The sequence below is a fragment of the Vidua macroura genome, chromosome 3 (genome assembly GCF_024509145.1).
Source record: "Vidua macroura isolate BioBank_ID:100142 chromosome 3, ASM2450914v1, whole genome shotgun sequence".
Taxonomy (NCBI): Eukaryota; Metazoa; Chordata; class Aves; order Passeriformes; family Viduidae; genus Vidua; species Vidua macroura.
In genome coordinates this window covers 57417668-57706025 of record NC_071573.1, presented here as the reverse complement: position 1 = coordinate 57706025, position 288358 = coordinate 57417668, and the positions used below count along the sequence as shown (strand labels likewise).

Genomic DNA, 288358 nt, shown 5'->3' with positions numbered 1-288358 from the left:
CCCTGACCAAGGTGGTTTTGGAGGCTTTTTTGGTTTGTTTTTTTATGATTCTGGTGAGAACAGGTAAGATGAGGGCAAACACTGAAAGTTCCTGCTTTTCTGAATTACTGCTGTAATTACTTGTTTTGACATCTGAAAAGTATGAGCTGTTCTAACCTCCCAATTTTCCTTGCATTCCACATGCTGTACATTACCATGAGTAGAGGGAGAAACTGTTATGGAACAATAGCGATACAGCTTTACTAAATGTGAAACACGGAATGAGGTTCTACAGGAAACCAAGGATTTTGTTAGAGCTCAGAGGAATAAGGAGCACTGAACATGTATGAAGAATTCAGGCTTTATTTCAGCCATTTTTTTTTCTTTTGTGTGTGTCTTTTTAATGTATTCTTTTTTAATGTTGTGTAACTTTAAACTCACCTTTCCAAAGAAGATGACCCAGCAGCCTGCCACGAGGCAGGTGTACTCTCTATCTACAACCTCTTGGATTCTGCTTTTTACGGGTCTGTGTTTCGTCGTGGACTTGCCCCTTTCACATTCTGGCAATTCGGCAACTCATTTAAAGAAGCTCTCTCAGACTTGTGAGTTGAACTTCAGACCTGTGGTGGCGAAGAGGAGCCGGTGGGCAGCGAGGAGGGGATGCGGCTCGCAGCCGGGCGGGAGAGGCTGTGACCTGACACACGGGGGAGGGCAGGAGAGCCCAGCGCTCTTCCCTCCGTGGAAACAGTAGCGGATTTTTTTTCCTTTCCTTTCTTTTTTTTTATCCCCCATTCCCCTTTCCTTCCTTCTTCTTCCCGGGGCTGTAATCCGACTGCTCTCTTTGGCTCCGTTCCAGAGACAAATCCGAGTGGTTAATCTCTTTCCCCCCCTTTCCCAGCCTCGGGGGCTGGGGGGCGGCGGAGTAGGGAGGGGACGCAGAGCAGAGCAAGCACCAGCTCAGAGCCGGGCCAGGCCTCCCCGGGGAGGGGCTGAGGCAGCGGCTGGGCTGCGGGAGCTGCATGGAGGAGGGGAGTTTCACAGACTCCTCTGCCCGGCCGGGAGGAGGAGGAGGAAGTTTGGAGATTAAGCCGCTGCCCGGAGCGAGCCGGGGCGCGGCCACGGGCGCTGCGAGGGGGACACCCGGCCGGCGCCGCTGAATGGGCTGCGGAGCGGGGTGACCGCCCGCACTCCGGCCCGCGCCCCTGCGCCTGGATTTTCAGCGGGAGGAGGAGCGGTGGGCGAGGGCAGAAGACGGCGAGAGGGTGCCGGTGAGCGCTGCCGGGGGCTTTGTTCGGTGGGGCGCGCCGGGGAGGGGGCGGCGGCTCCCGGGCCGGCTGGGCTCGGGGCGGACGGGGAGGTAGCCGGTGTCCCGCGGCCCCCGAAACCGCGCCGGGGGCTCCGCAGCGGAGCGGGCGTTCCGTGAGCGCAGCCTTTGTGCGCGCCGCGCCGCTGCCCGCCGCAGGCACCGTGCGCCGGGCTCCCACCGCGGCTGCCGCGGCGCTCTGTGCTCCGCCGGAGCCCGGGGTAGCCTGGCCGAGCTGCACCGGTTCAGCCCGAGCCTGGCGGCTTCATCGAGTTTCTTCGGCGAGGGAGAAGGTGCTTCTTTTAAAATATGATAAAATTTCATAGGGCCTCAGGTTTTGTGGGGATGCTTTAACAAAGCCCCCAAATCCACCCTCTATTTTTTAAAAAATGTTTTAAAGTTAATGGGATTTTGGTAAGCATGGCCTAAAGAGGTTTAAAAATATGATTGATCTATTGTTAAGTAGAGCTTTGATTCTGTGGAGAGGCAATGGGGCAGAGATGCCCTATAGGACCCTGCATGCATTTCCCCATATCCTGCACTCATCTTTTCCCTGCTTTGCGGGTCGTGTGTCCCAGTCCCTCTTGCTGAAGGAGAAGCCCTTCAGATCTCATCCTTCAGTTAGCACTGACAGACCTGAGGGACTCTTTTCCTTCTTTCTTCACAAGCCACACTGCTCCAAGTATGCGGGAAAAGGACCTGAATCAAACTTAGACGAACGTTCAGCTGGTTTCCAATACGGTCTCTCTGTAGTTGGCTTTTTTCCTCCTTTGATTATTAATTGGCAGATGCAGAAAGCTGTGGCCTTGCTTTTTTCTTTTAATGTTCGCTGGTACTTCAGCAGTTTAATAACTCTGCCTAGAGAACCTGATGACTTATAGGTGTTTTGAAAGCTGTGTAATAAGAGCCAACTAATAGTAATCTTTTGCTACTGTTTCATTCTTGGAGGGAGCAGTCTTTGCTGCTGGAGAGTTGTGGTTCAAATTTCCGCAAGCGTTTGTTGCCCGTGCCTCTAGCTAAATTTATAAAGGAATCCTGTTAGCTTGTGTGAAGCTAAATCTGGCTGTAGCAACTCCTGGCTGTACAATTCACTGTGGTTGGCAAGGCACAATATATAGCTTCCTTGAGATTTATTTTTAGGGTTTTTTTTTTTTCCGGTGTGTGTGTAGGATGCTTAGTTGTCATAATTTTGGGAATTCATCACCAATGTGTGTGTGGGTGCTTTGGGATGAAAACATAAGAGTTATGTTAAGGTTAGGAAATGTATTAATGGAGTGCTTGTCTCGAAAATATGAGAAGGCAGTTTGAGATTGGCCTCTTAATGAATATTGGTATTGTTCTCGGGTCCATGCAGATGTTTAGCTATTAAACTTGAACTCTACTTCTGCTCCGTGTTCTCAGTTGGCAAACTAGAAATAGTGCAAAACACTCTGATAAAAGGTTCAGTTTTAAATGTGTTCGTTTACAGGAATGCTGGCTGTTTCTCACAGATCTAGAGAGCCCTAAGCAAACAACGTCAACCTGTGACCACACAACTTAGTGCATCTCTGCAAAGGCATGCTATGATTCTAACACTAGGTGTTAAGGTGGCATTTTTCTTGCTGTTTTACTTTTGATTTTCCAAAAAAAAAGAGGAAAAAAATAGGTGTGTAGCCAAATCAGTTTGTAATATCAAGTAAAATGTCTTACTTGATAACATCTTGCAAAGACAGCATTGACTTGATTTTTAAGTGGAAATCTTCAAGCAGTGAACCTAGTTCGTTGGCAGTTCTCATTATTTCAGGACATCTGCTAATGTGTTCTTCTTCCTTGGGCAGGATGTGAGACTACAAATTAACTGTCTAGAGGCATACTTTGAGACTAAAGTGATTTGATTGTGAGGCCATGGAAAAAGGTAGAAAGAGTTTGGAGCTAACTAACTGAACACTTGGTACCTTCCTGTGTGGAAATGGGGTGTTTTTGTCTAGGTAGGTTTTTTTATGGGATTGTGTTTTGGGATTTTTTGTAGTTTTATTTTGTTATTTTATTTTAAACCTTTGTTGTTCCCTAGAAGGGAAGTGAAAATACCTGCTTACTTTTCTAATAAGTGGCAAGTAGTGAGTTTGGGTACTTTTCCTAATGTTATTTGTGTAGGTTGGTTTTTGAACCTTTCACTGACACAGTCTTTCATGTGGCACGGGTGATAGTATTTTTGTGAAGTCATTTGGAGCAGTATGCATGTTTGGAAGCCTCCTTGTGTGCATTTATTTGGATTGGGTTGATGTATACCTGTTGTCCTCTGCCTTTCATATACTTGTGATTTCTTGGCTCCCATTCAGAAAAGGCTTTTTAAAGCCCTGCTAACCAGATAGGGCTGTAACAACTGACAAAGGCATTACTTGAAGCAGTGCTTTATTGTCTTTGAATGCAAACTCAGCAGTGCAAAGCTGGTCTGTTTCTCTAACCATAGAACACTAACAGAACTGTAATTTGACATTGGCTTCTGTCATTTTATCTTGCTTTGTAGTAGCATCATCCATACAACTTTTAGGCTAGGGGCAGTACTTTTGAGATCAACCCAAAAATGGAGAAATCAAGAACACAGTTATAAAATCTGCTGTTAGTAATTTTGAAGGGTAGATCCACAGATTAGCCTGAGATACTGCTATTGAAAAAAAGTTTCTGTACAGAGGTGTCATCTCTAAAATTGTTACTAAAAAAGACCAGTCCTAAACCAGAGCAATTCTTAGGGAATGGATGGAGCTTTTTTATTTTATCTCTCAATTTTTTAAGAATTCCAAAATAGCAATATTTTAACAGATACTTAGCATAGTTGTTAAAGTATGCCAAAGACTCAGTCGACTGTTGATTTTTATATATTTATTAGTTTCCTTCATGCTTGGTTGCCATTCCAGTAATTGCTGGGCATCCCTAAGTTTCTACCGGCCAAGCCAGAGCTGCAGCTTTTGGTCTTGGGAACATGGGGTTATGAAGAAGAGGGACCACATTTCTGGGTGGCAGCATGGCCCTGTCATGTACCCCATCTCCATAGGGTCAGATGTGCTGGGTCAGGAAATAATGGGAACATCCAAGCTGATGAAGGGAGCCATTTGCAGGCTCCATTTAGAAGTGTTTCTCAGATTAGATAGGTATAAAGCTGTTGCAGTTATAAATTAGAACAAAGGAATCAATCTGATGTGCATTCTCTTTTGCATTCAGTCATGTTGAGAAGGAAGGTTGCTGTGTTAAAGAAACATGTCTTATTGATATGTTAAATTAATTATGGCTTTAAGTTACTTTGCCATAAATTTCTTAATTGCCAAATATAGTGAACAGATCCTTAGCTAGAATATACAATAGAAGATAGAACAATAAAATATGAAAAAATGCAAGCTAATAATGTAATGTCTACTGAAGACATTTGGAGAGATGGTGATTCTCTTATAATAAGCTGGAATTTTTTCTGGTGGGGACAATGAGGATGTCTTACCACTGCTTTCTCTAAATTATATTCTGCTTCTGTAGAATTGTGAGGGGGAGGTGGGGGAAAAGAATTTTTGCAGCCCTCAGCAAAGTCTGGAGTGACCAAAAGGCTTGCAGAACTGTTGCTGAATGGTTAATTCTGAGAATCTGCATTACTGTCACTGCACATAAAAAAGTTGTAGCTAGTAGGACTGTCAATGAGGAAAAAAAAAGTGGAAGAAAGTGTTATTCTTGTAAACTTAGAATGCAAAGGATGTGGAGCCTAGATTTCCCCTCCACTTCAGAAAAGCCTCACACACCACAGTGAGTGGTGAAACCACAAAACTGGCCTGGGAACAGGAGTAAAGGGAATGAAGAGTAAAGTCAATCTTCGTGCAGTGGCAACAGTTACAACTGTAAGTACCTTTAGTACTTACAGTAAGTACTTTTACTTACTTACAAAAGTAAGTCTTTTATATACATGGCTAAGAATACAAGAGATGAATCTGAACGGATTGAATAATAACTAAAATATAAAAGTATCAGTATAGCCTTTTAGTATTCATTAATTAAAAAAAAAAGTTTGTGACAAACTATCTCTTAGTGTTTAAAGTTTCTCAAATAATGTTAAGGATATAAATTTATTTTTTTTTTTAGTTATGGTTGTTGTATCAAATAGGTTAGTCTAGCCTGATTCACCAAAGTTGAGTTCATATGAACTTGGCCTGAAATAGGTTTAACCATGAACTTGATTACAAATACAGGAAAAGAAAGGGGCCTAGTCAAGGAGGACTGGGGAAGGAAATAGAGGGGAAAACTACTTACACATAGCAAGGAGGCCTGAAAGAAGCAGTTGTCTAAGCCATGTTACAAACTCTTAAACCCACTGTCATCCCTTCACTGGGGTGCCTACTAAAGTACCTGCATGTGGGAGTGGTCACTACCTGTGTTTTCACTAATCACAATGGAGAGCATTGCTGTGAAAATACAAAGCAAGGTGACACTTTGAAAATTTATCTGTAAGAGTAACTTCATTTATTTAACTTGATTCTTTTCTTCCTTCCTCAGCATGAGCTCCACTAGTTCTGCTTCCCAATGTTCTATGGGACCATGATGATTATGCTAGTGGAGGCGGCATGTGTTTTTTGTAAGTGTAGTGAACAGGTATAAATTGGGTTAGCAGCAGTTTCCCATGTAAACTTTAAACTGAAGCAGTGCTAATTAACTTTGAATCCTTGAAGTCTTGCTTGCCTGCTCTGAGTTTCACACTGCAAGTGGTGCCAAGCCTCTTCCTGTAAGCATACATTCTGTAGAAACTTGCATGTGAGCCCTGCCCAGCTGTTTTAAAACCTAACTTAATGAATGTTAACATTTAAATATTTAAACCTTCATATCCATTCAGCTGTTTCAGGATCACGCTCCAAGCATTAGTATCATTCAGCTACTGTTTTCTGCTGATAAGATGCATGCTTCCTTTCACTGGAAGTACAGAGCAGAGATAAAAAGTATGTCGTGGGTACAGTGATTGAATCACCTGCTCCTTTGTTTACTCACAGCCATTGGAGATAAAACCTTGGGAGGAACATGGCTGTTTGGGTTGTCATAAGGAGCAGAATTGGGGACAGTGTAACAGCCAGTTTCTTTTCATGGTCATGGCTGACATCTTCCAGCATTGTCATCTGGGTGTGGGCTTCAAGGTCGGCTTCTCGCTTTTAATTAGCCCACATAAGGAGACTCTAGCTCCTAGATTTAGTGCATAGGCTCTGGTGCTTTTACTTTCTCCCATGCTTCCCCTTGTGTTATGCAAAGTTATCTGTAAACACAGGCAAGTTTTCATCCCTAACCTCCTGTAAACTCTGGTTTGTTAAAGTATTTAGAAAATGTTTACCCTCATGTATGTCCCCTAAGATTAGATACACTGTCTGCTGCGGCTTAATTGTGATTTCTACATACCAGAATCAATGTGTTGTTTGGGGATTTTCTTTTTGTCTTTGTTTCTTTTTCTGTATTTGCATTGCCTACCCCAATGAGTCCAGATCCATAGCTGAGGTCCCAACACATTTCAGAAAGGCAGAGACAGAGCAGCTTGCTTTCTGCTGCTGTTGCTGATCTGTGATGCTTCAGTATAAAGTAACATAGTGTTTTGTGTCCTTGATGTCTGATATGGGGGAAAAATTATAGTTCCTTCTTTGTAAATAATTTTGAAAATAGGTGAGCTGAAGAACTACTTGTTTGCATGTCAGTAATCTTTATCACTTCAGTATGCACAGAGCTTTCCATTTATTGTTTTAAACTGAAACCAAGTTAATAGCAGAAACTTGGGTTTGGCTTACAAGCAGTATTGGTGCTGCCAAGATGAGCGTGCTTCATACTCAAGTGCTTATGAAGGTTTCTCACTGTTTACTTTCCAATTCCTTCTCACTATCCTGATAACATGCCTCATGAGGTTGCTCAGAGAGCTGTCGTACCTCAGTGTCTGAGTGATGTCATCACAGTTCATTTGCTTGTGTCACATCACATTCAGTTGCTTGTAGAGCAGTCAGCCTATTTGAATGGTAGACAGAGATGAACGATTCAATAAATCGTTATTGAATTTGGAGAGAGAGTTTGCCTTCCCTCATACTCTACCAGCATGTGGTTTGTAACGTCTTCTTTCTGTCAGTCTTTTCTGGTAATTGTCAGTCTCTCTCATGTTGGATGAATCTGAAGTCATAAATCTCTGATTTGCTTTATCTTGGTCATTCTGTGCTCCTCCTGCCTTGAAAAGGGTTGCTCTCTGTGTCCTGCTGGCAGACAGAATCACTAGCCCACTCCTCACTGGATATAGCCTCTGAGAATCCTTGCCTTATGAGGTTGGTTGTACTGTGAAGGCTCTTCTGCCTTATGGTATGAGGAGATTGCCTCCAGCACCTCCTCCTCCTGAGCTTGAACTCATTTAATCTTCTCAGTTTTTTCCCAGACTTTTGGGGCAAAGATGCTGACTTACTTTCTTAAACTCTACCTGCAGCACCAAGCATCAGATGGCACAGTGTAGATGTTTCGGTAGGCCACTCTAGAATACTGTGATCTGTTAATATGGGAAAGTACGTAATTTGTGAGGGCATTAATGACCATTTAATCTCCCAGGTTTCTTTCTGATATATAGGGCAGTATCTTGGCATGCTTGTGCTCCTCCATTGCTTTAGATGACATGGTTCCTAAATTGGTATCAGAGATATCTGTGCTAGGAGAGTCAGTGCTAGGCATAATTCTCAGGAGAAAAGGACAGGTTTTCTGCAGACCTTCTCTTCAGGAACTGTTTTCCATTTTCTTAGAGCCTGCCAGAGGGAAGTGCAGACCAGAGCACTAAGAAAACACCACTTTTCTCTTGGTGTGAAGGACAGAATGGTTTGCTAAGGCACAAGCTGTGCTGGGCAGATTTTAGAGCTGATCTCCTTCCTGCTGACTCATCCTGGTGATCTCAGTTACTGCAGTTTGCACTTTGCCACTTCACCTGCAGCAGCTCTCTCCTTGGCAATGTGGCCTGTTCTCAACACAGGTGTGCTTCCTCATTCATGGCTGTGCATGCTGACAGTATCACTTGTGCTCTTCATCTTAGACCTAGGCTGTCCTGCTGCTGCCATGCACACTGCAGATCCAAAAGGAACCACATTGAAGAGATTCTTTCTGCAATCTTGCAGCAGAGGATCCTGCTGATAAACCTTTGTTCTCAAACACAGATTTGGCTCTTGCTCTCCTCAGGCCCCTTTAAAGCGGTTCGTTCATCCAAAGCACTGATTAGGTACTGACTCAGACTGCCACAAGGTCAAAGAAAGGAGAATAGGTGATTTTTTTTTTCCTGCCCTGTTTTTGTGAAGCATTGATGTGACTGGGACCTGTGATAGGCACAGGTAGGGTATGCATGAGAAAGGTTTTCTCCCAGACACCACTGTATGCTGTTTGGACAGGATAGGGGCTGTGGCTGCTTTTCAAGGAAGAATTCTGAAAAAAATAAAACCATGATTATCTCATTTGCTCTCTTCAGAAGAAAAACTGGTCATCAGCCTTTGTCACTGAAGATCTGTTGCTTGTGAGTCTCTTTCATCTCAAGGGGACAGTGCTGACATACATACCTGACAGATGCACCTGCCCACCCTGGCTGTGTGCATCATGCAGCTCTTGGAACTTCCACAGGGGTCTGGATGCTAGGGCCATCTGAATGCTTCTTCATTGCTGCTGTCTTGTAGCGATAAAGAGTCTGCCCACTAAATGTTATGGGATTCTTTTCCCCTTTTGCTCTTTAAATCAACATCAGTATTGCACAAAGAGTTCTTTCAATATTTAATAGAGGATCAGTGATGCCCATCTTCTGATGATTTCAGGAAAATGTACTGGGTTGGTTCCTTTTATTTGTTAATTATAAATATTGAGTCATATCAGGGGGTGATTAGTTCCAGTATCTGGATCACAGTTACTTGTCTATGCCCATACTTGCCCAATGCTGACTTCTTTCCTGGGGACAGTTTGAGGTCATAGCAGGGATGGTCTGGAGGAGTTCTGGCAAAGACTCATTCCACTGATGACCTTGTCATGCAGCTCACCTTTGTACTGTTCACTGTTGTGAATGGGTAGAGTGAAAGAAACTCCAGGAGCACTGCATGAACTTAGCCCATGAAATTACCTTAATATGTCTGGGAAAGCTCTCAGCTGATTGCATGTGGAATAAATCCATTTGCTTGGGATGTGGCACATTTTCCGTCTGTTAGCTGGTTATATTGTGCAGTGAGAAAGCATGTGGCCTTCCTGTAACAGCAAACTGCATTCCTCAACCAGAAAAGTTGGGCTTTAGGAACTGGCACACAGCTCAGTAAAAGTCATATCAAATAAATTTTTACTTTAGTCCTCCTCACTGGTGATTTAACTTGCACAATAGTTTGCTGTCTACCACATGGGAACATCTACAAAGAATTTTATTCTGAGCTTTTCTTAGAGGGTCAGTATGCGGAATTCTTTGGCAAGAGTATTTGTTTTAAAATGCTACAGTATGTGTTGATACAATTTTATTATGTCAAATACACAATATAATCCAAGTTGTAAGGATGGAGTTGTATGAATGTGAGGTGTGGTTCGGGACTAGGTGAGATCACGAATGTCAATGAATTGAATGAATGTCTTGATATCATATTTAAATTGAAGCAAATTCCCACATGTAAGTTTGTGGAACACAATTACATGTAGTTGGATGGCTCTGGCTTACTGTGGTCTTTTAGCCTAGCTGAAACAGGAAAAGGAAATTCTTTAAAAGCAGGGATTTCAAAGCTCAGACCCCATGATTTGAGGGAACCCATTAACTGCACTGAAGTGATAATATTAGCTTTCACCACACTGAGAGAGTGTTTAGAATACAAGGGTTATGTGTCATTTACGGTTTTAAGGAAAACTGAGGTAAAGATAATCTCAATGACTCCTAAGGGGTAAAGTAAAACACCCATCCTCTTACTGAAAAATATTTCACAGGATGAAAAATTCATTTTCCTTACAGATTGTCTATTGCCTGGTCTATAGTGTGAGGATAGTAAAATCTGTAGAAAACCTTCTTGGGAAAGTTAAAGAAGGCTGATAGAACATTCTGTAGCATCCAAGAGCTTGTACTTTAGTCAGCTTGGATGTGACTGTAAAACCCTTTCTCAGGGTTTGAAAGGCCATTGTATCCACTGGGGGTTAGAGACTATCTCAGCTTTTGGCAAATAATTTTACCCTAGAATTAAGAAACTGTTATTGATGAAACTACTGTCAAACAAGAGAGCCCCAGTAAAATGTTTAGGCTTCTTCTGGGTTATCTAGATTCCTGACTTTCATTCATTTATATATAATGTATATAATATATATATACACACAAATGTGTCTATATTTGAATAGTTGTATCGTCAGTCTGTTTTTTTCTAGGATTCTTAAAGAAACTGGGTTCTCAAGCAGTTGAAATTAAGTCCTTTGACTCTGGAGGATTTCAGGCTAGGGAAACTTCCATGATAACTGGAAAGTAGGATGGTAATTATAGGTCACTTTGCATTTCTGTTTTGCTTAATTTACAATCTGAAGTACAGGTTGGGCATTTGAATGTTACAGCTGTTACAGTCTGATCACAGGAACTTGGTGAGACTACCCATGTAGTCTTCTTCAGATTCCTAGAAGTGTTGGTGGAGACTACTCTGTGTCTTCAGTTATTAAAAGGAAAAATTAAGTGAAGTAAATAAAATTATTGCTGTAGTTGTCACTCATTGTTATCAAAAGAAAAAAATCTACTCTTTTAGTCTGTGAAATTGCCTGTTAATTTATTGCTACAAAGATAGCGTGGAGAAGGCAAATATATTGATACTTTATTAAAAGAGAATTTCAGATGGATTAGTTTTTTGTATTTAAAAATCTGTTCATCTGTAGATGAACATTATGCCCCGTTAGCAAGATTGAATTGATGGCATTACTGTTGAAGTTAAAAATAGACCAGTATTTTTGAAATATAAAATTTTGCCTGTTTATGATTTGGTTCAGCTAGACCAAATTAACTTGGACACTTAGCAGGGTCTCTCATTTATTCTGGCATAAGAACAAGCATTGGGCAGAGCTTCCTCAAAAAACTGATGATGGTAAGAGGCCTCCATAGTGTTCCCAGCCAGATGAATGCCTGAGGTATTTTGCCATACAGGAAATCAATTGCAGCTGAATGTGCACTGTTTCCACTGCAAGTATATAAACAGACCTTATGATGATATAAAAAAAGAAGAAAGATATTAAATAGTTTCTTGAAAGTTCAGAACAGGAACATTTGATGTTCAGTTTCTGTGGATTCTTCACTGTCACCTTTGGCTCAGTCCATGGCACAAAAATAGCACAGAAGGAGAGGTGAATTAATGTTGGATCCTCTAGAAAAGGGAAACATAAAGCAGTATCTTAGAGAAATGAAAATAATAAAAAAGGTATCTGTGTTTAGTTCCAGTTGATACTGTGCTGAGGCTGGAAGGAGTTACAAGTTTAGCAGAGGGAATGAGTTCTTTCCCTTGTTAAATCAAAATCCTCCATTTTTAGGCTTCAAAGCAGGCTAATAAATTTTGTGAGAAAAAGCTGCACCACAATTCTACCTAAATAGCTGGGTTTTGTGAAGTGGTAGGAGAAGCACTGTTTTTGTTCGGTTATTTATCATGCTTTGTTGACCTTGTGAAAATACCTAGATTTGATGGAGGTACTGTGCAGATGACAGTGAGCCATGTCTCTGATGTACTTTATAGGCCACTGATGTTGCTTACCAGGGAAGTGAGGGCTCATTTGGATAGAGGTTTCCAGGCATTAAAGATAATTAAGTTGAAAATCAGCTATAACAATTTCCAGAAGGAGTGTGGCCTGAAGTCCTTGGGGTTTAGAGCTTGGGAACCCAGCAGTACTTCCTTGCTTCAGCACAGGCATACAGCACGACCATAGGCAAGCTGTCTGATCCAGATTTTTAAAGATATATAGGTAGGGAGAGGTGGTAAAGGCTCTTAATGGGATTTTCAGAATCACATTAGTGTCTAATTCCTATTCAAAATCTGACTCCTTAGCTTGTCTGAACTGGATTCAGCCCGTGCTATGTTTTATTCAGCTGCTCTTTAGGACAGAAAGGGAGGCATACGTACGGTGAGCGTGACTTAGGGGGAATAAACCGAGGTGTGCCTGGACCCCTGCTGAGCTGTGCAGCTGAGCTCCCTTTTATCCTTTCTCTAATTCCATAATTTCCATCCTCCTTTCTGCAGAATGACAGAGACTCAACGGAGGAGAGGAAAAGTGACTCCATTTTGCCCAACCTAACAGTGATACATTTGGTGAGTACTCTACCAGGTAATTTTTTTACTATTATTTTAACTTTTTTTTTTTTTTTAACTTCATTTTAAGTATGAGATGAAGCTTGGTGTGCCTCTGACTGAGAGGATTACCATTGGTCTATGGTGAATGTGCCTCAGGTTAAATATGAGGCTACTTAGTATCCAAACCCACAGTAGGTCACTGTGCTGAAGGGGCCTGGTGTGTTGGTTAGCCAGGAGAGAGGATGTTCCTCATGTGCACACTGGGGTTTTATGCTAATTAATTTCAGTTTTGGGGAGGCATCTAAACAGTTAGGGGAGGTTAACTGTTCAGTTTTAGCCTTTGTTTCTGAAACTGAGGTTTTGCTAAAGATCTGTAGCTGAAATTTTGTTTGGTTTCTTGATTCTCTCGCTTTGGAAGTGAAAGTGCCACTTTCATGGAGAAACAATGGTCTCCCTATGGGGATGGGGAGATCCAGGACAACTTTGTTCTCATGAGATTTCCTATGTTAGTCTATGTCATTTTAGATTATTTTTTAGTAATTTAATTTTGTTTATATAATCTCACTGCCTGTCTGTCTTGGAGCATCTAGGGAACTTGGGAACGTAGGAAAAGCAGATTTACATGCTGTGGAAATGTAACCTGATTGCAATAACTGATTTCACTCATTTGATTATCTGAAACAAATTGACATTCCAGAAAACTTCACAATAGGGCTGGAAGGAGACTACAGAAAAATATTAAATAAGAGCGCTTTAGGCAAGATCCCTTTCTCCTTCTCCTTCTCTCCAACAAGAAAGATTCCTGGTGCCAACCTAAAGGAACCTTTTCTTCTCTCTGAAAAAAGCTGATGTTCAGTGGCTAACAACTCAGACACTGCTATTTAGAAAAATTTGATGCCTTATAGGTAATCGACTTCACTCCTTCCACTGCTAATGTTGAAACCAGTGTAGCATGGATATGTGTATAATAAAAAAACAAAGGTGCATTATGTTGATTGCACCTCTGGCTTCTGTGACCTGTAGAGGGAATACTAATATGCTATATTAGACCACTAATTAATAATATTTATTCTTTTACCTTACTGATAGTGGGGCTTATATTATAATTTTGTAGTATGTATTTATGATCCAATTGTGTTCAAATGTTTATGAAATTTTAGAAGAATGGCAACTTTATTTTGACTGCAATGCTTTGAGATTGCATAACTGTTATAGAGAGACACTTGCAGGACTGTGTAGCATTAGATTGAAGCTTACATCTGACAAACATTAGTGAGATCTTGCTTTCCTTTGGATCCAAGGGGAACAGTCTCTGTAAGTAGAAAAATGTTTTGTGGAGACTGCAAGAGGAAAGACCAGAAATTCCTCTTCAGCCTTTTCCAAAAATAGCAAGATTTGGATAAGGTTACATGTTTTAACATGCATTAGAGAAAAATAATTGGCATGACCTAAATTCAGTACACTAGTTCTCTGTGTTATTTGCTGATAGTTAATTACTAGCATATTTTTTCATCCGCAAGTGTGGAGGGGCTGTACATTCCCATCTTCCACAGAGGAAATAATTTTATTTATTTAGCTTCAAGTTTGTGCATATCCAAATGCATGCAAAGTATTTGCCCAGTGACCTTAGAGTGAATTATTTGCACAAACTCTCCCCCTTCCCTGATCTCCATTTCATTTAATGTGTGCTGCTTGGCCTTGGTTGTGAGTTGCAGTGGTTTTATTGTGTTTTCATGATGAACAGAAAAGCAGACTCAAATAACCTCTTTTCTGAAAGCAGAGATAACATGGATTGTGCCTGTGGTCTAAGATGCAGAGGATTTCCTAAGATTCTTTGGGATCCCCGGCAGACAAACATTCACTGTGAAGTGCTTCAAAAAATTGTTGTGTCAACAAAACTGGAGCGTGTGGGAATGTATCAACTAAGGGGATAAGGCATTCAAGGACTAGATGAAGTGCATATTGTAAGGAACTAATTTCGTGGGAAAAGGAAGAAACACAAAATATGAGGACTGGTATTCCATAAAAATAGGAGCTTAATGGTTTAGGCAGATAGAGCTTTGAGACACAGATGTTGAATCTTACCAAAATCTTACTGGTAATTTTGCCAAATTTGCTTTACATGTCAGGCATAAATCTGGAACATCTAAGAATATTTTCATTCTGAAAAAGTTTTGGGGGTGGTGAGGGGAAATGTTTTATGATTTTTTTTCTATTTTGTTATTATCCATTTGACTTATATAACAATATTGTTTGGTTTTAATTGTTTCAATAAGTTGGTGGTTAGAATATCTTTAGAAAGATTAAAATGGGCTTCAGCATCTATTAAATCATAACGTTGTAGCAGAGAAGGACACATTAGATCAATATACTTTATTCTGACAATTCTATGTGACTTTTAATATGCAGTGTGTTTATGGTAAAAGTCAATACATTAAAAAAATTCCTTGAGCATTTATGCATCACTGAATGCTTTGTTTAGGTCATGCCTTTAGTGGTGTGAGGGCTTGCAAATCTGTGTGGGGGTGGAGAGGAATGATCCTATGCCCACGTATGAGCTTTTCTGTAAGTTGGGTCTATTTTTGGTATGCAATGAAGCAAAGATACAGAGTGAAAATAAAGGTTCAGTTGCAATGTGAAGGCCTGTAAAAGCTTTCCTATTGTGGGAAGTGCCTACCAAGCTCTTAGAGCAGTTGCATTAGTGTCCATGGGAATATTTGGGGTTTAATTTAGCATGCTAGATTAGGGCCTAATACCTTAATTAAAGCTCACATTTTTAATAAGTTTCCAGCAAACCCTTTGTGGCTGACTACAGTTGTGGAACAGACATAATATAAAGCCCATCTCTAGGGTTTTCTGGTTTTGGCAGTTTTATGAAAGCTGTCATTCTATTTCAGAGCGATGAAGCTGACCAGCAAACGTAATCTTTAATGGAAGGATTCCCAGATCTGACAAGACTTCTTAAAAAATGCTAATCCAAATGATTTATGCCAGTGATGTATTGAAATTCTATGTACCTAGTATGCTTAGACTAATGTTTTTATAGAAATTGTGGTAACTGTTTCAGAAAGCCTTAATAGATAAAACAGCTTTTCCAGATAGAGGCTGCTTAAATCTCTTGTCAGTTCCCATGTTTGGGATTTTCTGCTGTGAAAAGGAGTAAATGAAAGTCTGAAAAAATCAGAAATTATATAATTAGGATTTTGTATAACTTGTAGACAAAGTGATTTAATTTTTAAACATTTGCATATTAAAGTGTTGAACAGAAATTCATATATATATATTTTTTAAAAAATCCAAAGAAACAAGTTCACTCACGCCTATCTGCTTTCCCCCTGCCACACTTGCTCAGAGCGGTCAGTCCTTTCCCGCTGCCATCTCCTATTGTTGCAGTCAAGTGAAGAAGGAGAAGTGTATACTTCCTTTTGTGTCCTGTAGATAGGGCTTCTTAATTGATGACTGCTGCTTTCTTTCTGGCGGAAAGGAAATGAATGGGCAGTAGTGATTATAGCACATCTGTTGTTTTCTGGTGAGCATCCTGTACAGCAGTGAAACTGTCTTGAAGACTACTTTTTTTTTTTTTCTTTTTTTCTTTTTTTCTTTCTTTGGTTAGTTGGTTTTTCTTTTTTGTCCTGTTCAGAATTAGTTAATAGAGAGGGTACAGGAACAGTGTTGTTCCTTTATCACAGGTGTAGCCAGAGCAGAAAAACAAATTGCACACTGGAAGAAAATAACTTGCTTTTCAAACAAGTGTATTGTACACATGCATACACACATACACACACACACACACACACACACACTTACAAAATCTTCAGGGATGTGCTATGTATTGGTTGCATGTGAGTCCTGTCTTCATAGTTGACTGCACTGTAGATTTAATACTCCAAAATCAAGCTGGAAATGGCTTCCTTTGGGGAAGGGGAGAAATAAGATATCATTCATACCAAGGACCCAAAAGCTGAAACATTCACACAGCTTTCACTACAATTTCTAAGATGTCCTTTCCAAGTCTGTGATACCATTGTCCGGCTCCTGCTTGAGCATCTACTGCTTGATGTGTTGCAGCATAGCTCCCAGAAGTGAAACAAACTGGGGAGCTCTGTAGTGTGCTCCTGCTCTCCCAGAGAGGAGGTTGGTCATGTGTGGAGCTCCTTACTTGGCTTTACAGATGACAGGGAAAGAAGTTCTGGAGGCAGATGAATGGTGAGCTATTGGTAAGTGTCTGGCCTGAGAGAAGAATGGGACTTGATGCTGGGGAAGACAAATGTCTGGAGAAATGATTGAGGGAGGCCAGTAAAGCAGCTAGGTGAAGTGAGTTATGGTAGCAGAGTGTACCACAGCTTGTACCTTCCATCACACCAGCCATAATTTTTCCACAACTTTTTCTGTTTAACTCTTGTATTATAAAGATGTGAAAGTGGTATGCACTCTATTCAAACTCTGATTGTGTGTCTTGACCATTTTGTTCTCTCTTGCCATGCAAAGTGCTTGAAAAACCATTAATTGAAAGAGCTCTGTAAGTCTCAATTCTTACCACTTATTTAGTTGTTCTTTGTTCCTTCCTTTTCTTTCATCCTGTTTAATTGCACTGTTTCTTGTAAGTAAGGTGCCAGTACTCTGCTTTTGCACAGACTAAACATATTGGTACTTAAACTAACAGTTTGTGTTGGGCTTGGATGCAGCTGGTTAATTAAAGTCGAGGGACTGCCTAGAGCTGCTCTCTTCCTTGGGGGTTTCTGATGGGTACTGGATAATTTTTTTTTTTTTTCAGCCCTTTCTTGTCACTTGCAATCCCAAGAGCTGTTTTGTCCCTGTCCTCTTAGGAGAGGATCCTTTAACAAAGGGTATGTTGAGATGTGCAACTTTCTATCCATAGAATGCTGTTTAGCTGGAAGCTTGCAGCCTTCCTTAAGCTAAACAGGCTTTTCAAATAACAGATGCACCTGGCCACTAGAGATGGGAAAAGTGGGAGCGCATTCTGTGCTGTAGGTGCACACCAACATGGCTGAACACAAAATTCGTGGTACCCTAAGTGAATCATGCTGCAGTTAATGTCCCAGATTAACCTTTAGTCATTCCTTGATCAGAACAGAATTCAGAAGATGAAAAAGCAGGTATCATAACTCCAAATTTAAATTTAAATTTAAATTGGGTGGGGTTTCCTTCTATCTGTGATAAAACTGGGTTTTTTTTTTTCCCAAAGACTTATCTAAGAGTAATTCAAGCAACTAAGTAATCCTTTTGCATTCTGAGTGAGATAAGAGACCCTGTTCATGCCTCTGAAACCTTTTAAACATTTAGCCTACCCCCACAGGATTTCAGAATTATCTTGCATCTCTTGGCAAGCATTATGGTGTAGCTAAATATTAGTCATGGCAAAAGCCAAGTAATACAGCCCACAGAATAATTCAAAATTTATTTGTTCAAGTTTTTGTAAATTCCATTTTATGGTTCTTTTAATATATTGAGCTTTATAAAGAGTGCATTATTAAGAAAAATAATATATTGTTAATTTGAGCTTTTTACAATTCTGAGCTCTACATTGATAGATTATTCTGCACCACTTGAAGTACTTGTGAGAAACACTTGAATATTTGTGAGATTTAATGTATTCAAATTACTATATAGGAGTTTGCTAAGATGGTTTTATTATGGAATCTTGGCTTTGAGAACAGATGCGACTTCTTTTATCATGAGTTTAAGATGCAACATGTGACCTAGAGCATGACTATGAATTGTTTTACAAAATTTTCAAAGACAGCTCTTTCAGTACATACACATTGATTACTATACACACAAGCCAAAATTCTATTAGAAATTAAAAATACTTCTTCCATTGAGGCAGATATTCATTAAAGCTTGATACATAGCTCTTCAGTAAAAGAAACTTCAACAAGACCTTCAACCTCTAAAAGAAAGATTAGCTACTGCTTTTATCAGTATGGACATCGCTTTGAAGAAACTGAACATCTGGTTTCCTTCTGGGAGAATTATGTTCTGTTCACTTGACCCTTTGTAAAAGTAAATATTTTTATTAGTTATGTTATGTAGGAATTTGAAAAAATACTTAATACATGAAAACCCTCAATTTTTGCATATTTGGCTTCAGTTACAGAAGTGCAATACATCAAATTATCTTATGTTCTTGATTAATGAGTTTCTATTGTATTAAAAATTATACCAGTACCGAATTTGATAAGAGCCATAACTTTTTCTTTGTTTTTCTTTTAATAAGAAAATATTTATTTTTCTCCCTTGTCCCTTCCCAGAATTATGTTTGTCAAACCACAGACATTTCAGCCCTCACTCCTTTCCTTCAGTTATAGTTGTAAACTGCACTTCCAGGGTAAATCCACCTAGATGATATTTGCTTACCACATAATTTAAATGTGTAAAGTTACTTAGTAAAGATAGTTATATGTTTTGATTATGATCAAATAGAGGTTAAGGTTTATTGGAAATGTAGATTCTAATCCTGTTTTCAAGGTAGAATAGAACAGACCCTAATATCATAGTTATTATATTTATTTCTTCTATGTAGAAATAGATTTCTTAGGAAAAATGCTTGCCATGCATCACAGGTTTAAACACAAATGTTGCTTGTTTTGTGCCAGTATGAGAGTGAGTGGATATCTTTTAAAATATACAATGCACCCTTTTAACTAAGGAAAGGCATTGGACTTGATGAAATGTTACACTCAAGAAATGATTTTACAAATCAAGCCAGTTAGGAATTTTTCAGCCAAAAATATTTTGTTGGAAAATAACAATTTATTGAAAACAGAACATTTCACACAAGCAGTTTTTGACAAAACTATCAGCAAGAGAAGTTTTTCAGATATAGGATTGTAAGAAAACCTGTTTCAGTTCCATGGAAAAATAACAATGTAACTTAAAACTCAAGAGAATGCTATCTTTCTGGAAAGCTCTGTTTCTATTTTTAATTATACTTTCTTTTTGAATTAGAGTCATTCAATGATCTCTAACTCTTTCCCACAAGGAACATGTCTATTTTCAAAATTCTACTTTTTATTTTTGCATTAAGTGGGAAAGATGGCTTCCTAGTTGATTCTAGTCTATTGATGTTCAGTTCTGCAAATTGTTCCTATGGAAAAGAGTCTTCCATTGTTTTAATGCAAACTTGTTGAAAAATGGCAGATATGACATGACTCAATTAATGACAAATGATTTCCTCTGTTCTTTTACATTCCCCATTTGACATGTATCAAAATTTCCTGGTGAATTTAAGACCTACTCCAAATTCTTATAAATTTTATTTGTCCTATTTGTTGCTATTATTATTATGATTGGTCTAAACTGTGTTGCTTATGTAATAGGCACAGTAAGTGCCTGTCTCTTCACTGGATGTGCCAGTGTTGAGGGTTTATTAATCTTCAGGGTGAAGTAAAGCCTTTCAAAACTGTGCTATCAGAGTAGACAGCTTTTGATCAAGTGGGTTGCAGGATAATTGAGCAGTGCTTGTGCCAAATCTTTCTAGGATCTAAACCAAAAATACAGAGTTTTTGTGTTTATTTTGGGAATAGGTTCGTTTACCTTACAGCAATATTTATGAGAAATGACATTGAAGTGGACTTTAAACAGCACATTATAATATAAAATGTTGCTATGTCTCTGAAGCACATCTGGTAATGCAAGATGTAAAGCTATTAATTTGGTCAGGACAATGAGTTCTTTATGAATTGGGGCTAGCCCATTGAAATGAGTTTACTCCTGAATTAATGATGATGGAGGGTGGGGAATTTGGAGTAATGACCATCTGCTGGGCTGTTGATGTCCAGCAGGCTTTAAGAGACAGAGTGACGCCTGTGGTAACATGCTTGGGCAAATCTTAATTTCTGTATTGTTACTAAGCAAAGAACAAGGAAACAAAAGATGGATGAAACTGTAAAATTTAGGTAATTTTTGCATGAATGAGAGGACTGTCTTCCAAGGGTTGAAGCTTACTATTATTCTCCATTCCCGAGAACAGCTTGATTTGATTCCCCCACCAGCCAGGAGAGATGAGAGGCAAAAAACCCAAATGCTTTTTACTCTGGGGACTGGAGGAGCCTCACACAAGTGCTGTTGTGTTTCATCTCCTATGGTGCAACAGTACATATGTGATAAACTGAGTCCCCAGCTCTTCATCCCTCTTGCTATTCATTCAATGTACCTAAATTGCTTCCCAAGATGTAGTTTAACTGCTTGAAACTCTAATTCTCATGAAGCTCTGTAATAGCCTTTCAGCAATGAGAAGTGGTATACATTTCTTGAGAGTGTCAAATCATATTTTGTCTTACCCATACCTTTATGAGACATAAAGATACTTGAGTAAATTCTGTAGTGTAAATAACTGTGTAAATGAGGGAGGCATGAAATTCCCCTGCACAAGTAATTTCCTTCCCTGCTTTCTTGGATATTAATCTTCAAGGTGAGTGACATAAACTGCTGCATGCCTGCTGGAAATTAGATTAGTAGCTGGGGGGTTTTCCTTAAAATGAACTGGCAGTACTGGTAGAAAAATGCATGCTTCTTTCTGTGTATGTAGAAAGCATAATGTAAACACACATCTATTTATAATTAGGCATCATACAAATGTCTTAATATTTCTATAGTATCATGCTTCCTGCCTTTGATTTTATCACTAAAAGTAAACAAATTTTCCTTGATGATTCTTATATGCTAATGTTGGACTACAAACCTCTACTTCCAAAAATGCTGCTCTTGGAAGATATCTTGAAGATTACAGTGTCCATGGTATTCTGATATGATTGGGTGGAATATTTTCGAAGTGTATCTCATACTCTATATGAAGTGTTAGTTTGGATATAGGGTTTTCCCTGCAGTCTGCAGTAGCAGGCTCACACTTGGGAATAGGTGGAGTGCAGCCTTCTGCTTTTTATGCTAGCTTATGTTCTTCTGTCTCTGTCTCCAATCAGAGTTCTTTAAATCTTTGAAGTGTGTAATAAGAAACGATTAAGAAAAAAAAATCTACTAAACTATGTGTCAGCAAAGTTTTATGAGCACAGGTGGCCTGAGAGAGGAGTGCTGTAAGGTTACACCTGTGTAAAATTCAGATGGGCCTAGGAGTGTTGCCAGGCCTGGGAGAAGATGGTCTATGATGGTCATGTTTGCTGGTGTGATATTGGGAAATGACATCCTTCTCCACAGACAGTTTCCAGGCATGACTCAGTCCCTAGTGCAGTTCAGCCATCACTTGAGAGATGGCTTTTATGCACCCTGTTTTGGAGACTAGGATTATTCATTACCACAGATCTGTTATTCTGTGCCAGCTTGCTTTTGCACCCAGGAGCACTTCTTGGGCACATCTAATGCATTAATTTAAGAATAGCCTTTGTTTTTCTGATGATGAAACCCTGCAATGTGACTTCAGCATTTATTCAGCATCAGAGAACCTGAAGGTTGGTCCAGAAATCCCATGAGTGTTTTCACTGTGGGGAAGATCAAGAGTGACTTTTTATTTGATGTGAGCACATCTTCTCAGTCAGCATTTCTCTGCAGACTTTTTTAGTTCCTTGCTTGTGTAAGTTTGCTCTACAGAATCGCTGTTGTTTACTTCAAAGTGAATTTCTGGATTGTTTGTTTTGTAGACAGAAATGGGGAAGTTTGGAACTGGGAAAGAGGAAACAGAAGAGTTTGGAACTGACTTGACACTTGTTAAATTGATATGCCCTGGTGGATGAACACATAGTGGTAACCACTGGGGGAAAAGTGATAGTAGCTTGGTGGTATCTCTGGGAATACTGCAAGGCTGTGGGAACAGTGGCAGGATGAGAAGGAGATGGAGTAACTGTCATGGAATTTAAAGGGAGCAAATGCTTCTTCCCCCTGCTCCTCTTGCCTAAATGCACTAAGGCTTAGAGGGCTATAGAAACTCATTTGCTCATCAGATAGAGTGGTTCCCTGCTTTTTGTGGTAATATACATAGCTCTTAGTGTCTATTTGAAATACAACAGGGACTTTTTCTTTTTTTCCTGTAGCTCCACTGAACAGGCTGGCATAATCTCAGAGTGAGGCAGGGCCAGGTGGTTTCCTCGCTCTGCTGTGCCTCTTGCCAGGTTCAGTGGGAACCTGGTGCTGTTAGTATGCACTCTGTGTGCCTGTGTTCCTCAGAGGACAAAATGTGGGCTAGGCAGCAAGAATGGAGGAGCTGGGGTTTTTATGTACTGAGGGTAGTATTACATAACTTGAAATAGCATTATTGGAATACCTCTGTGTTGTTTCAGTAGATCAGTACTTATATTTGAATGAAACATTAAGGTTTATAAATGGTTTGTTGTGTGTCTTGGCAGTGATTTAGGTTTGTTCCCCAGTTACTAAACTCAGAAGGGTGTTTTGCAGAAAGTTCACGTAAGTTATTTCTTCCCTTAAAAGTGGAAGAAAAGGAACTTTCATCTGAATTCACCGGGCTTAGCTCTGAGAATTCAAAAGGCTTTGGAAACTGGCTGAAGCTCTTGGTACTGACTTGAGTAATATCCCTTTGAATATTTACTTTAATCAAACCTATTTAGAGATTCCTGCTTACACCCTGTCCTTATTTTTGTTGGTTTCCAGTACTAGATCAAATGACCAATGAAATATAAAGCTGTTTTCTTAAAAATAAGTTCTTCTGGAGTTGTCAGTGGTATTGCTATAGCTGGATTTTATGTTATTTTAGCACATAATAGGTATTTCTTTGTTTCTGTGTTTGAAAGATAAGTCTAAGTTATTTATTTTATTTTCTGAGAAGGTGAATGAAGTATCAAAGTGCACAATGGCTCAGACTTCTTGCAGTTGTCGAGAATTACTTATAAACAATTGATTGATCAAACCATGTCTCCTAGACTGATGTAGAAAGAAGAAAAACATTCATCTGAAGGAAATCACCTTTCCAACTATAATAGTCTTTAGTCATGTTATTTTTTCCCCATGTGTTTTTTCTGAATGGAAGTAACATTTTGGTCAGGGGCTAGTGAAGGTTGCATTTGGCAATTCAATGTTTACTAAGAAATTTAGCTCTTCTGAGAAAGAACAGTGGAGATAAGAGGTTTTACGTATTTCTATAGAAGGAGTTTCCATGTCTAGAGAATACAGCAGTTTAACCCAAAAGAAATGTTCATTCAACGGCTTGTCACCTGCTTCTGTCAAAATGGTCATTCAAATTCCTTTGGAAATTCTGGCAGGTTAAAGATTGTTACTGTGAGTGGTTTCCCTTTTACCAGTTTTAGTCTCCTGGACTCCATACTTGTGCTGATCAAGTACAAGTGCTGAAATAATTTCCATTCCATTTCTAGTCCTATTTCATCTAACATTCCTTATTCTTTATAATGAATATATTTAATGACTATATGAATGCATGTGCTCTGTCAGAGACTAAGCATGAATATGATTTGAAACTGTAGTTTCTCTGTGCTCTGCATATGCAATTCAGTGCTACAAAAGCCAGTTGGACTATGCCTGCAGTTACAGAACTCTGAATTGGGGACATACTTTACAAAGCTAATATTCAGCAAGACGGCTCTGGCTTCTCCATCCCAAGTAGTCACAGTCTTCTGTAGATAACTGCAGACTTTGGCTCTAGAAAGCATATTGTTTGCAGGCCATGCTTCAACAGTTGCACTCTGGAGTGGCTTGATAAATAGTGGAGTATTTTTACTGGAAATGTCCCAATCTGAGTTATGAGGCCATTCATTTGGGTAAATTGCAAGGGAATGTACTCAATGCTGTTACCTTGTCCATTATTAACTTCATCTTTTTTAACATGTGTGCACAGTGTGTATATAAATATATATACATATATACACATAGGTGTATGTATTCCCAAAGTAGGGAGAAGGAAAAGCTGAAGGAACATGAAAGGGTCCTACAGTCAGCTGCCTGAGCCAGGGCTGGGGGGCTGCCAGATTCGGCAGCATTCGGAGCTTGGAATATGTCAGGGCTCAGAAAGCTTTAACTGTTGACTCCTATGTGATTTGCTGTGTTGTTTCGTAATGTTACATACTCTGTGATGAAAACAAAACCCCAAAATTTTCATTAATGATACTTCACTGCAGTCAGAAAGTTAGATGGACTTTTTCTGATGGCTGTGGGTAAAAAACCCGCAACAGACGTGTTTCAGAGAGCATGGCTAAGTAGTTATGTATGGCTCTACTTTGGCTAGCCACTCAAATGACAATTTCTGGAAAAGCCAACTGAGTATTACTTATATTACTTATGTCTAATAATTATAAAGTCCATGTCTAAAGCTCTCATTTCAGCAGTAATGCTGTACTCAGGCAATTGCAGTTGAAGGAGACACACAAATGGGCTTTGTACGAGCCTGTTCTGCTCATGGTGAATTTGTGTCTGAGTCTTTCCTTATAAATGTAACAGTGTCACTGTGTGTCATGGAGACAAAACTAATGAAGGATCTACATATAAAGCAATAATTATCCATTATTCTGGTTTTAAGTAGGCTTCCCCTTCATAAACATTCCCCTTGTCAGCAATGCCAAACCAAACATTCCTTTGTATCTCCCCCCACCGCCCCCCCCACCCCTCCTTTAACTCTCCAAAAGAGTTTACAGTTGAAGGGGAAAATATTGTTCTCTCTTTACTTGGAATTAACATTGTTTAGGAAAATTTTTAAGAAAGTAAATTGACTTTCTGGACAGTGCTGACATTTTTGTCTTTCATCAGTATGACCTTATTCTGGAAGTCCTGTGGTTTTCTTCTATAATGAGGTCTGAAGTTACTTCTTTGAAAATATGCAGTGAATCCAAACATATTACAAGTATTTTACAGAAGAGGTGTAGCAACCTAATGCATACTAATTTCTCTGCTGTTAGCCAAATTGGAAGAAAAACAGCAGTGCTTTTAAAAAATATGCATGTGAGAGAATAAATTTGTGATTTTAATTTGGTGCAGAGCAGCATTTTGTGGGTTTTGGTGGGGTTTTTTTGGGGGGGTGGGGGAGACCTTTCAGAAACGTGTTTAAGTGCAGAGAAGAAATACCCCTGAAACAGCTGGTTTTGAATAGCACTTTTCTGTATTTATACCCTTGAAAAGCATTGGGCTGTTCTGTACTCTTGGAGTATTTGCTTCTGGATGCACCTTATCTCTGTCAAGTTGTCAGGGTTTACACTGCATACCACTTATGTGAGTTAAGGAAAATGTCATTCCCTATCTTAGTGCCTTGACTTTAGCCCTACACAGAGTTAAAATACTGACAAATTTAATTCTTCCCATAGATAATAGCTTTCTACTGACCTTGACTATAAGGAATTTCGCTGTAAGAGGGCTATAAAGTTTTAATTTAAAATGAAACAAGACCCAGAAAAACCTTCATTATTATCATAGTCCTGTGATTTCAAGAGAAACCAGCCTGCGTAACAGATGCAGCCTGATGTCCTTACTAAGCGGATGGCAAGGTTGTTTCCTTCCTTCTGACAAGTAAGTGTGACAAAGTTAGTGAACTTTAGTTGGGTGTCAAGAAATTTCCTGAAACAGAAATGAAAAATACAAAAAGGAAGTGCCAGAGGGTGAAATACCTGCAGACACAGTAAGATTTTCTACCATCGTTAGATCCAGTTCTTCAGACATATTGGGATTCATTGGTATGTTATCCATCACTGTATTATTTATCTAGCACATAGGACTGGATTCAAGTTCATTTAAGGCTTTGCATATTATAGTTTATTTTCACAGTTATTTGACTTGTTTGCTGTAATTGGATTCCTTGGGCTCCAACAACAGCTTTGCTTCCTTGTTTTGATTTTATTTCTTCCATGAAATTATGCATTTGCCCAGCAGTAGTCCTTTCCAAGATGATGTTAATGATACCCTAAGCACAGGCATCACATAAAAAGAGAAGTGTCTTTTTAAGTGCTATAAAACCTCTCTAATAGAAAATACAATTTGGAGGAGGCTTGCTGCCTGTAAAAACAGGTATCAGGGGCTCTTTACTATATATGCCAGTATATATAGCATATATATACTCTGTATGTGAGTCTGGAGGATTTTTTGTTTGTTTGTTTTGCTTGTTTTTTCTTGTATAAAAGAGAAATGGGAATAAAAGCTGAATGTTAGGATGCTAGCTGGGTTATTGCTCGTTTGATTGTTTGTTTTTTTTTTTTTTCTGTGAGTGGAGTGGAACAGCAGCAGCAGTCCTTGTCTTTAACCAGAAATGTTAAAACTGTAGTTGCTGAGCACTGGAGGCTTGAATATAAAAAAGACTGAGGCTTGAATATAAAAAAGACTAAGTCTTGATTATAAAAAAGAGGGACAGAATGTGAAAAGGACAAACTAAGGACTCTCTATGTGTGTGCATCTCTCTGACTTTATTAGCCAAATCAGCATCTCTCCTAATTGTAGCAAAGTTCAGAGCTTTGAAAGGAATTTGAGTAATTCTGCGATAAACAACGCTGAAATTCTTTCCTCTTCAGTTTCCTTTTCTTAACCATGTGCACTATAGAGCAGTCTCTGCTACTGAAGAAGTTTGACAGGTTCACATCCAGCTGTGGAATATTTTGGAATTTTTTTTCTTCATTTATTAAGGCAAAACTTTTGACCTGGTTGTGAGGTTTAAGTTCTGCAGCTCACTAGAATGAAACTGTAGAATGGCTTTGGTTGGAAGAGATCTTAAAGAGATCTAGTTCCAGCCTCCCTGCCATGGGCAGAGACACCTTCCACAAGACCAGGTTGCTCATATCTATAGGAGCTATATCTAACCTAGCTTAAACGCTTCCAGGGATGGGGTATTTGCCACTTTTCAGGGCAACTCTTTCGAGTGCTTCACCACCCACAGTAACAAATTCATCTAAACCTATTTCCTTTCAGTTTGAAGCCGTTCTCGCTTGTCCTGTCACTACATGATCTTGTAAAAAAAGTCCATCTCCAGCTTTTTCATAGGCCTACTTCACATGCTGGAAGGCCACAGTCAGGCCACCCTGAAGCCTTTTCTTCTCCAGGATGGAAAACCCCAATTGTCTCAGCCTTTCCTCCTAGGAGAGGTGCTCCATTCCTCTAATCAACTTGATGGCCCTCATGTGGATGTTCTTCAACAAAATACAAGACCTAATGCATTTGTAGTTGTATTTCTCTTGAGAAAGATGCAAGAAGAGGGGATGCTAATGACCAGTCAAAATACCTAACATAGATTAAAAAAACCCCAAAACTTTAAACTTTATTTTCCCCCACAAAGTCTGAACAGTTACCTGGAGTGTATAGCTGAAAGGGTGAATGGTGAGCAAGGCAGAAGTGCAGCTGTAAACCCAACATTCAGACACTGTATTTTGGGTGACATAGTAACAGGACTGTGTAAATTCTGATAGTGTCAGAGAATTTGTTGAGGGGAAACAGGTATTCTTCTCTGGCAACTGTCAGGGTTCTGGCCATGGGTTTGACTGTTATCACAATGTGAGTACTTGTACCCTAAAATGCTGTGGTCTCTTTAGTGCTGTAACTGGTGTATGTGCATAGTGCTTTTTGTGCTATTTCTGCCCTTGGTATATGCATTACTGAAGAGTCACAAATTAATGGTGCTGGAAATAAGCTCTTGTAATAAATAAAATGTTGAACTGTGAGTTCTTGCTATGTTGAGGCATTTGGTTTATTTTTGAATAGGTTTGTTTCAAATTCAGTTTTCTTTGTGTGGCCCTAATTAGCATGTAACAGCAGAAGTACTATTATCTAAAAAATGAAATCAGGAAGCAATGTAAGGAAAGCTCAGTTAAAAGATTTTATCTCTATCTTTCTAAGAGTCAATAAAGAAAACTATACTGTTGGTTGGTTTTTGCAGAGTAACTACATGTAATGCATTACATGGGGCTTTTAACTTGCTCAGAAAATGCTTTGCTTAGAATACATTGTGTGCTTCACTGTATGGATGTTGAGTAGCAGATTCCTTTGAATAGATGACAACAGTATTTTGTGATAATGATAGCTGTTCTTGGCAGCTATGACTTGCTACTGCTATACTCTCAATGGTCTGTGCTGAGACTTGCCTCTAAGTCCCTAAATATCTTGGGACTGACCTGCTTATCCTGCTTTTCCTTGGTTTTCATCAGTGTATGTCAGGCATGTCCTGTGCTGAGCCACTTTACCTAAGTCTGTCTGTTTTCTCAAGCTTAGATTCAAAAGAAAGTGTCTGAAGTGACAGACCTTCTGAATGTAAGTGAAACATGATCTTTTGATGGATTTTTTTTTCCTTTGTTCATGTGGGGTTTTTAACTTTAATGAAGACCTGGAAGAGCTGCTGGGATTAACTGCACTGTACAAAGGCATGAGAGAAGCAATCTGTATACATAATTTGAAAAATACCCGGTGCTTTACGAAATAATTCTGTTCATTCTGATTATAGGGAGTTTTGAAATAAGCAAAAGGTGATACAGCAGCTTAGCTGTCAGGCTACCCAACCCCAAATTCAGACTCGAGTGATAGACACGACAACTCAGAATGATTTCTAGCCCTCGCCCGACACACTGACCAGGAGGGAGAGACAGGTTCTGGGGCAAGCACTCAGTTTTGTCTTCCCGGCGGAGCAGCAGCGAGTGCCACCTGCGGGAGCTCTGCTGGAAGCGGTGCCTTTGCGGCTGCGAGCGGCAGCATCGCGGGCAGGCGCTGCCGCGGCTTCCCAGCGCCGCACGGGGAGGCCTCGGGTCGTTTTCTGTCAGCGTGCTGTAGCGCAGCGTGATTCCTTGTCTTGAGCAAAGCTGCGTGTACAATAGAGAACGTGCTAAAAAATATTTTCAAAAACACTCGTCAGTGGTTCATTTTTACAGACAGAGGAATAGCAATAGTTAATTGTACTTAGGAATTTTCTACAAACTGCACTGAGATGACTTGCGTTTGAAAGACAGCGCTTTTGCTGAGCCGAGAAACGACTGTGATCAGCACAGAGTTAATGCATACATGCAGGAAATACATGCATTTCACCAATTAAAGCGGATGTCTTTCTGCTTAGGCTTTTAGCATATACTTCACAAGGGCATTTGGGGAGTGTCAGTCAAGGTTTTGATCCCTCTTCCTCCTCCCACAAGACCCTGTGGGGAGTTTTCCTCTTTGTTTCACTTGGCATAGAAGCAGCATATGCTGTTTTAAGTAAGGAGCCTTGCAATGTGGTTGGACGCAGACCAAAAGTTGAGTATGGCTCATCTTTTCAAGTTCTATACAAAGTTTGAAGGAGAAAATATTGTGTCACATGCCCTTCTAGACCTCGTATCCTGTGTTACTTGGTAAAAAATACACTGTCTTGCCTTGCAGACTGAAACATGGTGATTAGCTGCTGAACTTGATCTTTTAGTGGGTTTGGAAAACCATGACCAAAACCTTGGAATAGCACTGGGAATGGATTCAAAAGTGTTGGAGAGACGGGAGGAGGAAGAAGACATACACGTAGCAGTTAAACCACAGAGGAGCCAGACAGCTCATTCCTTACATTAGAACATTTATGATGTTTTTCACATTCAAACACTGTGAATTGCAGTAAACCAGAATGAAAGTGACAAAGGATGACTGTGATTTGGTCTTCGTCTGCTGGCAAAAAGTTAAGTATTTTGGATTGGAGCCACAGTATGGATGATTAGCTCCAGAATCTAGGCAGAGGATGCTGTAGATTAAATAAGTTTTGAAGAAGTGGGCAGGAGAGAGAATGATGGTACTGTGGCTTTTGTCAATGGGCAAATGTGTAAAGGGGGTTTTGATCCTTCTTGCCAATATAGATCAGAGGGCCTTATTTGGACCAGGTCATCTCTTGCTGCATTTGTCTTAAGTGTCACAGTTACTGCCTTTCTGTGGAAAAGAAAGTGAAAGGATGGCATAGTTCGGGAATATCAGCAAAATCTATAGCATCTTACAAAAAAAAGCCCCACAAAATCCAAACCCCAAGGTCCAGCAAAACCCCTCAAAGCTGGAACATTTTGGTATGTGTTGATGTGCAGGGGGGAAAAGACTGGAAGATTTTTGTGGGACATTGTTGTAGAAGGGAAGCTGTAACTCACACCCACATCCAGAGTGCTGCTGGAAGGGAATGAAAGGAGCCATTAGAATTCTGTGCCATTTTTGAAGGAATAACTATGAACATGAAATAACATTTGAATCTTAAACAGGTACTGCCATATTACGTAGGAAGGCTGAGGGGTGGTGGTGAATAGAAGCAGAAGTGAGGGCTTGGTTTTTGTCCTCATAACTGCTATCCCTTAGGTCAATGTTATTTGGGGTTTCTTTCAGTGCCCCTTCTTGGTTCATGAGAAGGAACTGTGTGTTAGTGTTAGCATATAAACTTGTTTTATGGTTTATGTGACCTGGGATCAAAGCTATTCTCGAGGGGTTCAGAACAGCAATGCATCTGCTCCAGAAGGGATTTTGTAGGCAAACAAATGGCAAAAACTAGATCAGGGACAGATGTCCTTATTTTCTAACAAAGATAATATGCAATATTTAAGAGTCAAATGTCAGAGTCTGTGTGTGTTTATGTGAGTATGAATTTTACCATAGCCATCCTTGGAGTTTGGAGTTCATTGTGAAACCTGAGAACGTGAGTGCTGGTTTTGGGGTTCTGTGAGTTGTTTTACATTCAGAAATGCAACATCCAGTACCATTCATCCAAGAAGGGTGGCTATCTGTGCAGGCTCTCTCTGGGCATCTAATTGTCCTTACTTGTTTGCAAAATATTTCATGTCAAAAAACCTACTAATATCTATTTTATTTCTACCACTCTTACACCTTTTTTTTTAATTGCAGCAGAAATAACTAATCTAGAAACTGTTTAAAAAATAAACCAACAGATAGTTTTTCTGTTAACAGCACAGCATGTAATGTAGAATTTCAGAACTTCAGTTGTTTTACATGAATTGATATGTGTATAAGGCACTGACTGTTTAATCTGTAAAAGGCAGCATTTAAAACTGTAATGAAGTATTGTAAGGGAATATATATTCTGATTGTGAATAAAGTGACCACAGCAAAATCTTATATCAATGTTGATTGTGTCTATGGAAGATGGGGGAGAAGTGCAGTGTGTGTCATTGAAAAGTAACTGTATTTGAAAAGTTTTTGAAGAAATCCAACCAACTTTCTTAAATATGATCACTTCCAGCTATTTGGAACAGATGTAGACTAAGGGCCAAGGGTTTGACACAAAGGAGGAGGGTCAGGTTAGATTTTGGTTAGTGATGATCATTGTTCAACATAAATACATAGCTGAGCTCCGTAGTTAGATCTGCAAACAGTCCTGTGACAAACAATAGTCTCTTTCAAGCGCCTTTATGCTTTTTTTGAGAATATAGCAATAAATTTTTCAAAGAATAAAAGTGGAACAGAATTCTTCTCTCCAATGGAAATTTGTCCATGAAACTTTAAAAGTGAAAATTGTGATTAATAGTGACTTTGAATAGTTGGAAACCCTTACTGATGGTTTTCTTTTATTTTTTTTTTTTTTTTGCAAAGTACAGTTAATTAAAGAGACAAGGAATATATTTGTCTGTGAAACACAAGTAATCCATGTTTTTTGTGAGCACGATTTTTAAAAAGTATTTTTTAGCTACCCATGTGCTATAAATTTGAATAAATTTTACTAATTCACCTACAGCACACTATTGGCTTAGATGCTGTGTTTAAAGGATCTTATGTTTTTCATAACACTAAAGCTGATTTGCAGTTTTTAGCAGCTCAGGATTTTAAAGGCAAATCAATCTACTGGTAGGAACAAAAAATTTCTTGAACTAGGACCTCCCAGTATGCCTGTTTGGGTGGCCCTGGCTGATTATGGCCCATGAAAATGCATGGTCATACATCTGACTGGTTTTGGTTGCTGTTAAAGAGTTTTGCTTAACTGAGAAATGTAAACAGTATAGCTGTGTTTATTCATAAATTATCAATGCATATGTATTTCAAGTTCTCTTACTAGGGTGTTCTGCGAAAAAAAGTGCTCTAAGCAATAGGTAGCAGTTTTGACTGATGAATTAAAAAATACAAGGTACCTCATGGACTTTTAAAATACCTGAGCCTGAGATTCAGAGGCAATTTAAACTATTTCAATTATTATATTACAAGAGTATTTAGAAGGGTCTGGAATGTTTTTTAATAAGGTGCTTAAATACTAATAACTACTAATAATATTGTCTGGATAAGTGAAAATTATTTGTATAGAAAGTGAGCAAGCATTATTTCCTTTTACATTTACTAGCAAGCTTGTACCCCAAATGCTGATTTTTGACTGGATTTTATATGAGTCCAGCATGGCCTTACTGCAGAGAGAGAGATTTAGTTTCCTTGTCTGATTAATATTTTTTTTCAGAGATTTCCTTTCTAGATTGAAAGGAGGAATTTTATAAATAAAGGAATGCTCAACATTGACTTCTGTTTTTTGAATAATTCAAAACTTGGTGTGTTACAGAAAACAGAGCAGAGTTCTGTATATCTTTTTTAAAAATTTTTTAGTATATTCTGCAATTTCTAGCAATAGCATGCAACTGGTTTGCACTAATGAGACAAAAAGGGGAAAGGTATTTTTAAAAATATATAGGTTTGTGTACTTTTTAAAGATGTAATAAAATACTGTTCTGTGCCATGTTACTGGACCGCAGTTTTTAGATGTAACGTTTTCAATTGATAATGAATTGGAAAAGTGCTGAAGACTGTGTCGTGTTTGCACCTGGTTGTACAATTCTGGCACAACTAATCTGTAAGCTTTAGAAAAAGCAGCAACATATTTCAAACTGAAATGTGTTTTTCATTACTGAAAACCATTACAGACAGTGACAAGAATATTTGGGGAAAAAAATTCTTTATGGAAAGGGTTTTTCTAGCATTGAAACAGGCTGGCCAGGGAAGAGGTGGAAATACATGGAGATATTTAAGAGATACGTAGACATGGCACTTAGGGACATGATTTAGGGGTGGACTTGGCACTGTCAGTTTAACAGCTGGACTCAGGGATCTTGGAGGTGTGAGAGTTTCTAGACATTGTTCTGAAGATGCACTTTTCTAGGCACAGAGGCTGACTTTCTTTTACCTGTTGTAGCTGTGTTAAGCCCTTGCTATCATGTTTTGTAATGCAGAGCTGCTAAACTGGCAAGTCTGTAGAAAACCATCAGTGGGATCGTAGTTTTTAAAATTGCCATGGATTATCCAAATGAGCTCTTGAAACAGAGTTGTTGTAGCAGTGGCAGGTCTGAACCTGTTCAATAAATACCTTGGTTTGTGTGCACTAATTGAATGATCCAGCTTTCAAGCTACTATTTCTTTATTAAAAATGACAAGGTCATTCAACACCCATTTGAATCGCACTTGGTTTTGTATTGGGAATGATAGGTCATACTCCATAGCAAGGGATAAGCACAGGAACGCCATTAAATTCGGATAAATGACTGTTGGGGTGTGCCTTACTTGCAGTAAAATTGCTTTCTGGTTTTGAGTTTTGATAACAGAAAAACAAGGCTGTCACTTCCTTAGTAGGCCAAGTAGAAAAGGCTGGCCTACTTTAGACAAGAAAAGATTTGACTTATGTAAATAAAAATCAGGGCAGAAGAGGCAAGAAAAATAGTCTTTTTTTCTTGCTTGTGTTTAGCACCTCTACAAAATGTCAGTAAAGAAGCCCAAAATTATTTCTGAGACTACTGATTTTATTTTTTTATTTTATCATTAACATGTCAGTAGTGACTCTGTGAGCATTTTCATGGTGAAGTTTACTTAACATATTTATTTCAAGTCTATGCAACTCCAACCAACCAAAACCAGAAAACAAATATGTGGATATCCATGTTTTTCCATTTTTAACATATTTTTTCCTGAATAAGTGATATGAAATGATTTATTTAAAATTTAAATAAAATGTTTTTTGTATTTCAAAATTAATCACAGAAAGTAAATATATTATTTATTGATGAAATTTCTTGTTTCAAATATATTGTGTGATTAACTGGTTCCTATCAAGTTTACTAGTAAATCACTGGATAACTGGAATTTGATTTATAAACTGGTGTAATGTTCAGAGAATATGTAGTGCATCATTGAATGCAGAGGGTTAGACATGAGCTTGCCAAGTTTTAGAATTAGTTGGTGTATTTATTCTAGCCAGCTGCTTAGTGATGATAAGCATAGATAATTAAATTTGAGTAATCTGTTTGAAGAACAAATTTATTTTTTAATTGTCTTCTGGAGAGCGGGTTCTGTTTTACAGCAGGTTTATAAAGGAGTTTGAAGACCCCTAGGTTTTTGTAGTTGTTTAAGCCTCTGTTGCGGGCACACTTGTTTGTTCAGTTTGTGGCACTGTCCAGCTGTGTTTTATGAACTCATAAACCCAGACCTTCAGGTGGATAAACATTACAGCTATTAATTTGGGGGATTTAGAGAAGATGTTTAGCTAGCTCACAGTCTTCAGTGTGTGCACTGTTGTGTGGATGAAACATCTATATTAGGGACAAAGTGATTCCTGAGTAAGATGTGGTGGATTTTATCTTGAGTAGAGATGAATTGGCTGATCTAGCAAATCATATAGAAAATCTAGTAGAATTTCCATTAGCTAAATAGAAATTAATTTCTACCTTCATATGTGCCAGTGGATTGTAGCCTCACATGTGTCTAATGTTTCTAAGTATTTTACATATTTGTGAATTAAATATAACAAATATACTTGAAATACACCTGAAACAGCTTAAGAAATCCTACAAATTTTGTATAGTTTGGTTGTAATGTAAACCTAAGCTCTTCATTGGATACTACAGGAGAAATGTTTTCATTTTATGTCTGAGAATAGGATTCAAAGCAAGCTATATGAATTTGAAAGCAAAGTAATTTAAGAAGGGAGGAAAAAAGGGCCGTTTATTTAAATTCAGTCTCAGTTCTGCTGCCGGGTTATCCAGGGAGGTCTCCAATAACCCTGGATCTGATGGCTGACTTGAAAACTGCATGCAAAAGCAGCTCTTCACCTCAGTGTTGTTAGAAAGTAGATAATTCCTTCATAAGGATTTAAGGCTGTACTGTGAATACTCCCAATGCTGTGCACTCTGTACAGTGCTGTACACAGCACTGAGCTGTGTGAATTGTCAGCTGAGGTGAAGTCCCTGTCCCACTTGGCACACAAACTCCTTCAGACAGAGAATCACCCTTGTTCTGATTTGTCTGGTCTTGGTGCATCCTGTCTGATCTTGAGGCTTTCATGATGTAAAATGGAGTGTCAGTATTGCTGGTGATGGGAAAATATTCAAAGGTGCTGGAAAGGAGGATGCCAAATCCCAGCCAGTGTGTGGTGGCCACATGTTGACCATTGGCCAGTACCACAGAGGGTACATAAGGTTGCTGTAAGAGGAGACGTGTTCACTGCCTTCCTGAGAAGCCTTTTCTTCTCTGCCCAGCGCTGTGCTGGAAGAAATATTGGTGCTCTGCAATGTAGTAAAGCTTTAAGTTAGTGGGATTTTCTGTTTGATGTGGGCTGTTGTGACCCTCTGGATGGTCACTCCATGGTTAACTTCAGCAGTACCTGCGTGTAAGCAGCTCTTCCATCCCAGTTCACAGACCTCTCACTAGAAATTAACTGAGGCAGAAAAATGTGTGAAATCAAAGGCAGAAGTTCACCAGATGTAATTAGTGCTCTCAGGTATGAGAGGGTTCTTTTGTGCCTACCTGGTAGTGCATCCAACTGAGAGCCTCCTGAATGGCATTGCAGTTAATCCTGAGAGAGTTTTGTCTGTTTACACTTCTTATACACAGACACAGAAGTGATGAAAGCTGAACACCCATCCTTCACAGGGGCTGTGGAGCAGGGGAGTGCCTTACTGAAACGTGCTGGTTTTGATGGAGAACTCTGCCTTTGCTTTGTGTCCATTAGGTTCTACTAAGCCTGTATCTGCAGAGATGCCAGATAAAACACCAGGTGTTACAGAGCCTGTGCCCAGAAGTGAAGGTTAGTAGTTTTCTTCCATTCTTTTGTCTATTGAAAGAAAAAAAGAAGTGTTTGGATTCTGTGAAGAATTTTTTGAATTTAAAAACTAGTTTCCCTTACTGGCCTTAATTTTAAGGGAGACATGGATTAGTATTATATATGCATGTTTATCTAGATAGCAGGAAATTTTCACTTGTCTTTGAGTAACCTCTCCATCCCCCCCAGCCCATCACCCATGGTAGTACTAAAATATATAATAATGGGGAAGTGCACTGCTAGGATTTCAGCATTGAAGATGTTTTGTCCCATTTGCTAAAGAGATCCTGTTAACTGAAGCCAGTTTTTTCTATGGGATACTTGAGTCTCACAGAACCAAAGCTGAACATTTAAGATGTGGGTTGATTGATACAAGGAGGAATTGTCTGTGTGATTTTCACTAAATCAGTAGAATCTTGAAATGCTCACTCAGACTATTTTGTTTCCTCGTGAAGTCTATTAATTTAAAATTCCCACATCTGAAGGTTTGGTACTTGGTTTCAGGGAAAATTAGTTCTTTGAAAACAATTGTAGCCCTGCCTAGTTTGATTCCTTCCCCAGAATCACTGCTGGATGTGTCATTAAAACATTTTATAAAAATTTGCTATTTCTTGTGAAGATTGTGAGGTGTTTCTGACAGTATTGTGTAAAAACTATAGTAGCTCTTGTATATCCTTGCTTTCCAGATCATTGCTGTCCTCACACAAGGGCTATATTAATTAAAATGTGTGGTTTAGTTTAACTAAAGCTTATAGGTCAGGTTTGTTTATTCTATGCCTCAAGACAGATGTCTCAAAATTTAGTTTTAAGTATTTTTGTAGATTTTGAACCTCAGTTTTGGCATTTGAAAGGCATGGAGGAACAAGCTGCAATAATAATTTCAAGAAGTGTATCAAATACAGAAGAGAAAGGTATTTCTCTTCATGTAAAGGGTATTAAATTATGCTTAACTGCAGAAGGCCTTTTAAAATCTAGTGTAAAGCTTAACATGTTACTGAGAACTCTCAGCACAAGAGGAGAAGCAATTACAGCTAGTCTTTTAAAGATTGAGCTCTCTCTGATGCACATGTTGTGTCATCCTTATAAATAAATGCTTATGCTAAAAGCATTGGCGTGAGTCCACTTGGAGCAAAAACCTACAATAAAATTTCGCTGACTGAAATGATGAGATTATTCTGAATCTTCATTTTCAAATTGCAGTTATCATTGTACTTTGTTGCGATAAGAGCTCATGAAGTTATTCCAGAGTCTGTATAAAATATCCTTACTCAGTTGCTTAGAGCAGGATGCTGATAATGCCAAGGTCAGAGCTTTGGCCCCTGTATGGGCCATTCATGTTAGAGTTGTACTTGCTGATACTTGTGGGTCCCTTCCAACTCAGAATATTCTGTGTGATTCTGTGTGTGTGCTTTAACAAATGCAATGTTTACTAAAACAAAACTTTTTCCAGGTTTAATCTGGATGTTTTGTTTTTAATTGCTCTTTAAGAACTAATTTTTAGATTAAAAATACAAAGAATAATGCAACTGCACCTAAGAGACCTGTTTTTATGTCTTGATGAAAATGCTCTACTATAGATAAAACATTCTAATGATATGAAGTCATGAGTGCTGGAAGTTAATGAGAGTTTGTGTTGGTTTATTGTAATAAATACATTCAAAGATGTTATGATAATGTTTACTGAAAAAATGATCAGACATATATGACAGTGGCTGCTGCAGCATGGATTACAAGATAAACTTCCACAGTTAGTCTTTGATCATGTACATCTCTATTTACTTAGCATTTATACAGCTAACTGGTATGTAGAAATATTTTACTGGTATGACTGAGTCAGAATTGAGAAGTGGGTGTTTCATTTCTCATGATTAAAATGGCAATGCTCCTTATGTGCATAAACATTTATATGAACTTTTGTGATTATTTCAAGAAATCATAACAACTTAGTACTGCTTGGTTTTTTCCCCAAAGAAATGTTCTTGCAGTCATTGGTTAAAAGAAAAGAAAAAGGTGTATTTGTTGTTACAAATTTCTAACAATTAACCTCTAATGTTCATCAGGGTCAAGTTGGGTTGAGCAAAGTGTTGGCAAGTAACTGATTATCTGGAAACTTTGAAAAAGCCAGTGTTGCTTTAACCTAGCAGTGCCCCACCCTGCCCCTGACCCACTGCTCCATATACTCCAGTTAAGCCGTGAAGCACACAGGAGCAGACAATTGAGAAAGGAGTTTCCTGTAATTAAGTTACAGTAACTTAGTCCTTGACTCAAGGGTCCCCAGTGGGTGGGCAGACTATTTGCTTTTCTGCCACCTCTTCTGTCAAACCTTTTAGAGTCAACAGTTGTATTTATAAATGTCAATGCTTGCTTTGTGCTATCAGGAGAAAAAACCCAGGACCTGGAGATTTGGTTGTGTTAAAGATGGAAGTGTGTGTATATCACACAGGGAAAAATATTCTTCAAGAAGCTTGTCCAGCTATCAAGGAGTGGTAGACAAACAAATTAAGACAAAAAAACTCCTACCATGATCCACGTATAACTATTTCTTAACTGTTTTCCTTTGGCAAAGCTATTATATTCTATTTACAATGGATGCATTTAGAACAATGTACTGTGTCAATACCAGGAAGTGGATTGAGTGTATTTCTGGTTTAGCTTGCAAAGGAATTGGCATTTTTTTCTGCTTGTGTTTGCTGAAAAGTCACTCTTAAACTTCTAGTACAGTTAACCACTGGAAATGAGGCTGTGACAGCAGCACCCCAGCCACTGCCCAAATTCTTCATCTCTTCTTTAGAAGAGGCCGCTGTGATTCACAGTGGCTGCTCATGATGGTATCTAGAGCTGAGGAGTTACTTATTTGCAAAAATTTGGGGAATGATTGTAGAATTCTTTCACTAAAAATGATCTGTTTTATAGGATTAAAACTTCTTCTAGCTTAACAAAAATTTTGATGATACTGAATATTTTTTTCATAAAACACAAGTGTTTCATCCTGTGGATAGTGGATTAATTTATTGTCATAATACCTGTGAACAGCTGTTCATAACATAGCTAGGCTTGCTTCAAAGAAACCAGATGAGGTCTGCCTTAGTATCTATTTGGAAGATTCACAGACTCAAAGTTTTAGGGATATCAGTCAAGCGCTACCTTAGCAGTAGCTTTATGCAAAACACTTAGAAGATATATATGGATGTGGGAAGCTTTATTCAGTTTCTCCAGTCCACTTGACTGGTTGTTTTTCTGTGCCTTAAAGTAGGCATATTTGAAGAAGACATGAGGAAGTTAAATTCCCATAAAGTCTTCTTCCTTTCCCTCTTCCCACACCAACTTTTTCATAAAGAAGGAGGCATGACTTCCCACAGCTGGATCCTCTCTTACTGACTTCATGGTCCACACTTGCATCCTGAAGGAAACGAATGTTACACCTGGACTTTATAAACAGCCACTGACAAATCCCTGTGGACAGCAAGCTTATGTCATTGTAAAATATCCTACAGCAACAAGCAGTGGTTTTCCTTGCATTGTGTATCTGATGGCACTAGTGGGAACCTACCAGCTGTTTCTGTTGCTGCTTGTGATAAATCTCATCACATTTTTGTAACTCCTCTGACTTAGTTTTGTGTGCTATTTCTGCTGTAATGTGCAACACTGCACAGGAAAAAATGTGCAAGCACAGCCCCATGGATCATACACTTCAAATGCAGTGAAGAAAATAGCATCAGTTTTCCTACTTCCAGATTTTGATGAGGCTGATTCTTTCATGGCAGGATTGCCAGGGTGTGGCCATACAGGCTAGTAAGTGCTGCGTGCTGCCTTTTGCCCCAGTGCTGTGTGGGCTTTCAGTGCATCATGTGTAATGGAGAAAGTTGTTGTTACACTTTATTATTACTATACCCCTTTTAGAGAAACACAGAAAGAGATGGGAAAATGAAGCATCTTATCTAAAGCTTTTTCAGATCCTGTGTGCTTGTGAAGTTATAGGAAACTATGGTGATAGTGCACTTGTAGGCTTAATGGTACATCACTGGGCTGAAATGGGCACCAAAAAATCTGTGTGCTGACACTGAGCGGGTGAGATGGAACATAAAAGGCCTTGTCTATTTATGCAGAAGGTGGTGGACATTGTAGACTTCCCTGCAAGATAATATTGTGAATTTTAAAAACTCATGAGTTGAAAGGGAGACCAGAGAAGACAGCTCCAAATAAATGAGCCACTGTAAACTAAGGAAAGGCCTTCAGCTGAAAATGGCTGGAAGCTAGAAAAGTGATGGGGAAAACATAATACATGCTTTTTATATCCTCACTATTCCCAGTAATTTTATCTTCCTGTGCCAGGTTATTCCTTAGTTGCTATTCATAGCCTCATTTTGCAGCAGCTTTTAATGCCCCCAAAATCATATCTTGATGGAGGAGGAATTCTCTGCATAAAGATGGTATCTGAAATTCTTAACCCTAGTGTTTATAGAAGGAGGTGATGAAGCCAAAGTAGGTTTGAAATCTGATTGAAAATGGGAGAAAAGCAAAGTGGAAGGGTGATGAAACTGGATATTTTGATTCTGACTCCTCACTAAATTGCTAGCTTCCCTATGCACACTGCAAGAGGGTAGCACATATTCCTTTGAAAAAGGGGTTGTAGGCTGTTGTCACAAGGCATAATGACTCTTGTCATAACTCTTGACATCTGGGCGAGCCTCCAGTCCGCAGAAGTTGAGCGCTCACACGAGCCAAAGCCAGCTGCTTTGCTACAGCCAGTTCGTGTGCAGCCCCTGCGGTGTGCAGCAGAGCTCATGTTCTCTGCTAGTGCCTGAGGTGTTAAACCACAGCCTTGAATCAACTGGCTATTTTCCTGAAGGTACTTCGATGAACTGCCTTAGTCACTGAGCCACTCTGGCACTTTGTTTCTCAGTCGCCAACGGCTGAAACTGGACGGGCTTCCAAACTTCCTCAGCTCAGTGAAGAGGAGGAGGAGGTGGTGGTGGCTGCCTTCATCTAGGGCAGTGAGAGGCAGACTGTTCTGGACGTTGTGAAATGTTTGAGTACAGGAAAGCCTGCTCTTCATCAGAAGTGAAGATGCAGTTGCTGTAATGTAATGGTGATTAAGTCACAGATTACAAAGGTTGGGCCATTAACAAGTAGAATGACTTGTTCTTCAAATGCCGAGCACTTTCCCTGGTGTCCTGACTGGCTGGTATCCTGCCAAAGATCAGTGTTCCAGTCATCCACGAATTATAAAAAGTTTATGTGGCCTGAACTACTTAAACTTGAGGTTTGGAAAACTATGGAGGGTTTTTTTATATCAGTGATCACATTTTCAAAGAATTACTTACATTTTTCTGTTTCAAGGGTAACTAATTCTTAGTTCTCAAGCAATTAAGAAGTGTAGCACTTGAGTTTGATGCATTTTTTTGCTTTTGTATCAATAAATTGCACATAATGTAAAATTATGTGTATAATGTGCATGTATTAAATAACCAGTTTGGGGTGGTTCAAAATAGGGAGGCTAAATGTGGTTTGCATGAAGCAGTCAAACGTGATGCATCTTGATGAAAACCAACTAGTTTCTTCAAAGCCCTTCTGAGTCCTAATGTTATTAATTTATTTCTAAATTGATCTTTCAAATTGAGAGAAATCTAAAACAATTCAAACATTCCTGGAGGGGGAAAGGTTCCTTGCTAGAGAAAAGAAAGAAGTGGCATACTAATTATCTGTGTATTGAAGTGTAAAAATTCCTTTTCCTATCAGAAATGATAAACAGTGTCTAATTATTGAATTTATTAATTATTTTGAGCTTAGCTGTGTATATAAAATGCTTGACAAAAAGATTGAACATTCCTTTATAAATAGTTTTTTTAGTTTTTGTGATATGTTTAGCATCTGTCTCATTTACCACCTCAGAAATGTGCTGCTGATCCTAAAAAAAGCTACTGAAGGTTTAAATCATCTTTTTGTGTTTAAAAGTAATTTGAGTACCATAATAGTTCTTGGAGAAGGCCCCAACCAGAAGTTACATTCTAATACTGGAGTCTTAGCTGTGTTTGACCTGGAGTAAAAACATAAATGTACTATTCTGTGATTACAGATCTTAGCAGTATGCTTTGCATCTGCTTTTTCTAGATTGGGATTGATAACCATTGCTTCTCTTGAGATTCCTTTATTGGGAAGACTTTGTCACCAAACAGAACAATTACTGTTGTTAAACAGTTGCTAGCTGTTAAATTGCTGTTCTTCAATAATTGAAACAGCCTAAAAAGACAGTTATAATGAAAATTTTCCTGTTAAAAATGCTGATTTAAAGTCGTTTACTTTGCCAGTTTCATAATGGCTTGTTTTGGGGTGGTTTTTTTTTTTTTTGGTGGTGGTTTTTTCTTTACTGTCATATATTCCATGTCATTTTGTGGAAACACAGTCCAGATTGCTGGCAACTGCACAGGTTTAATATATAGAAAATAAGTAATAATAACAGTTAGTCTTTCAACAGTTTCTTAAATGTAAATCAGCTTTCATCCCCACAACTGTGCTTTTCCTCTTCCTTTTGGAATTTCTGTTGTATTTTGCCTTGCTGCTTTATTCAAGTGACAAGTCAGAAATCTATTTTCAGATTCATTATTTCCACCACCTCCCCAGCCGTATTTCTTCCAAAGTAACTTAAAGGACATGGAAGGATAACAGACAAAAATGGATTACTTGCTACCAATTAAAGTGAGCTGCAACTCTTAAGATAAATGACAATGTCAAGGTTACATTCTTTCATCTTGTGCTGACCATATCCTTAAAACCAAAAGATCCAAAGTAGTAAAAATAAAGATAAAACTACATTTTTCTGTTTGAGTTGCAGCAGCACAGGTACCTCCCTGTTATTGACCACTTGGTTCTGAATAATTTTGACAGGTGCTATATAGATAGCAAATGTAAGCCTGCTAGTAGTAAGTATCACTATTTTTTGTTGTTTATTTACCCGGTTATATGTCTAACAGTAATTTCAAACTATGCCACTGGCATTAGAAGTGGGCTGAGAGGCCTTGATATGCTAAATTTCAACTTGAGAGATTAATATATACAGAGGAAAGCTTAGTTGTAGTTTTGCTTTTTTAATTGCTTGCCTGTAGTTTTATTTAACTTAAAAAGGGGGTAAATGCTGCTTGCTGATAAACCAGAAGGGGAGGTAGCTTTGATGTTTTATGAGCAATAAAAAATTTTGAAGCGATACGTCAAACTCCTGAAGTCAACTTCTTGAAGAGTCAGCAAGCTGAGGAGAGCAGGGAAGGGGAGTAAAGGTGGGAGGCTGCTTTTGTTGTACTGTACCCAGATCCATTAGTGGTGCAGGCAAAAGAGCAAACAGGATACTTTAATTCTTTAAATTATATCCACATTAGTTTTTGGTCATCTCTTTGGTCAGAATATGCTGCAAAACCAATTGTGCAGTTCAAAACATGAGAAGTTAACAAATTCTTAAAAAAAAAAAAAGTGTTCTTAGTTGTGGCTTTTGTGGAGTGGGTCTTAAAATAAATTCCATTACATACATCTTGGCAATGGTTCCTGCAGCATATATAGTGTAGAATAATTTAAAACGGACACAGTTTCCAGGTGAAGTAAACACTTGTTTTCCCATATGCACACAATGTAGCCTGTGCTTCAAATGATGGAATGACCAAAAAATTGATTAAGGTGTTAAGAATTTGAGCTTAACCTCTGTCCTAGGAAATCTGGTTCAGGATTTTGTCCTCGGAATTTTGGTTCAGGAAAGCCAGGCAATCCAAGTTATTTGGGCTCTGTTTTGTCTACTTTCTGTCAAGATAGTTATAAACCACATGCTTGCTCTCAATGTCTGTTTGTTAAGAAGGGTGGTTATCAGTTCATGTATTTGTACTTTTCACTGCATAAAAATTTCATGTTCATGGTTAAATCTTATCTTATGAGAGGGTATGTGTTTCACAATGGAAAGCAATGTTGGAAGAAACAAGTCATGTATGAGGCTATTTGTTAGGGAATTTTGCCTGATGTCTGGCCAGGAGATGGTTCTGTCTGGCAATATCTGAAGTAAGCCGGTGTTTCTAAAGATGGAATGTCCTGCCATGAATGTTTTGTGGTTTTGCCATACGAATACAAATTGTAGGCGACAGGAAATCCTTTAGGAAGATAAGACTCTGCTGCAGCTCTCCTAAAAAGCAAACGGCTGCATTCAAGGTTTGGTCCCCACTTCGGATCCCTACCCTGTGAGAATCTTGGTATTAGATCTAAGTCCTAGGAGCTCTGTAGTCACTCAAAACGACACACAGAGAGCCTTCTTCACACTGTAAGTATGATATGTATAAATAGAATTTTTCTCATGTTATTAGTGATTTTTTTCCACAACTGAGTAGTAGTAAAATATATTATTTTTGTTTAAAGGCTGTCTAAAATGTTTGAGGATTTTTTCCCCTTCAAAGAGGTAGCAATATTAACTAGAGGCACTGGTCTAATCTTACAGCATTTGGCAAATTTCAAATAGGAAATTGAAGGAGTCCCAAAACTGCCCTCCTCAACCCCACCACACAAATATTTTGTGAACTGCTGAAACAGGCAAAGTATTTAAAGACCCATTCCACCGACAGCTGCTAGCTAGGTAATCCTTGTGACAGAAAGAAGACATGTGACAGAAAGATGACTTTCTTGAGTGTGAAGTCTGTCATGAACTGTTGTTCATTTCCCTCCTCAGAAATATTGATGAAGAATGTCCTAATTGTATTTTATATCCCTATTCGTTATTACCGATTATTGTTAGTTCTGCTGCTTGCCACCCCTCTCATCTCATTTCAACCTCTTGAAGGAAAAAACTCACACCTGCATCTTCTTATATGCCTGGACCCAGCTTCTTTGGACTTTGGTCTTAAAAGAGCACTGCAATCCTGGAAGGAGGTGGCTTCTTGTAATTATGGAGAAATCAGTGGGTGCAAGGAGCTATATGGGCAAGTTGTGTTGCAGCACTGAGGTTTCAGGTTACATCTTCAAATGGTAATTTTAGGATCTACAAATAAAAATATTCAGCTCGTTGCATATTTTCTGTCAATGTTGTGCATTTAATGAAGTGCTTAGAAATATTTTAAGTGTTTCATAAGAGAAATGCTGAAGAAAAATAATGCCTGCATTTCACATGGTGAAGAAATCTAATGCTATTGAGAACCTGAGTTCCTGTGTTGGTCACAATTCTTCAGCTCTTACTGCAAGATATGGCTACAACCAGGGTGATAGGGACTGAGGGCTTTTTTGAACAGGTCTTACGTTAATGCCTAAGGTTTTCTGACAATAAAGTTTATCTGCTCTCCAAGGCTTCAGGTATACTGAAAGTACTGGTTTTTTTTGGCCAACAGCCAAAAAGGGGCTGAAGGGCTTATGATGACATGACAAGCTTCAATTGATTTGGAGAAGCAGCAGTGGGAACTCACAGTGCTTTATGCTTCTGGGGAAATTGTACACTGCTTCCAGAAACTTCTATGTCAAATCAGAAAGCTAGAGTTTCTGCTTTAGAATGAGAACAATTGATTCTATATACAGCTGGGGCTCTGCAATCTTCTGTTGTGACTTAAAGGATCATGTTATGACTTAAAGGATCACTTTTGTATCATATATAGATGCTGTGCATTCATCACAGACCACGACTTGCTCATCACTTCAGTCCTGCCTAGAATCCACATTATTAATATAGCAACTCCAGTCCATTTTGCCACACGTCTTTCAGACAGATGCAGACATGTGGATATGATTCAGATCATGCCTTTGGAGTAGTTTTGTGGTCTAAATCCAACTGTCCTGGCGTGTTCCTGTGCCCTGTGCTACATTGAGCTCTGCCGGCCACCAGGGAGGAGCAGTATGACCCTATCAGAGCTAGCATTGGCCCCAGCTGGGGCTGTGTTTGTGTAATCAGGGTGCAGGAGAGTGAGCCAAAACCACCAGAATTGCAACACATTTTTAAGTGCTGAGCCCTTTCTTGTGAACAGCCTGAAGATAGTGGTTTAGACTTTGTTTGGGTAGAGGTAAATTTTTTTATGAGCCCTGATGGGGCAGGATTTGACTCTGCTTCATACATTTCTTTAGTGTTTTAAAAATGTAGTGTTTCTAAATGAGAAGTTTTTGGGGGTTGTTTTTAGTTTTTTAATTTCTACTTCTTTGTGGGTGCTGAGCCTGTATTTAGATTTTCACATCCTTGGAAGACAGCTGGGCTACCTGGATAGCTGGCTTCTGTGGACCCTCTCCTTAAGAGATGGGCAAATCAAAGTCTTACTAAGAATAAAAATTATTGCACGAGCTTTTTAGGTTCACAAATTTAAAAGTCATTGAATTACTGCTGGTTCTGAAGAGTACAATACCCAAAACCAAGTTTGCACTTACCTATTGTGGGAAAATGTCACTGCATTGTTGTCACTTCTGAATACAGACAAATAACTGCCTTTTATAAAATTGTCAGAGTTTATAGGCATATTTACTTTACAGCTACTTTTATAAGTTACCCACACCCTTCTCTGCATGTGAATAAAAGAGCTGGAAAGGCCACACTGATAATGTCATACCAGGAAATCTTTAATGTGAAATACAGAGAACATGGGGAGGAGGGAAGCTTGTGGGGCAGGAAAAATCACACTGAAGATACTGTATGGAGGGAAAAAAATACAGGATTTGTGTCTATTTTTTTTTTTTTTTTAATTAAAGAAAATAAATTTAGGTTGTCTTTGACATAAAACAGCAAGTGTGTTTGTAAGCACTGATATACAGGAAGGCTTCTTGGCTCCAGGTTTAAGCCTTTAAAATTCCTCTAAAATGAATGCATATTAAAAGGAGAAAAAAAAGAACCAGAAAACAAAGAAAACAACCAACCAATCAACCAAACAACCAACCAAAAAAACTCCTGAGTAGAGCCAAAAATAATGCCTGTTGACCAGACTTGATCCTGCTTAATCTTTTTCTGCCAAGTTAGACATTCTGGCAAGCTTCCTCAAGTCTGGATGTATTCAAGTACTGTATTTGGCTGACTTAGTTTGTTACTTTGTAAAGATATATGAAAATCCCAGTTCAAACATTTCAGCCTATAGTTGTTTTTACAATCTGTCAAGAAGCACAACTAATTGATATTTCACTTTATACATCAGATATAATTTTTCTACCAGTACGTTATGTATTTGGAAGTACGTTTTCCACTTAAGCAAGTTCTGCTACTATGTATTTTATCTGAAACACTTCATAGTTTTACAGAATATGTGCTCTTTCTACTGAACAAGGTATAGTAACACTTGACAAGTCACTAACTTTTTTCTACCTTTTTTCCAATTAGCAACATCTTCCAGGTCTTGGCTTCTAAGTGTTTCATCTGGCTTTAATGCACAATGTGTCCCTGCAGAGATGACATCTTCGTTTTCTTAACTTTGATTTTATGAAGAGCTGCAAAACCATTACATATGAGACTTTCTGTGTTTGAATACCTTTGAGAGTTCTGTGCCTTGTATAAAGATGAAATTTAAAATTATAAAAGTAAAAATAATCAAAACTGTATGGTTTGATTATATATGCTAATTGGTCTTTCTTCCAAGGCCAATGCTGATTTCAGCAGTAATTCTGCTTGTCAATACACGTATTACCTATTGGATTTGGTGTATGAAGAAATGTGGGAATTTTTGTCCTCACAGGAGTTTTGGGGACTTCCTGATGAAGAGAATTAACACAGAATCCGCACCTGTTGGAGAGGTGTCTAGAAGTTTCTAAAGCCTGGAAGTACTGCAATAGGTGTATGAGCCCATCCTCTGCAAAATGTGGCCTTTGGAAGCTGAAGTCCTGAATTGCAAAGGTTTTGTTTCTGGGATCTCGTACTGTTTAGAAAGAGATTTAGTCTTTTAAGCAATAACTTATATTGTAGAATCAACCATGACAAGAAGATTTTTATCCCTAATTGTGCCATCAGTTCAATCCTGTTTCTAGACTGAACATGTCTGTGTGTTTAGCTTAAACCATTAAACTTTTGTTTGAAGAAATGGTTGTGACCCTCAGATAGGTACCTGTTGACTGTGTAAATTGAACAGATTGAGCTTCTTTTGCCTGTTGTTACAGTGTAGGATTTCTGACAGGATATGTTTCTCATGTCTTCTTTTGCCGTCTTTACAATGCCTGGATGTTCTTTTTGAAATGTAAGAGCTAGAGGTTAAGTGCACTGAAATCCTGCACATCTTTTCATTTGTCTAGAAGGCATTTTTTTCCCTATTCCCACTTGATTAAGATGCTTAGGATTATTTATAAATAGGGGAAAACTGGTCCCGCAGCCATTTGGAATTAAAGTATACAGGCAGAAACTTGATGAGATGGAATATTGCTCTGTTCCTAAAATAATGTGAAAGACTTTGTAAGAAAGGTACTATCTCATTAGTAGACTACACAGGGTTAAACTTAGGCACAGAAACAAGCCAAAAGTTGATTTTCTTCATTTATTGCTCACAAGAAATCCACTTGGAACAGCAGTCCTTGTAATTGATGCAGATGTTCAGAATTCTTTTCTGCTGACATGAAATAAAGGCTAATCCAGGTCAGTCAGTACCTTGTAATTAATGCACATTCTTTTCCTTTTTTCTTTTTAAATCTTTCTTTTATTTCCTTTTTTTTTACATTTCTATTATTTTTTCTCTTGGTAGGGAAGAGAGAGCAGTCCCTAGTTTAAATCTCTGAGCTAGTCCAAATTGATAATAAAATTTTTGAATGGCATGCATGTTACAGAGTAAAACTATGCTAAACTACTAAATAACAGAGCCCATTTTTCAGGTAATTTTTAAATCCAGGGTGGTTTTTTTTGTAATGTTCTTCTCTGCCCACCCTGGTATTGTGAGTTTGCAGAGAAGCAGGAACTTGTATTACCATATAATAGTGCAGGGTGTTAGAAGGGTTAAGCAGAAAGGAAGATAAAAGCTACTTTGAGCTCACTTTGTTGCCTTGAACTTTGGATGCTGTTGAATATAGCAGTCATCTGTGATCACAGGTATCTTAGCAGCTGTATAATCAAAAACTATAAATGTCCAGATAGGAAATGATCCAGTAATTAGAGGAAACAGTACTGAACTGATGACTTAAAGTCACTTTCGTTCTTAAATCACACAGTTGTAGCTGTTAGACTTTATCCTGTGATCTTTTCTCAGTACCTTGGCAGAGTACTTGAAAACTCTGATAATCAGATTGGCTGGGAGTTAGAAAGGAGAAAAGGATTGGGACTGCTTTTTGTAGCTCCTTGCCAAAGAAGCACCTCCTGATTGAGAGGTGCTGTTGCTAAAGTAGACTGCAAGGAAACTAAGGGCTGGTCTCTCTCTTACCTAGATGCCCACCTTTCTTTCTTTATGTGTGTTATATTGCAAATATTAATACAAATGCAAGGGAGGGCTCTAGGGTGGTTTTGTATATGTGCCACTGAAATCTAAACAGTAATCAAAGCTTGAAAAAGAGCTCAGATTTTTAACTTGGATGAGATTCAGAATTAAGAAAAAGAAATCTGTGGCCTACTTACCAAACAAATGGGAAATACGTTTTTAGTTCCTGTGTGTAATACAACCCTGAATGTTGGAGATTTGTGGGTTCTTTTCTTTCCTATTTTTTTACCTACCAGAAGAACATTAGGAAACATTCAAAAGTGAAATTGATTTGTTTAAAGCAAAGTGGGATTTTGTAATTTAGGCTCAGAAGTCATCAGTGAAGGATTTCCTAAAAGTTGTGTAAGAGAACTCTGTTCTCACAAACGCAAAAAAATCCCCTACCTCTTCTATGATGTTGAATTGTTGCTTAGTTATCCACATCTGTGCACACAATATTATCTGCTTCTTCAAAGTAGTCAAGTTTGTTTTTGCATATTATGTCTATAGTCTTGTGCATGTGATTTTGTGATCAAAATAAAGACTCACAAATTTGCTTGTTGGCATGGTCCTAATTATGACTTATATTACTGAGAAATCCCTTGTCAACTCTTTAGATTCTCACAAGAGATTACTCTTGCTAGACTGCCAAGAGTCCTCTTTATCAGTATTGAATACTGAAAAGAGTATAGTGTCAAACACCCTGATGCAAAAGAAACTGAAATATACAGTGATTCACTGGCTTTATTTACCACTGTGGTAAATAAACTGATGCACAGTTATGGTTAAAAGTTCTAAGGATGCTGTATTTAATGCTAAATTTCTGCTTAAAATATATCCCTTTTGAAACACTACTATGTTCTGGGGAGGTGACTAATCTAGGCTGATTTGTGGATTGCCAGCTTTGAGAACAACAACAAAAAAAATCCCTGAAGAAACTGTGTCCTGAGGCAAATACGCAAACACAGACAAAATCTATTTGTTTTCTGTTTTGGGTCATAGGTGGTTGGCTTAGAGTCCAAGTTACTGTGCTATGTCCTTGTAACTACAGAATAATTGTGGTTAGTATCACAGAATAGTCTTCTGAAGTTTATTCAGTGTGTTTAAGACACTCTGAGATCTTCACGTCAAGATGTCATAGCAATATTTTTTGTTTAAATTAGGTGTGGGGATGGAATGTCTGGAAAGCTTATGTGGACTTTGAATGCCATTCCTCTGATTAAAAGTCAAAATAAGTTAGTTTTGAAACACCTCCTATAAACTATGCTGCCAATAGCAGCAATTCTAATATTAGCATAGAAAAAACATAACTTTAAAAGTGCCTATTGAATCAGAAATCAGTATATTTGGACTCAGTACTACAAAGCTCTCAGAACAAGACATTTAAGCAAATGAGTAAATTCATGAAGGATTCATAGATACAGAGAAGTTGGCATGCTCGTTGCTAAGTACTCACATGAAAATTTCCACCTTGCAGGAAAAGAGCTATTATTTCATACTGCAGCTAAGCAGAGTTATCAGTAGTACCATAAGAAGGAACAGTCCCATCCTGTGTCTAGTTACATATTCACTTACCTCTGCTTGCTCTCACCCAGCATGCAAACCACGTTTCGGGAGCAAGACCAGCAGGAATGTAAATTTTTTTTCGTTTGAGGGTTTTTTTTTGCATGTGAACTGATTAACCATGTCTGAGCCCACTTACCACTGGGCTTTGAGGCTAAACATCCATGTTCATTTAAAATACTTTGCAGGGTAAATCATACTTTGAGCAGTGAATTTGCCCAACTTTAGTAAATGTGAATGCTTGATTCAACATTATTCAGGCCTTAGTAAGATGTTCTGCTTCATGCATGCTGAAAAAGTGACTGTAACTCATTTTCCCTTCACTCTGGTGTTAACTCTGTGCTAATGGAATAATGGAACTTCTGGACTCAAGCAATAAAAACATCACTTCTGAAGCAGATGAGAGGCTGTTTCTCATCCAGCCAGGGCAATTTGATACTTTTAATGCCAAGTTGGGAAAGGATGTAATTGATAGCTTTACACAGAGCAACAGGCACAGCTTGCAGAGGGAAAGTGGCGTTTTTGTTGGCTCTGGGACAAGACTTTGAAATCTGGGTCTGTTTATTTCCTTGCCTGTAATACTTAAACAAGTCCCTGACTTGCCTAAGGAACCTGATAGGAACTTGACAGTGTTCTAGGCTACCCAAAGGGAAGAATTTAACCTGTCATCTCAGGGGAATTTTCTTTTTTCTCCTCCATGGTTAGTACTTAATAAAGTTTCACTCTGCCTATCACCCTTCTTTGTCCCTGTAGTCCCAGATCTTATCCTAAGGCAAAAAAAGATGCTGCTTACAATCCTATTTTTATAAAGTAGTAACTATCCACTGCTGTAAGGCTCTTTAACACCTACTGCTTGTTTTGTTACAGGAGATAGTTGTTTGCAGCTGGAAGGATGTAAGTTCTGACTAGGACACAAAACAGAGGTGTAGTGGCTGGCTCTGTATCAGGTGAAGCTTCACCCATACTGTAACACAACGAGGCAGATTTTGTTGAGAGATTAAATTAGTGATAGTTACTCTTTGGTTATGGATTTACAGAGGATGATTATCATAGACAAATAGAATCTTAAAAATATGTTTACAGTGATAATTGGATACTACAGCTCTCAAGCTCTCACAGGTCTCTTCCACTCAAATTAAAGGGAAGAAGCATTATGGTTCTAGAATCTAGGGGGATCTCTGCTGAACTGCAGATTACAATTCAAAACAAAAAGCATGAAACATTCTCTTCAAAAAAACAATTAAAATCTCAATGTCATAAGCAGGAGAAATGCAAATGTCATTTTACTGACAGATTAAACTGCCCTACTTTGAAGGAGTCAATGTGCACATAAACACCAAGAAGAATAAAAAGCTATCTAGGGGTTTCCTTTGAAACTGCATCTCTTCAGGGTGGATGGAAGGATACCTTATCCTTACTTGAAGGATTGGAAAATGACGTAGAAAAACGGATTTGCCTGTAAAATACACCAGGCTTTCCAGGACTAAGCGCCAATTTTCAAAGTCCTGGATTATGTTTACCAATTATTTGGTATAATTACTTGGTTGCATTTGGAATGCAGTGCCCAGACTAGCTTATTCTTTGTACAATGATATTTAAATAAAGCCTGTGATTATGATCTGTGCTCTCCAAATCTCTAATCTGTCTGAAGGAGAGCAAACAGGAGCTCTGATTTTAAGGTGTGTTTTTGGTGGGTTTTAATTTTTTTTACAATATTTGCTCAGTGGTTGGTATAATCCTGTTTAAAAGACTTTTTTTTTTTTTTTGCTTATTGGGCATGTTCTGTCTGGCTACCATTGTTTCATCCCTCATTCATAACTGAGTAACTTTATACTGAAATCAAACAAGTTGGAGTTTCAAACCCAGACAAGGTTTTTTTGTCATTCCGTTTTCATTTTGTTTTGTGCAAACAGCTACTTTTGTTAGCTGTTCTGCAGCTAGTGTCACATTGAAAACATTTGAAGCCAATTTTTGTACAGAGTAAACATCCTGTGGTTAGAAGGGCTTAATTAGCTCAGGTGCCTTTACTGCTGGCATCTACCTCCTTGTCTTGAAAGTAGTGTCCACCAACTAATCCTTTATTTATGTTGAGCTTTGGAATTTCCCTTGAAATGCCTTTTTGTAACTTCTCCCAGTATAAATGGTAAGTGAACAAAGTGTCAGGTAAACAGTGAGGTTGCTGGTAAGCAAATTAATAATACAGATGAATGTAAATTTCTTCTCACTGGTGGCAGGCTGGATGCCTGTGATTAACCTCAGAAGGAGTGCCAGTGATGTGCTTATGCCTGTGATATGGTTTGTTACCTTTTGTTGTGCCATTTTACAAAGGAATCTTTTTCTTTTGTTTATGCATGGGAGGACTGAATTTGTTAATCAAATGTCCAAGGCTATGTTTTCAGTGCTCCAAAGGAGGGAATTGTTCAATGACAATGGCTAATTTGCGATAGCAATCACAATGTGAAATCCTAGTAGGCACTTGGATCTCTTCATCTAAAGCAAGCTGATATCACAGCGTATTCTACAATTCAGCACGAACAAAACGGGAGCCTATTTCCATTTTACAATGACGGTACTACTTCAACTTTAGTCCCTTGGCAAAAAAAAAAAGATATCATTTTAGTTTGGTTTTGGTAAATTCTTAGCCCCATTGTGAAATGGTCTTTCTGATTACAGGATTAAAGGTAATCCTAGAGAATTCTGATAGTGGTAGCTGAAAAAGAAAATCTGTGAAACCATTGTATTCTGTTTCTCAGGTTTCTGGTTTTATAATAGTATATTATTGCACTGACAACTGGTTAATTGAGAGTATCCTATCACAGGAGGAGAACAAGGAGCATGGCAGAAGTTAATGCTTTCTCCTGTCCTATATTGAGAGAAGAGTAGTAGTGTAGGGAACTTGAATTAGACAGAAGTAAAGAAATCATAATTTTGGCTTAACTATATTCTGCATGGTAAAAGAAACTTCTAGACATACCTGAAAAAGCTACCTTCATATTAATTTTTTTTTTTTTTTAACCCAGGAGCCAGGTAGTTTGTCATTTCAGATTAGGTAATTGTGTAGGCTTTCCTTACAAGAAAAAAAAAAAAAAATCTGATCTGTTTTGAGTTTGTTTTGTTGCTCTTATTCAAGATACTGCAGCAACAATAATATTGCCATTAGTGTATAATGGTGTAAACTGGTCTAGACGATGATGTATCTCCTTGGTGCAGTGGAGGCTGTTTTTTCTCTCATACTCCCTGCATTTAGGCTCTGAAGGAAGGATTACATATGCCCATAGTTGAAAACTTTTTTGAGCTTTAGGGGGAGTTAGTGGGAATGGACCCTCAAGCAGGTGTCATGGCCACGGGCACAGGTGTTTGAACTGAAAGTGATCACCCAGGCTCCAGCTGGCAGAAGAGTGCAGGAAGAATGCTGGTTTAGACCCAATAAAAGCAAGTGTTCATGAATTTGTTATTTTTGCTGCAAGTTTAACATGTAACGGTAGTACAGAATATGTCTGCTCAGAGGCATTGAACTTGGAATTCAGGGTTGAGTTGTTCAGATCAAAGGGGAAACTCAACCAAAATATTCACTCAGATTTTGAGAGCTCAACTTTTAATTTTTTTTTATTGTTATTATTATTTTTACTGTTTTTTAGATCTGCACATCTGAATGTAATGCTGATACTGCTGGTAAGACTTTTAAGAGTGAACAGGTTCCAGGGGAAAATCGAAAGCATAATAGCTTTTGGTCTCCAGTCTCTTGTGGAATGGAGTCAGATCTTTGTTTTTTATCAGAGAAAGGGTCATAACCTCATCAAGCATTCCCTCCCTTCCTCATGACTCCCCAAAGGTGCAGTACTCTTAATTGCTCTTGGCAGATAAAAGCTATGAGGAAGTCGGGGAATATGTTTTATTTTATGTTACTGTCATTAGTCTGAACTAGTTCTTAATCTAAGATTACAAAGACATTGTTTATAAGGATATATCTACTGTAGTTTCTGTTTGTTTCTACTCCTCTAGGTTATAGAAGGCAAACTGTAAAAGATCTTAGATCCTTAACTTACTGAAAATTGAAAATGTTGTAAATGCTTCAAATTCAACACTTTCCTCTTCATTTACAAAATCATTGAGCTTCTCTGCATGTTAGCCCAATATAATGACTGTATCTAGAGTCCATATACAACACTGACTATTTTTCTTATATTTCTACTTGCTAGGTCTATGTAAGAATGAATTGTGAAGTGACATGAGGTGTTTCTAATTAATATAGCAAGTGAACTAAAATGCAAAGCCTTGCTTAGCATTTTATCCTATTTTTGTGGAAAGACTTCTAAATCATATTATCAAGGTAGCAAATAATCTGTATTTGTATGCTTAGATTCTATATCTAGACTATACTGGCAGGATATGTTTTATTCAGCATTAAATATAATCCAACAGTGATGGTGGGGATTTGGTGGTCTCGTGGCTGTTCCTCCTTTAAGCTGAGTAATGTTAAAAGAGCTGGTGGCCCTTCTGCTGCTACATTTGCACCAGGATGTTGTCAGTGCCTGCTCAGAAATCAATGGTCATGTGACTGTATCTGTCCTTTCCTTGGCATGTCCAAAAAAAGTGCTGCCTTTAATGTTTTGGTCTCTGGCCTTTCTGTTTGTTTTAGGGAAATCTCTTCTGTGTTTTCAAACTAGCATTACTCTGTAAAAATGCATATTTACAAAAAAACCTGAAATTTCTCTGTAGGAAAATACACTCCACGACAGAGCTGTGACATTGTCGCAGTCTAGGCAGGTTGTGTAATTGCGATGGAAGAGCTTTTAATAAAAAACAAAACAGAACAAAAAGAGTAGGAAATGCTTTGAGTGAATTCATGGACATATAACTTCTAAGTAAGATATGTTTAATATATGAGTAGGGAACTCTACTTAAGAGGACAAGTGAGATTGCTCTGACCTTCATTCTTTGTTCAGAAGAACAAAGTTAAGCATATGTGATAAAGATAAAAGCACACATTGCTGTTTGGTGAATTCACTATTGATATTTGAATGTGGTGGCCAAAGCCAAGCCTGTAAAAATGGGAAACTTGGAATCAAATCAAGTATTACCTGACAGAGCAGTACTTTTTGATACATGCAGCCAAGCCCTGCTTTCCCCAAATTCTTCATGTGTATTAGAAAAGTGCATGAAATTCGTCAAATAACTTCATTTTTGAATAAGTGTGATATAAAACCTCCAATTTTTGGATGCTGATTACAGTAATGAAAGGAACAAATCTGTTCCTGGTCATACTGAAAAGAGCTGAAAAGACAAACACTGTATTTACTCATGAATTTTAGTTCAGGAAGATGTGGCTCATTTGCTTAGTTGCTGCCTGAGGGAGGGAGCTGGAAGATGATTAAATTAGTTTTCTGTTTGTTTGTTCAGAGGCTTCAAGTGTTATCATTGGGTTGAGTTTATTTTTCTTTTTTGATCAAAGTTAGGTGCAGAACTGCAAAGTTAAAAATTACTATGTTGATGATGAGAAACAAGCTGCCTCCTTTGCTCCTTTCCTCTTTGCCATCCCAGCTCCTTTTTCCCCCATCCAGCCCTAAAACCTTCAATAATTACTTTGATGATTGAAATTATGGAAATGTTCCCAGTGGTCCAGACCTGCCAGTAGTAATTAAATCTCAGGACTTGTCAGTCTTTTCAATTTAAAATTAAGCTTTGCAAAGCCTATCTGAAGACATGATTTTCTTATCTCTAGGGGCCCTGACTCACTTCATACTTTAATATGATTTCTAGGGAGTAAACATTCTTTATCTTTAATTCACACAGCTGTTAAAAAGAATTAATGAAAAACCTTCATTACTTAGTTTCTTTCCATTTGCAGCTTCCTTGTTGCAAAATTTGGTCAGAACACATGAAAGAAGGGACAGGTAGTTTCCCTGAAGCTTAAATGAGCAGGCTGTTGGCCCCCACCCATGAAGTATATTACTTAGGTTTGTGGAGTGTATTTTAATAAATGCTGGGAACCATGTAGTTGCTGATGTGATAACTGCTGAAGTTAGGTTCTGGAAAATACAGTGAGCTTTCTTTTAAATTTATTGCTTTGCAAGCACATAGCTGTTTGACAAACACTGATGGAGCATTCAATTATAGTTGTTATTCAGCTTAGCACTTATTCAGTGTATCTATTGCCCCCCAATACAGCTAGAACTTATGTTTTAATGCTGGGATAACTTCAAGTAATATTTTGACTCTTTATGAACAACTTTACTAAGGCATGCATTGTACTACTGATAATACAGGCCGTAGTGAACACAGCCAGTGATAGTGAGCAATAATAGGTGTTTTAGAACATGTGGTAATTGCACATCTGGCATGCCCTGCCCTTCAAACAGCTAAGTGATTCTTCTGGAACCTAAACTCTTGTATTCTTTAAGGGCTAGAGTTGACTGTTTAAACCTCACTGCGGGTTCCTTATTATGCACAGTGCTCTACCCTTTGCTTATCTACTAACATTATTTATGTCTGAAACTCACCTCATGCAATTAGTGTGCGTGCGGCTTTGCTAGTAAGTGGTACCATATACCATAAGTGTTTTTGTTCAAAATAATTTTAGAAAAAAGGAAGACTCTTGCTTACATAGCTGTAGTGTTTTCTCTCTTTTCCTGTTGTTTCCGCTCTTTTTGAAGATTTGCAAGCTTTCAGTTTTGGATTAGGAAAAAATAGTACTTACAAAATTAATAATTAAAACCCCAAAAACAAACAAAATGGAAAACAACTCTCTGTCTCTCCATGACTGTGTTTGAAGAGAAGAAAATTTAGTATTCATGCACACCATGGAAAAGAAGTTAGGCTGACACATTTTCGTCTATTTTCAGTAAAGAGATATCCACTGTGGCTTTGGTGCTGCTTGGTAATTTCAGTAATTTAACCATGTGTCTAGAAGGGAGAATAAAGAGATGTATATGTAAAGATGTGCACTTCAGAAATTTGAGAAGATTCTGTTTTTGTCCTTAAGTTATTATAATTAATTTGATGTACAACTAATTTATTTTCTTTTGGCAGAAAATAGAATTTTTCTTCCTATTTCTCTTGCCAGATTATCTGAGTCTAGGTTGGTGATGGGGTATGTGCATGTGGTGGGGATGTTACTGTTTTAAAAAGTCTTTTCTGTCAGTCTTTTCTGCAGTCTGTACAAGGAGCTTGAGTCCTAACCATAGTGCGAATTTATCAAGCAGCATTTCCCAGACAGCTTATGGAAAACAATCCTGGAGGACTCCCAAACTTAAGTAACTGAAAGATACTGCTTGCTGTGCCTGCAGCTCTCTGGAATTGGAATGTAAAACTGGCAGTGGAATAAACGCACTCCCCGAGGAGGCTGAAGATGCTGCAGAGCAGCAGACAGGGAAAAAGAACTTTCCCGAAAGAACGAAATATGCTTTTCTTTTTTTTTTTTTTTTTTTTTAAACCTTATCCCTCTTTGAGGCCTGCAGTGATGGCAGATGTCCGGCTCAGTATCCAAACTGGGGTTTTAAAATTGGAACGAAAGGATGGCTCTTAGCTGCTTGTTAATCCTGTGCTGAAGGTCTCCAGGAGAGTGACCAGTTAGGCAGCTTCACAAGTGCTTGAGTAATCACGGCAGGGTGGGGCAGAGGGCTCTCTCTGCAAGTGTGTTTCTGGACAATAACATTTCTAGGATATTTGAGAAGCACGGTACCTAATTATCTGCTATTTCTTGGCTAAATTGGGCTGTATGGTGTATATAGTTATGCTTCCAGAGAAAATGAATCTGCATTTGCTGTAGGAAGAGTTTTTTGGGGTAAGCTTTTCCTATTTTTTTCACCTTTTCCATCTTTCTCTTTTGCCTGCTTCCTCTAAGAGTTTTCACCAATATTTGGAGTTCTTATAAGATCTTAAAATCAGAATCTTTTCTAAATTTCTGATAATGCTGTTCTGTAAAACTGTATATGGCATTTTTTTTTGTTAATATTTTCTTTTCATGTACCAGCTATATAATGTAATATAATAAGCATTGGGTGTTGAGTCATTTAAAATAGAAGATATATTGTGCTATATCAATTAATTTCTAAGGCAAACTAATTTCTAAGAATGAAATAGCAAGAAAAATTATAAATAGTGACACCTTGTATTTTCATGTATTTTCAAAATTTTGAGAAGAGGGTCTTTCCTGAATTGGTCATGGGGATAACCATTCTCTTTGGCCATTGAAGCTTGTCCATCTGTGTATGCATGTGTTCTGTCATCTCAGTCAAGGACCTGCATGTCTTTAATTCACTACCTGAGTGACAAATGTTAAATGCTGTGGGGCTGATTTGATCATCATGGTATTTGCATTTTGTATGGTTTGACATAGCTGTATAAGAATGAAAAGCTGTCTTACAACCCAAAATATGTTATTTCTGGATGTTTCATTTGCCATTTCTCCTTGAGATGGGGGAAAGAAGCAGAACATATAGAAAAAACCTGCAGACTTGGAGTGTTTTAAAGATGCTTCATAATGTGTTTATACATAAACCATAGAAGTGCAAAGTCTTTTTTATTTTGGGTGTCAGCATAATATCCTATTCCTGTCACTGCTAATGTTGTTTTATCTCTAGAGATTGATTTGTGGAAGTGTGATGTGCAGACACGTGTGAAAGCACAAGTAGTTGTTTTCCTTAGTTAAAGGTTAAGGAGATCATGGCCTCATATCATTCCAGTTTCCTTTTGTGATTGAGAGATTTGGTCTCTCTAAAAGTTGATAGCTATAGGAAAAAAAATGCTTTCCAGAAGCATTTTTCTTCTGGCTTGCTGACTTTCTAAGTTCAACAATTTACCTTTCTATGGTTCAAAATAAGTCACTTGTATGTCTCCATGTTAAGTGATCTACAAAGGATGGATTGAAGTGAAGCTGTACTTGTGAAGCTATATATAAGATACACTTATATATATATATATAAAAGCTACACATATATATACACTTATATACTTGCGAAGCTATACTTGAAGATATATATATATATATATATATATACAGCTATAAGTGAAGCTGTACTGTACAAGCATACTTGTAGGAGAATGTGGGAAGAAAGGAAAATGATACATTTAACACTACCCAAAGGAACTATCTCTTAAAGAGATAGGAAGTCCCAAAGTGTACATCTGAAATCATTGAGGCTTACTGCAACTCGGTTTTGTTTCAATCAGCTGACATGAAGTGATGTCTGTCTGGAAACTAATGTGCTATGTGTGCATTTCTTTACACACACACATGCATGCAGACACAGACACACACAACATGTTGTTAGATTTCTTAATTCCAGTTTAATCAATGACACTGCATGCCTGAAGCCTAAGGCTGTATTTAAATGAGGATATAAGGAGGATATGGTCTGTCGGTCTGCCTGTTTGTCATCAGGTTCTTTTGCTTTTTAATAACCCACAACACCTCCCCCGAGGTCCTTTGATAGGTAAGGGCATGGCCATGTTTTCTAGCTGAACCTGCAAAAACTATCTGTCCAGTCTTTGGGACGGCTCAGCTTGGGTTTTGTGCAGCTCCATGGTGCAGGTACCTTTGTTCTCCCTGAGGTTTCCAAACACAGAGGAAACTCTGTGCAGTGTGCAGTGACAGAGGGGATAATTCCTCCTCCCCCAGTAGCCCCTGGGCCGTGCACTCTGGTCACTCCCTCCCTATGGCAGGAGCAGTCCTGCAGCTGCCCAGCTTGAGCAGAAGCCTGGTGCAGGTGGAAAGGGAGCTGGGTGTCCACAGGACCATTACTGCTGGGGTGAGCTCTTAGTAGGCTTGAAGGTGTGTGATCCAGAGTGTGAGGAGAGAGGCAAGCCCACCAGTGGGCTTAACAGGGATTTAAAGTGACTCCCTTAGAGTGCTCTGAGATTGAACTTGTCTGAAAATTAGGATCATAAGTACATTTTTCTGTCAATTATATCCTTATGTTAGCATTTAATCCTCCTGCAAGGATTTAAATTAGCATATAAACCAGATAACTGTTTCATTACAGCCTGTCAAAAGATCTAAGAAAATATTTAAAGATTATTAAGAAAATATTTTTTTAAGATATATTTTTTTCTGGTGCCTTTAGAGTACAGACAGAAAGACAGCAGATGGAAAATGCATTATATTATTGTTTTCTTCAGAGATGAATGTCTTAAATGACAAGAGCAAAAATTTGGGGAGGTATGTTGTTCCTGTGTATGGTGTGGATTTTTTTGCAATGCATATATATAAATATATTTTAATCAAGTTTGCTAGCAATGTCAGGATACTTTGTGCATTTCCACAACTGTGTCTGGCTTTTGGGAATAGTCTAGAGAATACATGTCAAGATATTGTAATCTTGGATGACTTTTTGTAATTCATTTATTTTTGTAACATGGGGCTTTCCACTGCAGTGAATACTTACTGACCTTTAATTTCATTTACTGGAGGGTGGAGAGGAAAGAGGAGAAAAGAAAGGCTTTAGGAAATCCCTTTCCCCACCCTGCAGAAGGTAACTTTTCTGTTTAAGTCTTCTTTGGGTTTAAAGGCTGTAAGCAGAAGAAAAAGTACAGATCATTTTGCATCCTTCATGAAAGCCAAATGTTGAAAGCAAATTATCAAATATTCAGGAGCATTACAAATTTGATACAACCTCTGGAATAGATTAGTAAAATGTTTGTAGTCCCTGCTGAACAACCTTTATGCTGATACTATTATTACTAATATGTTCTAGTTAATATTTCCATAATGCTCATTTAAACAGGGTACTTTTTATAATGGATTTTGCTTTGGATTAATAATGCACACACCAGATCATTAATCTCTTAAGATGCTTTTCTTCCTACTTAAAGATCATCTAGTTTTCTCAAACTGAAAATATTTCTTCATGCAATTGCTTACTTTTTTGCTAGATTAATTTAATTTGCTCCTTTATTTCCATTTTAAATCAATACCAGACATTTAGTATAAAGTAATATTTTTCTCTTGTGATACAAAAGTTTGGGGTTGTCAGCTACTTTCCTACAGCTGGAGGAAATCTATTTGTTCATTTCTTAACCTTTTGACATGTCTGTTTTTACAAGCCTGGCTGTTTGTGATGGGGAATTGAAGTATAGAGTAACAACTACAGAAGGAAACATCTCTTGTTATGATCAGAGTGTAAACTGAGCCCAAAGCAGTGAGGGGGGAGTAGGTTTACACAAGATGTTTTGCACACTGGTAAAAAAAAGAAGAGACCCTCTTCTTCCTTCACACAATTGTGTGTTGAATTTTCATGTGGTGTAGTAAAAGATGAATTTTTTAAAGTTTTATTCATATCTCTTGGACATATGACTGTAAAATTGACTTGCAAATAGTTTAGACCACTGATTCTCCACTGTAAAAGGAGGCTCAGCAAAGTCACAACTGTATTTTTCTTCTGTTTATGTGTCAAGTGAGACAAGTCTGAAAAGTCAAGACCACAGAGCCCTGTGTGAAGTTGCTAAAATGCCCTTGCTGTTGTAACAAGCAGGGAAATGCAGGAGTTTATAGCGTTTGGAAAGGAATCAGTTGATAGGGTCTGCAGGCTCAGTGTTTTCTCATGGCTGACCTCAGCCTCATGAGTGTCCCAAGTCAATGGTGCGTGTAGGTGCTGAAGGAAGAAGTTCTGTCTGTCTTCTGTCTCAGAGTGTTATATCTATCAAACCTTCAGGCTTCAGCAACTCAATGCCAGTCCTACTTTTATCACACTTGGAAAGCATAACCATTATATCAAAACTATTTAACCTTGCCTGTGTTTTTCCAGTAAGAGTGGCGAGTTGTAATTGTGACAACAGATCCAGCTTTGTCCTTCTTTCTCAAAATAAGGTGTATCATCTGGCAACAGATGATTATTATGCACATATTTATGCCTTATATATATATAAAATATAAAGTTGAAAGTTTTTTTCCTCTCCTTATGTCATAAAAACCATATCTGAATGTGTTGCCAAAGGACACCACAGTGATTACATGTGCTATAAGCACGTGTCAGATGGCTTCTGCACAGTTAAGGGTCTGTCTACAGCAGCAAAAGTATCAGAATGGGTGCAGTCCTGTTCTGGACCCTAGAGATGCACTACCTGAGACTTCTGTTGCCAGTGGGACTGGGAATCTGCACAGGGCTGATGGCAGACACTGCAGCATCAACTCCGGGTTATGCAGACAAAACCAGCTTGTCTTCTAAGTGCATTTAACATTATTCTCATGGGCTACTGATAACTAATTACTAATGAAAAGTATGATTCCCCCCCCCCCCCCGCCATTTTAGTAGGGTGGTTATTTTAGCTTCTGATCTAAATACAGTAAATGTTTCCTTAAAACTCACATGGAAAAAGTCCATATCTAAGCAGTTTGGAAATTTGAAAACCCTGACATGCTGCATGTACATCCCTTCTGTACTGATTTGGCAAGTCCAAAGGTTTTTTCTTTTCTTTCTTTTTTTTTTTTTTTTCCCTCTCCTTAAAATGAATCTTTTTCAGATGAGAGTGTGGAGTTGCATAGTGAATTACCTTTATTTGTGCAAAGTATAAGCTGTCACTGCCCACACCCATTCATCTCTGTAACAAAGAGGGGATAAATGAAAGGGGCAAGTGGGAGTGCTAAGGAGGGATTCCTAGCTACATCACTATGTGCAGGGTAATATTACTAGCTCAAAGCAGAACCACTGGTATCAGCGATATGTTCCTAAACCAACTGTGTTAGTATGAAAAGAGAAAAGCAAACATAAGAGAAAGGAGTGTCAATACAGGGGCGGGGGGGAATGGTGGGCTCCAGTATAACACACTTAGTGCATACTGCATAATTGTTTTCCTGTTTGCTAATGTTGATTATCATCTCTTTTATCTTAAATATGCTTCTTGTCACCCTTGGATGTGAGAGATAGTGCTGACATAGTGGGGCTTGGAGTTTGAGCTATCCTTTTCATAATAAATAGAACTTGATAATGAAAATACCTCATGATCCCTCCACTTACAAATCTGGCAAGTCCCTATGATACTAGTTTGCTCCTATCCCTGTATGTCAGTGTTATTGTGACTGCTAAGAAAATCCATAAAATATAAGACCACAACTCAAAATCTTACAAATTGGCAGTGGTGGCTGTCTAACACTATTGAGTAGCTAGGCATTCTGTTCTTTTTTTCCTGGGCTTTTATCCTCTCACATTTCTCCCTGTGCAGTATTCTTCCATTGCAGAGTTATTGGCAGATGCAAAAGTATTATCAATAAATTATCAGCTGTATCAGGATTTTTTCTTGAATGTTCTTCTAACACAAAAAATCCTTTTCCCCCTGGGTATGAATGAGTTCTAAATAAATCATATATCCAACATATATCAATATATGTTAAATGTAGTGATCAAACTGGGTAAGATTCTGTACAATCCTCTGGTAGATACTTCTAGAAACAGTTTGTGTCAATGCTGATCTTTGAATCCTAAAAATAACTTCATGTTATTACCCTTTAAAGGGCAAAGGGGATTATGGATATTGAAGCTTCTTCTTGATAATATCAGTGAATCTGTGCTGTGCTTGTTGGGAGGTGCTTTTTACCAGTCTCTCTCTGGTAATTTTGCCATTGAAGATCTCTTACCCATGGTGATCCATTGGAATCTTCTCTTCTTTCTATCAGTGTGGGTGTTCTTGTCACAGTTTAGCTGTGTCACTCTTCAGTTTTTGATGTTACATTTTTCTGAGTCAAGATTAGCTGTAACAATTGCCATGCAAAAGGCAGCAATATGACCACAGTCAATTTGGCTGTTCTGGCTATGAAGTGTTCAGGCCTTCAGTGCAAGATGCCTTTGTCATTATTTTCAAAGAACTTTGCTGTAATTTCATCAGGAGGGGAATGTTTCTCCCACATTGTTTTTCTAACCTTCAAAGTATTTTGCAATGACTTTGTAATTGGCAGGTTCTGTGCATAGTTTAAAGGTTTGAAGTGTTTCAAGTCCATTAGTTTTACATAATAAAGAACATGTATTAACTGAATATTCATTGAAGAGGAAATTTATTATCTTTTGGTGATCTGTTAAGTGATACTGATCAATTGTAAAAGGGGCTTTTACTCTCATGCTACTTGGCCTGGCAAGGAATATAACCATTATTATGGCCTGTGGTATTACGAGATACATGGTTTTGGATACTGAAATAAGTATAGTTGATTTCATCCATGGCTGTATTTGGAAATTAGTCCAAAAGAAGAAAAAATTGAATAAACCCACCATCCTTCTCTTTTGCTGAATGAAGTTACTTGAAGTGAACCAGCTTGCAAATAATTTCATCTTTTATTAAATTGTTACGGCTGGTCACCTGTTTGCATTCTCTTACTGACTTAATTACAAAAACTTCACAAATCTTTCGTCAAGATCTTTGTTAAGGGAACACTTCAATAGTGACAGAATTTCTATATAAATGTAAAAGTTAATGAAATTCTGCCTATGTGAGTCATACATTATAAGTAATACCAGAGAGGGAAGAGTAGGGGACTGCCCAGCTAAACTTCTTTTAACCTGTGCCTCTTTGCAATAAAATAATGGTAGTCAGGGTTTCCAAAGAGATGAGGGTTTGAAAAGTGAGCACGCCAGCTAATAGCTGTGGTAACAGGCTGAAGGCCATGGAACAATACCAATGTAGGGCCTCTCGGTGTGTCTCTGCGCCTCGGAGCTCAATAGTGAATGCGCAGCATTGTTCAGCTGTGAAAAGTCTCGGGGCGCTGGGGATGTCAGGGCAGACTGAGGGAAACTGATTTTCAGCTTGTAGCCTCCTTGTCAGAGGGCTGGGAGAAGCCTGGGGGCAGTTGGCCATTCCTCAGGGCTCCTCTGCTCTACCAGCTTCGTTCTCATCTGTGGCCAGTCCCTTGCCGGGATCTGCTGCTCAGCGCTGTGCCCCTGGGAGAGCATGAAAGAGAGGGGAAGGATTTTTTTCCCCTCATGATGGGTTTCGTGTTTGAATGTTAAATGAAAGCTTTCCCTGAGGGAAGTTGGAAGGTGATATTTAAAATTAAGGAAAAGTGTGGACATAACAGAAGTTATTTCATTGAGGATTTACAGCTTAATGGTCCAGATTTGGTCACAGGTTTTGGAAGAAGAGAAATGCTTAACTGTGTGGGGGTTTGGGTGTTTCTTAAATAAAAAGAGACTCTAGATAAGTAATGAGAATGGCTCTTAAGTGAATTACCTTGTAAGTTCCCATGTGTGTAGGCCATGGAGTTGAGAAAGCTTTGATGTTCTCTCTATAAACATGAATAACAAAAAGAATTGGGTTTTAGTATGGCTTGTTGGGAAAATCCTGCAGTTCCACCACAGAGTTAATAGATCCTCCCCTCCTCAGCTCTCGCCCTCACCTGTTTTAGAGCAAAATTGGCCTTTGTGGCCAAGTTTGTCCAAGTCCAGGCTGTGTGGTTTGTATTTCAGAATTTGATTTGGATCCTAGCTCTAATATTTTAAAAAGGAAGGATTTGCTACTTCTTTGTCATAGAAAACAAGCAAGTGAAAAACCCAAACAAGGAAAGTGGTGGGACTGAATGTCTCTATCTGGAAGAAATATAAAGTGTGAAGGAAAAATCTGAGAAAAATAACTGCTTTAGCTGTACTAACTGGATTTAAATAGGAATCTAAGTTTCTGTTTTCCCTGTCTCTGATCTAAACACTGAGAAGATTAGTCTGAGTTGTTTACTGAATACCAAAGGGTTTAGATGTTGTTTATTGTAGTTAACAAGAACTCTGAAAATTGGCCTATATAGAAGTGCTTGAAGGCTGCTAAAGAGAGGTAAAATGGTACTGACTATAAAAGCCAGAAAAGCAGAAGGATGGTAGCAGACAGTTGTTATCTGATGTCTTTTCATGCATGTTTTAAATCTCAGCTACCTTGCTGTGAACCACAACATGGTACATTTTTAAGAGGTTTCATGCCCCTCTCTTGTTTGCATTTGCCAGGGATTTTTTTTCCTCCAGATTGACAAAAAATTGAATAATAAATCCAATGGTCAGAAGAAATCTGAAGATCCCTTTTTTATACTAACTTTCTTTGTATGGTGTTACATGTCTATAAAATTCAATGAAAATACCCCTGAATAGGAGTGTTAGAGAATTTTGATACTTTGAAGTCAGTAGGATTATTTTTCTGTAGCTGTTGGTAAAGAAAGCACAGGGATTCTGCAATATATATAGCTTTAATAAAATGACTGTCTGGTTCAAATTAAGCTTTTTATTGTTCTGATAAGAAAGCACAGAGAAAGGCTTATGACTCAGGAAGTTAGTTGCTGTGAATTATGTACCAAATGTTCTCTGTTACCAAGTCTGGGCCTCTAATCTGTTTGCTTCTTGCCCTGTGCCTTCTGAAGTGTGATTGTTGTCACTGTTAATCTTGAATTCTGATATGTCAATAAGTGTTGCAGGCATTAACACCATCTGCATATGGATGCAGAGGCTGCACTGCTCTATACACTGACATTGCAGAGATATCCCTCTCAATTCATGCTTTGCTTCTTGAATACAAAAACTCTAAGGAAAGTATTGCTTGTTGGGATAGGAATTTTGCTCTCAATGGTTTGTGTCCATGAAATAACAGCAAGGAAGTAGTAGGAAGTATTGTAGATGCTGCAGAAGGGCCTAAAAGCAACTGTGAAAGCATTATGAAGACTTCTTCATTCCAAACGTGGATCTATTGGAGTGGCTTTCATAGACATGCCTGAATAGCTGACAAGGAAGGGAACTTTCATTTTCATGTAGCACTGTATTTTATCTTTATTGCAACAGGCAAGGACATTGAGAGGAAAGGTGCGGGGATGCCCATAATTTAAAAATGTAGATGTTCTCCCCATGTTCCAAGGGGTAATTTGGAAAGACCAAATCAAGGTAAATGGCAGTCCTGATGGAATGGGGTCATCAGCAGAAAATAAAAAATGAAGAACTGGAGTGGCTGCATTTTTAAGGATCTGATGTTTGTGGCAGCAACAAGACACCTTTGATTTTTCTGCTGTGACCTGTTATTTTGCTGCCATTTGGCAGTCTTAATCTTCTTGACCATATTTATGTAAAATTCCACACTTAGCTGTAGAAGCAGTACAGTGAGAAGGTATTGTGTATGTTAAACTCCTTTGAACCTGAACATCTGCTTGGTTTCTTTTTATTTATTTTCATTTAAAGGTTTGTGAGATACCAAAATACTGGTTATTGTATTTTGTAAAAATCAGCTGCAGTCATTTATTAAATCCAGAATTCTTTAACTGTCATTGCATATGTTCCTGTTGAACTGGGATTTTGAAAGAGCTGTTAGCTTACCGTTGTAATGCCACCTTAAAAATAAGACCTAATGTTCCCTTTCAGGAGGGTGAGCACAAGAAAACAACTGACTTGAAATGCCAGAGCCAGTCTGTGGTGCAGCCACACCACCACTATGTCTTAGTTCCAACCTGTGTACAATTTAAGGATTCTTCTCCCCAAGACATAAACATGAACACTGCTTTCTGCAACTTATATTTTTATTCAAAAGAGAAGAAGAAAGTTTTCATTTTATTGTAAATGTGAACATCTGTTAGGAGGAGCCTACTGTTACTATTTCTGTTCTGTTTCAAAATTCTTGTTGGTTCCTGAGGTGCAGAGGTTCCAGTAAGTGGCTTTAGTTCAAAACCAAATGGGAGAGATTGTTTAGCTGTATTTAAAGAAAAACATCAATTATTTAAAGCTTCTGCAACTCGCTTCTATTTGGCATCTAACACTGTCTGCTATATCAGAGAGCTGGCTTTTATAAAATGTGTTTTGCTTCATGCAGGATTTTCACTGGAAAGATTTGTAAATCAACAGAGAATTTGGAGGCAGAAGCAAACAAAAAACTAGTTTAAAAGTTTAAAAGAACTAATCTATTTGTGCTAGATACTGTAGTTACAAGTTATATTGAAAGTGAAAGAGGATGTAAAAGGATGTCTTCTTTAGGGTCATACAACTTTTTCATTGAACTAGCAAGAATGATTCATAGATGCTATGTTTCCTTCTTCTGAAACTGTGTCTCATTCTCTAAAGTTTATTTTACCTGTTTTAAAGTGAGAGACAGTTAACAATTTTTAGTCTTCTTAAAAACCTCCCAATGTTCTTGGTAAAGCAACAAATGTTATGTGCTATATTGGCTGCTAGCCAGGACCCTCTATGTGCTCGTGCTGCAGTGGGCTTTGAAAAGCTGTGAACTTCAGTAGCAACTTTAGGTTGCTTAGATGAAGTTGAAAACAGTAGTTTGTTACATGTTGGCCTGGCAGGACATTTGCTCAGAGCAGTAGATTGGTCTGGGAAGAAGTAAAAACCAAATGTGGTGTCCAAGCACTGTTACAGTGATACAGTGTGGCATGGAAAGTCACTGGTAAGGTGCCAGCAGCAAGGCCTGATCCTGTGTGGTGCTGGGTGGAAGGAAAGCTACATGTGGATTTTCATTCTGGCACAACAGTTTGAGTGTAAAAGTACTAAAACGTTCAAGTAGCATCATGTTGAACACATTTCTCACACTTCTTCAGTAAATGCCAGTATAAGCAAAGAAAAGGATGTAAAAGCTTTCATTGCTTGTCATCTAGGGTATTACCCCTCCTTGTCATCTAGGGTGTTATTCCTCTGTGTGCATTCACATCCACAAATCTTCACTGAATTTTCATTTCCTCTGATATAGAAAAGAATTTAACTGTGCCTTTTTAAAATTCTTTTTAAAGAGGAGAGAAGCCAGCCTTCAAAATTGACAAGGAGATGCAAAACAATTCTTCTAAAAGGCTTTTAAATGGAGGATTGGATCCATATGCTCTGTTTGTGTTGCAGTATATCAGCAGCATGTGATGGCTTGTTCCTTTTGTTAGGTGTCTCTGCAGCACTGTGTACAGATTAAATAGCTACTGCATTGCAGAGAGTTATTAATACATTACATTGCACTTCCAGGGAAGATGTCAGCGTGTCCTTTAGCCTGAAGGTACCTTGTGGTTGAGTTGGGGTGAGTTTTTAAAATTTTGCTGAGGATAACTTACTTTTTCAGTAAATTCTTAGCCAGCTGGGAACTATTCTTAACCTCTGTAAACTTCACGTATTGTTCAAGTTTAGAAAAATCAAAGCCTTGTTCCAAAATAAAAACAGGTCACCCTTCTCAAATCTTAATCCTGATACACTAAAAATGTGGTCTTATGCCACTGTACATACAATAGAAGGAAGCAGGAGATGGGGCAGAGAAACGTATGCAACTCCTAAAATATAATGCAGATAAACAAAGTGCATGAAATACCAGCAAATGAGAAGTGGGGCCAACCCATTATTTTTCTGACACATCTGTGTACTGCATTTGTGATGCACATCAGTAAAACAGGAGGCTTTCTGGTTTCCAGTCTTCTGCCCTGACACCTCTCAGAGCTGTGCATGTTTAAAGTGATGGAGGTTGAGGGGTTGTTCTTGGGGAAATTCTTATGTGTGGGGGAAACTTTTGCTGACTTACACATCGGGATGGAAGGGAGAGCTAAGGTCAGGTGTGGGTGTGCAGAGATGAAAGACCAAGACAGAGCAAAGTAAAGATGTCAGCTCTGTTTCCCTCTTCCCTCCACCCACAGGAGAGCTCCCTGTGCCAGTTCAGACCAGTGGCTGAAGCTCACACTGCAGTGCTGCAGCCCCTCTTTTTACCCAGCCCACTGAAACAGATGTGGGACGCTTTTTGTCATTGAGACTTCAGACTTCAGGAGCTTTGTCACCACTAAATGATGAAACTGCTGATACTACTTGTATATCTTAGGACTTCACAGAATTGACCAAGTAGTCTGGTTAATGCTCCACAGGTCTGTCCAGGAATTAGTTCAAACCTGACTTGGCAGTGATAAAAGCTTTGTAGGCAAGGTGGGCACAAGGTGTGAGGAAGCAGAAGTTCAGAGGAGTAAATCATTAGCTCCTGACAGAAATATGTGTGCATGTGGAACATAGCAAATGTATGGTATATTTGCCATATTCAAGTGATTTGAGTAGATGAGTGCTGCACTGTAGATGTACTTAAAATTTTGGCACCAGTGTTGGCCATTCTGTGCCTTTGAGTGTGTCCAAGACTTACTGATATGTGGTAGCTCACTCTAAAGTGTTTTGCATATATCCTGCAAAAAGATCTTTTAATGTAAATATGTAAGTATTAAAAAAGTTCTCAGAAGCTGTGGGAGAATCCAGAGAATAGAGGACAGAGCCTATCTCAGTGATCTGTGATGTCAGCATGGCAGGCTGTAAACACTTGATATTTTAGCCTGGGTAAAAGGGACTTTCACCCCAAGAGCCCTGATGTTCAGATCAAGTGTTTCACAGCTTTGCCAATGGTCTCAAGGCTGTCTTTGCTTCCTTTTCTACCTCCGGTTTCCTGCTGTAAGGCGTTGTTCAAGGACTGTGCTCTTTAGGAATACTCAGAATGAAGCTGAGGCCGTGTCATGTGCAAGAACACAGGTAGTGGATTTCAAACATAGTTTTAAAGATAGAATGCCTCTTTCTGGGCTACGTTTCAGCATGCAGCTGTGAAAGCACACCTGGAAAGTGGTGCCAGCAGCTGGGAACTCTTCTGACTTTTGCCTCCCAGCTCCAAGATGGAAATGCCACCACACCCTCTGCAGGGAAAGGAGATGTCAGCTTTCTCATAGGTTAGCAGGTTAGCACGAGCCTATATCCTTTTTTCTAGTTTTCTGTTTTTCATCTTTTCTTTTCTCCTGCTTCTCCTCTCACTGTCTCCTCTCCTTTCTTTTTTCTTTTTTTTTTCCTTTTTTTTTTCTTTTTCCTTTTACTTGTCTTTGTTGTGATTTAGCACAGAACACTTGATGGTATGGTTTTCACATTTTCTTCTGAAATTAATTTCTCTTGCCCTGAAAAAAACCCCAAACCACTGAAGCTTTGCAAGCATTCTGCAAAAGCCTGTTCCTGTTTATGTTAGGGCAGAATAAGATCCAGAATGCTTCAATTTCCTAGGATCATCCTATTATATTGCAAGTTCATGGAAGTTTCTAATGTAAACACAGAAATTTCACAGTACCAACAAGTGATTTATTTGCTTTACATGCTTATCAATATTGTCTACAAATCAAGGAAACAAATGCTGTGGAAGTGGGGGCTCTATTTGATGTTTGCTCAGTGTTGTGCCTGGAAAAATGGAAGTTAGTGGGTGTTGCTCAGTGAAGTGTGCATTTTAAAGTTACCCACAGTGATGCCCATTGTCCTGTCCCTGAATTGCATGATGTCATATGTCATTTAAAGCTTGTAGTGATGCCGAAGGCTGTCGGTGCTCTGGGAAAAAGGCGATGAGAAAGTTGTGAATCAGGTTTCTGTAAAGCCTTTGTGTTTAGGGTTTTGATAGATAAAAGCTGACTCATGCAATATTTCTGGCGAAGGAGCTGTACAGACTAGTAAGAGCTTCTCGTTTTACCTGAGTGCCCAATGAGCTAATTCGGGAACAGCTGAAGTCAGAGCCCGCGCCTCTCCTCTGCCGCACAGGTAGCTCGTGGGCTCTTCGGGGAGGACTGAAAAAGAGAGAGGACTTGTTCAGCCCAGGCTCGAGGAGCCAGAGACATTCCTCAGTGGTGAGATACTGTCGCAGAGGATTTTCCCTTGCAATAATGTTCTGGGGTATTAGTGTGCTTGGTTGTGACAGAGGCTATTCTGCTTTAAATACTGCAGGCAGTGGGGGTGGGGGGACGGTAATTGGACTGAGAGAAGCACATTTCCCTTGTTGTGAGATTTCTAATAAATGGGATTTCTGTTCCTCAAAGTTCAGTTAAAATACTTGGCAGAGAATCGTTTGTGACAGTCCAGGCTAGACATCTAATCCTGCAAATATTGTAGCTCTCTAGTGTGCTATTTTTCACAGAGGGTGTTAGTTTTAGAACTGATATGTATTCATATATGAAATGTAGTGATTAAAAATCTGCTGTCCTTCACTTGGACAGGATTCAGAGCAGGAGATATAGGGAGTGTATTTAAGATCATTTGGGATTGGAAGTGGATGGATTTTAATCTTTCTCAGTCAGGAAGCTGTAGAACGTTTTTGTTTCTGAATTCCAGTGTTGCATTTCGAATTTGATATTGAATGTAGAAATTATTCTAAACTAGTTTGCTTAATTGTATCCACAGTATGAATGCTTTATTTGAAATATGAAGATATCATAGGAAAAAAAAAGCCAGGAAAGATATTTCTTGTAGTCTCATCGCTTTTTGGTAGCTAAACTCCAGAGGATGTGAAGACTGTAATTTCTGGTAATGTTGACTTTGCAGATAACACCTGAGGTGCTCTTTTTCTTGCCAGGAGAAAGGCAATAACAATGCTAATCATGAATATAAATTAACTTCAGAGTTTTTACTTGTGCAGTATGTTGTAAAATTTCATGTGCAGTAAACAACTTGGAGGAATAAACACCTCTATTTAGATAGGACTTGGGGATCTTTAAGTCAGTTTTATATTTAAAGTCAAAGCACTTTATCTCTCATTGTATACTAATGTTCTAGCATAGCCAAAGTGCAGAGATAATGGAAAACCATTTATCATTACCACAAATATAATTTCAGGAAGGAGGTTTTCGTTAAAGAAAAGCAAGTGATAGAAGAAGGTTATGCATTTTTGGTGAGAACTTGTTTATGACTGCGCAATGAAAACCCGAGACATGCCGAGATGGTTGTTTTGCATGTGCCTTCAGCCTTGTAACTAATATTAGAGTTGCCTGTTGGGATGAAACAGTAGTATTCCTTGCCCTTGCATGTCTGTGGAGCAGGGACGTGTCATTGTTCTTGCTGGGGAGTGCTCTGGGGTCGTGCCATGCCAGTGTGTGTGTGTGACACAGGAGCAGGGAGCTTTGCAGGGGCTGGGAAGGGGGAGAGAGTAACTGAATTAATGCGAAGGCACAAACAAGAAATGACCTTGTTTGGGGAGCATGTTTCCTTGTGAGTAGGGACAAGTAGTAATTATGCTCCTTTCAGTGCTGAACTAACAAGTAATTACTGTTATTCCTTAATTAAAGTATGCAAATTGAAGATTTCTTTTTTTTTGTTTTCTCCCCAGACTGAGTTAAATACTGTTATTCACAACTGACAAAAGTTCTCAATATTATTTTGATTCATCCTTGAAAAGGTTCAGTAACCAAAAGAAAGCCTAACAAAAAAAGCAGTGAACCAGGCCAGACATGGGTCAGGGTATAGAAGACTTGCTCAGAGTGTGTGCCTCTGCAGGCTCTGGGGGTACCTACAATTTCACACAGTGTTTGCAGACTGAGTTTTGATGAATGCACCTACCCACTGGTGCTGCTGCTGAAACTGGGAGGATAGGGTGGAGTGGGCTTGTAAATCAGTCCTACAGGGTATGGGACAAAAATTACTTGCTTTTTATAGTAAGTTTCTATGAAAGACAGAAACTTACAAGAGGTTACAGGGTTTGCAAAGTCACTGGGTCAGTTATGATTCATAGAGAGCAATCCTGGGGGAGGCTGTTTACTCTCTCTTCACTCTCATTAGTTCATTTTTGAATTTCTCACCAGGCATTTGCTACAGACCTTAGGTAGTTGGTGGGAGCGTGAAGTTACTTTGTGGTACAACTGCAGAGTAAAAGTACTCCTTGGAGCTCTGAAAAGCCAAATACAGACCCTGACAAGAGAAAAGAGGATGGGCATGTAGCTATGGCAGTGACCTCCATTCAATTGCTTTCTGTCCTGATGCCCTTGTGACTGCAGAAATCATCTAAAAACTCTTCCTAATTTTAACAGCGAGGGTAGTTGTAGAGGTTATTTTCCTGCCTAAATGTTCTAAGATGATCAGGTCCAACTGTTAGCCCAGTGGTCATGCCAAGTCCACCACTAAACCATGTCACCAAGTGCCACATCTACACATCCTTTAAATACCTCCAGGGATGGTGACTCCACCATTTCCCTATGTAGCCTGTTCCAGTGCTTGACAGACCATTTGGTAAAGAAGTATTTCCTAATATCCACTCTAAACCTCCCCTGGTGCTACTTGAGGCTGTTTCCTCTTGTCCTATCATTTGTTATTTGGGAGAAAAGGTTAACCCCCACCTAGCTACAACCTCCTTTTAGGTAGGTAGTTACAGAGAGCAATAAGGTCTCCCCTGGAACCTCCTTTTGTCTGAGCTGAACACCCTCAGCTCCTTCACCTGCTCCTCATAAGATTTGTACTCCAGACCCTTCCCAGCTCTGTTGCCCTTCTCTGGAGGCACTCCAGCACCTTAGCGTCTTTCTTTCAGTGAGGGGCCCAAAACTGAACACAGGATTTGAGGAGTGGACTCACCAATGCCAAGTACAATGCTGAAACAGATGGGTTTCTGAAGACAAACTTGTGAAGCCTTGCAAGATTTACAGATCCTGTGTTATTGGGAAAGGCTATAGGTTTTTCACAGCTACCTATACCTGAGGCAGGAACTGAGAGCTGGGCAGAACCAGGGTGTACCCCCAAGCCCTGATTTCCATGAGCAGAGTGTTTGGTTTAGGACTTGCCAGCTGAGGAAAGGAAGCTGCTTCCTGGTTCTGTGTCATGCTGAAATCCCCAGTCCTCTGCGCTCTGCCTTTCTTACAAGTGTGCCAGCTGCCTAGGTGCCTACCTGGTGCTCTGCAGGAACACTGCTTCTGCGCCATCAGAGTGCACCTGAGAAACATATTTTACTGGTTGGAGACACATTGGACAAAATTGTAACAGAACTCTCCACAGAGAAGCCAAATGACAATTTACATCTGCCTGGGAAAGGAGTAAAAATGAAGTAAAAAATAAGTTTTCAGATTAATAGTCAGGATGAGGTTCTGAGGACACAACAGACCAAGTAGCAAATACCTAGTTTGGTGTAGTTTATGTAGAAGTATCCAAGAATAGCAATTTATATAAAAAATAGAGGAACTTGAGTCAACCATGTTGCATGCAATTAATTAGCCATGCCTTGCAGTTGCCTGGGGTTTGCCAAGGTCACTGGGGATACAGGTATTAAAGAGAAAGCCCATTTTAACTATTCCAACTAATCCTCAGCTTTTTTGATAAGCAATAACACTGTCATTAAACATGAGAATAAGTGGATTTACTTTGGTTTTCTAAAACATATTAGGTTCTCCTAATGCTTCTGGCTACAAATGTGTCCTATGTAAAACTACCTTTAACATTTTTTCTGACTCCAGTGTCATTGATGTGAACTGTATTTTGTTTCTATTTTTTTATATTAATGAAAATTTTTATGAAGCAAATACTACTATCAATGCCTTTGCATTATTACCTGAGAGGCAGACCATATGTTAATGAAACAGGAAGAAAAGAATGTGGAGTAATGGAATTTCATAAGAATCCTTTGCTTCCCTCCTAAATGTAGCTAATCAGGTATTTCTTTGTCATGTAATTTTAGTAAAATACCTTGGAGTAAGTTAGCGGAAGTGCTGCCCCTGTTATCATGTTTATCCTGTGCATTTTTCAAGGGGGCATTTTTCATTCAGCAATGTTGTGCTTTCTAACTTGAATGTGAAAAATGATCCAAAGCTGATAACAAAAATACATTCTTTCTTATCAAAAATGTATACTTTCTTATCACCAGTAATAGCAAGGCACATATCACTTTCTATACCCACATAGAAACAAGAGAATTTCACTGCATTTTTCTGTTTAAATTTTCCCCCTATTTTATTGCTTTATATCTTATTTTGGAATTGGTACTTGATGTGGTTTATTCAAAAAGGGTAAGAAAATATGCTTCTGTGCTTCAAAACTAGAAGAACCTGGCACAAAGAAAGGCTATAGATTTGGAGACTCTAAGATAAAACCAGAGGTACAGACCTGCTGAATTAGATTTTTAATCTAATGGCCAATTTCTAACCCTTGTAATGAGCAAATTACTCTTGGTGTTAATTCTGTGCATCACCTTGAGGGCAATACTTCTCCTTAATAAAAAGCTAATCCCGTCATGACTGAAATGGTGCTAGTAATTACTCACATCCAAATGAAATCTTATGCATTCAAGACAGGCCAAATAAATCAAAACATTTTTCTCTGGTATTCTATTCCTGTTTGCTTTGGATTTATTTTGAAAAATGGGAGAGTTGCTTTCAGCTTTGGATGAAATCCTCCCCCTGCTCTGACAGCTGCAGGAGCTGTGTGTCCGGGAGGTTTCTGCTTGTAATTGCATAGCAAGTCTGACTCAGTTCAAGAAGGGCCACCTTAAAGGTTGGGCGGGTTTGATTTGCAGCTTTATGGTTTCTTTACTGAAACTGTTGTCAAGAGCTGTAATTACTGGTATGAATTTTTGAAAAGTTGTCACTGAACTAAAATAAGGACTAAGCTACCGTGCTGTGGGTAGCATCAGTATTGCTTTTCTTCCTAAATTGTCACAAGTTTCCCTTTTATCACAGGACAGGCATTATGAAATTCCATGAGTTTGTGGCAAGATTTTTTTTGGGAGGACACTTCTTAGGGAAACAAAGCTTTGAAGTATTGAATTTACCTGCAGCTACTTTTGCAGATTCTTATGCTTCATCACACACAACTTGGCCAGAGACGAATCTACATTGCATCATGGACAGTGACCCGCAGGGCAGTTTGGCAAGGAAAATAAAGCAGAATTGAAATTCCAACAGGAAGACAGACATCTTATTTTGTTGTTGCACTGATCTGAAAAACAGCTTTGGGTCAGTTCAGCAGGGGGTAATATTCTGGCTTGAACACAACAGTTTTAGAATTACTTATTTTCCCAGTAGAAAGTGGAATTATTTGGCAGCACTCTTTCCAATGGGGACTCTTTCTTCAGAAACTACATTATTTTCTTTGGGAAATTGTTCTGCTTTTAGTATTTTTGTACAAGCCACAGAGCTGGTAATTGATAACTGCTTTGAGTTTTTTAAGGACTGTTGGCTTTATGGGATTCAAAATGAAAGACACTTTCTGGTATCACTGTGTGTTTCTTGAGATTTCCAAACCTCCCAATCCAGGGTCAGGGCTCAGCTGGGAGATAGCAGAGACTGCTCCCACTAAAGTTGTGAGGGTCTTTTATAACTTTAGGGAAAATGTTTTGAGTTCTGTTTTTCTCCTGTGTCGAGCCTGTGCAGTGGATGTGCTAGAAACAAGCCCAGCACACTGGCAGAAAAAGGATGTGCCAGAGACAGAAGTGTAAGCAGGAGGAATGCAGTGTTGTAGCTCTCATTGGGGGATCCCTACAACCTAAAAATCATTAGAGTTACAGTTACAGCCCCCCAAACCAAGTTGTTCTGGTTGTCTTTTGGTTTAGAGTTTTGGCTGCTTTCTATGCAAAAAGCTTTAAAAGTATCTGCCGTCAAGTTTTGCATTACATGGAGCAGAGACAATAAACCCACTTCTTCTGTTTGTTTATTTGTTTGTTTAGATGACTTCCACTTACCTCTTGATGTTGTACCAGCTGTGACAGAGGCCCTTGACTCCAAGAAGAAGGAGGAAGATTTGCACAAGGAGAACAGATCTTTCCACTACTGTGAGAAAAACACCATGGACCTGTCAGACAGTGACCGTCCTGTCAGCTTTAGTTCCACTTCCTCCTCTGCATCCTCCAGGGACAGCCACTGCTCCTTTGGAAGCAGAATGACCTTGGTTTCAAACAGCCACTTGGGTTTGTTTAACCAGGATAAAGAAACAGGTGCCATCAAGCTAGAACTGGTCCCAGCCAGGCAATTTTCCAGCAGCAAGATGCGCAAAAACTCTTCTGTGGAGCAAGAGGATCCTGAGGGAAGCCTTGAGAAAAGGCCAAACATGCCAAGGAAAGCAGAACCAAAAGGAGCAAGCAAAAACGGTGCGATGTCCCTGGCCACAGAGCCCACCAGTCCAAAGCTCCTCTACGTAGACAGAGTCGTCCAAGAGATTCTGGAGACAGAGAGGATGTACGTGCAGGATCTAAACAGCATTGTCAAGGTAGGGGGCTTGGTTAAGACAGTGTTAACTGCTCCATAATGCCATTTTTTACATTGTTTGATTTCACAGTGGTACAGATGGACCTGACAATGGAACTGGCATTTGCTGGTCTTTATCGATTAGTGTAACATCATTGTTCAAGTGTATTTCTAGTTTTCATTTGATTTGATAAATCTAAGATGTTACTGTGTGTTCATGAAGAAATAACAGAAACATCCTACAGCTGACAGCAGTAGTGAACAAAGAGTGATAAATGCTTTGCAGTAAAAAAAATTATAATATTTTTATATTTACAAAAAAAGAATTACTCTGTGTCCTAGAATGTATAGCAAGAAGTAAAACAGATTTAACTGCCTCTTCATAGGCTTCATCTGAAGAGTCTAACTGATTTTTCCTGGCCCTCCCAGAGTCCTAGCCCTGCAAGTTCTTTCCTGCCTTTTCCCCTGTCCTTTTCATACAGCTCACAGCTGAAGTCTGTTCTCTCTCTGTCCTTGGCCTTTGGTATTGACTATGGCATATGTATCTGCTGGAATATACTGTTGTTTGGCTGTAATATGAAGGAATTATGTTTTCTTTAATATTTATTCTGAATGGATATAGCATTTATTAGCAGCAATAGACTTTTTGTCCAATCCCTAGCCTAACAGTACTTTTCATTTCCTCTTTCTAGTACAGGGTAAAATATGGATGAGCCCTTCTGTAGATTGTTCTTTTCACTCTGTACGTGTGTCTGTGCCATCAGCATCATTCTGCTTTGCATTTTTGAAGATGACAATTGATTCCCTTGGCTATTGTTTGTAGTCTACATGTTTAACACGCAAGAAGTGCTGTGTGCTGTTTGTAGAACGTAGAGCTCCAGGTATATATCGAGCTCTCAGGTGTATGTAGTCACCTGAGATAGGAAATATCAGCCAGCTGGAGACACTCTCCCCACCTTCATCTCTAACCTGCATGGTCCCACAATAGCAGAGGAAAAATGTGAAGGCTTTGATAACTCAAATGCATCTTGTGATTAAAACACCAGCACCCCACCCTGCAAAGTTCTGAGAAAGGTTGCTGTTTCTGCAAGATTTCATTGGTTTCCATAGCTGGAGCCGTTTCACTACATTCAACTGTTGCCCCAGTTTCATTTTGGACTGTTTAAGGTTGCCAGATGTTGCAGAACCAAGTCAGCTTCTGTGCATAGTAACCACTCACTAGGCATTACTTCCATGGTTTTGGATGGAAGGAGGACGCATCCTCCTATGCTGTAAACTGTACAACTTGAGAAACTGAAAACTAACATGAATATCTTGTTACAGATTTTCCAATTACAAGCAAGAATACCAATAAACGCTTTCTGGAGAATACTTCCAGCATCACTACAGTAGATGTAGAGTAAATAAGACAAATGCTTTTTTAGTTATGGAAGAACTGAAGTAATTGTGAACCTGTGAAATACCCAAGCCTGTTTCCTGCAGCAACTGATAATGAATCTAGAAAGCTTTGTGTGATACTAGACAGCACATCGAGTGGTTGGCAGTGGAGCTTTTCTTAGGTAGGTGATGGGGATGTAAGGACTTCAAAGGAACTGCTTCCCAGGTAGTGAAGACAGTGGGGAACCAGCTGCCTCAGCCTGTGCAGAATGGTTCTCTTGGTTTCAGGGAAGGGAGGGGTGACTTGGAGCAAACTTCTTCAGAAGGGCACATTTTGAAAGTTTCTCAGGATTCCCTTCTCCACAAGTTACCTTAGCAATGCTGCAATAATTCACCTAAGCAAGGGTGGGGGTTGTGAGAAGATTGGGAAGACTCCACAGAGATCTGTAGGAGTGCTGTAGCCTTATAGAGCTTGATTATCTGGGCCTCTGTGATTTGAGGCCACGTAGTTTGGCAGGCAGGTGCCAGGTGCTGAGCCAAACTAAGATGAAGGAAAGCAGCTTGATTTGTCTTATTTTCCAGATAGACATGGGTCAGATTTGGCAGCTGGTTGGGAAATGGGATGAGAATGGGAAAAGGGGAGCTGGAGAGAGGTCAAAGGGCAACTGCTGCCCAAGAAGTGTGTGGGAACTGAAGAGACACATGAACGTGGGAGCTGGTGGAGTAAAGCATAAGCAAGTGAACCAGTGGTAAGTGGAGAGAGAGAAAATAGTTATTGGGAAAACAATGTGAGGAAATGAGGGAAAACCCAGAAAGTGGAAAGTTGAAGTACAAGATTGGATGGAACTGGAGCTCTCTAGTGAGTTTTCAGCTGACAGTCAATACAGAACCACTGCTGGGGTCATCTAGTCCAACCTCCCTGCTCAAGCAGGGTCATCCTAGAGCACTTGGCACAGGATTGTGTCCAGATGGTCCTTGAATACCTCCAGTGAGGGAGAGTCCACAGCCTCTCTGGACAATCTGTTCCAGTGCTCAGTTACCCTTCCTCATATTCAGGTAGAGCTTCCTGTGCATCAGTTTCTGCCTGTTGCCTGTCACCCTAGTGCTTGGCACCCCAGAGAAGAGCCTGGAAGCATCCTCTTCACACCCTCCCGTCAGGTGCTTCACTGACAAGATTTCCCTCTTCTCAAGGTGGAACAGGCACAACTCTCTGAACCTTTCATTGTAAGAGAGATGCCCCAGTGGACTAAATCATATTCATTGCCCTCCACTGGACTCACTCTAGCAGCTCCATGTCTCTGGTGCTGAGGAGCCCAGGACTGGATGCAGCACTCCAGATGTGGCCTCACCAGGGCTGAGCAAAGGGGCAGGATCACGTCCCTTGACCAGCTGGCAATGCTTTTCCTGAGGGACCCTAGGATACCATTGGCCTTCTTGGCCACAAGGGCCCACTGCTGGCTCATGGACAGCTTGTTGTCCACCAGGACCCCCAGAAGCTTATATACACAGTCTAAAAGTAGTAAGGAGGGCTGGATTTTTTTGTTTCAGGATGGGTTTTTTTGGCAGAGGGAGGGAGAAAGAGGAGGGGGGGAAACCCACATACAAAGACCTAAAACCTGAAGAGGTGTCAGATTGAGGGCAGCATAAGAACAAAAAGGGAAAAATCAATAGGTGCTGTTTTAATCACCCTCTACCCCCATCTGAGAACTATCAGTAGAGATATAGTCTAATGCTTTTTATCCTCTAGTAGAGGGGATTTGCCGATGCTACATTCTCTGTAGGCAGTAGAAACATACTTGAAAAGAATGTGTTCTCACTGTTGTTCCCAGGACTTTGAAACAGGTTTCAGGACTGGAACTGAGAGGGTGTCAAAACTCACATCCATGAATCTACATTCTCTACATTTCTGGTATAAAAATGCTAAGCAAATTTGCCTAATTTTTTTCCCTTCCTTCAGTTGGGGGTGCTATTTCTTGGGCTTTAGATTTTTAGGGTGTGGGAACTTTTTTTTTTATTAGTTTCAGTGGTGGAGGGGGTGTCAGTTTTGTTTATTTCACTTGATCATTTCTTTTTATATACCCATGCTCTTTCCCATTAGCCAGATCAGTAATGAATACATAAACCAGGATGGAACCCAGTATTAGCCCCTATGGTATGCCACTAGCCACTGGCCTCCAACTAGATTTTGTGCCTGTGATCACCCCCCTCAGGTCCTGTTGGTTCAGCCAGTTCTCAGTCAAACTTACTGTCTGCTTATCCAACTCCTACTCCTTCAGCTTGTGCATGAGGATCTTAAGGCATGTAAGAGCCTTCCTGAAGTTGAGGTAGACAATATCCACTGCTTTCAATTCATCTACCAAGCCAGTCATTTCATGGTTAAAAGGTTATCAGACTGGTCAACTTTCCCTTGGTGAATACCTGATGACTGTTCTTGATTACCTTCTTGTCTTTACTGTGCCAGGAACTGGTTTCCAGGGCTAGCTGAGCACAAATGACCTATTAACATGGATGATTGTGAAATTCATATAGGATCCTGGTACTAGTCATAATATCAAAAGTCAGTTCATTAAGAGTTAGCCTAGCACAGTATTTTGGGCAGTGTCCTTTCCAACCTGTGTTGTCCTTAGAATATGGAGTTGTCATGCCTGAAGTAAAATACTATGGAGGAATGGGGCAAAATAGAATTTTATTCTTTTTATGCTTGTATTGACCTAATGCTGTTAGGGCATTGGTAAGTAAATAAATAAAGTAAAAAGTCATAATTACTGTTGCCTTTTGAGTATCTGGGTGATCTTAACAGTGCCAAGTTGGTAGACAGAAGTAGAAATTGACTTCATGGGATGTGGTTAATGTGATTTTTTAATGAACCTGGAAAGCTGCTGAGGTTTTCCAGTTTTCTTTCCAACTGCTGACAAGAAGTATTTGGCAGGTTTAGGATGAGGTACAGGTGCTATTGGCACCTTTGCTCCAGGATAAGCATTAAAAAACAACTGCTTTCCTAGCCAGTACAGCCATTTTGCCTGTGACCTGGAAGGACAGTTGAGTTAGGATTGTTTTGAGGCATGCTGTTGTGATTCTTGCACAGGCAAGCATTGCAACAGGGATAGAGTGAACTTTTCCACCATTTGCTATGTTTTATCAGATGATCTGTTAAGGATAATTACAATTTTGAATGAGTGCAGCTTGAAGCTTGTTTTGGGCAAGTTTGTGATGAGAAATTGGATACCTCTGCTTCCTGCTTGTATCATGCTGACAGGTGTACTGGCCAGGGCAGAACTCACTGACCTTTTCCTCTTCAGGACCTAGCCTGACTTTTTCAAGTAGTAATGTAGTTAGAATAGACCTGAATTTAAATTAGAGTCACTTACTGAAGTGATTTTTTTTCTCCCCTGAGTAAAATGATATTCCTGAAGTTATAAAAAAATCTGTGTTTTGCCCTTGCAGTTCATAGGAGTCAGAAGCTCCCATTCATAATTTTTATAAATGCTTGTAACTGTAGAAAGACATTGACATTTCTGTTTTACCTTTGCAAAATGAAAGAATAATGCAAATGCACTGTTACAATACTTGCATCTGCACCCCTATCAGTATAAAAATATAAGTAAAAGGGCATTGGTATCTGTAGAACAACTAGAGAGGACTGAAGTGTGCATTGTCAGTGTGTTTCACATTTATTTGATGCAAACAGAGGTTGAACTTCAGAAATCTTGAACTCCATCTGAAATCTGGGAGACTTCATTTATGTGAATGAATTCCTCTACACTTTAATTCCAAACGTGACTTCTTTTTAAACTGTCTCCACTGAACTAGTTGAAGTCTTTGTCCTTTCTCCTCTCCAGATCTTTGTCCCTTTGTCCCTCCTTTTATACCTAACTCTCCTCATTTGAAAAAGCCCCATTCCCCACTGCACAATCTCCTGCTTATGATCTTGCTATCTCTCTGTCCTAAGTCTTCTCTCAGTAAATCCCATCTGCATCCCATCAGTATGTTGTCTCATTTCCTTATGTGATCTTTTGCTTTTTAGTATTAATCTTTCTCATGTTCTTCATTTCTTCTGATTACAGAGCTCTCTCCATAGCTCTCTCAGCAGGCCTGACAACATTTTCATCACCATTCCTAATTTTTCTGCCCTCTTAAGTGGACAGAAGTTAAGAGGGATGTCCACCGGGCTTTCCTTGGTTCCCATTTTGTCCTTCCCATCTTTCTGTAGTATTCCTTTATGTCTCCTCTGCCCTGAAATTGCACAGCATGCTTTTCTATACTGTTTATGGCTTGCAGAGAGTCACTGAGACATGGGAACAATCTTTTCCATGCTCTTGCCTCAGAGGATTGGATCTGAGCCAGATGTCGCTGGCAGCACCTGAGAATGGCAGTTGTGGGTTAAGGCCTTGTGAAGCTTGAGCTGAACCTTGCAAAGGACCATTGCTAGAAGTTCCTACTGAGGATACGTGAATTTGGAGGGTTCCTCTTCACCCCACCCGAGTATGGTCAAAAATAGAGGAATTTACATTAAAGCAGCAAAAGCATTACCCTGAGAAACAAAGTCTCCATTATGCTTGAATCTGCTGCTGTCTCTCCCTGAGACAGGAGGGTATGGTTCATGTCCCTGCTAGTCAGCCTGGGGGTGCTTGTCTTCTCAGGGGAAAGGTCACCAAAATTTTTCAACATGAGCAAAAAAGGGCATTCTTTCTCAAAAAGCCTCAGGGGAATGGCTTTGCTGAAATCTCCTAGAACAACTCATCAGGGAGGCAGGTTTCTGGCATGGAAAGCTTCATCTGAGGTGAACACGTCTGTTGAAGCTATATACTCCTTGTGGGGTGGGGGCAAGCCGTGCAAGGGGAAATGTTGGATGTTTAAGGTAGATACGTGTTGGGGCACCAGTGATGAAGGGAAGCCCTTCTGAGAGGAAGTCAGTGTCGGAATGTTATTGTTCCCTGTTTCCTGTCTCCCGGTGCTGCAGCTAGAGAACTCCTTCTGTGTTTTAAGCAGTTAGTTAAAAAGACCACTCTGAAGACTGCAGTGTGCACATTGTCACTTGTGATGTGTTAGTAAAAGCATAGTTGCTTGTGCTCTGGGTTTGCTGGGTAGTGTTGCTGTGAATGTTAATTCTTTGTAGATTCAAAATCTGGGAATTCCAGTATAGCTAAACCATCCCATAATGCTTGTTCCCACATTATAGTTAATTTTGACACATGAGCTCTTTTCCTATGCCTGCTAACCTGCATTCCTGAGAAAGATACCTTTGGATTGCTGACATAAGTTGCATGTGAAAATTTGGATAAACAATTTATGTGAAAAACAAATACTATGTTTTGTATAAATGTAGTATGATTATGCAACAGTGATAAGTTTAACTGTGATTGGTATTTGTTAAATTTTTGAGCTGAACTTTCTCACTGCTTTTCTTTCATCCATGAAGAAAGAGCAGTGTCGAATTCTGATTGACCTCTTTAATGGAAAGTTTGGCTTAAAGCAATGGAAGTTTTTTCCAGTAATACTGTGATATGACAGCTGAAACTGAAGCATCTCAATACATGTCCAAGAGGCCTTCTTGAAGTTTGTGAAGTTTAAACAGCAATATAAATCAGAGCAGAAAAATATTCCACTTAATTATTTGTAATTAATTTGTAAGTAGGTTTATTAGAGAACAGTAGTGTTGCATTTTGTTTACAGAGTTGCTGTTTATGAATCAGGACCAGTGCAGACTGCTGAGAAGGGACGTAGTTAGGAACACCACAGGGTAAGTTACCAAACAGGTGTAAATAGCTATTCTGGCTACCCTTAAATAAATACCTAAAGTAAATCAGACTTCTTTCTTCTGATGCACTTCAGGGTTAGTTCCGTTTTCCCTACAGACTTCTTCCTTCCCGTATGTGAGCCACATTAAACATCCTTAAGCAACCTAAAGTAGTGGAAATATACACAAACTGGGTTTTCTGTTTGTGTCTTAAATAGTTTTAGATGTGGTTGTTTCTAGAACCCCGAGATCTTGAACAAAAGTGTTTTGCCAGCTACATATGCTGTAAACTCCTCATCATATGTGCCCTTTAATGATGCCTAACAAAAGCAGAAGCAAAACCCAAACCTCGCAGGATGAGAAAGGTTCTGGGTTTTGGGAAAAGAGGTTTTATAGCTGTACAATATGAATATCGTGTTGTGGACAACCAGAAGTAACCTAATAAAGAACTTGTGTGGTGTAAGCATCTGCTTATGCTGTGGCATGAAGAGGGAGCTGTTTGTAAACTAACTTCACGGGAAATATGCAAAGCCAGGGTTAAATATACTGATGCATGGTTTTTCTTATCCGCATCACCACTACTTCAGTCTTATTTCTGCTGGCAGCATTCATAAATTTCTTTCATTCAGCATGTTCCCAAGTACTTGAAAGACACTGAATAAAATGTCATTGCTGCCTTCTTTTTCCTTCACCTGTACTTTGCATCCAGTTCTTATCTTACAGCTACACTGTAGAAACTTGCTGGGACAGAGGCTGTCTTTGTCAGGTGATTGCAGAGCTTCACTGGTTGACTGGGACTGCAAACGTTAAGACAGCACAAATGTATATCCATAGCTTTGGGTTTGTTTTAAGGTCAGCTCTGTGTTTGCACAGCACAGAAGGGTGAGTTACACTACAGTAATAAATGAGCTGTCTATAAATGTACAGTGAGCCTTAAACTGTGGGTGGGAGAGAAGCAGCAGGGAGGGCTGCTGCTCTTCCAGGGAGCCACAGAATTGCCAAAAAGCCTGGCTGCTGTTACTCTTGTCCTCCCTTTTCTGGCAGCAGGGCGTAAATCATTCGACCGTGCTGTCTGCAACCTCCTACCCACTTGCTGAATGTGAATGAATATAGATTAAAGGATGAAAGTTAATCTTCTGTTCCAGAAAGCTTTATTCTTTTGGGAGCAGGGGGGCAAGGGGTAGATGTAATTTAAATATGGAGTGTGCCATTTAGGAGTGCTGGTGGTGGCCAGGGGGCTCCAGGATTGAAATGCCCTTCCTGTGACTGCACTGAGGCTGGAGCGGGAGGTTGTGTCCCTGCCTAGGGGAATGCATGGAGCCCTTCTGGGATTCAGGAAGTAACAAAAGAGAGGTCTCTTCACCTCTGCCCTCCGTCTTGTTGTTGCTTGCTGGCTGTGGATAAGGAGCTCCACAGAACAGAGCAGCAGCAGCTTTACAAAAGTTTATAGAGTAGGCAGGAAAACTGTGAAGAAGAGGTCTGAGAGCTGAGAAGCAGGGAGAGGAAGTATAGCTTATGCTGCAAAATTTTCAGTAAACATTACAATGGTTTAGTGAGGTTATATATTTTTTGCAGAATGATTGGGATTTTCTGTAATGAAATTTCATCATGTGGAGGTGATATCTTAAAGGCAAAAACATTTCTGCATTTCCAGCCAGGCCAGTGTTCTAGTAATCCATGAGCTTTAAGCCTGAATGCTTAACAAACCACACAGTAGTCTCTCTCTTTTTTGCTCTTACCACTCCAGCAAATTAAGGTGGAGGTAGCTGCTATTTTTCCTGGTTTCATGAGCAGACCATTTTGCAAATAAGACACTTTAGCAGAGTTTTTCCTTGCAAACCACTCACTATAAAGTTCCATTTCATTGCTCTTCATATATTCATAAGAAAAGCCATCCAGAAGTCTCTGGTAATCATGTGGTTACTAAGGTTAAGATAAATGCGTGTTTAGGATGTGTGCAGATTTTCTCCATTTTGCTGGGTTTGCATTTTCATTCTTTGGAAATCAGACTCTTTCAGTTTCCCTTCTTGTGTTTTAAAATAAACATTTCTCTTCTGGAATGTCTCATTCAACTTGTAAGCATATTGAGATCTCTTTTTAAAAATGTTATATGCATTTGCCTTACAAATTGGGGAAAGTTTATTTAACAGGGCAAGGGTCTACACCACAAGGCTCAGGTTCTTTTCCTGGGTGATTTGTATATTGGAAGGCCTAATATGCCTTAATAATTCTCAATGTTTTGTTTGACTATGGTTCAATAAGCTTATAATCAGATCAACAAAAGTATGTTGGAAGAAATAATTTATAGATGAAGTTTAATTTTTTTTTTTTAATTTATACTTGCTAAGCACTTCCAGCTGGTGCTTTTTTGAGCAAGATTGAGGTTATTGAATGATGATGATGATTGACACCAATGATGTAGATCTAGAAATCTTTACAGCACTTTGTCTGCCTAGCAACCTCAAACTAATTGACATCCTAATTACTATTAATTATTTTCACTTGGCTGTTTTCATTACTGTAGCTTATTTCTTCTGTGTTTCCTTTTAACTTTAGAAAGGCATTAGATGAGGGCATCACATTACTCCTTAATGACATGTCAGTAAACTACTGATAGCATTTGTGATCCCGTGATCTCCACCTGTGCTCTGAACTTGCTTCTTACCACACCTCTGAGCAGCAATTCTGAGTGCCAGCTTCTGGAAAAAAATCTTGTAGCTGTGATGTGGCAGTGGGTGCTGGCTGATAACTGAAGATAAATGTGGGACATGGTTTTAATCAGTGGCTTTCAACTTCAATAAGTTAGTGTGCTGAAGTGTCTAAGTGATGTTTCATATGAGTTTCTGTTCCCAGTGATTTACCCATAATCATGTTTACAGATGTTGGACCATTTACAGGACTTGTCTGTGTACAATCCATCAATCACAGTTTCAATCTGAGTGCTTTAATGCATCTCTGTCAAATTACAGTTTGATTTAATTGACAGCCTGCCTTCCAACGTGTCTTTTTAAAATGGCAGATTTTAGCATGGAATTCCTGCAGTTGAACAAAGGAATATTACTGAACTCTGACTGTGTTTCGTTAGAGCAAAAATTCACTATGACAAAGAAGGCAAAAATCCATGAGACCAGTCCATCCAGACAGGCTGACAGTTCAATGCTGGATCAGCTGGTGTCAGGTTTTGACCCTCCCAGAGAGCTTTGTTGTATTTGTTTGTATTTCATGCTGAAATGTCTCATGGGACATAAGAAGAAAGCATACACTGGGCAAAAAGAAAGGACATAAGACCCTCAACTGGTGGAGTAGGACATGTGCATCCTCCCACCCCAGTCCTAGAAGGGAACTGTGGGACAAAACTGGAAATTGATACAGGCATCCTCTGACACTGGAGCAGGGGCAAGAGTTTGTGCAGAGCTTGCTTTAAAGGTTCAGGCTCTAAAGCAGGGAGGGGGAACCCACAGCTGCAGGAAGCTGTTCTGCTGTCTCCCAGCCATGCACACTGGTGAGGCAGTTGTCCTTGCCCAGGGCCCCTATGAATGGATTCAGTGCAACAGAGTGTTGAGGGACCTCTCACTGACAGAGTTTTCCAGGGCAAATTCTTTAGTTCATTTCATGAGATTAGCTGTGCTCTGACAGCTTGAAGTCCTGTGACAAGATCTCCTGACTGTTAAATTGTTGACATTGATGTGCCCTAGAAATTTCCAACTTTGTATACGACTGTGCCTGTGCTCATGTGCACAACTGTTCAAAGGCAGCCTAAACCAAAGAAAGAGTGTTTTCAAGGTGGAAGGCATAGTGTTAGGACTCAGGAATCCCTCACTGCTAATTTTAGCTGACACATAACTCACCCTATGGCTTTCCATGTATGTGGGTGAAGCCAAGGGGACCTACTAGGGGTCACTACTTCCAGGCCTTAGTAGCTGCAAATGGGACAGTTTTAACATCTATAATATAGGTGAGGAAGTTGATTATCAAAAATCTGTCCCTCTGGAATAGCTACATAGAAATAAATACTTTTTTTTTTAAATCCACTTCTCTAGGTAAAATTTAAGTTAATACTGTTAACTTATTTACAAAGCCCTAGCTGTGTGAAGTGTAGGGAGATCTCTGTTGTGATCACCTTACTCTGCAATGTTAAACAGTGGAAATAAAACTTACATGTGCTTTCTCTATTTTTAGTCTTTCCTCATACCATATTCTCACGAGTGCTCCCACCATCAATCTTTGCCCTTCTTACATGCAGTCAGTCAGCAGAGTATCATCTTACCGTGTCACGCTTTATTGCCGCTACCCACGGGCTGTGTGTGAGCCAGCTGCACGTGTCAATTGGCACTTCCCAGAAAGCTGGCAGGAAGCACAGGTGAGCTCGGTATGGATCCTCCACCATCCACCTGGGGAGAGGATGGTACTGGCAAGGCGGCCTCCTGCCAGCTCAGAGACTCCACTCTTCTGCAGGGATATTGGAGAGGAAAGAAATCAATCACAAACCGCACATAGTGTCAGATTGTGTAAAGCGGATGGGTTACCTTGGCTGCTCCCATTTGGAGAGTGGCTGACTGTCAGTGCTGGGAGATCTTCTCCATGTCGTTTTCCCTTGATGGCTCCTTGGAGAGTTAGTGCTCTCCAAGCATGTCCTTGGACATGTAGGCGTGTCCTCCGAAGCCCACTTGCAAGACCTGGCACGCCCATTTCCCACAAGGGCAGAGCTTTGCTGCTGCTGACAAGTGGCAGTCTAACATGCAAGGTGCTGAGGGATATAAAACAAATGGAAAAGGTGAGGAGGAAGCACATGGAGCACAGGAGCTTTCTGCTCACGCTGCTGAAGGGAGCAGAGGAGGCTGTGTCTCCAATCCTGTGTTGTTCTCACAAAGACCCTGGCTTAGGCTGTTGGTCAGTGGCAGGACTGTGCTGTGCCTTAGTGAGCATTGCCCCAGGTAGGGGCAGGTCTTTCAGACCTGTCCCTGCTTTGGTCTATGTGAGGTTTTTCCAGCTTCAGATGTCTGTATAGAAAACCCCACCAAGTACCAGTAAAAGGAGAAAGTAGAAAGACATGCTAACAGAAATTTTCTTTCCTATTTAGGTTTCTGGGTTTGCATGTAGTGAATCTGTAGGGTGCACAGTGCAAGCATTTTTAGGTTTCAATACCTTGGACTTGTATAGCCAAAGGAACCAGAGCAATATAGCAAAGTAGGCATAGTATACAAATGTTCATTGCCTTTGCAGAGCACAGCAGTACTTTAAATAAATGAAAAGACCTGCAATGAGCTGCCATCACTAAAATTCATCATTCTTGGCCACCTGTTGTGTGGATAGTGTGCTATTCTTTGAACCACAAGGCATTCAGAGTATGCTGCTATACATGCTGGATAAATTAATAAATAAAATAAATAACAGGGAAAAAAGAATAGGAAAAAAAAATCAGGCAAAAGGTGAATTGGTATATATATAGTTACCTATAAATTAGCAGAATAAACCCTGGGAGGCATTTTATAGTGTCTATTCTAAGGTACATCTGTTGCCCAACTTTCTTAGTTTACAAGTGTGTGGCTAGTTCGGGCAGCATGGTTCTAGCTAGCAGGCTACAAATGTGATCAATTTTGTGGTATGTTTTCCTTCTGGCCTGCAGCCTTTTCCTCCAAGTGATCTGGAAGTAGTGCTTAGATGGCTAAGGCTGCTGAGGTGTTTCAATGGTTCCTCGTCTGCACAGCCATCTGATTTTGGCCAAACACATCGTTGTTGGGTAGAGGGGAGTAGGGAAAAAATATGGCCATGAGTATGGGGTAGTACCTAGGAGTAAAATCTGCTTTACTAGTAGCACAGATCTAGGGAGTATCAGAAAACTGAGAGTCCGAGTGATGCTATGACCCTGCCTGGATCATGTCCTGCTTGATTTAATATTACCTCTCCTTCCTTTGTCTGAAACACTACTCTAAGCCATTGAAGTTTTGATAAATACCTGGTTTTAAATATTTTTAGGTCAGAGACTGAGGCTTTGTGATGTAAGTCCTCAGCTCTTGAACCCAGAGTGTGATGCTGAAATCAGAGACATAGGGCAGCTTTGCTTTCTCCTGCAGCTTGTTTAGGCATTAGAAAGCAAGGTTTCCTAGTGGGTAGAATCCTCTTTTGATTATTTTTTTGGTATTGATATTTAATAAAATTTTCAGTCTTGTGTGCCTGTCTCTTGGCAAAGATGTACCTGTGCAACTACACTGCTCTTTTAACAATTTTGCTTATCTTTTGTGATGTTTTTATATGCACACTCCTGACCTGTAAAGGGATTACTAAGAACTTATATAGTATATATGTTTCTTGCAGAGCAGGATAAAAATTGCTTCTCATTTTACAAGGCAGTGTGGTTTTTCACCCAATTTTTAAAATTTACTATGTTAATATTAACATTACTATTATCCCTTTTTATGTGTAATTTTAACATTACCACAGTGATGGCTGATTTATACTATGGTCTAAACAACAACAGATGAAGTTTTTTAAGATAAGTGTGCATATGTGTTCAAAGGAAAACGGGGTGGCTAGATGAAAATGTCCCACTCATTTGCATTTGATTTCTAAAATTTGGTCATGGAAAACATTAATCAATATGTGATGGTAATTTTGCTCATTTTGTGCTTTTCTTGAAAGTTTTCTCTCATTTCTGATTCATAAAATTGTATTTTTTGGCCCCTGAGGTTAGTGTTTTCATAATTTTATTCCTCTAGAGAGTTTTTTTTTTTTTTTTTTTTTTTGTGATTGTGGAGGAGGAGAGAATAGTTAGAATATGCAGCTTCTAGCAGACATTCCTTCTGATGGATTTGGCATGATGAAAGACAAATGGGGAGAATGTCTTTCTTTCTGGCAAGAAAGAAAGGCAGGGCAGTCTGGCAAGACTCTCCTAGGTTTTGGAGAGTTTCAAGGAAAAGGGAGGACAAAATTATGCAATGCCATGAGAGCAAACCATGGTCCATAAATCAATCTAAGGAGACAGACATTTGTGAGGGGTTTTTTCTCCTATAAAGTAAGCTAGATGTTTATGCCATAACTGCAGAGAAGCAATAAAAGGCAAAGGTTATAAACAAATCATTCGGTGCCGACAGAGGGTTCACAGATACTGACAAGAAACAAATAAAGTGAATAAGGCCGGTACTCTGTTCTGATAAATTTCATTGATTTCTGCACTATGTCATTACATTTGCACCCTGCCCTGTTATCTTGTAGCTCCAAACCTTTCATTATGGCTCCAGATGATAGCAGCTGTTGATACACAGCAGTGACTACCATGGGGGTAAAGTACCATTTGCTCAGAAATAATTAGGAAAACCCCCACGTCTGGGTAGCTTTGATCTGGCTGTGGTGTTGTCCTTGCAGAAGACGTTATATGCCAATACTGCATCTGTTTCCTGGATGAGTTCATGAAGCCTTTATGAGAGCACACGTGCACTATAAAGCAGTGTAATCAGACAGGTCCCACTGGCTGAGCCAGTGCAAGCAGTGTGCTGCTGTGCAGGGCCTGAACTGCATTGCGCCAATGTGTTAGAACTGTCCAAGGTCCATCTTTTTCACAAAAACTTGGATACCTGGAGCTTTTTGCTGTGTCTATCTGCTTACATGAATAACAGCGATGTAAACATGTCTGTAGTCTCAAGTCTGTAATATTGACGAAGACAGAAGGCTAAACCAGGACAGCAGTCTCCAAAGTGTGTAATTTCCTAACAGTATGAGATGAGATGTAAGGTAATTCTGAATCGCAAGCGTTTTGAACAAATAACCATCTTGCCTTACCCTAGGGAAGCACAAATCCACCCAGTTGTTTCTGATCTGAGGCTGGCTGAAGAAGAGGGCCTGAAGTACAGTCTGAAGGAACTTCTAGCAAAAAGGAGCACAGACTGTGGGTGTGTGGTGTATGGAGGCTGATGCTGGCATATGTTACAGGAGTGCAGGGAAACTGCCAAAGCACCTGCAGGCTGCTGCTTGGCAGCATCATTAGAAGGGTACCTGGTTCCCTCTTTCTTACTAATAATTCATAAACGACTGAGAAGAGTAGGTCTATGTGGAGGAAAATCAGGATAAGAGTAAAAAAGGAGCAGAAACCAGGTCATGCATATAACACTGTCAACAATACTGGAAATAACTGTGGAATGTTTGTTATTTTGAAGAAACCCGAGCTCCAGCTATGTTGAGATGAACGAATTGGAAAGGAACTCCTCTTGATTCATTAAATGTGCTGTATGGAGTTACTTATTGTAAGATTTCCATTCCTCTGCAGCCCAATCTTGTCATATCAGCTCAGGGTGCTGCAGTGTCCCTGCAGTGCTAAAAATGTTTTCAGAGATTCACAGTTCCCCTGAAACTCTTCTATTCTTTGCTTTTATATTATGAAGATGTGTCTCTGGTCAGAAAAGGTTATTTGTTTAATACTATTACTGGAGTAGACCTGAATTTATTATCTACTTCTGCCTTTGACCCGATGTACTGCTTGCTGCAGTCCTGTCTGCCTCACCATCCTGAACTTTTTTACTCTTCTGCAGCTTCTGAGGATAAATAAAAAGCTGAAGTTCAGGGAGCCTGTGGATGTGGTTCCAAAGGCTTCCTGCACATATATATTTCAGGGTCAGGTGTGGGCTCTGAGGCTGCTGCCAGCCATGAGGGAAGGTGGAGTAAGGTTGAATGCTATCACAGGAGAGATGTCATGGATCTCCAAGGACTTGCCTGCCTGTTGCCACTCGTTGCTCTTCTTAAAGACATTGAGGTTACCTTGGAATAGACTTATTTGCTTTGCCCCAGCAAAAAATACTGAGTTTTGGGAGTGATGAGGGCTACCTTTAACTGGAGGTGATGACGGAGTGTGGATTATTGATAGGGGGAGAGGACAGGAAATTCTGCTGATACCTAAACCTGAATCTTGGTTACACCTCTGAGTTTGCTGACACTACTTCAGTTGAACAGAAGGATATGGGCATGGAGGCTTAAATAAGGCCAGTGAATTAGGCCTTTGATTCTGTAATTCTTAACCTTAACCCTGCAATTCTTAACCTTCCATATGAGGACATCTAGAAACCAAAAGTCAGATCCTTGGCTGATTCAAATCCTTTGTCCTCACAGATTTTACACAGAGTATAAATCTTGGCCGGTGTATGTGTTCTATAATACCTTTTTCTATATGACTCTGGAACATAGTTATATCTTAGAAGTTTGCATGGTCCTGTTGGCATTTTGCAGGGTTCCTTTCCTGCAGTACCCTGGAATGCTGTGTTGCTTTTGGGAGGTTGCCACACCACATTGTCTAGCCACAGGCTAAAGGATTTTATTTATTTTTATTTCACATTGTTTCAGCTGTTTCCACTTTTATTTCCATACTCCAGCAGAATTTCTTCATGAATGTGGCAGCACATCAGGTTTCTTGTTTCATGAGCTGTAGTTAAATAGCCTGCTGGATTTGTTTGCCCTTATGAGAGACTTTTAGTACTGTAGCAGCAACAGGAAAAAAGGTGACATTGAGCTCTTATTGAAGTGAGGGAAGAGGTGGGAAATTTTTTCTCCCAGAACACTGCTGATCTGAGCTTTTTCTAGCTGTCATGTTCTTATTCAAATAAAGTCCCTGGATGAGAGTCTATCAATCTTGTAAGGGCAAAAAGAAATTTTTGCTAGAGTATATAGCTATGTAATTTGCAATGTAACTCTATGCTTGGTAAATTGCATGGACATAGATACATTGAGATCTGTGTTCTACATACTCTGAATTCTTTGGTAACCATGATTTTTAAAAAGTAATTTATTCAGTGGTTGCTTTTCTGAGCCTCTCTTGCTTGTGTGCTTTCTGTTCTTCATTATATAGTTTTTCTGTTGCTGACTGCATTAAATGGTATACTTCATCTTACATTTTTTTGTCTTTGAGCCAGCCAAAGGATGAATTAAAATGTCACTGTGAATGAAATTTGAAAACATTTGTTTATCAGTAGAGAGAGAAACATTGGCTGTGCTGTCTAAGAGGTATAACTTAGCTTTCAGCCTTTTGTTATTTTCTTGGTTTCAGTGAACAGATAAGTACTGTTACTGTTCATAAGAGAGTGACTGTTCTCAGAGGGGCTGCTGAAGGCTTTATTGTAATAATAAGGTGAAACTGATATTCAGAGACTCGTCTTGTACAATAAAACATAGCTTTGTTTACTGATCTAGGAAAGGAGGAAATGTCTGAAGACCTCCCTCTCATTTCTCTTGTAGGATTACCTTGACTGTATCACTGATCAGACCAAGCTCTCCCTGGGAACAGAGGAGAGATCAGCCCTGTTTGGAAACATACGGGATATCTACCATTTCAACAGGTAAATTCATTTTTAGCTAAATGGAAACATTTCAATAGCCTGTGTTAACAAGAGGGAGCAAACAAGCCAAATTCACTTTTATCACTTTTAAACTGCAAAGATCTATAAATCAAAAAATTATCTAATTTTGATTGTAAGCACAGTTGGTTTGCTGACACCAGATTTTTTAGCTGTTTATTTGATGCACCAAGATGGTCTCCATGTACTTTTTTTGCTTTTATGCTGGATATTTACATGAATGTAAGCCTAACCTGCTCTGTGCTTTAGCTGAGCTTAATGCAAGACCACTGTAAAAGAAATTCTTGCCTTAATGAAGAGATGTTTTACTCCTACTATATCAGCTCCTTTTGTGTACCTATGTATATCACCCAGATCTGGCTTTTGTAGTGTTTTATGCTACTAGGTGCTCCCTGAATTAATTTCTCAAAACTGTATTCAAGCACCTATCCTTAATTGAAGTTTTTTGTTCAGTGTCTTTCCAGCCTTCTCCAAAACTCTGTAGGTGGGATTCTAGTGTATCTTGGGAGCCTGAAGTAAAACGTCTTGCTTGCATAGCTAGTGCCACATTGTGTGGGATCTCAGTATCTGCAGTTTGAGAAGCATGCTACTGCTACTTCTGTCTGAATCCTGTTACTATAAATATTATTAACTTAGTCTGCATTTAAGGAAAACATGACTATTCAACCGATGCAGAAAATATATTGACAAAGTTCCCACATCTTTTATATACCAATAGTCCTGTAAAAGCTCTCTTAGCTTTGCTATAGTTAACAAAACATCTCCCAAATGACCGTGTTCTTTGAAGAACAGTAGATAATTTAATTGAATCAAAAGAGGAGTCTGAAGTGGAGCACTTGTGTCAAAGATCATCTTCAATGTTTTTCCACTGTCATGGGAAGTTACTTTTAAGGGATTTGACTGGTGGGATTGCTGTTTAGTGTCAAAGGAAAGAGTGAGAATGGATCTATTCAGAATTTATGGACAAAGATGAAATCTGAAGTCTTTTCCTGAAGCTTAAAATAGCTACTGCAGGGTAATGGAAATATGCTTAACTAGAAAGCTGCTGTGTCCTGCTTCAGCTACAACAACTGACTTTACTGAATGTCTAACAGCTGGAAAATACATAGTGGGAGTATGCTAAAACAGCTCATGGACTGTTTTAGAGCCATGAGACAATGACTGTGAGCTTACAGATTCCCAGTGGTCACAGAATGGAAAAATACAGTCCTGGCCATTATATTTTATGATCCTTCAAAAGCCCAAAAAATTACAGACTTGATAGCTAGGATGCATTTATGCCAGCTTTATTGCAAATATTGCCTACTAAAAGTACTTTCAAGTATGATCAGTTGTTATACAGAATTACTGAGCTGTGCAAAAAAAAAAAAAATAATGCAGCAATTAGAAAAAAAAAAACAAAACAAAAAACAGTTTTGGGCAATTTTAGAGATAGATATGATAGAATGGCTAAAACTTACTGGAAAATTGTCCATAGCATGTAGTAAATTACTAACGTATTTCAGGCATTCTGATATAAAGTTCTGCTTGGAAATTGTGAGTTCTTAAAACTGAACACTCACTGTAGATCCCAATATAGCTTCAAGGATTAAGTTTACTCCTGTGTGTAATTTGCCATTTAGGTTTTGGGTCTTAAGCATACTCTAGAGCTTTTTTTATTTATTCTTAGTTTCAGAAAAAGGTCCACTTGGCAGTTCTATGTTAGTAGTTTTGGGTGTTTTTTGTGAGCATGATTTTATAGATTTAGAATTACCTTGTTTTTCTCTACTTTGAATTTGACCATTAATCAGTAATCAGTCTGGGGTTTTTTTCAGACTTGCAGATCTGAGAAATTTTTATTTCAGTGAATGGGACTTTCTCTCAGCTAAACTGCCTAGGATTTTCAAGTGGTGTATTGAATGGCAAAAATGGTAATTGCTAGCTACTTCATGATTATGATCTCTTTTTGAAAAACTATTTATTTCTGAGATTCATGGTTATAAGTTCTGGCTTCTTCTAGGAGAAGCCATCATAAAAGTTCATCAAAAAATCAAAGCATCCTAAAAGGCATTGCAATAAGACTTTCATTCATTTGACTTGAAAATATAATGAATGCACTGTATGCAAAATTGTCAGTCTTTATGCTTCCCTCTCTCATCCCAAAGGAGTTAGCATTAGCTCCCCACGATGTTTGTACAGATTCAGATTTTCCCAGCCCACAGTAACTCAAGCTATACAGCTCAGTACGTGGCCTTAACTGGCCCTGGCTCCTGTGTCTTGCTTCAGTCTGAATCTTGTTAGTGATCCAGATGAAAAAGCGTGAGTTCCTCCAGCAGTGCTCGCTCCTGCTCCCTGCCTGGCTGGCTGGCACAAGCCAGCAAGAACTGTGACCAGCAGAAAAGCTCTGGGTATTCAGGTGAACAGGACCAACACTTTTCCCTGTTTTTCTTTCTGCCACCTGCCAGGTATTTAAATGTAGCCTATAGTAACAGCCCTACTTTTTCACATCAGCTTGGTCTTATAGGAATTTATTTAAGATTTTCAGAATGCCTGAGCATGACAGTCTTGCTGTTTTTACCATGGCAGACTGCTCTTACCAATCCTGTTCTTACCATCCAGATGAGATAGAAGAGAGTGTAGTGTAGGTAACAAACTCTTCTAAAAATAGCCCTTGCACTCCAGGCTTGTGCTGAAGACACAAACCACTAGTGTGTTTAACACATACAAATGGACTCAATTGCATGACTATATACAATCTTTAAGTGTTACTCTTCTGTATCATGAAGGAGAAATGATTTGGTTTAGTCGGAGACCAGTAGGAGTACAATGACAGCCCAGGTGTTATGTACTTTAGGCCATCAGGAGAACGTCTGACTGTCAGACAGCAGGAATCCTCTGAGCCTGTTTGGCATGCTTGATGTTATTTCCAAAACTCGTGTGTGGGACACTGTCAGTTAGTATAACTGATGGCTGTGGTCACCATTGCTACAGCTTGCTTCCTTTGCTGATGTAAATGAGCTTCATGAGGGTGGGGTATCAAGCAAGGGTCATATTTTTATTCCCATTTTGATGAAGGGAGAAATTGAGGTGTAGAGGTTAAATTGTCACTGTACAAAGTGACTTAGTGACTGCTGAACCCAAGGTCTTTGCCTGTCTTTGTTCCTTGTGACTGCATGTTGATTTCTCCCTTTCCTTCCTCCAGTAATTAGAGAAGCAAAGAACAAGTCAGGAAACTCTTCTGGTTTACTCTTTTTTGTACATACAGAGGGAAATTGTGTCTGCTTACAGGGGAAAAGGGTAGATCCCTAGATACAGGCCTAGAAACTCTAAGGCAAAACTTGTTCAGGGAACCAGCTGTGAGTTGGGAGAAAAGTAGCCCTAAATGGAAAATCATCTGTGGGAGTGTGTGTGTGTGTGTATGTGGGAGAGGTGGGAGAAGGGTTGGGGGCGGGGGGAAGAGGGTGAGGAGGAGAAGAAGAAAAGTTTTTTAGAGAACAATTTGACAGAAAACTTAGTTTCTTCTCTCGTTTTTCTAAGTATGTCTTTCAGTAGGACTGAAAACGCTTTGGATCAAGGAGATAACCTTTGAGGTTTTCTTCTTCTATTTGAACTTGTTCTTTCACTAGATTTAATTTCAATAAATGAGTTTAATTCAACAGCAAACAGGCTCCATTATTGCTTTGCTCCTGTTCAAATGAATTAATTTTCTCTTTGGCATGTAAAAATTATAAAATCCTCTCATGTGTTGTTTTTATGCATGTAGAATATATGTGTATATATTCCCTTACAGAAAACTTTTTCCAGGCTAACCATTTTATCTTCAATGAAGAAACCCACTAAAAGTAGACTAATTTTCCTGAGTGAGCTTTATAACATTCTTCATGTGTGAAAATATGTCCCTCATTCTCACCAGTATTTTTCAGAGCAGTTCATCATCTCATACTTGACCATCCCTTGGTCAAGTAAAGGTTGTAGAACATAAGAAGTCTTTATAGGACATGTTTCAGTAACTTTTACATTTTCTTAGTTTTATATCATGTTGGTTGATATACAAGCTGCACAACTGTCTGCACCACTATGATTATTAAAGAGCTGTCAGTCACAGAGTCATGGAATAGTTTGGGTTGGAAGGCACCTGTATAGGTTATCTAGCCTGGCCTCCTTGCAATAAGCAGAGACATCTTCCATTAGATCAGGCTCCTCAGAGCCCCATCCAACCTGGCCTTGAATGTTTCTAGGGATGGGACATCTACCAGGAGGAAGGGGCTCAGCTTTGCTTAGCAGAACAACCAATCCATGGTCGACCTGACGACTTGAATTTTGAAATAGTGGGAATACCATTTCCTTGTAGTTCTCCTCTGCCTGCAAATAAAAAAACCCAGCAGCTGGGGGGGGGAAAGGGCATCAAAGGTGTTCTTGTTCCCTTTGTAGGGCTCCCTGCATCATTAAGTGCTGCCATGAATAGCACAGCAGTGTCTGGTTCTGAATATACAGGTGTGTCTATTCCAAGGTCTGCCATAATTGTCTTACCTTGTCCTGTTCTTTGTTTTAGTGAACTTCTGCAAGACTTGGAAAACTGTGAAAATGATCCTGTGGCTATAGCAGATTGTTTTGTTTCCAAGGTAAGTCTGCAGCACCAGTTGCAGAGTGCTATGGGGGAAATAAGATTAATTTTTTAGCTTTTGAGACCTAATCCTGACAGCTTGTGTAATGTTAACCAAAAAAAGTCAGCAAATCTGTGGAAAGGGAAGGAATTTCTATTAGTAATTGATAGGGATATGCCTCTGATTTGCATTTCTAAAAAATCAAGACTAAGGTGTCATTTTCTTCAGTAAGTGTATCTGAACTGGTTTATTGAGTTCATTTTTAGGGTTTTTTTTTTTTGGTCAGCTATTACAGGGGTTCTCTGTTTTACTTGCATCTGTTAATGTAGGGCAAGTGATACTCCAGTTATGCCTTGTCAGCTTAAAAACAACTAGAGAGTAAAACTTGGCTGCATTCTTAAAAAAGGCAATAGCATTAACATACCAAATTTGCCCGTATTGTTTTCTGAGAAATTTTCCTGAAACCCACAACTATACCTTAAATTTTCTTTTTAAATGGAATAGCCCAAAGTCTAGCCTTAAGAGTCAAATCCCATTCTCTCTGTAATGCTTTGAATTTTCCGAACAGTGATAGGACATCTTGATTCTGTTGGTCTATACTGAAGCCAAAAATATGGAGTATGGGAAGTTGTTAGATGCAGCAGAAATACAGGGAAGAAGATGACCTTCATTGTAGGAAACACAGAGAACCAGTCAGGGAGAAGAGGAATGGCTATAATAAATAGGACTACAAGAAATTAAATAATTTGGGCTACAGATGATGCTAGTTCACTGCAGATGTCACCGGAGAATCTACAAATGTCTTGAATCTGTAGGACCCAAATGTGTTAAAAAAATAATGCTATCTCTGTGGTATTTCTGGAGGAAGAGAGATCATGTAGTTGTCTAAAGCTGAATAATCTCTTTATAGGTGTGGTTGCCTTTTTGTATTTTAATACAAAAACCAACAAAAAAAAATTAAAAAAAAAAAAAAAACCCACATGAAAAAACTCCAAAGAAACCAAAAAAGCCAAAGCCTATCATGTTTTATACTTTGTCCTGAACTCAGCATTGTCAACACCAAGCACTCAATGTAATAAGTCTAAGACATGGATTTAGGATTAATAGGTCCACCCTCTCATTAATTCAGTTATTTATTTGGCACTGTTGTGACATAAGGGATTTTATAGTAAATTAGAGTGATGATACCAGCTAAGTGCTGCTGTTTCACCAGATCTCTTGGTTCAGCTGAGTTTGAGAAAGCTGTAATTTATCTAGTAATTGGTCTTTTGTAAGCACTGAGAGACCTTCGTTTTGGTGCCGCTACTACAAAAGTAGGATGCATTTTTGCCCCATGACAGTGGGGTTTATGACATGTTGTTATTGCTAAAGATAGCCTGGATTGAATTGAATTGAATTGAATAGAAGGAGAGAGAGAGAATGGGATAAGGGCAAGTGCAAAGTCCTGCTTCTGGAACAGAATAACCCCATGCGCCCAATAGCTTAATAAAAACAGTCTGGGGTCCTGGTGGGCAAGAAGTTGTGAGTAAGTCAGCAGAATGCCTGTGCAGTGAAAGCCAAATGGGAGGCCTTCAGGGTATTTACAGATAAAACAGTTTGGAGCTGGTAGATATTTCTGCTGTAATGCTATTTCTGCTCTTATAGCTGGGACCGCTGGGACTGTTCTGCTGGCATGCAAAACAGAGGTGGTGCAACTGATAATAAGAAGTCCAGGAAAAAACTCTGTTCTCATTCAGTTTGGCCAACTGAAATGGCTTGTCTGGTAGACTTTCTGGCCATTGGTTTCAAAACCCATCTGCATATCATTGCTTGTGCCTTTTGTTCCCTTGTCAAATGCTTTTAGTATTTGTATTATTGGCAGGCAACTGCCTGATGGCTCAGAAATTGCTAGAGATTGGAGTACTAGCAGGCATTTTTTAGCTCCATCCAGACAAGTGCAAACACTTAAAAGCAAAATCAAACAATACCAAAATACCCCACAGTTCTGGTTTTGGCCGTGAGGATTTCATTACAGCAACTGCTGACTGCCTTAACAAACTCCAGTTGTCCATTCTTGGTTGCTTGTGTCTTCCCAGCACCGAGAAGTGGAAATAAAACTGCCTTTTTTGGCAGCATGTGCTCCTTCATGTCTTATGGGACTTTGGCCATTTATTGTTTCATTGCTTCGAGAGCGTTAGATCTTCACTGTGAGTTAAGCACGGGGATATTATCATGCTGAAGTCATAGCTCACAGCCTTAGCTAATGGATATAGCTGTGCTGGAGCTTCCTGAATGCTTCCAGTGGAACTGTGTTTAGGTTACATGAGCTCTGGACATAGTGCCATTTTTTCACCCAACTGCGAATATTGTAGGTGTTGCAAATCTTAAGGTATAATGAAGTTTTCACTGTGGTTACTGTGTTTGCTTTTGGCACTCTTAAGAAGCTCAGTAACTGCATAAAGTAAAAGTTGTTTCTTTCTAGGGATTCATGTGAAATCACATGAAGTTGGTTTGCAGTATAACAGAACAGTTATGGTTAAAGTAGCTCTAGAGCTTCTTGTATAAAATGTTTTATATTTGGGAAGACACGGGGAGCTTGATTTTTGAAGTTTTGGATCGTTCTCTTTGAACTTTGTTATTTGGTTTAGCTCAATAAAATTTCTTGTATAGCATATTATACTTCTCTCACACAATCATACATTACTGTGTTTCCTGTGTATAACTTTCATGCTTTGGTAGTAAAAAGCCTTGTAACTTTTAAGGGAAAGGATTACCAAACACACTTCAGCATAATTTGAACAAAAAACACATCATTATGGATTTGAATCTTTATCTTAATATTTTTTGTGCTGAGTGCCCAAAGTAAATAGCCCCTAAAATGGCAGCTTTGATTTATTAACAGACTTCAGCAATGTTTTTAGTCTAAACTAGCCAGTAACATAAAACTCATTAACCAATAAAATAATGATGCAAAGCTATGACTTTATGGAAATGGAAATATTTAATATCAACTTACAGCATTGTATTGAATCCCTCTGCTTCTAAATATTTTAATACATCAATCACTCACAGGCAGATAGACACAAATACAGAAAAGCACATATATTTTAAAACCTGCTATCCAATCATGAATTGCAGTCTTTTTTTCTGCCTCAAAATGCAGATGGTGTGGGTATGGATATTTGTTTTACAGTGTGGGATGGCTGCTGCATGGAAATAACCTGCCTCTGAGGGTAGTGGTGTACTAGTTCAGTTTATACCAGTTCTGATCCTCTCTCTTTGTTTAGAAGAGCTGTATTAACACTAGATGTAAAAGTTCTTGGAGACATATTGCTGGTAGCTAATTGGAGACTAATAAAAAGGTTCCAATGCAAGTTTAGCTACGGCTTAATTATTCACACAGAAGACTGTTTATAAGGTTTTTTTGCCAGTCCAGTCTTTCATTTTCATAGTAATGATGCCAGTGTTAATCAGAAGATTGACTTCAGTATTCTATAAGTTTACATTTAAGTGAGTTGTTTTAAAGGAGAGTTGAATTCTGGCACATCGCTTTTCTCACTCAGCACCCCAGAAATTCAGAACATATGTTTTCTGCAAGGCACAGTAACAGCTTAACCAGGGGGAAAGGGAGAATTACTTTAATCCAGCATCTCATTAGTGAAGAGGAGATCCAGGCAATTGGCTTCAATTTGTACATTGACTCCACTCATTTTCACAGTCTCCATTTTCTTTTAAAGTGCCTTTTATGGTTATAAAAAAGCACAGTGCACTAAGAGTTGAGGGAAGATCTGGAATGTATGTGGAGAAGATGTGCAGTGAATTGATTCCAGTGTGAGGAACCAGTGTAAGTATAGCTGGGGTCTGCTCACGCTTGGCTTTGCTCTTGAGATGGACTTGCAATCAGTGTGGACAAACTCTCGGCTTGAGTCTCAGGTTTTTGCAGCTTCTACCACAACAGCTTTGGGCCCCCAGATTTAAACTGATCTCTGGAGAAATTCCAGTCTCCATGCAGGGGTCAGTTTTAATCTGGTCTGAAGACAGTTGATGTGAACAAAACTATTTTCAAGCCGAGTAAGTTTAAGAATGTTGGAAGAAATACTGATGAGCATGGCTGGTGTTTTCCTTATGTTGTGAAAGTAGTTGGAAAAATAATAAAATCATCTTAGTTCTTGGTTTTTCTTTTTCTACTGTTCTGAGCAGTGCAGTTTTGTCAGGATGAGGAAGAGCTTCTCTTAGAAGTGGCCACTTTCCCAACATGTTCACATGAATCTGGCTAATGCCTGGGCAAGGTGTATGGTGTTGATTCACAAGAGATCTGCAAGTTTGAGTGCATATCAAGAATCTCATCCTGGAGGCAAAACACATGTAGTTGACTTTCTTCTGGCACTATGCTCAGTAAAAGTAAATGCTCTCTGATGTTTCTGTGTGGTGAAATGAGCTGTGGCTCACTGGAGCGAGTACACGCGTTAAGTGCAGTATGGAATTTGGTGTTATGTCTGTTCAGAAAGCAGGGGTGATAGTGAAACCATTCTTAAGGTTTAGAGGTATTGAGGGCATAAGAAACTATCTTTTTTTTTTTTTTTAATACAAATTTGTTGCATTTAATAGCTAGATGAAAAATCTTTTAAAACAAAACAAAAAAAACCATTAAAAGTAGTTCTGACCTTGTGTAAAAAAACCCTAAACCAAAAACCAAACCAAAGAGCAAGAGTGTGAAAAGGCTCCTGGGGATTTCAGACATGCTTTTGATTTTGAGGGGAAAGTGCACACAGCCTACTCTGTAACCCTGAAGTGTTTGGCCTTATTTGTTTTACAGATAGTACTTTCATTGGTTAAAATTTTACAACAGATACTCTTTTCCTTTTTGTTTGAAAAGCAGAATAATCATGTGATATAAGCAGAATAAAAACATAAAAATAAATTGGCTCAAAATGTTCTTCACTCTGCTTATGAAGTAGTTCTATAAATTGTATTATTCTGTTAAGATAGCTATGGGAATATATTAAAATTTATACCAAAATTCCCTGAATGAGAACTTTGAATTAATATATGCATATATAAAATAAATTACATTTTTTCACCATACTGAATTTCACCATAGTGTTCTCTCTTAGGCACCCTGGCTTATTATGAGTGCTGGCTAGTTTGGTAGTGATTGCCAAAGAAAATTATACAGTGTAATAATCTGCAGCTCTGAGGTTTGTTAATTCTTCATTTTGAGGGGAGAGGGTTTGGAGCTGTGGCTGGGTTTCCAAGCATGGACAGGAACTGGCTGTGACACAGGCTCACTTCCTCTGCATGTGGACATGGGGCATAGGTAACACTGCCACAAAACCTAGCTGCGATGACAAAGTTAGTTCAAGTGTGAAAAACCAAGCTAAATTATTTAACTGTATTTGTATCAAGACTACTTTTAGTTGGTTTGTTAGTTTCTAAGAGAAGAGCAGTTTAATAAGCTTACAGCCCGCCAGTGAGTAAATGGGGATCACGATCCCCTGGGGAAACATTTTTTAGAAGTTTGCTTTTGTTATTTTTCTCAGAACAGTGAATACTGAAATCCAGTAAGACATACTGAAATGAATTGCAATGACTTGTACTCCTGCAGGGTAACATCTTACTTTGTACGGGGTCCTTATGGATCACTGCTCAGTGCAGAGATGAATGGCACAACCTGCTTTACCCCGGGAGAGGGGGACGGGACCAGTGTCCTTAGAATTGGCAAAGGGCACTGCCTGAGATGGCTCTTTCTGATGAATGGCTGAATGAAAAACAACCAAACCCCAACAGTGAAAAACAAAAGCCACAGCCTGTGTCAGCCCTCTCCCCAGGGGTGGTGCTCCTCAGAGCACTGTGCATTCTGTGAATGCAGATGTTTGGTCTTGCCATTCACCAGCAATGATCCCTGGGAGACAGCCCCTCGTGGAGCACAGCTATTGTACTGCAGAATGCCAGAGCCCATTCTGAAGATGGTTGGAGTGGAAGCTGGGGTCTTATTCACTGCTGGAGGACTGTGTTTTATCTGTCGAGGTCTTATGAAAGAAAAAGTGATTGATATGGGGAGCACTTTGCCATTCTGCAGTGCTTTCTTAGCCTTTAGGACTCCAGTAAGCTGCAGAAATTTTGTCTTGTTTGGGATAGAAGTTCATAGGCAGATGTGGGCTTAGAGCACATGGGAATGTTTCTGGAAATCTGTTCTTGCATAGAATTAAATGATGATTATTAAGAAAAAATCTTAGGCCAGGAAAAAAATAAATGAAACTCAGACTTTAGTTCTGAGAAGCTTATCAGCTTTATGTTTGAGTAATTTCAGTGTGGCAGGCAAGTGTGGAAACCCACCCAGATCTAGTTACAACTTGTTGGAGTAATAGCTGTCTACTTTTACATAATTTACTTCTTAAAAAAATCGCTTTTGTGGCTTCTAATTTCACGCTTAGACTGTGCTCACATGTGAAAGTATTTATAATTGCTTGAAATTCATGGCACACCAAACATAACCTGCAGAACTTAATTCTCCCAGTAAATATACCAGGTGCATGGTGTGATTGTTGGGGTTGTTCTGTGCAGGGCCAGGAGGTGGTTGTGAGTCCCTTACAACTCAGGATATTCTATGATTTTGTGATATGGGTGTGCTTCAGCACACAAAAAAACTAAATAAGTGCAGCCAGCTGCTTGAAGGATGTATGTGTAGTGATGGTGTTTTGGACGGGTTTTTGGTTTTTTGGGGTTTTTTTGAGATGTACAGATTTTCATAGGGTACCTTGGAGTCTTCGTTGTGAAGTCACTTGTTTTATCTCTTTGTAGGTTCTCTTGGTTTTTCTTTCAAGTAAAGGAAAAATCTCTCCCCCTAAAAGATGACATTAAATTCTGTTTGTGTTAGGACTATCACAGTGAACAAGAATTCATTAATGAGGAGCTGAAGGAGGTCTTGTCTTGATATCATCTTTATCTTGCACACGTTAGCCGCTAGTTTGACGAAAGCTCAATCTATGCAAACTTTTCCTTCCTGTGCAGAGTGAAGATTTCCACATATATACGCAGTACTGCACCAACTACCCAAGGTAGGAATTATGAGTTCCTTTTCTTCCTTTGTCCCTTGGCCAGTTTGTGTAATGCAAGTTACACTCTATGAAAAAAAAAAAGTCAGCTTCTCCCCTTCCTAAATCAGAGGGAATTTATCTCTTATGTAAAAAAGAAAAAAATACAATTTTTTTTAAATGAAGTTTTGTTTTGTCTATTCTTGTGGTTCATTGCTTTACCCTTCTTCAGAGAATGATGGTCTTATTCTGCAATGCTGCTTATAGAATTCCCAGTAAGAGAGACAGGTTGCATGTCAAGGGAGAACATAGCTGAATGCACAAGATAAATTTTAAAAAAGCCAAACCAAACAACAGAAACAGCAGTTATTAGAATGGAAACCTGCTGCCCCTTTTTACAATCTAAAAATGAAGCAATTCTTTACTTTGCCTACAGACTTATGGAAACAGAGTGTCTTAAAGCCTTGTATTGATGTTTTCAGGTCTGTGGCTGTTCTGACAGAGTGCATGAGGAACAAGGCACTGGCCAAGTTCTTCAGAGAGCGGCAAGAAGCACTGCAGCATTCTCTGCCCCTGGGCTCTTACCTCTTGAAACCTGTCCAACGCATCCTCAAGTACCACCTGCTTTTGCACGTAAGAAATGTATTTAGTTTAGGGCTGCTGCACATCGGAGTTCCTTCCTCTGGTACAAGGCTTGGTGGTTAGAAAGGTTCTGGTTTTCCTTAAATGCTCTTCCTTTTGTGGGTATTTGATTTCAACATGTGGAGACTTTCTATCTTTGTCACCTCACACCATATGCATCTATTTGGAGTGGGGAATTTATGGTAATTATTTTAGACACATTGCATCAGTGTTTGCATCCAAATAATTAGCACTTTTCTTGAAAGCTGGTCTGTAATTCTGAAGTTGTTTGGAAAATTCTTGTCATGATTAAACATTTTGTACACAAATTTATTGTTCCAATGAAGAGAGCAGTGTTTTTCCACATGTTGCAATGCTGGGGGTGGTTGAAAGAAGGACTAAATACATATAAACACCCTGACTGCTAAGAATGTTGTGGAGAGGAATGATGGAGGAAGTGGGAACTCTTTCCACATTCAGTGAATTGAGTTAAGCAAGTTTCGGAAATTCATGCTTTATTGTTAACATTTTCCACATATGTTTCCTATTAGAGAGTCATGTTCTAGTGAAGTGTAAAGACACTGATCCTTATTTTAAATGCCTGGTGCTTTTCTGCTCTCCAACTGTAAAGCAAAGCCTGGTGTAATTCCATCAGGGTTTTGTAAGTGTGTAGAAATGTTCTGTGTTGTAGGAAAGCCATTAAATGCTGTCTGAAAGATCTCCTGTCAGTGTGCCGTGCTCTCTTTCTGTGCCTTTCTGGTCACACTGGCTGCTTCAAGAGTCCTTGCTGCTAAACTGACCCCAAAGGCTTGATTTTGTTTGTTATCTTGCGTTAATCAAATTGATAGCAACATGCATCACTAACAAAGGTGGGAACGTTGCCTTCGAGTGAATGTGATGCACAGACAAAACAGTACAGATAAAAATACAGTATTGCATTCGACTGGGAAAGTTCACTTAGGAATAAGGAGACTCTGTTTTTTTTGTCTTTGTCTTAGGAAATAGAAAACCACCTTGACAAGGACACTGAGGGCTATGATGTGGTGCTGGATGCCATAGATACCATGCAGAGAGTGGCATGGCATATAAATGACATGAAGAGGAAACATGAACACGCCATCAGGCTCCAGGTGAGTTCCCAGAGAGATTTTATGGGTGTTTGTGAGCTGGTTTTGTCAATATATATGCAATTAACATTTTTTAGTTTATCTTTTCTTTTAATCTTTGTCAGTCATAATTTAGACTCCTGTTGAGCATGCCTGTGGCTGTTTGATCTTGGAAACCATGGTCATAACTGCTGCAGGAAAATCTCAGACATCTCTAACCTACAAGCAGCATCCTGTAAAGCATTTATTTTGCAGTAATATGGAACTTAAGATAACTCTTCTTTCTTCCTTTCCCTCAATTGTACAGCATCGCTGTACAACCCTAGGGCATGGCTTTGTTCAGAAATCCTGTGGTTTCCGATTTCTTCCCTTTGTGCTGATTAATTTTGTTTTGAGGCATTTCTTTTGCTGATTCTTGTTTAAGTACTTTCCTCTTGGGTTTTAGAAAACTCATTATCCGTTGCTAGAAACATGATATTTGGAAAAACTCTAGCTTTGCTTCAGATGAAGATTTTTGTGGAGAAGAAACAAAAGCTACACCCTGAGTAATTTTTGTCATCAAGAGCAAGGAGCAAGCTCTTTTGTAGAATTTATGCTCTCATTCTCTTTCCAGGTTCCCAGTGAATCACACTTTTGTGTTACATTTTCAATATTTACATCACTTTAAGAAAACTGGGGGGATTTTTTAGTTTATAAAAGGGAGTAATAAGCTTATCCCATTTCAGAAATCCATATAATGTAATTCTTTGTCCATTTTTTTTAACATACATTAAATTTATTCACCCTTTTTGTGGTTTTCTTCTTTTTTCTATTTTGGGTGTTTTTAAATGATTGTTTATTTTTTGTGTTTCTGTTGTTTATGTGTAAGGAAAATTTTACAGTGTCTTGCCTGCAGCAGGGTAACCTTTGCCACACATTGCTGGAAATGCATGCTAATGACTTTTAACAACAGTCTGCTATAAATCTGAGTAATTATATTTGGAAATAAATAGGAGTTAAATGCTTTTGGAAAAAACAAAAGTTTTTTTTTAATTTATTGAGCTCAGCTGGCAAATGTATGGGTTTGTGGAAAATGTTTATGTTCATGGTTCCCCCTTAAAAAAGTAAAACCTGTTTCTGCAGCCATAGGAATAGGCCTTCTGTAGGTTCTCACACCGCAATGTGGTCTGCACGTACTGCAACAGCAGTTCCTGCACAAAGTGTCCCTCAAGAGTGGTGGACTTGATCCCTGTGCTGTATCTTCACTTATTAACAAGCTCCTGGAGAGATCTGATACAATGCAACTTTTTAAAAATGTCTTTTTTGCCCTTTTTTTTTTTTTTTTTTTTTTTAATACAACTGTCTCTATAGTCCAAAGTGGGCTGCTTTGGGGTTTTATTCCTGTGAATGCTTTAGCCTCCACTGGTGCTTCAAATGGACTGGGATGCTTTCTAGCTGAAAGCTCTATTAAAGTCTAATGTCCTAAAGTGGCCAGCCTAGGATGAGGCAATCTGTACCTGCTTTGCTAATGCTGCCAGGTTTAAAGTCCAATGGATGTTTTGAAAGAGTTCCCTAGTTAAAAGTTTAGCCTACTTTTAGAATTTGATATCCCATGCTTAAGTCGTATGCCATTGCCATTGACAGAAAACACAAGGAGTTTAAGAAAACAGAATAGCCATAGCTAAGTGACAGAGTCTTGTGAAGATGTTCTTAGATGTTTCTCCAACCTTTTTTTTTTTTTTTTTTGCCTAAATAATAAATAAGGTGAGAAATATCTGTGGTATCTACACAAATCATTGCTATACAAGCAAATATTCAGATGTTCAGTTAACTGAATCACTTGTGGTCCTTTAGTCTTCTGGGAATCATCTCTTCAATCCAAACACCTCACAGAAGTGTCTTCTGTGATGGGCCTATAGGACATGGATATAGCATTATAACTCATTCAGTGGGAGACCACACAGCTTCAGGAGGATACCCAGGATGAGAGGGAAATGTTAAGAGGGATTGGTTGGGGACATGAAGGAGAGCATGAGAGAAACTGATGGCTGAATTACAAAAGATTTTCCATCTTTGGGAGCAAGGGGAACAGAGGCTGTGCTTTTTCATTACAGGTTGCCCCAGGGAGTTCAGGGTTCTTTGCTGGGTCCATGCACAGGCAGTAACCAGGACTCAGGGCATGTTTTAGTGTGGGCTTTGCAGTGAGACTTCAAGCACCTGGCTGCAATGTTATATATAAACTAGCAGCCTCAGGATTGGTGTCGGGTGAATTTCTGCTGTTGGATACTAAACATTATATAGGAGAGTGGGAATGTCCTCAGCAGATCCTTTGGGTCTTTTATTTCAACAAGATCTCTGAAATTAATTTTGATTGTTGTTCTTTGACCTATTGCAGGAGATACAGAGTTTGCTCACTAACTGGAAAGGGCCAGACCTCACGAGTTATGGGGAGCTGGTGTTAGAAGGAACGTTCCGCATTCAGCGAGCCAAAAATGAACGCACGTTGTTCCTCTTTGACAAGATGCTGCTAATTACAAAAAAGAGAGATGAAATGTTTGCATACAAAGCTCACATACTGGTATGTCAGAGAGCAGGTGATAATGTGCTGTCTACAGGTCTCTCTAAAAGTCCTCTGTCATTCACATTGTTTCCTCTCTTTGTTGCAGTGTGGAAACCTGATGCTTGTTGAAGTAATACCAAAGGAACCACTTAGCTTTAGTGTCTTCCATTATAAAAATCCTAAGATGCAACATACTGTCCAGGTATCACAGAAACCTCCCTGCCCAGTGGGTAACATGGCTCAGGTCCAGATAGTGTTTATGGCCCTGCATGGTGCAGGAATGCATTTTCTCATGGTGCCCAATTTTTTTATCAGGCAAAGTCACAGCAAGACAAGCGCCTTTGGATTCTTCACTTGAAGAGGTTAATTCTAGAAAATCATCCTGCTAAAATTCCTGCCAAGGTAAAAAAAAAAGCAAAACCAAAAACTAACCAAACAAAAACCAAAAAACGCAAACAAATTCACAAGATACCTCCTTGTGTGGGTACTAATTTATAACGCTCTTGTTAGCTGCAAGATGCATGCAATATATGGAGAGTCTGGACTCCAGGATGTTAATTAATGTTTCCTTATATCTTTAAAAGTTACTCAGAATTAATGGGAAAGTTCCACTATAATTATCTGCAGGGCTTGGTATAGGAGTAGAAGAATGGGTTAGCAGCATTTGCCTGCCAAGACATAAGTAATAGAGGTGCAATGTCAGAAAGCATTACTCTAGGAGCACATTTTATCTTGGTGTTGCCTGTCTGCAGAGCACTGGGATGCACTATTTGCAGTACTGTAGGTTTTCTTAATTTTAATCAGTCTTGGTTAGGTATCATAGCAGTGAAGCCGTTGGCAGCACACACTTCGCTGCAACTACTCACACCCATCCTCAACCCAGCATCCTTAGCTGGGACATCTGGCCCTTTCTGGTGGGATAGCTAGAGAGCTTTATGTCAGAAAAAATGAGGCACTGATATCATATTCATAGCTATAATTTCTTGGAATGAGGAAATCTCCTCCTCTTATTTATGAAATCCAGTCATAGAGCTTCAGGTGATGTCTCCCAGAGTAACATACAGCACCTCTCAAAGGGGGTTAACTCTTGTTAATTCTTGCCAAGACACAGCAGGCATTGACTGGTGTGGAAACAGGATTTTTTTCACACTGAGTTTACTCTTGGTTTTCCAGTTTCCCTGACTGTTTTTTCACTCAGTTTTATGCTGTAATTGCTAAAAAATGTTACCTGTGACTGACATGCACTGTACTGTACTAACATGCATTTTCAACAGTGTGACAAAAAGAGACTTATGGAAGAAAAAAGTCCTAGCAGGTTCTATTGCTAATTCTCCTCTTTTTTTAACGAAGTCTATTGAAGGTATAATGTTTATGCTAGTATCCATACTTACACTTAAATACTCATTTCAGTTTATTAGATTGTTAAAAAAAAATACAGCATGATCTTGGCCTTAGTACATTTTTTTTCTTATTTCTTACTCAATTTTTATTTTATCTGTAGAAAAAAAATGTGAAACCAAAAATATTTTCTTCTCAGAGAAATAACTTCACTTGAGAAAAGAAAATTCTAATGAAATAAATCTTTGAAGTTATCTGTAGATTTAATTTTTTTCTTTCCTGTTGAACCGGTAATTGCTTGTTGTGAGGCTTCTGTCTGCCCAGCTTCTGGAGAGTGCAATAGTAGTCCACATGTGACGCCTGGTGGAAAATGACCAAACTGCACCTGTACAAGGGCAAGCCTCTTAGGATGTTTCAGTTTAGATTATTTTCTTACTTAGTAGCTGATATGCTTCCTAAAACATCTGGATTTTTTTTTCCTATTTTAAAAAAGGGACAAATTTTAAGCAATCAGGAGATGCTCTTTATCCTGCATCAGTCTTACTTAAACCGTATTATTATTATGTTTTGGCACACACTCTTCCTCTCTTTGCACTGCCTGTGCAGAGGTGGGCATGCAAGACAAAGAGTCTGGGTACAGTGAAAAACAGTTTTTTTGTGCAGACCTGGAGATAAGCTCTGGCGAGTTCCTGCCACCAAAATTTTCCTCCCCATATATAACATGTCCAATATACTGAGAAAACAAACAAAAAAAAATTACAAACAAAAAGAAAGTAATGTTGCTAATCATATTTATTAGTTCCCAAATTAAAATTGTTGTTATTTGCATATAGGCTCACTACTATCTGTAATGCACAAAAACAACTTGTCCTGCTACTAACAGTTTTAACTTCTTCATTTGTTACTTTTTCTGTTCCAGGCCAAGCAGGCAATTCTTGAAATGGATGCCATACGTAAGTTGGTTCTTTTTTACTTTTCTTTTAAAAATTAATAAAACCATCTTCAAAATTTTGGCTTTAGCTGTTGATGTCATCTGAGATGGAAGAAGGCCATGCTTATGTTCCTTGAATTATGACCTTGCTGGAATAGGCAAAGTTAGATGCAGATCCTGTAGAGTCTTTTGGGAAGGCTCTGACTGAGAAACTGGCAAACAAACATGATGGTAGTGGATAAATGTTCCTGGGTTAGCCCTCTGGAGCCAGGCACAGCTACATGGGTAAAGCATTCCTGTGGCTGCCTGGGTAACAGCTACCCTGCAGCAGCATGTCTTGCTTGTGTAGCTTCAGGCTCTGATGGGGTGCAACTATATTAGGCATAAAGGGATGATGGCACTACCTCCAAAGAGAGCTGCCAAAGTGTGTGAAGTACCATCCTTGTCACTCTCTTATTCCCTGTGCCTCTGCTTGTTCCACAGATCACCCAGGCTTCCATTATAGCCCTGAGGGAGAAATGAAATCATCATACCAGCCTAAGGAAGGCACTGCTCCTCACAGAGTGCGACGGAAATCAGGTGAAAAAACTCATTTACACCGCAGATGACAAAAGGTTTTAGGGGTGGATTAGGCTGGGTACATGGAATTGGTTTCTAATCTGCACTCCAGGCAGATTTAACATGGCACGGTATCTCTCCGATGTGGATGAAGTATCTTATTAACCATTTGTTGTTCTTGTAATTTATTTTTGATCTACTGTTTGCATTTAATTTAAGGAATATACATTTGTAATGATGGATATATAAAGAACAGTTGGTGCTCTCTAATAGATTAAAATGCATATGCAGGAATCACATTATTTAAATCTGACATCCACTCTTACTGCAGTTATTAGTGTCTCAGAAGTAGTCCATCCTGATTATGATAAGCTTATTATTTCAAAATATGATTACTATCTAGACTTAGTGCCATGTTTGCCTTATGAATAATAGAGATTTGAGAGGTGGTTTTGCTGACTCTGGGCTTTTTTTGCCCTCCTAGCTCAAACATCTATCCATAATTGCTCTCAAAGACAACTACCAATGTCTTTGTAGTTGGGTCACTTCATATTGCAGTCCCTGTGTTCCCCTCTTTGTCTCCTTAAAGACCTTTCCAATTTGGTGTGTAACATTGTATATTGGGAATGACTTAAACAAGGCTCGTGAGGACATTGATGTAATGATTTAACATATAGCAGCATTTGTGCCTGAAAAGCAGTCAAGTTCTAATTATGTTTGAGGTATGTTCTCCATTGTTTCTGAGGTGTTTGCACACCTTTGTTGCATTGGTGCTGCCCTTTCTGTGAAAGGAAGAATACAAAATAGTGATCAAAGGGCTTCCTATGTAATTTTCAGCTACTTACACTTTCTAAGCCCATCTAAGACTTTGGTACCTTATGCATATTTCTAATAGAAAACCTCTAACACTGCAGAGCAGTAACAGAGGTGATAAGGTCTTTTGAAAGCAAGAATCTGTGCGTGGGATAAAAATTTATGTGTGCCTTAATGAATAGAGGGCAATGCTATTCTTAATGCTATCGCATTAAGAAACAAATATGCGCTTTGGTAACAGCTGTAGATTTGACACTTCAACAAATCTTCTTTGTGAGGAAATTTTGCAATAAAGAAATTAAAATCTGGCTTCATTGTGTGAGCTCAGAAATTTAAATTTTTATATACATGTTAAAAAAAAGTTGTCCAGGATGCCCATAGCTTTCTTTGGAATGCCACAGTGGGCAAACACATTGTTCTCTTTTTCAGAACCCTCATCTAGAGTCCATAAAGTTTTGAAGTCAAATGGTAAGATACTTTGTGTACTGTTTACTGACCTGGTGCTCCTGTACTTTTTAAAACAACTGAAGACAGATTTTTTTTTCTTGTTACTGTCCCTAAATACATTAGTGGGAGGAAGAGGAATTTTGGGGAAAAAAAAAAGGAAAAAAAAAAAAAACAAACCCAAAATGTTTGTATTTAAATTCAATATCTGCTTTTCCACACTTGGGGATTGGTCCTGTAAACATCCTAGGAACTGAACACACCAAGTCTTGGCGACTGTAAACAGTTCCTCAAATCATAGCAGTGCTGCAAAATCAGGGCCTCAAGTGGAACTCTGGTAAAGCTCATGCTGTCTCTGCTTTATCAGAAATCCTATATAGTCTGTTTGCTCAATTGCTGCTGCATTCAACCCGCTTTGGGGAATTCATAATTGGGGTAGCATTGAAACGGGCATAGCCTGACACCAGTTTGATTATTCATTGATGTGTTTTTGTTTTCAGATGCAAGCCCAGATATGCAGAAGGTAAGCCATTTCTTAAATTCCTTGTTTTAGCCCATTCATATGACTTTAGAGCACAGTATTTACTGAAGAATCTTCATCTTCTTGGTTGTGTTGATCTTGAGAATGAAAACAAACCCATAAATGTTATTTAGCATCTCAAATAAGATTACTGGAATGAAAGAAGTAGAAATACAGCTTACTATTTTTGGGACTATTTAATAAAGAAGAAAATCGTCGATCCATTGTGGTTTATAATACAATCCAATCAATTACTAGTGCTATAAGATACTTAAAAATACCTCTAGAATCAAGGAAGTGCAGTGTATAAAAATAGTGTTTATTCTTTGGATCATACTATCTTTGCATTTATTAAATAAGACTGGAAAGTTTCAACGTACTCTGAGGAATGAATATATATATATATATATATATATGTGTGTGTGTGTGTGTGTGTAATGATACATCACCAAACAGAGCACATGCAGCTTAAGCAGATTGTAATGAGCATTTCTAATTCTTACATTTACTGTAAGAATTTTTATTGAAATTCTCAGCGCAGTTTGAAAATCTCATTTTGAATTTTAGGTCTTAGGGTTTTATTTAGGATGGAATTTTTTTAAAGTGTGGGTATGTGTTATAAACAGAGTATATTAGATATTACTTCATTGTAATGCCATAATATTGAAGCCCAGGATTCAATGTGAATGGGGTCTTTTGCATATATTTTTTCAGTTCTAAATATATGGAAAGTACTGGTTGTTGTACTTATTTCTTTATAAATCTCATTTCAGTGCAGCTAACTGTCTGTAGGTTAAACGTTGCCTGTGAGTCTGATGTAAGAGGATCTTACTAAAATGTAGAATCTCTATAAAATTCTAATCAAAGTTTCATAATTTTTTTTTTTTAAGCGGATGGACATTGAAGGAGCCCTGTTATCTCAAGCCACCAAACTAGGATCAAGAGAAGCCCTGCTGAATTCTAGGAAAAAGGTTTCACTGGAATCCAGTGGGCTGGAGAGCCAGTTTCAAGAGTCTATTGAACCAGCCTACAGTAGTGATCACGATGAAACTCTTCAGACTTCTGCTACGGAATTGATTGATGCTGATGATGAAGAAGAGTCTGAACAGGTAGGAAAAAGAGGGGGAAAAATAAAATAATTTTTTCCTGGGGAGAATGGAAGAAGCATTAAAATTATATGTAAAAGAGGCCGGAATGCATTGCGAATGTTTACAACTTCCTCTCTGTAGAAACATTTTTATTTAGGCTTCACACAATACTCACTTGTATTTTAACAGAGAAGATGTAAAAGCCCCTACACAGAGAGAGAAATTCCCACTACTTGAATTTCACTTAGTCCTTTGCAATCCTCCAACCTGAAGGACTGTTACAGAAAAGTTTCACCTGTTGCACACAACTGGCTTTTCCTTGCTTCTTCAGCTGATGCCATGCAAAAACCTTTTTAGGCCTCATGCAGAGATAGTGCCTTCAAAGCAAGGACTTGAATATTATATTAAGATTCAGACACTGCTGCATGTGATGGGATGTTTCTTGATCTGTGAGCCTCTGGCAATAGCTACAAATGTGTGAACTTGAATATAAGAAGTTTTGAGTAGGATTTATGAAAATGAGAGTATTTATCTCTTACTAATGCACAGATGGTAGTTTTTTCTTACTCAGTATGACGTTTCCACACATATATAGTACCTTTGAAAGACTAAAAATCCAGCTTCAAAATGTGGCTGTATTAAAGAATCTAGATTTTCAGTTTATTTGGTTTAGTTGATACTGAGGTCATATCATTGTGTGGTTCATCTATTTTGTGAATTATATGAAACCAGTTATTGAGATTCTTTTTGAAGTTGACTGCATTTCCTCTTTGAAATTACACTATTTCCATTATAAATATTTCATAAAATAGTATCTTGTACCAGTGTAGTGCGGTGTCTTGTAATTCCCCCTCTTGCCAACATAAGTAAGAACGAAAGAATAAGTAAGCACAAAAAAATACCACCAAAAAATTGATACTATTAGCTTAGTGGTTACTACTAGATGTGGGAATTATAGTTTTACAGGTTTTATAAGCTCCAAATAATTCTTGTGGCAAGACTCATAAGCTGTTTCATCTTCCAGTATAAGTCCCTGACCTGTTGTAGCTCCTAGTAATTCCTCTGAACCAGACTGTACAAAGAACTGTAGGTTTTATTACCCCTCACATTTTTTTTCTTTAAAATCACAGCAAAACTCACTGCAGAAATCAAAAGGGGGAAGAAAAAGACTTAATAGTCAAGCTGCTGAAAATGTTGAAAAACGGAGAAGTCTCAATCTAAATAAATGTGAAATGCAGGTAAGTAATTATTATTTTTTTACTTCTATGTTGCTATGCATCATAGGTATCTCAAAGAAATCTGTTTTCCTTAGGTTGACAGATACATCATCTTCTGTTTATGTCATGTATCAATGTTCATATAATTAAAATATTCATGTCTATGACAAGAGACTCTTTCTTTTGGGGGCTGGGAAAAACAAGTAATTAACTAAACCAATCAGCATTAACTGAAGACAGAAGGAATTATCTTTCTCTCTCTCCCCCAAACTCTGGCCAGCAATATCTAAAGCATCCTTTATGTTGGCATTAGAGAGCACATGGCTTTGCTGTAAATTAGATCTGGATGAAAACTTACACTAAAAAGAAAAAGACATTTTCAGTGGCATGTGCTAGAGAGCATAAGATTCCTTTCTGCTGGGGTTATAGGCAAGGAAAAGGAGAAGAACAAAACTTTTGGCACAAGCCCAGAGCCAGATTAGCTTAATCCAACTGTGAAACTGCAGAGTTAGCATAAAAGGTTTAATCTAACTCCTGCCAAACAAATTTGCCTTTACTCATGCATTAACATAAGCTACTGTCTTGTGTTTGAAGTAAGATGTTATTAAACACCGAGAGTGAACTCTGAGCCATGGGAAGGATTAGGAGGCAAAGTAGTCTGGCACTGCCACCTTGGCTCCCTCACTCTCTGTTGGGAGAGAGCACTTGCCCTGCCCATCTCCACATGATTCTCTGCTGCAGGACAGACCAGTGCTATGGCAGTCCTGTGAAAAGAGGGAATTGCTGTATTATTAAAGGGATATGCTAATGTTACGTGCAAATTTCAAATCTCCACAGAGCTCCAAGGACCCTTCAGATGAAGAGTCAATGCAGTTGAATACTGATCTTCCATTTTCCTGCACAGCTAGACAGCCGCAGTCTCCTAGACAGTTCAGCACACCCCAGAGCAACTCTCTGATCATGAATATCCTGGGGGGAAGTACCTCCGTCAGAAACATCTGGACAGACCATCAGATCAGGCAGGCATTGTTCCCCAGCCGGCGCCCACCTTATGAGAATGAAGATGATGAAGATGATTACCAGATGTTTGTACCATCAGCGTCTACATCCAGCACAAGTTCAGCTCCTGGTGGAGAAAGGAGGGGTTCTTCTGGCCGTCCATGCAGCTGGCACTTGGGGCAAGTGCATCAAAATGAGACTTCCAGCCCCAGTCGTCACAAAATTGTTAGACGGGCTAGTAGTGCTGGTGAAAGCAACATGTGTCCAGCCAGCGCCAGGTATAAAACAGGGGAGCATGGTTCTCGAAGGGAAGTGAAGATAGCAGAGGGGAGCAGTAGGAATGCGTATCCTGAATCTTCAGAGGAGCTGACTATCGATGATATTGAACATGTTTATGATAATATAAGCTATGAAGACTTAAAGCTGATGGGTCTGACAAGAAGGGAGGAGACAGGCCGTGGTCCCCGAAGATCAGCTAGAGACTCTCTTTATGAGGCTGAAAATAAAAGCATCTCAGATTCAACTTCCAAAATGAAAACAGCAAATCAAAAGAGGACCTCCATTCATGCTAGCAGGGAAGAGATACTGCTCAGTAAAGAAGCACCAACTTCAAGTTTGGATGAGCTCAGAATTGTTGAAGACAACATCTATGACACCATACGGCTTCCAGAAACATCTCTATTGAATTTTAAATGTGACCCATTGAAATCCTCTAAAGGGAGGAGTATTTTGGAAAAAGACTTTGCATATTGCAACAATCTACGACATTTTGTTTCTGAGGAGAGTCTGCAGTTCAGTGAAGATGAAAGTCCTTACCATCGTGTTCCCATTGACAATGACTACTTGAGCTTAGTTGATAGCTCCTCCAATTCTGACTCGCTGTCACATAAGTCTGTGGCAGATAAACTCTCAGAAGAAGTAGATGAGATTTGGAACGATCTGGAGAACTACATCAAGAAAAATGAGGAAAAGACAAGAGACCGTGTCCTTGCAGCCTTTCCTGTTTGTAAAGATGACATGCAGGAAAGGCTGCATGCTGGTAGCACACCTGAACTGAGTAAAGATGTAGAGTACTCACTGTCTACTCTCTCTCTGCCAGAAACTCCTGTTTTCTCTAAAACTGTGAAGCCCAGGGCTGCCACCATAAGTGAGGCTAATCTCAGGTTTGAAGACACTACACCGTGCAAGGAGAACTCTTTTATGAGTTTGAATAGATCTTCCTTCTCCAGTGAGATGCCTTTTGTAGATAGTCCATATGAGCCTACCAGTAGTGTTCTCTCCAGCACACCTGCAGAGGGTGTGGAAAATGACTTGGCTGTTATGGATAAAACAAAGAACAGAGTTTTTATGATGGCAAGGCAGTACAGCCAAAAAATTAAGAAGGCTAACCAGCTTTTGAAAGTTAAAAGTCCAGAGCAGGAACAGCCAGCTAGCAGACAACAGAAACTGAAACACAAAGATCTTGCTGCTATTCTGGAGGAGAAGAAACAAGGAGGTCCTGCTATTGGTATGTTAAAAACATTTCTGTACAGATACATTTCTTCAGTAACTTTCAGTGAACTTTGTGTTCTGAACTGGAAGATTATGAATTTTTCTCACCTTGGTCATTGAGTATCAAGATTGTATTTTCTGTGTTAGAACTGAAATTAATTTTCTCAGACTGCTTTAACATGAATGATCTTTTATATCTCATTTCTCGTTACTTGATGACTTTGAAAAGAAATACCAGGGCAGTGTCAGGAAAGAGCAATTTGACTGAGGCTAGAAGTAGAAATCATGCCTGAAGCAGTATTGGCCTCCCTACAGAAAAGCAGTTATTTCCCTTAATAGTGTGATCTTTAGAGTTTGACTAAACCAGTGTTTTTTAAGTCGATCTGCCTTCTAACAAGTGAAACATATTTGCTCAGGTACCATTCAGAATCATACCCTTAAGCATAAGGAATGTGGTCAGATAAGAAAGAGCTGATAATCTTTCCATCAGCTAATGAATGTGCAAAGTCATGGATATGCAACAGGTCTGGAGATGTTTTTGTCCATGATCAATTGAAACAAATGGAAGATGTGGCGCCAGCAGACTCCATGCACCAGAGTGTAATTCTTGCCTTGTGATATTTTTAGAAGTCCCTAAATATGTTATTTACCAGGCCATTTTTAGAATGTTCTTTTCCATTTTAACATGAAAGAAGCAGCATATTATTGGAACCACGTGCTGCATTGTGTCCTGCATGACTGCTCACTGTAGCAAGATATTTTATGCTTCTTTTCCTCAACAAAGTGTACTGAAATATTATGCAAAGGCCTCCATTGTTTCATGTTACTTTGCAGAGGCCAAATTTATTGACACAACTGAAAGCTCTTCTCTAAGAGCTTTCTAATATTAAGCGTTTTGAGATTTTTAAATTTTTGTATGATTTGCTGAAATGGATTCCTCGTCCCTGCTAAGTTAATTCTCTCTTCTTTCTAGGTGCCAGAATAGCTGAATATTCCCAGCTTTATGACCAAATTGTCTTCAGAGACAGTACGCCTAAGGTCCAAAAGGAAACCGGGGCAACTCCTCAGGAGCCGTCAGCTGGAAGGTTTTCCACACCCATGGCCACATGTCCTCCCTATTGCCAGCCGTCCAGTGAATGCTCAAGAGCAGAAGATTGGCTTTTGCATTCTACATACAGTAACGGCGAGCTGGCCGACTTCTCTCCGTGTTCCGAATCCCAGGACACAAAGTCCAAGAACTCATTTACAGAAGCTGGTACAAAAAGCAGTTCAAAGCAGTCGCCATCAGCTGGCTCAGTGCCTTCCCTTCAGATTTCCAACCGTTTGCATGTCCCAGCGCAGAGGTGGAGTGCCATTATAAGCCAACCAAACAAAGAAAACTTGCATCAAGATCACGTCTATAACTCGCTGGGAAGGAGAGTAAGCAGTGTAAAACCACAGGCATACAGCAGGTCGCAGTCCTCGTCCTCAATAGTGGTCAACAGGTCTGGAGAATCAATTGTATATAATAATGAAATTGATAAGAAAAGGCTCCATTTGAATAGGAACTTTCGATTCAACAGCCATCAAACTCCTGGAGTTGCTCCAGGATATACAGGGCCAGAGATCAGAAAGCAGATCCCTGAAAACTGTTCAGATATGATTCTGCAGGATTCTCAAAAGGTCCTGAGAGTGAACAGAGCCTCCCCTCTGACTGCACAGATGGCTACTCAGAACTATTTTTCGAATTTCAAAGATTCTGAAGAAGGAGAAGGGGATGATGATGACTATGTTGAAATAAAGTCTGAAGATGAGGGATCTGACTTGGAGACTTCTCAGAACCAAACAAGGAAATCAGATGCTAAACTGCATAACACAGATGCTGTTCCTTCTGAAATGTTCTGTGGCAAAACTGTCTCCTGTACTCCTGCAAAGTCTGCCAGCAGCAAACACGCACTTACCCCATATCTGACCACATATAGTGATTCAGATAAACTGAATGACTACCTGTGGAGAGTACCATCTCCTAATCAGCAGAATATTGTCCAGTCTTTAAGGGAAAAGTTTCAGTGTCTCAGTTCAAGTAGCTTTGCTTGATGCTTTCAGTAATTTCTAGCTGTACTGCCTTATCATGACAGAATATGTACTAGGACAATCAGTACTGGCATCACGTATTTCCATAATATTACACTATCAGGCATTGTATCACAATAATGTTGTAAATAGATGCAAAATGTATCTTTTAAAAAATGGTTTAGAATCCTGGATGAGAAAAAGGCCACATGTGTACTGTCTGGGGTCTCTCTGTAGCACATGTGAACTTCTCACCTCCGACTCAACCTTCACATCTCTTCCTTTCTTAGGTGTGATACCCCCTGATTCTTGCCATCGAACCAGGTGTAATGCCATTTGATTCTTAAGCCATTTTTTCATTTTGAAACCTTGGTATTTAGACTTTCCAGTTAGTGTCCAGTGTTCTGCATCCAAAATATGATTACTCTGCTTACATACAGGAGCATTTGGCTGGGCAGCTGTTCCTGTGACTGTGCAGATTTCTGAGCAGGGTTCTGGTGATTACACCAACTGGCTACGTGTGCAATTGCACATACTTTTTTGCACGTTACTTTTCATCAGACAGATTCCAAGTGTGTGGGACCAGTGCATATGCTACATTATTTTAGAGCAAGCTTCTTACATTTTAAAGAAAATCTAGTCCTTGTACCAGGCTGATAGCGCTGTGTCTGAAGCCTCTTCTACTTTCTGGAACCTCGTAGGAGGCAGAAGACAGGCAGTGGAGTTTTTTTCTGAGAACCTGTGGATGTGACACAGTCCTTGCCTGGGGAATGGTTTTGGCATTAGAAGGAGAACTGCAATGCTTGTCAAGAGGGCCAGACCAGTCTTGGTACCTCCAGTGATGGTGGTGTTTGTGACACGCAAGCCAAATCTGAGTATCTTGTAGCTCAGCACCCAGCAGTTGAAAGCTGCTGGGTAGTTTGAGACAAAGCTCTGTGTTATGTGCAGCGACCTGCTGGGCATTTGTTCAAGTCCCAGTGTGAGTAACCCTGCGAGAGAATGAGGCTTGACCAGATTCTTGGGTTAAATAGTAATTGTGGGGCACATTTGGCCCATAGGGTGGTTCAGTGTTACTGTTGGTTGAGTGACAAGCTGCAGTCCCCAGGGCATGCATCTCCTGTAGCAGGAAGTGACCCTGACAGAGAGAGGTCAAAGTTATCTTTTGTAAATCAGTCAGTGCTGACTCTAATCCAATTTATGTACAATAAAAAGTAGCTTAAAAATGAGAATACATTCCATTCTTTTGCAAATAGTGTATAGAATAAATGCTGCCGTTTAGAGCAAGGACAGGCTTTCCAATACTGTCTACACTTAACTCCCTTTCATCATCTTTGTTGCACAGCTTTGGATTCTGTTACTTGAAAACATTGTACCGAAAGGAAAGCCTAGATACATCTACACTGATCATCTTCTGTGACTGTTGTTCTTTTTTGGTGCTTACATTTTTCAGATTACATGGATAAAGCCAGTATCAAGTTAAACATATCAATAAACAAAGGAATTTCATTGAAATACTATTTTTACTAACCACATACCACTTCCCTCAGTTACAGAGCACTGTACTTCCAGAACAGCTGATTATTTACTACATTGGTTATCATGAGGAAAAACTGAAGTTATTAGTGTACAGCTAATTACTTGTAGACTAAGATTTGAGGACTTGAATTTATTAGAACTGACTAAATTATTTACCACACATATGTTGCATTGGCTAGGAATTGTTATTTTGAGGGCTGGTTGGTCATGGTACTTACTAGCTCGTACCACAGGGATACTTGTTACAGTCAGCACGCCCCCTCTGATAGGACCCGTATCTATCTAGTAAAATCCGACTGAAAAATAATGTTGTACATATTTAAAATGCCAAGGTGTAGCAGAGCCCATATTTATTTAATATAGCTTGTAAAGTACTGTAAATATGGATAGAAGGTAAGTCTGTGGGCGCACATCTAGATTTGTTTAAACGGCTTTAGGAGAATGTTTAACTCGTATCTCATGCAATCAGTGGAATTGGGAGGGAGGGGAAAACAACCAGCCAACCAACCAGAAAAAAGGGACTTCTGCTAGTATTGTAACTTCTCCCAGGGACCATTTCATACTATTTTTAATAAACGTTGAGTATGCAAAAAACTTTGGGTGCTTTTCATTGCGGGGGGCGGAGGAATGAAGTTAATGAAGTTATTGGCTTCTGCCTGTCGGACCTGATGTTCGGGGGTGATTTGGATGGAGTTTTTTTCCTGCCAGAAAAACCAGAAGCGAAAGCGGGGGAGCGGCGGGGCGGGGAGTGGGGGCAGGCGGTGCTCCATCCCTGCCCGCCCCTCGGCCTCGCTCCCGCCCCTGCCCCGTGCCCGCCGCCGCGGCTGCCGGAGCGCACCGGAGGGATGAGGAGCGCGGCGCTGCGGCGCTGCCTGGCCCCGGCGCTCCCCGCCGCGCCGCCCCCGCCGCGCCGCGGGCTGAGCGCGCCGCTCCCCCGGGCCTGCGGCGCGGCGGCGGCCGCCCGGTAAGAGGCGCACGTGGGGAGGCAGCGCCGGCTGATGCAACCGGGGGGTGCGATGGTGTGGGCACGGAGGGAGGAGGGGTGAGGGGGATTTGGGCGATGAGCCCTCAGTGGGTGCGTCGGGTTGGTTTTTGAGGTGGGATTTTTGGGGGACCTCTCAGTAAAATGCCCCCCTTCCCCCAGAACCGCTGGCGGGATTTCCTCCGGGTTTTGGTGGCATTTTCAGAGCGAGCAGAGCCGCCGTCATGTGGCGGTGGCTCAGGTGAGGAAGTGCGCAGATGTGCGCCTGGAAAAACGTGTCCCTGGTTGGCCCCTCGCCCCTCCAGGTCCCGATTCACCCCTGGATGGGATAGTTTGCAACGGCATTGAATTGAACTGATCGTTGGCTTCTGCAAGTGTGGGAGCTGTCAAAAATCCACTCTTGACTGTTCTCTGTTTGTCTTCCTTGCTATGGGGGACAGACAGACATATTTCAAGGGGTCTCCTCTTTGCCCAGCTGGGTAAGTATGTCCTGCACACGCCAAAGGTAACCGAGGAGAGCTGGCCGCCACTTACCCAGAATTTCTTTTCCAGAAAGCATTCGCAGTGCCTGGCAGTCACTAGTTTTTCCAAGAAGCAGTGTGGCAAACAGAGCTGCCTTGTCTCCCTTCTGCCAGTGGTTTTGAAACACATCCATGAAAGTAGCTGGTCTGCTGCTCATGGGGTTGGTGTAGCCTGTGTTAAGTTGTGGCAGCCCCAGCTGTAAAGGCCTCTGCATCTGTCACTGCCCTGGCCAAGGGTATGGAAATGAAGGACCCACCTCACCCAAGAGCTGATCAGACAGCTCGGTGTGGTGGTTCCCTGCTGCGCTTCCCATGGTGGAGCTGGACAAGCCTTCTCATGAATTAGCACAGCCTAGCTATAAAGTTTTGGGCATGTCAGAGCAATGCCCCACATACCTATTAAAAAAAAAATAAAATACTGGCCTTTTAAGTTTTTCCGTACCTTCCTGCTGAACACCAGCCCTCACAGTTCACATCCAACCATAATTTTGGAGATTGAAAATTTACGCGCCCAGGCATTTTGGTTACATTGTTGATTAACATTGGTTTCTGCCCACTAATGTTAGGAGGGTTTATTTTGTTAAAGATTTGCTTGTCACTGTGTTGCAGCAAAGTCACCGACAATGCAAAGAATTCCTTGGCCTCTCTGAAGAGAGAAAACCCTCGGCTTGAGCCAACGCTTGCCATTATTCAGGTAAAGTATGTCTGTGCACTCACTGGCTGTGAGAGATCTCCTTTGGTACTGCTACTTGTGTGAAACTTCAGAAGCACACCATGCAGAAAGTAATTTTAATCCTTTTTTTATAAAGAATATTGTCTGCTTTATTATAAAGCAAAGCAATAGGATGAGGTAGTTCCAGCAGATGGCAGATTGCCCTTCTTCATGCCTGAAAATAGTCACAGGAAACTTCAGGCTGGGAAGGCTTTGCAAAGGAAAGGAATAGTTTTATTCCTTCTTCCTTTTGCCAGTGTAGCCTTCCTCATTTTAAGTGTGGATCACTTTTTCTCACAACTTGTCTAAGTTGATTAACTTAATAGTTGAATTAAAGTAGGTTTCTCAAACCTTTATTTAGCTTGAAGCTTTTTTTGCAATCCTGAGCAAAGTGCTTATGTTCCTGAAAATGTGGGCCTCCCTTCACTTCCCACCCCTGAAATAACAATGCCAGGATTAATGAAAGACCCTTTTGCTTCCTGTCAACCATGTTACCTTTGGGTAGCTACAGCTTATCGATGTCTTCCTGGTCTTCTAAGGAGAGGAAAACTACAATAAAAAGTCCCAGTCAGCTCAGAAGAGTGTGTGTGAAATAAGTGTGAAGTGTCAGCATCTTGTAGAATAGCAGCACTTTCTGATGTGAAGGAATCTTGCAGAATTGAGAACCATTGTTTCACTAATGCTGTGAAGAGCTTTTTATTCCACTGATAGTGCCATTTTTGATACGCAGTCAAAATGAGAGATGAGGATTGCTATCCCTGCAGAGCTGAAAGATGTTCATCCTTAGATTTCTTATGGTTTGAAAGCCACAAAACTAGGGATGTTTATCATTCAGAGGGGACCCACTGCCATGCTGGCAAAAAATGTTACTCTCCTGTTTCCTAGGATGGCGATATTGGTTTTGAGTGGGCACACACTGAAACTGACCCAATAGGTTTTGAGTTTAAAACCCAACTGTAAGTATTTTTGAAGTACTGATCGTGAATCTAAGTAATGCAGCAACAGCTTTTTTTCAGAAGGTCTTCTAGTAAGGCTATCTGAACAGGCTCTCTCATCTCTCACCCTCCCTGATAATTGCATTTTCACAAAGCCCTCTAAGGCTAAAGCTGAAGGACTGCTAGGAAAGCAGTGACCTGTTTTTTCTCGCTCCTGTTTTAGTCTCCATCCAGTTGCACCATGATCTGGACTAGGACTGTCATCTTCTCCAGACTGAGTGGTCTAAAGAGGCTGTCTTTCAACCACATTTATCTCCTGGATCTGGTTTTCTGCGTGGCCACATGCATGTTTTATGCTGGCAAAAAGGGATGTCCCTCTTGTCCCTGTTTACCCTACTTGGTCTGCTTCATGAGGTGGCTGTAGGAACATGTGGCCTAGATCCTTCTGGGTAAAATTCACCTAAGCTCTGTTCTCCAGCTTTCCAGTCACTCTAGCTCTGGTCTGGGTGTGAAGACTGAAGCAAAGCCCATTTTAAATGTGTATTTGTTGGTGCAAAGGAAACTTGCTTTGGTCTACAGATGTTCTTGTGATGCATTGCTCTACCAGTAATGTGGGCAGAGCCTTAAGATTTGTGCTGCTCCCCGTGTGCCACATCTGCCAGAGGAGCAGAGGGAGGGCAGGGAAATTACCTCCTTTGCCAGTCACTCGTGAGTAACAGTGGTCAGCATGACAGAGCACCACCTCTTCAGCAGGACTGGGAATGAGGACTTAAAGGCTGAACCTGCAGTGGAATGATTTTAGGACTGTCCTTTTCCTCTTGAGTCAACTGAATCTGAATCGATGCAAAAATTGATACCTGTGTTGTTTAGTATCCATGTTGAACCTGGGTTGAAGCTATGCAACAGCAAAAAATGATTGGTGGGTGCTTCTTAATTTTTTTTTTATGCTGAAAAGTAAGATAAAGGATCAGGATCATGCTTAACAGTGGAGCTGTTGCCCTGGAAAGCTCAGCACCAGTGGCTCCCCTGCACCTCCTGTCGTGCCCTTGCACTCTGCTGAGCTCTGGCCTCACCTGTGCTGCTCAGCAGGGTTTTGATAGGAACTGGTTTAGGGCAGGGACTTTCTGCACTCACACAAGGTAAGTGTTCACCTGCCAGTGCTGCAGCAGCAGGGACATTACAGAGGACAGTGTGGTACCACCAGTTGCTCCATCCCAGTTAAACTTCTTGAGCTGTCAGTGTGGGGGTACAGTCCCACATTTACTGTCACAGGGGAGCAAGCTGCTGAGCTGTCCCTAGACCTATCTCTTCTTCCTTGGCACAGTGTGAGCTCTGCGCAGTGTCCTCAGTGCAGCAACTTCTATGCTGCCACTCACCACCAGCTGCCATGTTTAGCGAGTGGGATGCTGGTAGTGCAGTGCCAGAAATGCTGGCAGAGCAGGGAGGGAGCTGGGGGATAGAGGGCAAGCTCTCCTTCCCTAACAGGAGTTGTGCCTCCCCACGAAGCTTGTGCTTTTTAATGCTCTTTTTTCACTGTCAGCAGTCTTGAACTATTTGGGATTAACAGGGATGGCCTTCTGCTTCTTTCTTAGAATTGTTGGTTGAATACCTTTAGACACAGACATTGCCACTATGTTTCTTGCATAGACATGTGCATTAGTGTACTCATTTTTAAAATGTATTATTTTAAAACTCAGTTGCTGTTTTGTTCCCCAAGGCACATAATGACCAGTTGATTCACGAAGCAAACAAGAACTTTGCCAAAGAGGTAAGCTTTAGCTGATACATATGTTAATAATCATGAGCTACTTGCCTTTGGTAATTTTAAGTCTTTTCTTTTAACAGATCGGTCTACGTGTTATTCACATCTGTCTTCCTGAAGGCAGCACCAAAGATGAGGTAACTGAAGTACCTGAGTCTTCCTTTTCCATTTTTGTCATAAACTTTTTTTTATTATTGACATTCATTATTATTTTGACTGACCTCTATTAACTCAAATTAGGTTTAGGATTGCCTTGGTTTAAATAGCAACTATCATCCCCTTACTGGCAAAAGTGAGAAAAAAGAGAATTAACGGGCATGTCTGTTATTCCCTAGCAAGCTGGGGCAGAATCAATAGAGTAATGTTTTGGTTTTGTGCTTGGTGTTTAACCCCATACCTGCTTAGGTATCCTGTCTCCTGCAGTTGCTCTTGTGACTGTACCTGATTATTGCCCAAATTATTCAGGGAAATAAAAGATTATATGATTATATGGGGAAGGGAGGGGGGAAGGAGAGGGAGGTGTTGAATTTGTCTGTTGATCTTTTAATGTTTCAATTATGTATTAAAAAAACAAAAATCCCCCTCAAATCACTAGAGGCCTGAATTCTTTACCTTGTTGAAGGTGCAGCACTTAATATCAATTATGTTTTAAATATAGAAAGCCACGTGAAAGTTAAACCAGTGAAGGAATGTATAGTAGAAGATGACACTGTTATCAACTGGCCTCCTTGTGCTTGGCAAGTTTGATAATCCTGCAGGCTTGTGAGTTCCGTGTACTGTTTTGTTTTTTGGTACACTTTGTTCTTAAAATGTTACTGCCTTGCAGTGTAATCTGAAGAACTGCTTCCAGATACATTGAAAGGAATTTACTGTGAAGCTTTGTAGATTATGGATAGTCAGCTACCCGTTTAAGAAGTCGGCTTTTGAAATGAAAAACAAATACACTCTGTTGTTGGTAAATGCATTTTATCTGTGGAGTAACACAGCATGAAATAGGTAAAATACAGTGAATATGCAGCAGTAGTTGCAATTAGTTTGAAGTAGTATCTTAGAAGTGGCTTAGCTGTGTATTTAAAGAGAAAATTGGGGTATTTCTGTTATTTAAAGGAAGTTACTTCCAATAAAATTCATCATGGTTTGCTTGCTCTCTTGCTTACTCATTATGACAGGTTTTTTTAATCTACTAAAATCCACATCTCAGCTGTGTTCCCTGGTGTGGGAAGGTGGGAGGGATTTCAATAGTATGCATATTTGGGTTTTGCCATCACTTCCTGTGTACAATAAATGCAAGTTAATACTATACTACTTTACCCTGCATGAGTTATAAGTAATGTAAATGCTGTGATGATGGAAAGCCGAATTAAAATAAGGTGCAATTAAAATGGAAAGCTGAATTCGTTTCCCAGGAGACAGAAATAAAGTTTGAACTTTTAATTGCTCTGTAGGCCCTCAGCATTTTGTAGCATATCAAGGGTTTTTTTAAAGAAAAATGCAGATTTTTTTCATGTCCATAGTGCAATGTATACCAGTCCTGTTGCTGTCAAGTGCTGCAGGACCTTAAGAGATATGCCTGATTTTGCCTCAGGAGTCAGGAAACTAGAGGCATTTCTGTACCAGTGATATGCTTGTTTAGCATGAAAGTAGTACGTTCTCTTGGTTCAGAGTTGCAGCTAATCTAACTCCTGCATAATTCCCCAATCTTAATATTGATTGCATATCAATTGTTTGGGTAATAGAGTTCACAATTACAATGAATAGTTTACAAGAAAAGCGTTTTAAAAAAGCATTGTATTAGTTGAAGGAAAAAAACCTACTTAGAATCCTTTTCTGTTGGATGTTAATCCAATTCTATTATAAAGCTTTGTGATGTTTGCACGCTGATTTTATATATAAGATGGGAAGACATGCTTGCATGACATTTCTCAGCTAAAAAACTTTGACATGTTTGGTTCCATTGTATTCTTTCTGGTCACAGAATAGCATGGATCAGCATTGCACTTTAGAGAGGAAGGAGTCCAGGGTAGGTAGTACAGTGTCCGATGTCAAGATATGACCTATTATAAACCACTTGAACTTGCATCTGGTTCAGTACTTGAACGTCATAAACTTCTCTGTGGTGCCTTTTCAACATAACAGTTCTTCATAAGGCAATTGCCAGCTCATAGGATCAGGGTTTTTGAGAAGGAAAATTGGTAACCACGTATGCTGGTTTAATAAAATGAGTTTTTTCTTGTATAATTGTTCTTTCAAGTGTTACAAGTTTTTGTCCCTATACTGGAACGTGGTCTGGTCCTGTTTTGCACTCCATATTAACTCAGTTCTCCTGCTTCTAAAAGCATCTTCTGAAGCCATTACAGTGACAAACTTTTGCTGAGATTTGGAGTGGTGAAACACAAACTGCTTTTGGCAGCATAATGTTACATAATATGTGTTTACTTTGCAAGATGTTTAGAATAGAGTCAGGGTGGCTTAATTTGTTAAGCCACGGATAATAAACTGAGTAGAGCTTTTTCATTTAGAATTTACAGTAATAAGCAAGGGAAGCCAAGGTGACCATAAAGTAATTGAAAAAAAAAATTACAGATTTTACCTCATACTAATCAGATTCTCCTTTTATCTGTTGTTCTGATCTTTAATGCTTTTTATTAACTTCCTAGATTGTCAGTGAAATCTTGAGACTCAATGAGGATCCTAATGTGCAGGGCCTTGCTCTTGACCTCCCAGAAAGCTTATATAGCAGTAAGGTATTAAATGCTGTGAAACCAGAGAAGGATGTGGATGGGTAAGTGGAACACTGAGAAATAATATCAGCAGGCTGATGGCTCTGTAAAATCAATTTTCTCCTGTGCTTTTCATTAATGGATTCCTTAGTCAATGTGTCTAGCTGTGCTATTGAGCAGTGATAAAAGATGCCTCTGAATCAATGAGAAGTCTTTTGCTGAAGTAGTTTTGGTCATTATCTTTTTTTTTTTTTTTTTTACATAATGTACATTCAAGGCTTAGTCCTTTCAAAGAAATAAAAAATAAAATCTTGGTTTACTGGTGATCCTTAAGGTATTTCAGTACTTCAGTAATACAAGTGGTAGTCACAAAGTACTGAAATTTCACAGGAAGGATTGATAGAAAAATTGCAGAGGTTTTAACTTCCCTACAGCACTCTCTTGTGGTGAGAGAGTAAGCTATAATAGTTTGGACCCATTAGCACAAATTTCCAATTTGTGTTGAGTTGTACTACTCTCTGAAAAGACCACTGGTCTAATTTAGGCTTGTGAGTTATCATTTTGTTGGTCTTGTAGCCTTCCTGCTATTACCATTTTTTTATCCCACTCCCTCTTTTTTTTTATCTAAAAATCCTTCAAAAACCTTTCCATTATATGGAGTACTGGATGTCAGAGAATGGAAAATTTGGAGCATCCTTCTGTATGAGAGAGAATGGAGTGCAGTGTGGGAGCACCTGGGTTGCTCCCTCCTAAGGCAGCTTGGCTCTGGCAGCACTGGTCTGATGTCACTGCAGCCACTGAAGTGTTTGTGCCCAATGTGCTGTGGGTAGCCTGGGGTGACAAGTAAAGAGCTGCCTGTCTTGGCCACAATGCCTATCGTGGGATTGTGTTACTCATTCTAACTCAGATCCCTTTCATGGCCTCTCTTGAGGCTCAGTGTTTGTCTAACTGAGGTGTGGGATGATACAAATTAGCTGCAGTACATGACTGTCAAAGGATTTGGTTTTGTGAGAGATGTTTCTCTTGGGATTTAGCTGTTAGCCATGTTACAAGCATTGCTGGGGATTTATGTTACGCAAACTCTTTTTTTTTTTTTTTTTGGTAAATTGTCATATTTTTCCACTGCAGATTATCCAGTGTAAACCTAGGACGTTTGGTACATGGTGATGTTAGTGACTGTCTAGTTCCTCCTACAGTGTGTGCTGTGATGGAGTTTCTTGAAGATATAGGTGAGCCCTTCTATCACAATCAGTTTTAATCCTGGCTGGGAGCCAAATCAAATATAATGTGACCTTGTTGTGTTTTCTATTTTGTGTTGCTTTCCCACCTAACGTGTATTTGTCTCCTGCTAGTGAGGAGGAGTCCTCCTGCTCAGTGACATCTGAATGCTGTCTTTGTAGAAACAGGTCTCAGGCCAACAGATTTTGGGTATTAGGCAGGGGTTAGCTGCCATCAGCAGGTTTAATTTCACTGAAGACACAGAAGACATGTGAGTCTTCCAAACAGAAAATACAGGCATCACTTGGGGATTTCACTTGGTTGTTCTGATTAGTGTGAGGAGTTGGAGAAACCCAGATTTGCCTGTATATTGCTGCTAAGCAAATCCTTTGGTTTGGATTGTGCTGTGTCAGTGCTGACACTGAAATGGCAGGTTTACTGTGTGTGAAGACACTGTTGGTTTAAGGCAGTGTTTCAGAAGTTGTCTTACAGTGATTCATAATTGTTGAAGCAAGGATTTCTGTAGCAGAACTGTAAACAGGAGGTTAAATGAACTTACTAACAAACATGAATGAAAGGATTTGTTCAAAATACCAGAAAGCCAGAAGAACAGTATTTGCTTACTAGAATTTAGAGAGTCACCAGGAAACTCCTTAAGACTTATGGTTGCTGTCACTGCACAGGCTCCACAAGAGCTGCTTGTGCTGGCACAGCTGCTGTGGTTGTGCAGGCACATGGTTCTGTCCTCCTCTGAGACCCTTGGCAGCCCCTTCCGCAGTGCTGCAGCTGTGGGTGGCCTGGGGGGAGCTCCATGAAGCTGCTGGTGCTCGTGCCCTGCTCTGGGGATGGCTGAGTGACTTCCCTTGTGTCGCACAGGTGGGAAGAAGGTGCTGCTGGTGGGAGTGCGTGGGGCAGAGGGTGCTGCCCTGCAGAGCGTGCTGCAACGCCAGGGAGCCGCCGTCCTCAGCTGCCACTGGAAAGCCCCACAGCTGCAGAGTGAGGTGAGCGCTCTTCTGCCTGCCTGGGCTCATCCTGCATCTCCACTGTCTGCTCATCCCTGTCAGCTGTCCACCTGACAATCCTGCCCTTAGCTGCTGTTCCCAAGAGGGAGACTCCTCGTTGCAGTCACAGGTGGCACTGAGGTTGCTGGTGTGGGTTAGGGTCTTTTCTCCTTCCTGCTTGCTCAGAAATGGTGCAAACACTGGCCTCTACCAGAATATTACATGTAACAGCAGCTGCTCTAACTTCATTATTTTACACCAAGGGCTGTGAGAGAAGGAATCCTACAAACAAATGTTTTAGCTCTCCTTTTTGTTTTCTCTGCAAGAGAAATGCCCTCTTTTTTTTCATGTCCTCTGATACTGTCATCTGCATGAAATTACTTCCACTGGATTTGTGTCCTAAAAGTTTGTAAGTGTTGCTGCTCTTGGATCAAAGAAATCCCCAATCTTTATCACTGAAGAGAATGTAAAAGGATTCAAAGAAATCCTTTGAATGATGATGATGATGCCTTAAACCAAAGGATTTGTATGGTCTCCCTGGCTGCTTTTTGCAGAGCTTTTGCACACAACTTAGAAGTTGGTATGACTTCCTGTGAAACTTAACAGTTTGTTCCTTACTCCCAGATTTCACAGAATACTCCAGCTGGGGTTGCATTGTCGCGGGGCACGTGCAGCAGGGTCCAGGCTCGGTGGTGAGGTGCTGGGGACAGCTCTTGCGTTGGACAGCCCGTGCCACAGGGTGGCAGCCAAGGCAAAACGATGGTGTCCAATCTCCAGGCTTTGGAGGCGCAGACAAGAGGAGGAAACAAATTCGAGCAGCTGTGATAGAAAGTTCTCTGGCAAACCCGTGTTTTCACAGCTGTGGATGTTTTTGTCAGGCTTGTCTCAGCTCTGGGCTTTTAAGTGACTGACAGCACTTAGGAAACATATGGCTCTCTGGGAGATGGAGTGCTGTGAACTTGATCCTTGCCATGTCTCATTCCTCAGCTATTTCTCATTGCTTGGGGTTGTGCTAGAGGACTGCTCTGGGCTGGATGGGGTGGGTGACAGGGTGGCCAGAGGTGTTTCCACTGGTTCACAGCAAAAAAAAACCTGGATTGGGCCCAGAGCTGCTTGTGCAGTGCTGTCAATAGCTGGAGAGAATTCTGTTTCCTTCCATCCAGATGCTTTCCCATAATCATGCTTTGCTTTTTGGCATTCCCCATAGCTTACCTCTTGGAGCAGGCCACTGATGGGAAACAGAATGGGAAGCGTAAGTTTGAGGCTTTGTGCACTTCAGTCTTCCCAGGTTCATTTTAACTTTTGGCAATAAGAGAGTTTGTACTTTGCCTGTGGAACTAATCAGCAGAACCCAGGGGAAACCTACCTTCCTCTTCCTCACCTGTGAGCCTGGAGCAGCATGTCACCAATAATCCCAGAGCTGTGCTGAACCTGTCTGGATGTCACTCTGATAGTTAACTCTAGTTCCTTGATAAAATCTAATGCATGCAGGGAAAACTATCCTGTTTCATATTCCCAGAAGCTGGACAGTCAGAAACTGAGCACAAGTTTCTAACCAAACAACGAAGTACTCTGGCAACCTGTATTTGAACAACAATGTTGTTAGATAACATGATTGTAGAATGTATATTCTTCTGTTTGTTTAAAATGCTGATTATGAAAAACAGCTTTAATGTTCACCAAGTTTGTTCTCTTGATTTTTTTGTTATTTGAATTTCAAGTAAGAAAATGTGATAGTTGACATTTTTCAAAGACTTGAAAAAATCAATTCATGTTTTGTTTTTCCTGTACAATACACTAACTTTTCCTTTCTCTGAATAGGACACCTCTACAGTGGCAGTTTGTGTGCTGTTGTTTGAAAGTATGACCTGTGGTAGCATAATAACTTCACTTAGGAAGTGAGGGATAAACTTACAAAAAGTGTTATTTTTTCACTGAGATACATTTGTTTTGCCATATATAAGAGAAAAGGAAAATCATGTCTTAAGGGTAGGGAATGTTATTTGTTGTAATCCTTTGGCCAGGCCTATTTGCATTGAAGCACTAACCCTGACCTTAACCATGTAATGCCTTTCTTAAGTTGTTAGTACATTACCTTAGACTAAATCTGCTGATTTGCTCTTCTTTTTAAAAAGGACAGCATAACAGCAAGTGTTTCCTTTAGAAATTCTTTTAATTTAAATGAGTTACACAACACTAAGTTTGCAGGTTTTTTTGGATAAGGTTTTGTATTGCTATGGACTTGTTATTGCTTCTTTCACTTGTGCACTTTTGCAAAAATATTTTGAAAATGATCAAGAGGAAGTATGTTTTAATCCACCTTAGGAAAAGTTTAAAAATATAGGGGCAGCTCTTCTAACAAACAGCATAATGCCATCTACCATCTGACTTAGTGTACTCCTTTAGAACAAGTCTGTTCTGTCTTATGGCAGGAAAAAGGAATAAAATAAATAATGGTACATTTTCATTTCATTGCTTTGATCTGAAATAATGGGCACAGTCTCAATGTTCAGAATTGAGCAGATTATTAGTATTTCTTTTTTTCCATTTTGGGTTTGCTTGCCTTCAGTTCTCACAGCAGAGCTGAGCTATGTCCTTCAGAACTGTTGAGCTTCCTGGGTTTTCAAATAATTCACAAATGCAAGAAAGCATTTTAGAAGGTTCTGGTACATCTATGCAAAGTTGTCATGAAGAAACAGTGTTCTTTTTGTGTTGATATGTTCAATGTAAAAGAAGTTACAAAGTGAGAAATAAAGAAGCAAGCATCTTACAGGAAAACCTTAAGATGTTATCATTCTGTTAAGCTTTGTGTAGATAGCTCTTCAAAGCACATTCACTGCATTGTGCCTGAAGAATGACCTAGTGACATACTTTTAGGGCCATCTCTCCTGTAATTTTAAAATGGGACTCCCCAAAAGTCAATTCAGTATTACATGTGAAGAACGGGAGCTGATGTGTTTAATCCTTTATTATATCAGAATTATACTTTCTAGTTTGAAAGGAGGTTGTCAAGTAGATTCACATTGAAAAAAATGGATTATTTTCTTGTCAAAACATGGGTAATACTTAGTACCTGTAAGAAAACAGAATTTTGCTTCAGTCATCTAGATTCAGTCAGTCATTATTTCAGCATGTCATCTTTAATGTAGTCTGTGTGTGAACCACATCATGCCTTTTTACGAGAGCTGCTATCATGCAATTTTATTGTAAAAGAAGTGAGCATTGGTCTGTCTAGGTATAATTAGGAGTAGAAAAGTTGTTTGCAAAAGTGAGGTTAAGAAGTATGAGAGTGGTTCAGCTGGAGTGCTGAATGGGAGTTTCCTTTTCAGGTTGAAAAAGAACTTCTTTTGGCCACAGTGTGCTTTTCCTTAGAGCCAACACTTGAGCTTCAAACTCTTAGACATCTCTTAGCTATTTGCTCTCCTAGTTTTGCTGTCTTGGTAAGACCAAGACTCTTGTTATGGGCAGGAAAATACATCTTGTATTGTGAGCATGAAAGAACAGGAGACCAGGCACACGGATCCCATAAGAGGAGAGGAGAGGGAAGCTGCATGAGTGTTTCTAATGATGATGATGATGTATTTCCACTTCAACATCTTATGCACATCATCTCTGTTCCTTGCAATTTTGAAATGTATCCCCTGTCTGTAAGCTAGAGGAGCAGTTGCTAAAGCGTGGATCATAGTGGCAGGCTTGAGCCCACAGCAGAGGTGTGGGCTTGATTTTTCACGTGCACTGTGTAGGGCAAGTGCGTTCAGGGTGATGTGGCAGGGAAAGCTGGAAGAAACCGTGTAATTAGTACATGCCTTGGTGGAAAAAGTACCTGAAACTAGTCATAGACTTAAAAAATTTTTAACATTTCAGAAAGTAATTAGAATTGCTGTGGTTAAAGTGGAATCTGATCTGTAAACTGATGTGCAAAAAGACTTTTTTCATAAAGAGAGTTGTGAAAAAACTTTTAATCAGATTCCTATTCCTCATCACATCTCTTCAAATTTATATGGCCTAGCTTCATACCCAGGACTCTGAGGGTTGACATTTCAATTTTTAATTTTAATTTTTATTTCAGTTGATCATGCATTTTAAAATGGCTTTTGTAGCAGTCCATTTTAACTATGGGAAAATGAAAATTTTATACAGACTTCACAGCAAAATGGAGTTTCAGTGATCTGTAAGATACAGCTACTTTGTGCCATTATCATTTAATACTTGGCTGGAAAGTCTGTATTGTTGTTTTAACATTTGGTGTTCTGTCTTGGGAATGGGTGGTGCTTCTTAATCTGCTTCAACTTAAATCTTGGTGGAGGGGATCATATTTTGTTATGAGGTAAGGTTGCAGATTATTTATTGGCACGGCTCTTCCCAACTGAAAAAATATTTACCAGTGAGAAGGCAGGATACTACTGGACTATTGGCTTACTTTGTCTCCAGCCAGTTGCCTAGTACATTAGGGAGGGTTTGGCCTGCTGCTTGTCATTCCTTCCTCTAGCCAGCCTGATGGAATGGAGCCTGGCTGTCCAGGAAGCATGGGGCAGGCAGCCACATGTTCTCCCTCATGGGTATCTCCTTGACCTTCTGGCTATGGCTGCCTATAACATCTGGTTCCTGTCAGATGTGTCCTCTGTGTCCTCTGTCCAGGGACTATGATGCATTTGCTGAGGGAGGCTAATTGTGATTATTTCATAGGACTTTTCCATCTCTCACGTCCATGATCGGTTTCTGATGTGGGAGTTGACCCTGAACACACATGCCAAGGCTTGCTTCTTGCTTTAGTGATTAAACAGGCAATCAAAAGGGCAGATTATGGCAAGAGAGAAAAATCGAAAGGCAAAGGAGGCATGGGCACAACTTCTTGCAAGTGAAACTAAAATTCCCTGATGGAGATGAGATAAATCTCTTCCAAGGATACCCAAAATTGTGTACACCAGTATTTTGCTTTCAGTGGACTTGCTCTCCCAGTTTCTGGATATACTTTTTAAAAATAGTCACAGGGGAAAAAAAGTTCTCTAAAATGTTTGTGATATATATATTTTATTGACTCTGCAGGAACTTCTTCAATAGTTGCTCATAAAATATTGTTTTCTTTGTGAAATAAGGGAAAGGAAATCACACTGGAGAAGGCTTTGAGAAATCAGTGTGTCTTGAACCTGTGGTACAACTCTTTGCTGCCATGTGATGCAACGTTTTTCATAGAGGAGGTGGGGCAGGGCAATGAGATGAAAGGTCCAGCTGGTTTTCTGCTAAAATTTATGGGTATGTGTGATGTTAGCTATCCGAACCACTGTTAATGTTGGCTACAAAAATAATTGTGTTCAGCTGTTAAGAACATTTTTCAACATTAGGGTCGGTAGTCATAGAGATGGATATTTGGTTCCATGGGTTGGTTTCTGACATTACTGTTACATTGAATCAATTCTGTCATAAGTGTGTTGGCTGAACATTCATCAGAATTATTACTTGTTGCATACAGCTCTCAACTTGTTCATCAGCTCACTAAGCGGTGTGCAAAGCTCTTAGTCCTTGTCCCAGAGGCTTTGCATGGAAAGGCATCTTGACTTACAGTATATGATTTATAACTGCTAGAATATGAATTATTTTTTCCTTGCAAAAAAAGGGCTGTGATCATGTAACTGAGAAAAATCGCTGTTTTTCTCTGTGCTGATGTTGATTGTTACAGCAGAGATTTCCTTCCTTTGCAAGGCAAAGTGTGCCTTCAGCATGGTGTTCTTGGTACATGAGGCATTGCAGCATCTTTTTATCCAGAATTTCTTACAGATTTCTCAGTATTATTTGACCTGACACTGGTCCAGCATTATGACTTATGTGGTTTTCTAGGAGTGGCATGTAAGCTGGTATTTGCACCAGACTCAGGAGTGTGACCAATTTGAATAAGGCTGAATGGCTGTGCACAGGCAATCACAGGAGTGTTGCTGGACATGTGACTGAAGCCTGAATCAGCTCATTGCATTAGCCATTTGTCAAGCAAGTAAATCTTCTCCCACACTTCTGGCTTTGTTTCCACATGTAGATCTCTAAGGAGGGTTAGGCCATCCTTGGGTACTCTGAGGGGAAGATGGAGTTTTTTTAGTTTTCTGACTTTCCGCAGCAGTTACGTTCTTCTCCCCTCCTGGATGCTCAGCTGTGCCAAAAATCTGCTATCCTGACAAGATTTGTAGCTGTTCTTTCTTGGCAAGAGTGTTGGGCAGGGTTGTGTCAGAGCACTTTTGGCCAAAAAAGAAGCTGGAACTCTTGTCAGTCACAAATCAATTCATGGAGTGGCTCACTGAGTTTGTGACACTTGGAATTAATTTGCATTTATCCAAAATATTACCAAAACTGTTGTATTTCTGAAATAATTTTTGCAGTCAGGCTTGAGACAATGCTATGTCTGTGTTTTGCTTTTTTAGTGTCTCTTAATACATCTGCCTCTGGTGCTGTCCATTATCTCATAGTGATTCTAACACTGGTAAAGGACCCTGTTGGAGAGGAAGTGGGGAAAGAAAGGCACTTGGGTCTTTGATTATAAGAATTTTTGTATTAACCATTTTTGCTCCAACATCTACTGGGTTGAGCTAAATCAGGGGCAGTGATTAGCAAACATGAACTGAGAAGGAAAAAAAGTGCTTTAATTGGTATTCAAAGGCACTGATCTTCTCAAAAGGGGTCATTCTGCATTCCTGTCAGCTGGCCTGGTTTTCTACTGTCAGAAAAGTCCGACTGTACTCTCTATAAGTGGCTATTTGCTGTCTTTCAACCTTTCTTTTTCTTAAGTTACTCCAAGTTATTTTGGACTTTAGGACAATGGTAAAACTTTTTATTTGTAAGGATATAGTCCCCATTAAATATTGATACTTACTATGACCTCAGTTGCCTGATCTCACAATTTGTTTACCTAACTTAATTTTAAATGCTGTTCTTATGTTTTGTGGCAGGTAAGAATCAAACTATCAGTTTGGATAGTTTGGATCAGTTTTTGTTCTTGTCTGTAAAAGCTTTGCTCCAAAGGCTATTGCTGTATAAATCTGAATATTTTTAAGATGCATATCCAAGTATGTATTTCTAAGATGAAATGCTTGTTTTGTTTCTGGGGGTGTTTTGGGCCATGCCTAGCTCCATCACGCAGACGCGGTGGTGTTCGGCAGTACGAAACCTGACGACGTTCCTATGAGCTGGATAAAGCCTGGGGCCACCGTTATCAACTGTGCTCATGATCCTCTGTCAGGTAAGGGGTGATAAAAGGGGGGATAAAAGGAATTGCAAGTGATGTACAGTGAGCCTTTGAGTTATGTGTGGCATCTTGGTGAAAAATCAGTGTGGTTAAAAGCTGCATCTCTAGGAGAGCCTTTAAAGGTGTGTGTACAGGGCATGTGTACACCTTTCTCTGAAGTATAAATAGGGAAAAGATGTCAGGTGGGAGAAGAAAGGTTGGAACAGATTCTTCATACCCAGGATGGTTAGATAAGGGATGACCCAATGGAGTCAGAGAGTTCAGAGGGAAGACTTTTGGGTCATCAGATGAGCTATTACATAGTGTTGTTTTGTATAGTGTTTTGCAAAGTGCTGTGAAATTGTCTGCAGAGAGAAGTGCACGAGGGAGTACAGAAATAGTGTATTTAAGAAGAGGCAGAATGTCTCCTGCAGTAATTATTCCTGCAAAAAAGTGTTTGGATTCATCTCCTTCCTTTTCCCCTAATTTGTTGTGGAGGGTGTATGTGTTCAATAATTTCTCAGTTGAAAAAATGTTACAGAATTTTCTTGGGAATAAAATTAAGAAATCTTCCCAGAAGTTACTCTACTGCTAGAATAATGTGTAATAATAATAATGTGTAATTTTACAGCTCCTGTAAAATTCCTTAAAATTCTGTGAAGATCCCTAGATATTTTCTAGATTTTTGGTGTGTTTATGAATTTGACTGCTCAGTATTCCAATGAGATTATGCTGCAAATGAATAGGAAAATGAGGAAGTACATGGATAGCATGACTGGTTAATCTGGGTTTTTTTAAATCTTATCACAAGTGTACTAGATTGACATCTGTTGACCTAAAACTGTGGAAATGGGCATAAAGCTGAGAAAACCTAATTGCATGGGTTTTAAACTAGAGCTATTCCCTAAGGGCAAATGAAGCAGATACTCCATGCAGAGCTAATGCAAGATCAGGCTCATAATAAAGCAGCTGCTGTTCCCATGCAAAGCATGGCCTCAGCAATAGATTTCTTTCCTTGTCTTTTATGATATACTCTTGACTTGAACAGACACTGCAGGTGTGGAGATCTGGGTTATTATTCACTTGATTGTCTGAAAGCATTTGGACATTCATTATCTACCTCCCAAAGCAGATCTCTGATCCTACTGAGGATCTCAAGGGTGGGTACTAAGCCTTTTCCCTTCCTGATGCTGCACAAGTTGTCCAAAAATAATACATGTTTTCTTTTTCCTGGACTAGTGACTAGGAGAATCCTTGCATCTCTAATGCCCATTTATTTCCCCTAGAGATTTTTGGATATAATTGTTAAGTATCTATAGGGCAGGGCTTGGCACGCAGGTCTCTTCAGCAGGTACCCAGCCTACTAGTATGACACAGCCTTACATGAAGGAAGAATGGGGGAGAAAGGGAAAGGAACAGAGAAGAGAGGGAGTGGTGATTCAGCAGTCATACCTATAAATAAATAAATTAAAAGGGATCTCCCCTCCTCATTTTAATCTTGAAGGTAGAAACCTCTTATGTGACAGACTTGAGGTGGTTCTGACAGGGTGGGATCAGCCAGTCTATGCAGCCTAAGTGGGCACCAGGAATCACTGGACTATCCCAGAACTGTGTGCTGCCTGATTCAAGCCTCATTTTCAAACACCTGATTCTCTCAGAAGTGAGTCTGAGCCTTCACAGACCTAAAAGTTATGCAGTATAACTGCATGCTGCATCTTAAGATTTAAATATCTTCATGCCTTAGTTACTCTAAAGAACTATAGATAATACTAGTGTTTCCCTTCTCTGAAAGAGTGCTGTTAGAAAAACTGCATTACATACCACAGTAACATTCATTCCTAATGCAGGAAATGTAAGATTTGGCATAAGCATATACATTTCTTTGCATTCTTCAAGTTGTTAGCAATGTGCTCTGTTGAGTACTGCATTTTTTTTGAAAGACAGCATGAGATTTTTATCAATATAATTTAACTAGAATTCATCTACCAAATGTCTATCTGTCTTTATAGTTATGCTTTTGAGGTTGTCAGAACCTTGGAGAAACTTTGAAATTACAGCAGAAATGCATTTTACCAGCTATAAAAATGTTGGTCTCAAGGCTTACTAGAGAGGTACATGAAACTCAGGTGTCTGACAGGAAGAATGCACTTAGTTTAGTTCCAAGATGTTTATGGAAAGCCCATTGTGGAGTAATTGTGACCTTGGAGAAACAACTGAATCTTATAACTGTCTCTTGACTTCCATGGAATCTGGCTGAAGTGCTTGGAAATTGTTCTGGATTTTTTCTTGCTTTAGAAATGTCCGACTTAACATCTGTGGGGTCACAGGAGCTAAATGAAGCCTGAAAGCAATAATGGTCATGAAGTAACTTTTGTTCTTGCTAGATGGTGACTAGATTTCCAACTTGTGTGGGTGTATATGTTGTCTAACACACTTGCATGTTTTAAAAGCACTCAGAATTTGCAAGGATGTAGTTGAATTGGGGAAATGTAATGTTGTAAATCAGAAGAGTCTTTTATCAGAGATAAAAGTCCTCACTCCAAAGAGACAATTCTTTTTCAAGTTTGGTTTTTTTTAAATCAAAAATTTTTAAATTATCACAATTTTAAAACATTCTGCAATTTTCTAGCAGCGCAACATCTACTTCTGTTGCACTGACAATCTTGGAATCAGGTAAGTACTGGTAGAGTCTTGTAGGAATATACTTTATATGTAAATGTATGGAAAGGAAAATAACTTTCTGAATAAAACCTAAGGATGCCAGATTTATTTGAGATTTGATGTCCAACTCCTTTGGGGTCACTTGAAAGCTGAAGGCCACGTGGTTTAAGTATGTTAGTGGGAAATTCAACCATTTCCCCACCTCTTCTGTATTCTAAGCTACCTGAGCAGACAGGTAGCACCTAACAGCAGCTCTCACTCATCTGTACAGTAGGGTACAAGTCAGAGGAGGGAGCACAATATCTGAAGTTCAGATCTGACCATAGTCCGAAGGAGAGAGTGCTCTTCCAGCTTCCATCTGGAAAATTTATCCTAGGAGAGCTGTTGCAATCCTGTGATTGTCTTGCTAACTCCGCATGCGTGCATGACTTTCACCTCTAGTTTCACCTTCACCCCTGTAAAAGCCTGGTTAGTCATTTGTGGGGTGACTGTGTAGCATAGGCAGTCTGAGAGAAATAGTTTATTGAAGGGAATTGTCTAGTTCTAATATGTATTTACACACATGCTAGCTCTGCCCTGATAAAAATAGTCATATTAAGCCAAATAACATAAAAAGTCAAAATGTTTCTGTAAAGCACAGCTGTCTGAAAGGGGGTTTTAAACTTCATTCTTCCTACTTCATTTGTCTGTTTGGCAGCTCTCCCAGCCTGGTCTCAAAGCAACAAGAGTCAGCTTATGACTGTAATAGACTATTCCAATAAAACTCCTCTGTCTAAATCTAAAGCTGAGCATCTCCAGAAGAAATGGTTGGGGTTTTGTTTGTTTGTTTGTTTGTATTGCAAGTGTTAATGCAAGTAGAAAGACTTTTCAAGCACTTTCTTAATTAGAGTTTAATATGAGAACTGTTGCCTTCAGCTTGGTTAGCTGTGTCCCTGATGTGTAGATGCATACTGGCAGGAAAGTTTGAGAAAGGGTCAGGAAACACATGGAATGAGGCTGAGGGGTCTGCAGAGAGGGTGTCCTGCTCTCTCAACGAAGGATGTGGGAGAGTGGGCTGTAGCTGCCACCGTCTCCAGTCAGAATGTTCTGTGCCCTGCTGCTCTGAGACCCTTGTTGGGAGGTGTGCTTGTGCAAGGAAAAGTGAGCCTTTTATGACCAGTACAGAAGGGGTGAACAGAGCAAGAGCTTGACCAGGTCAGGGTTTGTGCTTCAGTTCCCCTGTGGCAGAAAGGTTAAAGCTGTCAGCATACAGTTGTTATTTTTTATTACAATTATAGCTACGCCCTTCAGAATGTGGCTACGGCCTTCATATGCCCACAGAGACTAGGATGTGAATTTTGAAGAAATTGTGTCTAGATAAAAGTCAATGAGCAACAACAGAAGAACAAGACAGAAGAAGGATTACATTAAAATGACAAAATACTGTGTTTAGTTGGGGTTGCTAATGTATGATTATCATTTGATATATTGCCATTATAACTGTCTCTGAAGTTGAAGTCACTCTGGCTTGTGTAGACTCTTCAGAATACCCACTTTTAATATCATGCTGATGAAGATAACTGTTGCTATTCCAAAAAAATTGCATATACTGTTTCCAAGTTCTAATAATCCTGTATGGTGTTTGTGATCATTTCATTGTTCTCGCCCACTGTAATGTGTGTGTCAAAGAGAAGACAGTCTTAACCATGCTCATTTAGGTGTTCTGTTTAAGAATGTAGGTAGCTTTTCAAATAAAGCTGTGTGAATTTTTTTGTGTGGGTTTGTGTAATATGTTTCAGAGCATACAGTTACTCTCTGATTTTCATAGTATATTCATCATTCTGGGTGATTTCATTTGAAGTATTAGAGAAGCCACCTATAATTTTGTCAGTAATATTGTTAAATTTCAAGTCAACCTTCAGAATTTTTTTTATTTGGACGTAACTTTCAAATACACGTGCTCCCACTCACAGAAGATTTCTTATTTATTAGTGCAATACTTATATTTTTCAGAGAAACCCAGCTATGGTCAGCAGAACAACCCTGCTGCTGAAAAGATTGTTGGTTCTCTTGCAGTAGCAATGAGAATGCAGGTTAGTGTACCTTTGTTTGTAGATTGTAACAATGTTGCAGATTTGTTGCTCTTTCTGTAAGTTGCAGAAATTGGTTCCACAGTTTGTATTTTAACTTTTGTTTTGCTCTTTTGACCATCATACCTGACTTCCATTTTAATAGCAGCTCTTATTACAGGTACTTATTACATTTAATTAGAGAAAGTTAAATTAAAAATCAGACATCTCATAATTCTGGTGAATACAGTAAAGGTTGGCAGAAGCACTTGTGTCAACAGGCTAATGTCACTCACTCTGGTAAGACTGAGAAGATTAATTGTATCTGTCTGCATTTTTGCATTATGATGGATAGAGGGTCCAAAATGTTATTTAATTTTGTATTTAATGTTATTTAATATATGTTATTTAATTTAATGTATGTTATTTATTTTTGGAAGAAGCATGAGTCAGTCAATGAGCAATCAATATCTTCCTTTATTTTCAAGGTGTGAGAGAAGAATAGTAATTCTCCATCTTATCCAGAATAAAATGTCCAACTGCCTAATTAGAGACTCTTCTCTGCCACTTATGTGTTAATGGGGTTGTTCTTTTTGAAATGTGGTCATACAATAGAAAAGTGGCTCTTGATTTGTCCTAAAACCATGAAATGGAAAAATTTTTAAGTCTGGGGCTTTTTTAAGTTAGCCTTTGCTGTAGAAGTTATTTCAACATGCTCTAGAGATTGTTTGAAGTTAGTGTTCAGCATTTATGATGCAGCTGTTGTGTGCTGTTTTCTTGTTTAAAACCAGAACATGGTAAAAAACATGGAGCGATGGATCCAGTCCCAGCAGTATAGGAAGTGGAACCTCCACAGCTTGAAACTGCAACCCCTCTCCCCAGTGCCCAGGTAATAAGTGCTTTAAAGAAAAAAAAAAAAAAAAAAAAAAGAAAAATATTTTTTAAAAGAGCAAGCAAATGTGACAACCTAAAAATGTGCTGTGCCTAATTAATTTTTAATCTTATGTGGACTATATGTTGTGCCATTCTCTTGTATGTTTCATCATGACCATGTGCTTCTATTTGCTGCCAATTTTTACTTTGATGATACTCATTGAATAAAGTTTCATTGAATGAAGACCTAAAGCTGGAAGGTTTCATTGATGAAGGGAGGAGAAGTCTTGTGCAACACCAACAGAAATACAAAAGACAAGAAGTTCCTAATGGCTGAACCTTGATGTAGGAAGGTGTTTAGTTAAGGCTTAGTGATTTCAGTGGCATTTGAGTTTGTATTTATTTTCTTCCCTCAGTAGAAGTACTTTCTTCTGCATTAGACTTTTAAATTCCTGTGTGGGTGTGAAAAACAGGAAGCATATTTATTCTCATAGCCAGAGTCTTTTCAATCAGCTCCTGTCATTCACTTCCCAAGACCCCTGTCTGGGCCTCAGGGATTTCAGGTCTGCCTTGGCACAATTGCTGACACCTGATATTTAAAGCAGCCTGAGCTCTTTACTGTGTTGAAGTACTTTGCTATGTGTTGGTTGTGTTGGGTGACAGAGAGAGGAACCAATGGCTTGAAAGTGAGGAAAGTGTCAAATTTTTTTTGTGCTTATTGATACGCCTGCTTCTGCAGATGCTGAAGGAACCTCACATCAGAAGAAAGTCAGAGAGAGTTGGAACTGCATAGTCTGGAGGATAGGAGGATCTTATCAATGTGTCTAAATACAATGTACAGTAATACAAAGAGAAATGAGGCAGGCTCTTTTCAGTGGAGTCCAGTGACAGAACCATCAGCAGTGAGCACAAACCAAAACCCGGAAAGCTCCATTTGAACATCAGGAAATACTTCTTCACTGTGAGGGTGATCAAATGTTAACACAGATTGTGCATGGTGGTTGTGAAGCATCTATGCTAGGAGACATTCAGAAGCCACCTGGACATAGGCAACTAACCAGCTCTAGATGCCCCTGCATGAGCAGAGGGGTTGGACCAGATGACTTCCAGAGGTTCTTTCTAACCTCAGCCACTCTGTGATTCTGTAATTCTGAATCCTACTGGTGTAATTTTGGAAAGCTGTGACAAAATGTTGTATTTTGATTTACTTTTCACTGTCTCTTACAACAGTTTAATGGGAATGAATACAAATGTAATTTAAACCAGAGATGCCAAAAGAATGAGTTTTCTTTTGTAACCAGGGACACAAGGAGGCAGAAATGCTTAAGCTTCTTCTGAAATTCTAGAATTCAATTTCTGGAATTGAAGCCTAAAAGAAACTATCCTTAAATAAACAATTAAAAGTTAAAGTATGCGATGTCCTGAGGGTAATGGTAAAAAAAAAATCTTTCACAAAAAGGTATTCCCAACCCTCTCTATGACATTGTGTGTTTAGTACATCAATAATTACATAATTAATAAATAATGGGGTGTGTATATATATATATACACACCACAATATAATATATATAGTATATTTTATATAATTAGTAATAGGACCTGCATTTATCTGCTAGCTCTATAGCTTTGCCTTTTTTCTTTTAAATGTAAAAAAACCCTTCAGATGGAAAGTATCCTGTAATAAAATGTAAGCTTTCAGTAATACACCACGTTGTGTAGAAACAGATGGAGTTTTCATTGAAAGTGAGGCAAAGCTGCTTAAGCACTAAAGCTAAGAACATCTGCTTTTTGATTTCTGTGAGATCTGGGCTGAAGTATTTCCAAATATATTGGAAATGGAATGGAAAATTTTCTTACAGTATGCAGTAAAAAAAAAAAAGGTGAGTAGATGTAGAGCCTTCCTCTATCTTTCAAATTTTTTTGCATATTGTAAATTATCACTTAGCATTGTCAGTGATGGACTTCTTGCTTAACAGTTTTCATTCATGCAGAAGAACCACTTTTGCACATCTCCAGCAATACTGAATAACATAACATATTGAATAATTCTGGTATTTCAAATACAGAGAATATATTGTCAGACTAAAAGAGTCAGCTACAAATATAAACTTCTAAAGTCCAGGTATAACCAAATCTTTAATCTTCTGTGTTTTGGGAAAATACATTTAGTAGGAGGAAAAAAATGCAAACTAACTTTGTCATATTAGTCTACATCTTTCTCCTCTTGCTAAATACATAAATTATTCTAACAGGAGAATAGTCACCCTTAAAATTTTCATTTCTTAGATCTTTAAGGGACCACACTACCACCAACTTAGCAAGAATTTTCTGGGACTTGAGTTGTTTATATATTGGAAGTTCTAAGTGAAAATTTAAGATGGTCTTTGCCATGTGATGTTTGTAAGCCATTCCATCTTGTGTTCTTGTTAAATTTTTACGGCTAGTTGTGTTTGAAGTGACACATAAGAAGCCAAAAGTATATCCTTTATGAAAGAGGATGCACTTAGTATGTCTTTGAAAGAAAGCAGGTTCCAGGTTAGTGCTGTGATTGAGTAACTCCTTGTCCTGTAGTACTGGATTATGTCATTCTTTGGGTGGATGGTTTCTGAGTTTCACTTAGCTGCTGCAGGGTGCAAAAGGGGGCTACTAGAGAACTATAAATGAATAATGGAGGCAATCTAGGATTTTTTCAAAGAATTGCAAGCAGTTAAGTTGGCACAGACTGATCATTTGCCGGATGGATGCAGAATGGCCAAAGTCCACACACAGAGTTGAGATCTGGTAGTAGTTTTATGTTCACTGGTGGATATTTAAGGTCTTGCAGAATGTTCGAAAGTTCAGGACGAGCTTCCATGCCACTGCCAGATTCTATCTTAAAAATACTGAGATGAACTGAAACTACAGGAAGAAATTTAGCCTGGTTAGGCTGAAAGTATTTTTTTAAGTTGTTTTTGTGCTAATGTGAGCAATTCAGAGCCCAAGGAGAAAACTCTTCACATCCTGTGTGCCAGGCCCTGGGCTTCCGTGCTGCAGGAGCTTACAGCTGCTGTGTGCTTATGTGGACATAATGGGCAGCTAAGTCAAGCTTACAAATGAAAAATCCATGATGGAGTATTAAATCCAAAGACCTCAGGTTCTCCAGGTCAGGAGCTGCAGATACAATAGTGTCCCCTACAGCCACATCCCCTCAGGGAATCTGTGGCTTGCCTCAGCTGCTGCTTGCCCTTGCTGGAGGTAGTTTGTAAGCTCACTGGATGTCTTGGCTGTGCCCTGTGCTTTAGACTCCTGCTCTGTGGACATTCTTAGTTTAGCTGTGTTTTAGAAGTGCATGAGTTGGTCTTCAAATGCCTTGTTTCCTTTGGTGCCCTCGTGGGGAGCAGCGATGTTGGTGCTGCCCTCGGATGAAAGGCACTGCATGCACAAGCTTTGGGTTTAGCAAATGTGTTTGTGTGACTGTTGGCCAAGGAATGCATGCACTTTTTAGTAAATTGTATGTGCTGAAATATGCTGTGAGGGAGGAGAACAAAAGGGAAAAACAAATCCAGAAACATCTATTCCAGTGGGACATGCTTGAGCATCCAGCAGACACATTTCTAGCTTGATATGAAAGCATTACGTAATATTTGGAATCTGATTAAACAAGAGCTCTCTGTGAGATTGTAACAATTAACAAAGTCTGTACGGGATATTCAATGTTGTATTAGATGTTAGTTAATATTTAGGTTTGGTTAATAAAATGTGAGAGAGAATTGAAAAACTCATTACAATAACTCCATTGTTGGATTATTTGCTGTTGTTTTGTGTTCTGTCGTCGACCACCTAAGCTGAGAGAAATCTCCTGGCTCCTATTTGTTTTCTTTTCCAGTGATATTGAGATTTCCCGAGCACAGAGTCCAAAAGCTGTTGATGTACTTGCCAAGGAGATAGGATTGCTTACAGATGAAATTGAGATCTATGGCCAAACCAAAGCCAAAGTACGTTTGTCCCTGCTGGAAAGGTTAAAGGATCAACCAGATGGAAAATATGTTCTAGTTGCTGGGTAAGAATGCTATGTAATGTCATTAATGTCTGCTGTTTCCACTCTTATTAATATAAACAGGCAACTTACATCTTTTTTATACTCTGTACAAATAAGAATCTTGAATGTTTTCGTCTGTATGTTGCTCTCTTCTGAAAGTGAGCAGATTTTGAACTTTTTTGAAGTAACACAGCTTTTCTTCCAAACTCTTATTACTGAATTAAAGTATATTTTATAAAAGGTCATTTGTTCTAAGATTCTGTGAAATGTTGGTGAGTGGAGTTTTTCTTACTGTTTTATCAGAATTTTAAATGTTTAACTTGGATCTTTAGGGCTGCTTGTATTGTGGCTGTTTATAAACAAACATTAACAGAAGCTACATGCTAATCTGTTGATATTAACAATAAATACTTTTTTTTTATTGAAGAACAGATTACAAAGTTTAAAAAGCCATGTTTTTTTCTCTGAAATGTAGACATGTCTCCAGGCAGGCTTATCGTGCTTGCTTTTCCCACGATTCTAGCAAATGCAATGCTCAGCAGGAATTATGCACTTCTCTTCTGAAGAGCTTCAGGTTTTTCTTGCATCCAGTTACACAACTTTTTCATTCACCTGGTTTACTAAGTGGAAACTTCTACTTGTGAACAAACATGTGAAGGTTTTCATTAATATTTAAATTGCACTGTGTTCTTTATATTCTGAGTTAATCTATTGGTTACTTCCTTTTAAGTAAAACCAGTCAGGTTGAAAATGCAATTTTGGCTGATCCAGAAGGAGAAGGCTGTTGTTAACCACCTTGACCTATTGATTCCTCACCTTGGCTAGTGTTTCTCAAACTGTTTGCTTTACTGCCTTCCTGTGGGAACAACCTGGATTTCTGTTACTGTCTAAGATGGAGCTGTTGTAGTTTGACTTGATGTCACAAAGCTGAGGCAGGCGAGATATGAAACTTTCCTCAAAGCTATGTGATAGAAGTCCAGTGTTAAAGATATTCCTGGAGGATGCTGGAGCAGTTACAAGAAGTTTGGTGTCCTTTGGCATAGTTTTATTTTGGTTTGGATTTTTTTGTGGCATTGGAGAAACAAAAACAGGTTCAGCATTTGACTGAGTTTGAAGAAAGTTGCTGCCATGTATTTTCATGCTCATGATGTCAAACAGCATCAGTTGGTCATCATGCTGCAGACCAATCCAGGCTTCCCTAGCAACAAACCTCTCACAGAAGAAGAGGTTATTTGAAGATGTCTGGAGGTGCAAAGATAGCAAGTTGCAAAGCCCCATTCGGGTGGGTTTTAGTTGTGTCAGATTGAATGCACCAGTGCTTAGGTTTCTTCACATTGCTTTGTCTCCCATTCTCCTTCAAAGAAGGTGTCTCAAGCAGTTGTCATAGAAAGAAGTGTATCTACATGTGGAAGAAATGCAGAAGTCTTGACCAGCAAGATAAAAAGCTGGTAAAAAGCAGAAAATTGTATCCTCTTTTAAAGTTTACATAAAATGTACCAATACAGAATGGCTCAGATAAAAAGGGCTGGGTTTGGTACCTACCCAACCCGATGATGCAATATGTTGCTATTTGTAACATCTCTGAAGTCATTGCATCTTGTGGGGTTAGTGCAAAGCCACACTGCTGCAGTAGGGGTGCCTGGGGAAGGTCGCTACAATAGCGGGAACATTCTCTTCTGAGAGAGTTCAAAGCTTGACTTTGAAATATAGTATGTATAAAATATACATATAATGTGTGTTTATATGCTCTCAGCTGCTCTCCCTTGCTGAAATGGCTGTAGCAGATGACAATGATTTTAAGAAAAGCAGGGAACTCTGTCTGATGGGGAAATGTTCAATGCAATGAAAATCGAGTATCACTGAAGTGTAGAAACTGGGGAGTGAAATAGTATCCTCATTTGCCTTCATTTTCTCCCTTGCCAAGGCAAGGTCAACCAGAACCTGCCGTTTGGATTATTATGTTTGTTCACAATAACCAAAGATACTTAAAAACTCTTAGAATGATGCAGTGTAGGCCTTCAGAATAAATTTTCAGTGCTTCAAAGGAAATATTTAAGATATGTGTTTATACTTATGGTTCCGGTAGAAATATTTGTAATGTATGATGGGAACTTCTTGTGTGTGAAAAGAGCATAGAGTGTGTGTGTGTGTATTCAAGAATCTGCAAAACCTCCAACCTCCATCCATGATGCAGCCAGCAACATTTGTGCCTTTAATTGCACATTCAGATTTAAATGTTTCACAATGTCTAGGAATTTATAAATATTTGCTGCAAATGCATGTCTAGTTTATTCCTGATATGCTAAATACCAAACTTGTTCTAAGCAGGAAAATGCAATTGAAATGTACCTTTTTATCTCTAAGGATAGTTGTATTTATGGCTCTTTAAAAAGTTGCTAACTGCAAAGTCTTTTTTATTCTTTCTAAATGCAAGCAAATATGGCTGTCTCATCCATTATAAACTTCGTATGCTGAAATACTGCAGTTTGATTAACAGATCATGACACCCAAAAATAGAATGCAGAATTTATTTCTTCATAAATTCCATTTACTTCTGTATGGAGACCATTCTTTTATCTTTTTTTTTTTCATTATTGCTTTTTTATTTTCTTTGTCTGTGTTTGGCTTGCTATAGGACTCATGTTAAGACACTGGGGGCAGAGCCACAAGTTATCATGGAGTAATTGGTCCTTGGGCATCAACTGCCTGTAAACAGGATTTTAGTGTGCTAAATAATATGTCACAGGATCTGTTAACTCAAACTGCCTCCACTCATTGCCAGCAGAGAGCATGCAAATGAATGCAGCTTGTACTTGACCTAGGAGCTAAGTTTAGTGTTCAGGGTAACCTAATCATGGATTCAAGCATGTGAATGGCATATGTACAGACACAATATGAAATTACAGCTGCAGTTTGTTAGAATCTATCTCTATGTGTATGTATGTTTCAGTGTCTTGCTTCTAAATGCTCCAGTGTTGTGGCTTTTAGTGGATAATTCTGGAAACTTGTTCACTTCAAAAATGCAAGATGAGGAAGAATAAAAAATGAGAAAACTATGAAATATAATTCTGCTTTTAACAAGAAGTGTGTTGGATTTTGAATGTTGGAAAATTTAAAATCAGTACTTTTCTCCTAACAGTAACAGATTGTTCTGTGATTAACTACCTTTTCAGTAAGGTAAAAATGAAGGAAAACAAAAATAGGTTGTATTTCTTTTTACTGTGTCCCTTGGGCTGCAAGGTGCTTAAAAGCTAAGAAAAAAGGAAAACAAAAAATAGAGGAAAGATACAAGGAAGAATAAGAGGGGAAAATACCCCTGTGTTGATGCCCTGAATTGTTTGACAGTCCAAGGTAAAGTCATAGTTGAGACAGTTGTCATGTACTGGTCATGTCATTACACAGCTCCTGATTGAGATTGTCTTGTATGACTCTGTAGTGGATTATGAGAGTTTGTAATGGAGGATTCCTCAGTCTTTTCCTGTCTTTGTTCAGTCATTTTAGCTTCATAGTGATCTCTGTGCTTTTGTATTTGGAAGCTCCAGTCCCAACCCAAGGATGCCACTGCGACATTGAATGAGGTAACAGCAGCTGCAGCACTTCTGTGCTCAGAAATACATTTCTGACAGTTGTAATCTAGGATGGGAGATGTATGTAGGTAGGAACTCAGTTGCCCATGGCCTCCATAGTCTGCCTTCACAGGTTTCCATGTGGATCACACAAATTAGGAACTCATTAAAATCTTTGAATCTGCTGATACCTATGAGTTGAACAGAGGAAATTTGAAAGAGAATTGTCACATATCCAGTAAAGTTCTTGCTGGAGTCACAGTGGCTGGCGTAGCTGTGAGGAGTTTACAGCTAGTGCAGTGTATGTCTCCCTGTTTGTTTATTTTCTCTTTGGGAGACCTCCTGTAGCTTTCCCACAGAAACAGCTCTGCTGTAAGCTAATGTGAAGTATAACAAACAAACAAAAAGTCTGCATATTCTTATCTTTGTTTTGATATCCATAAAGAGAGAAGGCTTTCCAATGTTATGGAAAACTTACTTTGCCAAGGAGCTGATGACTGCTTGGTAGGTGGCAAAGTTTAAGGTGGAAAATTATTGTGGGATTTCTGTGTTTTGATTGAAAACATACTAAAGAAATTTGAAGAATAATGCAAATGGCTGTTAAAACCTCTTGAAGGTCATTAAAATTTATTGCATTTTAAAGGAGGTTTTTCCTCAATTTGCATAAGGCTAAAACACAGCATTGCACAATTGAGCTAAAGTTAGCCATTGGCAGTTGTAATTTTATACCCATGTGAGCAAGTGACCTAAGCTGCAAGAGTGTAGGCTCAGTAGTGTAGCCAGCAAAAACAGCTCAATGTCCACAAAACAGATTAAGTGGATTATTTTATTTATAAAACCCAATCAAAGTAGAACAGGTACAGAAGGGAAGATATTTAAAATAATCTTTCAAAGGAAAATTATTGGAATAGTATTTTCTTTAAATTTCAGGTGTTTGTTTTTTTTTTTTTTCTTCTTTTAACTAATGTTTAAAGCTGAGATTTTGGTAACTGTTGAAATTAATTAATAACTGTTTAGCTCTTGAGGTTTCCTACCAGTTTAATCAAAGAGTAGAGGTGTGTTTCTCTTTTTGCTTTCTGGAAAAAGGTCTGTCATAGAAAACTCTCAGTGCTTTCTGGTTCATATTACAGTGTCATGTTAGAATAGGCCAGTCGAGTTACCAGAGCATTTTAGTAACATGACACTTCACTGTGTGTTGTTTTCTTCTGTGACAAGTAGATATTATTATTTATGCTACCAACACGCATTCTGGTTGTGCTTTTGTGAATTGCAATTTCATTTCCTTCACTGGATGAAGGCTGCATCTTTGATTTTACTGGTTTCATAAGAGTTGTAAAGAGTCCCTGTGTTGCTGTGCATGCCAGATCAGCCATATGCCATGTGTTGAGCTTAACCAAGTAAATAACTAGGGATGGTGTCTCTGAAATCTCTTGAGTGTGACTTCATATGTCTGATGCTCAAAAATAGAGGTAGCCACAAACACGTGCCCTGCAAATGCAAATTTTTCAGTTAGTGGTGCAGCCATCATGTGCATGGAGTTTTTTGGAAAGTTCTTTACCGGCAACTTCCAGAAAACTGTTACAGGTGTCTCTTTCATAGTAGAGTACTTTTCTTTTGGGTGTTTTCTTACTGTTTTTCCTTTTAGTTTTGTTGTTGTTATTTTTAAGTAATTGATTGCTTCTAGAATTGTTACCTTGTTAAGTCTTTGAACACAGTAATGCCTCAGGATTACTTACACATGCCTTAAATCTGGTTTTAATGCACAGGAATAAGAGGATCAAGTAAATGAGATTAGGACAATAGACAAAAGTGAATGAGATAGTAGGAGAATAAGGGGTAAGGAGAAACCATACTAAGAATTATTTGAATGAGTTTGGGGAAACCAGTGTTAGAACAGTAGTGAGAAGGTAAAACTGGTAGTAGAAGTGAGTTAACCTGGCTGCGGTGCTCTGAAAGAAACAAATTTATTCTAAAGTAAGGATCCTGGGACAAAAAGGAGGTGAGAAAAAGAGTGGTGAGAAAAAAGGGAGCTATCTGTGTGGCAACAGTAAAACCCTGAGGGCTCCCTGTCCTGACAATATAGAGGTTAAAAGTATCCTTTCTTTAGGAACTTGAAGAAAGGAACTTGAACTTTGCAAACTTGAAATTAAAAGAAATGAAGTAGCATTCTGTGCTCTTGCAGTAGATCAGAAGGAAATAAGAAGGCCTAATATGGATAAAAAAACGACAGGGACCAAAACTGCTTTTGAGAATAGATAAAGGATATGCTCTAAATCTCCCACCTTTTTTTTGGCTCTACATAGATGTTTTGCTAGAATTCTATTAATTCCTTTTTAAGTCAAAGAAGAGCGATTCTAGGATAATTAAATAGTCTGAATAGTAAGTTATTGATGATGTTTTACAATCTGATGGTTGGTGAACACATGTTATAAAATGTGGGAGAAAATTGCTAAAACCAAGTGCCCAAATAAGTGGCCCATGGTCACATAAGCGAGGAATTCAGGGAATCTCTTATAGATGTGCTTAACCCATTGATTGCACTGAAACTTTAGTTAAAAGATTACCTTTCTGAATTGTAATTTTTTTTTTCCTAGAACAATATAAAGATGCTGATTTGACTTGCTTCCAAACTGCCCAGATTTTTCCAGACATGTCTATCTAGTGCATCTTTTTTAAAGTAAAAGCCAAGGATCTGATGATGCTGTAAAAGATTTGTGAAAAGTTAACATTTTCCATCTATTTTCTTTTGTGGGACAAAGAAGTGCTTTTGCCAGCCTGTGAACGGACTGAACTAAGCTGATTCTTACAATTACATTAATGTTTTTGTGACATTTGAATTGTGATCTGAGGATAGCAATATCTTGGAAAAATTACTAGTTGGAGAAGGAAGTGTTTCTAATTAGATGTTTCAGCTCAGGTTTTTAAGAGGTCACAGGATAAGGGTTCCCCTTTGAATAGGATCCATGTGCATGCTTGTATTTCCTTGGGAATGAACACTAGTTCTTAACATCAGCTTCAGTAAAGTACTTTTCTGCAGGTAGAAAAGGCACCAAAGATATGAATGGTTACTCCTTGCTAGAAGGGAAGATTTGCGTGAGAGTGGTGTGAATGGAAAAAGGACTGGGGCTTTCTTCTTTTGCCAGTCAGAAAAAGAAATGCTGCCTCAAGAGAATCATTGAAGTGTATTTTGGAGCCATGAGATATGTTCATACATCAAGAAAGAAAAACAGAGAGAGAAGAAAAACCCTAGTATCCCACACACACTTTTAATGTGGATCATAAACAAATGAGCTGATGTTGAAAGTAGGGAGTGGATCATTTAAACTGAGGTGTCTCTCATTCACTGAAGGCTGATGAAGTTTTCTACTTGCAAAATCAGCTGTCATTGTCCCTTTATTAAAGGGGCAAGAATAGAGTCGTCTCTAGGGACAAGAGTAGAGTGGAGGATGGAGTTTCTGATTTGAGTTTGGAGGTCTTTTTAAAATTCTCTCGTGTTTTAGTCATGGTCTAAATATGGGAGCTGTAGCATGAGGCTTTTGAGCTTTTGTATGGACTATGATAGTCATTGTCCCCTATTGCCCTTAAATCTCTGAAACAGAAGTGTACAATAAATCATGTTCAATTGAATATAGTGGATTTTGTGTCCTGTTTTATTTAAAAAGCAGTTGATCTGTCATTGTTGAGGGTTATGGTGACATGGAAGCTGGAGAGGCATAGTTGAGTTCTACAAACAAAAGTGTTGGTTATGTAACTTAAAATATTCTGTTATTTCATTCAAAGTTTGAGCAGTGGGAATAAAAGATCTCATGCATTACTGCAGAAAAATATTAATACATGCTTAGAGTGTCATGATGGATGGTTTGTTAATGAAACTGGTGAAACTTTTGTGCTGTAATAAAAATGTCTAAATTCAATATATTCGTTTTAGAACTTTTGCCAAAATAATCTTCTCTTTTTCTGCTATCATAGTAAATTGCTTAAATAGAAGACACATGTATATTAGCATTCCAGCTTGAGCTAGGGGCTAACATTGTGGCAGTATTTTTGTGAAGATAAAGTAATCTTATTGAAATTTGCTGTACAAATATTCTTCATTGAAATCAAAAGCTCTAAGTTCTGATATCCATAGCCAGGCTGACATCAGCAAAGAATTTGATTAATCTTTTTTCTTGTTTTGCTAGAATAACCCCTACACCCCTAGGAGAGGGGAAAAGCACAGTCACAGTTGGTCTCGTTCAGGCGCTTACTGCACACCTTAACATTAATTCCTTTGCTTGTCTAAGACAACCTTCTCAAGGACCTACTTTTGGAGTGAAAGGTACATAATATTTGCAGAACCTATGACCTCTTTCAGATTAAAAGGAAATACTGCTTTTCTGCCTTTTTAAATTTCTTTCTTCTTTTTTTAATTTTTTAATTGCTTCACTCAGTGGATTGTCCCAGTAGTAGCATATTCGATTTTTTAATACATATGTAACTAATAGATTAAGGTTTCTTGCACACAACTTCCTGTGCAAGTTTCATACCTATGTTCCTGCACTTAACATATACTGATAATGCAGATAAAGCCTAAACATAATGAAAGGCAGAGTGATGTAATTAGCCATGAGGAGTTTTGTGTGAGTACACACCCTTCCAGCCACCCCTCTACTTGGAGACTCTTTAAATATGTTTCTAAATATTACTGTCTAATTACTCCTTGAGAAAGGGTCCACACTGGATATTTCCAGGCAATACAAGGAATTTAGCAGTTGTGGTTCAGTTGTGTCAGCAGCACACTTTTGGCTAGGTCTGAACGTCTTCTCTCTGTTCTCCTGAGCTGTCGCCTCTAATCATGAGCTGCTGCCTTTTTGCCTAGAAACTCTGTAAGAGCCTGAGGGCCAGGTAAGACCCAGCCAGATTTCAAGCCCATCCTCAATGCTGATGATAGGAAGTAATGCAATCTCTTTTTTGCCATTTCTCAGCTGAAATTGGTGCCTAACTGGGCAAGCACTCCCCATCTGCTCTGCTTTGCTTTGCTGAAGTTTAAGTTAACAAGTTTGGTTTCAGCTGGAAGTCTCCTGGTGCTTGGTGCTTCTCAGCTAAGTCTGGTGCGTGTGAGTGCTTTAATCCCTCCACTCATCTTGTGCATAGGCAACAGCAAATTTCTTTGCCTGTACTGTGAGAAGTAGAGGGGAAGGAGTGCTGAGGCGAGGGTCTGAATGTGAAGGTTTCATTCGGAAGCAGTGCTTGCTTTGTCTTTCCACCCAGCAGCTGCATGTGCATGACTATGTCCTAAATCTGGGCAGGAGCAGAGGGTAGCCCTTACATAGCCAGAGCCTGCACCATGTGTAGGCTTTCATTTTTTTACTACCTGCTGAAAAAATGAGCCAGCAAGATTAAGGAAATCATGTTTAGTTGGGTGCATCACTGATCTTCTAATAGAAATCAAAATACCAAAAATGCGTCATCATCGCTGTATGTTTCACTTTGTGTGCTTAAAGACAGTTGATTTTTTTCCAAAACTGATGTGACCCTGTGCTTCCCTGTGCAGGTGGAGCAGCTGGAGGTGGATACGCTCAAGTGATCCCCATGGAGGAGGTGAGACAGCCTCAGCTTGCAGTCTGTGATATGGCTTAATGGGCATGATGGTATTCATGGTTGAAGATTGACTTGATGATCTTGGAGGTTTTCTTGGACCCTAATGATTTTATGATATTCACAGTGCTTGTTTGGAAATGTGTGACTGTTTCACCCCAAGACAGTCTAATTTAGAGCTCAGCAAAACCTCTCTATGGCTAGAACTGGTGAGGAACCACCTTGATGGTGAAGAGCTGGTCCAAGCAGAGTCCTAATGTCAGCCCTGAAGTGCCATTAAAACTGACCTTCCAACTCCTTCTGTCAAACACATAAAAAATACAGCACCTGTGTAATACAAGTCTTAATTTAAGATGCTCATTTCAGAGTTTTCACAAAACTTTGTTTGTCAAATTTTGTATCAGCAAAGTTCATGCCTGTGAGGTTAGGGGCTGTTCTCCTGCAGCTAACAGGAAGCTGGCATATGCCAAGATGCATGCTGTGCTCTGGGGCACATTCAGCAGTAGCCACACCTCTGGTCCAGGTCAGTTAGTGGTTAGTAATGCTGAACTGATTCTGTATTAATGATGTGGAACTGTAACTCTTGAATCACTTAGGAAAGAATGAAGAGGTTCTTGGCATTACTTGGCTACACTTAGTTTATCATGTACTCAGGTGAAAACAAGTCCTTCATATAGCCCAGTGTGTTTTCACCTGAAATTCTTTAGCCTACGCTGACAGCTGACCAATCACAGCTTCAGTCTCAAGGAGATAGCAATGATTTGTGCTGCTAATTTGTCTTAGTGAATTGAATTAAATATTTTCTTATACAAAGATCCTGTTGTTTCCCCTTTTTAGTTCAATCTTCATTTGACTGGAGATATTCATGCTATAACTGCTGCAAATAATTTGCTGGCTGCTGCTATTGATGCTAGGATCTTGCATGAGAATACTCAAACTGATAAGGTGAGAATTCTTCTCTCCTATCCAGATGACATTTTTTATTTTCAGTTTTTCAGTAAACTGCATTTCAGAGAAAAACATGTTGTTTATAATTTTATATTTTCACCATGTGAACAGTAACTGTTGCTGAAGCCATTTTATGTTCTGCTGGGAAATTTTCCATATACAATGTATTTTTCTGGCAAATAGCTATCATAAGGTAGTCTTTTGGACAAGGATCCCCATGCCCAGAACATTGACAGCTATTTCTGACTTTACTAAATAGTGTAATAAAGCATGTTTTCCCTACCTATAATCCTATTCTTTTCAGTAGTTTGAAGACTCATTTTAAAGTTACAAATTGTATTTCTGATGTGTGATTGGGTATGATGTACCTTAAGAAAGAGTTATGGGGAAAATAAACTAGATCCTTTTCCCTCTGCTAAATATATTGTGACCTTAAACAAATATTGACTTGGAGCTTTAAAGGGAAGGGAGAAGATCAAAGAAGGAGCCTCTTCTTGTTGTCTGCAGCATTAAAACTGAGCAGGGTTGTACCCTTTGCTTGGTACATTTGTACACAATGTACATTTAGGTCAATATACATTTAGGCCAGCTTGGAAATTATAATCGTAGTTTAAATACTTTAGATCTTGGCTAAAGTTTTAAAAGGTTCTCAGTTTGAAAATTAATATATCATTTTTTTCGTGAAATGGAGAAAACCAATAATTTCTGGCAATTGAATTTTAGACTGTTAAATCATTGGCATGGCTCAGAAGCCTGCCACCTTCTCAGAATTGTTTTTTAAGTCTCTAACCAGAAGTCCACAACCTATGTGGTTAGGAAATTCTTACTGAAATTAGGTGGAATAAATTAAAAAAACATTACCTTTTTATAACTTTTCCTTCAACTTATTGTGTGTTTTTTCTAGTCTTTGTATAATAGGCTGGTTCCAGTAGTTAATGGCGTGAGAGGATTTTCTGCTATTCAGCTTTCCCGTCTGAGAGTAAGTTGTTAATTCAGTCACTCCTCTATTATGGTGTCTCTTCATGAAATGTATTCTCTTACACAACTTATTTAAAATTATTTGATGTATGGGACTGAGTTTGTATAAACCCTCATAAATATATCAATTCTAGACTTTTTCATGAAAGCATCATCCTTGGAGTAATAGGAGCTGAGCCTGATATTATTTTTGTAACTAACATTTTTACTATTCTTTTCTCCTGAAATAAACCAGTAATGTTTTTAAATGCTGTGTCTTTTCTGATGAAATATTAAAGTTAGAATTTTTAAAATACTTTTCCAATTATGGTATAGTCACATTTGAAAGCTCACATTCTTTGGTTTCGCAATATTTTCTGATTTTTAAAGTTTAATATAGCATATGCTTCTGGGGTTTTATTGATATCAATTTGACAGTGTTCTTCCTTCAAGGGGTACATTTGTATGCTCAGTGTATTTTTGCATCCCATCTTGCTTCCTGAATGCTTCCAGAAGAGCTCCCTGTGCAATTCATGTGTGTACAACATGTCTGGATTTGAGAATGCTATTCTGATAAAAACCTAGAAAGGAACACTAGTGTAGGAGAAGGAGAATATGAACCTCTCAAATATGATCCTAAGGACAGCTCTAGTTCTTCTGTGACCAGTTCCATGTTTGTTGTTGGCTCCTGAGTCCTGACTGACCATGTTTCAGTCACGGGATGGCAACAGGCAGCTGCCAAGTGCACACTTGGAATTCGGGGGTGGAAAGAAAGATAGAGGTAGCGCCAGCTTCTGTTTTGGTGGGGGGTAAAAGAGTCCTCATAACATTTTAAGCTTTTTTGCTGCTCAATTGAATGTCAGTCAACTAAAATGAGGATGATACCTGCTTGACTCTAAGGCAGAGTCAGGCTCAGAGATTGTTCCATTGGAATTTTGGGATATTTTCAGTTTGTTCTTGTTTACACTGTTATAGAAAACAGGTTAGGGAAGGAGGGGGAGTGTTTGCTTTATTCATGACATACCAACTATCTCTATATTTGAAATGGATTTTTCTCTTCACATGAGCTGCAACTGAGTAAATAAAAGTTTGGCTTTATAAGATTCAAATACATGAATCATAATTTCCAGTATAATTGAATTATTTTGCTGTGAATTATTCTCAGTGTGATGATTCCTTATATATAACAAGATGTCAGTTGTAAAGAAATCACTGTGGGATCATGTTGCATTTTTCTCAAAACAGGAGATTACTAAGATTGAAACAGCTCGCTTATATAGTGGGGTTGATAAGCCAGAGCAGCTACACCATTTGAAACAAATAAGCCATTTCATTGCACTTCTTGAACTTTTTCTCTGTAGAGGCTGGGAATACACAAGACTGATCCTGAGACTTTAACAGAAGAGGAGATCAGCAAATTTGTGCGCCTTGATATTGACCCATCAACCATAACATGGCAAAGAGGTATGTAGTCAGAAAGCCTTACTTTATCTTGGATTTCATCATAACTTATCTCCTAATTTGCTTCATTTTACCTGAATCAGAGCTGTTTCTGCTCTGATAGCAAGAATAACCAATTTGCAAGTGGGACGTGTGGGTTCATAACAAATGCAGGTGCAGCAAGTTGCTCTAAACTTGGTCAAGTATCTGCAATAACTCAAGAGACTTTGCTAAAATCCTGAAAGATCGTTTTCTTTGGCAGTTTAAATACATCCCAGTCACTCTCACGTTAGGTAATACCTCTCCAGACATTTGAAAGTGTATTTTCTGTGCATTTTGCAAATCTTAGCCATTTTTTTTTAACTATGTCTGTTACGGTTCTAGATTATTTGTATTTATTCTTCCTGATTTTGGTCCCTCATCCTCCCAAGCTCAGCAGTCTGGGTAGCTCAAGAGACTTAATAGGCTTAAGGGATTATGTGTTTTTCTGAAGTCTGTGTTTTTTTGAAGTCTCTTTAGTTGTTTGCTTCATTTGGAAAAAGAGATGAAAGATGTGGTACTGTTGCAAGCAAACTGATACCCACTTTGATACCCTTAGATAACTCCCCTCTGCTTTTTCCAGTTCTAATGCTGGGTCAAATTTCAGTGTTTACCTCAATTTCTATACCTATCTTTTTCTTCTTTAGGGAAGTAAACTCTGCATAAAGTTCTGAGCTAAATACCACTGGATTTTATTTTCTTTCTTAGTTCTCAAACACTGAAGTTATCACTGTTAAATGGAATATATTGTGATGCTCAGAAAAAAAAGTGAATCTATTGAGAAGAGAGGAGTCTTGGCCATGCTTTACTGTGCCCTTTGCGTGCATGTCATCTCAGACTTGGGATATTTTTCTCAAGATAATTCTAGGGTTGTGGCGTAAGATGTTTTTATTAGTCACACAGTGTGTCTGGAAAAGACCTGTACTAGGATAAAGAAGTAATATAAATGTTTAGTGTAATATGACTCCTCTTTTTTATCAGCATGGGTTTGGGAGAAGGCAACATTGCTCAACAGCTGTTAACATCAAGGGAGTTATTTAATTAATCTCAAACAATGTTAGTGAAATTTCTGTCCCACACAGCTCTATATGATGTACATACCTTAAACATTTTAGAAGAAAAACCTGGATTTAGGAGTGGTTTAGATAACTTAGATAATGTTTTATTTAGGACTGTTCCTGCAGTCCATATGTCTGTGAAGCTTGTTACATACCAGGGAATTTGTAGGGAAAAGGAGCTAAGCTATCAGATCTTCTGAAAAGATTGATTAATTTTAGTCAGAACCTGTTCCCATAGAAGTATCACAAACTTTCCACTCATTGTCAGCTCACACTAACTTGAAAACGTACAATATACTGAAAAGTGAGAAAGCTTCTCCCTTCTTTGTGTTTCCCGGATAGTCAGATTTTGTTTACATCTCTAGAGAATAAGGAAGTGGATACATTAAACCCAACACTTATTTGAACCTAAACCTTAGTGAAAGGTTTACTTTGGGTAAAGGAAGAGGGAAGATTTGCAGAAGGAAAAATTGCTTTTTTGGCAAAACCAGTTATTTCTTGTTTTATTACTACTCATTGGAATTTTCTTGGAGAATGAGTGACCACAGTGAGAAAGTAAGTATATCTCGGTGACCAGGAGTTGCAGAAACAGTTACAATTTCATGGTAGGGGTGTTTAGGTTACATTGGTTTCACGAGGAAGGTGCAGATAAAAAATCAGCTCACTGGCTGTCCAGGCTGGTGGGAAGGTGAGTTGCCCTTAGGAGTGCCTGCATAGACAGGGAAGACATTTAGGTCTGCTTAAGCTGTGTTGTGAGACTGAGCTTCCGAGGAAGAGAAGGGAGAATTCTGCAGGAGAAATCAGCTTGCCATATGGCTTCATTGTGCCATATGGTACCACAGCTTGGTGCAAGGCTACAGCTTCCATGTACCAGGATGTTCTGCAATTCCTGCCAGTAGTGTAGTATTTTAGAGTATGACTGTATATATATAGAAGCCAAAATGAGTTGGCCAAATCTGTGTTGCACCATCCCTTAAATGGAATTCCTGAAGAAATTAAGGGCCTAAAGACCGAGCAGAGGAGAAAAGATATGTGTGGTATTTACAACAGACCCAAGAGAAATGCCCAAGAAGGGGGACAGTGATTTAAATCTTGGTTTTCTCCCAGCTCACTCACAACTCTGAACTCGGGTTTAATTAACATTCGAAGTCCCTCTTGTTCTTGGGTAATTATGTCATCTTTTTCTGTACAGACAGATTTTTTTTTAATTTCCAAAAGCAGCAGGAAAAGTGGAAGGAGCTCACTTACCTTGAATGCTGACAGCTTCTCTGGAGGTTCCTGGACTCTCTACTTATAAATGAACAGGACTCAAATCTACCAAAAGATTGAGTTCATTACCAAGCTACAGGCTGAACTTATCAAGAGTACCTTTATTTTAGGATTGGTGCAAACTTAAACATTTCTAGGACTACAGAACCTGTAAGAAAACGAGAGTCTATTTTTTCATTCAGTAGGAATTGACATGTCCCCTTGTTCTATCACTACATGCCCTTGTAAAAAGTTCCTCTTTGGACCCTTTAGGTACTGGGAGATGCTATAATGTCTCCCAAGAGCCCTCTCTTCTCTAGGCTGAACAGCCCAAATTCTCTCAGCCTGTCTTCACAACAGGTGCTCCAGCCCTCTGATCGTCCTCATGCTGTGCAGCTGAATGTGGAGTTAGTTGGTTACTGTGATGTGTGTGAAAGATACTTGTCTGGAAGAACCAATCTGACAGCATAATCATCCTTTAAAAGAGGAACTGACCAAATCTGACCAACATCATGCAGTCTTAAAGTCAATTCTTAACAAGTCAGCGATGAAGCAGACAATTTGAAGTAGATCTGATGCTTTGTATCTATTAAGACTGATTTTTCTCATGTAAAATTTTAAATAGTATGTTAGAATACTAAGAATCTGTTAGCTTCAAATGCTGTACAAATAAACTGTATTTGAGTTGTTTTAACCTGTCATCAAACGATAACAGCTAGAAGGGAGCAACCAAGTCAGTGCCAGTGCTGATATGCAGAAGTGTGGCCATCTGGTTACGCCGTTGGAGCAGTTGAATCTCATATGTGTAACGACAGGTATGCCTGGAAAAACCCATATTCCTGAGTCCTTGTTAACATGTTCTGCTTTTGCTCTTCCCTTATTTCAGTGGTGGATACAAATGACAGATTCCTGCGCAAAATAACGGTTGGGCAGGCAAACACAGAGAAAGGATTTGTCCGTCAGGTAGGTAAAGGCATGAATAAATCACATTCTGGACAGACTTTGCATTAGAGGCTGAGAGAATTTCTGCACTTCTTTCAGCATACTTTGAATTGCAGTAATGATGTCTGTTGCTGTTGTATAGGAATCTTGCAGTGAAACTGATCATGTTAATGAGTAACTGAATCTGAATTTTCAGAAACAGAAACCAATGCATATTCTACAATGTGTCAAAAGCACTTAAAAAATTGCATGTGTTGGGGGTGTAACATTGTCCTATGCCAAGATGCCTCTATGCCCTCATAAAGTTAATTTGTATGACTTTTAATTTTTTTTAAAATCTCTGTAGCAATTTATGTAGGACACACATAATTCAAATTACATTTAAATTTAATTTTAAAAATTGTTTACAAATAAGCTTTTTATTCAGAGTTCTCATTTCCTTCTCATGCATCTCAGCTTTGGAATCTGAACTGTAAGAAATGTGAGCATGTGCTTGCTTTTGCTCTGTGGGCTTGAAGGGATAGTTCAGCAAATGAGTATGTTTGTACTTTTCAGTGGTGTATAAAGCTAACCTGCATTACTAAATGAGAGATTATGGAAGTTTATTAAAGAACTTACCAATAAATTGAAAGCCAGGCTTTCCCAACATCACCTGAGAAAGTGTTCCTGGTGTAATGTAGGTAAATAAATTTCTGAAACAGCCCAGCATGGAACAGCAGTGTCAGGAGGAGTAAATTCATTGTGGTGATGTGGAGTGGTTCTTAATTTGATGATGATCTTGTAATCTAACATTCTGGATCATGAAATTAATGAGGTTCTGACTATTTTGATGTGAACAGCTCTTGTGGTAGAGATAAGGCTTTCACTTTTTTTTTTGTTTACCATTTCTTCAACATTTTTCTTTACATATGCCTAAATAAAGAGACCAAAGCACAGTGCTGTATTATTTGGAGCAGGTAAAACAAAGCCAAATTGGAGAGAAGAACTTCAAAGAGAAATCAAAAAATCCTAGAGCAGTTTGGGTTGGAAGGGGTCTTTAAGATCATCTAGTTCCAACCCCTTTGCCCTAAGCAGGGACCCTTCCACTAGAAATGGTCACTTATTTTGGTTTTCAATGCACAAAATAGAAATTCTTCTGTCTGCGGCTCACAGGAAATTCAGTATTAGCTAACAGTCATTTCTGATAATGGGCTGGGACTACAAAATATTATATTTGGTGTGAGTTCCTTCAACACTTTCATATGTTTAGATCTGTTTCAGTGACTCAATATGATTATTAGTCTTAAGCTGGGTTCTACCAGCCTTATTATGTAGTGTTTTACCTCTGTAATTGTGCTACTGAGTTAAATGTGGCTTATTTTATTATAGAGTAGTACTTGACAATATCGCTGTCAAATGTTGCTTCTGTACTTTTTCGGGTAAAATTAATGCTTTCAGTGTTGTGATGTTAGACTGATGCATATTCATTCACATTTTAACGTGGACTTAGTGACTCAAGAAATAGAGTTAGCAGATAAGAAAACTCATTTCAGAGCCTAGCTAGAGATCCAGAGAAAACAGGACTTCATAGTTAACAGATGCATTTTATAAATATTTGGAGTGATGTTCTAGCACTCTTAAAATCAATGACACCTGTGTAAAATGGTGGAGCACAGCAGGCACAAAAGTCTGCATTTTAATGAACAGGGAGGCTGTGGTTTCTGAAGAGTATTACATGACTGATGCCCTTGATCCTACAATTGAATCCATGTGGGTGGACCCTTTCATCAATAAAAAACTGACTTTGCAGCTAAGACTTCTGTCAGCACTTCATAGGTGTATAGAGGTTATTTAGAGTTAAAATGGCACCTGCTACTACAATCTTTTGTGCCTGTTTCTTCAATTAAATTTTATGTCACTCTTTGAGCATCTACCTGGGATGTTTTTCCTGTCCTTTTGGGTTTATATAGAAACAATGATAAAAACTTTTTTTTGTGGGTCTTCCAGTAAACATTCTGATAAATCAGAAGTATTTCACCATATGGGTTGGACATAGATTTCTCAGACTTATTTCTTGTCTTACATATGCTGCAATGACTTACTGAGGATATTCTCAAATTCAGAAAAGATAGTGGAATCCATGTCATCGCAATGCTAACAAAGTTCATTGCATATAGAACTGGTCCCAAAGAATACAGAAAATCTGTTTTGTAATTTCACCATTTCACTTGAATCACTATGCTGAAAGTCTCAGTTACAGAATTATTTTTCTTTTCCATGATATGTAGGACTCTCTGCCTATGTCCACAGCAGAAAAGTGCTCAGTTGTCTTCAGAAGTTTTGACTAAACAAGTGGGTACCTAGAGGTCAGCCTGAATAGGGCTGCTCTGGGCTTTAGCAGAGCAGCTAAAAAAAACTGTTCCTACTTTTTGGGTTAAAAAAGGGCAGAAGCTCTTAAAGTATTAGGGAAATGCACAAGAATGGTAGGGTGTATGTTCTATGTAGATGCTTCTTAAAAACAGACAAAGCTCTCAATTTGAACAGATTCCTCTGGTATTAGTATGGGATACATCTGCCAGAGGTCTGATAGAAACAGTCCTGGGCTTTTTTCTTACATAGATAGCAGTAGGATGTCAGTTACTAAACTTTATGTAGACTTTAATTGCTGGGGATTGAGAGATTATCAAAAAAATTGCAGTTCCTGATCACTGCCAACACTGCATTCCTATCACATAATACATTAGTGGCTTTTCTTTTCTTCTCTGTTTATGTTCTGACAGCATGTGGCCTGAGCTTTGCTAATAGTGCATTAGTGCAAGTACTACTAATATATACTCTTAAAGAAAAGTAAAAACTATTGCTTACATTGTGCTGCAATGCTATACAGTATGGGTGTGTTTCTACAAAAGCAATAGAACTGATGCCACATACAGTTCTTTGTGCTTTTTGACTTACATATTTGTTCATTTAATTTGAAAAAAAAGGGCAAAGATATATTTTATGTTTTCATAGATCAAGCACAAGACTTAAGAGCATAGACTCTAAATTTTGAGCTTAAGTAGAAAAAGAATGATCAAATGTAACAAGAATGTTTTTGAAACCAGAATAAAAAGCTGTTGGAGATCATTACAGAAAAAAAAAAATTAAAAACCCTCCACAATGCAGTGTTCCTTTGCTCAGGCCAGTAAAGCTCAAAAGACATCTGGTGATTTCCTGTTTCTGCCACAGAAAGAAAATTCTTGATCCTTCAGGGAGCTTCTCTAAGGATAATGTGAGCCAAGGGGCTAAACAGTCTGTAACACTGGTCCTCAAATAAATGTATTCTAATGGAGAATATTAATCAGGGAATACAAAGTGTTTGAAGTTCACAGAATCATACAAAATCTTGAGTTGAAAGGGATACATCAAAGTTGGACTTGGCCCTGTGCAGGACCATCCCCAAGAGTCACACCTTATGCCTGAGAGCATTGTTTAAATGCTTCTTGAACTCTGTCAGGCTTGATTCTGTGATCACTTCCCTGGGACTCTGTGCTTAACCACCCTCTGGGTGAAGAACCTTTCTCTAATATCGAAACTAAACCTCCCCTGACACAACTTCAGGCCATTTGCTCGGGTCCTGTCACGAGAGATCAGTGCCTGCCCCTCCTCTTCCCCTCATGAGGAAACTGTAGCCTGCAGTGAGGTCTCCCCTCAGTCTCCTCCAGGCTGAACAGACCAAGTGACCTCAGCTGCTCCTCATATGGTATCCCCTCAAGGTCTGTCACCATTTTTGTAGCACTTCTTTGGATGCTTTCCCATATTTTTATGTATTTCTTGTATCATGGCACCAAAACTGCCCCCAGCACTGGAGGTGACCCTCCCCAGTGCAGAGCAGAGTGGGACAATCCCCTCCCTTGCCTGGCTGGCCATGCTGTGCCTGATGCCCCTCAGGACAGGGTTGGCTCTCCTGGCTGCCCGGGCACTGCTGACCCATGTTCAACTTACCACTGACCAGGACCTGCAGGTCCCTTTCTGCAGCTCTTCCTTCCCACAGCTCATTGCCCAGTCTGTACATACAAGTTACTCTAGTCTTGAGTAATCTCCAAAGCTGTAAGTTACTATTTAGACCTTGTTTGAATTCCAGTGTGAAATTTATCTTTCCTGAGTTTATTCCTGATGATCCCCTGTGAGTATTTCAGCTGACTTTGATTTGGTTCATGATTCTCATTTCTGCTTTACAGGCTCAGTTTGATATTGCTGTTGCAAGTGAGATTATGGCCATCTTGGCACTTACCACCAGCCTTCAAGATATGAAAGAAAGACTGGGGAGAATGGTGGTGGCTAATGACAAGAAAGGAGAACCAGTAACAGCAGAGGATTTGGTATGTTCAGTGCTATAGAGACCTGTGAATAACCTCAAACATGTTTGTTTTGCCTCTTGAAGCATTAAAAAGGCAGGTACACGCCAAAGATTTTGCTTTGAACAGCACAGTCAGATATCAAAGAAAGATCATCTTCTGAGCCAAAACCTGCTTGAGAATGAGAACAAGATGTTGAACTCATTTCTTCAATTCTGGTAACATCTGGTTCAAAAAGCCTCTGGTTTCCCTAACCTACTTGGATCATTTTCTGCAATTCTTAAGGCAAACAAATTCAGTGCTGGAGGGAGTCAGAGTGCGGGCTCTTATTTGAGAGAGCTGGTAATGTTTGCTACTGTGCTTTTAGAGTCTGCTCAGATGTTGCAGTGATAGTTACCACATGAATGCCTGTACCACTGAATCAGAATGGAAACAAGCTGTTCTTAATTCAAAGGTTGCTGATAGTGCTTGGGACAGGTTCATCTGTCATTAGAATTTTTTTTTTCTTTGTTACCTTCACTAGTTGCTGTTTCCTCATTCCCTACTTCAGCTTCTAAAAAAAAATCAGTATGTTTTTTCTTAAAATCACATTCTATCCCTTGTATCTGGGCCGTGAGTCATTGAACAGTGGTTGGAAGCTCACACATGGTTGTGTATGGCAGGTTCTGGTGCAGCCAGAAGCTACCAGCTGATGTTTGTAATCAGCTGCAGTCCAGGAGCAGTCTAATGCCAGCCCATCAGTAATGGCTGCCCGTGCCACACAGGCTCTGTATGTTTTCTCCTCTTTCTCCCTGTTTTGTGAACATCTGCTCAAACTTAATGTGTAATAAATGAGTAAAGCAATGAGTATCCTGCCCTGTCAGCAAAGACAGCAAATCTGCAAATCAGGAGCGCCTTCACAGCCTTAGTGGATTCCAGTTTAATAAAGAAATGAAAACATGATATCTAGAGTGCCTGGATTTAAGAATTAAATTAAGATAAGGTTAAAAATTTCTAACTACAGTCATCATTAAAATTCAAAGTAAATCATCTATTCCCAATTATGCAGAAGACACGAAGAACTGCATTTAATATTCTAGCTGTTGAAGTTTTGCTTTGCTTTTCAATTGTATAACTTTGTCTTGGCCAAGTGGAGGGAAATGGGGAATAAGTTACATTATAAGGCATATGCAAATGCTTTAAAATTATTTAGTGTTAGAATTAAAACTGCATTTGTAGTATGTGATTTTAATTTTGACACTACTTTTGTATGAAGGTACTTTTATTTATTAGCACTACAAAATATTTGACCTACTAACCACTTAATGCTAATCAGCTTGATGAATGAAAGAAATGGCTTTTCCACTGGGGCAAAAGAATTTTAGAACTTTTCCACTGTGTCCCTAAAATGAAAGTGGTGCTCAGCAAAATGTCTGGTACTAATTCAGTTTTCTTTGGCTTTTTTTAAAACAAACTTCCTATGCTTAGTGTCTCAATCATTTGATAGTTTTGCTTGTTCTGAACATGTGTTTCTAGTTGTTCTTTAGAGCAATGTTTTGTATTATACAAAAAAAAAAAACCAAACAAAAAACAACAACAAAACAAAAAAAAAAAAAAATCAAAACAAAACAAAAAAAAACCAACAACAACAAAACAAAACAAAACAAAACAAAAAAACCTGCCCAGAAAGAAAAAATCATCACAGTCTGAAGGACATGTGTTACAAGCATCTGCAGCTATGCTGCTGCATTCTTTTCCCTCTGGAGGTTCTTCATACCATGCACAGGAAAGACTTGGGTGCATGTCGTGATGGGGAAGTGCAGGATCTCCTGCCTCTTTTGTTGTGCAGTGTGTTAAAAATGAGTATGAGAACCATGGGAATAAGAGGAATATGATTTCATGGTTAAGGATGTAAAGCATCTCTTTGGAGAGCTCTATTCCTGTGTTCTTAGCAAAACATTTATGAGGTGCTCTGTCCACACAAACTGATTCTTACAGTACATAAGGAGTTCTGCATTCCTCAGTCTCTGTCTGGTTTAATACTAGGGAGCTTAACTGAAATTTATGGAAAGTAAAACTCCATCAAGAACTTTGAACCAGGAGAAACTATTTTCTGTTGTCCCAGGTTGTGCATCCAAAATTGGTGAATATTTTTGAGCTTGATTCTTGTGTGTGCAGGTTTCTCTTTTGAAGAACAGGAACAATTGTTCATTTCTAAAGACTTACTAATGTTGCTGAAGAAGTCAAATGCTGTGGTGTTGGGATTTAAAAAATGTCAAAAGAATTTAGCAGTGGGGTCTCTATGATTTCTGTATCAAATTAAATAACGCTTACTTTGTACAAGGGGAGAGAGCATATGAATAACCATATTGCACTGGTGAAAGTGTACTGTATAAAGTTGAATCCTCTGGAAACAACAGCAGGAGAAGTATAATCAAAGATCATAACAAGTCATAATTCATATGTACGAAGAAGATAAATTTCTTTTCTTTCATGTAGCATTTTGTCTCCTTTGCTGGTTTCTTCCCACGGGTGGTCAGTCTGTTTGAGCAGCTTGCAACTAAACCTACGGTTTCTAGACTTTAAATGTAGTCTCTACTCTTTCCCTCTTCCCCTGCAGCTTGTGCTGCCTGTGTTGATATAATCCAAGGATTATTTCTTGAGAAAATTTTCACACATATCAAGAGGTTTGATGTGAAGCCATTCTGCTCCTGAATTTCCATCCTCCTTTCAGGTTAGGGTCGGTGAAGAGGTAAAGCTCTATAGTTCAGTAAGGAAAGATCTTAAGACAGCTGAACAAAGGAAGAACACTGTACAAGATGTTAGAATGCTCTCAGTACAGGTTCAATAATTTTGACTTCTATTTTTGTAAAACAAAATCAAGTTCAAAAGCTTGAATCTATCATAGTCCATTGACATGGAACATTTTAGCCCAAAGAACTCCAATTGCATATAGTACTAAGAAACTTTAAAGGCACCTTTATCATGAGAAATACCACACAAACTGAATAATGGGTCAGTTCTACCCATCTTTAAAAAAAAAATTCTGGAGTTCATGTTTATATCCTACACAGATTGAATTTATGCAAGTTTAAATATTTGACAGTAGTCTTTAATTCTTTGAAATCTATGTGAACCAAAACCACTAAACCTTTCTCTGTGATTTGTTTCCAGTATTGTATTTTGTACTTCACAAAAATACAATTGCTCTTAATTTTGACTTTATATGCAATATAATTATCATAATAAAATAGTAAAACCTAAAATACACATTGGCAGATATAAACCATATGCAGAGACAGGCTAGGAATAATAGAAAAAAAGATAAATTTAATATTTCATGAATTAAGAAGACTCTTTCCACAAGAGTAATGGATTAAATGTCTCTCCTCTGTAATGGAATATGTTGAACTTTTTGCCAAAATGTGGTGCTCATTGTACAGTATTTTGAAGACTTAATTGCTTTTTGGCTTTTACAGTGAGGTAGAATTCTGATGGACACATACCATATTTTAATGTGAAGCTAAATCAGTATATATGCCCTAGATCAGTATTTCAGCAGATATGAAAAATATTAAATAAATATGTCACTATTTTTTAAAAAATAAGACTTCTTCTCAGCTTACTTGCTGTGCCATACTGTTAGCTTTCAGTAATTCTGGGACAAAAAAAAAAAAAAAGCTTCATATTTGCTTATGTAAATGATCTGTCAGCTAGTGAGATTTTGTTCTCTGGTTCATCAGAAACATTGTGTACAGTGTTCACTTCAAACAAAAGGAGTTGCAGTTCTCAGATTATGGTTTAAAGTTTAGTTTTTTTACACGACTGAAATTGCAGAAAGTATTATTATTTTGTTAGAGACTATAATTTCAACTGAAGGGAAGTTGCAAGTACTTCATTATTTTTCTTATAAAGAAAAGGGTTTTTCTCTGCCCTTCAGTCTGTGTAGCCTTTATTCATTTCATAGTAGTTACTTTCAATCACTTTCCTTGTCATCTGGTGCTGGCTTTCATTTCCAGTCTTGATAAACTTCAGACAGTGCTCCACTGGAAGTTGCTTTGAAAGTATTTTGGATTTTCATCTAAGTTTGCCTTTTCTGTGTCACGTGTATAATTTATTTTATGCTCTGTGATCTGTGCTGTCCTGGGGAGCATACCTGTCCTGATGGCTGCTGGATAGATGGAAGGAGCATTATTTTCAGGAATACCTGTGATCAGTTCCAGGAAGGAACCCAGAAAAGTTGAACATCTGTATACAATTGATTCAGAGCCTTGCTGCTTTCCTCTGACAGTGAGTTAGTGGAAATCTAATGATCTTTGAGCTCTCACAAGCTTAATTGGTGTGTAAGTGTCAAAGCCCCTAATTCTTTTATAAGAAGCCTATCTACCTTTTCTGAATTGGAAATAGGAACCTGATTCCTTAAATAGCTTTGTGAATCAGATCCAGGACATGGAGTGAGCTGATATTAGATACTTGGAGGAGTATCTTGGTGAGTATACAAAGAAATGAAAGCTTCATTCTCACAGTTGTGTCAGATAGGTATGAAAACCTTATTGTTTGTTTAGCTTTTAAGGCCTGCTGTTGACACCAAACCTAGTTAAGGACCATGGGAGGCACAAGATATGCCTATTGGAGTATTTACGTCTTTTTTTCTTTGCTTTCAGCTTCAGATAAAATGAGTTCTCATGTCCAGAAGGTGTGTCTACTATTTCCCAAATAATGCATAAGTAATATCTCCCAAAAAGTTAAAATGCAGAGGAAGTGTTTTTTTTATTTCACTGTTTTCATCAGATTGGTGAAGACATCAGAAAACAAAGGACACAGGACTTGAGCCATTATTATCTAGAAGAAGCAGGGGAGAAGTGTCCTGATTTTATTTTTCACTTCTTCTTCCCCCAAGTCTTCTTTCCAGTAGGGCTGATCTGTGGCTGCTCACGTAGTTATTCCTGCTATTGGCCACTTGAAAGACCAGATGTAAAGTTTTGCATTTGCTTTTTTTTCCTCTAGAAATTAGAGTAGTATTTGGGTAGATAAACAACAGAGCACCAGGCTGTTTCTATGGAGGTTGTGGAGTCTCACCCATTTTGAAAGAGCTGGAGTGCTTATGTTTCCTTGCATTTGAATTCTAGCTTCTAAAATTAACATCCTAAGAAACGGCAGTCTAATTCAGAAGATGAAAAAACTATGCTGTTTTGCTATCAGTTTCTCATATTATATCTTGGTGCATCCATTGGGTTTTGTAAATAGTGGGAGATGCAGAGTGCAAAGAGAAATCTTTTCCTTCTCTCTCTCCTTCACAGTCCTCCAAGGAAACACTTGCTATGCATCTGTAGAAGCCAGTTTTACTATTTTGGTTTCAATTCAGTTTTATCTAAGGCCAAATATTCTGCATCATTTTCCTCTGAAGTCTGTGCTCAGACGTGATGCTCAGAAAGGGGAAAATTGTACTTTATAAAATATTGCACTTAATCATCACAAACTTTTATGTCTTATCTGTTGCCGTCAAAATTTTCATGCAGACTTTGATTGCTCACATTTGGGGTTAGTTGACAAAACTGTGTTGGGAATTATAAAGGCACTATTTTTATTGCTTTTCTGAATTTGAATATTATTGTTCATCTCTTTATAGGCAACTTGGATATTGTACCCATGTTTTTCAATCTTCATTTTAAACACTTTACAGCAGCTAGGATTTTTGTTTGCTTTTCGTGTTTCTTTTCAATATAAAAATATTTTTTTTTTTTTTTTTTTTTTTTTGCATTCTCTGGCAAATTTGTGAGCCACTCTTTGTAACACTACTGTGGTTTTTTTTGAACCATGATCTAGTTCTTTCAAAATGAAAACCATCATCTCAAAATCAAAGTAATTCAAGAATAAATTTGAGCATATGCTGTGGTTTCTAGATAGCACTCTTCATATAATCTGATAGTGATGTGCACACTCTGTAACCTTTTTTTTTTTTTTTCTAGAATGAGCATTGAAATTTGGTATAGAGGGTTGTTATGACTTTTATTTATTTTAAGGTCAGTCAGTGTGACATTTATACTTCAACAGATTTTTTAGGGAGGAGTAAGGTTTTTTGCAACCAAAATGCAGCAGTTTGCTCAGCTCCTTTTTGTGATCTCATCATCACAGTAAGGCACTTCTAACTTTTAATCTTGTGATGTATTTGTTATCTGCCCCTGGTAAACTCTGTGGCTGCTTTCATCCTGTATCTGTTATGTATCTATTTGTACAAGTCTTGAAAAATACTCTTTCTGGTTGTTGTTAGCTATTGTTTTATGCTCTTGATTCTGTCATAAAATAAATACATCTGTCATTTCTTTAGGCAGTTTTATCAAGCTGTTGCCTTCTTGCTTTCTCAGGTCTCAGTGGCCTTTGGCACTTAATCTTTTGTTACCTTGAACATCCTCGTGCTGATCACTAAATTCTGTTTCTGATCTTTCCATGAAATAGGACGAAGAAGTTACCTATTGCCTTTTAAGTGTGTTAGGAATAAAATAATTTTTTGTTTAGACACACTGTAAATACAGAATTTTAGAAGTCTTGAGGTAATATTTAAATAAATTCTTTATGCATCACTGCAACACTGCTTTGAACTGTAAGGTTTTTAAACTATAAGTGTAACTTGGCAATGTTGCACCTTAGAATTGACTTCCTTAAAATGTGGACTCTTGTCTTTTAGGGAGTAACCGGTGCTTTGGCAGTTTTGATGAAAGATGCAATTAAGCCCACGCTAATGCAGACATTAGAGGTAAGTATGGCTTATGATGCCTGCCCTTCTCCAACTTTCAGATTCCATACTGTGCTGATTCCATAATGTGCTGATCATTCTTCTCTTCAGCAACTGCGCTTGACTTTCAAAGTTCAAGCCAGGATCTGATCCATAAAGGCATTCTAACAAACATTCATTTGTTTATGTTAACTAATCAACTCTATCTGCATTTATATATTTTTGGTTTTTGTCTTTTCGTTTTTGAGATCTGGCTATAGTCATAATTTTATCTAGTGTTGCAAACAAGCTGCAGTGCATTGTTGAGCTGCTTCTGAGCACAATGGGAGGCAGGTTCATCTTCTAAGTCACAGATTTACTACTATTTCCCACTTTGTTCTTACAGGGAAGTGTTCTTTTTGTGTATTTCTTTTATATGGATGTTCTCATGATGATTCCCACAGCCCTGCATTTTGGGTGGAGAAAAGGTGCTTTCCTGTGTCCATTCTAATCTGTATTACAGTTTGGGCCATTCAAAATCACAGGAGGACCCTTTCATCTGTTTATGCATTTTCAAAAGAAATTTCCCAGCTACCCTATCCTGCCACAGTGGCTTCATGGACTAAATGTAGCTTTGATGGGCTATGAGAGGAATATACACCTACCCTAGTGAGCTTTCTTCCAAAAGCTTAAAAAATGTAGAATTAGTGCAAGCTAACTTTGTGCCTGGGCAGTCTGGTATTGATATTTTTATGGGAAACTGATGAGCAACATTCATGGGGAGAAGGAGAAAGAAAAATGAGAAAATAATGAAGCATCTTTGAAAACAAATGCACTTGGAGAAAAATCAGTGTATATCTTTTTTTTCATTTCACCATTAAAATTACATAGCTGGAATATTTCACTATGATTCTTGATATAATGAAAAGTTGAAGAGTGCAGAAAGATACCAGTGCAATCACCAGTTGATAAAAATGTCTCATTTTCTACAGCATGTTGAAGTGATAACGACCTTTTTGCTTTTGTGTTTGGATGGGGACAACTTTCTAGTCTCGGGGAATATTAGAAAAACAGAATTTAATACTCGAAAATATTGGAATTAAATTAGACATTTAATATTAGAAAAACAGAATTTTATGTTATTTTATTATAGTCATCTTAATTCTTTTCCCCTGCAAAGAAAACCCGTTCTTTCATGTGGCTGTATGAAGAATGAGTGTGTGTGTGTGTGTGTGTGTGTGTGTGATAATTTTAATATAACATCCAATAGCAGAAACTGGAGGTCACATAGCATTAAGAATGTCACGGCCAGAGCTCAGTATTATAATCACCACTTGGGTAACATTGTGTGTCTTAAGCACCAGTGACAAGGTAGCTTTGATTCTGTTTTGTCATTCTATTTGCACTTTACATATCTGTTGGAAAATACTGTGGTTTTGTTGCAGTGTTCTGAAAGACAATTATGAATGTCAGAAGAGATTCTTTTGATCGATAGGCATTTGGTTCTGGGGCTTGCATGCATTTATTTTTTCCCTGCATTTCTTTATATTCACATTTCTATGCAATAAAATTCCTGCCTTTTATGTGGTATTCTTTTCTAGTCTAATCTATAGTATGGCTGAACCATCTGCCAACTTTCATCAAACACTACTGCTTGTTAGCAGGACCCTAACCACATTACCCAAAGATTCATTTTCCCCCTAAATTTTTCTCACAAAGTTATTTTTAAAACAGCAAACCAAAGCAGCTCAGAAGTCTGCTTCATGCTCCACTCCTCCGCTTTGAGTCTTAAAGATGAATTTTTGTCACCCTTTGGATACTTGCTGGCTTGCAGGCTAATATGAGTCACCTATCCAAGTAATGGAGATCCCCAGTTTATCTAAATATTTTCCAAGATAGTGCTGTGCTTTGGCTGATGTCCTTTTGGGCTGTGTCATTACTCTCATGTCGAATCACAGAACCTTCTGAGTTAGAAGTGACCCCCAAGGATCACCAAGCCCAGCTCCTGGCCCAACACAGCAACAGCCCCAAGAACCACACCATGAGCCCAAGACAAACACTTCTTGAACTCTTTCAGGCTGGTGCTGTGACCACTTCCCTGGGGAAGTGTTCCTTGTTCCAGTGCCCAACCACCCTCTGGGTGAGGAACCTTTGCCTAGTATTCAACATAAACCTCAGCTTCAGGCCCTGTCACTGGTTACCACAGAGAAGAGATCAGTGTCTGCCCCTTCTCTTCCCCTCACAAGGAAGGTGTAACTGCAGTGAGGTCTCCCCTCAGTCTCCTCCAGGCTGAACAGACCAAGTGACCTCAGCCATTCCTCAGATGGCTGCCCCTCAAGGCCTTTCACCATCTTCATTGCCCTCCTTTGGGTACTCTCTAATGACTCAATGTCTGTTTTTTACACTGTGACACCCAAAATTGTCCCCAGCACTCAAGGTGAGGCCGCCCCAGTGCAGAGCAGAGCAGGACAATCCCCTCCCTTGCCTGGCTGGCCATGCTGTGCCTGATGCACCCCAGGACACGCTTCACCTTCCTGGGGATGCAGTGGCCTACTCTACTACTGCCTGTGCTGTTGCTGCTCTTGAGCTCTCTTCATTATTTTTAATTCTTCATCTGAATAACTGTAAGAGGTGCTACTTTTAATAGCTTCAGGTTAAAAAAGAAAAAGGAGGGGAACAAGGATGATGTTGTGCCCTGCACGCTTGAATGTACTCTAGTGATCCACTTACGAGTTTAGAGCTCTCTAGCGTGATAGATTTTAAGCTAAACTTATCCTAGTATACCCTGGGGTGATAGATGCAATAGTATTTCTTCTGCTGTGAGTAATGCCATCTTTCTGATGAATGTGTGAATTGCAAATCAGAAATGAGGATAAATGAAGCCTACATTACACTTGAAATAAACCTAATAAGTAGCATCCAAAAGTTAGCATCTTAAGTTTCCAGAGAGGTTACCAGTAGTAATTGGGCAACATAATCCTAATCCCTTTGGGGAGAACAAGTTCTTCATAAAGTATGCTTTAGCAAAAGCACCATGATTTGACAACAGAAAAATTATAAATACAGCACATAGGTGGTGAAAAAACAGAATAATATGATTACAAAAAACACAAATACAGCTCAGAATGGGCCATGGACCTGTCTGGCAATTAAGGAGGAAACTGAAAGTAGGACTTCCAGATCACTTTGGGGAATGGCAAAAAGACTGCCAGATGAGGGAGAGCAGGAGTTCTGAATGACTGATAGTTGATGTGGCATAATTTGTAAGTCATAGTGACTGTGGGTAGCAGTGACTGGAAGGAGCCATTGCTGAGATAGTAGCCAGATAGAAGTAGCCAGTGCACCTGCACTCCTCTGTGATCTGGCCACAAGCCTGTAGATGGGTACTGTGTTAAGCCATGGATGTCTGAGGAATTGCTTTTAAGGGCCTGTGAAAAGGGAGAAGAGCAACATGCTTGGTAGATTTGCACCAACTTTATATGGATGTCTTCATGCACTGGAGAAAAGGCTTAGAAGGTCATAAATCAAAAATAACCAAATGTCAGTCCTGTGTGGAACTGAACTGGCAACTTATGTCAGTGCTTTTTTTCATATGTGAATTGATGTGTGCATTAATCTGCTGGTTTTTAAAGAGCTTTCTTGGTGGGTTGCTTTCCGTCACAGTCCTGCTACACTTGACACCAGAAATTCTGCCTGAAAGTGTTAGTGATTGACAGCGTTTTATATGCAGGAATGACAGTAAAAGTCTGAAAATGGGAGACACAGGGCACTCCATCTACAATAACTGCAGACTTTGGTGGAGCTTACTTATATCCAGTGCTGTAGAATTGAGATTACTTTGTTTGGAATGTACATAATGATTTCATAGTGTTTATCTATGTTTCTCATGACAGATTTGTTCTCTTGTCGACTGATCCCTTAATGTTTAGCATTTATTTATACCATGCGTAACAGAGCAGCTGCTCTATGGGACAACCCTTTGTAGTTGCAGGCTGGCTGCTCTGGGGTGGTTTGTTGTGTTACTTTTGAAGTGCCACTCATAGTAAAGATGAGAGAAGAATGGTAATAAGTATTATAAACATCCTTCTAGCAGCCAGATAGCTTCAGATATTTATTGACATTCTGGGTTTATTTTCTTTTACTGAAACTTGGATAATAATATTTTCTGTACTGAAAATAGTCAGCAGAATGCATCCCTGTGCCACTGTTTGGTTCTCCTTATAGTTTGTTAAGAGTGTAGCAAAGATAAGTGGGACAGATGGACTGGCCCAGTCACTAAAGCTGGCCTGAGAAGACATTGCTGTCCCTGTTCCAAGGTGTGCCTGAGGCTCCCAAGGTCCTGCTGGAGTTCACTCTCTTCAGTACCTAGACTATACTTTTCTTCCAGGCTTGCTCTTGTAAAAAAACATTTCAATGGCTCTTCCTTTTCTTCTGGTGGATTTCAGAGCTCCAGGGGAGCATCTGTCTGTGCCACTGATTTAGTAGTATGTTTGGATTTCGAGTTAGTCATGGGAGCCTCTTGACTTCCAGTATTCTGGATTTTGGATCCTGCAGTCCACATTCCCTTCCTATCCATGTTGTGTGGACGAACTCTTGGAAGCACAGTAGCACAGGGAATGTAGGAGGAGACCCTTCTGGCACCTCTCTTTGCATAGCTGTTGCTGTGTGTGCTGGGCTGCCCAGTCACTGGCAGTGGCTGTGGGTCCATGCATCACATCTGGCCAGTGTGTACTCTGGGGTCTAATAAGACCAGCCCTGTGATTGCTTGCCACAAGAAGTTAGGGGTTGGAAGAGTAAAATTAGTCTTGCTGAGTGAGAAAAGACAAATTGGAATAAACATTATGGTCTGGTAGCTGAAAATTTGTGGTCCTACTTATTTGAATGCCATATACTTGATTAAAGTAAAGCTTCAGCTTAGTTTGGTGAAAGTTGTTTACATTTGATTTTCTGTTACAAGCTCTTTGGGATAGGGATAACATATTTTGCATAGCACCTATTAGTCTGATGCCCAAGTAAGAAGCTTTGAAGGCACATGTAGTTCCTGATCAGTTTTTGTGTACTTTTGTAAAATCACAGTTGATTTTGCAGTATGTGTCCATTAGCAGATAGAAAACAAGAAAAAAGCTAACCCTAGGTAACCACTATGTAATGATTAGAGTGATCTAAATCAGTTCTCTTGTTACAGGCCATGATTTCTCCTTCATTCTCTTTTTTGTCCCCTGTTTCTACTCTAACATGTATTAGGCAGAGTTATCTGAGTTGTAGCTTAATTGTGTTGTTCCTGGAGAATAGCCCCCACCCATCTGTGTGCATGTGGCAGTGCCTAAAAAGTTACTTGTCTTTCCTCTGAGCAAAACAATTAACTATATGCTATTACTTCTAAAGGAAGCAGTAAGAGATGCTTTTTGTTGATATATCATTTTTGTATGTGATTTCTAGTCATCATTACTAAAATGTCCATGTTTTCTGTAAAACACCACTTAGATTACAGTAGTGAGATAGAGATTTTCCTATGTAGGTTATTTCCTTAAGACATTGGTGGCTGGGGAAAGGGAAGAGGAAGAACCAACTTGTATTTTATGGTTAATAGTTTCCAAGCTGTGGTTCAGGGGACTATTAGATGTGCCCTGCAGCTGATCCACAGAACACTGTCCTCCTTAACTGGTATTTCTGGTCAAAACTGAAGGAGGTTGCCTGGTAGTTTGCCTGAAATTTTGAGGGCTGGCAGTATCTCCTAGTACAGAATGTGAGAAGAGCATTGATGGAAATAATGTGAAATTGTCTGCCTACCTTTTCTTTAACCAGCTGGGCACTTTAAGATGTATAAACACAACAATGGGCTTTTGTTTATCTAAGTATTTTGTAGTAGGACAGCTGAAGTGACATTCTTCTGTCTGATTGTGTATTCTGTTTTAGAGAAAAAATAGCAGTTAATGTGAACTCAATCCTAATCCTTTCTGATTATTTTCTAATTTCTCCTTTCCTTTGGGTCCCTGCCAGAAATATAAGTGGGAAGCTGAGAACTGCTTCCTACCTCACAAATTCCCTATACGTAGCTAATTTGCTCACTTCTTGCCTCTCCTTTCTCTGGTTTAGATTGGTTTGTCTACAGAGTCGATTTTCCCTGTGTAAATACAAATGTATGGTGAATTCATGTAAATTGTAGGAGAAAATTCATGAAAAATGTAGGAGAATTCAGTTCTGCTGGGCTTCCAGCAGCAGTGAATGTGTTTTCCATTGTGTCAGTATCCCCATTGCATCCCAGCACATCCCTTGCCATCTCCCTCTCCAGCTCCTTAACCCTTGACTCTGGTCCCTCATGGCTCCTGCTGGCTCCTCTGCCAGCACAGGAATGGTTGCTGCAGCCAGTGAGGAAAACAGGAGCACACAGGGCTTACAGGGCTGGAGAAGGGCTGGAGCTGGCTCCTGCTTGTGTATCTGCAGTGCTGCATTTAGCGCTTGTTACAGGACGTGTGCCAGAATGGCACACCACAGTATTAGAGCTGTGGAAATATGAAACTAGTACAAGGTGGGGTTAGGAAGTTGTCTAGGTTTGTACTACTGTTTATTACCTTTCTAGGAATGAGGCAGGCAAATGAGGTCTCAAGCACCTGAGATGTTCCCCTAAATTGTCTAATAGCACTTCCTTGCTATATGTACTTTGATTTATATGTGACTTTGATAAGTCTGAAAAATTATTGAGTTTCTTACATAATGTGCTGGTTTGGCTTGGGATAAGGTTAATTATCTTCACATCAGCTAGTACAGGGCTGTGTTTTGGATTTGTGCTGGATACAGTGTTGGTAACACAGGAATGTTTTTATAATTGCTGAGCAGGGCTTGCACAGAGTCAAGGCCTTTTCTGTCTCTCACCCCACCAGCAAGCAGGCTGTGGGGTAGACAAGATGTTGGGAGGGGACACAGTCTTACACAGCTGTCCCCAACTGGCCCACAGGGTATTCCAAACCATATGGCATCATGCTGAGCATACAGAGCTGTGTGAAGAAGGAGGAATGAGGGGACATTTGGAGTGATGCCTTTTGTCTTCCCAAGTAACAATTACACATGATGGAGCCCTGCTTTCCTGGGCTGAGCACCTGCCTGCCCACGGGAAGCAGGAATGAATTCCTTGTTTTGCTTTGGTCCTGTGTGTGCAGTCTTTACCTATTAAATTGGCCTTATCTCAAGCCATGAGTATTCTGACTTTAACCCTTCTGTTTTGCTCCGCCATCCTACTGATAGAGGAGTGAGTAATCAGCTGCGTGGGGCTTAGTTACTGGCTGGGGTTAAACCATGACATCTATACATTGAAATACTTACACATTTTTTTTATTATCCAGGGAACACCAGTATTTGTTCACGCTGGACCTTTTGCTAACATTGCACATGGAAATTCTTCTGTTTTGGCAGATAAAATTGCTCTTAAATTAGTTGGAGAGAAAGGATTTGTAGGTAAGTAAATATTCAGTTTATTGTATTATGATCTGTTAGTAAATTGCCAATGATGCAAATGAATGGAAAAATTAGCAGTTACAGGTAAGAGTACTACTTCATTATTAATATCAGTATAAAATAATGTGAATGTGTAATAAGCTAAAAGCACTTCTTCTCTTACCCTGCCTTTTTTCTCAAGTCCTGTCACCATGGTCCTGTCACCATGTTTGACTCACCTGTTCACTCTACAGGGTGGCTGAACCAGTCAAACAACCAAATTCATTGAAAGAGGTGTCCTGTTATTCATTCTGTTAGTATTCATCTGGCCTCACTTGATAAGCCAACAGAAACCATTCTTTTTTCCTGATGAATTATTTCTCTACCAATTCAATAAACTCAGCCAAATCAGAGGTTAGATGTCCCTGAGCCAGTGCAGAGGACTAGCAGAGGCAAGGTGGTAGAAAAAAAGATTAATACTGCCTCATTTTGGTGGCTGTGAGCCATTTGGTTGGTCCAGCTGCATTGTCAAACCTCACCGTGAGGCCCTTATGTTCCCATGAAAGCATTTGAGTGGGCTGACTCTTTTTATATTAGGAATTCAGCCTTCACAAGCAACAATAGACACACAGAGCTTGGCAGTTGCAGGCAAAATAAACTTGTGGCTGAACAATGAACTAGCTTTTATAAAAATGGTCGCGAGAGTTTAAACCTTAGAATTAATTAAATAAAAGGGGCCTTGCAGCCCCTTCACTGCAGTGGTGATGCCTTTGCACTGCTGCAGCCATTCTCTTCAGAGTCCTGAACACCCAGGCTGGATTACATTAATCCTAAAGCTGAAGTTTGAGTGCCTGTGAAACAGTGCTCTTGAAAAGATGCAGCAATGTGAAACATGAGATTTCTTATGCTAGAATCCTTAAACTAGTAGAGAAACATGCATGTATATGCTTATGTCATACCTACATACAGGAAAGGATTGTTTTTTACAGTGTTGTACAGCTTAAAGGTCTGTTTATTTCCCTCTATTAATCAAACATCCATTCAAAGAAGAAGATCCTGCGTTCTGAATACATTTATTTAATGATAGTTGGATTCCTATTTCATTGGGCCATGTTTGTTGTTACATGGAATTGTGGAATGAAGAGCAAAAGAATTTAGGGTAGCTAACATTTTTCGTAAGCCATGTGAAGTGACTTTGTTTCTGCAGTGTGCAGTCTTTTCAAGTGAGGACTCAGTTGTGTATCAATTGAATGAAAGTATGTTGGCGACAGGCTTGAGTCTTGATCCAGGTTTCAGAGTCCAAAATGTATTGCCTTAGATTTGGATTCCCTTCCTTTGAGAGTGTCCCTCAGGCACAGAGAGCATATTCTTGCATTTCTTGTGCTTTTTTCAGTCTTATCCACCTGTTTGTCTTTAACTCTCTTTTCTGCTTTGTTTGTCTTTGGCTCCAGTTTCTCTGTTGGGAGACAAAGCAGCATAGCTTCAATATAGGAAAACCTTTGTGCCTTGCCAGCTAAAGGCTCTTGTTCAGATTCTATTCCACAGAACACAAATCCCCATGAAACTGGCTTCAGAATAAGACTGCCTTTGCTCTGCAGAGCCAGGAACTTCAGCATGATTTGTAGTCCTTTGTTAGATTATTAAAAGCAATAGTTCTTAGAGTGGCCTACTTAAATAAACTTCGCAGGTAGTCACAAGTATAAATAGTTGTTCTAATGGTTGTAATTACCATAAGTTTTATGGTTTAAAAAAATACATTTTTTCTGGTAGCTAGTCAGAGCACGTGGGCAGAGACTACATATAGCACCCACTGGTTTATTAAATACTCTCCTGTCCTACCCTACACAACTGAAGTCTAAAATGACAGCTACAAAGTGCTCACCAGTCCACACTGAGGTGACATCCATACAGATGGAGTTTGCCTGAGCCTTCTATGGCCATTGAAATTACATGGGGAAGGCTGATCCTGTAGCTAATTCAGACAGCCAGGATGCAGGACAGCTATGCTGCAGTTAGGGAAGTTGTTGAATAAGTTTATTCACTCCTGCTAAAAGTAGAAGTTTTCACTGTTCCACATTTCCCTTTTGAGAGTGTTCTTATGCATTAGATCTGACACTTGTTAAATCTTGTACAAGCGATTACAGTACCGCTCTGCCATGTCAGTTAGTTGCATAAGCTCAGGAAAGAATTCAAAAGGTGCTAGAAATAGAGTAAGGTATCTTGCAGAACCATGTGGCTGTGAGAGACATTTGAGGGACCACAGGCTATGAGATTACTCTCAGCTGCATCCAAAGCAGGAACATAAGAAATCTGTGACATATTCTGCAATTAAATTACTTTCCTGAATATTAGAATAAATATCGTAATGTACATACATTAGCTCCACACTGTGAGATGGGGTGATGATATAAAATATATATAATTCATGTATTTATTGTTTTATATATTTAGTGTTTATATCTATTTCTTTTTTTTTTTTTTTTCACTTACACCATATTTATTTTAGATTAGAATTTCCTGTTAAGTGTGTGGACAGTACAAAGGAGAATAGCATAGCTTGAATTTGCAGCAGTTTTACAAACACAGACTTTTTTAACTCTCTGTCCTGCTTTAAGCACCCTCCTTCCTCAAGCTGCGTGTTTCCAGTCCTTTGCAATCCCTCTGTTTCACCAGCACACCTGTTCACAGAGCCATGTGACAAACTACTGGAGACTTGGTCTCGATTGAAAACAACTACAACAAAAAAAGCCCTTTCCTTCCCCCTCAACAGACAGTGTCTGGGCAAACAGCTTTGTGTGACAGGGGGAAGATGATATAATGCCACATAAAATGGTGTTTTTCCTGAAATAAATATTTGTAGTATTAAAGCCTCATTTGGAGCTTTCAAGTGCCAGTAAAGCTATTGTGGATGCACTAGCTGACCAGACTGAGCCTGCATTGCCAGGGCAGCTAAGCCTGTCTCCTTTCTCAGCCTGTGCTCAACTGTTTTTGCATGACATCCCAGCAGAAACCTATTGCCTTTTTTGTTGGCTTAGTTTTCTGCTGACTTAACACAGAAGCAGTTCAGCCCAGAGTCACAAAAACACTAGAGCTGGTGCAGGAGAGGGTGAGCTGGGACAGCCAGCAGTGAGAAACCAATCTGTTATGTAGATCCGATTACTTGTGTGACCATGTGCCACAGCCAAGGCAAGAAAAAAAAAAAAAAAAAAAAGAAACCCTCTCAAAGTGTTCTTTTAAAATTTATTTTTAAACCTTACTTTTTCTCTCTACCCTGCATTGCCTATTTCTCTGCTTGCTTTTCAGCTGGAATGGCATCGTGCTGTGCCTTTTGAGTAGTGTCAGGTAACAGTGATGTAGACAGTCTGCTTTAAAGAAAATATAAATGAAGTTTAACCATTGAGTCCTGTTGTGAACACTCTCTAACTGAAGGCATTCCCTGCTTCAGTTTCAGATATCCAAGTGAATCACAGGCCTTCATTAGGTTTTAGATAGCTTAAGCATTTTAGCTCATCTTTTCCTTTCTCTCTTTCCTGAACCTTGTTGCTATGTATCAATAACTCAGCCTTTTTACTTTGAGTTCTTGGTATGAGTTTTGCTACTGAACTTTAAGTGCGATGCTGCAGCTGCCACTGGCTGGTTTGCACTTGTTTGTCCTCTCAGCCTCTTAGTGTTTCCCTTCTGGGAAACTATTCCCCTTGGCTCTGCTGTGAGCAAGAATGGCCCACTGAGGATGGCTGCAGGCAGCTCCTGTATGGGGAGCACCCACACTGAGGCACAGTGAATGTACCCATCATCACAGCTGCTGTGTCTCTGGAACTGTAGGTTTTGTGGCTCTCTGAAAAACTGTAGGTTTTGTGGCTTTTCCTGAGCTGTCAGGAATACACTATACAACTCAACAGATTACCCTATCGATCTCTTTAATCCCTTTGTGTTCAGCTGAAGAGAGGGGTTATTGTAAATCAGAAGACAAGTAAAGCATGAGTAAATCCTTGGAATCCTAAAGCAAAGTTCTTCTCAAGTTTGTTTTTCAGGTTTGGACTTTATGGTTGTTGATTGCTTTCTTTGCTACTCCTGATAAGCATGTCACATTGGATGCTGAGAGCATGCTGTGCTGGGCAGCTTTGTCCTGGTGTGTTTTATCAGGTGACAAGAGGAGAATTGTTGCAAACTGTTGCTGACTTAAGAAAAGTCCACTTTCTGTTTCTTTCTTTAGTTGGTACACTTGATGTAATTGGAAAGAATTTGTGGACACAGTAAATTTTTATAAGCCAAGTAATTGACTCTTTTTATTGTGTTGGTACTCTGTTGGTTAGAGTAAGCTAATGATGCTAGCTGTTGTATCTCTTCAGTACATACAAAGTTTTATTTCAAAGGCTATTCATTTTACATACTCTCAGAGCAGACATTGTTTAACAGGTTTATAAAGCACCTTATAAAAATTGTATGTGTTTAATTCATTAAGTGAATAATCTTCAGTAGATTTTTTTTAATGTCATAAGACACTTCAATCCATTTTTTGTTGTGTACACTTTTTCCAAAAAAGGAAATAAAGCCCAAATACTGTGGCTAAACTTCTTTTGGCGCCACTAATAATGTGATATTATTACATTTAAATGTCAAGTTCAAGGATTTATTTTTAATATTTTTTTGCTTGATATCATTAGAAGGGGATTCCATGCAGTGACCCTCCAGAAAGCTTTAATTTTTAAGAATCTGCCCAGCATCTTTCTTGCTTGCATTATTTAATCTCTGACTTGTTCACTCTTACTTTCACAAAAAATCCCAAAATTTAGTGCGATTGCACTCCAGGATGTTGCTCTCTGAACAATGTGGCTGTTCTTGTTAAAGTGTTAAAGCAAAGCTAAGGTTTCACGGTACAGGGTGGTTGAGAGCATTATCAGTGTAGGTGTTGCTTGCCTACTCTGATCTGTGTGTACTACAAACAAGAAGAAGGATGTTCAGAACTTCACAGTATTTTCTCTGACCCCATTCATAGTGCAGCTGCTCAAGCAGCTGTGCTGGGCACAACTGTGACAGTGGGCGGGCGGGAGGGAAGGTGATACTGTGTTAGCTGGTATTGCTGTGAGGCTCTTAAAGTCATGGTCTAATAATACAAGTCTCAGTGGTACCACAAACTGCAAAATAAGGTACCATTACTGCTAGAAGATCCGTGAATCTGTGCTGTTCTCTTGTGAGTGGTGGTGCCATTCACATCCAGGCTGCCCTTTTTATTACTTTCCTCACAGCTGCTGAGGTAAATGTAAATTCCATTGCTTTCACTTGTTGTAAAGTGGGAACAAAAAAATCGTCTCCTTCTTCATGCTTTTAATATCTTAGCGAATTTTCTTACCAGTAAGCAGGAAAGTCTTCAGAGATGAGATGTAGTGCAATGTGGTTTTTCTCATGGGCATGAATGAAATCAGAGTTCCTGGAAGCTGAGTTTACTTACTGCCTTGTCACAAATAATCTGGATTCAAATCATGCTTGCTTGTAGCTTGCTGCAAGTCAGGTGACAATGATTTAAATTACTATCTATTTGTTCTTTAGTGCTTAAAACAGTCTTGAAATAATTTATTAATTATTATGTGAAATGAGAATCAAATATTTTCTTATATTTTTGTGCGTTCAGAGTCCTTGAGAATGTTATGACTCCACCTTGCAGATTTCTATAATTTTTTTCTTCTGCTCTTTAGCATACATTGCAATATAAAGCTTTTCAGAAGAAAGATTGAGTACAAGAGAGCTGTTCTGAATGTTTTTGTGTATAAGGAAGCATTCTAGCATTGACTTCAGTATCATATGTCACTGTATTTCAGAGCTGAATTAATTTGAAATCCTATAAATTATGCAAAGCTGAACTCAAAACTGAAAGTTGGTATTGATCATGAACTATTGAATTATGTCTGACAAATATCACACTTGGCATAAAAAAAGTTATGTTTTTCCCAGTCAGGAAAGGTGGTGCTATTTTGAAGACAAAGCCTCCTAAATTATGGACTGTCTTGTAGTGAGATTTTAACTTCTTCCTTTAAAAAAAAAAATACATCCAAAAAATACATTGGAAATTCACTTCTTCTTTCCTTGCTACAAAGCATATTTGTAAATGTTTGTTCCCAAATCTGCTGTTTATATCTGTAATTGCGAGGGGTAATTTACAGGAATAAAATAACATGTGATTATAAATCATCAGCCTTTTAGCTGAGTTCTCTGCTTTATCTGACAAGCATATTGAGTGATCTCCTTCATAAACCGACTTAGCTCCAGTTTGAAACCAGCTGGGATTTTTAACTCTTGCCATGGCCAATTTGAACTCATTTGATCTGTTTTTTGTAATACTGTGTTACAGCTTAGTCCTCTCTTTGTCAAGTGATAATTTTTAATAATACTGTCTCTAACTATTCAAGGACACATTTTCTGTACATGACTGTGACTAATACTGCTAGGTTCCCAGACTCCTCCCTGATATTTGCAAGTATGAAGTTCCCAAATCATAAGTCAGATTTTTGTCTCTTTTCTCCAATGGCAGTAACTCTTTACTGTAAATAGCTTTTATTCTGTTCCTCTTCTTCATAAATCCACAGAAACTTTTTCCCATGTGATACCTTTTCAAGCTTTGCTGTTGCCAATAAACTCCATCAGTGCTCCTCAGTCTTTCTGTGGACATGGTTTAACAAATAGTAAATGAGAGCCCTGGGGCCAGTCCTCTCTCCTGTCCCACAGTTCTCCCCTTAGTCATGTAGTAATGTTCTTCTAGCCTGGTTAACAGACTCCTGTGTATTGCTGTAGCATGTTCTTTTGTTCCTCATCACTGATGAGATGTCGTCATATTTTCATCACTGGAGAAAACTTTTAATCTGGCATGGCATCTGTTTGTTAGACAATGGTTATATTTTTTACTTATTTCAATTTTTTTTTAAGTTATTCTCTTCTTAAAAATCTGTTAGAAAACCATCAAGTCTGTAGTCACTCAGACTTCCCTCCATTACTTGAAGATAGGTTTTGATACTTTGGTGCATAAGGCACCAAAAAAAAGGAACTTATTTGAGATGTTGATACAAGCGTTGTGGTTTGTATTTTTCTTCTTCTTCCAGGATTTTGAAAACTCTGATTCATGCTTTATTAAGAGAAATTCATTCAACTCTTGTGTATTTTGGGTTTTTAATTCCAATTTCAATATATTACAATAACCTCACATCATCAGCTTCTGTGTTTTAATTTGTAGCACTGAACCCTTGTAATTTGTTTGCATTTCTTTTGCAAGTTCTGACACTTGTTCCCTAGCATAGCAGCTCCTTTAGAGCTTATGTAATTAATAGTGACATTATCTTTTACTCAAGAAGTTAACCCTGCAGGATAGCAAAACTGTTTATTTGACTGCCTTTCCTCCTAGTGACCAGAATTTACCACTGTTCTCATGCCAGATGTCATGTGAGAGACCAGACATTTTAATTTGTACATTTTGAGAATTTTGAATTAATTGGTGATTTCAGTATGAAGAAAGAAATTTTAATGGTTACATGATAGAAAATAATTAAGAGACTGCGTGGTCTTATCACAGTTGTTTTCAATGGGGTTTTTATTGTTTCTGGGGGGATGGATGCTGCTCTGTGCCTCACTGGAAAAGGAATTAAATTATTTTCTCACAGACTAGGAGCTGTGGTGGGGCACATGTGTGTTGGCTGTGTGCTGAAGGAAGTGTCACACCGCCACTGAGCTGGCTGGGTCACAAACAAGCAGAGAACTGGACATGTGTAGCTTATTTGAGAATTCTGTGTTTTCTTCCCTTCATATGGGTTTTCAGAATAGAACGGAGATGCAGTGAGATAGTGTTTGGGATGGGATTGTGTGCCTGGGAGATGTGCTGCAATGATGATGGGCAGACAGGAAGCGCCATGTGAGTTTTCCTTCTGGCTGGCTGGTAACGAGAGCTGGCTGGCTTCTGAGGAGCTGGTGCCATGAGGAAACCTGTCCTGTCTCCTCTTTCTGGCCCAGTGAAAGACAAGGAGACAAAGCTGCCGAGTCCATCGCTTGCCACCAGCAGCACACGGTCTCTGATGGAGACATCCTGCTCTGTCACATGGCTGTGGCACTGCAGTGCCTGACAGGAGCCATACATCTTATTCCCACCTTCATCCTTGACTGGCTTTCTGGCTTTAAGCAAGTAATTTCGGCCTCTATGCCTGCACATATAATCCCATTCCTCCCCATGTGTTCTTTCAGTTTATGAACTTTCTTGGGGGCAAAAACTGTCTCACCATAGCAAACAGGGAGATGACAAGTGCTGCTATAACAGGAACTTTAAGGTAACAGGGCTTTTGGAGAGCCACAGCAGCTGGCAGTATTTAAACATGCATCAGGAATTTACTTACAAGCTGACATGGTATTTTAATGTCCTGTATGCTGACCTCTTCTGCAACATGTTAGAGATTAACACAACTCTTTCCTCTGGCAGTGATATTCATAAACTAAATGGAGTGTACAAGTGTTAAGGGTTATCCATTATTCTCAGTCTCAGGATAGCTACCCAGAGGTAAAAATAGATAGGAAGGATCTGTCATTCATTCAGAAAGTAGAGGCACTGCTCATTTCCTGATAAATAAAATACCATTCTAGAGAGTAGAAACTGATGGTATTGCAACTTCTGTTCATTTTCCCTTCCCTCCCCAAGTTAGCTATCTTACCTAGTTTTAAAACTCCCAACACATAAGAAGCAGTTCCTTTTGTTCTCTTGTTGCCGACTGGTTGTATTGTTTTTATTTATAAGAAGAAAAGAACCAGGGGTTAAAAAAATTGCAAGCAGTAAAACATCATGTATGCTAGGAAGTTCTCTTAATTCATCACTTGGCAAAGGAAAAAAAGCAGGCTCCCCAGCTAACAGCGTTACTTTTGCTTAGGGTTATTTGGCAGAAAATCCATCATCCTCTCTCCATTTGTGAGTATTTCATATTGACTTACACCCTTTAGCAAGGGTCAGCAGGGCAGAGTATGCATAAAGAGTTCAATTCCCATTTCAAAGGCTGAATTTTAATTTTAGTGGATGGTTTATTTTTAATATCAGTTGAAAATGTTAGCTCTTTATTAGATTTTTGTTTGGTTGGTTTACTGACCTTTTGATCCTGAATCCTAATGTTCTTTTTATGCACAACTTGTGCAAGAATTAGGTTTCTTCAGATATTTACATCATGTTGGAGAAACCAGTGTTTGCTTTTTATTTTCTGACTCGTTCTGAATCTGCAGGCTGAAGTCCTTTGTTTTCTGAAAGCTTTTATAATTAAAATTGTTGTTAATGTACACGTACTGAGGGTGCAATGCTTGCTTGTTTATTTACTTTGTATATTTACTTTTGCAATGGCTGACTTAATTTGTCAAGGCTTCAGAGAAATCAATACAAATGTGGAATGTGAAAAGGCCATAAATATATGTATTTCCATTTTTTGATTACAGTAATTATAGTAGGCAAAGTTTTAATATCATCTAGTACAAATTTACATTTTGCAGAGTTAATTTTCCGTTTTCCACTGGTATTCCATAAGCTCAGGCACACTGAGAGCTCTGTTAACAGGGGTTTCAAAAACTATTGTTTAAAGCTACATTTTCTTATTCAGGATCAGAACTCTGATATGTTTTCATCCTGTACTGCCCTCTCTATGAGCCCAATTAAAATAATGTGGTTTGGGGAATAGGTTAAGATTATGTCTTTAGATGTTCCTGGAAGAAAAGTGCAGATGCTAAGGGTTCCAAATATTTTTATTTACAGATTTTTTTTTTCCTCAGAAATGAAGCACTCTATGGTAATACAACATAAAAGAAAAATACTGTGATTTCTCTGAAAATATGATAACTTTAAATTGTCTTTTTGTTGGGTTTTTTTAGTTTTCAGGCAACAAACTATATGTATTGTTGTATGCTGGGTATTTTAACAGAAAATAATTACAGAAAAATTGTTATTTCTCTTTGAAAACAGAAAGTATGTTTGTTTACATATCTGATCTTATCATCTAATTGGATTAGCTTTAAAGAAAAGTTCAAGAATTCATGTCTAGGGATGTAAATTTGTTTCTAAACCATTTTTAAACATGTTAATGAGATTGCAAATAATGCTAGGTTATGTATGGCCAGTATGATTTGTTAATGGGAAGAGTGGTGTTTTGGCAAATAGCCAAAGTGCTTTTGAAGGTCGGCTGCTGACAATATTTGAAAGTGTTCAAATGCTGCTCTCTGGTTCTATAAAATAATACATTAAAAGGAAAGATTAATATCCAAAATGGTATCTCAGGGTCAGTTTAATGCTCTGACCTTGTAATTTAATTTTTGCAGTTTTATAAAGCTGCTGTTTAATTAATTTGATTTGATTGAGAAAACAGATTAGGTTACTACAATAAGAGAAAATGTAGGTTACGGCCTACCTTTAATTTTGGGTGGCCTACCTGTCTTTTACGTGGTGGGCCTATCTTTTGGTCCCTTTATTGTTGGACAGCTTTATTGAAGCTGACAGGCTCAAGCTCTTCAACTTTGCTACCTGCAGGAATAAGGCACATGCTTCTAAAATATTTTCAGCTTGGCACTGGCTGCAAACCCTGAGTGGGAATGAAGCTTCAGGGACAAGCAGATAGTTTACATGCATGAGGACGCAGTATCTTTGTGCTGCCTCCATCTAGGGCATCTCAAACTGAGCTCCCAGGAGACTGAGTAACAGCTTCATAAATCAAGGGTTGCAGGTTCAGCCTGTCCAGAAGCCGATTAGGAATTCAGTGTACGTTTTAGGGTTCTTCACTGCGCAAGGAGCAAGAAAGCACAAAAATGTGGGGGAGGGCTAAAGGATGATAGAGTAGCTAAGATGACAAGATGATGGGCAATTATGAAGAGGAATTGAAAAAAAAAATTAATAATTTATAATCTGTAGTAAGGAGGGACAACTAATAATGTAGAAATATTTCAGAAATGGTAATGGGTAGTTTGCAATGGCAATTCTGTTGCCCTGATAACATGAATTGTAGTTAAGTGGATAAATTCACCAAAGGCATTAAAGAATTGATTTAGCCATGAGCAGTTGCAAGGATATGTCGTGTAAACCAGCAGAATTGTGGTTTGGTTTGATTTTGGTTTTGACTACATTTTTAATTGGGAATTCCATGTAGAAAGATGGGATTTGTTGGTGTGTGACCTTAGTACCTTCTCTCTCCTCAGTTTGTAATTCTTTCTGTAAGATAAATTACACATGACATCATATCATTTAACAGACACAATTATTTTCCAGAGCAATTTTAACCAGTTGAGGTTTTTTTTTCTGTATCCAAAATCTATAGGGAAAACAGCAAATACATATTAATAAGTTTGTTGCAGATCATCAATCTTACATTTTGAGTAGAGGTTCAAATACCAGTTTTGTATATAGTATTTTAAAAATGCAGGTGATTGCAACCAAACTAATGCCTACCTGCAAAGGGTATTGGAGAGTTTCCACGATTTCCAAAGTTGCTTCTGCTGCATTTCTCCATCTATGTGGCTATTGCATGAAGTCTGTGCAGCACAGTGGGCTTTTCCTGCCTGCTTCTTTTACCCTCCTCTGCTCTTCTGTGGCTTATGCTGCACGGTCTCACTACTAGGAATTATTTTCTCTCTCCTAAAATACTACTAACAGTACCTGGTGTTTTCTGTCTCCTTGGAATGTCTTTTTGTTTATTGATACCTTAAATTTTGTATGTGTTTAATACACACAAATTGCACTCTTTGTAGAATAATTTCCGCTCTCACAGAACTCTCCAGCAAAGCTCTTGGGGTGGTTTTGTAGCATAATTTAGAGCCTTTGCATCAGATGTTTCACTAGGCCATTTTTACATCAAGACAAACTGCTCATGCAGGGGAATAATACCTTCTTCCTGGGGATACATAACAGGAGATGCCCTTTCCCATGAATTTCTAAAAGATGTAGCTGTGCTGTCAATAGTGTTGTTGGTGTCCTCTCCCAGGCCAGTTACGCAAGGAAGGCATTCTGTCTCCTAGCAAAGATTTAATTGGGATGAAATAAAACCAGAAGCTGTTTGTCCTTCCGGGAAAAGGATGCACTACATGGGTACACAGAAAAGACAGTGCCTAAGTCATGGGCAAAAACTTTATCATAATATGCAAGTGCTCCGCGGATTATAGAAGGGCAGAGTGGAGAACGCTTCTCCAAGTATGTGCCTCGGTGCAGAGTCGGGGGGGGTTCTGCCCGCGGCTGCCCGGGGCGAATAGCTGCGTGCACTGCGGGGTGGGCTTACACGGCGGTGATGGATGACTCCGTGCCTGGCGTGCCTCGGGTGATTGCGCAAGTGACAGGAACATTGATCATCGTGATTCAGCGGCCCTTTGTTGTGTGGCATTCGCCGCAGCCTCGGCCTCCACCACTCTTCTGCTGTCCGTGCACAGATGCTTTTGTTCTGTGACGAGAACGAGGAGCAGCGCGGGCGGCTGGCAGAGTGATTTCCTGGGCTCCCCCCTCTGCCAGCCATGCCCCTCTGAAGGCAAGCGAGGGCACCCACAGCCCAGCAGGTGGTGGGAGGTGCTGCTCACATGGATTTTGGCTCGGAGTTGTGATAGGTTCTCATGGTAGCTTGTCTGGCTGCAGAAATTCTGTGTTCCTCATCACTACCTGTAACATCATCCGTTGCCCGATTGTGTTTCTGCTGCCCAGAAAATAGGTCTTCTTCCAGGGCATATGCTGAAATGGTGGTTTGTCTAAAGAAGAGGGTTCTTTGCATCTCTTCTTTCCTTTTTCACAAAACAGTACAGTATTGGTGCTAAAGCATGTTTTGCTTCGTGACCATTTGATGAAATGCTTAGAACTTTTCCAGGGAAGAAATTTGCAGGCTCTCTGCCTGCCCCTTGAAGTTAGTGTTTTCCAGATGTTTGTAACATGAATTCTCAAAGCATGTTCAAAGTCCATTTTCAGTAGCTTTTTTAAGGGGAGTGTAGAAGGACCCAAAACTTGAGAGCTCAACAGAAAGCAGTTTCACTCTGATGAAAGGTATATTTGTGGCAGGAGCTTCAGCCAACTGATCTTTTAAAAGTAGAAGTAAATGAAAGTCTGGTAGTGAGATATGCATTGAGTAACATGGTTTAAGTGTGATGAAATTTATTTTAAGCCCTTAGGGAAATACTGTGGGTACCATAAGTTAATGTATTCCTTGCAGAATTGTAAAAGAATGGCCTTAAATGAAGAGCCATCAGTGCTGCTGTTAATTATTCTTTCCATGCAACTCCAGATAAAGAGGTGGTGAGGTTTTAATTTTGTAATTACCAGAAGACTAATAATTCTTTTGCCAAAGACCATGGTGATCTTTAAAGTATGTAAAGTAATTGCCTTATTTCTGTGCCATTAATTGTGCTCCAAACGTGGTCATCTGTCTTATGAGCAAATGTTACTCTGTTACCTCAAAGAAAACGTGCTGTGAATGGTGAAAGGAGGCAACCTAAAATTCACAGTTCTTTTGTTTGAATTTTTCTGGTTAATGTTGTAACAAAAGGAGGCTACAAAAGCGGGGACTGTGTATATTTGGTTAGTATATTCAGCTATGCATTGCAGTTCATGTCAGGGCCCAACACTTAGCCTAAGAGTTACAGATCTTTACATGAGTATAAGACACAGAAATTACGAGAGAGTGACTGTAAAACCCAACAGGCTTAGCAGAGCCATTCAAAGAAACATATAGCCCATGAATCCACATTCAGCTCACTTAGTTTCTATTAGAATTAATAATTTGTGACTTGTAAGACATCCTCTGGTTTTAATCTCTAGTAATAAATTTAAATAATGAGCTCATTACTATAGTGAGCTGCAAGAAAATGTCAAATTTTACATTAGAAGTATTGGAATATGTTTTGACAAGGTAGCTAGGGAAGAATTAAGTTTTCCACTGCTGAAATGTATCTTCCTTCCTTCCCTTGCTTCTGCTGCTTGTTTGGACATGTTCAGATACTTGTCTGATCTTACTTCAACTAATGCAAATATAGCCCAGTGGAAAAACCGACAATTTTTTTTGCACTCTGTTTTTGTATGTTTTTGCTTTCTGTTTAGCAAATTGCAACAATTTACCTTCCAATTAAATGGATGCCGAAAAAGTCTGGGCAGCAGGGACAGAGCAGGAGAGAAAGGTAGAAGACTTAAGAATGAACAAGAATTACCCTTTCAGCAAGTCAGGGTGCTCATTTGGTTCAGCCACAGTGTAAAACCATGCCCTAAGTTGGTGGTTTGGAGGCAGAAATCACTGCAGTTGCACTTCTGTATATTTTCAAGATGGGGAAGCAAGCAGAGCTGTGGAGATGTGCAGAGCATGCTTTCTGTCACGCAGTGCTACTCCTGCCAGCTCCTGGAGTTTTCAGTTTGATTCCCACACTGAATTTAAAATCCAGCATCTGCAGCATGCATACATAAACAGGCCTTTAACACCCAGAAAAAGGAATTGTAAGCTTGTTACAGGATTTTGATTTAAAAGTTTTCTTCACCTATCTGGCTTGGAGTAAATAAATGAACTTTCTGTACTTCTTTTTTGTCTATAGTCTTGGAATGATCTGTATGAGTCATTGTGCATATTATTTTGTTTAATGTATGGGATGCTCTTGGAAAGTTAACAGCAATTGATATTGAAAGTGAGTAACTGTGAGAGGTTATGAGGTAACCTTTAGTTTCTCAATTAAAGCTACTCTGCATTTCAATGGTGAAATTAGTTTCTTATGGAAAAATAAATGTTTCTGAGGAAAAGATTGAAATAGCTTGTTATGGAGTCCCGAGGGAACCAGCACTTAAATTAAGTGTATTCCTGGGAGCCAAGTTTCCTATGCAGCCCTTGCTGCCAGCAAGCAGTGACTGTTAGCCGAGGCCTGAAACTCAGCCAAAGGAGATAATAAGTCTCCTTTGAAAGAAGGCAGAATGAATTGCCATATCTGCTGGTTCAGTAAAAAGCATGGATTGGGTGTCAACAATCAGAAACCTCCAGTGCCCTGAAGTCAGCAGGGCAAATACCATCCTGGCATCTTTCTTTAGCAAAAGATGGAAAGTACAGATTACATGCAATTATCTTATGGTCTGTTAAACTTAGGGGCAAATATTTTTCCCATTACCTTTTCTTCTAGACTTCACAACAACAACATAAAATTTTGAAAACCAGTGCAACGTATTTTCTTCATGGCATGGAAGATGTTCAGGCTTAACATATTCATGTGTAGTTTTCTGCTGGACTTTGTGTTCAGCAGTGGTAGCAGTGAGTTCCTGTGTTCCATGACATCTGAGAATGTGTGGAAAGAAAAATGAACAGGAAAACTCCCTCTTTTAGGGGGGTGGGGAGGGGGAGAAAAAAGTATTTGTTACATTCCAAAATCAGTCATAATAATGGAAGTTCACATCAAATAATTGCCAGAGTCAGAATGGACAAACATCTGGTTATTCATCCCTAGCTATACTAACAAAAATATGATATCCTGTTAGAGAAATCACTGATCATCCTGGTTTATTTTGGCGATAGCGCACCTTGGTATTTTTCATTTTAAAAAGAGCATATCAGTACTTTATAGGTAGCATATCTCCAGTTCCAGGTTCACAGTTCATGTGCTTCTGTGACTTTGATCTCTTCCTTTCCCGAGTTTACCAGCAGACAGCTGCACTAGAACAGATATGTTTACATGTGGGGAGTAAATGGCAACTTGCAGATCAGAGTTTCCATTTCCTTTTACATTGTTCAGGAATCCAGGCTCACAATTCATCCTCAAGCTTTGCCTCATGTGTGTGCATCTGACTTGGCCCTTTATAGTACAGCTACTTTATCTTGACATTGATTTGTTGATACAAAGGGCTGACTAAGGAAAAGATACTTTCATTAGAAATTACCCTCAGTACACATCAAGTTCAATTGTGGGTGAAATAGCTTTTTGAAAAATATTCTAAACATTACTTTCTGTACAGCTTTTTAAGCACTATGTCAATGTACGAGTAATGTGGAACCACTTTATGCAGCTTTAGCAAGACAGATGTATTTTTAGATGGAGAAAAATTAGATTTTGTATTAAGAATGATGGTGAAATCTGATTAGCTGCTTAACACAGGACACTGTCTATTTAAGCTATTGTCACATGTAGGTGATTCCCAGATGTCCTTGATAAGGCAGTAATTACATGAAGGAGGTTATGATAATTATAAACAAGAAACAAAACCATGAGAGTTATTTGTTCATTTGCCTGAACCCTGAAGTAGAATTAAAGACTCCAGTGAAGAGAGTTTGTTCTGACTTTGCACCACCTAACTGACTTTTCTTTCTGTTGCCTAATTTCACCCCTATGGGCTTCTCCTTCCCCATTTTCCCCCTACCTAATTTTGATATTTTGGTTCTTGCTCTGAAAGAAAACTATGGTTTATTGATGATTTTTGTAGCAGGAGTGGGTGAAGTAGATGTCACTTAAATGATCTCTAGAAAGACCTGTAGCAAGTGTGTGTTGTGTTTTGCCTACTGGCTTTTTGACCCAAGATCCCGCAGTTACCCAGATGTGTTAGAATGAGCTGCTTTTGGTCCCACTCATGTGGATATTTTATGAGAACAAGTTATTTGACCTTATTTGACCATTTTGATGCAGTTTGTTACTGATATATATGTAAATTAATTGCTAGGTTTGACCTATAGCCCACTCTTAACAGTAATGCAATGGTAGTGCACTGCTGATACATGGAATTTTAATTTTTAATCCTCATTCCAATGTTCTTTATGATGCTTAGGCTCTAAAACTGAAGTACAAAATCAAACAACAGGTTTGCACTTTCGGTTTTGTACTTTATATGACCACACAGTGAGAGTCCAGAGAGTTGTAGTGGCTGAAAATTGCGCACAGAAGGTAACCTTTTAGCACTTGTCCAACTCATCATTGAGTCTTGTCAGCGCAAGGAGGGGATTCAGAACGCAAAACAAGGCCTGGGACTGTAATAACACTGATATGTTTGCCATGGAGCTGTGTTCTCAGCCTGGAAGTGCAAATACCTGTGTGTTTTCTGTGAGCTTGCTGAAGGCAAATCATTTACCTCTTTACTTTCATTAAAATTGCATTGGAACTGTGTTTGTGGCCTGGAAATCAAAGCAAGCAATTAACACCATGCTGGTACCTATTACAAACCCCCTACCTGCTTTCAGGGCAGCAGCCCAGGTAGCCATGATTCATGGAGCTGGGAAATGGTCACTTGGGATAAACAGGATAAACAGGCATCTAGGGGAGGGGAGCTGAAGTTGGGCTAAGATGTATAGGCAGGTAGTTCTTGTGTCATAAACTTTTCTTCAGCTGAAGTACAGCAGACCACAACTACTGAAGTAGATGTTTGTTGCCTAAATTTTATGTGAGTTCACCTGTAATTCTCTTCTATTGACAAACTATGTATGAGAAATTATTATCAAAATAAATGGACATGTGTAGTACTTTAATTTTCTGTTGTTACATGTAAAGTGATTAGCTCACCACGTACTACTTTCAATTTCTGTTGTTACATTTAAAGTGATTAGCTGGTTTATCTCATGATCATTAAATGTAGAGTAGTTTGAAACTTCCCATTCTTAGTCTGTGTTTTTCATTGATGCTTTCATTTGAAAGCAGGAAACAATCTGAAAGTAATTGTATTAAGTGTTTCAGCACAAAGATTTTAAAATAGAATAGCTTGGCATGTTATTCTATCTTCTTAATATTCCTTGGAGGAAATAAAATGGAGTTGCAACTTTCATCCAGGCAGCTTTTCTACTACATCCTGTTTCCTTCCGCACACTGGAGAAAGCACTGACGTTTGTCTCCCTTTCCTCCACGTCCAATGAAAAAATCCTGTCTCCATGTTGTAGCACTCACTCCAGTGAACTCTGACACACTATTTGGGTTTAGGCAAATGTGAATTTTTCCCTCCATATCAAAGGGAAGATTGCAAAGAATAGAGGAATATTCACAGCCCTGGCTGCCTGGACTGCCCAAAGGGTGGCTTGCTGTGCAAGCAGTTGCTGTGGAAGGCTGACATCTCTGCTTTTCTCCCACTGAAAGGCAGACTTGCAGTCCCCCCCTTTCTCAGAGGGAAACTGACCCCTGAAAAGGCTTGGCATGAAATGGATTAACTCCCTGGAAACTTTGTTTGGAAATGTTAGGAGACTGCTATGTATATGTGCTGGCGATCTCTGTAAGAGACAAATTATTTTCCCACCCTCTCAAGCACTTGGTAGTTTATCTGTTGTTTATATTAAAGATTGATCGTGGTTATATATTCCTAATTCAGGGTTCCCATTAATCACCCTATGCCACATAAGAGACTGGAGAAGAAGAATGAAGGTTATTGGAAAGCAGAAATCTGATCCCTGGGTCTGCTTTTAATGTGACTTATCCTGGCATTAGCTTTGCTCCTATGAATTACTGCATTTGTGTAAACATACATATTTTTTTCCCATGTTTGGTGTGTCTGTTTTTCTCAGGGCTATTTAGAAAAAGATGATATAGTTATTACAATGATTGAGGAGAACGTTAATCATGACACTTGCCATGTTACTATTTCACGAGGTCCCTGCTCCCCCCAGCAGGCCCACCCCCTTGTTTGCTACTACTTGCTTCCTCTCCCAGCCCCAGCAGCCATTTCCTCCCTCAGAGCAGATCCAGGCAATTGTTTCAGCCTGTGCGAAATGAAGAAGAGGTGGAAAAGGACCAGTGGGATTAGGACAAATGCTCAAAGGCTGGGACTTCCTGAAGTGCAGTGGCTGCCAACAGTGAGATGCTTTCTACCCCAGCAACAGAGCACATCTGTATGTCCTCCTCCTTGACCCTGCTGAAGGTTGTCAATCCTGAAATGTTCAATCAGCCCTTTGTGGTCCCTTCCCCTCCTAAGTATGAGAGACAAAACTGCTGGCAAGAGGGAAAGAGAAGGGAATTTACGAGTTTTTACAAGTTGATTTGGGCTATGAGAACATGTTACCAGCCCTGCTTGGAGTCAGGTCCAGAAGCCTCTGGAGCAAGCTGTTTTCTCGCCCTGACTTGTCTGCCTGAAAGTCCCTTCGCATCTTTGAGAGCTGTGTATTGAGCCCAGCTCTTTAATGTATTCTGGTGGGAAATCGTTGCATCAGTAAATTTTCAACCAACAGGAGATTTAATCCTTTTTTAATTATTATTTTCTGTGTGCTTGTCTTTGCCTAATAGAAAGAAATTACTTGGACTTTAAAATAAGCAATCAAAAGAATTTCTATTTGACAACTCAGAACAAATTCACTCTGAAGAGGCTGGTATCATTTCATACAGATTATCTTCTCTTTATTTGTAGTTTCACTAAACATACTTTGACAGGTGTATCCTAATTCTGCACAGATTTTTCTCTTGTGTCACGTTACATTCACATCTGACTTCTTTGGTGCAAAATCCTGTTATTAAATTAGTTATTTAACAGCATATTCAACACTGAAATGTGACTGTAACTGCTGGTTTGTGTTTATAACTAAACATCCTCTCCACAAAAGCAAGAGATTACCAGAAGTTCTGCAAACCTAGGAGAATTTAGGTGCATTAATTGTGATGAAAGCACATCGTTAGTGAAATCAAAGGAGGAGGAATAATATAGGGAAGTCTTATATCTGAAAATTTGCAATAATTTTACACATAATTGCACAGAAACAGTGGTTTTAGAGGACTAATATATTTAAAAGACTTTGGTTGACTTTGAAAAAACTAATTTAAATTGCTTGGTTTCCCCCCCACCATGTAACTACCTTTGATGGGATATTGTACATATAAGAATAAGAGAATTTATTTCTGAGCTGGGAATAGGTTTTTAATCAGACTCAGTAATGTAAATAGACCTCTATTTAAAAGTTCATTCAAAACTGAGTACTGGTGTGTATTTAAGTGCACTGTATGCTGAAGTAGAGATATCCTCCAGTGTTTAACCAAAAGCATGTTTAATGTGTGGTTGTGTTTTGTTTTTTTAATGTTTAACAGTAACTGAAGCTGGCTTTGGTGCTGACATTGGGATGGAGAAATTCTTCAACATCAAATGCAGAGCATCTGGCTTGGTTCCCAGTGTGGTTGTACTTGTTGCTACAGTGAGGGCTTTGAAGATGCATGGAGGTGGGCCAAATGTAAGTTTTTGCACCTTTCTTGGAAAAATCAAATTGTTGCTAATATTTGAAATAAGTAAAATACCTTGATTTAAGAAATATTTGGGGTAGTCTATGGGGCAGTATTTAGATAACCCTTCTGAGATACCTCATTGTATAGATGTTATCACTAAAGTTAATGCTATCTCTAAAATTAAGCCACAAATGACTCTGAAGAAGTACTATATCTTGCAGAGGGAGGGAAGGTTCTTGCAATAAAAAAAAAAAAAAAAAAAAAAAAAAAAGCTGTAAGAGATAGATATTCTTTTCCCTGCCTTTTGAAATAGCATTTGCAAGTGCACTGAAGTCGTCACAGGCTGGGAAATTTGACAGCCAAGGAGGAATGGGACAAGTTCAAGTTGCAGTATGTGAGTGGAAGTAGAGAACATTGTTAGTGAAGGTTTTGACATTTCTTTCACTCCAGTAATGGTTACCCCTTATGTCCTTTTATTTTGCTCAGATTAATTCCCTCGGGGATATTGAAGTGACTGATGAAATTTTGCAAGTGTTTTCCTGGTGTACCAGGAGTCACCAGTGTCTCATTTTTTGCTGTCTAAGCCACAAAGAGATTTTACAGATTACTGACTGTAGAAATGCTCCCCAAATGTGCAATCAGATCAGACTGTGCTAGCCAAGCACACAGGCACTTAACTCCTAGGAACACTTTCATCTGCCCAGTAGCATGCTGGAGAGTGATGCTGCCAGAGAAACAGTCGCACTGGGGGAAAATACCAGAGCTGTTTCCACAGCCACAAAATTTTAGAAGGCATGGTTTCCCTTACAGCTAATCTTCTCTAAGAGTTAAAGCTGAGCTACCCTTTTTCAGTCTTTCAGGTTAATATAATGATATAATTTTCTATCATTTTAGTACACTTCTGATGCATGTTTTCTTTATTTTGAATTCTATTTCTCCATCCCTATCAAGGCAAGTATATTTTCACATGTGTTATCATTCAATCTAGCAAAAACAGGACTTAAATATATCTTAATAACTGTGTCTATTTCTGTCTCACTTGTGTCCTTAGAAGTTTAAAGGTTTAATTTATTTACAATATAATGCATTCATCACTGAGGCATGTAGAGTACCAGATACTTTTACTGGGAGGTTAACTATAAAAAGGACTAATGCTAGAGATAAAATTGAGTAAGTCTGGTGCCTGGGATTGACGTTATGTGCTCCTTGGAGACTCAGTACATCACTCAGTGATCACCCCCATGATGCACTTTGCATGTATACCTTTGTGCTTTCCAACAGATTACTTGCATGTAGTTCCTTGCCATGGGCAGTAATTAAAGAACATCAAAGATGATGTTCTTCTATGTTGTTGTTATATCTTCAGCTGTTGGAAATTGCTGCCTATTGTCTTTGCATTGCTGGTGTGCTGTAACAACATGTAGAATGAGATCCAGCTGCCTCTCCTAGTAGTCTTCTGCAGCTAATTGCTGAGGCACTACCTGTGTCTTGCTACCCAAATACAATAGGAGGTGTTGCTATTGTTTGTGTGCTGGTGCATCTTGGAGTAAAACACAAGCTGCAGTCAGGCTGTGATGCTGGGTGCAATGGTATGGGTTAACTGGCAGTACAGAAAGCAAGCAAAATTGCACTTCAGACCCTTTAGGGTTATGACAAGTATCAATCTGTGATGACTTTGCTTGTTTATTATTACCTGATCCCAGGTAACTGCTGGTGCACCCTTGAAGAAAGAATACACAGAAGAGGTAAGAGGAACTGTTAAAAAACTTTAAAGAGGGTTTTGTTTAAAGGAACAAAATAATATGGTGTACAGAGAATCAGAACTTCTTGCTCTGGCTAGACAGTGTGCAGCCTCAGGTTTGACAGTAGCATGCTCTAAAGCTGACATTCAGTGAACATCTCTAACAGGCACTGCCAACAACTAAAACCACCTCATCCTCCCTCAGCCCCTTTGTGTTACCCCTCTTAGGTGTATGATGTGTGTGACTGCATAGTGGATTGTAATAATGAACTGAAATAGCTGAAAAATAACCTTTTTTCAATAGTTTTTCCAGGGCCACTAAGTTTTCAGACTGATCAATGTACAGGCATTTATAAAAGCACAAGAGCAGTGTGGTGTAGGGGTCAAGGACGCTCCCTGAAATTAATGATAGCATAACCTGTTCATTAAAAAACAAGTTTAATATGTTTATGCTTCACATTTGGGGTGGGATGTCACTCTTCAAAAAAGAGTGAATTCTGCTGGTTTGTTTTCTTTGTTACTTCACTCCAGACAAGTTCTGGTCTTCTGCTTCTATGAAGCTAAGGATATCTATTTTGTTACAACTAAGACAGGGCCTACAAAGTGTGAGGTAAAAGAGTAAATAAGGAAATCCAGTAATGTGCTTGGGGTAGTCTATGTATGTGTATATATGAACTCTGCATCTAACACATCTGTATGTCAAACCCCACCCCACTACTGCAGTCTGTTTGTAAACTTTGCAAACAGCAGACTAACATCCCTTTCACAATCATGACAGGCAACCAGTCATCAGCTGCACCATCTTCCTGTGTCTCAATGGGTTCATGTACTAATTATGTCTGGTGCTTATTAATTGGAATGAGAATTAATAAGTGCCAGAATACTTCCGTCTGGAAGAATTTCACTTGCCTGCAACTGTCATGATCAGCACTGTTTATGTTCACTTAAATTTATGGAAAATTCTTTGGCTGGAGAAGACTTTATGTATCTTACCATTTCCAATAATTTTTATTTAATTGCACAGAACCTCCAGCTGGTAGCTGATGGCTGCTGTAATCTACAGAAACAGATTCAAATTACTCAGCTCTTTGGAGTTCCTGTTGTGGTTGCTCTAAATGTCTTCAAGTAAGTCCGTTCTTTCATTACTCTTGTTCAAATTCCTCACTTTTCTTGGTTTTAAATTATTCAGTTTGGCATGAACAAAGAGGCTATTAAATCATTTCCTTTTTTCATCAGAAATATAAAGATATTTAAGTTCTTAGCTTGTTCTTAAGATTCTAAAACCAACAAAAAATGTATATACTATTACGATGATGATAATTCCATGTTAATTAGCTATAACAATTACAGAATTTTCTTGAAACATGTAAATCCATATGCTGCATTTAAATGCATTATGTATATGGCACAATTTCTATATATACTTGCTTTACCACTGCTGATTGTAAAATAAGGCTAAGTTTGTAAGGTTGTAACAGAGAACTAATTAAACAAAATAATGAGACAGGACTGTTTGGTTGGCAGAACTGACTCTCCAGCTGAGGTTGATCTGGTGTGTAAGATTGCAAAGGAGTCTGGAGCATTTGATGCCGTACCCTGCAATCATTGGTCAGCTGGTGGTAAAGGAGCAGTAAAATTAGCTCAAGCTGTGGAAAAGGCAGCCAATCAAAAAAACAGTTTCAAATATCTCTACAGCTTGGAGGTAAGATTTCTTTTCTTTTTTTTTTTTTTTTTTAATGAATGCATTCTGCATAAGAGTTGGATTTAAAACAAGAAGAATATGGAGAACATTGTAACAAAGTTATCTAAAATGCTTGGAAAGGAACTTGCCTTGGTTTAAAATCTTTAAAATCTCTGGGGAGAACAAGCAATCTGTGGCTTGTCTAATCAGAGAGCAGGATACTCACTAGTAATGATCAGTTGAATAAAAAGAGATGTAGTTGCTGTCTCACAGTCACAGGTATTGCACCAGGTTGTGGTTTCCTGAAGCATTCACTGTCTGTATGAGAAGGATGTGACAGGTAGCACGTCCATGCTCATCCCACACATCTGCCCAGCCCAGCCAGGTCAATACAGAGAGGAAGCACTGCCCTTACCTGCACCCACCTACACAGCCAGCTCTCAGCTGAACACAAAGAGCGCAGGTGACCCAGTGCTTTTCCTTCTCTCCTGATGATCAGGTTGGAGTCTGCCAGTACAATATGGTACACACAATACATGGATCACTGCTACTGCTGCTGGCCCCAGGTACTCCGTCTATTCAGGAGCAGCCCCCAGGACCTTTGTCCTGCTCCAGCTGATGGCACCAGAGTCCACAAGCCCCTGAGGTTTGCAGCTCACTACAGCTGATGGGCACAGTCCTTTCCTCACACTCTCTGTCCTCATATGTACAAAACAGACAGCACACCCGCACAAAAGGCAGTCAGAGACCAGATTTAGTAAGAATAGAGAGGTCCTCAAGCACATAGCTCAGTTAGGCAGACAACTGGCCAGACACCTTTACATACAACTGACCCCTTCTTCCCCTATTCTGTCATTTTCTTCCCACACTTGTTCCTTTTCAATCCACCTTGATTACTCCCTTTTCCCATCTTTGCTCCTTCCACTAAACAATCTTTACACATTCCCACTATCCTCTTTGAAAAGAGGATCATAAAGTTCACATCATAAAGTTCACATGGTCCCAAAATCTACTTTTTCGTATGTCCCACAGAGCCCTGTGCTGCTGTATGGCAATCACTTCCTTTCATTTGCAAAGTTTTTTGATCAAAGAGTTTCCTATTGACCCATCTTGGTGCATTTCACACCAAGGACAATGGTCTCATCTTCCTCTTGGATTGTCATAGGAAACAGGCTCAGGGTGCTCTAATTTTCACTGATTAGGTTTGTCCAGTGATTACATCACAGAGGGTTCCTCCACCTATCTTTGTTCCTTTGATCCTTGCTGGGGCTTTGGGGCTAATTTGCTTAGCCCTCAGATAACCTAACAAAGGATAGTGTGGTCCAAGTTTCAGTCCTGTGTCTGCCAGAGTTAGTGACTCCTTTTCCATGCCTTGGAGACTGTTATTGCAGTTGTCTGCAAGGTAACATCACAGCATTGTGAGCTGTCAAGAGGAGCTTGGACCCCTGGGAGCAATGGAGGTGCTGGGGTACCACTGTGCTGGCAGAACATTTGGAGGGACATATTGCCAAGAAGGTTATACAAGTGATTTCTTCCTGGCTATCCAAATGTGGGTGGGTTTAAATCTGACCAGCCAAACAGACTTCTCTGGCTCTAGGGAAGCCCTTGTCAAGTTTCAGATCCTGTGCCCGTGCTACTTAAGTTTCTTTAGAAAATGTTCAAATGCTATTTTTTTACAGCAGAACCTCAGCTTCATTCTTTTAAATGGCTGGAAGTTCCTGTTTTGATTCTTTTCTCCAGAAAAAAGTTCAGCCTGAGGTAGATATGCTCTACGGTCATCTTTCATTCTCTCTTCTCCTCGATATCTCCCCTGTATCTTTTGCACCCATTTTATTTTTTCTTTCCACCCCCCCTGCAGTTTTACAAAATGTCAGTTATCCAGCCAACCCATATCAGTATTAACCCCTGCCCTGACAGAATAGATGGAAATATGTTGGGAATATTAGTGCTGCAGCACGTATTCAAGGCATTTTGCCCATGCAACAATTTTACAGCTGAAAAATGGACAATGTATAAGCCTTTCTAAGTTTGTCTCTACTGAGATGCTCTGAAAACTGAGGCTATCATCTTATGAGGCTTGTGTAATAAAATGGGGGGAAAAATTCTTTGAGAAATACATATAATAGTTTTCCCCACTGGACACTTGTGTTACAGGGATAGCACATTAGCCTTTGACAAGGCTCATACTAAAGCTCTGGTGTTACTATACACTGTGTAGCTTACAAGCTGATGGTACTAGTGAGTAAAAAGGATTGGTAGGGGGAGACTCTGCCTATAAAGAAAATCAGAATGATTTCCACTTTGATGTCTTTCCCAGACACATAGTTTCGTACTGTGTTGCATAAGCAGCAGGATCTCGAGCACAAAGGGAATGAATCACATCTTTACATCAACTTAGTACCCTGTAACTTCACACAAGTATTGTAAGCCTCAAAAATACGTTGAAGGGATTTTATAAAAACATATAAAGATTTTTAAATACTGTAAAAAAGTACATTCAGGCCAACAAAAACAGTGAAGTGTAAAGTTCAGGCTTCTGTTTCATCGTTACTGTGCAAAGGATGGAGATTGAAGCAGCTGAAAGAAGGAGAATGAAACAGCAATGCTGCCACTTTTACAGTATGTAGGTCAATTGGTTAGTAGGCTCACAGAGAAATGAAGGAAAGCCATCTCTCCCAAATAAGCCTGCCCTGATTTTGGTTGTTGTAGCAATTTTGAGGTGTGGTTTCTGCTGTTCAAAGGGGTAAAATTAAGAAATTTACAGGAGATAAGAAGCAGTAAAATGGGATTCAGATAGATTATTTCCCCCCTCATTGTTCCTAAAGGGGGTGTAAGTGAAAGGACATAGTTCCATCCCTTATCTGATTGTCAGACTTGTCCAGTTACTTGAATAATATTAAGTCCTGGTTTCCTCAAGTTTCACAGGATTTATTGTGGTTGGTTTTTTTTTTTTCTGTTTTCTTTCCCTTTTGGAATGTCAAAGAGGGAAAATACTCTGCTTAAAACCACTACCACTTCATTCATATACCTGTCTGTCTTCATGAGATTGCTCTACTGTTCCCTTTACTCCATGTCTCCATTTAATCCTGCGATGTCTATGCACCTTGTTTTCCTGTTGGAAAGCTTCATCAGAATTTGCTTACAAAACTGGTTATAATTAGAAAAATTTCTAACAGCACAGACCACTGTAGCTGTAACAGGTTCAATCAATATTTTGATCTTTTGTTAGACAGCAACACCCAGGGTATTTAAAAAAAAAAGCTTCAAACCCTTATATGTAAAACTGATTTATGTCCTTTCTTTCTAGTTAGAACAAACATTGCAGTAAACTATATTAATAGTGTGCAGACACGTACTTAGAGGATAGCCCATGTCAAGTGGGCTCTCTTTGTTTCATTTTTTTTTTCTAAATGCATGCATCTCTGTAGTGCTTTATGTAATTTCCAGATATGTCTTTGAAAACAAAAGCTTCCTTGAAGGATGTTTACAAATCTGTATAGTGTGAGAAGAACACTAGAAGAAAGTATTTTCTAGATCTGTCAAATGCTGGTTAAAAGTTGAGAATCAGCTGGATTTTTCTGAAGTATCTTCATATATTTATGCCATCTTATCCAGTAACCTTAGCATGTGCCGAATGAGCCGTTTTAGACATTGGACACAACACAGTTGTATCAGTTCAGGATTCAGGCTCTGCTCCTGTTCAGTATCATGGCAAGCCAGTCTAATTAGAAGACTGTGCTAATTTGATTCCTTGAAGCATCTAATTTGGTGTCTTTAAACTTCCTAGGTTGTCATTCCATTATGCACTCTTCCTACAGTCCCACCTTTTTTTAGTCTTGATTATAGCAAGGGTTTGTTTGACATTTGGTATGAGATGCACAAATATTTTTGGGGGCTTCGAATGAGAACAGAATATCTCATATATGGTTTTGGGAGTATGGCAGTCACTTCATGGATCAAATACAAGACATGACCTATGACAAGTAAATACTGCACCATTGCCACAGTAAAAGTGTAAGAAAAGGACAGAAACAGATAGAGTACCCTGAAATGCTTACAGTATTAGGAATTGCACGGGTCGGGGAGGGGGGGTGCTTCAGTAGCAAGGATGAGTTTTCATATCATAGACTTCAGAGTTTATAACATAGCTTAAAATATTATTGGCAGTAATTGAAGTAAGTACTATGGTGTTGTGTGGTTTTAGTGTGGATTTTTGCCCCCTCTGCGCAATAACCTCTATTAAGTTACTGTTGAGTTGGTTTCTTGCAGAGTTTCTCTTCAGTGTTTGAAGAATGGGTTTGTTTAAAAGGCCTCCTGAACTCTTTGTGAAATCATCTGTGGCAGTTTATTTTAATATATATTCTTGCTACATATGGAAAATATCAAAATATCAATCCTCTTATCACTGTTGACTTCCCTTCTGGGTTCAGTTTTCTTGAAGTATGGGTCTTTAAGTTGCAGCAGAAAGCTATTACTCAAAATAAAGTTGACTGAACCATTAAAAGTAAGTTTAGATAAGTAGGGGGAGGAAAGGAGAGGATGGAAACGCATCCCATTCCCAAATTTCTCTGGCTTCAGCGCCTGTTCTTGATCAGGAGAAGGGGGGAAGCTATATTCCTCGCTAATGCACGTCTGTTGAGTGACCTGCCTTCACTATCCTGGTCTCCTCTCTTCTGCTGTGGTGAACTCTCCTTTGACTTAGAGCAGCCCTCCTCAACCTAGGACAGGAAGCATAGGTCTGAAGAAGGCAGGCATTAGATTTTTAAGAGAGACATTGTCCCTTCCTACAAGCAGCTGGAGTGGAGTGGGCGCCAGGGAGATAGAAGAAAGGAGAAGGACTGGCATTTGGCATGAGGCAGGATCAGCATATCTGGCTGGTCAGTGAGTTAGCACTATCCCCTTAAAAGAACGACATGGTAACCTGACAAATATTATTGAAGAGCCTCAAATCACCAGATTTATGCTGGTGATATACTGGTATATCTTTTATATACTAATATATACTGATATATATTTTTGATATACTGGAAAACTAAATTGAAGACTCTAAAGGTCACAAATGGGAGGTAGGAGAAGGGATTGTTCCAGCCTTCCAAATTTGTCAGATGACAACTTTTTTTGACAGCGCTATGCCTTTAGATAATATAATGACAAATGAAAATATTTCCAGGTTATCCAGTCAAAGTTGATTGCACAGATATTTAGGCAGAGTGTAGTGCATTGCCTGGCCAGCCTGCAGAACAAAGGAGATCTTTCTCAGCTTGGGACCACCCACTGGGAGCAAGGTTGAGTAGCAGCACTTCTCAGAGAGGCATTCAAGCAATTAGCAGCCTGAGCCCTGGTATTTTCTTCCCCTGCTGGGAGCATAATAATAGTTTGGGCAAATCTGGAGCATCTGAGTCCAGAGTTTTGTCTGCCTCTGCCTCTGTTTTGCTGTGGCAGTATGGTGTGGGCTGTCACTTATCTCATTCCCTCCAGTCTTTGCTTCAGCTGTCACGGACAATGGGTCACTCAGAGGGGTCTAAGGGTAGTATCAAAACAGAGAAAACTCTGCCAGCAGTGGTTCTCTGTGCATTATTTTCTTTTCCATCCATGGTCTCCAAAAGCAAGAATGAGCTGTGATAATGGAGGAGGAAGAGTCCCATTGGTGGAGGAGAAGGCTCCTTGGCACATGTACTGCAAGAGGAGGAGCAGCTCAAAGATGAAGGCATAGTCAAGGAGGGCTCATGGGGCCTGTGTTTGAGGATGCCAACCTCCAGAAGAATATCCCAAGGCAGTGTGTTTCTTATAGTTTGTAAACAGGAGTATTTTCTGTTTCCTCTACTAATACCATGGAGTTGCTAAGCCATGAAACCCATCCATTGTGTATCTGCTGTCACACCAGCCCAGCATACCTCTGCTCATTTGTCTAGGAAGCAAATAGCTTCTGTCTTGTTCTCCATACAGCATGAGTTCAGTCATGTGTGGACCTAATGGAAAGTCCTTAGGTATTGCTGGGGTGGGAATAAATAAAATGGTCCTTACTGAAACTTTTCCTAGTAATTGATGGTGATGATTTCTTATCCTGAAATGCAGGCTGTGCTGCCCTGCACCGTATGCTGGGCTTTAAACTATTTCCCCCCTCCCCTCTACTGCCAGTAAGACATCTAGCAATGAAGCCACATTAAAGAGGAATTCCATAGGTCTGTACCTCCCACTCCTCCCACTCCCATCAAAGAGATTTCTGTGGAGTCTGGACACTTGTTTCACTGAATTGGGTGTTCTAGGGTTGGAATCTGTCTTTCTGCCACTCCATGTCTTTATTTGTGGATGTAGGCTCTTGACGGCGCTGTACTTTTATGTTTGTTTTCATTATTTCCCAATTCTTTGCACAGAACAATTTTCTTATGTACAGCTGGGATTTCAAAGTTGGGGAAATGGAAAATAAATCTCTAAGGCCACAGACTTAGGTGTTGATTCACAAACTGTTTAGCTTGACTGAAAATGCTTTTCCACTAATTAAAAAAACCAGCTCTTGTCCTGTGCCAGCAAAGGAAGACTTGGAAATCCTTTTGTCAGCCACAGATCTTCTGGAACCAGAATATACAGATGCTTCAATAAATGCGTTTTTATTTTATCCAAGGGAAAAGCTAGAAGTAGGAATTCAAATGTGCAGAGTCAGCTATTGTTTTAGCACTGCACTCTGTCACCCCACACAGCACCTTCAGCCATACTCCCATCATGTTTTCATTTGGCAGCCTTCCCAAGAAGAGGAATGAGTGATGTCTGCATACTGTTCCACTTAGCCAACCAGTGATTCTTCTTTATTGCTTTCAGTGAATGTGTAAGTTTAAAAAAAAAAGTGCCACTGCCTTGCATTTCAAATTATATTAAGAATTTCTGCTAAAACACAGTTTAGTAACAGTAAGCCCAGAGGTTCTCACCTTATAATTAAACTGGTGATGTCATAATTAAAAATAGGTATTGAGACTAAAGTGAATGTTTAAGGTACTGGAAGTATTAAATGTGTAAGTTACAAGTAAATAATGCTTTTGTATATTCTCTGGTTAAATGTGTGTTTTTTCTCAGAATCATAGTTTTGTTGGAGAATAAAGTAGTTTTAAGTATTTATGTTGTATAACTGTGAAGAGATCCTGTCAGACAGTGCTGCACTGATGGGCATTCACTTATGGTACTCAATTTAAACTAGACCAGGGCTTCTCTTGGAAGTGGGACTTAGCTGCAACCTAGTGGAATGTAGTATGACTAGGGACTCACTGCTGTTGTCTCTGGCTTTGCAGAGATGTATTGGTGAGGAAGTCAGGAGGATGTTTAAAAGCAGGAGAAATTAAGGAGGAAGGGAACACAGGTTGTTTTCAGCAGTCTCAGTGATTGGCTGTGGGGAGTTAAAAAGATTAACTCCTTTCTCCAGTAGGTGAAGAGCTTAAAAAGTCAGGTGCCCAAATTAGGATGCAAAAGATGGAAATCTTGAGCACAGTCTCAGACCCGATGCCTGGTAATATGCATGCTTTGTTTCTCTTAATACTGACTTTTGGCATCGAGACTGATTTCAGGAATTCCAGCCAAGGTGTGTGTCCCTGCCCCAACTCGCTTTCTCTGCTGGTACCTTTCAGTGCTCAGATTTGAACAGTTTGAGCAATTCCTCCTGCTTCACACAGGCTTTGCCTTTATGATAAGGTGGATGTGTGAACTGATAGGGATTGCAATAGGGTTTTTTCCCTGGGATATGTTTTAGCCTGGATGACTGTCTTTGGTATGTGCAGCTGCACAAACAGCGGTGCTACCTCAGTTGCACTGGCACATGGGTGTGAGCAGCAGAGGAAACAAGGATGAAAGGAAGGTCTATTGTAGCTGGTTGGCTGTCCATGGAAATCCTTATCAAGCCCTACATGAAAAACTGATAATCTGAAGTCAGCTGTTAGAAGTGAAGGAAGAGATGAAGAGTGAAGGAAATGTGAGAAAAGGTTAGCAGAAATTAAGCCCTATTAAATTACGTTTTAGTGAAAGCTGTCAGTTGCTGTCAATAGTAAGGGAAGAAAGAAGATTTTGTAATAAACAGCACCAGTTGGCATCAATATCATGTCTTGCAAGTGAGGTGGACTGGAAGTGGCAGTATGGCTGGATGATAACACTGGTATGATTCAGTTTAGATAATCAATACAATCCTGGGAATGACAGGCTCTCACGTTAATCAGTGCTGATTTCGTGGTTTAGTCATTCTCTATCAAGTAATGAAATGTACAGCTACATAGATACTGTTTTTGTCAAAGCAATTTGTGCTTTAGCACTTGTTATGCTTTAGCCTAGGAGATAATCCTGTTTATGGTGTGGGTGCTTGGCAGCCTCAGCAAGCGTGTGTTTGTGCTTGCCTTAAAAGCAGCATATGGCTTTGGTAGCTCTAAATGTGTGAGACTTCAGAAGTGAACATTCTCTCTGGCAGGAGTGGCAAGATTGGTTGTTTCTGAGAGAATCCTAATGAATATTTGTTGCAGATATTTGTTTTGTGAGGCCCTGAAGCATCTTCTCATATTCAATGTAAATTTACATAAGTATTTTATGATACCATTTTCTCAGGAAACTGAAATTGAATTTGGAACAAATTCTCTGAAGCTGCCATAATTGCTTCAGCAGTAGTACTAATACATAGTTGTATATCCATAAAAGTCAGGTTCTATCCAAATCCATAATGTCTATTGTCTATCTGTCACCTAATCTTCACCTAAATGTACTTAGTTGTGCAACAGTCACAACTTTACATAAGGGAACTGAGAAGAGGGATAGCTTTTATTGTTGATCATAAATCTTTCATGCTTTTGACACCCTGGACATTTTACAACTTTCTTTCTCACCCTAGTTCTCCAGGTGGCAGAGGTGCTGTGGAATCAAGTTGCTGTTGATAGGGATGCATCAACACTCCCCATTCATATGAGACTTTTAATCCTCCTTTCCTTAAGAGTCTTTTGGTGATGGCCTGCAAATGGTTGCATCAGCATAGCTAAGGGTGCAGCACTGGGGTTTGCTAGTGGGAATGAACAACTGGTTCAGGAAATTCCTAACGCTGTTGTAAAAAATTCTCAGACAAAATAAAAGTGAGAGATGGTGTCCTACTTCTGGCCTGGACAGGGTTAATTTTTGCAGCAGTTGGAAGGGAGGTTATTGACTAATATTGAGCAGTTGGCCAGGAGGTTATTCTGCACAATGTCACATCATGGGAGCAGGGGAAAAGGAGTTGGTTCCTGGGAGAAGGCATTCCTGGAGAGTCTTGGTGGGGACACTGAATTGGAGAGTACCATTCCCAAACCACAGCAGATGTGAAATTACTCTTTTTTAAGTATCTGAAATATGTGGTTTCTGCTGGCAGACATTTGACCAAAGTATATAAGGCACAAACAGGTAGTACACATGATTTTGTTTTCTAGGTAAGTCTGGTATCAGCTGGAGCAAAAGTCCAGCTTAAAATCCCCTAAAGATTTAGTTATTTGTGCAATAGGAGTTTAATTTTTAGCCCCCTTCTCCATATGAATTAGCATTGTTGCTACATATGGTGGATGTCTTTGCCCATCAGTGAGACTATTTTGATAGTGAAGTGCTGAATAATCAACAGGTTTTTTGAAAAACTAAAGCTAAACAAGTGTCTTGTAAATCCAGGCTTCTGCTATGTAAAATGCCTCTTGAATAAGTAGAGCTTTTCTGTTAAAATACCATTATGGCACTATCAAGTAAAATTAATTTTTATTTCTCATGTAAAGCAGTAGCTGTTTTTTCATTTGGAAAACATTTCTTTAAATGAAAGTGAAGTTTCCCAGCAGTATTACTTGATAACTGAAACACAGGAAACTTTTTAGCTTGAAATGCCCTGTTACACTGTGATTCTAAATAGAAAATGCCTTAAAAATCACACTAAATACTAGGAAACAGGTGGATCCTTAGCATGGTGTAGGGTACTCCTTTCCCTACTCCTGAAACTTCAGGAAGGAAGCATATCTGAGAGCATGCATGGGCTATGTTAATGTCCATAGCACATCTGTGCCTTCCTGCTGGTTTCTGTCTGAATTTGGCTCAGCCAAGACTCATCTTGCCTCTGCTGAGATTAAATAGGCTCCAACTCTCCTCTGACACCATGCACACATTCCCTCACTTGTTTGTGTGCGCATGCCTAGCAAGAGCATGACAGGCTCAGGAAACCACTTTTTTTTTTTGCCTTTCACACTCCCACAACTCCTTCCTCAATGGTGATTCGTCTGAGGTTACATTTGCAAAATTTGAGGTGTGGGTACCGACCCAATAAGTATCTGAAATTCTGGTTAAAGAAAAAACAAACCAGGAAAAAAACCACAAGCCATAAATCCGTAGGGATATGGTTTGACTGTCCAGCTCAGACTCTGTCATGCAACACACTGCACATATCCCAGGAGAAGCAAAGTGCCACCACTGTCATTAAAGCATTCTCCTCTGATATTAGCCAGAATCCTGCTGGGATTCTTTTGGAAAATACTGCTGTGGTCATTGGAAGGGGGCTGAAGGCGCAGTAGTTATACTGCTGTCAAATTAGTTTGAAATGTTTTGACACAAATGCAAGTTGAATCTAAATGTCCATCTCCATCTCAATTAATTTACTGAGGTTGAAGCAGAAAGCTGTTCGTTTCCATGTTGGCCCACTGACAACAGGGAATGGAATTCTTTTTGCCTTTCCATTTGCCATTGCTGTTAGTCCTTTACTGCAAGCAAACAGCACCCAAAAGGCAAATTAAGAGACATGTTTTGCATTTCTCCCACTGTGTTGAAAACTGCCATGGATATGAATGTATTTAATAATCACCCTGAGACAAATTTTTTCTCGTGATGGGTCTCCATGACACTAAGTATTCCATTCAGCTTACTGCAGCCAGGAATTATACCCAGGATATTTGCAGTGTGTTATCTCCAGTCCTGATTAGATTTTTTTGCACTGCTTGGATTCCTGTAAAAAGCCTGATGTTGGGAATGTGACATTATTCCACCCAATTAAGGTGCAGTAATTGTATAGTGAGCATGTTCAGAAAGTGTCTTGTGAAGCTTCTTTAAACCTGTCTTTGAAATTTCAGATCTGAGGGGGAATTTTATCTGAGCCTTAGTAGTTTTTAACTGCCTTACACTTAAAGTACTTGGAAGTCTGGAGAGATTCTTTTCTTGTGATACCTCTGTTACTGGAGTTCTTTATTAATATAAGCTTTAATTTTTCTAAAATTCAATCATAAATACAAAAACAATTGACCTGACACAAACCCTTCAACTGATGTATCTTTGCAGAAAAAGAACTACTTCCAGACAGGCATTGCAAAAATTTGGTTAACTGTGGAACTTCCTATAAATGCATCAGATAGAGTTTGTTATTCACAAATTAATTAATTTCTTGCCTTTGTTAGAATAAAATGATACTTTTATTTTGTGTTCTTGTGCTTTTCGTATTGCTTTTTGTATTGTATTTGTATTACCAAGCCTTCTTCCTCAAGTGATCATCTCTCTAGATTTTGTTTAGCACTTATTCCACGTGTGTTGTTAATTAAGTATTCTACAAGTTACTGATGAGATATTCCCTTTAATATTGCACACATCTCTGGCCATCTATAGTCAGCACTGAATTACCTGAACTCGTGGTAAGATCCCTCCTCCATCATCCTGTTCCTATTGAAAGAAGTCAGAGAATGACTTGTTTAAAATAGGCCAGAGGAGTCACAATTGCTGTCTCCTGGGTCATTAAAAACAAAAGGAAAGAGAATGAGGAAATAGAAAAGAGTTGTTTACTCTAAATACACAAAAATTATGGCACAAAAAGTAATGCCTGATCTGACCACAAAAAACTGTTTCTTGAAAATCTGTTAAGAGTTTTCTAACAGATTGAATGTGAGGGTCTGCCTCTGCCTTGAAATACAAGATGTCAAAGCAGAACCTGTTCAGTTTGAGCTGAATAATGTGATGTGAATACTCTTGGAGACTGGGATTGACCTTGGTGACTTGAGGTTTCAAAATGAATTCTAGAATGCTTTCATATTCTTTTTTTTTAAGTGTCCAAAGTGCTTCACAATATCAAAGCTACAATTAAAAATATGCATGTTAGAAAGGATAGGAGGTAAGAATAATAACAATAAAAGAAAATCACAGTCAAAGGAGGAGTGGTGGGTCAGGAATTTTCTGCTACAATTCCTCACTTCTCAGGGGACCCTTCCCTGGCTGCCTCCTACCTCGCCTTGTCCACTCGTGTAGGTTATCTTTATTCTGAAATGAAACTTTCTGTTTTAGTGATCCCTGTTAACCCAGTGGAGATTGAGGTGTAGGTTATCTCTTCACTCTCATAACTAGATGGCAGTAATTTTCTTCCCCCATTTCAGGCTAGCGTAAGCTCATGTTGTCAACTCCGTAATGCACAAATTGAGCAGCTTCCAAATGATGGAGTAGCTGAAATCCCAGCTGTTAGGTCATGTACCTGTAGCTGTGTATGTCCATCACCAGTGCTCTTTACTTTGTCTCATGCTTTAGCAAGCCTGTTCAACAGGGATTAATTTAAATGAGATATTCAGAGACCTCACTCAGCAAACAAGATCCTAGTTTCTGTTGGCCAATGTTCATCCTTGTATTGTTTCCTTGTCTCTGCAGCTTCCTATTGTTGAAAAAATAAGGATCATTGCTCAGAAGGTGTATGGAGCTCAGGATATCGAGTTGTCTCCTGTTGCGCAGTCTCAAGTTGATCGTTACACCCGGCAGGTAAGAGCACAAGGGAATTGTGCAGGCAGGTACCTGCTGGACGTGAGTCTTGGGAAACTTCAGGGTGTAACATATTCTCAGACTGGAGTTTTAAGTCAAGCTTTGCTGAAAGGCATGAGCTTACCCGTGGTAGGAAACTGTGGAGGTCAGTATGGATTGGTTTAGATTCGGTAGAACAGAATGGTTTTAACCTTGTAGGAGATCTCCTGAGAGATATGAATGGTGTTCAGAATACTTCTGAGATTGGCCATGAAACTGTACTTTCTATGCTGTCTGGACATAACTGACAACTTAAACCTGACAACTGCATATCTGCAAAAGTCGCTGCTAGCAAATGTAACCAATTTTAGCATGAGTGTTCATTTGTACCTGCAAAAAAAGAGTTTGCAAACACAGTAAGACCTGTGCACAGCTATGCACATTGATAACAAAGGTCCCAATATTTGTAAAATCTTTTGATTTCTTTCTGTTCCTATTACGTTCAAGGAGTTATGAATACTAGAACATGAAATACATCACCTATCCTAAAGCATGTGGGAGCATGTTACAGTTTGAAAAGTTTTGAAACCATGTGGAGAGGTGAATGTGTTTTTTGTAGTGGAATGGCTTCTGAACATAAATGTGGCTGGAGCCTTTCTGTCAGAAAATAGAAACAATATGTCCAGGAAAAATTCCTGAGTAAACTTCAGCAGCTTGGTCAGACAAGCAGAAGTCCTTAGTCAGACAGGCGGACAGCCATCTTCCCTAAAATGCAAACTTCCTGAGAATTAATTGGATTTTTCTAAATGGAAAAGAAGGTTACTTAGTGTACTTGAAGCTAAATAATACATGCCTCTTTTTTCCTGCTGTGATTCTCTAATCCATTTTTTAGTCTAAATGTTAGTATATTAGGAAATATTTTCACAATGTCACCTAAAGAGTTGTCAGCACTGGGCTGCAGAGACAATTCCCTGAAGTCCCATCTCTCCTCCTGGCCCTATTTGTAAAAGAATTGAACAGAAGAGTGGAAGGTGCCTGACTCAAGATTAATCAATAACTTTGAGACAAATTATGGGCAGGGGAAGCTGCTGAGGCACTTTTCCTGATTTTCTCCCACATTTTCAGTAATTAGTGCACTGACATTAGTGAAGAGGGTGCCATCATCTCCTGCATGTTTTGTCTTGTTTAAAAACAAAGGAGAGCATCATGAGCACCATCTGTGTTTACCCCCAAGAGAACATTAATACCCTTAGAAAATTTTGGACTCTGAATCCTGGACTCAGGTTGGTGTCTAACTGGGTCATTAGAGCCCAAAGGCAACTGCTATACAAGAGGTTCCTAGAAGACACTAATAACAAAACAAAAACATAATGTCCCTTTACTGTGATTTTTAAAACATTTTTATTTTCTTTCCCTTTGTTTGATAGGGATTTGGAAATCTTCCCATTTGTATGGCAAAAACTCACCTATCCCTCTCCCATCAGCCTGAGAGGAAGGGTGTTCCCACTGGTTTCATTTTGCCGATTAGCGATGTGCGAGCCAGCATTGGAGCTGGATTCATCTACCCTCTGGTAGGAACGGTGAGTGCAAAGCGTTCGACTCGTTAACTCCCCTTTCACCCACCTTGACAGGGAAGTGCATTTCCTGTTTGCCTCCAAAAATAACGTGTAGAACCATGTGAGTTCTTGCTTTTGTTTAATAATCTTATCCTCAAACTTTATGTAGCTCTACATTGATAGGAAAAGATAATCAAGAAAATGCAATGTCATATAAGAGCTTTGACTGTCGGGTCTGAGAGAATGGCTCTTGCTGTTGTTTATGTTGCTGTTGTTTTTAGGTTAGTCTAGGGTATTTATGCACCCTAATACTGTAGAAAAATTAATTTACTTGTCGTTGCCTTTTCTTATTCAAATTGCAGCCTGTAAGTAACTAGTTAGATATTACTCTAAATTTTAAATCTTTTATTGGTCATTACAAACCATTTTAATGCATTTAGATTAAAGGAATTGTGTTAGGGAACAGAGTATGCTTAAAATAATTGCTCTTCAGCTGATGAGCCTGATCTGCTCCTAGTCTTTGTGAACATCACTACTGGTGCTGTAAAAGTAAGTTATGGTGGGAAGGGGTAGATTTTTAACTGCAGAAATTTTTAACTGCACATTCCTTCTCCTTTATTAGAGATTTAAACAATGAGGTGCTAAAAAGAGGCAATCGTCATCCTTTCTTCCTATCCATCCTTACAAGTACAGACTCAGATTAGGAAGCTCCTGGTGCTTTCTTCCCTTACAGGCCTTCTCGAAATAGCTGAGAAGTGAGTTGGCTCATGCCTTTTGCCAACCATGCACATCTTAATCCAAACAGCAGTTGAACTGCATCTGACATCTCATAGCTAGAGTTACTACTTACATGTAGCTGATTCATGGGATGGTGCTAGAGAAGGGATGCAAAAGCCATTGCATTTCCGGAAAGAGTACTCTCCCAATGTTATCTCATCTTCCCAGAGTGCGGCCTGATTTCCTTGTGTAGCAGTACACTTAGGAAAGGTTGAAAGTTTCTAATCTATTGTTTTAAATTCCCTCTGAAACAATCAAGTGTTTGAAATGAGGAAGGAAGTACTTTCTGACCAGGAGGGTTCCTGGAGTTCAGGAAACTGTGTCACTTTAAGTCACTGGACTTGGGGATATGCTTTCCTTCTGCATGACCACATTATGCACATCCTCCAGAAGCAGAGCACAGCTGTGTATTTAAATTGTGTAAGACCAAATTCCAGTTACTGATGACAGGGGTAAAATTTGTCAGAACTTCTAGTATCTCCGTCATGGCCTGGATTCAAGTTTGCACTGCAAGTTGTGTGTCATGAAGTTATGAGAAGGAGTGCATGTGAGTAATGGGCAGCAACTAATTCAAATCCGTGAGGGAGCTATTCTGTTGGATGTCAGAATGAAATATTCTTGGGTTGAGCTTTCTGAATGAGTCACACCCTTCATGCTTTGCTATAAACTAGCTGCAGTTCAGTGTCATAAATCCATAGAAACTGTCCATAGGAGCAGTATAAACCAAACAAGTTCAAGGATTACCTCTTTCTGTTTCCATTTAGAAACCAAAAAAATTAAATTCTTTTGAAAGACATTTTGTATATGAGATTTCTTTCTGGAGGAGAGTGTAAAAAAACATGTCTAAGTTAGTTAGCCTAACTGCGAGGCAGTATTAGCCATGGAACTTCTCCCATATCCTGAGCTGGGAAGGCAGTATAGTCTGTGTTATGTATTCCAAGAGAGTTTGTAGGTGAGTTATTGTATAAACATAAGATCCCCAAGAGGTGAAAATGTAAATACATGGACATCGATCATCGGTTGTTTGGAAAAATATTGCTAATGCTCAGGAATGAAATGCTCAGGAATGTGGGACAGAGCACTTCTTGGAACCATCACAATTGCTACAAATCAGAATGAATGAATGAATATGAATGTATTCCTAACATTGTTACCACACAGTTCTTTCTTTAGAATTAAATTTCTAGCAAGAGGTCCAACTTGCTGCTTTTCAGAGTGGAGAGTTGTGAGCATCATGAAACAAACTTTCATAATATAATTGTACCACAACTTTTGAAACCACTTTACTAATTTGTTACCTTCAGATTTTTTGCGTGTGTTGTTGTCAGCAACTAAGTCTTAGGGTTAGTGTTACTTTTTAAATTGTGCAAGGAGAAATATTTTTGATGTCTCATTTCAAAACGGAAAACCTTGCTTTGGCAGTTCTCTTACTAATAAAGCTATCTGAAAATGTCTGCAAGGACAAAGCAAGTGTAAAAGGGCATGTCCTGAAGGCTTAAAGTGGCTGGAAGTCAATGAGATGAGTAGAGGGATTACAGAAATCCCAGTGACAGCATATGGTGAAAACATCCAGTCATGACAGTGGACTAGATTTCTTTATGTAGGAAAAAAAGAAGGAGCAGCATAAAATTTTTCTCCCTTCCACTGCTTGCTGGCTAATTATATTAATGGAGAGGTCCCTTAATACCTAAGCTGCTCAGAACCTTCTTACAGCTAAGGCTTTTCTGATAGCAGGAAAGAATGCTATTTTTCATTAAAGTTGTAGTGATAATTATGATGCTAATTAAATGTCAAACTCCATTCTTGAAACATATTTTTTACTGGGTGAACTTCTCATATTCTAACCTGTCAGAACTGATCAGTAAAGCAGGTTGTTAGAGTTCCCAATGTAATCGGGAAGAGCATTACAAATGAGAGAGATAAGTACTGCTGAAAGATAATAAACTATCTGCAGTAACTAGCATTTGTTGTTTAGTCTTGTCACTAGCACATGCATAGTAATGAGATTTGTATTTATCTTAGCTCTGATACACAGTGATTTATTTTTTTTTTAACTAAATATTTAACATGTTGTCTTCATATTCTCTAAGCAATATTTGGTTTGTGTTATGGTTGGCTTCAGTTCCCATACAGCATGGAAGTCTTTCCAGGAAAAATGAGCTGAGTCTTATCAGAGGAAATCAGCAGTGAAACAAGAGGTGCATTTAATTAACACTGGCACAGCTTTTATCCAAGTTCTCTGAGACCATGACCCAGAGGGCTACATCACTCTCACAGGTGGACTGTTGACATCATTGCTTGGCTTAACAGAGTGATGGCAGGAAAACTGCTGGAGTATATGTAGGAAACCAGTGAGGTCATTCACTAGCAATGCTTGGGTGGGGAGTTACTAGATTTTTTGTAGTTTGTGTTTCTCTCCACACCCACCCAAAAAGCCATAGCAGTTTGGTGCTTTCTCACATTCAGCCACATTTCCATTGTTCCTTTTCATGTGAGTTGCAAGAATGCAGGAAGGTCATAGAAATAAAACCTGTTGCCTTTTGCCTTTGTGAAGTGATGCTACCAAATCACTGCTGCAGGAAATAAATCAGTGTTTGAGTCACAGTGAGATTTTTAAGCATGTACTACCCTTCTCCAGCCACGCACTTTCATTTCAATGGGTTAAAATTGCAGTCATGGTCACTCTGAAAATATGTGGAGCCTTTGGAGTCATGGCCAGCTTCCAAATTCTCACAATGAACTGACATCCTTCAGATATCAACATATCTGAAGAAAGGTCAACCTATTACAGAAATATTTTTCTCCTCGTAGAGAAAGAAGTTCAAGTTGCTGAAATATATCCCCTTGGAAGGAACTCTTGGGGTGACCCAGTGTAGTTTGAAATCAGTGTATGGGAGGAACAAAGCTCTAGCTCACTTGTGGGTGAGAGCCAGGACTGTCTTGCCAAAATATTACCTGGATATTGTAAGAGGAAAAAGACCTCATAAGTATTAATATTTTTATTAATACGTTCAGAAGGAAAATACTGTTCCCTATTGAATTAATTTCTTCTTTCTTTGTGGTTAAGAACTTAACAAATTTTGAGAGTGTCTATTGAACATAAGCTGGAGTCTGGGCCACCTGAAGTGAAATTGCAGATTTTCAGTAGTGCATGATGCTCAGATTGTCTCCAAATTGTCATTTTATCACTTTTCTGAGGTGCTTTTGTGGGAAAGATGAATAATAATTGTTTGATTGCTCAACTCATCCTGGTGATCTGTGTAACACAGGACAGCATTTCAAAAACAGAAATGACAGTGAAGTTTATATTTGCTTTGTAAAACATTTAGCTTACAGTTCAATTTTGTATTTACGAAGGATTTAAGCTCTGCTAGGCATTCTGACCACTCTTAGTCCAAAAAATGTCCCTGTGGCATTTGGCACCTGCCTTTGGTGTTGTATAGTTGCTGTGTTGTAGCAGTGCTATGAACAGCTAGTTGTGAAAGCTAGGTGCTCACAGACTCTGTGGGCTGGTTTTGAGATTACTGCAAGAAGTGTGTAAGCAGTGAGAGTAAAGGAAAGCCATGAAGTTCAACTCACGTGGGAAAGTAAGTTAACAATTGTTTATTGAAAATTGGTAAGAGGAAAAGAAAATTAGTAACAGGAAAAGAAAATTGGTAACAGGAAAAGAAAAGCTGCCCTCTGTTAGATGATGTGCCTTTGTATCTATCACAGTAGGTGTCATCCCAATGAGGTAGAGAGGTTTTCTGAATTACAAAGAGTGCATCATTCTTGTCCAGTGACCAGCTATGTACATGTGGAAATGCTGAATTATGTTATACTTGGTGGAAGGCTGGTAAATTATTCAGGGTAGGGTTGATGGGCTGGGGGTGACCAGATAGGTGTGATTGACGGCTGGAAGTGAGGGTGGGGACAATCAACTTCAGTTTGTTGTGTCTAAAAGCTAAAGGCTGAGAGGTTAGTTAGTAGACTGAGGAAATCCACTTCTGGCTCTTGGTGGATTGCACAATGTGATTGTGATGGTATTGGGTTGCCCAGAGAGGGGAGGGTGTCTGTAGATGAGGCAGAAATAGTCCTAAGTGAATGATTTAGCTGAAGGGCTGAGGAAAAAGTTGTAGATTATAATGGAATGGTGTTGCGCTGCGTTTGTCGTCCTGGGCCAAAACGGTTTGCCTTTGTAAACATCCCAGGTGCATGGACTATGAGGCAGTTAAGATTCAAGGATGGCTGTGGCCATTTATGATCAGAAGATGGGAATAGAAGATTGAGGGCAGGATTGGAGAGATGGGATTGGCTGGAAAGGAAAAAACTGAGAGTTGTACTGATATGAGGAGATACCTGTGAAATGATTTGAAGACACATCCAAGATGTACGTGGAGAACTGGAAGAGGAGACTGACATAAAAGCCACAAGGGTTAAAGAGCTTTGAAGATGTTCCAACACCATCAGTTAAAACAATGACATGACCTAAGATCTGGGCAGGAAGAAGTAATGTGAGTAATGAATGTATTTACAGGAGAGCAGAACATGCCGTGCTGATGATTAAGGATTTTTTTAAATTTAAGAGGAAAAGAGTAGAGTTTAGCTGGCTCGAAAATATAATTATAATTTCTGTAACTTTTGAAAGTGAATAGAAAATAATGTATTTGCATGACAGAAGTTTCCATATAGTCTATGCATTTACTGTTTACTTTACCTGCTTTAAACTGATGTGGATAAGCCAGTGCTTATCCAGAGTAAATATACTTTGCTTTGGATCACTGTACCTCCATGCCATGGCTGTGACACAGGCATATGGTAAAATACTCTCTTACAACCTGAAACAATACCCAAAAAACCCCACAAACCAGCTGCTCTTCATCCTCTGCCATACCTTGACAGATAATAGAGGCAAGACACTTAGATTCTGTATAGTTCATGCTGTCACTCTTGACTGCTGTTTGTTTGCTAGTAAGCATTATTTAACCTACATCATAATAATGTACCATATATTGCCTCTTCTGAATGAAAGACCATGTCCCATTGCTGGCCAGATTAAATTTGTAGCTTATTATTGCTTTATTCCACCTACCCTTACATTCCTTGAGGGCCAGCACTTGTAGTTAGAGAAATTAATGAATGATTTTGATTTGTTTTCTACTGAGAAGAAAAAAGAAGTTTGATAGGTGTGTGTGTGTTATTCAGTGAACTGAATTGTTGAAGGAAAACCTGTTTTTTTGGGACAGGATGAAATCACTACATAACTTACCAAATAAGAAAATAGACCCTGTGGTTTGGTAGGTTATTTCATGTTTAGTTTTGATGAGATTTCTTTTCTTACTACAACCTCCATTATAAGGAATTCCAGTATGATTCTTGTGATATTATTTCTTTGTATCCAGTGTCCACTATTTTCCAAACTTATTTTCCCATCTTACCATATTTTAAGCCTTGTCAGAGAATTTTTTCTATCTAAATGTTTAAATTTTGTTTTAAATAAAATAAACTTTTTAGTGATAAAAATGAACCAAGTGTATTTCTTGTACCAATCAGGTTTCCTTGGTCATCTTTTCCAAATATATTTATATTAAATACATCCATAGGAATGTAACATTATGTTTAAGCTCTTAGACATGTCAGTGGTAACCTAAAGTAGTTTGTCTGAATAGGTAAACTTAAAACTTACTTACAAGTATAAGAGGTGACTTTCACGTTTCACTTTAGTCAGAAAAAGTTTCAGACTGACCCCCTGAAAATGCATTTTGATGGTCTCCCATCTCTTGAGGGAATTTCACCTAACCTCCTTTGCTTTACATGTGAAAGGGCATGGAAGGTATGGTGGATCAGAGCAGCTGCAGAGGAATTTCCCAGGCTGGTGTGCCAGGATCAGGAGTGCTTGAGCACATGTTTTCAGTTAAGATGAGCTGACTCAGCACACCAGCCCAGGCAGTACGGATTCACTGATCATGGGTAGTGCCTGGCTAGTGCAGACAAGTTTACGCGATGCAGGAACCAAGAGAACTTGTTATGCTCTGAACAGTTTTGTTCATTGTGGTTGTGAATGTCTTGCCCTCATCAGAGCTGAGAAGTTGTGTGTAATGAACTCAGTGCAGCTTAGGCTCGCAGATGCCATCAGTGTAGGCAAATGGAAATCACCTGTGGAGCACATGGAGCCAAAGGCGCACCTCTGGGAAAGCGTCCTTTGCTCAGGTCCTTCAGGGAGCCTGGGAGTCATTAAGATCCTTGCTCTCTGTTCCAGTGAGACCTACCTGTGATCATAACCAGTTTGGGTATGTCTTCCATCTGTTTCATTCCCTTGTCTCTGATTTACAGTCCATGATCCCCAATAAGAATGGATACGGCTGCATCAGTTAAGAAGGAAAAGAGACTGATATTCCATATGGAGTATAGGGCTCTTTAAATGATGTACGTTAGCTTATTTTCTCAGGGCTTGCTTTTAACAAAGATGTGTCAGTTAAAAGTGGGAAGTGCAATTTGGACAGAAGCCAGCACCAATTTTGGACAACTGCCCTTGGATGTTATGCATGACTTCTGACAAGAAATAGGGATGTTGCAGTGGAAATACAGGCATGTGCAAGTCTGAGCAGTTAGAACACCCACTGTTGCTGCATGTTCTGCAGGGCAAAGAGGGAAGCAGGTGGGTGAATCATGGCATCTTCTCTGTGGTGCAGCAGTGCTGCCTGCCCACCCTGGTCCCAGAGTGCTGGTTAGCACACCTGATGTGTGTCAGAGCAGGTAAATGGGTTTGGTTAAGAGCTCATTCAGTCAGCCTAGTACATGTGGACTTTGATCAGATGTGAAGAGCTCAAAAGTCAGTTTATAGAATGCCTTGAAACAGTGGTGGTAAGGGTTAGATTAAGGTATCCATGTGGAAGATGTACAGACTTAAAACATTAGAGAGGGCAGCCATTTCTTCCCCATTCATGATATTTTGGGTGACTTGCTGTGGGAAGAGGCTGATGCTGCCAGACATAGGAGTCACTGAATCTGATTGCTTTGGGGCAGGATGGGTATTGCTGTTGCCTGTCATGGTTCAGTGTGGTAGGAACAGCCATACTGTCACTTCCAGCTTTCTGCTGTTCCTCTGTATAGGGAAAAAATGAAATTGTGTTTCATGCTCCCTATTTTTGCTTGTTCAGCCTGATAAGCTTCCTCAGTTGAAGAAATTGCAGTTTCTGCAAAGGTTCTCTATGGCTCAAATGGGAATTTTAGAGATTCAGACATTCATTAAGGAAGGAGTAGTTACTTTTTAAAACTGTCTATGTGCAACTTTTTTGAGAGGCTATCTTATGCTCACCTAAAGGAAAAAAAACATTGTCCTTTCAATGTTCTTACAGATGCATTTTTTCAAATGCTGATTTGCAAATTTTAAAAAGATTGATTCCTTGATAGCAGCAAAAAACTTTACAGTTTGGATCAAGTGAGTAAAATTTTTCCAGACTGTCCAGTAAGACAAACTATCTAGCAGATGTAGATAGCTGTATATTTGAGCTTGGCAACTTACTGTTACTGAAACTCTAAAAATGATTTAAGGCTCATAGCAGGAACCTAGCTGGAGGCTGCAAGTCTGTGACTGAACAGTTTTATTGAGTTCTGGATAAATAAGGTGAAAGATGTTTTGAACTTTAATAATGTTCCCAGCAACTTGCTTTCTTTCGTTAAATTATGATATATAAAATAAACAGTGTGCTAATTAACATTAAAGAAGAATGAATATTTTTGCCTTCTGGTCAAGGGATTATCCTTGTTAAAACGGGAAATGGACTCTGATTTCCTTTTTTTAAGTATTTTCTCCATAAACTTTGTGTGACAATGTGAGGTTAAAAATAGGTTATAATTTTAGACAGTAAAATATATATCTATTATTAGTTAACAAATAGCTTTTCTAGGGAAGGAAGGGCATTTTCAAGATTTATTTCCAGAAATGAATGCATCCTGCATTTGTTACGCAGAGAAAGTATTTACTCAGAAATTAGAAACTGAGCTTCTCTAATTTATTATGTTGTGACATAGACGATAGAAGCTGTAATACTCAACATTTACGTACTATCTCTTTGTATTAGTAGTTTGCTAGAAAAACTAAATTTTTACTTTGGTTTTTTTTTTTGGTGTGTTTTTTTTTTTGTTTGTTTGTTTTTTTTGTTTTTTTTTTTTTAAGAAGTCCAGAGATACAAACATTAAGATCCCCTTGACAATTCTGGGACAGGACCATAAATAAAATTCACAATTTCCTGGGCTACAAAATCGTGAGATGTTTATGTCTAAGAATGTGAAGAATCAGCATGGGGTATTTCCATTGGAGTAGGCTGACCTACATTCTGTGCACAATGCTAAAAGATAAAGTTGTGCTGCTACTCCTCCCCTACTCCACCCAGCCTCCCACATAAAAATTCTAAAGTATTTCCTGAGATATTCCTCATGTGTCCTTATTTTAAAAAATACAAAGGATACAAATGCTGGCATACTGAATTTTGCTTTTGATAAGTGGTAATGGCTTTGCTTTGAAAAGAGCACTCTTTCTTTACTTATGAAATAATGAAATGCCATGCATTACCTTTTGACCAACTTGGTCAAGTCCTGTGTACAGCCTTGGGTGCCACATAAAAAAAACGATATAAAGCTATTAGAGAGCATCCAGAGGAGAGCTGTGAAGGTGGTGATGGGTGTGGAGCAGAAGCCTTATGAGGAGCAGCTGAAATCACTTGGTTTCTGAAATGAACAGAAGAGGAGACTGAGAGGAAGACCTCATTGCAGTCTACAACTTCCCCTTTCTGGGTCCTGGTGGCAGGACCCGAGGAAATGGCATGAAGGTGTGTCAGGAGAGTATTCCCAATGAAACACGCTCAATAGTGGTGCCATCTGGGACAGCTGCAAAAGATCCAAGATGTGGCACCAGATGGGTGGGTGTTCACTTTTATAGCAGAGTTTGGCTTCTTTGAGATAATTTTGACTCTTACCTCCATAACTATCCAGTGGATGATAATCCCATGCTAGCTGTACCAGTGCTTGGCAATTTACACGTTAGTGTCTGGCAGCTGGACATTCAGCTTTTCTTGAAGTCATATAAAAATGCCTGATACAAATGGAACATTCTTTTTAACTGGAACATTCTTTTTAACTCACATATTTAATAATGTTTTTTAATAACATGTCAAAGTTTGGAGCTAGTAGGCTAAACAGTTCCTCTCTAGGGACTCCATATTTTCAGAAGATAAAATTCTATAATTGCATTATATTTTAGGCTGGAGTGCCTGACCACAGCATCTTTGTTTAATAACCTTGTTTCTTTAGACAACATAAGGAGCTGGGCTTTAGGCTTAGTAAGAAAAGGTAGTGACATGAAGAAATTCAGAATGAGCTATTCAGTCATATATAAGAATGTTGCAATTGGAAAGAAAGTATTTTAGAAATGTTAAAGTTCTGCACGAGCTGTCCTACTTCAAGCTCAGCAATGCTCTGAAGACTTTGAGTCTAAAGCTGACCTCAGAGTACATGCTTTCAGGAAAAGTAGTGAGAATTAGGTAATCAGGTCATGGTTCCTTTTCTGCACAGCTGCTCAGGGGCTATTTTTTCATGTCACTTTTTTACAGGATTTTACTTCACTTTTTTTAGTTGGGGACTACACGTCTACAGCAATTTTAAAAAGGTGATTGAGTCCAAATCAACTGTTTCTTTTCTTTACAACTATGCAAAATGGCATAAAGGTATTAATTTTCAATTTTCATTTAGTAACCAACACATCAATGATTAAACATATGGTGATAGTTACAGAAATATCATTTATATCCCCTGCAATCATCAGAAAATCTCGCTCTGATTCTCCCTAAATTCTGGTTTTATAATCAAAAGCAGTTTATAAAGGAGCACTGGCTATGTGTTGATGAGAAAGCTGCATTGTTGCATGGGAAAGGATTGCATAATAACTCTCACTGAAGTGGCAAATCTTTTGTATCTTCTAAGGCACCTACCAGGCTGACACCCTTCAAATACTGAATATTGAGTGTGTCTTGAGGTAGCCTTCTGGTTTCAGTGTTGGAATCAAATGAGCATACCATAAGTGAAAGTAGCAGAGAAATGTAGAAAATGTGCTTGCCTTTTAGTAAGTCATCAGTAAGCTCTTACACAGAGATGATCTGGGTTTGTTACTTGCTTACTCAGTAAAAACAACCAGTAGACTGAGGCTGGAAGAACTATGACAATTTGTCACCTGTAGAAACCTGTTGTAGTGGTTCTAGTATTTTTTTTTTGAAGATTAACTTAGATAAGTGAAAATAAATCTCCTGACTTGGTTTTACTTTTCACTTACATTTTTTCACAAAACAGCATGAAGTTGAGCACTACTTAAGAGTTCTTCCTTATTTTCGGTCTGCTGTGAGGGGCAGAAGTACTGCTGGAGAAGTATACTTAGGGACAGCTGAGACAGGTGGAATCTCAGTAGTGTTAATTTATATTACACTTCTTTTTCTTTTAGGCAATACTATTTATAACATTATATGAAAAATGCACCCCCAAAAAAGAAGTAGTAAACCTCACGTAGGTGGTACCACTGAGCTGTTTTTTACCAGTTCCATTTGCAACATTTGCCTCATACTGCTCAGAAGTTACTACATTTACACAGCTCTCAAAAACTGCTGGGGCTCACTGCTAATCTGAGAGTTTGTGCAAGGAAGCTGTGTGACAAAAGCTGTGATTTTTACCTTTCTTTGATTCATTAAATAACCCAAAATACAGGGGTCTGTGGTTATTTTCCTGGAAAACAAAAGCTAGTTTGGTATCTTACATGCAGTGCTGTTCATATTATGAGATTATATATGCCTGATTTCCCTGCTCACAGTAGAGTTGTGAGCATCTCCAGGCTTCATTCAGCCAGTGGTTGTTCAGGATGCTGTCCTGCAGATTTTTCTCACCATCCAGCTCATGGTTTTGGCTCAGATCCAATTTCAGGTTTCCAAGAGTTTAACTACTATGCAGGATATGTGCCTGTTTGAAAGGATGTTGATATATAAATAGTGCTTCTGCTCTTCTATCATTTTACTCTTTTCATAGAATCACAGAATCAATTCATTTGGAAAAGACCTCTGCGATCATGGATTTCAACCTGTAACCTAACACCACTTTGTCAGCTATACCATGGCACTGAGCGCTTCTTCCAGTCTTTTCTTAAAAGCCTCCAGGGATGGTGAGTCCACCACCTCCCTGGAAAGCCCAATCCAATTTCTAATGACCCTTTCTGTGAAGAAATTCCTCATAATATCCAGACTGAACCTCTCCTGGTGCAGCATGAGGCTATATCCTCTCATCCTGTTGCTGGTTGCCTGGGAGAAGAGGCCAACCCCCACCTGGCTACAGCCTCCTTTCAGGGAGTTGTGGAGAGCAGTAAGGTCACCCCTGAGCCTCCTCTTCTCCAGATGAAACACCCCCAGCTCCCTCAGTCACTCATCAGTCTTGTGCTCCAGACTCTGCACCAGCTCTGTTGCCCTTCTCTGGACTCACTCCAGCACCTTGATGTCCTTCCTGTAGTGAGGGGCCTGGAACTGGACACAGCACTCAAGGTGTAGCCTCACTACAGGGGAATAATCACTTCTCTGCTCCAGCTGGCCACACTATTGCTGATACAGGCCAGGGTGCCACTGGCCTTCTTGGCCACCTCATGTTCAGCTGCTGTTGATGAGCACTCCCAGGTCTTTCTCTGCTGGGCAGCTTTCCAGCTGCTGTTCCGCCAGCCAGTAGCACTGCCGGGGGTTGTTGTGACCCAAGTGTAGGACACAGCACTTGAACCTTGTTGAACCTTCTGCAAATGCCCATTCAAACCCAGCCTCAACAGCAGTATTCCTGCTCTTGTATGCACTGTATCAGTATCCAGAGGAAATGTATTTGTACAGATCAGTTCCTATTTATCTTTGCCATTGACCAGCATTTTTTGAGTGCTATCTCTTTCTTGTTGAAACTGTTTTAAGGATTTCTGTGTATTTATGTTGGAAAGGCAGTTTTCCACCCATTGGTTTATACGTTTGACTTAATTCATCATGTTATTACTGGAGGTGGAGTGCAATGAATGGAGCAGTCATCATGTGATGTAAGAAGAATTTCCTTATAAGTACAGAAAAATGTGTATTGTGGGAATGGATTTGTTGATAGAAGTGTTCTTTTAGTTTGATCATCAAGTATTTGTGGAAAATTTCTCTATAACTGGAGAGATTTCTGCTGACAGTTGAGAGTATTAGGAGTCATCATTTTGTTGTTTATCTACATTTTGTTTGGATTGTGGACTGTGTTGAAAATGTATGCATTTTTTTGCCCCTTAAACCACGCCTTTGCTGTGTTCAGTTTTAGTATATATCATTGCAGCAAATTGACCATCATATCTTCATCATAGCGGTCAAAAGCCTAATCTTTTTAATCTTTTTTCCTGCTTTTTTTTCCCCCCCACCTTTTCCACCTCTTCCTTCTTTTTTTTTTTTTTTTTTTTTGTCCTCCTCCTTTTTTTCTCTCTTTTTTCCTCCTGGGAGCGGTTTTGGCAGCTGGAGGCAGTTTCCATTTTGACACATTTGACATAAAGAATGGAATGTGTCCACTTTGGGAAGCAGAAAAGCTAGTGGAGGAAGAAAAATTGAATTATTGCACTGCAGAAATTAAGGATATTCTTTCTGGTCCTTCAAATATAAATAGTTTTCGGTTTCAGCTCAGGATACACATGAGAATAAATTTCAGTTAAAGGGCTTTATTTAAATGGAGAGAATTTAGCTATGTTGTTGGCACCATAAAACTTAACTTTTTATGGAAACAAAATGGCAAACGAGATTATGGCATACATTAAACATAGAATGTGTAATTTACAACTTTGGGGATCCAGCCAAGAGGAAGTTGTTTATTAAAAAAACAAAAAAAAAAACAAAAACAACAAAACCAACCAATAACCACATACATGCTGTTCTTTGGATCAGTCCTGGACTGAAAAGCATGTGTCTCCAAATGTGGGATTTTTCCATGTGGTCAGAATTTCAAAATGTGCATGCCAATATTACTGAGTTCATTCAAGGAATGGAGGTGTTTCCATGTGCCTGCAACACCTGTGCAGAAGAGCAGGAGCATGAATACCCTTAAAATGTGTGTTGTTACCTCCTTTCTTCTGCCTGTGTAGTTGTAAAGGAGAGACTTGCTGGGCCCTATCTCTGTGTCACTCAAATCACATTTTACTCCTTGAGTATGAAGTGTTACATCCTTTTGCTTTGGTGTCACTATGTCTTGTTCTTCCAGGCTTGTCAAAAAGGATAGAGGGTGGGGAGGGAGGTCAATTAGAAGACTTCTGGCTTCTTCCAGGCATGAGTGAGCCAGGGAATGTACTGAATGAAAGGTGTGTTCTTGATGATACTTGCTTGAGCAGTAAGCAGCTTTTACATCCTAAATTCAATCTCAGAAAGTCCTGAACTTTTCGTGATCTTTAGCTCTCTGCTCCAGCTCTCCTTCACATGTTGTGTTACTGTTTATGGGCTGGTGTTGCTGGCTCTCTCTTAATTCAGACGTAACCTCTGGAAACCAAAGCAGTCTGCTGTATTAAGACTCCTGCCAAATGTGATTCTTGGAAGACATAATTTAGCCTTTGCCACAGAATGAGCTCCCACTTTTTAAAATTGTTTTGGTAAATTGTACTTTGCCCTCCAGTAAAGTTTATTCTGTACTTTAGTGAAAACCAACAAAAATTAAGTAGAAAGGCAATTTGTGTGAAACCTCAAGGAATTTCTTGTGGGTAAATTCGTAGAAAAAGTTGACAAATTAAAGGAAAGTTTGGAGGAAAGGTTGCCAAGTGCATAAAATATATTTGCTTTAATTGTAAAATGAATTCAAACCTTCAGCTAAATCAATTTTAACTGAAGTGTAAAGATCTCTCTTGTTTGGGCCAGTGCTCTTGGTTGTGTTACATTAGTGTGTCATTTTGCATGAGGTATAATTACTTACAGGACCACATTAAATTGAAATTGCTACACTCATTTGTAAATTGAGGAAAAACCTCCAGCTATTCAGAGCAAGACAATCCGAATCTCTTCTGTCTTTGATGCCGTGATAAGGTCTGCTTTTCTAAATAGGTGAGTTAGTGTGTTCATCACTAATGCGGGTCATGGGGAAGCATTGCCATATAGTTTGTATTTGTTTTGTTCCATGTGTGTAATAAGTCTGATGCAACTTACTGCAGTGAGAAATTCAAAAGATAAATCTACTCTACTTAGGAAGTGTTAAAAGCAGCTGCTATAGGACAGCAGTTTCTTACAAACTATGAACGAAGTTGCAGGAGCTGTTTTAAAACAACAGAAAACCAACAAAACTCTATGGATTTTTGTAGTTTCATGGGAAAAAACTAAGTTAAGAACTAATTGATTTTTTTGTGTTCAAAGATAAAATGGGAAAGAACATGCCTGTTTACGGTAAATGCATCTGAGACCCATTCTTATTCTGATTTGTGTATCCCGTGATGCACTTCAGTCCAACTGTTAAAGTAACTATAGGAGGAATAGACTTTCAGAGGAAATCAGCTGCTGAAATTTATTGGTTTTTAATCTGTAGAAATGTAATGAAAGAAAACCATTTCCAAAAAATGGGGGGAAAAGGCAATCAGGTGGTTCTGCCTTTTCACAACCTCTAAATAATGTTATTTTCAGCCCTTCATAATTCTAGCAGCTCTATATAATTTCCATGGAAGAAAATATTAATTGCATTTAAAATTTTCTGGCTTTGGATGCAATGGCGTATTGATTCTTAATTCCATTGAGAATGGGTTTTAAGATGCATATGATAAATTCTTAATAAGGAGTGCTTTACTGCAGCTTTAAAAATGCAGTTCTCAGAAACCCTCAATATCTTTAAATTCCTTTCCTTGTTTGCTTTGGCTATTTAGACTTCAAGGTCTTCAAAATAGGAATTTCTCCTAGTTCACAGGCACCAGGGCAGAATTGTTCCTGAAGTTCAGGCTACTGAGATGGATGTTGCTTGTACTACATTATAGATGGTATTTGTTCTCAGGTCTCAGAGGGGTATAAGGACTCTATAATATCATTACTGCTGCTTCACGGTTTCTGTCTTTTAGCAATTGTCTTCTGAAGTCATGTGCCTCTGTTCTTTGCATTTTGCTGATGAAATCTGTCTGTTAGTTCAGCTAGTGTTTTTCTCTGCTTCCTGCTATGTTTTCCCAAGTGGCTTTGGTGCCATCCCTGTTTGCACAGGACATATTTCCCCCCTTTTTATTCCAGGCCCTCTCATTCACCTCACAACACTTGTTTCTTCTCCCTGTACTGTTTTCCCACATATCCTTCAAAGAATAAATAACATTCCTAGGTAGAAAAAATAATGTTGCAACAGTGCAGCAAATCTTGAGGCAAAATTAGGATGGGAAAATAAACTAATTTTGTCACTCTGGCTGCCACATACTACCAAACACCAAGACACACCTGTGCTGGAGGTCACCTCCAGCATCCAGGAATCAAGCCAGGTGTGCTCAGAGTAGGTACTAAGTGTGGTTCTAGATGTGCTGGTTTATTTTATACCCTTTGGCAGCAGGTCTATAGTCTTTTGGCCCTCCACCCTGTTGGCACCTGAGAGTCGCTGCGATTCACAGCATCTGGTTGTTTCTCTTGCTGTGAAGGGCCCCTTTCTTGTCCATTTTGTGTATCATTTCATAGGTGGCATATTATTTTCTATCTTGCCTCTAAAGCCATGTTCTCAATTTTTGTTTTCCCTTCCAGCTGATGGACTTCAAAAGTTTTGGTTTTTCTATTTAATAATTCTGGTTTACATCTCCATTAATCAAAATATGTAATAATTTTCCAAGCAATGTCTTGCTTCTCTTCTGAAAGAAATTCTTGTGTTCATTTGAATGCCATATGCACACTTAGCTATTTTTCAGTCTTTTTCATGCATTCCCTTCGGATCAAGCATCTCCTCTGAATAATGCCTTCAGCTGATAGCCAGGAATCGAGGATATTAACTGCAATTTGCAGACTCAATTATCTAATTGTAAAAGTGGTTGTTGATTTCTTAGTGTACCTACTTATGCCTTGAGGCATTCATGAAAGATAAATCAGGTACATCAGAAATGACCTTACATTAAGGAGACTGGTTTCAGGGGGGGGCTGCATATTTTGAAGAGTTTATTTAACTTATATCACAAGTTACTTCACATACTCTTAGATAAAGGCTGCAAAAAGTGTATTTTGGGAGTTGTTCATTAATGGATACAAAATCTGTTGTCAGTGGCAGATAAGATGTCAGGCAGTAGATGTTTACTGTGCAATGGACATTCTTAGCAACTCCCAAATGTGCTATTCAAAATCAATCTGCAGTGCCATTCTTCCCATTTGATAGGCTATCATGTGATATATTTGCAGTAACACGCTGTGTCTTTCGTAGTGCCTTTCATCATTCATTTTCTGACGCGTTGCAGAGGAGGCACAAGTTGGGTACAATCCTTGTACTCGGATGAGAAGGAAATTGTCCTTCAAAAGCAACACAACTGGGAAATTACCTGACTTCTGTGGAAATCAAGCCAGTACTGCTAGCAATAGTATGTGCCACTTGAGGCCTTGTTTGAATGACAGTGCAACCCAAGTCTTAAAATCCTTTGAGATGCTGAAGATTGTTATATTTATTCCAAAACATTTCCATAGGCACAGATTAACTACTCAATACACAGGGCACATTTGGTGACCCACGTTAACTGGCAGATGCCACAAATATGCAGATATTAGAAAGCTGCTGACCTGAGTGTGTATACAAATTCAAGCTTATCACATCAGAAAAGGATGGCCAGTCCCAAGTTAGCTTACACAGGCTAAGATAAAGCTCCTGCAGTCCCACAGGACCTTGGCCGTGGATGAGCAAGAGCAGGGCTGCAGTGTGCACATAAGTACGTGCTGCCTAGGGGCAGCCTCATCCCCTTCTAGCTGCAGTCCTCTCCTTCCAGAGAGGAGATGGAGCCCCTGGGCAGAATGGAGACTTAAGTACAGGGTAGGAAAGAGACCAAAATTAGGAATGCAGAGTTGTGTTAATTTTTGCACTGAGTATCTATTCTTTAGTACTGTTTTCCAACCTGTTTATGTTAATATACACAGGTTAACCCTTCCTGCTCTCTGATGTTCACATGGTCTTGAACACAGGAATGTGTAAGTTGTTGGTTTGGGTTTTCACTTATTTTTGATAAAATAATAAAAAGTTATGGTAACTAGAAAAAAGAAGCCCATAAAGAGCTAAAAACATCTACCTTAAATGATGTAATTTAAAGTTGAGCTGCTTATCTGCAATCCTTTGGAGGGATCTGTCAATCTCTTAACAAAACTGAAAACAAAATTTTTATATTTTCCAGCAGAAATTTTTAGTAGCAACTGAGGTATTTGTTTTGCTTTCATTTTGTGTACTGATCCCATGATACACATCCCAGGCCAAGCAGCTGCAAAGCCTGGTTTTGAAATAGTTTATGAAATGTTGCTACAGTGTAGATGATGCATTAGGGCACAATGATGCTCATGGAATATTGCTTCTGACTCCTTGCCACTTATTTAGCAAAAGCTAGGTCTTTTTCAGGTCTTTGCTTCATCTTTTGAAGGTTGTCCTTTATGGATGATCAAAAGGTAAAGGTAGCTGCTGATTCAGCATTCTAGGTAATATTCATATCTCTTAAGCAAAAAGAAATATGTTTGTTATTTTTCATCTGTTTTGGAAGTGTTTGGAGAGGGACCTTTCCCACCTTAGGAACAGAGTATTTGCAGGAGGAAATGTAGATTTACTTCTCCTAGTAAATCTTTAGCATTTACTTTTCAAATCAAAAAGTTGCCAATAACATGCTGAGAGGGTTTGGTCCTGTACTGATAGAATAACAAAACAGTTGAATTGCTTTTTGAGTGTCAAAATGGGAGATAGTTGCTCACTGACTCCAGCTGCCTCAACAGCAAGGATAAAGAAGTGTGAAGTCTGGAGAAGCACAGGTAAACTGAAACATGCATGCATTTGCATGACATCAGTTGAAGAAAAATATTGCACCCGTTCGTTTTCAGGACTAATTAAATGGGCCAAAGCTTCTGCCAATAGATGAGGCATTCCTTTCGAACTTCAAATATTAATTCTTTTTGGAAACTTGATTAGAATTTCAACAAACCCCAGCTAACAGCAAAGCTTGCTGTTTTAATAACTTACACATATTTCATTTCACATTGTCAGTTTTATCTCTGCCAAAGCACCTATCACCTCATGCTGCCAATCCATTTTGGTGCTGGGAAAATTTGGAAAGCTTTGATTTACAGTAAAGACTTGCCCTTCCTTCTAAAATGCCTGTCTCATGTTTCCTGTCTTTGTGACTATCCATCTAATCAGTCTTGTTCCATTTCATTTCAGTAACTGTATGCTTTTCAGAGATGTGATGAGCCTTTTCTTTTGGGGAGAAAATCTTCTGAAGAAAGCTAACATAGAAAGAAAAAGCAAACATTTTCTTGGGTATGAAAGTGCGTGGAAAAGACCAGTCAGTGTTTTGTGGTTTTGACATTGCTTGGATAATTTGATTTGATTACACATTTGTTTTTTCTGTGTGCATTACCCACCTTGAGAGTTTGGTGTTGTATTGCTGTAGAATATGCTCTTTCTTAAGAGAAAGAGGATAAAAGCAGAGGAAAATTTGGAGTTCTGCAATAGTAAAAACGGTGAGTTTGCAAGCTGAATCATTATGTTGTCATGTCATATAGACCTGGTGATTTATATTTAATAGAATGCAAATCAGAGAGTCTGTTCCTGGGACTGCTGTTTGAAAACTTGGTTCAGGTAGGAAGAGCCCTAGTGCCAGCAGAGTCTCATCAAGTTTCTTTATGAGTTACTGGGGAATGAAGAAGCGTGTAGCAGGCACTGCTTCCATTTGCCCACAACACAAGCCACCATACGTCCATTGCCAACACATGAGGAGAAATCTAAGATGTTTGTACTGTGAGTAAGTAAAGGCATACCCAAATGGTGCCAGTGATGAAGATGCAGCTTCCAGTTGTAGTGCAAGCTGTTGATGGATTCTCAATGTGGCTTAATCAGTCCATGCTAAAATCTTCATTGCTAGTGTTGTACCTGTTGTGTTAAAGCTCACACGTGTGCCTGCATGCTTGTGGTGGGCATTGGGCATGAGTTACCTCCTCAGTTTTGCCATGTAGGTCTGTCTTGTACTATTTTAAGTAGAACTCTGGAGTTAGCAATTTTGTCCAATCAACACCTTCAGCAAATGTGACATTGATTGCATTTTTAGTGTATTTTTTTCCAAGTACCTAATGTCTCATGCTGAAAGCAATGCATTTTCTTCTTTGCTCTATGTAAGCTGCCTTTTGTATATCAAATTTGCTTTTATACAACCTTACTTCTTATGTAGAGGTTTGTGTTTAGTCTGTCGTTGGTGCTGTATTTAAGATTAATGTTTGTAATGTTGCTGGCATTAACTTGTAAGTTCAAGCTGCCAAAGGAAAGCATTTGCTCCCATTCCATTTCAGGCAGTGTCAGAGGATTTATTTAAATTGTGCCTTCCAGTCCCACTCACTTGCTCTTTGGAAATAAACCTGAATCCAAGCTGGATTATCAGTACCAATGTGAAGGACCATGCTTGACTTCCATAAAATTTCTCTTTCTTAACATTTATTCTTCTTCCTTGCCCTGGAGATTACACCACTGAAGATAAATGCAACTTACAATAGTGAGCACAGCAGTACTATCTGTCTTTTTGCACAATAACTCTTTGTTATCTTTCCAAAAAATGTGTGACTAGCCAGACAGCAAGCAAATGCCATTTCATACACCTGTGTGCCAGATGTTTTACAGCTGTGCACATACTGCTGCTGCTGAACCTCCAGTGAGTGTCATGGGACAACTGATTCAGGAAAAGTATGAATTTTTCTCTTGGGATGGGCTGGTGGGGAAGGAGATGGCTGCCAGTCAAAGGAGCTGCATAGCACAATTAAGTAGCAAATCTTTTGGTGTCTTGTTTGGGGATATTGCTAACATTGAGAGTTAGGAAGATTACCTCTGGCTTCTTCTCAGCTAAAATATTTTTCACAGCTCCTCAAAGTCTAATGAAACTGAAGTAGGTATTACTGAAATTTGATTTGGTAACATGCTAGTGAACTGATTCTTGTAATAAGCAGCATAGATAGAGTCATGTGTTACAAAGCTAGGTAAGAATTAATGACTATAAAATTCATGTTGTTTTTAAGGGTAGTTCAGTATCTGAATGTCACAAAGCTTGGAAAATCGTCCTGTTGAACATTGGAGTTTTATTCCTGGAATTCACCTTTCTATTTCTTAGTTCTTAAAATTATGGCCAGTGTGACAAAGGACTTGGTCCTATCATCACAATCCCCATCCATTTTCTGTCTTCATGACTCCTACAATGATTCTCCTTTACAAAGTACTTTGCAGCATTCATTTGAAGCTTGCACAATCCTGTAAGAAAGCAGGTTGGTTTTACTATTGTGTAATCTTTTATTTATTTAGCTATCATAACTCACTGCTTTGTATATCAGAATGAAAGTTCCAGCAACTGATATGCTGCACATGGTATTTGTAGCCAAATCTCAGTGTAGTTGCAGCTGGATTCTATGTCACATCTTTAAAGAGTGGAAGGAGGATATCACACACTGCTCTGGGAATGGGGCCAAGATATCAGACACGAAAGTGGGCAGGCATTTGTGCCTTTATGGGGTGAACACGGCAAGAAGGAGTGTGGTCCTGGAAGTCTGATAGGCATGGATATTTTTTGATTGCTTCAGAAGCTGACTCAAATTTTGGATTAGCATCTGTAGTCTAGTCACTGACCCAAAACTTCTAAGGCTTTTGAAAGTCTGTTTCTAAGGTGATAGTTTCAAGAATTTGTTTATTAGTGTCCTTCCAATTTGGCAATGAAACAGTATTTTTTCTTTGGTTTCTTATTTGGTTTCCCAGCTCATGGAGTGGGACTGCAAGTATATGATGTGAGAAAGAGAATTATAGCCACTGCTATGATATTGATTTTGGCAAGTAGAATTGAAGAGAAATTCTGTTAAATTAGCATCATGGTAACTCAGTGTGAGAGACATCAATGGTTTTAAAGGAGGTGGCCAAAATCTTATCATTAAAGCACTAACTTCTCCAAATCTCTGTGTTTAGACTTTTTAAACTCTTTCCTTCTATTAACTTTTCGATGCTTTTGAGAAGCGTTGAAGTAGTGCTTTACTAGGCTGTGGAGGGGGAGGAGCCCATGGCATGCTGTGCAGTACAGCATGGATATCTGTGATGGTGCAGTGGATGGCACAGCAGGCATGGGAAGGATTGCCTGTGGTTCTAAAGTTGGTAGGATGGCCATGAGCAGGGCACTGTGCCATTGAACACCCTCTGGCTCAATGGCATGTTCATCTACATATATATACATATAAATAAATAAATAAATAAATACACACATATATAATTAGCTTTTGCTTCCAAAGATACTGTGGGTATGCTTTGCCACCTTGATGCTATGTTGAGCTGGGTATTGTCAGCATGGGCATAATGAACAAGCAGGGAGGAGGACAGTTCTGGACCAACATAAGCCAGGGACAAACCTTCCCTCTGGTTTTGGGGAATATTACCTTTGCTGATGAGAAGGCAATTCACACCTTCTGTCTGCTGAATGGGTCTTTTGACTTTCACATCATGCTATGAAGTCCATTTATTTTCAGTCTCAGGCGTAATATGCTTTTAGTGGAGGGTTTTTCTCCATGATTGTTTCCTGAATTGGTATATCTTCCTTCACTTTGGCAAGGATTTTCCGTAATAAAAAGTTTCATCATCAGTTATTAGTTTCATATGACTGATCTGTGAAGCACACAGGATTATTGAAAGCTATAAAATTCATGTTAGCTGTTTTTCTTCATCATGATCAAAATGATCTCAGTTGTGTCTCAGTGGGTTTGATCATATAAATTTATTGCTGGTTACCCACAGTAAACCAACAAGCTGCCAACTGTGTGACTAGAGCTCAGATAAAATGATCCATTTACACCCAAAGTGGATCAGGGAAAAAGCAGCTGTAAAATGAGTGCTTTAATTGTTTTGTAATTGTTTTAGTAACAATTGCTTTGCTTATATTGGCTCTATAATTTTTTGTAGTTACTACTGTCCATAACTTCTAGTCAGTGTTAGTAACAGTAGGTTACAACTTTATATAATCCTGGTTTGTAACCCAAATGACAAAAATATTGATACTCAATTCTGGTCTGTAGTGAAGTGGGAAAGGAACTGTGGTAGAACACAGTGTGCTACTAATAGCACCTGATGAACTAGCATGAAGTATCATATTATTAATTGATTTAATGAGTCCTTAAATCCTGTGATACTTGAAAGAAGGTTAATTGGTTTCTTACAACATAATGGTACTGGACAGTGTTTAAATGCATATTTGATTATCATTTTATTGAAATACCCAGTTCTGAGATTTTCAGTCCTCCTTCACTCCTCAACCCCAAATTTGTAGTTCCTTTTGCTCTGAAGCATTTTAAGAGCAGTAGCTCGAAGCACAGTGTTTCTTCTTTGTTCACATCCCTTGGGTTAGCTGTGAATGGGTGCTGTGCTGGGCACAGTCCTCTTCTCAAGCTAAGCAGAAACATGGCTGGCTGACAATTCAGGTGGAAGGTAATGCTGAAAGGTGCTTGTTTGATGTGCATGATCAGCTCTAGATGGTTTGGCACATTTATATTCCATATTAGTTTCCTCATTTTGGTATAGATCGGATGAAGAATGGCATGGAAGTGTCAAAATTTATCGGTTTTCATTGGACTCTAAAATAAAGTTGTTTTCATCACTTGAGAGGATAAGTGCCAGAGGGGTGAATCAACTTCCCTGCAAGGCCGTGTTGGACACAGCCCTGCCTCACAGACAGGTTACATTACTGCAGCTGGATGCTCTGGAAGGCCCTACCATGAAGGGAAATGTGGCTGCTGAAATAGTCCTGCTGTAAGTCTCAGGAAGGCAGGCTGGGGCAAACTCAGCCCCTGCACTGTTCTCAGTGCTAGCTCTCCGCAGAACGCCTAAGCAAGCTCACCCAAGGTTCCTGTCCTAACAAGACAAAGTACTGCATTGTATATGAAAGGGAAAGTTTTAAGCTATTTGGCTGCATCCCCAAATTCAATTAACAGTGCTGGAACCTAGAGGTGGGGCATGCATGGGCTCTGCAGCACACATTGTGATTAATGTGCTGTGAACCGCAGGTGCAGCGAGCCAGGAATGGTGGGAGCATTTCAACCTAGTCAACCCTGTCAATTCAGCCTGTCACTCATCATTTTGCTTTGGGATGCCTGGTTTCCAGAAGAAAGAAATAAAGTAGAAGTCTCATATAATTTAAAATCATAAACTGAAGGCTTAAGTGAACAAGATGGGAAATCTTAACAGAAAATTTTGAATAAAAACAGCAATACCATTCTTTTTAACTAGCTTCATTTTGACAAGAAAACTTTTCATTTGCGGGCATTCAGAATAGAGGGAACACACATGGGCATACCCACCTACCTGCACACTACACACCTTTAGTTGTAGTATGCAATTAAGAATGCTTCCACTTCTGAATTTACATATTCAGGAGAAATTAAGTAATTTAAATAAAATTTTAGAAACGTTCACAAGGAGATTACATTGTCAAGAATCTTTATGCTTTGACTACAGTAAGAAGAAACTGATAAGCAGTCATGGGGATAAAATTCCTCTGTATCCTCATGTTCATTTTGATTGGCAAATAAGTTATTTATCCTTCACAGTGGCTCCTTTCCAGATACCCTTCACAGATAAAAGTATCTTTCATCCTTCCTCCTCCTTTCATCTCTTTTCCCCACCCCAGTATATTGGATATGTGCTGGAATAGAATCAAATACAAAAGTAGTATCGATTCACAGTGTAATGCATTTTAGGATTTTTGCATCTTTACTGGAAAACAAAACACTTTGGACAGTTGGAGAATTGTTTCTGTGATGTAATGTTGCAGATGTATTTATTGCTTGGTTGTTTATTAATTATTTGGATCCTCCTTTGGGTGTTTTCATCCATAGTCTTTCTTAACCGTCCTCTGTATATTTACACCCTTGTTTCTCAAAAAAAATGCCGACAGTTATTTTCATTAGGAATAAGGAGAAGACATCCAGGATTCATCCATTTTACCTTTCTGCTTGTTTTATTTTTAGCTTCCCTCATGCCTCATAGAAAGCAGCAGCTGTTTTGCATTCTGCACCACATGATATCCTTTCTAACAAGCCACTTTAGAGCATCCTTCCTCAGTATTTTGAGGGATGCAGAAGATTTACTGGTACTTTGCTGCTTCCTTCTCACTGCACTGTCATGAACTGGTAATATGTCATCTATGTGGTGCTGCTCTGTATTGTCAGAGGACTAATTTAATTAATTTTTATTAACAGTCCCTTAATTGAATTTTTGAAAGACAGATAAAATTACAAACTCAGCACAGGAAGAGCATAGGAAGAATGTCTGGCAGAGCTATACAAATAGATGTATTGTTTCAAATATTCCCTGTGCTGTTGAACAAGACATGTAATCTGTAAAGGATTATGTGTAAGAGGGAGAAAGATACTCAGAGCAACACTGAAACTTATTCAAGTGGTCAAAGCCAGTAGAAAAGGAAAAAAATAAAGTCAGACACATGAAATCACATGAGCACCTCCAAAGTGCAATGGCTCCTCTTCCCTCTCCTAGACACTCAATCAAAAATAAAATAAAAATTATCCTAATTCCTGTGCTCTGGAAGAGAGAGAGAGAGAAGGCTCCTTCAGGAGAAAGAGCCAAGGTGGCATTACAGCCACAAATCCCTAAGATGTGGGCATAAAAAAAGTGGGGACCACAAGCAAATTAGTTTTCCTAATAGCTCCAGTTGTTCAGTAACACAATATGCCCATGTTGCATAAGGATCATCAAGTCCCATAGCTGTGTTTCCACTGAGCTGGAGAGTTGTTGGTATTCCCGAGTTGCCACTTTGAATTCCTTTTGAATTTGTTTTAGGATAACTTGCTGGTAGGATACACTGGTATAATACCATTTAAAAATACCTTTTTGTGAATGTAGCCTGTCTTCCAGAGCTCCCATCCCTTGGCTTATTCAGAGGGTTATCCTAATTTGAATGTAGAAAGTCCATCTGCCACGAGATACCTGGTAGCTGAGCAAGCTGTGTCAGTCAGTGACCACGTTTCCGTATATTACTGATAAATGTAATATTAGTGATAAATATGCTGCTGCAGAGTCTGTAGTAAGAACAGATTCTTTCACATTTTTCTGAAGGAAATGTTAGCAATCATTTCAAATTATTTAAATGCTATTTCCTAATGCTTTACATGCACTTTACAAAATAGGCACAACTGGGAGACTTGCTTTACTCCCCATTCAGGAGGACCATGATGGGAGATCTGGTGAGTGTAGAGACACCTACCACACACATGCACGTGTCATGCTGGAATGGGGTACCTTCAAAATTTAAACAGAATGGCTGCAAGCATTTTTATTTCAGGTTAGAACTGCTTTTTTCTAGGTAAACTGAATCTGCTCTGAAATGTTCGCTCAGCCTACATTTACTTTTGCAACTGGAAAACATTTAAAGTCCCATTTTCTAAATGAAAAGCAACTTTTTTCTTTCCTTGGATTGTTTAGGCCAAATGGACCATTTCATTAAAGATATGTTTTAAAGTCTGTTTCCCAGACACAAAAGCCATGATAATCCAAAAATGTGCCTTCTTGCAGGCCATTCAGTATGATTTCCAGTAAAGCTTAAAAAAATAGTAGTATATGAGATGAATCCCAGATAACTGCAGTGCAGTGTCTAGTGGTTTCATTTTCCAGGGATATACTCATAAAAGTTCATTTTTAGGGGTCTAAAGTAATCTTCATTTTATGGGGCAATTAAAGACTTCTGTTTTGATGTTGTCTGCTGTTCTCTGTGGGATTGATTCAGAATCAAATACATACTGTAGAGGAAAATTCAGCATGACAGTTTGCTGCTGTTTGGAATTTTTCATGGAGAATTGCAGTATTCTCCCAGATGGAAAAGAAACTTATAAGGGAGTTTTTTTTTTGTAGGTCTATATTATAGCTAACCATTCTTCTACTTATCGCTGCAGGTACATGGAACACTGCCTGGCTTTGGAGTCTTTCCCCTTTATAAAGTACAAGTTATGTTAATATTTTTTGACACTTGAGTAAGGAAAATTCTTACATTTTATCAAATTCAAGACAACTGACTGCCCTTTGATTATTTCCAGATCTACATAATATCAGCCACAAAGGTAATACAGTATGAGGTTTAGGGTTCTGACAGACATGTGTCTACAAATGAAAATCATATTGCTGGAGCTGTATCAGCCCCTGTCTCTCTGAGGGGTGGCAGTGGCCAGAGTGCATGAACATCTGATTTGTTTGTGAATCAGCTCCACAGTTTGCTATATTTAGTGTTTTGTAGGTAAGCCTCTGATATTTTCACTTTGCTTTATATCACTTTAAAGAAAAACAAGTGGTTGTCCAGAAACTGGGTTGAGAAGTGACCGAGGTCACTTTCGGTAATGTGAGCTAAGGGAAGGATAGCAGGAGTGTCTGTCTCAGCTCCTGCTCCAAGTCCCACTGTCCTTGTCCCCTGGTCAGTCATAAAGCTGGTGCAGTCCTTTGGTGAACCAGGGAGTGGTCTAACAGGCTGCAGGCGTGCCCCTCTTGGCAGCAATTTGGATGTAGGTGCCTCTGCTCTGGAAGCTGTAAATCACTGCTGCCTTGGGGAGGAGCCTGGGTTCCCAGCCCTGCCTGCCTCAGCCCTCTCTGAAGGAACAGCAGTGTGAAGGGCTGCCTTTTGTTTCCTTTTTAAGGGGTCTTCACTAGCAAAGAGACCATAAGCCTTAAACATCAAGATGAGGTAGGCAAGGGTCAAAATCTTACGAGAGGATATGAGTAATAAGGACGTCACAGACCATCTCCTGCGTTATTTGGAGTTGTGCCCTGGATATGTCATTGTTTTCCCTTCTCTCTCACTGGATCGTCTTTATTTATATGTATTTTTAATAGTAGCCTCAGTGACAGTGAAGTGGATGAGTGCAGGACCTGTTAAATGCCAGCTTCCCTTTGTATGGCATCCATCTGTAAATGCACTTAGAACAAACATCTGCTCCCAGAAATTACTTTCTGGCCTGTGCTGTTTTTCTCAGTGTCTGCCAGGCTTTTCATCACCTTCCCCATAATCCCAGCAGATCCACAAAAACGTAAAGATCCTTATTTGTGTGACATTGCAGCCACTTCAGCTGGCTTGTTAAAACTCCAAAGTTATAACTGGAAGAGCAATGCAACCCTATTCACAAGAAAGAGAAACTTTTCAGTTATGAAGGTTATCATGTATGGTAGGCATACATAACCCAGGTTACTTCTACATTATAATCTGGATATCACAAAAATTAAAATTTACGTAAAGTACCTTTTTCAGCTAAAATTTGAATTTATCTAGACAATAATCTTGAAAGGCAAATGTTACAGAGACTGTCATACAGTTAATATTGGCACATTAATATGTGGCTATTCCCTTCTAAAAACAAAATACTGAACTGGATTTTAAATATCAGCTTGCACACAGTATGACATGTAGTATTTTGCATAGGCTTGCTGGCTTAAAATATATGTTTAGAGTGGATTGATGTTATCAGAGCTTTGCTGTTATCCCTGAATCAATTTGGCAAAAGGTTCATATTCTTAAGCAACTTGACCACTTTATTTTTCTCCATTTAATCAAAACTTCTTGGATCATTCTTCACAGAAACAGTTTTAAGACTCTTGACATGTTACCATGTTTCTAATATTTGAAGTACTGAGAATGCCAAGAATTTTTAAGTTGTCATGTTCATATAGAATTTGTATCTGTAAATCCAAAGTCTTGTGAATTTCATAGACTTGTATTTATACCTGTATTGTGTCCCTGTGGTGTTATACATAATTTAAAGGTTATCTGAAGCCGTCTCCGTACTGCCTGGGAACTAGTTTATCTTTAAAAATATTTTCATTCTGTGAAAAGATGCTGCCAGGCATTTATATTAATACTTCTATAAAAGAAGGAAATACTTTCTCATATGTGACTAAAATGTGGAAGTCATTAACACAGGAAAGCCATTGAGTCCAAGAATTTAACAGGACTTCTGAGAGGTTATAGCCATCTACAATATACAAGGGTTGTAATTAATACAAGTAAGTAATTTGGAAAAAATGCTAAGCGTATTGTTCAAAGATTCAGTTGGTCTTCAGCTATGAGCTCCCAGCTGGACAGAGATTGCTTTGTCAACCTCCATAGTTTCAGCTTTTCCCCGTACAGCATCTGGCACCAGCCCGTGCACGAGACAACACCCAGGACACGCGCATTTGCTGTGACATGGGACGCACACGCGCCCTGCCTGCCTTCTGGCTGATTTAAGGCGTGCAGCTTCTGTAGTCATTGATCACACTGTGCCAGCTTTCTGTGGTGTACAGCACCCTGCTGCTCCGTGCCTGTAGGCAGCAAGGCACCAGGAGCTTTTATTGCTAGACTGAATCAAATGGAAAGATGATGTTCACAAACAAATAAAGCAAAGTAGATACAGACTCCCCTCCTTCTTCTATCTTTGACAGCTCTTTCTCATTCCTGTGTTTCAGCTGCAGCCAGGCACGTGCTCTGCACTATCCTGCAGGGTCAGGCATAGTTGCAGCAAAGCAGCAGGAAAATGGAGAGGGAACATGCAGTGGTGCACAGGGAGCAGCGTAAAGCCTTTTCTGTATGCATCAGAGAGAAGCATCACACTGCTGGTACTGCGTATGTCAGATTTGCTTTGTGTCTGAGACTCTGAATGAGCTGTGCTGACTATAGAACTCTGCTCCAGACTGTAGGAAAGAACATCAATGCCATTGTATTTGGCACCTGTAGTAAAGATGTGATGCAGAGAGTAGACATGGAAAATCAGCTCTCTGCAGGTAATCTGTCCAGAATGGGATCAAGGAATGCTTGTGACAGCACAAATAAGCTCCCTCTGAGTTTGTGAAGCTCTTTGTCTCTTTAATTTTCTAGGGAAAAAAAGAAAAAAGCTAAATTTCTTGATAACTTCCACAGAAAAAAAATCAACTTTAAAGTAGCATTACTGTCAGTATTTATTCTCACAGTCTGAGAAATGCAATGTGGAAGCAAAGATAAAGAAGTGTTTTCCTACAAATAAACAAGTAATTTTCAAATGAGAATGAGGGGAAGCTGCTGATGAGATTGCAGCAGGATCTGTGGCTGCATTCAAGGGAGAGCGCTCTTACTCACCAGCAGCTCTGTTCAAGGAAAGTGCCCCGGCAGGTGGGTAGCAACACACTGCAGGGGCACTGCAGCTCTTCAGGTGAGTTTGGTGTGCCATCCTGGGGGGATCTGTATTCATGGGGTTGCCAGGAGGGAAGGAAGAAGGCTGGACATTAGTGGCTATGTTACGGGTTGTGTTGGTTATGCCTTTGGCTGAGCAGTGGAGTTGTAAATTATTTCTTTGCCAAAAATGAAAGTTCATTACAGACTGGCCTTGTTTTGATTAGGAAGAGTTGGGAGGATATACCATAAGAGTAAATAAAACTTATGGCTTTGACTGCCAGTTTGTTCACTTTGGCATTAGAGGGATTATATTCTAACTGTTTTTTAATTTCTGTGTTACCAATTTTTGCTTTTAGTCTTTTTAGGATTTACTCTGTATGTGCACAAAAACCTTTCCATGCTAGTGACACATTCACAGTTTTTCTAGTGCTTGGAAGGAAGTTCCCATAGACTTTACTAGATGTTTGTCAGAACAAAAAAACATTGTGCTAACTAATGTTGGGATGAAAAAATTCGTTACCTTCCCTTTTCTTTTTTGTCCTTTCATATACTTCATTTGGGAAAAATACTACCCACAAAACATCTGTTTGGGAGTTGGTTTGTTCTTCAGACTGAAAAAAATATATTTCCGAATAGAGTTGATTTTAATTAGATTATTTAGCAACATTTTGGGGGTTTTGTGAATATATTGTTAACCGTTGTTTTATTGCTGGAACTGTGGTTAGGGAAGTGACTTACTGCAAGTTCACAGAGAACAAATTGTGAGAAATGTTCTCCACTTCTCACAGTTGTATAAAAATGCTGATACAGCATTCATTATCTAATAGAAAAAGATGTTGCATGCAGTGTTATTTTTGAATTTCAGTTATATGAGACAAAGATAAGAATCAGTTACCAATTTCAAGTTCCATTATCCTGGCAGCACCTCAGCTCCTTTTGGCAAATCATTTAACCTTCCCTGCTTCCTAGCTAACAATTTAAAGTGGTGATCTTATTTATTTCTCAGATGTACTTGAAGTATTTCATTCATATCTGTAAGTACTTTGAGAAAAATTATATTTATAAATAAAAAATACATAGGTCTTTATTTTACTATGTAAGAATACACATTTGTAGGATAAAGATTGTACTCTCCATCAGTTAACAAAATTTTATTTGATTTCCTCTGACAATTAAATCTGTCTTGACAGCTTATTAACTCGTGGTTAACAGAAAGTGAACAGAAATTAAGATTTTAGTATCTTCTTAGAGAAACATTGAAAATCAGTACTGCCATAAGAAAGTTAAATTCCACATTCATGGCTAGAATTTTTTCCTTTCTCCTTACAGCTATTAGATGGCTGTATATTTCTCCTTACTGCTGTTAAGATGGATTACAAAGGAGCTGGCTCTTCTGAACACTCGAGTTCATCACAAGTCCGTAGCTTTCAGCCTTTTTCAAAGTATTTCTATGTTCCTTTATTTTCCAAGAGAAGTGTGAGCTCTAGCATAGGTTATTCAAGGCTTGCTTTTCTTAGCAGCCTTCACTTCTTAAAATAGTGGTTCGATAGACTACAAGAGGAAAATTGCTGATCTAAGTGATATCCTTATTTTTTCTATTTTGTTCCGTGTCAAAGAGGACTGTAGTACATTCTGGCATGATTCTAGGGGACACACTATATTGAATAGTGTGTAATGTCAGAGGTCTGCAATGGAATTGTGACTCAGACTATCTGATTTACGCAGACAGTTTAACAGTTTGTCATTCTTGTCCATCCAAGCTGGATCCATTCTTATCTTCTGGGTTAGGAACAAATAGAAAGGAAAAGCTTTTGAATTCCTCAGTGCAGCTAAGATGGCATGGACCAAGCATATCAGAACAGTAATTTGTCTGAAAAGCAAAACTGTGTAGGGTTAGAAAGCACCCATATCCAAAATTACAATATAAAGTGCTTCTTTGTCATTGTCTATTTCTTGTTTGCTTCAGCCTGTCATGAAATAGCGTGTGTTAATTAAGGTTAATTTGCAAAGAGCAATTAATTTAAATTGTTTATCCAAACAACAAGTGACTTGAGAAAGTAGATACAGAAACTTGAACTAATGAGGTTAGAGATGCTCACAAGTCAAGGTTAGTACATGATGACAGTCCAGTGATAGTGACTGATGCTGTTGGTGCCCACCACACTTGATCATTCTTTGGAGACAAGCTTCCCAGGCTCTTCTTTCTCATACTTCCCATGATACCTACAGACCAGAAAGGAGAACTGCACCTGTGAACTGCTCATTCTAGCTTTTATTGTTTCCCAGTCCTGAAAACTAGATCTTGTCTACTTAGATGGGACTAGCAAAGTATAGTCACCTCCTCTACCACTTTTTTCCCCTTCTATTGTTTTGAGGTGGTTTCCAAAAACCTAATACCCTTTGGAACCACAAAGGTCATCACTGGCACTTAGTTTAAACCAAGTAATGAGACCAAGCCAGTTTGGCAATTTAACTGTTAAAAAGAATGAATTTTAAGGAGTCCTTCGCTATAATACCTTTAAGTTCTTTGGAAGCAGTTTTTTATGTGCACACATATGCACACATGCACACACATCATCTTTGCCTGAGATGATGTTTCCTGGGAAGCTTTACTTACTCCAATATCAGTGGATCCAGTTAATTGTAACCAAAAGGGCTAGTATGGCAGCAGTTTAATGTGCTTTTATTCACCACAGTTATACAATCTTTTTTGGTTTTTCCACGTTGTAATTTGCCATGAAATGACTGCATGATGCTCCTCGTGCTCTTCTAGTATGGTGTGCTGAGAAGGCTAAAGTTTGTTGCGTGTTGAGCACACATATTTGCTTCACATATTCTACTGCTGCCACCATCTCCAGTTTCTGGGCCGTAATTGAGGTTTTTGCAGAGTTATGAAGATTTTAACCAAAATGTCATAGTGCAGGTCAGCCACACAAAGTGCGACTTGCTCCCAGAACAGCTCTTCTAAAGACACACTTGGTACAAAATTAACAGGTTTCAGAGGAAAGGAAGGGTGCCCAGTCCCTGAGCAAATACAAGGCAGCTGAGATGGGTCACCCAAGATCTTTGCCCTCCAAATACCACAAAACTTGCTTTGTTTTCACTAGGAACTGAGCTATTGGCACAGTTTGGACACCTCCTCTTTACCAGGAGACCCGAACACTGAACAAAGCAGGAGAATTATATACCCATGAACATCAGGTGCTTTAAATATTAATAATAAATCTTATTTAAAGCACTTGAGAAAAATGCTCTGGATTTATTCCTTCAGAGGCCCATTTCCAGCACTGTCTGATATATTGGACAATTTTCAAGAATGGGAACAGCCCTGGGAGCATCTGACATCAGGATTGAGCTGCAGGGAAGGATTTCTACTGTATGAGGAGGTGATTTTGTACAAGAGGCAGTGAGCACGAGTCCTCTGCCAGGGATTCTGTCTAAAGCCTAAGGGGGAAAGGAAAATCAGGATGTAGGCCTTGGTCAAGGGAGCAATTACTTCTGGAAATGGATTTGAGTGGGCTGGGATGAAGGAAGTGTTTTGGAACAAGTCACCTGGAATTTGTAGTCTCATTTTTTTCTCACCCCCTTCATTTCCTTCATGATTTTTTTTTTTTTTTTTTTTTTTTTTCTGAGGGATTGTTTGGTTAAGTTGGGTTTTGTAGCTTTCATTTCTGAAGTATTTTGTTTATCAATTACCCTGTGTAGGGCAGAATACTCTGTAAAACATGGTGTGGATTGTATAGAATACAGTACACTCAACTAACACCATCTAACATGCTACCTCAGTGACATGTATTTTTCAATTAAAATTTAATATGTTGTTTCCATTGTGCTGTTATAACGGGGACCATTTTCTTCTGCTTCAAGTGTGGTTTTATAAATTCTAAGATGAAAATGAGTTGAGACAACTGCCAAGAGGAACTGTAGTCATATATGTGAGTCATAAATATTTTACTTAATTGGGGAAATTGCTCATTCTGTTACAGATTACATCTATTCCTAAATATTTTATTTAATAGCTAGAAAAATGTCCTTTCTGGGTGTTTGGTCCTTCAGCACATCACTAACAGCAGCATTTGAGTTCCAGTACACTGACTGATTCACCAAGGAATCCCTTGCTTCCTTTGGGATATGCACCCAAAGATGCAAAAGCTGTACTGGATAGATGTGGACTATTGTGTGGGTTTTGTTTATTCCCTAGGGTGCCCAGGAGGTCACTTTTGGGTTCAGATCATCTCCATTCAAGACGAGTAATTTGTTGGATTCTGATAATCCTTCAGAGGATGTAGCAGGGCACAAGTTGCTTCTGCCTAACTTGAGCACCTGGCAGCAAGACCAATTTGGATTGTATAATCAATATTCAGTACTTTTATAACTTCATCCAGATGCTGAGAGCAGAGGAGCAATGTCCATACATTTTGTTGTTGTAAATACTTTCACGAAAATCAAACAATTGCCAAGAATGTGTAAAACATCAAAGTAAGAGGCAATTATAATACAATAATTGATGCCAGATGGACTTCTGCACCTCAGATCAGTCAACATGCCAGTGACAAAGAGCCATTTTTCTGCAAGAGACACTACAGCATATGTCAGGGTAGCATCAGCATCTTTTCAAACATTATTTTAACCATTTTGAAAGCTGCTAAAGTGTTGAGTTTCTTGCTGTGGTTGTTCTTAGACATTGCAGCACGATCCTTTCCTGTTAAAGATTTCCTGAGAAGGAAATACGATCTTCGCTCTCCCTAACTCCTGTGGCCATCATCAGGTTTGGCAAATTTTCATTAAAACTTAAAAGTAAACCATTATTTAAACAGTAACTAAAGATCATTGCTTAGCTGCTTTCAGAAACCCTTATTATCTTCAGGCGATGAAAAACAATGAGACATTTTCTTAAACATTATGAATTATGTAGCTATTAAAGTAATTTTTTTAAAAACATTGCTATTTCCAAAACTGAATTTATTAGTTTGTAAAGGTTGATATTTTTTTGAAGGAAGCACAAACTTGCCTCCATTATGCATCTGTTTTTCTTAATATGAGATTTGGAGGTTTATTTGCTTTTAAGAGGTGGTGAAAGGTCACTTAAGTATCACTTCATGCTTTGGTATGGTATCATTCCCCTCTGTAATACGTGGTTGGTGGAAGAGATGAAGACTATATTGTGCATTTTTTTGTTTTGGCCATTTTGTTTTGATTTTCTTCTTGTAGTTATTGGGGAGGAGGGCAGGTCTGGAAATGCTGTTTTCTTAACTATTCTCTTTTGTTATTTTCATGCCATTTCTTTTTTTTGCATCATTCAAAACCTGAGCTACCTTTGAAGTGATAGAGCTCTGCAGATTGGAGGAATTTTCCAGTTCTGTGGAACAAACTTCTAGCTGATTCTGGAAATACTTAGTATATGCTGCCTAATTTTTCTGTACCCTTTTCACACTGAGTGTCTCTGTGTGCTGTAGGACAGTCCAGTTTGAAGATGAAATAAGTGACTGCTTACTGGAAGTGTTTGCACAGTTGCATGCTTCAGAGTGCTGGAGTCCTACCATGACCCGCCCTGCAGGGATAGTCTCATAAAGTATTTGCAAGTTTGAAATGGAAAGTGCAGAGACCAGTAAAGAGATCTGCACACACCTCTCCAGCCATGCAGTGCAGTGAGGTGACTGGTAATCCCTCTCTCCTGCTCCATGGACTGCAGTTCCCCTGGTGCCAGCTTCCAGCACGTGGCCAGCACCAAACATGTCAGTGGGAGTAATTGGGACTCAAAGCGCACCTTAGGGCAGGCAGGACTGGAGACATGGAAGGATTTCTTCAGAAAGTTATTCCATTCACCTTTGCATGCCCTGAGACTGACAGATGCACTGAAGTCGAGCACATTTCTGTTGGTGGATTTGTCTTCCAGGGCCCTAACTCACACTAGGAAACATTATTGAAACCCTGAAGCGCAGCTCCTTCGTGCTGTGCCTCAGGATTCCAACAAGTTCTGGCACGTTGACCATAATGCATACAGGTTTATAGCACTATTTATAAATCTCTTGAGTTTCCTCTTGTATTGTTTCTTGCTGAGGGAGTGTGGGATATGCAATTCATCCCATCAGATTTTATTGAGGAGTTATCCGCAGTCATGTGCATGCTGGATTCTCTTGAGAAACAACATCTGTTTTCTGCAGTATTTCAAGTTTGAAATGGTTGTGAGTTGTTACAGGGTATTTAATTAAAAAAAAGGATACAATTAAAAAATGTGAATTACTTGTGTTTTATGTCAATGTTAACTGCATAAGCCACACAATAGGGAGGTTTCCTCTGTAAGCTATTTGCTGATTTTTCAGTATTTTCTAATGAGTTGTTTGCCATACTTTATGTAAGTACAGATTCCTCTGGTTTTCTTTCTCCATTCAACAGAAACTGTGTTATTCCTTTAAAACAGACACTTCTTGTCTTATAGGTGGAAAAGACACTAAACATGAATTGGATGTGGTCCTTGGGACCATCTGTTTTGCAAATTGTGCCATTGTGCTAACCCTGTTAAGGCAACCTCAAGTTCTGGTAGGATCTTTACATATAGATAAATGAAAAAATATAGATACATATATGGATGAATACACCTCAAAGGCAGGATGTCAACCACTGATAGGCATATAGGTACAATAAAAAAAGGAATCTAAGCAGCATAGCTCCTCATGGGACCACAACAAACCTGGTGAGCAGTCTTGGTGCTTGACTGCGTACAACTGTTATGTAGATCTCATGGCCAACTCAAATTACAAGTCAACACGCAACTGTAATTTAAATGAAACTTAGTTACTCTTCCATTAACTTTGGATGCATTTGTGGAGAGGGGGTAGAGCAACACTTTCATATGGCTTTCTTGAAAATAACTGGCATTCTCAATTTATAAGGAAGCTCATTATGGTTCTTTTGTTCAGTCATGTAAGTAAACTTCTGGAGGATCATAAATGCCTAATATAACAGTAACCTTCAGGCATTCTTAACTAAAATTGTATTTTATCTTCCACCAGCTGTGCATTTCCAGGAGTGTAAATGATCCTTAGGATAAGCTGACTGTAAGACTTGCTGCTCTAAACACAGAGAGCCATAGTAATAAATAGCACTCTATTTTTCACATCATCTTTCTGTAGTTGATCTGCTCTCATGGATGTATGGACAGTTGCACAGTTTGTAGAGAAAATGGTCTGTTCCTAGAAAACTAGTTCCTATTAATTTCTAAATTATTTGTATAATTTTTTTTTTCCCTGCATGAAGCATTCATATGAATTGCATTAAGCCTTCAGGTACCAAGCTTATGCCTTATATTTTCCTTCTCCCAGGAAAAAAAAAAGTGTGATAGTAGCAGCTTTGTTCAAATTAAGTACTGATTATTTTGGCCACATAAATCTAGTTTGTGATTTTCGGTGGATAATGTGCTGTCATTGCTGTCAACGTGCTGTCAACTTCTTACCCTGTTCTTTCCTCACAGCCATGCTGAGCCATGTTGCACAGCTACCAATCCATAACCCAAATGTTTTTGCATTAGAGTGGAGAGTAGTGCTGCTCTCTAGGCAATGTATAGAGGATGTGTGTTTTATGAGATGCCAAGCAAGCTGCTGTATGACTAAATTTCTGTGGGTTTTTCTTGTGCTGTACATAGCTGCTAATTACCAAAGTGACTTATGTTTTAAGTATATTTTCTCTTTCGTTGTTCATTCTGCTTTTTTCAAGTCTTAAAACTGAAGTAATTTTAGTAATTAGTTATTTCAGGAAGCGTTAGGGAGGTGGAGATAATCTGCTGGGCACTGTGCAGGTACAGAATGTGCTACAGCCAGGGGATGGTTGGCTTTCCCCCTCCATGCACAAAAATCTGGGCTCTGGTTACTGAGGTCAGGGAGAGGGATCCCTCTGGATCGTGCCTGCTGGAGTAAAGACCAACTCACTTACTAATGCCTTCATTCAGCATCACAGAAAATGTTGAGAGGGAGGAGGATCCTGAGCCTGCAGCCATGTGGAAAGCCAGTCAGGTGAAGCCTCGCTGCAGCCTTGCAGCAGACTGAGCCCTCTTTTCTCTCCTGCCTTTGTGGTTGAAGGAGAGAAATGGAGGGCTGCAGAGGGAATAATCAGCAGTACTCTCCTCAGCCAGGCAGCCATCTCCTCCTATTGACCTTGAAGTAATGAAAAAGGGATAGATTCTTCTGCAGGTTACCTCTGTGTGTACAGATAATGAGAGCAGAGAGTAATGATCATAAATCTACATGGCTTTGCCTGTTTGAAAGTCTGGGCCATGGGAAAAATGACAGTACTTAGTTTATTTTCAGTCTGTAATTCACATAAGTATGTGTTCCAAAGAGTTTCTTCTGGAGGTGTTTCTTTTGCCTTGTACTTCATTTTATGCAGTAGTGGTTTTAATTCAAATGAACCTATTCCCTTTTGTTGACTTCAGTTTTCAATATGAGAATAGTTGTATTTCCCAAACCAGCAATAAACTGGTTTGATATTTACGTTTTTTTAATGCGACTTTTCATTAGTTAATACAGTGCCTATAAAAGAAAAAAAATTCCAAAATATGAAATACATATATAGGACTTGTATTTAATATTTCTTTTAAAAAACAATCAAAAGAACCCCCCCAAAAAAAAACAAAAAAAAACCCAAAACAACAAACAAAACAAAAACAACAACAACAGAAAAAACCCTCTTCTAAATTAGTAATGGTTAAAAAAAAATAAAAAAAATAAAAAAATAAAAAAAAAACACCTTGGAATTTGGGAGTTTGCTTTCCGATGTTGAACTGCCATGCACAAAGTAACCAGAAAGTTTTCTCTGGCAATTTGTTCATTCCCCTCCCAGGGAGATGTAATTCATTAGGGCAGTTCCTTGTCAAATATTAACTCAGAAACTGGAAGGAATCTGAGACAGAAAATAACTAAGTAACCCTAATGATGTAGTAGTCCAACTACGGTGGCCAATGGATAAAGAATAGTAGCAAGGTGTTTTAGTACTTAGCTAAGATGCCAGGGTAATGTCAGCCAATAAATGATGTCATGCAGTCAGAGGCAGGGTTTGGTCAATACAAACTGACAGTTTTGTCTTTTAATCCTACTACGTACAATAGCAAAACATCAGGAAGAACTATATTTAAAAACAGAGGAAATGTACTGAGCCATTAGCAGAGCTTGTTGCATTGTTTTTCCTCTGAGCTGGATCTCAAGTGAGATGATGGCTGCGCCGGTACTGAGCTCCCGAGGCGCCTTTCCCCCCTCAGTGTGGGATTAACCTCTGCAATGGCAGCAGCATTTACTCTCTGGAGCAAATGGGACTGTGCTGGGGAGGTCTTACATTTTGCTTGTATTCCCATGATGGAGTCATTACGTGAGTGTTCAGAGCAAAGCTGAGGCATAAGGGAGATGCTGACCCCCTCAGTGAGTATGCAGCACGTCGGGTTAACAGAGTGAAACACAGTCTGACCCAGAGCGTGGGGGGCCTGTAAGTCTGGCACTCTGGAGCTAGGGTGGTGGTCGTAAGTTTTTCCTCTTTCGAGGCCAGTTATCCTGTTAGGGCTTGCCTTTGGCCAGAGCAAACACTGTAGCTGAGCTGTGCTTGTTGGGGAATTAGGGAGGATAGAGGGAGGAGGTTGCCTGGCTTTGAGTTCTCTGCTGGAGAGCTGGAGGTGATGGCTGGCCACAGTGTACTCTGGCTGCTCCCCCGGCGCAGCCTGGGGCCTGGAGGTGATCTGGTCATGTGCTAAGCAGATTTAGTTCATTAGCCAACCAACCCTGGCCACAAAAGCATGTATTGACATCAGTTCAGTGTGTTGAACAAGGTTGGTTGAAGTAAGATGAATGCCAGAGCCAGCTCCAAGGCAGAATCATTCAAGGGGTTCCCAGGGTGAAACATCCCTCTTCCAGCAAGCTGTTTCAGCTCACTCGTGAAGACACACCCTAATCTGACCCTTTCTGTAGGTTATTGTATTTGGAGTGTTTCTGGTACTCAAGGCTTTTTTTTCCTACACAGCCATGTTTGAAGATTGCCTCCTGTGGTCAGGTTAACCACCAGTTTTCATGAACTCTGCTGACTTGCCCTGGCGGAAAGTTTGTTCCTCAAAATCTAGCAAATAAGTTTTAATGCTTAAAGACTCTCAGCCAACAAAAAGTCAAGCAAAGTTGAATTCCATGTTTGTTTTGAGATATTGTAAGGTCTTTCATCAATTTAGGTATTAATATGGGGCTTATTATAGCAGGGGCATTCTCCACTTTCTCCACTTATGAGGTTAAGATATCAAAAGGGTTTAAGGAGGCATTAAGCCCAAATGCTGTTTTTAGAGTTCCTTGAATTAGTGGAAATATAGTGAGATATTCAGGGTGGTAATCCAAAGTGACCCAAGTTGATCCAAACTGGTCCTGTTTTAAAACTGCCCCACAGGCACAGCCTTTACACTGTACCAGTGGGGGCACTGGAAATGGGGAAGCCTCTGGCTTAAGGGGCTGAAAGTGGAGAAAATTAAGCAGATCAAAAACCAGCATTATTCTGCCAAACCTGCTCTCCAGACATCTCCTTTGCAGGGGAGGAGTGAGGAATCCTGAGGCAGGGAGTTGGGAAAGAGGGGAACCTCTGATTTAAAGGGGCTTAAATTGTTGTGGGGCACTTCAAGTTTTCAATGTCAGTCATGTGCCTTTAATTGCTGCTAAAAATGCCAATTTCAAATAATAGCATAAGTAGCCTGAGCAGAGCTATAGCTGTGTAATTTAATTCCATGAAACTATTGACATGTTTAAAAGTATGCAGATGCTAGTGTCTTATGCTAGATCAGGATCTTAATTATGCATAATTTGAGATAATTGGGTTGCTTTAGCTTAGTATCTCAACCTGTTAATTCTAACTACTAGATTAGGATTCAGCTGTAATTCCTGTATGCTTAGTAGAACTATTTCAATTTGCTCCTGACATTAGGTAAGTGTTGTGATTAATTCTGCTTCTGTATTCTGGTTTTCTGTGGGAGAGGTCTGAGTTTAACACATTCATAACACCAGGTAAAATCAGACAATTACATCTTTGCCCTTTGCTGTGTGATTTTTTTTTTCCAGGAGATATAAATGGATAAATGTTCTGGATAAATATTTTGGGAAACAAGCAAGTCCCAAAGGGTGTTCATTTTGTTACAGAATTTATTCTTAGGTTGCTGTGCTAGGCTCTATTTTTTTGGCTTTTGTTTCCTCTTTCTTGTCTTTTAGAAGCTCATACTTAAAAATTCATTAAAAAAGTACCACCAAGTTTGAAATTTTTAACAGAAACAAAAAATGTGGTAAAGATCACATCTGTGGTCGAGCCTGTGTTGAACAATCCAACCTTTCTCTTAATCTAAGGTTTACATGCAAGGGTAGACTGATTATCTGCTTACAGGTGCAGGAGTATCACTGAATGTCATTGTTTCCACAGATGAGCACCATGCCAGGACTGCCCACAAGGCCGTGCTTCTATGACATTGACCTTGACCCCATCACAGAGCAAGTGAAAGGATTGTTTTGAGAATGACATCCAAATTCAGGTCAGTCAACAGCCTTTATTTTCTTGTTCCAGCTTGGGGGAGGATGTTTGTGCCTAGTATGCGTGCAAGAAAGGTTGTCAGGAGTTTATCTAGGCTCTAGTTTCACTAAGGATTTCAGACACTTTGGGGGTGTATTTCATAATGTGCAATTTATCACATGGGTTTCTCATTTGCTGAATGGCGACTGGCACTTTGCTGTTGTCCACTGATGGTGCCTTTCAGATTTCCTGGCACTGTCAGTTTGGCATCAGGAGAACCCAGCTCTGCAGCTGTACCACTCTTGGCTATGGAAAAAGGCAGTCTGAAGAAACCATGTCATCTTACTAACCTCAAAAGAAACACTCTTTGATACTACACTCACATGGCAGTGTGTGTCTGTCATTGCCTAGATACCACAGAAGATATTTCTCAATTTGTTCATGAGCTCTGCTTTGTTTTCTTGTGTTTTGTTTTCATAGCTGCTGTCATCTCTCTCAAATGGTAATAAGAATTTCAGGAACACAAAGCTTTCCTCTTAGCCTGTTTTTCATGCCTGATTCTCTCCCTTTTCCTCGAAGGTTGCAGTTCCCCCACCACCTCCTCCCTTTCTCTAAGTACTTAATCTTCTTGGTGTCCTGCTTTAATTTTGTGCAGCACATGTTCCTCACTTAAAAATACAAGATGTTATGAAAATATTTCATGCTCCTCCACTTTAACCTTTTAACATAATAAGTGGAGTAAGAGAGAATGTAACCCTGACTGAAACAAACCATGTGTGCCTGTCATGGGATTCTCTCCTTTCATCACTTAGCTCTCTCCCCCAATAGATTGGTCTGGAGAGAAAAAGGGTTTTTCTTTTTTAAGACAGAACAACACTATTACTATGAGCTAATAAGACTGTGATGGGACCACAGATCAGCCACAGCTTTGAGGTGGATGTGCCCAGGTGCTTCAGCCCTGCTTTAACAGTCCTTTCTTACCGTGGACTGAGAGAAAGGGCTTTCATTTTCTATTCCTGTGTTTTAGTGGATTGTTTGGAGGTGAGGAGAGGTTTGCATAACCCAGCCAGACCAAGTGAACTGTTCACTTGCCTACACATTCACATGAATGCCACAATATACGTAACATCTGGTGAGAGCAGATGTGTGTGCCAGTGAAGACAAGTAAAAAGCACCTACCTTGAAAGTGAACCTGCATGCACAGGTAATTACCTGTATGCAAACCATCCCTGACTGTTCTGTGGCTGGGTAGCGTTGCACATACCACTCCTTGGCATATATCCCATTTTTGTTACTGATACACATGATATGTCTGGCATCTTCATGCATACATATTGATTCATCATGTGTCAGCCATGTAATTGCTTCTGAATAATTTGGAATGACTGTAGAATCCTAATGTAAAATCTATATGCAGATTCACATAGCCTGCTTAATTGGGTGTTTACTGCCTAGTCTTACACAAATCCATCCAAACCAGGGACTGATGAGTTTGGAAGAACAACAGTAATTAAGCAGATGAAATATTCCATTCCAACTGTGAAGGCCTTTCATTGGAAGCTGTGCATGAAATGAAAATGCTAAACTTGTCGTTTAGTCAGTGATGGTGTGTTGTCAGATGTAAAAAGAAGTGCCAATGAAGTCACAAAAACATAATAGGTAGGAAATAACATATATAGCGAACTGTTAATAAATTATTTTAATTTCATTGTGGAGATATTGTTGGCATCTGACAGATGAATGATTCCTTAACTTTAAGCCTTTTAAAGAAAAAAGCAGCTTGATTATATATATATTTCACCAATATAGGTACATACTCACCTGTGTTCCTACCTTTAAAATCTAAATAAATGCCTTGATAGTATGGTAATACCCAGTGAGCACCACACAAGGTAGTCAAGTGTTCATTAGCTCTAAAATTCATCTGGTTCATGTGCTAGATTTGTACATTGCTAATTGTGGAAGAGAGAAATCATATTCCCATGTCTTTACTCCCAACTTTCTGTGGAGAAGTTTAGTAGTATCCTTTGTTTTCACACACACACTGAAGTGAACCCACACTGTAGGTGATACTAGGCTTTGAGGTCTTTGTTTCTGTGATGGCAGATCAAGGGATTTTTTTTCATTGAATTTGAATTCTTCAGCATTTTAGTGTATGATGTAATATTACTAATAATATGGTGTTTTGCCAGCTCATTAGGGCTGATTCAAATTTTTAAGATGTCTTAATTGAAAAATGTTAGAAGTTTTTGGAAGAGCTGCAGATATTTAATTATAAACGTGCCTGTAGAGCTGAGAACAGTTGTTTTAGTGTGCAGTTAATGTCCTGCTGTGTGAGGCTCTGGCTGAGCTAAAACACTGGGTGTATTTGCCACTCTATTTTTCTCTATCACTTCACACCAGTCATTTGAACGCGCTCTAAAAAGTCATAGAAGCAAAAACCTTATCATAAAAGTCAACTCTGTTTTTCTCTGTTGACAAATAGCCAATACATGGGTACACAATATTGCAGTCTCTCTGTAGGAGCAACATGATCTATCAAAAAAAATGAAACATTAATATGCAGAAATGAACCCAAAGGAATCTGGCTAGTCCTTCGTCACTGGCCACTGTCCTATTTAAATTATACTGCCCAACTCATACACTAAGAAAGTTGCAATTGTTTCCATGGGAGCTCTCTGTAGAGAGTGCCAGAGTAAGATTTACCTGGAGACAAGTCAGCCAATAGGAAGAAATTTAAAAAAAAAAAAAAAAAAAAATTTGCTCAGTGAGGGGAAGTCCCAAACTGAACCTGGTGTCTGCTCATACTGTGCAGACTTTGAGTATCTGGGTTGGTGGCTGCAGGAGGAAATTGTTCTCCTCACTTGGTTGTGACTTTGTAAGGCTGCCACTGTCCCCAGTGTCTGATGTACTCTCACACTCTTCAAAACTGGCAGAGCATCAGAATTATTTTGATGCACATCGTGGATACTTTGCTGCCCTCAGTGCTTTTCTGAACTTGAGAGGAATCCCAGAGCTCTGCCTGTGACCATCTTCATGGCCATAAAGAAGTCCATAAGAGCAGGAGACCAAAACTGGTGTTCTAAAATTGCAACCTATTTGTTAGATGTTTTCATCTTCATTTATTCAAATATGAGCAGAAAGTGTTTTAAGACCTTTCCCTTACATCCACAAAACTGAGCCTATGAACAAAAAAAAAAAAAAACTTCTTTTAGTCTCATTCCACAGAATTAGCTTTCAGTCAGCAACAATTACTACAGTAATGTGCAGTCTGAAGTCTGTATCATGCTGGAGTACAAGTACAGATTTTTGTTTCTCACCTAGTAGGGCTGCACAGATAATAAATAGGAGGTGCATATGGCATAACTAGACTTTTTTTTATTATGGTTAAGGCAAAAATATGCCATTTCACTGAAGCACTCATTTTAGAATGTGACGCCTTTTTTTTTTTCTTTAAAAAAAGCAAAGATATCTTGTTTCAATGTATAAATTTCTTATCTTTGTCATTTCAGAAGCCTGAAAATTAAGAACTCCAACTTTTCCTGTTTCCTGCAAGTAGGACACAAAAAATGAATCTGAAATATTCCTGTTATGTGTCTTTGGAGCAATGTCAAGATAGACCAAAGAGCAAAAGTTTACTCTTTCTTCAAACTAGTTTTTATGATGAAATATAGCTGTAAGGTTTAAAAAAAAAAAAAAAAAAAAAAAAAAACCACCAAAAAAAACCAAAAAAACACAAAAAAAAAAAAACCCCAAAAAACCCACCAACCACCACAGCAAGCTAAAGTTTTACTCTCTGTAATGCAGGAAGCTCTCTACTGGGGCTTACGCTTGTTTGTGTGGATAAAATGACATTGAAAAAGAGCAGTTTTCAACTCAGAGTTTTTGTCTTTTCTCAGAGGAGTGTACAGAATTATTTCCTTTATCTTGGCTATCGACTAAAAACTTGCATAAACATGATTATGCTGTGTGATCAAGCCTATTTCTCTCTGAAAAGTACACTTTTGCTCCTGGCATTCAAGAGCTGAAACTACATACGGATTAACTGCACATTTTTGAGTTATCATCAAGTGTTGCTCTGGATGCGTTTGGGCAACAGCCAAGCTTCAAGCAAGGAAGATATTAAACAGAGAAAGAACAGAGCATGTATTTTGTAAAAAGTTTTTAATGTATAATTTGTTTCCTTGTTGGGCAAAGATCTTTTGAAACACTTAAGCCATGGCTGTCTTGTATCCATAGATCTGTCTTTATCCAAAGTGTGTGTTACAGGCTGTCTAGCTGATTATGTGCTTGTTGTGGTGAAGCTGGTTGTTCAGACAGGGCACTGCTCCTTCTGAAGCAGTTTTGCTGCTGTTCATGGCTAATGAAGCCTCCTGCTGTGCTGGCTCCCAACCTAGAGTTCTTCGCTGGCAGTACACAACGGCCCAGTAACAACAGAGGAACGTCCATCAAGCAGGATGCAGACAGGGCACAGCTTTCTTCTGCTTCATTTTGCAGGTTTTAACGACCAGACTCGTAAAAGTGGAGGGTATTTTCATTTGAAGGGGTATTCAAACAAGTTGAATTACAAACTGTGTGCTTTAATTTTTCTCAGTAACTCTACTTTCCTGATTTTTCCTAAAACCTGTAGCAAAACACAGGATACTGCATTGAACTTTCCAAACTGCTACTCCTCAGGAAACTCTCGCTGACTGACTGTTGGTTCCTTCAATAACAAAAAATGTGACAGAACAATAGGGTGAATCGAGACAATAGGCCATTGTTTTTTTTAGGTAAAAAGCGGTGAAATAATGATGAGAGAGTTTATTTTCCTGATGACGTTTTCCATCCTGTCGCTTTGCTCTGCTTACGCACATCTGCATATTACGGGGCTTTTGCAGTGTAGCCTTGGTTCCCTTCTACAGAGCCACATTTGGAGACTTAATTATCTCAGGAACTCTGTAGTAATTGAAGGGTTTGTTTTGGTTCTTAAAATCATGCTTCGTTATTTATAAACTCAAAACTATAATTATGGACAGTAGAGCAAACTGGAGACAATTAATTGTCTGTGCCTTCCCTGGAGTAGCACGGAAATGTCTGCTGACTGCATTTCAGTGCTATTCATAGCGTGGTCCTCCAGCACTACCGGGATTGCTGTGAAGTGTAAAAACTAGAGCAATTTAATATTTTAACCTTACTAGACGATAGAGCTCATAATAGCCTAGACTGTGGATGCTTTAATTACACTGGGGCATGACAAACATGATAAGTAGAAAGTCAGATTCAAGCTCTCAGAGCTGCTGGGAAGAGAGATTTCTTATATTTTCTATTAAATTGTGCCACAAAATACAACTCAATCCTACTCATATACACAACAGTGTTGTAAATTAGTCTTGCACACACTCATCTATCTAGCTAAGAAAGAGCCAAAGAGTTTTGGAAGAAAATAAGCGTGCTTTCAAGACACAGATTTCCTAGTAGCTTCTTTACAAGAAAAATAAGTAAGGTTTTCCCTCCATTTTGTCCAGAGAAATTCAGAAAATACATAATCATGCCTTTCTAGGAGTCACTGTGGTTCCCCTGCAGGTGCACTGGAATTGTCCCCATGCAGTGTGGGAAACTAAACGTGGCACTGTCTGATTGCTTGTGAAGCTTCTGTATGGATGTGAATGTTTGAGCAACAAGTTTTGTAAGTCATCTCAAGCTGCTGTTTGATACTTTCTATAGTGTTGTCTCCATCTTATCCCTTCAAGCCACACATGCTGGGGCCATTTATCTGACCCAGCAGTTTCTCCCTAAAACACCATTCCAGCTCATTTAGTTGAGAGTTGGCAAACGTACTGTAATTTTTCTACTGTCATGTGCACAGGATTTGTTATATTGTTTAGATAGCTTCAATAATTCAAGGAAAGCTGAAATGGCCACTTTTGTCGTAGCTTTTCCCCCACCCCATCTAGTTAACTAGCTCCAAAATCTCTCAAGCAATTGCATTTTTGTCCTTTGATCCAAAGGGATTGAGCTATTGGCCACCAGCTGAGCTGCAGAAACTGACACAAGATGTTCCTTGGGCCCCCCCTGATTCTGAGGCCTTCCTCCAGAAGAGTTTAACATGAAAACTTTTTAAGATCAGTCTTATTGGTATGTGTGTCACTTGTTGCATGGATGTGACTGTGGGACTCCTTTTTTTTTTTTTTGCATCTACTCTGAGCAACATTGTCACATGGCAGAACCAGAGCTTTCTAAGGCAGCTTGCCAAGCTTCTCCCTGCATTTGCTGAAGTGTGTTTAGCACCATGCGGTTGTTCATTATCAGAAGATCTGCTTTCTGTAGTGACTGAATACTTTGTTATTGCTACTGCTGAACTAATTCTGCAATGACATTGAAATACTTCAGAATACATGCAACAGGTTTCTTCATTTGTGGTTTGAAATTCAAGCTTCCAGAATTTCAGTTGCTATGAACATGAAAATAAAGTCTGTGTGCTATCATTTAGTTTGCACAAGTGGTGCCTGTCTGAATTCATTAATAAATACATCCATTATTTAATATTGTTCTCTCTATGATCTTGTCTACTTAAATAGTGACTTTCCTTTTTTTTTTTAATTCCTCATAAGCCACTTAGTCTTGTCATGCCCGTGTCTCCAGCTAAACACAGCTATGCGAAGGAAGGAGAGGAGCTCAGCCATGGTGTGGTGAAGTGCCAGATGTGAGCAAAACATGGGACTCTTACCTGGCTTCCCAGAACCCAGGAAAGTGTTTGGTGCCTGGCTGTTGCCACAAAGGGCCATGCACTAGAGGGTTGTCCATGGATTCTTCTCTATCAGTACACTCCTTTTGAAATTGGTTTGTGCTTGGGGAAGGACACATGAGGCTAACATCCTGTCCTGATCCCAGAATAATCTTGCTGTTGCCTTTGGTCCTTGACGTGAAGGGCTGGGTCAGATGCAAGGGTCAGTTGGACACTTTTCACTTCTCAGTTGTCAGCTGGATTTGTGTGAAGCAGTGTCAGGTACAAAAATATTATCTGTGGGCTTCTCAAGGTGGGATTCAAACACAAGTGATGCAAAAGCTTCAGGAATTATGGGTGCTAAATCATTAGGCCATAACAGAGCAGAAAACATCCTGGGAGCACGAATTAGTAAAATGGGGAAGGTATTGAGCATTGCAGGTACACAGTTGACAGTACTCCTGTTTTCAAAATAGCTAAATGAAGTCCCAGACATGTGGTTTGCATTAGTACTAAGATTTTAACATGCTTCTCATGGCTAGATTTCCAAACAGCTTCTCAGCTTCTCTGCAATGTTTCAGCCAGGACCTTACCCATATGGAACAGGTCTCAAGCACTGGGTTTGTTCTTGGTGGCCCATGGGTCTGCCCTACTGACAGCCACCCAGTCAGCCAGGGGTGAGTGTGGGAGGCATGTGCAAACTCTCCACTCCACGGAATTACTAGGGTGAGGGAGGATGTTACCCCTTTAAACATGCAGGTTTTCATGCAATTTTCTTTGGACAAAATATTATAGAGAAAAATTTTAAGGCCAAGATATGACCCCCTGCTTGAGAGGGTTGGAATGGAAACACTGAAAGCTCCTTCAGGCATTTGTCCTGAGAACAGGACTGCTGTGCTATACATGTTACCATTCACTGTGGAGTTAAGGCCAGAGAGTTTACATAAAGTAAGCTAAATTCAAATATTTTCACAAGTGTGGTCATAATAATAGTTCCCTACTCCAGGTGGTTGAGTGTAATGTATTACATACACACAAGCATGAGCAAGAATCAATTTGTGTATGCAGCTTTTGTGTAAAATCTTCAATATTTGCTTCCCCAGTAAAATTTTTAACTTAAACCTTTTGAGTAATGATTGGGAGGAGCTAAACTGCTACATGCCAGCATTGGCTCAACTGGGCAAAACCCTGATGAACCTTTTAAAATCAACCCTGCACTGGGTATCTCCAGGTTCCTTCCAAGGTAAACTGTTCTATGCTCCTATGAGCTGAGATGTTAGCAGAAAAAGTTAGCACTGAGGAAGCCCAGAGCTGGAATACACCCCACACACATGCCACAGGCACCTTAAGAACTTCACTTTGCAGAGTACTAATAAAAAAGAGGATGTATCAAATACAAGTCATGCCCACTTCTATGCAATACACTAAATCAAGCTTTAAGTTATGACATTTTAAAAGCTAAATTGTTTCCCACTGGGCAATTTCCATCATGCTCTTTCAACTCAATTACCATCAACATCTGGTCAAAGTTACATTCTTAATGCCAAAGAGTTTCAGCTTTTCAGGATATAGCCTGTTAGTTGCCCATATAATGCAGCCCCTGCATGTTCTTATCACACACAGAGCTTATATTTATTCTCCAGAAAAATACAATTATGGCTGTATTTGTACAAAACATGTATTATGTACATGACATGTAGCTGCACCATTATATCCACCACTCCAGGATATTTCCTTCCATTTTCTTTTTTGAGGAAAGGCTGAAGGGGAAAACAGAGAGGAGAATGTCTGACCTGGGACAGCAGACCAGCCCCTACACAGCTTTCAGTCAGACAGAATCTCTGCAAGGACACAAAGTCCCTTTATTCACTGGTTCTGTGCTTGGGTGCAACACCTACTCCTACTTGGCTCCAGCTCATCTCAATCACCTTGCTGTCTCTATTGCAGTCAGAAAAAGTTCTATTTGCCAACCCGTTGGGTTCTTTTGAATGTTTAAGGTAAGTGAACTCTCCCTGAGAGAGGTTTCTGAGGAGATCAACAAAACCAACACCTAACTCCCATCTGCTCTTTACCACATTAGCTTGAGGTGGCAGTTTAATGAACCAGGCCCCACACATCAGTGCCATACAGAGGCTGATTTTTCCCCTATGTTTGGAATGTTAACTGCTGTCACTCAGTGTCAGATGTTAACACCTGGCAAAAGCTTGTTCATCCAGGATGAAACCTGTATCTAATTCTGCTTCTTGAACTACTGAAAGTCAGGTAGACCTTAAACCTCAGTCCTGTCAGTAATAACCAAGTATTCAAGTTATTTAACTCTCAATAGGATGAGGGAAATGAAAAATAATAAAAACTATGAAGATGGTGAATGAAGGAACAAGCCATAGGAATCAAGTTCATGCTTTTGGGACAGATTTGTATGAAAGCAGTTGTAAATCAAGGTGAGTCTGAGAAGCAATTTCACTAAATCTCACATTAAAAAATCCTATAAATGGAGCAGTATATAACTTAGCACCAACAGTTCTGAAGAAGGCTATATATAAAGCAAAAGTACATTTAACTGCAAATTGCTGCTGAAAGGCAAACTTTTACTACTAATTTGATATTAAAGAAATACACTAAATCAGCACAATGTATTGAAGTGTAACTAGGAAATACTAGATAAAGAGAGTGACCAACAAGTGGAAAATGTTATCAATTAAAAAAAAAAAAAAAAAAGAAGTCTAAAATAGCTTCTGAGATAATAATATACTTGGAAAGTTAACGCTTCTGGAGATGACCAAGAGCCAATTCATAGCAAGGTGTTGTAAGCTGTTTCTCATCAATTCTTCCTCACAGGATGGATTACCAGATCCACAAAGACAGTAAGAAGATCTTGCACTGAGCTTGTGCCTGGCATCACCTATAGAAAATGCAGGGGATCAGAGGGGTGGCAGCAATTGCCATGGAGCCCAGAGAGGAAAGAGGCTCCAGGCTCAGATTCCTCTATTTACTGAGTCCTCTGCATACGTGCCTCCTCTGTGGCAGGTCGCTGCAACAGATAACCTTACCTTGGCTAAATTTGGACATCTCTATCCCACAACTGCAGTTACTCAGCAACAAACAAACCACACACCAGCCTGGAGGCAGAAATGGAAGAGTTATACCCAGTATGATTTAAACACGTCTGGGAGCTGTGCAGACAACCTGCAATTATCAAACTAGGAGTTTCACGAGCTGTTTAAAAGACAGATGGTTTATTTTTCTAACCCTTTGGAAAGGACCAACAGCATCCTCATCCAACACCTTACTTGGGGAAGGAGTACTTGAGTGCAAAAACAATTCCTTAAAACACTGCTTTTCTGCTGGTATTCTAGTTTTGTCCATTTAAGCTCTGACAAAATAAAAAAAGTCCCAAAATCTCACTCTTTCCCAGTGAGAGGATCCCATCAAATATATTTGCGTATCTGCAAATGGATTCTTATCCCATACATCTCTAACGCTCAGGTTTTTCCACTGTTTGAAGACAAGTGGTAGGAACAAACTGACAGGAGAATACACTGTTTAATCCTGTATAAGGGATGATGAAGTGAACCTACAGAGCCAAATCCAAACATTTAGAGAGACAAGCCTGGATGCACAGGAGCAATTAGGCTTGCATACTTGGGAAAACATGTTTGGGGAGGACCTTTTTCATAACTCCCAAAGGGAAGTGGCTGTGATACCCAGCTGTGGCAGGGAGACATGCTTGGAGAGCCATACCTTACTTAGCACAACTGAAATGGAAACAGTCCAAGTAACCATTTACTCATCTACACAAACTTAAACCTTAAATTTAGCAGCATTTCACCTTTTGACCTAGAATTTCACATTGCCTCAACCAGCTTGACTTGAGCCTGAACAGCTACAGAAATGTTTACAGCTATCTGCTGCAGCAGGATAGAAGAAAACCTTGCCTAAATCTTGAAACCAGTGTCTGGGGACGGTGCAGACACAATCAGCACTGGATCAGTTGGACTCACTGCAGACATGTGCCACAATGCCACCAAACCCAAAGCCTAGTCTGAGCACCCCACAGCACCCCATCCTACAAACAGGACAAATCCTGCTCCATTCTACATGATTTATTTAAATGCCAGTGTCCAGCAGGCAAATGGATTTTTTAAAAAATATATTTTCAGTAGAGGTGAGGAATCCAGTATAGAGTCAGCAGCTTATAACTCTATATTTTTTCTAATAAAAATATTTTAGAATTTAAACATTCACTTAGATCTGGTACAGATGCGGGCCCTATCCACACAGAACCACTCAGGATGGAAAGGACCTCTGGAGCTCACCAGGTCCCACCACATGCTCAACATTATATTTATTATCAAACAAATTTTCTTTTAAGTACGTTTGTGTTTTCATGTACAGATTTAGGGACTAGCTCACATGCTGTAGGGCTACTTAGCAGCTATAAATTGACGGACTTGCTCATTCATGCAATGTGCTGAAAAACCAAAGGCTTGCTGCAAAGGTAGGGCAGCCAGAACCCTGGACTGTGGAAGTATGGCACAACTATTCCCCTACAACACCTCAAAGGAGCCACATTAAGACCACTAACCTGCTCATTCTCCTGGATGAGTTGTCATAGCCCAAGTCACATCCTGCAGACTTTCAGAGCACTGGCCTAATCTCTCATTTCAAAGCACTTGAGAGAGAAAACAAGAAGAAAAAGCCTTAATACCCAAAGGAAACAACTCTCACTCCATTCCCCCCAACCCTCAGGTGTTTTAATTTTCTCTGTAACAACGAAGTCTGGCAGGTACAGGTGCTGCCTACCTGTAGGCACACAGTTTGTGGTAAGTGGGAGTGGGCTGAGCGGCTGAGCCTCATCCCCAGTGGGCTGCAGCTGCGCAGGACAGGTGACAGGTGACCAGCATTGAAGGTAATGAGACTGGGAGTGCCCGGGTGCACTGACCAATCACCAAAGGGACACACAGGTGCAATGCATGTAAGGTGAGGGGTATAAAAGGTTGGGCTGAAGGACAGGAGGAGCAGATGCTTGAAGCCTTCTGGAGTGGTATGTTGTTGCTCTGTATGGGTTGAAGCCTTCTGAACTTGTATGATGATACTCTGTGTACTGTGGCTGTCTCAGCTGTGATGTCTGCTGTAACACCTATCCACACCAGGTCCTTACCTGGCAGCTTTGGTCTTGCAGTGCTTAATGGACTTAGGTGTTTGGATCAATGGCCAGAGCTACCCTTGCCCCAGCAGAGGCAGCAAAGCTGTAGACCCTCCACAGCCCCCTTCTATGAAAGCAGCTGGATGGGTTTAAACCACCAGTTCTGGGTGCCTTAACCCATGCAGGCAGTCTTGCCCTGGAGCAGGTGGGACAGTGCTGCAGGAACCACTCCATTGCTAAGGAGGGTGGTGAAAATAGCTGGTGTGGCTGAATCCTGCTGTGCAGCCAGCTCTGCCTGCTGTACCAGCGGTCCTGGAACTGGCTGGCCCCATGGTGCCATGAGTCACAGCACCACACGTACCCCTGAGGCAAATTGTCCCTCAGCCCAGCCTGGGCCAGCTGTCCTCTGTGTCTCTGGGGAAATGCCCAGTGCTCCTGGGACTCTGGATGGTGTTCAGGAATGGGTGTCAGGTCTTAGAAATCAGCATCCAACCACAAAATACTGTGACCTGGCACACAGGTGTTTGTGAACCCCCAGCAGGACTTGCACACCACCTGCCTGGTTTGCAAGTACAGCGAGTGCTGTCATCTCTGTCCCGCTTGCAGCCTGCTGGATAAGCCAGCAGTGCTGTCACCAGCTCATAGCAATATTTCCTCAGAGCTCTCAAGCTAAGGAAAAGGAGCAAGGAAGGGGGAAGAAAACTGCCATTTACTCACAGTAGTGTGCTTTTCCTCTGAAATTGTTATCCTGCTGGAAACTCCCTTGGCATTCAAAAAGTATCTGTGTTTAATCCCTGGTTTTATTCAAAATGCAAAGTACTTTGCCTTGAGATTGATAATTTAATCTCATTTGGATAATTGCTATCAACTACACTAACAGCTGACAAAGGTCAAGTCATTGGTTATTCAAAGCAGGATTTCCCCCATTTTACAAAAAAACTTCTACTTGATCTTTGACTTGTCAGCTGCAGCGTGTGATTGCTTTCAGCACTGGTAATCACTGCCAGGGCTGTGTGCATCTGTGTGCACACACATTTCACACACATAAATGCAAACTGGAAATGGTCTGCCTACTCACACCTCTGTGTGATCCCATAGATCACTTCCAATTAATGTTCAATAAAATTTACATCCTCCATAGCACTTTGTATACATTTGCATATATTAAATTATCCCAAGTCCTACTAAGTAGTGAAGGGAGCTTCTTAGCCTTATTTTTATTCTTTCTCAAGGAAATTGATTTTATGTGATCGTGATATTTTTGCATGTTTGTCCATCCCCTAATACTAAATCAGTCCCTAAGCAGTAAATTGACAGACAAGTAAATGACTATAGATTTCATGAAAGCAGAGAGACAGTGAGAGATGAAGAGGTGAAATGCACACAGGAGAGAGATAAGATCATTTCCATGGTGATATAGAAATTCATGAGGAACAAACTTTCCAATTTCACTTCTTGCCAGGCTATGCTTTCATTACATGTAATATTTTAACTAACTCATAATTCTGGTTGCAATTCAGTTGCTGTATTTTAGAATCAAAAGTCATATTGCTTTAAGTTTGTAAATCTGTTGCAAAGCAATATAATGTTCATAAAATCCTAAATTGCTACAATCTCACATGTGAAGGCCCTACTCAGCCCTGAAAATGGGTCTATGAAGAGGGGATAAACCCAGTGCTCTTTATCGCATCTTATCAATAGAAAATCCTCAAAACATGGCAAACTGACTTCACTTGTTATTTTTTAAACTGTATAGACTGAGAGTCAGCAAAAAATTGAGTTTAGAGGAGAAAATAAGCTCAGGACCTCAATGCTGCTCTGATACTCAGATTGCATCAACTTTGATGGAGAACTTTCCTTGCTAAAACAAAGTTTCAACAATGCACAGCAAAAGTCTCAGTTTCCAGCTATTCATTGCCCATTCTGTCAGGACAAATTCAGGACTTCTCTTGCAAGTCCTTGGACAGACACTAAGAAACTATGGTTTCCTGGAACAATAAAAAAAAATAATCTTGGCATCATTTTTCAAATTACTATTTTCCCCACCACTGTCCTGTCGGGAGCCTGCCAAAGCCCAGTCACCGAGATTTGTCTCTCACCTTCCCAGACCTGCATCCTTGTGCTATCCCCACGGCTGGTCCCAGTCACATGCCCCAGCAAGGGGACCTCCCTGTGTCCCTATGGTTTCTTCTTACCCCAGGAACATGGGCTGCTGGGCCATGCTTAACTCCATGGGAGCTGATCATCAGACCCAGACTTTCACTCCTGGTCACTTCTCTTTGTGGCCAGGATGAGACTTCTACAGTATTCAGTGGTGCAAGGCAGCTGCAACAGGAAAGATGTAAAATCAAAGGGATAATTCACACACTGAATGTGTTGTAGAAGTAAAATACCAAATAAATCACCCCTTGTTCTCAAAGAGGAAATGAGATTAATAATTACATTACCTTTCTTGATACATAAGAGAAAATCCATCCTTGTTTATCTGCTCTGTGGTGCCTGGGAAAGCAGAGCTGGTGTTACTGCTTGCTGGCCTCTGCAATGCCCCAGCCATGCCCTGTGCATTCCCCGTGCCCCTGGAGGAACTGGGCAGCTCCAGGGACACATACCCCTGCAGGACCCATGGATCCCTCTTTCAGGGGAGGGAGCACTTTGGTCTCATGCAACAGGAAAGTGCTTCTGTTGTGTAAGAGAATAATTTAGAAACAGTATTTCGGCCTGAGCGTTTTAATCATGGGAATGTGTGTAAATTAGCAATCTTTTACATCTGTTCAATACATGGACACTATTAGGGCATAATGCAACAGCTTCTTAGAGCTCTGGGTAAATGCTGCCCAGCAGTTCGAGAGCTGCAGTGGTGAGAAATGCCTTGGCTGCCTCTGGTGAAAGGCTCAGAAGCTGTTTATTAAAGAGAGGCCAGATTGCCTCTGCACCTGTGGGTGTGCAAACGTTGGCAGCTCTTCAGTGCATGTTTGTGTCTTTCACTTAAACCATCCGAGATCTTCATTACTGCTTCTACTGCCGCTACTACAGAAAAATGTTGCTGTATACGACCTGCAAACAAAGCAAGGTAGGAAAAGACAGATCCATCACACAACTTCAGGCTTGGAAAAGCCTGTTTGCATGGTTGGTTCAGGTGTGCTGTGTAGCTGACCTACAGCATTGCTTTAGTTTACTGAGGATGCAGAGAAGGGAAAATATTTTCATCTTAATTATGATCCTGATGTTTATTGTAGAACCATTTAGTGACTGTAAAAGCCAGTTTGAAAAACACTTACTTCACAGGATTGAGGGACTGAAGAGACAGAAGAGCAAAGAATTAGGCCCAGGGGAATTGCTGGAGAAGACAAAAGACTGCAGCTATTTCTATATGGTGGGAAGATGAGAGGCACAGCAGGGGCAGGTTGGTGTCTCTGTGGGTACCAAGCAATGCCAGGCAGAGGAATGGCTCATTTCAGTTGCCTGTTGAAATTGCTGAGAGTAAGACAAGTTTGTAAGTCACCTTCCTGTAGTTATATGTCTTTTGCTGGAGCACAGTTTGAGAGATGAGAAAAAAATTCAAATGACACAAAATTTGCAAAATTCTTCAGCAGAGGTGAAGCAAGACAACAGTGGGAAAAGACACAGCAGGCTAAATGGGATGTGCACCATCATCAGTGGAAATAGATGCATTCAGATTACAGAAGTTTACACATCTGATTTTTCATTTCAAAATAAATAATACGGCAGTACTTCTGTATGGTTCAGTGCTGTTTAAAATAATTTCAACTATATAAAATACTCTGGTGAATTAAAAAATGTATGTGTAAACTGAAAATTTGAAATGAAGCTTTTTAAAAAAATATTTTAAATTTAAAAAGTACATTTCAAAACCGTACACTGTAGGATAAAACAGTTATATCTCAAATCCTGAAAGGTAAAGGTAAATTGGAGTTTTGGCTGATATTTTTATACTGAAATAAAAATACAAAAGGGTAAATTATGTGTATCTTTATCCTATTTGCCTAGTCTGGTAAGAAAGCTGGCTTGAACACACCCTAGATGTTACCTAAAATCTTTTACTACAGCCCTGTAATCACCAATAGCCTGATCCAAAGTCTATTGATCGGTTTGGAGCCCTTCCCTTGACACTCACCCAGCCCTGCTGGGATCAGGAGAAGAAAGGAAGGTGGGACTACAGACAAGGTGCTTAAAGATAAAATCAATGGCAAGGTTACCAGGAATTAAGTCTTTTGTTTGAACATAGAGGTTGTTGGCAGGGATAGACATGTCACAACTCATGGTCTTTCATCCTTCTGCTTAGATTTTGACCCAAATCCCTTTTCAGTTCTTGATCAGCGATTTTATCTTGATCTGGATAAAATGTATAGGCTTGATAAAAGACTTATGTCGATTTTATCCTATTGATCCAAGACTCTAAGATAAGATAAAAAAAAATATTGTTCTTGAAAGATGGGAATGATTCCTTCCCAGGAGATTCCTCTGTCACTGCTGGTAGGTAAGAGGTCTTCATTATCAAAGGCACCAAGAAGCACTGCCGCTTACATGGAATGTGTCAAATGTTTGAGGGGGTTTTATTTAGAGAAAATGTGTGACTCAAGCTAAAGCATCTGGCAGATAGGACAAAACATTTCAGAAATTTATTTTTCAAGATGAAAAATGGAAATAAATAGATCTCTAAATGTTGATTTCGGAACAGGGGAGGATTTATTTTCTCAACTTTTTATGTTTTCCACAGGGAAATGACAGGAAATGGTTGGATTTCTATCACTTTTTGAATACTCTTAAAAACGTTTTCCTGCCTGACATTAATGGACGAATAATTGAACAAGATAAAAAAAAAACCATAAAATACACAATGAAGCCAAATTTTCTGTCAGGACTCAAGATTTTAATTTTTACATCAAAATCAGGAAGGATTAAAATACCCATAGTGTGACAAAACCCAATCCTTTTCCTCAGAAAAGGCATAATGAGAGTTCCCATCAACAGCAGTGGGCAGCAGGACATGAGGGTGAGGGCAGCTCTCTGGGAGAGCACAGCTCAGGCCAGAGACTCCAGGTGATGATAAATCCTGCTGCATTGCCACCTCCAGACACCCAGTGAGCCCTCAACATGGGAAACGTGAACAAAGGCAAAGCAATTTTCACTGAGCTCAGACCCTGGGAAGACCTGTTCTGCCCTCTTTATATCCTCAGTTTGTAAAAAGAAAGGTCAAGAAGATCCTCCCTCCCCTGCCATGCTTGGTGAGACCTTATCCCATGCCAAGTCAATAACAAAGCTCCTGCCACTCTCAGCAGAGGCAGATTTTCACCGAGAAGTATTACTGAACTTTAATTTGAGAGCACACCCCAGTGACCCCCAAAGCGCTGCTGTTCACTAATCAAAAGTACGGAAATTCTTAAAAGAAAACCCATCCCTTGGGAGGTTCAATGAATGTGATCCACCTACTTCACCCTTCAGCCCTGAAGGATACTTCCTGAAGGGTTCTTTTTGCCTTGTTATGGCAATAGCTTCAATGCTTCTGCTTTCCATCACTAAAAATTCCACTCTTTGAATTTACAGGTTCCTGCTATTTATAGTCCCTGAAAGCCCTTGACCAACTGTTCATTTCGTAAGTAATGCCGTCATATGAAGCTTAATTTGCTGAATATGATGTTTCCTTTCCTTTGTCATATTGAATTACCAGCAATTATGGCTTTAGTCTAACGTAATATGAAACTAAGGCCACATAATAATTTACCCAATGAGCTGCACCAACACTGTATGAGCTGTATCTGCAGTACCACATCTGAAGTTTAAGTCAGTCTGGGGCTTCCTAAAAACATAAATAACAAAAAGGTACTATATATGATGGAAAAGCAGATTTAAAGGTCACAATTTTAATATGCAACTAAAAAAAAGGGAGTATGAAAAATGTAACTAATGGGAATATAAATAAGTAAGCCAAACTTTAGCTCATTGTGAACAGTACCTCTTAATTCCAACCTAATAATATAGAGATATTTCCTTAGGAGATTCTGAAAAATACTTAATAAAAACCTTGAAATCTTTCTGAACAAGGGACTCCAAACATCTGGTATCACATTTGAAATACCACTTGTTTTTCTAATCACTGAAGGGGAAAAAAAAAAGAATGGATTATTATTCTTGCTCACAATAAATACCCGAAGTGAAGAGTCACTCAGCATTATTCTCTCTCTGGTATTTTCTCCCACCCATTTCTTTACTACCACTAAAAATTGTTCAGAAGACTGTAAGGGATGTGGCAGATCCACAGGGCCTGTGGCTGCAGCATCCTCCAGAGCTAGCCTAGGACCCACGGTGGTACACAGCCTCCACAAGACCCAAAGAGCCTGGCAGGCTGCTAATGGAACCACTGTTCAGGTTGCTCTATCCTGGGGGTGAATTATTATTTCTATCTTGAAAATAGCTTGCACTTTGGCTTTATGTTCTCTGACAGAGTGACAGCCCATATTCCAGTTCTGGCAAGCTTCTCAAGGTCCAGAAGGGTGACTGAGGACATGAAATTTTAAATACCTATACAAACTTCTTCCAAAAGCAGAGGGCTCTAAGGACATTCCAGTTTTTTCCTGTATCAAATGTATCCCATGAGTTACCTCTCACATCAAGTTCCCTTAAATTTGGGGCAAATTTCCAAAGTGCAAAGACTCAGAAATAAATGATGGCAGTTAAACATTGTCGTTTTGAGCCTTTTTGCAAGTTTGGATAAAGATTTAGAATTTCTTGCCCATTCATTCTGCCCTACTCAGGTAACAGAAAGCACATTGCTGCAGGGAAAGAAAAAGGCAAATAAAAAAGATGTATCAGTTGTCCCTAGACAGAAGGGAATTAATATCACAAGTGCTTGTTCCCCTTTTGCACAGATACTGATTTGATACTTGAGTGAACATTGTGAACTTGAGTTTTTCAGGGCTGAAGCAACTCACTTTCTCAGCAAGATGTGCCAAGAAGCCAAATTACAAAAGGACAGATGATTCATTTAACAGGAGTTTTCATCAAGTTGCCACACCGCCTGACCTCCAAACGTGCCAAGATGCTACAGTATCACTTAAACTGGGAAAAAAATGCCTCTGTATTAGAATGTGTGAGATTCACGAGGTTCTCATTATTGCTGTAATATTAAAAAAACCCAACCAATACATAAAATAATACTCTAAATTGAGGAGCCCTTATGATCAATCAAATAAACACAGCATTTAAAGACAAAACAAAGTACACACCCATTTGAAAAATTATTACTGTTCATAAGGAAAAAATTGCATTCAAAAATCAAGATTAAAACCTTGCTGGTGCTGATAGCTGTGTGCATGCAAGAGTGGTGGGATGCAGAAGGGAGAATGATACCACCCGTTCTAGGTCGACATCACCACAGCCCTCCAAACTGAAGTAGTTTTCTAACGTGTTAAATTTAACCTAAATCATGTTGTCCCCTCACCGCAAAATCACTCGTGCTGGAAAGGGTGGCCCTGCCCACTCCTTCTCCCTCTCTTCTCCTGACAGCATCTCCCATTTTCTCTCCGCTGCACCTCTTGCTGCAGTCTGTCTGGTGCTCTTGCTTCTCAGAAGTAGTAAACTGTCAGCCAGGAGAAAGAAGTATTTACTGTTTTTTTTTTTTCCCCCCAAGGTTAGCTTTCCTTGGGAGAGTGAAATAAATCTCACTGAAGCAGTGAACTCCAGTTTCATCCCTTACCATTTAACTGCTGCTCTTGGGTGACTGGCTTTGTTTCTCAGCTGCTGTGTCACTAGACGAGATTTGTGCACTAGAACCATTTGTTGTGACCTGTGTTTCGTTTCTTTTCCCATTTAAATTAAATATTAACTAATCCCAGGGGTGCTACCAGTTTTAAACAAAGCCTAAAGACTAAGAAAAGGCAGACCTGCAGCAAAGATATTTTTTTCACCTGATCAGCTACAACATCTGGAAACAAAAGGATTCTCAGCTCAAGAACTCATCCTCTTCCTCATCTGTACCAGTTGGAAGAACAAACCTTACTCCTGTCATAGGAGCTATGCATTGTCCGGTGCAAAAGCTATCGCTTGGTTTTACAGTCTGCAAAGTATCTAACAATTCCCACAGGGCAAGCTGGCAGGATCGGGATGCTTCTTATATCATGAGAAACAAAGGAAGGATCTTTTTTCTGGAGACAGTTAATCAGTATTGATCACAGGGACTTTATGCAAAGATGCTCGGGCAGGGAGCAAGAACAAAGCGTAGGCAGCATTCTCACATCCTGCCTTAAAACAGACAGAAACGGGAAGAGTTTCACACCCCCCCTCACACACACCCCATTTCACTCCAGGCCAACTGGAGTTTGGTATCAGACTGTTCCACGTTGCCCCATGAGGAGGAATGGGAGGAGAGGCTCTGTCAGGCAGCAGCTCTGTCTCCTGCTTTGTTTGGGCTTTCAGCACCAGCCCCACCGTGCTTTAATGCTTGACACGTCCACAGGACCGAGCTCACTATTCAAGCAGAGGGGGTAAACTCCAAATGCTGGGATGTTATTTAATTTCCACTGAAGCTTTCACAGTGAAGTTTTAAATCCTCCCAGCTGGGAGGACCTTGTCCTTCAGCAATCCTTTAACAACACTGGCAATCCTGAAGCATTTTACATCTTATCCTCTCAGAGCATCTCACAGACAGTTTTGTTTAACAGTGTATCTAAGACCAGAAAAATTTCCCATATTCTCTTTTTGCTGTGGCAACAAGCAAGAACAAAAGGGTAAATGCTTTGCTTAAGGCTGAACAGCAAGTCCTCACCAGCTGAGAATCAATCACCACCTCTCACTTAGCTTTATAACCAAATCTCCTGCCTCAACACAGCAAAGGTAGGTGACCATCTCACCTCAGTGAGAAAAACTCGCCACCATGTCATCTCTATTCCTTCTTTTCAAGCCAGCAGTGCTTGCTTGCTTGCTGCATAATGTGATGAGCCTGCTCTGTATCACCCCAGGACAGGAAAAAGATGATTAGTTTAGTGCTCAGTTACCTAAGGTTGCTATGCTGGCCATACAGACTGACAGCATCCCCATCTCCTGCTGCTAGTGGCACAGATCTCTGCACCACAGCCTCTATAAAATACACACAATAGCCTAATAAAACACAGGCATAGCTGTAAGTAGACACAAAGGACCATATCTGCAAAATGGAGCAATCTTGATTTGTACCAATAAAAGCCACAGGATGCTGCATTTACAGGGAAAGGTACACGTGTACTTCATAGCACTGAAGGGGAAGGGACGCCTGCAGATGTATGTACATGTCTGCATGTGACCTTATCAGTATGCTGGAGTAATCACTTGTCTGTAAGGCACATGCATCTTCAGATATGAGATTTAAAAATACCCTCTGTGTCTCTACCTATATTCTGTTTTTTCTCCCTGCTCTCACCATAATGTCTTATAAGAAGTCTTTATAGATCTCCACCTTTCTGCTGCCTTTCCTTCCACTGCTCTTTTTATAACCAGACTTGCACGTCTTTATTATTCTTTGTGGCATTTCTAACACCAGTTTCTACAGAGTGATCTCAGACTTTGCTATTTTTAAATAAGTGTAGATGTGATTATCACTTAACCTGCTGATCCTGAGCCATATTTTGATCAGCTTGTGCTATGGGTAGGACAAAACGCCCCACACTTGGTGCCTACAGCTCCTACAGAGCCTCTCTGGTCTCAAGACACCTTGAATTTCAATAACACAGTAACAGTGTCCTTAGGTCTGTAGGAGTGGGAATGTCACTTTCGTGATGCCTTCTCTCCATTCATCTCTGGCCAGAGATATCTTCTTTCATATATCCTTTAATGTTAATTTCTGCTTGCTTTTAAATGCAAAAAGTCAAAATATAAACATGTTCTTTAATCTCATTATTGAAAAAGTTCTGATTAGGGTAATGATCTATATTTCCATAGGTACAGCCAATTACAGAATAGGACTCTGTTTAGTATTTTCTCAGCTTAGCTCTGTATTTCATTTAGCAGGGCATTTTCAAACCTCAAATAGTTGTAAACAACACAAGCAGGCTGATAAAAATGCTGCAGACCCATAGTACCCCAGGCAGTAAGTGGGAGTGGGCGTGTCAGTCACTGCTTCAGAGTATTCCCAAGGGGTGAAGGACTCAGTAGGATAGCTATCATCCCTTTAACCTGCATATTGCAGACTCAGGGTAAGTGTTGCCTGTGGATGCAATCCTGCTTTGCCAATAGCTATGGGAAGGAAGGTATTAACCACCACTCCCCGGCTCCCGGATTTCGATGGGGTCCCTGACCAGCGACATCTGTGGCCTGTGTTTGTGAAGTGGATCAGAACATGGGTCACAGTGGTTCAGTCATTACCTCCCTGCACTGTCGGGTCACCTGGATGTACAGACTTTATTGGCATCGTATTTGTGTCACATTAGTCAGAGCACATTGTGTTTTTGCTGGGTTTGGCTCTCTGTCAGCTCCTGGAGGCAATGCACCATCCAGCAAAAAGCCTGCCCGCCACCCCTTGGAGAAAGCTTTTGAAGAAGGCTGAGCTGGCAGCACGGACAGGCACCAGCTCAGGGCTCTGCACCAGGACACTGACGGTGTTTGGCCCAGCACCAGCTGTTCTAACACCAAATGAGCCGCCTGATGAAGCTGCGGCAGGAGCCTCTGCTGCACCACCTTCGGAGAGAAGCAGGCAGAGGGGTGCCCCGACCTGACCAGCCTTGGCAAACCTCCCACCAGGGACAGCACTGGGGGATG

General features: G+C 39.4%; 2 protein-coding genes across 3 annotated transcripts; both read left to right on the top strand.

Annotated features, from left to right (window-relative positions):
• Positions 1-36357: 36357 nt before the first annotated feature.
• Positions 36358-126053, top strand: PLEKHG1 (pleckstrin homology and RhoGEF domain containing G1). Its single transcript, XM_053974401.1, has 18 exons — positions 36358-36421; positions 78658-79196; positions 96504-96604; positions 101154-101223; positions 108196-108242; positions 108701-108851; positions 109838-109969; positions 112320-112502; positions 112591-112686; positions 112800-112886; positions 114742-114775; positions 115237-115332; positions 116554-116592; positions 117069-117091; positions 117979-118197; positions 119307-119414; positions 120231-121899; positions 122857-126053. The coding sequence occupies exons 1-18, from the start codon at positions 36373-36375 to the stop codon at positions 123957-123959; spliced, it is 4746 nt and encodes a 1581-aa protein (XP_053830376.1). The 5' UTR covers positions 36358-36372; the 3' UTR covers positions 123960-126053.
• A 1480-nt stretch (positions 126054-127533) lies between these two features.
• On the top strand, positions 127534-269448 carry MTHFD1L (methylenetetrahydrofolate dehydrogenase (NADP+ dependent) 1 like). 2 transcript variants are annotated; one of them, XM_053974196.1, is made up of 27 exons: positions 127534-127668; positions 130339-130389; positions 130467-130520; positions 133041-133165; positions 134232-134332; positions 135198-135322; positions 142433-142544; positions 147183-147262; positions 148030-148127; positions 151977-152150; positions 159877-160013; positions 161229-161275; positions 162110-162217; positions 163125-163199; positions 164539-164641; positions 167849-167925; positions 172104-172244; positions 178885-178953; positions 186252-186363; positions 206305-206444; positions 208140-208181; positions 209202-209302; positions 209702-209879; positions 222492-222599; positions 224006-224158; positions 265674-265782; positions 269273-269448. In XM_053974196.1, exons 1-26 carry the CDS (start codon positions 127534-127536, stop codon positions 265761-265763), a joined length of 2736 nt encoding a protein of 911 aa, XP_053830171.1. In that variant the 3' UTR covers positions 265764-265782; positions 269273-269448. The 2 variants fall into 2 exon arrangements, with proteins under 2 accessions (XP_053830171.1, XP_053830172.1); XM_053974197.1 differs by lacking the exons at positions 127534-127668; positions 130339-130389; positions 130467-130520; ... (6 more) ...; positions 151977-152150; positions 159877-160013 and adding an exon at positions 160735-160785.
• The last annotated feature ends 18910 nt before the right edge of the window (positions 269449-288358 follow it).

What these genes read in the sequence shown, in the direction of transcription:
- PLEKHG1 (XM_053974401.1), top strand. Translation starts at nt 36,373, where the DNA reads ATGCCAGATAAAACACCAGGTGTTACAGAGCCTGTGCCCAGAAGTGAA. An exon ending in TACTGCACCAACTACCCAAG is followed by an intron (nt 108,243 to 108,700) that starts GTAGGAATTATG and finishes TGATGTTTTCAG; the next exon opens with GTCTGTGGCTGTTCTGACAG. An exon ending in TAAATAAATGTGAAATGCAG is followed by an intron (nt 119,415 to 120,230) that starts GTAAGTAATTAT and finishes AAATCTCCACAG; the next exon opens with AGCTCCAAGGACCCTTCAGA.
- MTHFD1L (XM_053974196.1), top strand. Translation starts at nt 127,534, where the DNA reads ATGTTAGGAGGGTTTATTTTGTTAAAGATTTGCTTGTCACTGTGTTGC. An exon ending in CCCCACAGCTGCAGAGTGAG is followed by an intron (nt 135,323 to 142,432) that starts GTGAGCGCTCTT and finishes GGCCATGCCTAG; the next exon opens with CTCCATCACGCAGACGCGGT. An exon ending in AAGTGATCCCCATGGAGGAG is followed by an intron (nt 161,276 to 162,109) that starts GTGAGACAGCCT and finishes TCCCCTTTTTAG; the next exon opens with TTCAATCTTCATTTGACTGG.